The sequence below is a fragment of the Sturnus vulgaris genome, chromosome 2 (assembly GCF_052056855.1).
Source record: "Sturnus vulgaris isolate bStuVul1 chromosome 2, bStuVul1.hap1, whole genome shotgun sequence".
NCBI lineage: Eukaryota > Metazoa > Chordata > Aves > Passeriformes > Sturnidae > Sturnus > Sturnus vulgaris.
Genome location: NC_142244.1, coordinates 643,091 through 878,354, shown reverse-complemented (window position 1 = coordinate 878,354; position 235,264 = coordinate 643,091). Strand labels below are relative to the sequence as shown.

The 235,264-nt window shown below is 39.8% G+C and overlaps 10 protein-coding genes and 2 long non-coding RNA genes across 31 annotated transcripts; 5 read left to right on the top strand and 7 right to left on the bottom strand.

Annotated features, from left to right (window-relative positions):
- Nucleotides 1-11,137: 11,137 nt before the first annotated feature.
- On the bottom strand, nucleotides 11,138-32,429 carry NXPE3 (neurexophilin and PC-esterase domain family member 3). 3 transcript variants are annotated; one of them, XM_014885731.2, is made up of 6 exons: nucleotides 32,338-32,429; nucleotides 28,978-29,190; nucleotides 21,171-21,931; nucleotides 19,469-19,542; nucleotides 16,241-16,447; nucleotides 11,138-15,348 (listed from the first exon to the last, which is right to left on the bottom strand). In XM_014885731.2, the coding sequence occupies exons 2-6, from the start codon at nucleotides 29,068-29,070 to the stop codon at nucleotides 14,798-14,800; spliced, it is 1,686 nt and encodes a 561-aa protein (XP_014741217.1). In that variant the 5' UTR covers nucleotides 29,071-29,190; nucleotides 32,338-32,429; the 3' UTR covers nucleotides 11,138-14,797. The 3 variants fall into 3 exon arrangements, with proteins under 3 accessions (XP_014741217.1, XP_088012496.1, XP_014741218.1); XM_088156370.1 differs by lacking the exon at nucleotides 32,338-32,429 and adding an exon at nucleotides 31,182-32,029; XM_014885732.2 differs by lacking the exon at nucleotides 32,338-32,429 and adding an exon at nucleotides 31,759-32,029.
- A 4,387-nt stretch (nucleotides 32,430-36,816) lies between these two features.
- Nucleotides 36,817-54,140, bottom strand: CEP97 (centrosomal protein 97). Its single transcript, XM_014885684.2, has 11 exons — nucleotides 54,032-54,140; nucleotides 51,722-51,864; nucleotides 50,621-50,779; nucleotides 50,122-50,223; nucleotides 49,542-49,655; nucleotides 48,489-48,655; nucleotides 47,154-47,318; nucleotides 45,279-45,409; nucleotides 44,004-44,775; nucleotides 42,915-42,990; nucleotides 36,817-42,175 (listed from the first exon to the last, which is right to left on the bottom strand). Exons 1-11 carry the CDS (start codon nucleotides 54,081-54,083, stop codon nucleotides 41,462-41,464), a joined length of 2,595 nt encoding a protein of 864 aa, XP_014741170.1. The 5' UTR covers nucleotides 54,084-54,140; the 3' UTR covers nucleotides 36,817-41,461.
- Nucleotides 54,141-54,286: 146 nt separating this feature from the next.
- Nucleotides 54,287-58,157, top strand: RPL24 (ribosomal protein L24). The gene is made up of 6 exons (XM_014885744.2): nucleotides 54,287-54,434; nucleotides 54,550-54,625; nucleotides 55,691-55,801; nucleotides 56,926-57,062; nucleotides 57,421-57,484; nucleotides 58,022-58,157. The coding sequence occupies exons 1-6, from the start codon at nucleotides 54,430-54,432 to the stop codon at nucleotides 58,100-58,102; spliced, it is 474 nt and encodes a 157-aa protein (XP_014741230.1). The 5' UTR covers nucleotides 54,287-54,429; the 3' UTR covers nucleotides 58,103-58,157.
- Nucleotides 58,158-59,654: 1,497 nt separating this feature from the next.
- On the bottom strand, nucleotides 59,655-60,850 carry LOC148224592 (uncharacterized). Its single transcript, XR_015799418.1, has 2 exons — nucleotides 60,715-60,850; nucleotides 59,655-60,270 (listed from the first exon to the last, which is right to left on the bottom strand). It is a non-coding gene; the product is annotated as an uncharacterized LOC148224592 (long non-coding RNA).
- ZBTB11 (zinc finger and BTB domain containing 11) lies at nucleotides 60,795-80,305 on the top strand. The gene is made up of 11 exons (XM_014885738.2): nucleotides 60,795-61,253; nucleotides 64,136-64,371; nucleotides 65,010-65,241; nucleotides 66,360-67,162; nucleotides 69,759-69,938; nucleotides 70,437-70,673; nucleotides 71,064-71,208; nucleotides 72,285-72,402; nucleotides 74,969-75,127; nucleotides 75,612-75,787; nucleotides 77,089-80,305. Exons 1-11 carry the CDS (start codon nucleotides 60,944-60,946, stop codon nucleotides 77,613-77,615), a joined length of 3,123 nt encoding a protein of 1,040 aa, XP_014741224.1. The 5' UTR covers nucleotides 60,795-60,943; the 3' UTR covers nucleotides 77,616-80,305.
- Nucleotides 72,944-74,969, bottom strand: LOC148224591 (uncharacterized). The gene is made up of 2 exons (XR_015799419.1): nucleotides 74,670-74,969; nucleotides 72,944-74,412 (listed from the first exon to the last, which is right to left on the bottom strand). It is a non-coding gene; the product is annotated as an uncharacterized LOC148224591 (long non-coding RNA).
- A 4,046-nt stretch (nucleotides 80,306-84,351) lies between the features above and the next one.
- On the bottom strand, nucleotides 84,352-93,491 carry PCNP (PEST proteolytic signal containing nuclear protein). Its single transcript, XM_014885739.2, has 5 exons — nucleotides 93,361-93,491; nucleotides 89,739-89,959; nucleotides 87,710-87,784; nucleotides 87,155-87,210; nucleotides 84,352-86,300 (listed from the first exon to the last, which is right to left on the bottom strand). Exons 1-5 carry the CDS (start codon nucleotides 93,413-93,415, stop codon nucleotides 86,171-86,173), a joined length of 537 nt encoding a protein of 178 aa, XP_014741225.1. The 5' UTR covers nucleotides 93,416-93,491; the 3' UTR covers nucleotides 84,352-86,170.
- Nucleotides 93,492-95,031: 1,540 nt separating this feature from the next.
- TRMT10C (tRNA methyltransferase 10C, mitochondrial RNase P subunit) lies at nucleotides 95,032-98,926 on the bottom strand. 4 transcript variants are annotated; one of them, XM_088156292.1, is made up of 3 exons: nucleotides 98,828-98,926; nucleotides 97,081-97,218; nucleotides 95,032-96,887 (listed from the first exon to the last, which is right to left on the bottom strand). In XM_088156292.1, the coding sequence occupies exon 3, from the start codon at nucleotides 96,855-96,857 to the stop codon at nucleotides 95,604-95,606; it is 1,254 nt and encodes a 417-aa protein (XP_088012418.1). In that variant the 5' UTR covers nucleotides 96,858-96,887; nucleotides 97,081-97,218; nucleotides 98,828-98,926; the 3' UTR covers nucleotides 95,032-95,603. The 4 variants fall into 4 exon arrangements, with proteins under 4 accessions (XP_088012418.1, XP_088012409.1, XP_088012422.1 ...); XM_088156283.1 differs by having other exon boundaries at nucleotides 98,711-98,838; XM_088156296.1 differs by lacking the exon at nucleotides 98,828-98,926 and adding an exon at nucleotides 97,959-98,798.
- On the top strand, nucleotides 98,847-101,775 carry TXNL4B (thioredoxin like 4B). Its single transcript, XM_088156314.1, has 4 exons — nucleotides 98,847-99,024; nucleotides 99,310-99,475; nucleotides 99,823-99,974; nucleotides 100,418-101,775. The coding sequence occupies exons 2-4, from the start codon at nucleotides 99,344-99,346 to the stop codon at nucleotides 100,581-100,583; spliced, it is 450 nt and encodes a 149-aa protein (XP_088012440.1). The 5' UTR covers nucleotides 98,847-99,024; nucleotides 99,310-99,343; the 3' UTR covers nucleotides 100,584-101,775.
- Nucleotides 101,776-102,475: 700 nt separating this feature from the next.
- On the bottom strand, nucleotides 102,476-107,027 carry LOC106858843 (putative protein ARB2BP). The gene is made up of 2 exons (XM_014885726.2): nucleotides 106,360-107,027; nucleotides 102,476-103,781 (listed from the first exon to the last, which is right to left on the bottom strand). The coding sequence occupies exons 1-2, from the start codon at nucleotides 106,390-106,392 to the stop codon at nucleotides 102,726-102,728; spliced, it is 1,089 nt and encodes a 362-aa protein (XP_014741212.1). The 5' UTR covers nucleotides 106,393-107,027; the 3' UTR covers nucleotides 102,476-102,725.
- A 73-nt stretch (nucleotides 107,028-107,100) lies between these two features.
- On the top strand, nucleotides 107,101-149,341 carry SENP7 (SUMO specific peptidase 7). 15 transcript variants are annotated; one of them, XM_088156216.1, is made up of 24 exons: nucleotides 107,101-107,152; nucleotides 108,511-108,557; nucleotides 111,931-112,038; nucleotides 114,241-114,335; nucleotides 120,479-120,676; nucleotides 122,240-122,437; nucleotides 125,769-125,884; nucleotides 126,635-126,804; nucleotides 127,753-128,104; nucleotides 128,643-128,800; nucleotides 129,790-129,936; nucleotides 131,357-131,390; nucleotides 132,192-132,359; nucleotides 134,629-134,891; nucleotides 135,915-136,048; nucleotides 136,753-136,869; nucleotides 138,315-138,434; nucleotides 140,957-141,049; nucleotides 141,853-142,025; nucleotides 142,468-142,520; nucleotides 142,848-142,885; nucleotides 143,113-143,181; nucleotides 144,869-145,019; nucleotides 147,183-149,341. In XM_088156216.1, exons 2-24 carry the CDS (start codon nucleotides 108,522-108,524, stop codon nucleotides 147,318-147,320), a joined length of 3,129 nt encoding a protein of 1,042 aa, XP_088012342.1. In that variant the 5' UTR covers nucleotides 107,101-107,152; nucleotides 108,511-108,521; the 3' UTR covers nucleotides 147,321-149,341. The 15 variants fall into 15 exon arrangements, with proteins under 15 accessions (XP_088012342.1, XP_088012351.1, XP_088012375.1 ...); XM_088156219.1 differs by lacking the exon at nucleotides 107,101-107,152 and adding an exon at nucleotides 107,159-107,408 and having other exon boundaries at nucleotides 127,753-128,074; XM_088156209.1 differs by lacking the exon at nucleotides 107,101-107,152 and adding an exon at nucleotides 107,159-107,408.
- A 4,275-nt stretch (nucleotides 149,342-153,616) lies between these two features.
- On the top strand, nucleotides 153,617-206,193 carry IMPG2 (interphotoreceptor matrix proteoglycan 2). Its single transcript, XM_088160669.1, has 20 exons — nucleotides 153,617-153,647; nucleotides 154,993-155,253; nucleotides 165,674-165,840; nucleotides 174,087-174,118; nucleotides 174,217-174,240; nucleotides 182,699-182,745; nucleotides 183,193-183,284; nucleotides 186,268-186,429; nucleotides 188,899-188,957; nucleotides 190,187-190,204; nucleotides 192,196-192,440; nucleotides 193,074-193,156; nucleotides 196,527-196,839; nucleotides 197,305-198,950; nucleotides 199,844-200,063; nucleotides 201,237-201,447; nucleotides 203,582-203,770; nucleotides 203,958-204,156; nucleotides 205,074-205,153; nucleotides 206,043-206,193. Exons 1-20 carry the CDS (start codon nucleotides 153,617-153,619, stop codon nucleotides 206,053-206,055), a joined length of 4,092 nt encoding a protein of 1,363 aa, XP_088016795.1. The 3' UTR covers nucleotides 206,056-206,193.
- Nucleotides 206,194-235,264: the final 29,071 nt, after the last annotated feature.

Genomic DNA, 235,264 nt, shown 5'->3' with positions numbered 1-235,264 from the left:
ACCCATGAGCTACTTCAATGGGATCCAGAAAAATATGCAATTAAGAACAAACCCAAAATCCAGTTGTCTTGAAGCTTGTGCTTGCTGGGTGAGGGTCTTATTACAGAAGGCAAAGAGGTTGAACACCAACGCCTTTAGACTTTTACCACCAGCTAAACATCTAGGCTAATCAAGGTGATGTGTATCCCCTTTGCTATCCTAATCAGAACGAGCACAGAGAAAAGATGCAGTGTGCCTGCACTGCTTGGTCCCTGGGGCATATACTGAGGTGAATGCTACAGGGAATGTAAGCTTTAAATAAATAAATGAATGAATAAAGCAAGCCCAGTAAGTGCAGCTTTGTCTTCCCTGTAGAGCAGCACGTAGTCCCTCTGCCTGGCACACTGTATAACCTCCTTCTGTGAGTGAGGAACATGCCAGATCTCAGAGCAGCCCATGTTTCAGCAGGTATGGGAGCAGAATAAATCTCTCCCCTCAGTCCATCTCCTAAACAGCAGCACGGAATAAGGAACAGCCTCTAAGTGAAGCGTCAGAGTACAAACTACTAGTAACAAGAATTTGATTTTGCAACATGTTTCTGGAGCAGCATGACCTTTGTGGTATTTCTTAAACTGGACATAAAAACAGTAGCTGACAATCCAGTTGCTTAATGCAAGTGAATGTTTTCTGTGTTGATGTCAGAAGTGCCTTATTCTCCACTGGGTGTAATTGAGGCTCCTGCTGCAGACTGCAAACACCTCTGCACCCCAGCAGAGTTTCCAGCAGCACACACCTCCCAAACCATGCAGCACAACACTCGGTTTGCTTCTAGACTGGCATTGAGAAAAACAGAGCTAAAATCTTAGGAACTATTCCACTCCTAGAGAGCATTCAAGGTCTGTACCTGCGTTTGCTTTAACGGTTCTGGAGAGCCCTTGTCAGCAGGTAGGAAGTGGTCCATGACACAGTTTTACTCTAAAAGCTGGTACAGAGGAGTTAGTGTTTCTTCCCTCTTTGCTATACTTGTAATGCTACATTTTTCCTAGACTTTGGTCTCCAAGACTGACGTTCTGGGATTAACCTGAACATCAAAAGGGGAAATGCATAATTCTTAATATTAAAGAAAAGCTTAGACTTTTTATTTAACATATTTCTTTTGGGCCTTACTCCTTTGATCCAGATAATACTCTCAGTTCTACTATTTTTTTTTCTCTAAAGCTGTCTGATATTTAAAAAAAAAAAAAGAAAAAGTAAATTTTTTTAAAAGTGGGTTGCTCCTAAGTAGATCCTTAACACTGTATACAAAACAGCTGAAATCAGTACAGAAAAGAAGAAACCCTAAACCCAGCAAGTGTTGCAAAGCTGGCTGAGTGAATCTCAGTTCTGTGGAAGCAAACAGCTTCCTTGTATATATACCTTGTATTCGGGGACATTCCTCCCAACATACTCACTATCCTGGTTAGTCACGTTTTCTCAGCAGCTTAGCTATCTCATTAGACCATTAGTGCCTCGCAGGAGGAAGACACAGCTCAGAAATACACACAGCACTGATGTCACAGCGTGTTTCCCCGTAGCAAAGGGCAACGTCACATGTCGCCTGTAAAGGATACTGTGTGTGCACAGATGAGGTAGAGAGTGTACACTCTTGCTTGAAATACATGGCTTGTTTTGGTGTTCCAGTTTAGAAAGGGAGTTGGAACAGTTTCTCAGTGCTGTTAGGGACACTCAGTGTAGGTTTGGAGGGGTCAGCATCAGTTTTCCTCATTACTCATGCTGAAGGCATTTTACCTCCAAATCCACATGATCAACTTCGGCCAAAACCTGACATTCCTAGCTCACGATAATTTCATGTTCTGCTGTCAGATGCAGGAGTAATTGTTGCAAGCAGGTAGAGAGTTAGGCTCTCTGTTAAACAAAACCATTTTCTAACAGGGACTGCAGAACTGTCCTGATGCACATTGCTACTCAACACTTCAGTACAGGAATGGGAGGAAAAACTCTCAAAGTGAGATTTGAACCTAGAAAAACACGATTTTTTTGAACTGCTCTCTACCCAGACATTTTGCATTCCTAGACTCAGTTTGTGTGTAGTAGCAGGTAACCCATCTAAAATTAAGGTTGCCATACATCCAGGCTTCTCAAACATGCATTTTTCCATTCAAAAACATTGTCTAGGCAGATTTTGAAAATCTATGCTCTTCTTGGACATGGCAAAGCAGTCACATCTACCAGACAGCAGGTCTAACAGCTGACCAGTCCAGAAACCCCAGGCACAGTGTCAGCCACCTGTGCAGCACTTGCATGGCAAGATCAACACCTGCAGGAAGCTTCAGCACTGATTTGCACAATCCTACACATCCTGTGTGCATACCATCAGGTCAAGGGTGCAGATCAATGAGAAGGAAAGTCCAGGCAGAAGCAAGATAACCAGTAAAAAGCACTTGTAGCATGTTGACACTGTAGAGATCATTGAAGGGAATGCCCTCATGTAATGTCTTGAGCTTATTTCACTGTGTTTTCCAGCTGCTAGAATTTAAATGCCTTCAGTTCAGATATCCATTCACAAGAGAAATCTCAGCTTTCAAAACACATGCCATCTGACCATTGGGAAAGTCCTGAAACTCAGCTACAGAGCTGTCCTCCATTAGTCAAACAAAAACTCAATAAACAGAAAATTTTCTCATTTAAAAAAGCACCTAAATCAAGGCAGACAAAATTTTATTATGGTAGGGAAAATGTTAGGTTGCTTCCAAACAGTGGTACAAAAATTTTCCTGGTGCTTAGGATGAACTGCCTCTACTAGGGCAAGTTTTATCTTCAGTTAAATGTGTGCTGGAACAGCTGGGACAATACCTCTCCACCTATGGGTCAGAATTTGCTGTCACACGTCTCAAGAACAGATGTCCTATGTCTGCATAAAAGAAATAAATATCCCAGAAAGCATCCAAATACTCTGTTCTTTCTATAGACTTAACAGCCACCTGCTACAGGTTTAGAAAGAAATCCATGACAGGAATGACAACCTCACAGTAATATGTAAATCATGCACAAGTTAGCATAAAACATCAAGAAAGCTGGAAATAAACTCTTTGATTTGGTGGGGCACTGTGCAGAGCTCTGTTCCCAGGCATTGGCTCCCTCCTCCAGTTCCCAGCTGGGAAAAGATACCTTCCAAAGCCAGACACATCCTGTCTGACAGGACGCTGCTCTCCAAGAAGCCAGCCCATGGATGTTCAAGTTTCCTTTTAATTTCCTGCCAATTTCTTAAGAAGAAAGCAAAAGTAAAGGCAGCTCTTGTTTCTACCTTGCACGTTTTGTCTCAGGAGTTTGTGACTGGGAACACAAAGTCACACAGGGGTTTCTTAGCAGCGTTTTTTAGCAGCACCACCAGGACTGAGTTTTGCTGCTCTCAAAAGTCCAGGCAAGAAGCAAAGCCCGGTCAGACCACCGGGGCTGCAGCTGGAGCAAAGCCAAAGTAAGGGATGGGATTGTTCCTGCCACCCCGCTGCTCCGAGAAGCCCAGACACGGGAAACTCCCCAGTGCCCAGGACTGCTGCTGCAGACCTGTTTCCAGCAACTGATGACGATAAAGATGATGATGATGATGATGATATCCCAACCACGACCTCCAGAGTGGCAGGCTGCAAGGCTGCCCCAAGCACCCCAGGGCTTGGCTGGTGCTTGGTCCCCCCATGACAGAGGGCATTTCCTCTTTACACACACCCTACTCCTACCCACTGCTACCAAATGCAACAGGAAATGTGGTGTGCTGAAAAGAAAGTAAATAGGAGTCTAACGAGAAAAAAAAAAATCACTTGCTGGAATGTGATCGCCAAGCTGATACTGGAGTTCTGTTTGAAGCAGAAATATGGCCTTCTTTTCAATGCCCTAGGTGGAATTTTGTCCCTGACCACTGGTCATCCAGTCTGGCAGAGGGAGAGCCCAGGCTGAAATCACCTGGCTTCCATCTGAAGTGTGTGCGAGCTACCCAGCCCCAGTCACACACACGTCTCCAATGTCATCACGGCACACACATGTCCCCAGACATCTGGGGCCTGAAAATCAGATCACATTTTATCCTTTTCCAGGCTCTTCGTGCTGAGCTGCCCTCCCTGCCTGCCAGAGACAGGCATGGTTAATGAACAGAGGTACTGCAGCTCCTGTGGTAAGCCAGGGAAACCCTCGCCAGGCAATGAAAAGAAGTTTATGGTTTGGTTTAATAAAGCCCTTAGCATAACAAAATTTCAAGTGAATTTTAAACTCATTAAACTTACTTCTTTTCATTCCCACAGACCTTTTTTTTTCTGAATTACAAGAAAGTAGGCGTGGATCCCTATTTTTATATGCTTCCCTGTGTTGTCTCATATTGCACCATGACAGTTTACTCCTGCCCTGTTGAAGATGGCAAGCTCATATGCTGATGGTGCTCTGCTATTCCAAAATTACTGATGAGCTGCCAGGAAAGAACTGTAATCAAGATTATACAAAACATCTTTTTTCACTAACAATGCTTCTTCCATTCAGTACTCTCAAAGCTTAGCTTTCTATCCGTCCATCCATCCATCCATCCACCCATCCTCTGGAAAGCTATTATATCCTCCCCTAAAAATGCAGATTTTTTCAGAGAGAGTCACCCAGAACAGCTAAGCTATTTAGGAGTATTTTGCCACCAGATTTACTGAGGGTTTTCAAAACTCCCACCATTCTTTGTGGTTTTGCTCTTGGCTGTTACCCATTACCTTCCCAAAAGCCAACCATTCTTCCATACTCAATCCCAAAACACACAGAGATAATTATAGCAGAAGCCACTTGGGAGGCTACTATAAATAAAACAACCTTATGAGAAGTCAATATTGTTTCAAGCAATTATGTTTTTTAAGCAATAAATCAAATAAAATTATACTAGCATACCTTCATGTTGGAGGAGTGAAGTTAGAAATAGTTCTATGGAAAACAAGCCAGTTCTTTGCACTCGATTGGCAACTGATCATTTCTTATGGCCATGCCTGTATGAATGACTGAGAAGTTCCTCTGAGGTTTAAAGGTGTGAAACAGAGAAGCAGTGGTAAGGAAATTTTTCTTGCCCTCCCTCACAAAAGTCCTGCTTACTTTGGCTTTCTGTTCACAGAAAAAAAAAAAAACAAAAAAAAAAACCTGAAACCCTAAACAACACCCCACAAGTTTCTTTCAGCTCCTGACTGAGTACCCACAGGGCACCTTTACTGCAGTGGCTCACACACCACTTATCTTTTGTCTCTGGTTAAGAGGAAGGGAACGGGGACAATGTGACATGTGAGAGGAAGCAGGGTGGAGGAGGACAGTGGTGTGAGCATGGCTCCCTGGACTTTTTCTTCACAGTGGAATTTCCCAGGTGGGGTAAGCCCTGGCTGAGGACATTCCCCTGTCAAAGAGGCTATCAGGAAATCCCAGACTGGCGTAATACTGCCAAAAAGGGGTCTAGAAAACACTGATATGAGATAAAAATAATGAAAGAGTGTGTGCAACAATGGGGTGAAGAAAAACCTGTAGGTACAGTGGGATTTCCTTCCTGCCAGGGTCAGGTTCTCCTTGCCCACCTCCTGCCTGCCGTGCTGGCTATATGGCCACAGGCATTAAACTGCATCTCAGTATCCCTTTTTTGTCTTGGCACTACTTGGCACACTGGGTAAACTGGACAAGCAGGTGCCTCCATAGCATTCACATGGGAAGAGAGAGTGTCCCACAGGAAAAAAAGTAGCTGCAGCCTTTGGGAGGTGGTGCAGGACAAACACCTTGGCAACTGTCTGGCTTTCAGCAGGACTTTGCCCTCAGAAAGGTTGGAATGAGTTTCATAGGGTGTTAATGTGAAAGTTCCATACAGCCAAGAGCCTGGTTAAAATGGGGAGTATGTGTAAAAAAACAAATAAATAAAAAGGAAAAAAGTAGTCCCATTTGTCATAGATGTATCAGGTGTGAAATAGTCACCTGCTTCAGTAGATAAAAATAACCTTCAGTATAAAAAAAATGTCCTGGATTTTCCTAAAATGTGAGTAGATCCATCTGAATCATAATCCCTTATCTTTTCTTCTCCTTTCAGAAGTGGCATGGGCCAGGATTTACCATGCATATTAAACATGGTGAGCAAGGACAGGACACCCAAATCTTTTCCAAGCAAACATCCCTCACTTTCAGTGCCTTGTGTTGCCCCTTCCCAAATGCAGCTTCCTAATACAATTTCCAGCAACTGGCATCAACAAGGCAAAAGCACTGGACCACTGCTCCCCCTGCCCATTGTGACCCCAGTGCCTCCTGCACTGGAACATAGATATTAAAAACAAACAGAACATCCTCAGACTTTATCCCCACCCTTGCCCTGCCCCAGCAAGCTGCAGGAGGGAGGTAGGAGAGAACCTCTCCATCCCAAAGGTGATAAATTCAAAACCTTCCCCCTACAGGCAGGAAATGCTGCGTGGGCTCCATCTTCCTGTTCGCAGATACATTATATCACTGGCACATGTTCAAGTGATAATCTTGATGGGCTCGATACTTCTCTTTGAAATCAGGATGGTTTGTTCCAGCTGGGGCTGGTATTTGTTTGCTCACTGAAGGCCCGTGGTGCCCTCAGTCTTGTCTAACAGGTGGCAGGGCGGTGCCTCATCCAGACCCTTGCCCTGCCCTCTCCTGCAGCAGCTGTGAAGCAAAAGTTGCTGCCTTTGGGGACCTGAGGGTCTTCTGAGTGCCTTCACAAGGTATCAAGATCACAGATGACCCAACACCACAGGCGGCAGGAGCAGCACCTGGAGCACCACTGAGCTCATCCTTTCTGCCAGGTGCCTTTGGAGTTAGGGCAGCTCAGATGCTTTGACTCCAAAAATCACAGGGGAGATTTGTTATCAGCTGAATATGTGATGAAGGTCAGCCCCCTCCTGGGCACCACTCACCTGCTGCAAAGAAAAGGAAAATCCAAGTCTGACAAGAAAAAAAAGATAGGTAGAGTAAAAATGCCATGGCAGCATGAAAAAAAAAATGAAGGGCAGCATGAAAAGTCACGACTCCAGCCAGAAATGAAAAAATCTACTTGTAACAATGTTTGTTGCACACAAGAACAGGGGCAACAGGACATCAGTAAGAAATGTGTTAACATAGGAAACCTACATTTCAACCAGCAGATATGAAACTTCTGGGATTGGAAGATACACACATGTTGAACACATTTTACAACAATGTAAAGTAATAATAATATCCGCTTGTTACTGGAGCACCTGATTTTTTTTGTTGGATTCTTAAGGCGGGACATTTTTTTCAGTAAAGTAACTTTCTTTTTCTAATTTTACTTATCAAAGCAAGGGTAAAAAGCAAGGCACAGCAAAAGTAAATAATAACAATAATACTAATACACAGGGAAAAAATACAAATGTGGAGCAGAAAGATATGAAACCATTAGAAGGAAGAAACAGCTAGAGACAGAAATAGCTGCCTTGCCAAGGGCAAGTGACAATTCCCTGAGAGAAGCTGACTCAGAAGAGAGGGCAGGCAGGACTGGAAAGCATGACTCACCCAGCTCAGGGAAAACCAAAGGGTAGGAAGGAGTGGAAAGAGCTGACTGCAGGATGGCAAGAGGGGAAAACCCCTGTAATTTGTCACGGTTCTTTCACTGCAGGTCCTTGTGCCATGCCTCTCACCTACTGCTCTCCCACGGGCATGTTCCACCTGGAAGCTCTTTTGTGAGATCCTTCAGAGTGAGCAGCCATACCACAGCAGAGGAATAGTCTTTGTCATATAAATACTCCTGGTCATTGCAAAATATTCTTTTAAATCTCAGCCTGCAGCAGAGATTTAGAGGGAAAAGGAACAGCCCTGTACCAAACTGTACCAAAAAACAACAGGTGCCTTCAGAGGGCCTAAGCACAAGGGCAAAGGGTGAAAAGCACTTGTCCATTTTGAGAATTGACCAGGGAAGGAGAGCATAAAAATTGGAGGAGACAAAATGTTTAATGGATGGCTGACCCCCAGAAAACACTTGACAGCATGTCTTGCTCTCAGGTCACGGACACTGCTTAATTTTCTGTAGCAGAAAGAACTAATTTGAGATGTACCATTTTATCCTGGAAAAGTTTACTCCTCTCGATCCTTTTGTGACTTAGGGGGAAAAAATCAGATTTAAAAGAATATTTTGGGGGGAAAAAATAATCCTCTGAAGCATAGTCTTGAATCTAAGAGTTATCAAATCTATGTCATCAACTGATTTCACTCTCAAATAAACTTCAAGTCAAAGAGCCTCAGTGGTATTTGTGACATTTGTTTTCAAAACACACACTATGCAGGATTTAGAAAACAAACCACCACCAAGACAAATATGTTGTGGCTTACGTTTTTCATTTGAGAGTCATCCCACACTCTTTTTCAGTGCCTCAAAGCCCTCTTCTGGCCACACTCATTAAGGGATTATTCTATTAAGCCCACGCCAGCTGACAGAGTTGGGATGTGGGGGAGGGCACGTTGCACTTTCACTTAGTTTTACTGACGTGCTCACTCTGCATCTGGGGCTCACAGAAAGTAACTCATACACTCAGTTCTGTAGAATTCCTCCACAAAATTCCTCTTTCCCCTTCCAAGCAGAGAAGCTCCTGTACAATTCACCATGACAGACTCACAGTACAGACCAGCTTGCATCACCCCGGAAGTCTACTGAATCTACCTACACGAGGCTAGTAACATCAACAGTGAAGGAGGACACAGTAATTGGGACAGGATTTTAGAATCACTGCCCAGATACAAGCTAGGTTCCCTTACATGAGAGTTCAGATCTGGGTGACAAGCACTGTGGTAAATTAAAAATTCAGGAAGACTCAAAGATCCAGATTCAGGGACATAAAACATTTCCCTGTGTGGACACACACATTTAGAGAGCTAGGGAATTACAGCTTGGAAATCCTTTTCAGGCCTGGATTTCTCCTGACTCTCAGGTCCATTCCCAGGCTGACAAGCTGACTACAGCTTCAGTTAGGGAGGAAGTCTCCCAGGGTGATAATATGATGAAAAACAGAGTGGAATTCATAATAAAGATTAATACCTGGTGTCTTTCCTGTGGGATACATCCTGAGGTACTGTCCCAAGGATGTTTCTCCCAATTGTCCAATGAACTACTCTCCTGTCCTAGCTGCACGTAACACACTTTAAATACAGGTTGTCCGTACAATAAAGTTGGCCTTTTTTCCCCAAAAGAGGTCCGTGTGTGTTGCTGTCCTTTCTCTCTCTTTGCAGCGCAGTAACCACATCGCTGATTTCAAATACATTGATCTTGGCACCATAAATTGGACAGCTAATGTTAGAAGTTACCTTATACACTGCTAACTGGGGATGCAGGGCTAAACCATGGGATGAACACAAGGAGCTCCATTCCAACCAGATCGAACACCACGTTGTTTTGGCTTTTTGCCAGCTCTGGTGAGCCTTCTGTCCTTGTGTCTGATGGATGAGGCTCAGGCCCCTGCCCTGCCAAGCAACCTATACCATCTCAGGAAAGTTACATGCCTTCTCTGAGTCACCACAGCCTCTGAGGAACACTTGGCACATGATGAAAACCTGCCCGTGCACTCCTCCTCATCTTGATTACAAATGGTTTGGGTTTCTTTTAAGAAGTTCCCCAACTATGATATGTCACACCTACAGTCATGTGAGAACACAATACACATGGCTTCAAACCAACTGTAAGCAAAGTTTGGAACTGTACCTAACAGGATTGCTGTGTCATTGCTGTCAGGAGGGTGTAGAGGAAGAGGTGGGTGAGCAGCCTGGGTGGAAGGAACTGTTCCTTTTTTAAAACATTTGGAGCAATACATCTATGTGCATTCAGTGTGCTGTCTCAGAGAAGTGAGTCCATCCCACACAATTGGTACTGCCTTTGGAAATCTCCATATGACCAAATCCCCAACCTTCTTCCTCTCTGTGGTGTGACAGAGCAAGACCTTTGCATGTTGCTTTTCCTTAACTGCATCCTACTATTTTGCTTCCCCTCTCTCTCATACTCCCCATTCTCACTTCCCCTCTGAGGAGGTCTGGGGCTTGACCTAACACCACACTGAAAAGCAGCTCATACTTTGCAGCCTCTCACCCATTTTTGGCTGAGTGAAGGCTGATTTGGCCTGGACATGATGGCAGCAAGCTTCAATACAGTTTCCAGAGCCAAGTGCTGGGAAGAAGCAGCTTTGCCTTTACCCTGTTCCCTCGGGGCCATTGGGACTGGTGAGAGCAGGCTGGGCCATGGCTCCAGCTCTGTGCTCAGGAGGAATGTGTGAGTAGCACCCAGATCACACCCCTAGCCCTTGCCCCTACCCTGCCCCCTTCAGCAGTCATCACGGAATGAGAGGGGAACAGAAAAAAGGAACAAATACTTGGCAATACTGCAACAGCACTCTCTCCTAGCTGGCAGGACTTTGTCATTCAGGGGTTTTTAGCCTGGTCAAACGGGCTATTTTTGGCTATATACATCAGGAATCGGCACAAAGGACATTGCACCCTGCTTACTACTTCCCCAGCTGTGAGCCCTGGCTGCAAGCTAACTCCAAGGCAAGCCAGTGCACATCCCCCAAATCCTCCACCCTTAGGTCATCCCAGAGACTCCCCAGTCTGTACCAGGCAGCCACTCCCTCCCCCTCCCCTTGGGCTCACGGAGCAGTGGTCACACAGCCCGCCAGCCCTTGAGCACTCTGACTCACAGGACATATCTCCTCAATTTTTCTCCCATTATTTAAGTATAAACTGTTCATAAGATAGAGAAGCAATGACCATGTTGAATCTACTCTTCACCCTTTTTTTAAACAAAATTGTTTAAGGATTTCCTGTGGGTCAGACGGGCTGCAAAAGCCCTCAAAGAAGGAAGCCTAGATTATGTACAAGCTTTTATTATGTGTCTGGCCTGATACACCAACAGACGGAAACATCAGTGTGCTTCAGTGCTAGCTCTCATGTCAGGCACAGATCACCTCGCTCCAAATACAAATCACCTAAAAAAAAAAAATCACTTAGAATGAATTTAATCTATAAACCATAGCATGAAAGTCCTACCCAACACACAGCACGAAATATAATACATAGAGCTAAGGGGACTACTATGCACCTATAAAAATATAAAGGACCTGGGGTTACAGCAAACAAGATAAACTGAGACTAAATCAGATTAAACGGTTCAAATAAACTTGCCCTCTTTATTAGGAATTTTTCATTCTCTGACCTTTGAGGCTATTTAAATCGTTTTTCTGATCACATCAGGAAATAAGACAGTAGAGCCTTCTACACATTGTAAGCATTACAATAACATACATATATTAGAAAAAAACAACTTATTTGAAAACAAGTTCTTCACTGCTCCCAAGAGAAAGAGCCTTCCAAACAGTCTAAATAAATATGAAATTATCTAGACTTAAGAAGCACTTCATAAATGAAAAAACACATTTGTGACTGAAGTTTTTTGCTGTTACTTAAACTGTCATGAATGGAAGAATGTTTTAACCCACACTTCTGCAATAAAACCAAAGCAAAACCCCAGCACCCTCCACCCCTCTAGAAGGCAACATCAAACCTTCGTTTTTGTCATGCACACATGAAATTGCCACCTGTAGTACATAAAAAGTTGTACAGACACTTGTGGTAAGCAAAGTTTCTGTTTTTAATTGCTTACCTCTAACAAGTAAAACAATGAAAAATTGTGATTTAAATCTCATGAAGCAGTGCTGCATTGCAGATGAAATTAGAAGCAAATGAAAATCTGAAAAAAGGGACACTTTTACTTTTTATCGTCCCTTCTTATCAACAATTCAACTAATATTTTTACTAAATTTCTAGAAGGAAGAAATCAGCCTAAGAAGATATACATGATAAACAATACTCTCAAAATATTACAGTGCAACATTAATATATATAAAATGGAGTTTACTTATTTTATAAATAAATTACTCTGAAATCTTCTAGTAAACACAATAAAAGTAGTTTCTTTCACTGAAATTTGAGGGACCCGGACTTTGAATAAAGAAATTTTAAAAGAAAAAATATCTTTTGAAAGATTAATAATCAAAATGATCAGTACAAGAATGAAAATATCAAAAATAATACAATTTCTTCCTTTCAAAGGAAGAAAATGGAAAGAAAAGGAACACAGGGCTTTGAACAAACCTTGTGAATTAATTTTTTATGTGCCGAAGAAGATACTTAGCAGATGCTGAGAAATTCCTTTCCAGTCCTGCTTCACATTAAGTAACTTCAAAAATAACCAACATCTTAACCTAAGTCCCTATTAAAATACATTTAGAAGTTTAAAGAAACTTGCTTTATTGCTTCTGTGTTTGCATATCCCGTACATACACAACTGGTGTGATGGTAATAATATGAGAATAGAAATGAAAAAACATTCATAGATCACCTGAATGACATCTAAAAGCACAGTGCCCCAACCATGGGTAAATCCTCAGTTTCTTCATTTCTCTTCCCTATTTCAGAGCCTAAAGACAAAGTCTGGAAATAAAATCTCATTCTAAATCAACTGGCAGTTTCCCTGAAGTCCATTACCAATAAGTTAGTTCATCTGTTATTAAAAAATCAATCTAATTAATCTAAAGGATAAGGTTACACCAGAAGGCAATTAGACACCTTTGCTAATAGCAGTCCTATTCTCTCTCCCTGAACTGTCAAAGCATTCAAAAGAATATTTTCTTCTCTCTCTGTGCTTGGTAGCTTACAGTGATATAAAGCAGCTGTTGAGGAGCAGTAGCAAGCACTACAACACCCAGAGAAGACACATACAGCCACAACATTTTCACACACAATATGGCTTTATGAGTTAAACCTAATGGTCAGTCCACAAATTAAACAGTTTCCTTCAAAGTAAGTCTGAAGTCCTATTCCCATGAGCATTATTAGTATAGAGTTGTTATTCAAGATGAAAGTCTTTACATATTTTAAAAATCACATTTGGAAAAGATGAAAGCTCATTTTGCACTGTGGTTGTTTATTTTCCCAGACCTGAATTGGTGTGGCCTCTTTTTAGCAGAGGAGAAATTGCCATTACCATACTAAAGCAAGAAATAGTTACCCAATGCTAATATAAGAGCAGATGCTGTGTGAGGCAGTTGTCACTAGGAACCAGCAAATTGGACCTTCTTAATTGCTGATTTGAAAAGCTAAGAATAGGTGCTATTTCAGTGTACACAATTCCTCCAGACATGTTTAAACCTTTTTAAACTGTAAAGTTTATAGATGGATAGTACTGATGCCTTTTACATGCTAAAATAATTTATATTTGTTTTTAAATCACTTCTCAGTTGCCCTTTATAATGAACACAATAATTGGCTCTCTTAGGGCTCTGGCAATAAGAGCACAAATTTCCTTAGGAGAGCAGCAAACCTAACAAAGGGTAAAACTTTTCTAACAAAGACATTTCGACTATTTCACTCTGCAACCTGCCAATTTGTCTTATTAATCTTCTCAGTTTGCTCACAAAGATTCAACTTGGTTTTGATACAAGCTAGTGAAGACTGGCTCTGGCCTGAGGGGGACCAAAAATAAGAGAGCATGGAACACTTCTGTTTAATTTGAGAATTGCGTTTAATAAAAATTGTTTTCAAAGTGCTTCTAGTTAAAACTGCAGACAGGTTCAATCAAATAAGCAGCAGTAATGCCAGGCCAGGAGGCTGGAGAGCCACCAGCTGTCAGCCCAGCAAACCTGGGTCTGTGCCAAGCAGATATACGAAGGCAGCCCTGGGCATGCTTGGCTTTTGGGTGCAGGGAGTTCCACCTTTTATACTGGCAGCAGTGAGGCTCATGAAGAAATGACAGAACTGCCAGGCCCTGAAGAGGAGTCATTGCATGGCCTTGAGCACCACTGCCAAAGCACACCAGGGGCCCTAGGGTCACTTGGCCTCCCTGTCCAGACACGGAGTATGAAGGACACGGCAGAGCCACTGAACGGAACAGCTGGAGCTCGCAGGGAATGGAAACACTTTCACTGGCAAATGAAACACTTTCACTGGCAAATGCTTTAAGCTTCAAGTAGGTGAGCCTGCAACTTGAACTTGCAGGAACTGCCTGAGTGTTTTCACTGAGGTCACAAAACACACATATCCTCACCACCGATAAATCAAGAAATAGACAGTGTATCAAAGTTCAAAAGAAATTCAGTAGGACAGGAAACCAAACTAAAATACTGGCTATTTGTACTATTTAGCAGCCATCTGTAAACAACAAAGATGCCTAACTAGTGTACTCGATTGAACGTCAGCAAATTCTTCATGACTTAATTCTACAGATATTGTGATTGTGCTTCCTTATTGGTGACTTTGGTACACTCCCTTCATGTTTCTAATTAGGACTTTGAAACAAGAACAGACACTGTACTTCTCTGGCACACAACTGGAGGAGACATCCCTTAACCTCTGGAATGCTGAAAGACCATTCCCAAAATCCTTCCCAGGTTTCACACACTGTTCTGAGCAACAGGACCCTGGCAACAGAATCAGGATTAAATTAGGCATACAGTGCAGACAACTAGTAAAGCTAATAACCCAAATAATTTCTTGTTGAATCCTGCCAATTTAAGGTGCTCTCTAATAATCTCAGGTATGAATGAGAAGCTTGAAGGAATCAATCTTCCAGGAAGATATGGCCTGAGGAGTCAACTCCACTTCACCATCCCTCACAGCTACCCAGAGTTAAGGTCACCCTACTTATCCTGCATGCAAGTACAGTACCCAGAGTTCCTCCATATCATCCAGCCTCATTCCACAGCTCAAAAGAGCAACTGTACTTCGGCTATAGCAAAAGACAACATAGGGATACCCATTTGTGCTAAGTTTGCAGAGGGCACACATACGATAAAAATGCATCTATTTGATTCTTAACAATTATTTCATTAGGGTGAAGGTTATGTGGCAAGTAATGAGCCACAGACATCTCCCAAGCATCCACAAAGTGCACAGCAATTCCTGAGAACATTTTCCTCATGACAGAATCAAGCTGAAAGGAATACCAGTCACTGTTGAAGAGGCTCACTTCTGGCCCAAGCTCCTGAACATTGGCGGTTCTGATGACAATCACAGTCTTGGGGCTGCGGTCCAGCAGCTGAACAATGGCTCTGCGGATGTTCCTGAGCCGCCGGATGTACACTTCCACGGGGAAGGTGCTGAAGTGGGACCATATGGTTATTGCTACGACAGTGTTCCTGCCGCCCACGATGCTGTTGAGCTCGTTGGCGATGTAGCGCAGCTCGCTGCTGAACACCGTGGAGAAGCGGATGGGTGGCCCGTGGCAGCGGAACTTCAGCAGGATGTTGTGCTTCAGGTCCACAGACATGAAAGGGCCCACGTTCTTAGGGCTCCCCAGGTTAAATTCCACTAGATCTGAAAGCCCAGGAGCAAGTGTTAGTGAAACACGGCACAAGAGCTTCAAACTGTCAACAAGGTGCTTGGACCACAGGGCAGAGCAGGAGTAGATAAGCAAATCTGAACATATTTCAGAGAACTCTAAAAGTAAACAGAAGATGAGCAGCATTTTTCAAAGTGGCGTTTATGGGTGTTGAAATCTGCAGGACAGCACATTTGGATTTCATAAGGCTGTCAATGCATTTTCCAAGTTTTCTGAACTATTTCCTTCTCTCTTGTAAAAAGACTAATTTTCCAAATAGTCATTGTTACTCTCTGAATCCAGGGTTCACAAGAACCCTTCTAGCAATTTTAGGACTCCATTAAATTTAAAGACTACTTCAAATTGTAGGAATTAAGGCAGCTCAAAGAGTGTATTCCAACACAATTGGAGTGCTTCAGGGGAAAGGGATGAAGGAGGCAGGAATATTAAATTGTCTACTGAAATTCTTCTATTTAAGTAACTCGAATAAGGAAAAGGGCCCCAAAATCTATAAACAGCAATGGAGGCAGTTTGCTACTTCATTCCAAAATCTCTTCTGTGACTGGGGTGCTGCAAGGCCTTAGGGAGGCAACCCAAGTGACTTCCTGCCACGCCTCCCGGGGCAGCCACCTTAACTCACAACCACAGCAGTCCTGTTACAAGGACAACTTTGCAGATACCTGGTGGCCCCATTTACAAGACTTACTTACATGTTTGCAGTGTCTGTTCTGTCAGCCTGACTGCCTGCCAGGGCTTCTGATGAGGTTTTGTCTTTCCTCTTCCTTTGTTTTGTCACTGACACTCAGTAAAACCAGCTCTGTGTCTGAGATGTGAAAAACAAGGCTTTGTAAAGGTCCTTAAGGACAAAGCTAAACAACAAAGAATTACCTGGAACAAATGCTGTCAAATATTCAAACCACTGCCGTATTGTAGAGTCTCCAAACAAGTGGATTACTTTTCCTTGTAAGCACTCAGTTATATCATCTGATTTGCTAAAATTATGGATCCAATGTGTTCTGGACCTCCACTGGTCTTCATAATAATAACCAGAAGGGGAAACTGTGGGATCTTCAGCTCTGTCCATACTGCTTGATTCTGGAAAAGAAGAATCCTTTGTAATTAACATGCAACCAAAGCAGCCGCCATAAGCTTCATGGACTTCAGTGACTGCTGACAAGAGCCGGGAGGCCGATTATAGTTTAACTTGGTTTAAACTAAACGGTATCTCTGCGGCTAATGTAAAAACCTATCTGACACCTTTCTCCCTGCGCTGGGAGTGCTCAGCGATGGGTGTTTGCCGGGCAGAGAGGAGCGGAGGCAGGGACACCAGCGGAGCATCTGTCCCATCGCTCCCGGCGCGCTCCCGCCGTGCCGCGGCGCACTGCTGCCCTCCAGCGGCCGGCCTGCGCACGGCAGCGCCGCTCGCGGGGACAACGACCCCGCGGGGACAGCGCCCGGAGAAACGTACCAAAAACCCAAAACGGACCCACTAAAACCCCCAAACAGATCAAAAGTACCCCCAGAAAACTACTGCTATGGAATAACACATACACCGGCACTCTAGAAGAGTAAAGTCTGAGCCATAAGGCCTCCAAATCCAGAAAATGCCAGAATTAAACCTATGACCAAAAATGTTGTATGTGCCGTTTGAATACGATAATCACAAGAGTCTCTAATTCTATGGATTTCGTACTTTCTCTCTGTTATCTATACCCCTCCCCATTTGCTGCCTGGGACAGGCAGCCCCCTGAGGAGCAACTACACACCAGGGAAGCTCTGTTCCATAGGAGCCCTTTTTAACTTGCAGAAGTTGAGCAATACCTTGCAAGAAAAAGCATCGGGATTACAGGAGATTACAGGAAGAGAAGCTGCAATGTCATGGCATTATATCAACCAAATATTGCCATATTTCTCTTAGTAACCAGGGTGATTTTGGTACATCAAAGTTCCATGAGATCGTTTCAGGTTTCTTATTTTCCATTTGCATATTCAAATACCTCAGCTGAACAAGCAAGGAGATCTTCCCTGGCACAAACACCAGCTACATGGACCAGACACTTTCAGCTGTTTAAACATTTCTACTCACCTTGGTGTGGAGACTGCTAAGAACAGTCCATGCCCTGTCATGACTTACAGCTGTTTGATCAAGCACACCTTGCCATGGCCAAAATCATGCCAGGGACTGTTTGAATTATGTAAAAGTACAAGCACTGGAATTCCAGGGCCTAAAAGCATCCTCTGGTAGATGCTTCATTATAATACAGATAGAGCCAACCATAAGCATCTTTCCTAATAAGCATTTTTAATTGCTTATTCTATTCAATATCCTCTGCATGTTGTATTAGTAAATGTTAACCTTAGAAGTTAGAGGATGTAAACCTCCTTAGACCTCACAGGGACACTGTAAAAAGCAAATTATAATTACATTTGTACAACACAAATAATATAATCACAATTACCACAGAACAAAGCCATCAGAAAATTCTATCTCTGGATGATTCTTTAAATCTGACAGCAGGAACAAAGAAGAAAAAGAAAACCCCAGATAATAATGTGGACCCATCTGATATTCATAAACAGGAGAAAAGAAAAAAAAAGCCTTCACATGGTCATGCAGTTAAAGTCTAATTCATAATGTGAATTCACAACTTGAGTTTGTTTGATTCTAAGTTTTGATACAAAAGCAATACAATTTTTTACATTTTAGATGGATTCTTATATATATGTAACAGTGGTACTAGAACAACTTTTTGGTGCCTCACAGTAGATCAGTATTTCAGGTCTGTGTATAGTATCATACCAGTTTTGGCCCAGTATTCAGAATTGGCCCTTACTTTGAGATTTTATAAAAGAGAATAAAAACTCCAATCTGAGGTTAAAAACCAAGGATAGAAATAAAAACTTGTATTTCAGAAAAAAAAAAGGTTTTAAAAGTTGATTTACATATACCACCACAGAGAAAAACATGTACAAAAAGAACAGCAGAAGAGTGAGTTTGTGTGTACCATCAGTCCTAACAAATCCATACATTCATGAGCATTATACCAATGAGTTCAGTTTCATTAATTCAGAGACTGCTGTACTTTGAATGAATTTCCCTGAGGAAATACTCTACTCCTATCAACCCTTTTTAACCCAGCATTAATCCTCAGGACATTGTAAGCAGGCTTTGATCATTCATAGCTCCTGGAAGAAGAGTGACAATTAAATTTTGAATTTGCAGCAATTTCTGTCGGGAAATATATACAAGATAAACAAAGCAACAAAACCACACCAGGTAAAGGATCTGGACAAAGAAAAGAGATGGAGGGTAAAATGCTGCAAGCCTAGTAGCAGAACTCTATTTTTTTAGTGAACAGCAAAACTAAAAGCAAGAAATACTTTGTCTTCTGTTCAGACTTTATTGCTCACATCAGTAACTCTACACTTTAAAAGTCTCCTAAAACCTTATGAAAACAAATAAGGAAAGTTCTCATTTAAGAAATAATTCTCTGTGTATCACATTTTGTGCAGACTTTTTAGAAGCATAAAAAGCTTACATTTGGATATGAATGAGATAAAACCTCTGAGTTTATTTTAATATAGATTGTCTTTGTTCTGTTCTTAGAAAGGGCACAGAACAATTATGTTCTGGTCCAGAACAGTAGGTTCTGACATCCTGTAGTAACACAAATTATGGCAATATTTGAATGCAAGTTATCAAAATGTTAGACAACATTCTTAACAAAGAAAGTAATTAAGAAACACCACACAACTAATCTAACGTTTTCATTAGATTGAGAGTTTGGCAAGCAGTTACTCTAAGACATTTTACAGTGTAAGTAAATGCTAGGGGAAATAAAAGACATTTTTGGCAAGAGAACAAACTTCGCTCTTCTTTTGATTTCTTTTTTTGCTAAAAATCCCGTTTATGTATGCAATTTTATAAAACATTTTTCATTATTCCTGAACTTGTATCACAGTTAACACCCAAAAGCCTTCATAGTCTCAACAGAGATCTGATACTGATTTTTATGCCATGCTATAAAAATAAACGAATTATTATTTGATGCCTGTTGTTCTTTTAAGAAATTTAACTATGAATTACAAACAAGGATCTTATACAGTTCACTTTACCTGTAAATGCCTTGGGCTTTACAATGACTGAATCTGGTCCACTGGAGAGTATTGGCCTCTTGATATTCACGTCACTTGAACAAAAAATGAAAACAGCAATATTTGTAAAAGTTACTGTGAAAGTTGAAGGCAATATTAATCTCTTTTTTTTCTTAATTACACTTAAAATAAACACACAGTACCATGAATTTTTACTCTAAGTTTACCCTACTTCCTATAGCTGAATTCGTTCCACATTTACTTTGAGACCACCATCACTATTCTGAATCTAAATTCAAAATTTCATGGCACTGACAAATCTTGTGCATACTTGTACCGACACAAATCTCTGTAAAGCAATCAAGCTGTCAGAGGTCTGCAGGAAGCTTTTGGGGATTTGCCCCAAAGATGTTCCCAGCTTGGAGAACATGTGAGGACAAACTACTGCAAGGGTACAGGGCTGCAGCAGCAGCTCCCAACTGATTAATACTAAGGTCTTGTTCTGTCTTTTGCTACTGTTTTGAAGAGAATCATTGTTTATTTTTTTTTCTCCATTTAAGAAATAAATTATTTGGAATTTCTATAATCCAGTTTGGTCAAGGATCTTCAAGCATCTTCAAGCTGAATGAAACAAACAAACAATCAAAACAAAACCAAGAAAAGCACCTTTCCCATTCCCATATGGAAACATCACCAATAAATATAAGCCATATTTTACAGGTGGACTGGCGGAGACACACAAAGTCAAAAGACCCATATACAAACTTGATATGGAAGAGCGAAGAAAAAATTCCACTCATGCTTACTTGTTATTTCTGGTCTTGGTCATGAACATGCACACAAACTTTCCTAAATTAGAGTATTTGGAGCTGCTACTCTAAAATCTTTCCCAATTTAGGCCTCAAGTGTCAAAGTGCCAAAATACTTTCCTACAGTATCTTTGCTGGAGAGCAAGGCAGTAGCCTACAACTCTGACACTACACAAGAACTAACTTTATCTAAATTCAGCTGTGTAATTTAATACAGAAGCAGTTTTGTCACACGTACCCAGGTACTAAAAGATGGTTTGGGTTTTTTTTTTAATGCTGAATGTACAAATAAAATATGACTGTGAAACTAATTTAGTTTGACACTTGAAATAACATGCACAGATAATTTCCACTTGCATTGGTATTGCTCAGCAATTTGTTCTACCAGGTGTTTTCTTAATGAAAACTGTTTCTAAGATTTGAAAGTCATATTGAGCAACAAGGAACACATTTAAGATAATTTTTGATTAGGACAATAACAATTGGTAATTTCTGTAAAAATAAGCCTAAAACCCTCACCCTTTTTAGGTAGTTTAGATTTGGCCAAAAATACTTCTCAAAGCATTGCTATTGGTATTGCAAATATAGGTATGGAAAGAGAAAATAAGGAAACAGTCCCTCAAACCACTGCCAGATTTAGACAGGATACTCTTGTGAAATTCAGTAGGGTTTAACTCAAAGCACAGAAAGAGAACTACATGCTGAGTTTCTTTAAGATTGCTGTCTAAGATTCTTGCACAGCTGAATGGAGGGGAACAGACTATTCAACAACTAACACCAAACACCTGGTCCTGCAGATACACTCCTCCTCTAAGGTAAGGTGTCATATTTAAGCAATAGGCTAAAGTTTGTATACAAAAAAGCCCAAACAAAACAACTTGACTGAATATATATAAATTCAACAACATACAAACCTTTGGAAAAAGAGGCTTTCCTCCTGTGTCAGAAGACCCTTCAGATATCCACCTTTAGCATGGCTGATTCGGCTGGCACAGGACAGTTTTCGAGGCTTGTAACAGAACCATGGCTCACCCGTGTAGAGATCTGTGAAGTTACAGACTGGGATACCTCCAGGCAAGCAAACGTTGCACTCTGTAGTTTCTGAATACCTCCCAGACTTGAATGAGCTTTTGAAATAAACTCTGTCCGGCCTTTCCTCTCGTAAACGCCGGAGGACTTGGATTGCTTCACTGGGATGGACAAGGGACACAGAGACTTTGACCTCTCCTGGCCAAAGCAAGGTAAAGAAGACTTTGTAAAGGCCATTGTGGCAATCTACAATCCTTCCTGCTGCTCCAGCTTTTAGCCCAGGAGAGTGAATTCGTGCCTGTAAATAGTCTCCACCATACTGCTTGGGTTTTCCTTGGAAATCCTTCATACGAACGAGTACCTCCAACTGATCACCCACCTTGAAGAACCTGCTGGGTTTCACAATCAAAAAGTCACTGTGTGTGGGATCAGTGCTTTGTGCAAAGGCGATTTTGCCATCAGGGGGCTTTGGCCACTGTATTGCAGCAAGCAACGATTCCTGCTCCACTTGCTCCCTTTTGGACAAGATCTGCTGCGCGTACCCACAGTAAGGCTTCCTGGTAGTTTTGGTTGTCTGTGACAGAAAATGCTGGACATTGTTTTCTGTTATCCAATTCGATCCTGAAACTGTGTCATCATCCAGGTTCTGGGGAGAAAAAGATTACCTGAAGCTGTGCTATGAAATGAAACACTGAATAACGGATTTGGTCAGCTTTCTGAAGCTGACCAAATGAAGCAACTTCACTAGAAGACCCAAATCTATTCAATTGATAATGGGGTTTCTAAGGAAACAGGTGGGCAACCTGTGGTTACCCTGCTTTGGCAAACAAGCATTTCAAGAGATCACATCCAATGTATGTCAGTGCTTCAGCTACCAGTACACTCTCTAAATATCATCAGTGTGGAAAAAAATGGCTAAAAGCTGGATGATTAAGTTATAACTGATGTTTTCTTTTCTTCAGCAGCAACATTTTAGTCTTGGAGCAGCACGAGGTCTAATAGCTGTCCCTTGTAATGCAAGGAAATAGGGTTTCTTTGAGATGTTATACTGCAGGTTAAGCTGATGCACCCCCTGCACATGCCTTCCAGAGAAGTCTGCTGCATGTAGCAGCTGCAGTCATTTATCTGGTCACAGTCACATCACTTCTTGGCTAATTATCTGAAATGCATGTTTCCCTGTAATGCGCACACTGAAAGAAATAAAGGAACAAAAGCCCAGATCCTTCCGGGACAATGAATTTATGAGCCAGTTGACAAGCAGAATAGTACAGGACAAGCTAGGGCTAAACAGACAAAAATCCTGCTTGTTTATTTATAAGATTTTAGAATCTATATACAGCTGCTTCTAGCACCAAATGAAACAGCAAGTGAAGCATCCCCTAATCCACACAAGAGTTTAAAAACTAAAATAGTTAAATACAAAACTAGACTAAGAGAACTTAGTCTAGTTGAAAAACTTGAAAAAACTCTATTTTGTGCAAAAATATTAGTGTCCAAAACTGTATTTTCATGCAAATGACTGCAAATACCATATTCTTTATGACATCACATAATTTTGCAGGTTTGCATTAGGAAAAATTTTAAAATAGCACAGTCTAAGACTCCAGAGGTACCCATGAGACTTCTAATCAGCAAATCAAAAAATACCCTTCAACTACACACAAAATCAGCAGTTAATGAGTAATTAATTACCAGGTGTGTATATAGTAGCACTTACCCATAATTCTATTTCATAAAGAAGGAAAATAGTTTGTCAAGCAAAGATTAAAATTATGCAGTGTACCACTCACATAGCACCAGATGATATGCTAGTTTAGATTTGAAACATTGCTAAAAAATTCAAACTACATTATTTGAAATCTTTAAAACTATCATCATACTTACCAATACGTCAGTATTTCCCATTTACCTCCTCCATAACTAATTGCTCAGTCGTGTACTAAAAGTCCCAGCACTCATATTAAACCCTTATTCATTGTTATAGATCTTTCTTAGGCCATGGAAATAGCAGTGTCTTAAAATCATTTGAACCACACTGAGATTCAACATACTTTTTCAGAAGCAAGGTAAACCTAACAAGCAATAGAAACACCTAGGCTTTGGTTTTGATCAGCTTTAGTGTCAGAGGATGAGCACATGAGGATGTAGTGTGGATACACAAAATCTTTTTTGTTAGATATGCAAGTTAACTATGAAACCTGAAACTGTAAGTTGCTACACAGTAGCTCTAAAACATAAATTGACACACACCCATCTATACACCAGATGTTAACATCACAATAGAAGCTTTTGCTTCTGTTTCATATTCCCACCCAGGATTTAATAATTTTTCCCTGAAGGCCATCTGAGATAATTCATAATCATGTTTGTTTTCTATCACAGCAAGCCAAGCTGCAGATGTATGCTGCACATTACTTTTATTAGTCCAGTAAATTTCAGCCAAAGCTGAGAGTAAATCTCAGGCACAGTTCTACTTTAAATCTTGCCTACATGCATTCTTGAATTAAGCCAAGTTTCTATTTTTGGATACCTTCACAACTTCTTTCCTTGCTTGCTCATGCATAAATATATATATATAAAACACAGAAAACACTGCATGGAAATACTTCTAAAAGTTAGGTATATATTTTGATGCATCCAATAAGCCAGTAACAATGTCTCGGCAAAAATATTTACAAGTTTTCCTAAAGAGGGGTGAAAAGGGAGAGTATGTGTGTACAATTAATTGTTGTTTTCAGTGTAAGTTCCCAGGAGAAAGTTTCTAGTTTTCAGTTGGTTCTGCAACGGTTGGTACTTTGGGTTAGGAGACATGGGAAAAACAAATCCTTTCAAATTAAGAAGAGATGATTGTCTAAGACAGCTTGAAAACTGACCTATCCCCATTTTTAATCTTCTATAAATTTCCTCAGCGTTTTTAACCCAGTCTTTCTGTCAAAGATGCAGAAGATGCCATTTCTGGCCTAGTTAGGCTTTCTGAAGTCTTTCAAGGGACATACCTATTTCTTTCAGTGGGAAAGGGTGCAGAGAACACCAAGCCAATAAACTCATTCAGAAAACAGAACATGGTTTGATGTCTCCAAATTAGTCCACCTACACATATTTTTAGCAGAGCATAAGGCCAAAGCTCTTCACTTGTATGCAGCTGAGAACAAGCACAAACACTGTCACTTCAACATCTCCAGGTCATGTCCCACTAAGCAGAATAAATCATAGCACAAATATTTCCTCAGTCTATCTTCAAAGGGCCTGAGGGGGAAGCTCCATGAAGGTAAAAGCAGAGGTCCTTCAACATCCTGAAGGATGATTCTTTCTCCAGCATCACTGTTCATCTTTACAGCCCTCTTTCAAGCCCAACCAGGACCATGTACGGTTGCAGAATTATAAGCTTATATCTGAAAATAACCTATACCATATATTCTATTCACGGGAGAAAATATTGCAGAGATTCTCTTTGCCAGTAAAGGCTCAAAAAGCTTCAGAGTCAATTAATACACCAAAGATCCTTGACTGGAATAGAAAAGCTTTCCAAACCATCTTCCTTTCTTAAGTGTTTCCCAGGCTCAGCTCCAAACAAGTACTTAAGTTCTCTTGCCCCTACGGATAGACAAGACCTGCCCTGAGGTAAAAAATTAGCTTAGTTTGTCCCCACTCCATTTCCTACTCCCTCTTGGTATTTCCAAATCTCTCTGGCTCCTTTATGTTGTCATACCAAGGCTGTGCAGAACTGAGGGCTTTCTACTGCAGTAAGTAGTCAAAAATAAATAAAATTCCTTTATGAAAAGCAGATAAAGAGGATTTCTCAAGTGTGCTCTTCCTTTATGACACACAGATTCTTTTAGTGCTCATTACAGGCTCCATGTTGGATAACACCTGCTTTGGTTATTTCCATGTATACTCCATTCAAGGTGTCATGGATTTTAAGTGCAATTCCCAAGGGACTTTGTTTGTTTGTTGGGTTTGAGGGTTTTTTGTTTGTGTGGGAGGAGTTTTCTTGCTTTGTTGGGCTTTTTTCTATCATTATTTTTTTTTATTTACTGCATTTTGAAGCTAAGCAGAACTCAAATGTGACCACAAAGTAATTTAATGGCTATTTGCCAAATTACAGAGGCAGGACAGAAGAGACTGCATGTCAGTTAAGCACAAATAAATCCACTAGCAGTTCCTGCATTAGAGATGTCATAAAAAATAAAAAAAAGAAGATGTATTTTTATGAGAACTAATGGAAGTTTCAGTTCATCTCCTCAGCTTTTGACATTCTCACAGCCAACTAAGCAAAAATTAGATCCAACATACAGATTAACCCAGGCAATAATGCTCTCATATTCTAGAAGGGTCATAGAGTACTTGGGAAGATTTGCAATGAACACCTGTCCTCAGTTAAATACCTCAATGTAGGTGGCTGATGAAAACATTGAGTATTTCCATTGCTGCTGGAAAGGGGGAACTCCATCTCAAAGCCCAGTATCTTCCAGCAGCTGTTAACTCCTGCCTTGGCCTGATACATCGTGAACAGCTGCTGCAAACCTGCAGAAGTCACTGTCACTAGAGTAGGAAACAATACAGGAGGTTCTCAGGCACAGTGAGGAAATGAAAGATCCAGGAGACAACACCTGAATCTGAACAAATACCAATTCTTGAAAGGTCAGTCATCTTATTTTCAGTAATTTTACACTTCAGGTACTTTGTTGTCTATGACAGATATAAAATCATTTCTCTATCTTTACCATCTCACAGCACTGAGTGGCTGCTAAACAACTCTAAGTGTCAAAGCCAATCCTCAAAAGCCATCACCTGACAGTCAAATGTTCCAGAAATAATTAAAATAAGATAAAGTTATCTTTTGTAGGCACCTGCAATTTAGCAGCAAGAATTTAAAACTTCATTACGCCGTTCTTTTGTTCAGTTTCAGCTGTCTGATTTCATATGCTGTCCTGGCAAGAAACTTCCTTTCTACCCATAGACGCTTTCTTCTAATTGCTTTCAAATAAAATAGTGCTCACAACCAATGCCCAAGTGGTTCTGTCACTCTAAAGGCCACTTGTACATATACACAAACCCTCCTGCATCCTGAAAGCATGATATTTGGGCAACTTCCTGATACTTCACAAAAAATTACTGTACATTTTTTCTGTCGGGCTATATTCACAGAAAAAAATTATAATAAAAAACCCCACATTTTTTTCTGGTGCTATATGATCAATTATGGGACATCAAGGGAACAGTTATTCAATACTGAAAAGCAAAGTAAATAATAAGCTGGCTACCAAACGTTTTGTGGACAGCTTGGTTGGTTGGTTTTTTGGGTTTTTTTAAACACTAGATAAGGAAAGTAAATTTCTGACATGGATATGACTACTGGGAGGGTGTCATTAGTAATTTAGGAAAATAAGAGGAAATATTCCAACATGAAAAATTATAATATCCTAAAGCAAAAATGAAGAGAGACAGCTGACAATTGCCTTAGATCTTGAGCTTTAGCCAGCTAGGTTGGATGATTTGGGGATGAGAAGTATGTCTGATGCACTTACAAACACATTCTCAACAGTAACCAACAATAAGCTCTCCTTCCAGAGTCTGAACAGATTTGGTTACAGATATTCTGTGAAAGCTTTATAAGATTTTTTTCTGGCTTTGATCTCTGACTGAAAAGAATCAGCATAAATGCCTATATTAGACTGCCTGGAAAACTGAGCCAAGACAAAAATACAGGAGCAGGTCCATTCAGAAAAATCATGACAACAGAAGGGATTAGAGTTGCATGTTACTATGTAAAAATTTACCAGCAAAACAGCACTTAACTGAATTTAGAATAGCAGATATGTAAAGGGCAACAATACCACAAGGACGCTGATCATGGACAGTGGCAAGAAAACGCACAGAGTGAACACCCAACCTGCATTTTCCATTTCACTCTCAAAATACTGCCAGAGCCCTTTTCTCTAAGAAATGGAATTTTAAAATAGAAAGAAAACAGTTTAAGATTCTAAGTATCAACACTTCTCAGGCAATACCCTAGGTCAAAACCCAAAACAAAATAAAACCACAGAAAGAGAAAACAAAAGCTGCCTCCTGTGAACAAAATAGATCATACTAACTTGAACCAAAGGTCCATCAAACACAATATTTTGATTGCCAATAGTTTCTAACAGCAAGTATGTGGAAAACAGACCAAACGTGTTGTGCTATTTTCTCCTGTAGATTTAATACACTTTCTAGCTCTTTTAGAGCTAGATTTAGATTTCTTAAACACTAAGGTAAACATCTTCAAGATCTAGTATCCCCTAATGGATTTTTCTTCTGTGCATTCATCCAGATTTTTTTAATATATGCATTTAGTAACTACAAAGACTTACTGCAAGGGCTTCTGCAGCTTTGCTACAATCCATAAAAAAATATCCCTGCTTCCTTTAAAATTAGCATCTGCAGTTTTTATTTAATGTGTCCACTACTACTGGAATATGTAATTAATGCTCATTCTTCATTTATTGATCCTGAGTCTCCTGTGATTTAAGTCTTCTCAAACATCTTCACTACCCTTATGTGATCTTCTGATTCAATTGTATTTTGTGCGAGGTGAGGTGGTTTTACAGCCCCTCTTTTGGATCACTTCATTTGGGCATCCCTAGCCAGGAGGAAGGAAGGTTCTGCAAGCAGCATATACACAACTTAAAAGCATAAAGCAATTACCGACTGGCTGACATGCACAAAGGACAGCTATAATTTAACAAGGTGTTAGGCTAAGCACTACGATGCTCATGCACCAAATGCAGCACTGGAAGGCCTGGCCAGGCAGGCAGCCAGTGGGCAGGATCAGCCTCCAGGGCTCCCTCAGACAGATCCTCATCTACCTTGACTTCAATCTGGGGCTGCTGACTAAGCAGTTTGAAAGTACCTCTGCACTGAAGTGATAAACAAAATTAAGAAATATGCAAGAACAGACACAGTAGAGGGAAAAAGGGAAAGGCAAATAAAAATTGCATCAGTACAGGCCGGAGATGAACAAGCTAGTAACTGCTCTGCAGAAAAAGACCTAGAGATTCCAAAAGACAGCAAACTCACCATGTGTCAGCAGCACAGCATTATGGCAAGGAATTAACATGATCCTAACCATTTGATTGAGCAAAGTTATAGTTGTCCTCAACTTGACCATGGTGAAGTCATACCTAGAACGCTGTGTCTGGTTTTTGTGTCTGGCCCATGCCAGAGTAAAGCTGGCAAGACCAGCTAAAAACCCCTGAGACGAATAGGGAACTGGAATGACAGCAAGGGAACCAAAGCATCTTTTTTTAAATGTGGAGAAGACCAGAAGAGGATTTAATGGCAGTCTTTCACTACCTATCAGGGAGTCACAGAGGAACTGGAGTTAAAGTACACTCTAACAGGAAAAGAGGCAACTTCCTGTTGCACATATGGCAAACATTCTTCCCGCTAAGAAGGATGCAGCACTGCAACAGCCTAGGTAGGTTGTGAAATATGAGTGTCCTTGAATAGTATAAAAAGTCAAAATATCCTGTTGCAATCCAAGCTAATTCTGATGCCAGCCTTTTGAGGAGGGTGTTGGATTAAATACCTCCAGACATGCCTTCAACTCTCAATTTTCTGAGATTCCAATATATAGCTAAATGCTGTCAGTCAGACAATTCTAACCTTACTTGCTCAAGCCATCTTGGAGAAGAAACAGGCTCCACTTACCTCTAATTGAAAAAAATTATGGACCAGCACCACAACAGCCAGCACTGCCATAAGCAGGCAGAAGAGCTGCAGCCTGAATGAGTCACGCCACATGGTCCATTCGTGTCTCCCCCTCCCATGTTAGACACTGCCATGACTTCCATTCACCACAAACAGGAACATCATTTAGTCTCAGCAGAGCACGAGAGGTTTCAGTTGACTTCCACTTCATTCCTGCAAAGGCATTTACAAGAACTGTATTAAGTCCCAAAAAGTTACTAGAAGTAAAGTCAAGTTTTACACTGAAAGCTTACAAATGGTGGGGCAATAACTAGTACAACAGAACAGTCAACACAGATTCTTTTTTGTGGAACTAATCTGAACACGTTATCTATCATGCTACAAAATCCTCTTGCATGTGCCAAAGCAAACCCTTATCATAAAGATGGTCTCACTTGTGGTTGATACAAAAAAAACCCAAAAAACAAAACAAAAAACAAACAAACAAAAAACCCCCAAAAAAACAACAACAACAAAAAAAAAACCCACCAAAAAACCCAAAACAAAACAAAACAAAACAAAAAAAAAAGGCAAAAGAAGAGTGCAAGATTTCATTCTGGCAATCAAAAAGACCAAAAAAACCATCACTCTATTTATCTGTTAGGCCACACCACCACCATGAAGATATTATGAAACCAAAACAGAAATTTGTGGGTTTAGACATTTCTCATTTACCTATTTACACATTCCAATAAGTTGTTATTAAACACTGATATCTGAAACAAAATTGTATAAGCAAGGTAAAACTTCATCTGGTTTTCTGCTTGAGAAGAGGGGAAAACTAAATCAACTGTAGCATTAAAGAGGACATACCTAAGAGATTTGAAAGCACTAAAATTTAACTTTGTGCATCACCAATAACATTACATCTTCCCTGTTTTGCTTTTTTATCATTCCTTTTATCTCAGGTACTCATATACAGCTCTAAAAATAAAAAATTAACGTCTGTGAAGAATACAATGTGTTGGGGTTCGGTGTTTCTGGTTCTTTAAATCTAATAGTAGTAGTCTTTCATGAACTTTAACTTTCATATAATGTTCCTTTAAGATTGCTTGATGGCTGATCTGCTACCAAATAACAGATTTAACAGCCACTGATAAAGTTCTCAATGCTTGCTCAGAGTGACTCCTAAACGTTCCTTTCTTTCTGAGAAGGACAATTTTGATGCAGTCTTTTTGCAAGAGCTCTTGCAGAAGCTCTAAACTTGGAAACAGAAAACAGATGGCAAGGAGAGACAGTCAAAAGACACCAATCTCTCCAAAACAAATATTCTCAAAGCAGTGTTACTCATACAACCATGCACCAAGTGCAACAACATAGTCAAATGATTATATAAACTCTGTATAACTTTCTATAAATAGCATAACTGAGAATTTATACAATTAAGATAATATAAAAACACAGCACCTATAGTTTTAAGACTATATGTAAAATGCTGTGTAAATTTATATAAAACATAATGGTACATTAAATATCAAAATTAAAAGGTTATTTATCAAATGAACACAGGCAAGAAAATAATGAAACACATTACTGATATAACCAGGACAGCCTCAAAATACACCACACATCAAATTGCTGTACAAGGATTATAGGGATTATAACTTCAAATGCTTTGCTGAGAATTACAGAGATTGTATTTCTGACCAATGAACTAGCATTGAAAGAGCAAGACAACCATTAAAGTATCAAAATGCCACAAAAATGTAGCTTTGTTGGAACAGTTCTGCACTAATATGAAATTTGCATAAAACAGGAAGTTGGGTCGTAAATTGAAAATAAATATACCTCAGTTCAAGAAAATGCTAATTTAAGGACATATATGCCCAACTGAGGAAGAAAAACAAACACATTAGACAAAACCAGAATTTTCAATTCTATTGCTGAGATTTCTTTCCACAGCACTGGAAAGCACGACACTGAAAATTAATAGAATGTAATTTCAGCTGCCTAAAAAGACCACAAACGCTGTTCCATGTATTTTTATTCAGAATTTTCTGTATTTTGTAGATGTCACATGCCCTAAAACCTTTAAATGAACATGTTTAGAGCTTTCTTTAAGCTGAAGGCTTATTATTGAGACAGTTTCGTCACAACTGATGAATAGTTGATTCCATTCATTTTTTTATAAGCCTGTAAGTACACCAAAAAGCCTTAGGCCTTACCCTGCTCCTGAAATGTTCTCTGAAGCCCTCCACACAAAAGGACAGGTAATCTTGGAAACAATACATTTAAAAAAATATATAGAAACACACACAAGTATTTTTTAATAAAATTCATACGTTGGTGGTTTACTTACAGTAAATAAAATGGCAGTTACAACTTTTTACCTGTAAAACCACTTTAGCGTCTACAATGACCCAAGGATTTTGTTGAAGTATTTTATTCTTTTAAACTTCAATGCTGTGCCTTTGAATTTTCTGCTATTTATTGCTTTATTATTCTGCTATTGTATCACTTCTCTCACCTTTGTTTCATGTTACCACATACTCTATTTTACCCAATGTTAAAAACCGATTTAATGACATTTTTATGAACATCTCATTAAATTATGTCTCATGCTCCATTACAGGATTTTTGCTTTGGGTTTTTTCACAAGTTGTCAATTACTGTCAGCTCTCAATCCCCACAGTTCTCTAACCCAGCAGCGCTACAAAAGCAGGTATGAGTGCAGCCTCTCCAAATTCTGTTACGCAAATCGCAAAGGCACAGAGGAGCCGCTACCTCTGGCGATGCACAAACCGTGTCACTGGGGCACAGAGGCTCGAGGCTTGATGTTCTCGTGGCTGCCAGCACGGAAAATCAGATTTGCTGCTGTTTTTCGCAGATTCTCGAGGCTGGCAGCCCTCCAGTCCGCTGACATCCCGGGGGCAGCGCCACAGCCCCCGAGGCGCTCCCCACCGGGGATCATGGCACCGGACACGCACCACGAGCGGGGTCAGCCAGCAGGAAGCATTGCTGCCGGCGATGCGAAAAGCACTGCTCCGTTTTATTGCTTCAAAGGTACTTATTAGGGTGCCGTGGGGTGGGCATCCCTGGGGAGCGGCACAAGGCAGCCCCAGGACCGGCAGGAAGCACCTTCAGCCGCCGCCCCGCTGAACCCCGAACGGCGCGGGCAGCGCGGCCCTGCGGGCGGGCGGACCCGGCCGCGGAGACGGGGGATCCGAGCAGGGCACCCGCCCACCCCGGGACCCCGCACCCGCCTCCCACCCCGGGCCTCCTGCAGCGGCCCCGGTCCCACCGCCGCCCCGCCAGGCTTTCCCCCCCGCTCCCAAGAGAAGCCGCGCAGGCCGCACCGCCCTCACGCCCTCGCCCCCTCACCGCAGCCCCCGGCGCTCCCCCGAGCTAGGAGGCGGCCTCGCCCCCGGCCCGGAGGCGCTGGCTGTAAATGCGCGGCTCCCGCCGCCCCTCCCTCCTGCCCGCCCGCCACAGAGCGGCGGCCGCCGCGCCTCCTCCCGCCCCGCCCCTATTACTGCTCTGCCGCAGCCTCTGTGCCGAGAAGGGGCAGCGGAAAGGAAAACAGACACAAAACCCAACCAAAATAACACCGTCCCTGTAATTTTTGAGCCACCGCAGGCGAAGCCTAAAAAAGCAGGATGTGGGGAGGGTGGCGCGGAGCCGGGCAGTATGGCCCGGGTAGCATCACCACGGTCCCCAGCCGCAGACAAGAGAAGGCTCTGACGCGAACTATCGAAGCTCAAACGCTGCCGAGCCTGAAAGCGAAGGGAGCAGCAGAGAAGGCGTCTTGGACAGAGAGAAGGTTGTGAAAGGAGAGTCTAGCCCCAGAGCAGCTGCTGGGGGCTGAGCGGGGCATACAGGCACGGCCTAGCACAGCAGAACTAGGCAAGCGCAGCTGCATTAAAGGCAGGACTTCAAGATGCCTGATGAGGACATGCACAGTCAGTGTTGAGCTTTGTACCCTGCACCAGAGCCCGGCGGCACTTTCAACCTGCAGGACATCTGCAGTTAGTTTTGTAAACACTTGTGAACACTGCCTAAGTTTGGGAATACCAAAACACTCATCTGCCAGCAGTTGCTTGGCCACATTGCCCTTCTCTCCCTTATCTGCAAAGAATAATCAATAAAACACAGTATATTTGTTAAGATATATGGGACTACTGAACCCATTCTTGCTTATAGGCAAGTGTTGAGGAATGTTTTGGTTTGCTCCCTGAGGCAAACTAAAGCAGATTCTGTGCTGAAGTATGGTGAGATTTAACAAACAATGTATTGGACAGTCTGTCAAGAGCACAACCTTCACTGTTCCCTTTCTATAGGCACCTTTGATCTGTCTTATTTTGCTACATTACCCTTGTGTACTTCTCCAATCTTTTTTCCCCTTCCACAGTCATCTGGGTCTTGTCATTCTGCAGTCCTTAGAACAGCAAGTTTCACTGTTATCTTGCACACAAGTTCTGCATGTCCTCTGGTTTCAGGCATAGCAACAATTAAAGTCTATTCAACCGTTGGAAAAAGTCTTTTGTTGACCTGGTGCTATCCAGATGGTTTTCGCATCATCCAATGCTTGTAAAGAAATAACTCTTTTGCTAGAGGAATCCTCTTGCAGCTTCCTCAAGCCGTTTGTCCTGGGGTACAATGCAAAAATGTGTATTCTATCACCATCTGTTAAAATGTGGGAGGGGTGGTGATCCTTATCTCTGTGGGAGATATCCTCTGCTGATGTGCCATCTGATAAGATGGGGGGATGATCATCGTTATCTATTCACAACCCATCCCTCCTCCAGAAGATATATTCTGTTAATGGGCCATTAAGTCCTATTGTGTGACTGATAAGATTACATCACCCCATTGGGAGATGCCCCAGCCAGGGGCAGGAGCCAAGCCTTTCCTACCTAGATAAAAAAACTGGGGTTTGGGACCCGAGGGCAGACCTTTCTACTGGATCCCAGAGGAAAGTCGGACCTTTTTTCCACATCATTGCTGGATCTTCGGAGGAAAACTGCACCTTCTACAGGAGCACTGCTTCAACTGAACCACATCTGTCATCCAGGAGGACTGCAGCCACCATTTATACGGACTGCTACCAACACCCTGACTGACAGGGTGTCAGGTTGTATTTCTGACTGTGTTGGTGGTTGTTTCTTTTATATTATTGCATGTATTTTATTTTTTTCTCTTTTCTCCTATTAAATTGTATTACTGACTTGGAGTCTCGCACTGGTTTTACTTTCAAACCAACACACCGTTTTCCACAAGGTTGCAGAGAAGCTTTCCTATAGGCACCATCAGCCTTTCCATGAACCTGCCTCAAGCTGCATTCCCACTTCACGGACAGGCAGGAAGGAACACAGATTTCCAGTTCTTCCAGGTGGCTCTGCTCCCATTTGGTACCAAGCAAAACTCCTCCTGGTCTCCCTTTCTATTTCTCCACCAGACAATGGACATGGCCACAGCCATCTCAGCCATAGGCTGCCCAGAGTAGATCCCACCAGTTTAACACTGACACAGCTACACCAAATGAAGGAAAGCATCAGGCAGCTAGGAATATGAGAAAGCAGGTGAGAGAAAGGTAGCTTACCTGTCCTACTAGTAAAATAACACCTAGTTCATGTGCTTAAAAATTTCAGTATTTGTGAATAAAGCCGAAGAATCAGAGGCCAACAGGAAAGCAAATCTGCTGTAAAACTACTGAGCTTGGGAATGAGCAAGCTGCAACAAGGAGAGGACAAGTGCATGAACTCTATCCTGGAGAGCTCAACAGTACAAGACAGTTGGAGAGCCAGTCTTGAAAACATAGGCTCCAATACCACATGGATTTGCCCTAAGCTTCAGGTTGAAGGGGCTGTAGGAACTACTGATGGAAAGAAGTGAATTCTGACTGTAGAGTTTCTCAGTGTCTCCTGTTTCTCCCCAGGTCCCACAGACTCTAAGACATAAGCAGTAATAGCCTGCTCAGCACACCTTCCACGCACTTCCCACACCAGAAAACATGCTGCAAATGCTCAAGGGACTGGATAACTTCAGCTGCTGTAACAATGGATAGAAAGAGATTTCCCAAAGGCTGCTGCTTGAATGCAGTTCAGCACAATACTAAGCAAACCACACTGATTGCTAGACTGTTGCTCCTCAAAGTGGTACATTGTCTGAGAATTGTTTAGGCTTTTTTAATAGTTTAGTGCTTTCAGTCCAACATGTGAACACTTTAAACACAATGTGCCAGATTTTACATTTTACAGAGCATTCTTTATGATCATGGGCTTCTCAATTTTCACAGTTTAAAGCATCTTAGAAGTCAGAGGCTGCGACTTGTTTGATTTGGGCATCCTGCGCACAATTTTCTGATATTCTTTTCCTTGGTGAATATCATCCTGCACATATCAAAGTGCAGCTATACTGGTTTTGGATGGAATAGAGGTAATTTTCTTCACAGTAGCTATGATAGGTCTGTGTTTGATTTGTGCTGGAAACAGTGTGATAACATAGGGCTGGTTTAGCTACTGCTGAGCAGTGCTTACAGAGCCAAGGGCTTTCCTGCCTCTCACACCACCCCACAAACAAGTGGGCTGGGGTGCACAATAAGTCCTAGCATAGGTAAGGATTTCAGCCCATAAAATTACAACTATTTCCATTTGAACAAAATGGGCCCATCCACTAGCTAGCTCTTTATTTTCCAAATCTAGCCAAAGACTTTAATGTCTGATCTTATTACAAATATGAATAAAAGCCAGAGATAAAAGGGACCTTCAGCCTGAGTTCCTCAAGTGCTATGGTTACTATCCCTAAAAAATACAGCATTTAAACTTAATAGTACAGCTTTAAGGTCTTTACTCTAAAAGAAAGACTGCTCTTCTCTTTTCAGATCTGAAGTGGAGTTACTTTAGCTATACCTATTTTTGACTTTTAAATAGAGTCCTAGAATGAGGTGGAAGGGAGCATAAAGATCATCCAGTTCCAACTCCCTTGCCACAGGCTGGGGCATTCCTGCCCATGACAGGAAACCAGAACAGATTGCTCAATGCCCCATCCAACCTGGCCTTGAACACTCCAGGGATCGGGTATCCAGTTCTCTGGGCAACCTATTCCAGTGACTCATCACCCTCACAGTAAGTATCTTCACAGAAGAACAAGAAGAGTCCCACTTTAAAAAGTATTTTCTTTGATGTAATGAAGTAGAAACACATGGTAAAGAGTTTAAAATGTCCACTAACCTCCATGTGTTACAAGTTGAGTGAAAACAAAGTTAGCTTAGTTTCAGTTTTGTTATTGTTGCTTTTTTTTTTTTTTTTTTAACTTTTCAGAGAACTGTGTTGCAGTAAAAAATTACTTTGGTGTATGCCTGAACTCAACTGTTTCTTCTTGTCAAAGTCTGACAGATATATAATTAGCCTTCATTTGTTTGAGAACAAAGAGCAGGTATCTGACCAAATGAAGAGAGGCAACACCAGACATTGCAATTGTGTTTCTGTTGATAAGCCTTAGGTCTTAATTCTCTCTCTAGAGAACTCTGTACAGAATACTGCCACATCTTTTAATTTAAATACAGCAGGTAATTAAGAACAGGAAAGAAGGCCAGCAATAGAAACAAAGGACTGCAAATCACGAAGACCAATTTCAGAGTCATTGGCAAACTCATTTCATGTGCCCTACCTACTACACTCTTACTGTCCTAGGCACTGGAACAGTGGCCATCAGATGTCTCAGCTGTACCAAGTAAAGAATGCCAATGCTTACCTTGTCATCACTTGCTCTCTATTCCTGACCTTCCCATGTCCAGAAGAGCCCTCCAATTCTAAGATTATGACTATAGCCATAAGAGTCAATATAAGATACACCTTAAAATTTTCAATAAATGTACAAATCATTTATTTAAAATTCAAAACTCAGAGATACAAACAAAATACTTAGGAAACAGTAAATCCAAAATGTAAACAGTTATAGAAAATATATGAACTGTACCAATTTAACCACCCATCATTCCTCACAGAAAACAGCAAGAAATAGAAAGACAAATCCATACTCAATTGGTTTTTTCTCAAATTCTTGTTTAGAGGTAGAATACTCCTGTGAAAGTCTCAAAACTTTAATTCAGTAGAATTATGCTACAAATGAATTTGGCCCATACTTATAAACGTAATGAAGCCAGAAAAAAAGATTCTTACTGAGAACTCTTGCATAATAAATTTGGCACGCCACTTTCCAAGAGATAAAGCACCTTTCCTGATAAATACTGGTTTAGGTTTTTGCAAGAAAGGGATCCTGTGCTTTTTCCATTACTGACAAAGAAAACATTTAAAAATAGACAGAGTTCCAACTTTTTGGTAGGCATATAGAAAGCAAGTGTTTCTCAGTAACTAGAAAGCCAATCTGGGGGGGAAAAAATGCAACTATTAAAAGAAGATATTTAAAAGACTATGAATACTTGATGCATACTTATTTGGGTGGCACAGTCCTCAAGGGGGAAAGTTAATACAACAGGAGACGAAAAAAAATACTTTCTCACTAGCAGAGGAACTGACCGGTTTTTACATTTCCTTGTCATTCAGTCAGTCTCCCCTAACTGCTGCAATTCTATCCTCTCAGGAAAAAGTGTATCTATGTGAGACACACTAGAACATCAAGTGCAGTAAAAATTACACAGGTAATCTCAAAGGAACATATATTCCATTTTTGTTCATGAGATAACCTGCTACAAGTAGAAACAAAAATTGGAATTCTTCAGACAATATCTACAAATTCATAAAAAACCAGGAACAGTTTGCAAGCTCAAATACAAACATTATTCAGAAAAAACCCAACTTTTTATATAGAGACTGGCTGCTAAGTGCATTATTTAAACTGCTGCATGCAAATAGCAGAACCTATGTTTGTTTAGAAAACTTAACTATCAACAGCTGTTAGGCTTCTGCAATTCAGTTTAGCAAGGACTTTGCTGAAGGACATTTGTGGTTTAGAAGCAGCAAAGTAAAATCTGCAGTCTTAATGCCTTCTTGCTTTATGGCATATAGAACCACTTGTCCCAGCCTTCAGAAAGAGAGACAAAAGAGTCATTTCTGCCACAGACTAGCTGAAAATAGACTTTGATGTGCCAGCTATCTCATTTGGGGAAAAACTACTTGTGTGGTGCAGTTTAAATAGTCTGAGCTATATTTATCTGATTTTTCTGAAGCAAATTAAAGAAGCATTTGAACTGTATTCACGGCAGAGCTGGCAACATTATCTGGCAAATAACCAAGCTCTCTCCCACTAACATTGGACGATCAGACCAGGACAAAACACATGAGACAAGCTCTTCTTCTACACAGTACATTCTTCTGCTGAACATGAAGCCTTGCAAAAGGAAAGAATACAATATTAACATAGGAAAGTTTCAGATATATTTTAGGCCTTCCAATTCCTTTATGAAATTTCCATCACTTCCAAAGGAAAATTGTGCATTCCTATCCAGTTTAAAGAATATTACATACCTAGATTAAGGAAACTTATTTAAACAGAGATGAGTAAATGCAAAGCCATATATTAAACTATGATACTTCCACATCATGATTCTTTGAGAGCTCAAAACAGGGCTGAAAGAAGACAATTTTATGTATACATCCAGTTTTATACCTTATTTTTCCACTGTATCCCTCATTATGTCTTTCTCTGTATCTATTTTAATGGTCAGAATGAAAATATTTTCTGTATATACAAACTAATTACATTTAACCCTGTAAAAACTAATCCAAACCTTCACCATTATTTGATTTCTCTATATTTAGGCAACTGATCTTTTACACATGCAAGATACTTTTCAGAATATTAGAAAAAACTTTCTAGTATTCACTATTTCCCAAAAAAAGTAAGATAAAGCTGAGAATTTGTTGGTACATGCTTCACTGTACCAGCATGAAACCATATTTGGATATACAGGTTACACATTAATAAGGACAACAGCTGACCTTGGCATTAGTTAAAGCAAGTTGCCTTCTCTTGATACTTGCAAGTCCTAATAACAAAGGAAATGTCAAGAAACATCTAGGGCTTCCATGAAACATTTACTTGCACCAAATTTTTCCCCTCTGACAACTCCAAAATTAAAGTTGTTTCACCTCTAGGGTGACACTCCAAAACAGCAGAATACATATGCTCCCTCAGCATCTCCAGTAAGTGAAACACTGTTATCCAGGCAGTGGTCTAGCTTGACCCAGGTCTTGCAATAAAGCACTCTGCCATGAAAGAGAATGTACTGTATTACACCTGACCACTGCCTCCAGAGTGCAAGATCCAAAACTGTTTCAAAGACTGAAATAATTCCTCTCTCAATATCCAAATAAAGTGTCTTTGAAGTTTAGAGGTTTTTATATAACATACTGTCATTCAAAGAACAAAGTCTTATGAACTGCAGACCCAAGCATGGCAGATTTAAAGCCAAGGTCAGCACCTCCAGTGGACAAAGGTATGATTTGGTGGACTACACATTGCTTTGCCCAGTTAATCAGATGTTGTAATACATTATGCAGCTGTACCATTTTCAATACCCAAGCACAACTGTGCTCTAAGATCTAACTATGAATATAGTCATGCTACAAATGTGCTGTGACTACATTCAGTTAGGAAGACAGCACATTAAGAACCTACCACCTAAGCTATTCTGGGTTTTCTTTAATGCCCCCATATATGCAAGGCACAGTCAAAGGAGAGCCTGACTGCACGGACAGCTCTTTGGAGAAGTTGTCATCCTAGAATTTTTTTGGGGTGAGAGAAAAAGATATGATGGCTACTCTATACACAGAGGCGAGCTTTATTTTTCCAAGGTGAACTTCACCACTGGGAACATGGCTGGTACAAGTCCAATACACCATTTATATTCTAAATAAAGGATATTTTGAGGCCTGAAAACTGGTCTCATACCAAACTCCCAAGTAGTGGTAAGTTTCAGCTTAGAACCTAAAGCAGACATGCAACCAAAGCTTTCACAAAAACCAAATTATTTTACATGGTAACATGGCCATAAGAGTCATTTTAAAAGAGTGCTAGCTGGTTTTAGTGACACCATAGCACCAGAAGATAACCTGTGGATCCAGAGAATTACAATAAGCATGTGTCTTTATAACCGAGAAGAAAATATTAGCAAACTACTGCAGCAGTGGCCTTCTAGTACACAATGCAGCATCAGCAAATTCAACTGACCCCTGTAAATCACAATATCAACTTTTATTTCACTAGTGTCCATCACAAATCACATGGCAAAACAGATTTCCCTTGCGACTGTTGAAGTATACCAAGATACCTGATCATTTTCCATTAAAACACCCAATATAGCAATGGCTAGGTAAGATAGAAACTCTGCTGCTTTCTCAGTGTTTAAGTGGAAAGCACAGCCTAGGTATCTCAGCATATTTGCTAACAGGGAAGAAATACAACTTTTTATCCACATCTAATTAAAATGTCAAATACTGGACATCTAGGCGAAAAAAAGCAACCAAAAAACCCAACAGAAACATCAGGAAATAGTTTTAAGTCATGGCATTTGCTTTTAGTATTTATACCTGTAGATAGAAGTAGCTGAGATCCAAACTCACTAATTTCTTGAAAGCCATGGAAATCCAAATCCCACAACGACATTAGCATCCTTGTGGAACAAAACATATGCCACTAGGTCTGCTGCTGTAACCCAGCAGGGCAGTCTTGGAAATGATGTTCCCAAATCACACACCCTTCTGAAATTCTTATTTAGTCCAGGCTGCTCCTAGTTCTATTTTGAGTCTTACCTGAGAAGGCAGGGAAATTCAACCCCAGGGCAAACAATGGTCAAGGCCTGTTTGTTTGAAGCTCCCTGAGGTGTCTCTCCTGTAAGTCCTTGTTCCAGTGTGTATGTAAATGATCTAATTCCTCAACAACAGCTTCAAGTTATTTACAAAAAAGTCACTGACTTGGACACTGGTTTTCTGGAATGCATCTTTGATACACTGACCAAGTTACTCTTGTTAAAGTCAAAAGAAGTCTGAAAAACAACTTTTCATTTTTCTCAGTAGGATGTATCCTGCCTATGACAGGATATACTGCCTGTATTGACTCCATTTCTTCCTGTATTGTTTGCTTCTCTTTGCAAAATAAGAACTCAATCTTTCTTTGCAGGAAAAAAAACCTCAAACAAATACTTACTAACACATTCACCAAAGTTAATTTACATCAAACATTACCACCACAACCATCCACCTCCCCCAATCTTCATAAGTAATTTAATGGAGGCCAGTTATTAGAATACCAGTTTTATGTTTGAAAATAAAGTGCATAATGATTGCCACTGAGAACTTTGCTGATTTCAGGTTAGCATAGTTAGCGTCAATCCTCAGCAACATCAATAAAATAGTAATTACAACAAAAATTCATAACATGAGTCAAAATCTGAAACAGCACACATAAAAAAGAAAAGTTTTGTATAAACAGGAAAAAGAAAGAGAAAGTGAAATGGAATTCCTAGTCCTTTGTGGAAATGATCCTATTATACAGCTATCCCAACATGCAGCATCTGAAACGAAGAATCACGGTCTGTTTGCTTCCCTTCCACTATTTCTGAATTCAGTTTGTAGCTTTCTGGTGGTGTCTGACAGATTTCACCTCGGACAACGGAAGATGTATCTTGAGGGAGCTCTACAGAGACAGTGTCAGAGAAAGAATTTTGGCTTTCTGCAGACACAGCAATTTGTAGACAGCTGCCCTCCATTTCCTCATTGCAATCTGTGTCTTCATCAGCCTCTTCCAGCTGCTGAACAGATTTTAAATACTGTTGTATCAGTCCATTGTCCTGCTCATTACTAGAATTCTCTTTACTTTGCCCACACTCCCCAGGGCCATCCTCTACATCGGAAGAACATGCTAAAACACAATTGTCACATTGTTTGATGGTTTCCATTGAAAGGGAGCTCTCAGTTCCTTCTGCTAAGCTCTTTTCAGAGCTACACAGGTCACTGGCATGAGTTTGATCAGCTGCAGAAGAATGAAAGCCAGAATCTGGGAACTGCAACAGAGACTTTTCCTGAAGATCATCCTCACCGGCTGGAACTAACAAAGCAGAACTAAACGCTGGTGGGGTTTCTTGCTCCGCTGTGGATGACTGAATAGTTGGTTTGGATGAGCATGAAGTACTGGCTGAAGGGATCCCAGTACCACCTAAATTCTGCATCACTGAAAGTTGCCATTGTTGAAGGGATTTAACCTGTAAAGTATAGAGAAAAAATCATTATGAAATGCAGCTAAATGAATTTTGATGCCTAGAGCGTTTCTTGCATTCAGCAACCAAGCTCTAGTATAAAATCCAAGACTAAGTGATAAACAAAAGTTTTCCTGTATCTTTAGGGAAATTTTGTTCTTCTCACTGTGAAATCATGGCTTTTAAACCTACATGCCAAACACTGACAGAGCACACAAGCTCTCAATTCAAGTACCTGAAGAAAAATAAAACCAGAAAGAATTTACCTGTTTTTAAGAAGACAGCCTTATGTTTGGAAGAAATAATACACTTTATTAAAAGGTGTATTAATAACTTTCTTGCCTCAAAAACGAATTGCTCACAAGCAATACAGCTTGACATCATCTCATTTGCCATGGGCATTTATCAGTCACATCATTCTTCACAGTTCTGCTTACGTTTATTTAGCTTTTTCTTGCATTTTATCTTCCTTCTCACACCAGGCCACAATTTAGTCTTTAGTAATAAAACCAGCATTCTTGCACTAATGTTCTGAAGGTTATTTTCCTGCACAATATCAGTATAGCAGACAACACAACAATAAAATTCTATTAAACCACTCAAACCATCATTGGAAAAACTGAACCTTATTGACTGTCTCTTCAGGATCTACAGTAAGATATAATGTAAATTCATATATAAGATTCAAATTTGAATTGCAAATTCATATTTAAAGCAGAAAAACAAGAGGACTAAAATTACTTACCTGGTTCCAAAGAAATTTGACAGCTTCTTCCTGTACAAGCCTCTGCATTTTATCTTCCTCTCTTTCTTTTCTTAGTCTGCAGGAACACACAACCAAAATTTATGCAGCTTAAATAAGCAACGTTTGGGTAACAAGAGCAACAAGAATACATAAGAATGCCTACTTCTATAACAGCACTTTTGAAAGACCCAGAGTCTAACATTAAGAAATTACTGCAGTCTGGCTTGCCATAAATACCCAGCTGCTGACTTCAAGTTTCTTTTTCAGTTACATTTAAATTCTTCTTCCTTTTACTGCAGCATTTATTGGCTTGGCAATAATGTGTCTTTTTGTAAACAGAACCTGAACTCTTTATTTTTTCCTGCACAACTATCACCTCCCCCACACCAAATAGTATTTCTTCATTTCAAATTATGCTGTCCCCACTGAGACATGGATGGAGCACGATATGTAAGCATTGGGAGTTTCTAGAGGTTCACTGAGCACTCAACTTGATTCTCAGAACTTTTATCACCTGTGATAGTGAAGAAAAAGAACCTGTAAAACTGTCAGGTCCAGGCTGATACAGAAAGATATTAAGTAAATCCAAAATTTTTGTCTTACAAATTGAGCAACTTTGACCATGATCTTCTCCAAACATGGATTCACAGGATCAAAAATTAAAACAGAACCAAACACAGAGTCACATTTTAAAATTGTATCATACAGGGTAGAAGAATCTCCTTTTCACCAGCAACAGAAGAATGACTCTCAATATGGACACGATTTCTAGATTCTGTAATTGTGAGGAGACAAGTAAAAAAAATCCTACTCAGAAATTTCTATTTTGAAATATGCAAGTCCTGCTAACAGAAGAATAGAAAAATGTGTTCTAACCCAATCCACTTACAGAAGGCACTTTGAGAGTATGAATAGCTGTGTGTAAAACTGTGCTTGCCTTATAGGAAGTGATCCTGTAATGTAATCAGCTTTATGTTTCTGATGCTAGGTTCTACTGTGAGTAGTTATACCAAGGCCCATCTATATCTCTTCTGAAATGATGGTTATATTCATACAGACTTGAAAATACACAGCATGACCCCAACTTACTTTTCTACTTCAGCTGTTAAGTAAATGATGTGCTCCTGCATTCTGTTTAGTCGAATTTCATTCCGCACTTCCTTGGCTTGAGGATGGTGGTTCCTTGTGTAAAATCCTCTCCAGGAAGCTTGAAGCTTGGTAGCTGCTTCAGTCATCCTTTGCAGTTCAGCTGCACCTTGATCAGATGGTGCTGCCTCTTGCACAGCCAGTGAACCGGACCTTTCTTCTGTCATCTGGTCAGGACAAAGAGATTTCATTCCTGATTCAGAACATAACGAGGTGCTGGGATGACTGTGCGAAACTTGGCCTTCAGAGGCCCCTAAAGAGCTGCCAGTCTTTGCAGCCAGGCCAGCTATTACTGGATCAGAAGCGGGCACCTGCAGGACCTCCTTGATATTCTCTCGTGTTTCCACACTTCCTGCTGCTCTATTAGGGTGTTCTCCTGTAACAGACAAAGCTTCTTGCTTGTTAGTTGTTACCCTACTATTAACATCTCTCACACGTTCAATCACTGTATTCTTATCATTTTCTAGGCCCAAACTGATTCCATGTAGCTTCAGGTCTGAAGCAGGAGACACTGGAGACAATCTTGAAGCAACTGGCATGAAAGTAGACTCTGAGGATAAAAGGCTGCTGTTTAGTTTGTCTTCATCTGTCTGTACATCTTCAAGGTGTAGCTCCTTGGTAAAGCTTCGTTCATGAAGAAAAGTGCTCTTTACTGCATAGGAACGATCATTGTTTGCACTTGGTCCAACCCAAGAATTCCTCTGGATGACAGGTTCTAGATAGGCAAAAAGCCACATTATAGTGTTAGAGTATTTCAATAATAGTAATAGTTTGTTTAATTCATGGGGATTCCCAATTTGGTTTTGGCAGTTAGCACCTGGGTGGGTAAGATGATCTAATGTGTTAGTAATGATGATCATTATTTCAGTATATTTCCACATATATTACCACATAACATCCAAACTTGGCAAATACTGGGTACAGGAAATTGCAACAACTGCACTTCCTTGGAGAATAAACTTGTATAAAATTGAAAAGTCAAAGTAGTAACTCTTTAGTTTGTTGGATTGGGTTTTTCACCTAACCTGTCTGCTAGCATTTCAAGACACAAATAAGCATGGACTGGATTTTTTTTAAAAACAAAATATAACTTCAGTTGAAAAAATCAAAGATCAATAAAACAATAACAGAGCCTTGTTCTGAAATTTCTTCCACAACGTTACCTATGTTCAAAAGAAAAATACTAGATTAGATCACAGTTGTAGATAACCTACTTACCCTTTTCAAGAGCTATCTGTGATGGCTGGGCCAGGCCACTGTGCTCATGAGCAACTGGCACTGTTTTGCTGGGAGCAGATGTAGGCAGTTCCTCATTTTGGTTTTCATGCATCAACTGCCTCTGGTGGAGCCTAAGCACAGAGTGCCAACAAGAGATTTTATGTTTCTTTTAACCTTTTTGTACAGAAAACATCTAAAAGAAACTATGAACTATTTCAAACAAAACAAGTGATCAAAACATTCTAAACAAGAGGCTAGCTATGCAGACTCCTATATGCACAAGACACTAACAGGACTACTCACAAAGCAGGGGATTGCAGTCTTTTCCTGCTCCCCTTCCTCCTGCCCCTCTTTCTTCATTACTTGTAATGAGAAAGAAAAAAAGAGAAAAAGCCCAATATGCAATTCTGACTATAGACTGAAAACCATGAGGTATTTCTGCACACAAAGAAGCCATGCAGATATTTTCAGTGTCTAATGTGGAATACATTATGTGTGTAGGTACGGAGGGGTTTGAGGAATGGTGGGGAGTATCTTTTACATTTCAAAGTGAGTGAATCAAGGAATAGGTCCTCCTTTCACTAACAGCCCTAATTCCTAGCACAAATCAACAAATATTGGCACAAAAAAAAAATCCATTATAAACTCAGAGAACACAGGTTGTTTCAGCCTAGCTAAATTAGAAACTCAGGAGGCAGAGGACAAAGTCCAACTGTCATATAAATCATATATGTATGTATATATCATATATAAGTACATATCATATATGCATATATACAGGCGAGGATCCGGGGAGATTGCTTTTTCTACTACGATTTTTTTTGCTTGGTTGTTGAGGTTTTTTTTTACTTTTGAAAGAGTTCTATTTAGCAGAACATCTTCCTGCATTTTCCCCAGAAACATGCAAATGCCAGAGCACTTAGCTAGAGATTCCAAAGTCAAGATGCCTTGACAGCAACTTCTCCTCAGAAACAGCTACAACATTTCTATAATTTCCTCCTGGAGACTAATCTACACTTGCAAAATGGGCAGTAACTCCTTCCACATACTCCCAAGTTTACAGTCCTTTTGATGAGAAACCTTTCTGCTAACCACAACACTTTTGTTGCTCAACCTTTTAACAACACTATGCCACTTAGGTAGCCTGCTCTTGGGAGCTGAATTTTCTGTTCTTTCTGCAAGAAAAAGTTTGTCACTAGGTCGTGGGGAATAGAACAACCTGTATCGCTTTGTTTTCTGGCTTCTAACCAGAATTAATTCACCTTTACATGGACGAAAAATGCACCATGATAACTCTACTCATCTATTTGCACAGACCTTAGCAAAACAGCTACTGCTGGCCAGCAGGCTAGAACCAGCAGGCTCTCCAACGGCCTCTGCTGACAGATCTCAGATACTGGGAACAGTATCCCTCATAGGACAACGTTAACTTTAAAACCAAGAAAGAACATTCTAGCAATAAAAAAGTGGCTAATACACCAGTGTACCACAATAGTCCTTATTTGAAATTAGATCAAAAGCTAAGCTCCTTTTAGAAGTTATCATTTTTTTTTGTGTGGCAAAAAAAAATCCCAGTACATAGCTTATTTTAATTACAGTTCTAACACAAATTACCTTCAGTGTCCTATAAAGCACAGACTGAAAAATATAAAGAATTTTCCACAAGATGGCCCAGAAAGCAGGAAAACACTCCTGCTGCTGCTGTATTGCATCTCATTCTCATCTAGGACACATCCTGTAGTTCCATGACACTTCAGATCTCCAGCCCTCACTGTCATTTTGAAATACTTAAAATGAAGTCTTATGACATCTAACACATCAGCTATATAATTATGTTCTCAATTACACTATCTAGGAAAGAAACTAAGTTCTCACCTTTGCTTACTCAGTATTTTTTCCAGTTTGGCATCCTCTTCAGTCTGGAGTCCACAAGCAGATACGAGAGGACAAACAGTAGCCAAGTACTGAACTAGCTGAACATGCTGCCCAGGTCGATAGGACCTTCCTTTACCTTGACTGTAGAGCCATTCTGCTTTCAAACTGTTAAGAAGGAGGAAAATGGTTTAATAAATGCCACCTTTAATAAATGGCATAGCAACAGTAACTCTGTTTTCACTACTGTTCTTCTAGTGGGTACGCAAGACCTAATCTACAAATCTAAGTAAAACTTGGAACATGTGCAATGCCCAGGGGAACTGGCAATGTCATTACCAGAACAATGAATAATGTATTCATTCACTTAAGCATCGAAGAAACAATTAAACAAACAAAAAAAACCCACAAAACCACACTTGTCCAAAACTGTGCAGTCTCTGCTTTGTGTGTAGTCTTTAAGCACTGAAAACACACTTGTCTCAATGAACTTATCAGCAAAGCTTTCACACAAACACAGAAGTTCACAAAAACATGCAAAACAGACAGAGCAAATATTGCTAAAAAGTATTCACCAAGTCTGTTTTTCAAATTAATTTCTGCCTGAGAATATTTAATATAATACATCCATATGTAATAATACAGTTAATACAAAATATCCCATTAATCATTAAAAAAAGTCTAGAATTCTAAGAGGCAACTTTCCTGAAAAGTTATAGCATGTTATGGTGAAACAGAAATAGAATTTGTTTACCTTTGACTAAAAAAGGAGCAGCTTTTTATTTTAGTAACAGGGGAAAAAGGACATTAATGCCCTAGAATATGTTAATGTCCTGCTTATACTGGATAATACTTGTGCTTGGACTGTTTTGATGTCAAGAACTTTGTCATGCAGATATCATAGTGATATAATGAGCACAGTGATACAGTAACAAGTGATTTGAGCAAAATAATATTTAACTATTTGATAACAAAAAAAAGCCAAATCTAGAAATGCACATGCAAACATGCTCTTTATATAAGGACACATTTGAGCTTCCCCCAAGACAAGAGCTTTAACTCCTGCTGATTGTCACATTCTGCAAAGTCAAAGAGGCTGTAAAGAAAAAGTACCAGACCACTGATGAATTGCTAACACAGTTTTGCTTTGTAGAAGTGCTTCTGTAATTTGAGCAACAAAACAAAAGCTTAACTTCATACTTCTATCTAACGAAACTAAATAATAATTCCAGTGTAACAGATGAAAAATTTAGCTAAAGGAATTTTAGCTTAACCAAAAATTTAAGAATTTAAGCTTAGCCATGTAATAATTTTAGAGATTTAATACTATTATCTCACCTTTCCTTCTGAGAAATCATATATCCATCAAGAACTTTGAGGTTCAGACACCAGCTGACAATATAAGGTCTGTAGTCAACGCCAGGGACAGAAGGTGTGGCCATCACACAAGGATTGTTCATAATTGACAGCTGTTCCAACTGGTGAAAAGGGGCCAGGAAATAAACCTCGAGAAAACAAGATATATTTGTTAATTTAGCAAAACATTCCACATTTCTTCTAGCTACAGCTGGGCAGCTCATGCCAAACAACAGAATGACAAATAAAAATCACATTCAATTTTTGAACAAGGAGGACTACAAAGGATCTTCTATCAACTAGTGCCATTTCCCATCAATTCTTCTGTAAGTGCAATTAGTCCTTGGAAAATATTACCTTCTCTTAAAATTTGGGAATGGGGCTTTATGTATAGAAAGGTGTAGTACTTCTATGATTCCTGTTTACTACAACAGTTGTTGCAGTTTGAAAACAAACAAAGGAAAAGAAAAAAAAAGGCAAGTCAAAAAGCTGGAGAAACCCTGTCCCGTTTTGAAGAGAAATTATTACCTAAAAATTTTTCTTCTGACATGAAATCCCAACCAAGAGTTTTGGCTGCTACTTATAACAAGCCAAACAAACAAAATTTAAAAAGACAAAAGTCACAGGCAGATTATTTCTCCTACACAGTGTTTGAAAAGTAGGTCAGTGGCAACAAGTGCAATTCAAACCTCTGTTCTAATCACAGCAGCTGCAGAACCTCTCTGCAGCAGTTAATCAGCTCAGGTTTCAACTTTCAGACAACCACAAAAGGTTAGGCCTAAAAGTAACATCCTTTAATAATATAAAAATCTAACAGAAAAAAAGCCGATTTCTTTCCAGACTAAATTTTAAAAGATATCACCTAGCTTGTGCAGCTAATGCAAACATGATTATTACATATAAACAATTAAACTACTAAAAGTTGAGTTATTTCAAAGAAGAAAGCCTATTTTCAGTTACAACCTCAAAAAAAATTGTTCAACTTCCTTCTTTCAGTCTACCTGAAGACAAGGTGATCTGTCTTCTATATCTTACCTCATTTAAGTCTCTGATTTCATTTTCTGCCAAAGACAAAACATTCAAACTCTGAGGTAGGCAAACAGGGGCAGTGCGAAGTGAAGTTATAATATTTCCATGTAGCAACAGAGTCTATAAAATAAAAATACAGTGATGAAATAAATGTTTGATCAAAACCCACAGATTTCTTTTTCAGGCATCACCTGAGAAAAATGCATGCAAAAAAACTATAAGTAAGGCTTTCTGGTCACAGCTATCAAAAAATGCATTTGGAAACATTTTTCTCTACAGTCTGCATGCTGGAAGAGTTAACAGCATGTTTTGTTCTGATTCGTGATAGGAGATAATAGAACAAAGAGCTATGAAGAAGATATCATCATCATATCTTTAGCAAAATCATTAGAGTGGCTATGGAAAAATCACTGCCTTGACTCCTGCAACTTGAAAACAAGGAAGAGAATATTTACATGCTTCCTTCTAGAAATTACGGTTAATGAATTAAAATGCTTTAAGAGCTAGTGTTCTAAAGACAGCAATTTTCAAAACAAATTTCTTTGTGTATATAATGCAATAAAAACAGAGATAGAATAACATCTACCTTCAGTGAGGTAAGCTTGGAGAGATCGCCTAATTGAGCTATGTTATTGTCTGACAGATCAAGATGCTGAAGAGACAGACAGGAATTGATTTGTTCAATGACCTACAAAAATAAAGAAATCAGTTACTCACATTAACTCTCTTTTAGCTACTAAATAAAACCAGATATCAATAACCATAGATATTTTGACAGATTAAAAAAAAAAACACTAAGTGACACAAAATAAAATTAATGTTTAATAAAGTTGTATTTTAAAGATAATACTTATTTTTCCTATTTTGGAGACTACTTCCTTGATTTCATTTCATTTTGATATCAAATCTTTTATTTTTCCCCAGACAACTCTACTACAAAAGCTGCCCTCTTCTATTTCACAAGCCAGTAGACGTAAAACATGAACATTGTTGCTCCAATTAAAACATATTCAGATTTCTTTGCAGCATTTTCCAAATTTCTATAACACAAGATTCTGGTAAATGCAACAGACTAAATACTTTACCTTAAGGTTATTTCCTGCCAAATTCAGCCATTCCAGGTGCACCAAATCCTTCAGCCCCTCCACGTATCCAATACTATTATGAGGCAAGTTGAGCACTCGGAGCTTGGTCAGTTTTGCTACACCCATCATTCGCACCAAACGGTTGTTGGCTACAGAGAGCTGCAGACAGACACACGAAAGCAACAATTACAACTATGCATACAGAATAAGATTTTCCTTCTATTAGTTAAAAATTTACTCCAACAGATACTTGTTCAATCTATGTATTTCATTTTCAAGTAAACAACACAGATAAAAAAAACTACAAGAGCCAGGAAATAAATGACTGATCAAAGAACATCAGTCCTCCCATCTCACTCCACAAACTTAAGAGGAAATTCTCCTAGCAGCAGCCAAACAAAGGAAAAAGAATGAGGAATTGTGTCATATGAAAATAAAGTTTAAATATCAGAATTGCCAATTCATTGTGCAAATTTTTGCCCCATTCCTAGTTTAAAATTGCACTTGCTGTCAATATGGCAGACAAAATATATTTCACACAATTCTCAAACAGATCCTGTGTTAACAGGACTGTAAACCAAAAACTTTTCAAAAGGTAAATCCTGACTAGACATATGCTTCAGTTACATGATCACCAAGCTGGCAATGGGGTGAAGGTTTGTTGTAGCAACAAACCCCACCTCTGCCAACTCAACGTAGCTTGTCTGTAGAAGTTATCAGGCAGCTTCTAGTCTATCCAGAACAACTTTCAGTGATAATACAAAGTTATTTTTAAGGTTACAAAGCTCATGTACTCAAAAGCTAAGAAGTACCAAAATTTGAGTTATCAGTGACTTTTCCAAATGTTCTTATGTCTCTCCCCATTAGGATTTATTTAGCTCATTTTTAGCTACTCAGGTAATTCACAAAACAGCCTCCTCCACTATCAGCTGCAGACCTCCACTGAAAACAAAGCTTTCTACTTTAGTCAGCCATCATTTATCTTCCTGTGAAGACAGTAACTACGAGCTTACTTCAATTACTTAGTACGGCCTGAAGGCAGAAGGTGCTAACATCATAGCACTATTATTTGATAACAATTTCAAATCAAGTAACACTGACCTGCATCAGATTCCTGCATTTCTCCAAGTGTTCCAATTTAATTAACTGATTTTTGTCCAGAATCAGAGTCTGGGTATCAGAATCACAGGGCAAGGCTGGACCCAGTTTTTGCAATCCTTGACTGGAACAGTTGACTACAACACCTGAGAATAAAAAGGAGAAAAAACAACAAAAAGAAAAGCACCACGAAGTTTATATACGAGAACATGTACTGGAAAAGCAATGCAAGATAAAAATATATTTTTTTAATAGATGCAGATAATTTGGAAAAATGGATTAACTTTGTTTTCCATGTAAAACTAAAGCAAATGACTTCAGCTCTAACACTTTAAGAGCAACTGATCCAGTTACTGAAAGATACACATACCAGACACTGTCTCAATTAAGAACTCTGGCAGGATTCTGGGAAAGTCACAACATATCCTTTGAAGTGAGATGCAGAAGAATTCTGGTAGCTAAATTTAAGAGTGTGATCCTCAAAACCCTAAATTTCAAAAGAACTTAAACTTTAAAATTATTCAGAGAATTTAAGTTTTGAGCAGCTTGACAACTATGTGTAAGCATTCTATCTAAACTAAGAAGCCATTCATGCAGCCATACCACAGTACTGGGGGCACTGCGAGGAAGAAACTCTATATGGGCTAGAATACTATCTACTTAATGCAACACGCAATTCAAATGTTCCATGCAGAAAGGTTTACTACATAACATTAAATGGCAAACATTTGCCATCCACAAGGAGCCTGGATCACTGGGTATCCAAAGTGACGCCTGATAATCACAATAATTTTCATACATTAAGCTTCTGCTGTGTATTTGATGTACAAACATCATGGCAGAGCTTCTTGTTCTCTTAATATCTGTTCAATAAACAATGCTTCCTTTTTCAGCAACATATCCCAGTGTTCTCACCCTAATATGCTGCACATATTAATATTACAGTTTACAGGTTTTTAGGATTTAGCTATGCTATGGATGGAGACAAATATTTTTTTTGTGTACTGTTTTGTCAGCTAGAGAACATGCATTTCTAAAAAAGATGTCTGATGATATTTATTATATTTCCATTGTTTTTTTCAAATCCACAGTTGCCCCAAGAGCTTTGGAGAACAGCAAGGCAGAGCCAGCAACCATCACAATCCCATCTTTGCACATTCAGGGAGAAAGTATTACTTGTTTCTCCCTTAAGTAGTCACTTCTACAACCACTTGGTCATTTCAATTGAACAGAGAAACTTTGCATCTGCTCATTCATCGAAGGGCTTGTTACAAAAATTCACAACTGGCCCCTCCATCCTAGGAGAGATGCAAGGACCCACAGTACTGAATTGCAAGAGTAATCCTTTTATTCACGCACATGAGGTGTCCCATTCAAACTGGGGCAGTCGGAATGTGACTTTACACATGGTTCTCATAGATTTCCAGCATTCAAGCATAACGTGATCCAATTGCTACTTAATACACACAACCATTTGCAAAGAACCTGCATTTCTACAGCGACATCATCCACCTGCTTCTCTATTGAACTAGACATCCCTGCAGTCAGACTTGCTATAATCACTTCTCCATGATGTTAGACAAAGGAAGGTTTTAACAGAGGTGTTAAACGAGTTAGGGTGCTGGCATTATCTCCCATGTCTGGGGGTATCCTTTAAGAGCACCTTCAAAATTCAGAGAAGCATAGGGCCCTCTTTCAATGTCGTCTGTCCTTCTCCTCGCAACAAGCTTTGGTTTGCTTGTTTAAGCATAGCAGTTGAATATATTGCATTAGTTATATATACACATATAACTCTATGAAATTAATACGATTCAATTCTGTAAAGATTCATTGATATAATACCTGGGAGACGAGATTTTCCTAATAGGGTTTTAGGACTCAGGAAAACATTTCAGAATTGCTTATTTGTCGTTTGGCAGGAAGCAAGGAACTACGGCGCTGTCGCCTCTCCCCTATGGAAAACGGGCCCTATATCGTTAAAATACAGGCCCGAAAAGGTTCTATAGGGCTGTGGGATCCTGCAGCACGATGGACAGCCGCTCCGTCCTGCCCCGAGCCAGAGGCGCTCCTCAGGGCGGGAAGCGGTGCCCGCGCCGCCCCCCTCGCCCCGAGCTGCCCCGGCCTCTTCCAGCCCCCGCGGAGCCCTCAGGGGCCGGCTGAGAGAGGGAGAACGGAGCGGCCGAGCCGGCCCCTCACCCCGGGAGGAGGGAGTGCCTCCGCAGGGCCGAGCCCCCCGCGCCCCTCCGAGCACCACAGCGCCTTTCGGGACACGCAGCCCCCAACATCACGGCACCTGCCCAGGGCTGCCCTTACCCGCTCCGGCCGCCTCATCCCCCGCCCTGGCCGCAGCGCCGGCTGCCGCCATGCCCCGTGCTTGACAACACCGCCAGGCAACCAAACGCCAGGCGCCGCTGGGCCGGGCCGGGCCGCTCCGCCACGGAAGCGCCGCACCCTTTATGCTGGGTAGAGCGGCAGGTCCCGCGCCCGGGGCTGCGCCGGGGTAGCCTAGGCGGGTGAGCGCTCCGCGAAGACCCCGCTGCGCGGCCGGGGCGGGGCGGGGCGGGGCGGGGCGGTGCTGGCCGGCCCGGCCCGGCCCGGTCCGGCCCTGCCCTTCCCTTCCCGCTCCGCTCCCGTCGGGCCCCGCGCGCCGCTCCCGACACCGCCTCCAGGCTTTCTCTCTGTCTCTCCGGCCCCTCGCAGCCGCCGCCATCATGAAGTGAGCGCTCCATCCGCCGCTATCCGGGGCCATCCGCCGCGGGGAAGCCGCCGCGGGGCCCCGGCCGCCTCTCCCGGCCACCCGCGCCCTCCCCTAATTCTTCTCTCCCGCGCAGGGTCGAGCTGTGCAGCTTCAGCGGGTACAAGATCTACCCGGGCCATGGCCGCCGCTACGCCCGCACTGACGGGAAGGTGAGGCTGGGGCGAGCCCCGCGGGCGGCGGCGGGGACGGGCGGGAGCGGGCCCTGCGGACGGGAGGGCCCGGTGCCCGGGAGAGCGGCCGGGGGGGGCGGGGGCGGGGACCGGAGGCCGCGCGTTTGGAGTTGTCCGGAGACGTGTGGCGTCTCCCCTAGTCGCTCATACTGAGCCGTATGAGAACAGCATCGGTGTGCCGGTCCCTTGCTGTAGCTTGGGGTTGGGTTTTAGAATGCAGTTTCCAAAGGGAGTCTTACAGCAGCGGATGTAAAGTACCAAAGTTGTGTAGAAAATACTGCTTAGACGTCCTGCATCAAATGCTAAGATCGCTGGAGCCAACAGCTGGTCTTCCAAATTAATTGAGTAGAAATGTTTAGGGTAAAATAGGGTGGAGAGCCATTTCAAGCTGTCATGTCATATGCAGACAGGATTGTCCCTGCCTGCGAAAGGAGGGCTTTTGATTATCCCAGTACAGTCATCTTTCTCTACAGAATTCCCTGCAAAGTGACCAGAAGATAGACCGGTTGAATCCTTGTGAGCCCTCCTGGGAATTAGGCTGTACTTTAAATGGAATTATATAACTAGTAACAAACCAACTTGCACATTCTGCCTGTTGTTTTAGACAAACAGGTTAGCGTCACTAGGCAAGAAGGAATCAGGTGGAGCATTGCGTTCCTTCGGCCAAGTTTTGAGTCAGTCCTACATACAGGAAGTACATTGTTGCTTGAGGACAGACACTTGGAAAGTATGATGCTGGACACTGCTATTCATGCTGTGCCTGAAATACACAGCAGCACTGGATGCAAGTGGTAATTTGACCTTTTTTCAGAAAAATGAAGGTGTTTCAGAATGCCTTGTAAGACATCAGTTTGACCACTGCAAGAAAATGCAAAACTTTAGATTTCTTGAATTATCTTCTAGAATTTTTAATAGTCAGAGCTGTGTTTGAGAACCCCAAAAGCATCGATGTTGAAAAACACGTGACTCAAAGAATACTTTATGCAAACTGTGATAATGTCTTTCATGGAAACAAAGCTAACACAAAACATTTTGCCTTCCCAGGTTTTTCAGTTCTTGAATGCAAAATGTGAGTCTGCATTCCTTTCCAAGAGAAACCCTCGTCAGATCAACTGGACTGTTCTGTACAGGCGTAAGCACAAGAAGGGACAGTCAGTAAGTACATACCAGCTAATGGCACTGTAAGTTGGTGACCAAGAGATGTGGTCACTGGTCTGTTAAAGGTCACTTACGTGTGCCAGTGTTCAGCAGAAGCATGACCCAAGTCACCAGGATGAAGACTGGTTAATATGGTGAAAATGTGAGTGCAGTTACATGAGTTTATACACCACTTCAACAAAAGCATTGTATTGTAGCACTTCTTTGAGGGACCACTCAGAGCCACAGTATGTTCAGTAGATCTTAATAACTGTAGGAATGGCATATGTTTTTATAAGTTAGTTTTAGGGAAGGTGGATAATGCTATTTATTATGCAAACCTCCTAAAAGTTTGGTTTTGTAAACTTCCTGAATGGTGATAGGAGAGGGAGCTGATTTTGGGGTTGGAGGGGCAGGGATGATACTCCTGATATACTCTCCTTAAAAACTTTGGTCTGTAGCTTAGCACAAGGTCTTTTCTTATATAGTTGTCATTACATGAAAAGAATAAATCATGAAGGCATGTAGCATGAGGCATGCTACAGTGCTCTTGTTTAAACTTGCACAGCAGAGGAGCTTGGAGAAAGGCTTACAACAGTGACATCACTGACAATAAGTCAGTGTTCTTGCCAGTTTGGTTGAAGAACGAAAGTTGATGCATGATGATTTACACTGCTGCCCAGCACCTGATCCACTTGAATAAGTGTGGAGTGTCTTCCTTTCAGAAGACACCATAGAAGGTTTATCCTTCCCCCCCTTTTTTGTTCTGGGTGTTACAGAGGGCTGAACTTCTGACATTCTTTCAAAGTAATTTTTTTCATACTTTGCTGTAGAAACGTAGAAGATACAGGGGCTAACGTGTGTCTCCAACACTGATAGCTGGACAGCTGGGGAGCTAACTAAGGATTGTTGGTAATAACATGCAATGAAAAGTGCAGGATGTGGCTGGAGAAGGGGCCATATGGAGGTAGGGAAGCACTTCTCTGTACCCAATAGGATTCTCTAAAGTGAGGAGTAAAATTCTACTTCAGTATACAGTTTTAAAGAGCTTCAGTTTGAGTAGCAGCTTGTTTCCGTAATTGTCTTTAGCCATGTATTTAATGTCTTGTGATGCTAATTGTGTTCATCTCCTGCCCTCTTAGGAAGAGGTCCAAAAGAAGCGCACACGCCGTGCTGTGAAGTTTCAGAGAGCTATCACTGGTGCCTCTCTTGCTGAGATCATGGCAAAGCGAAACCAGAAGCCCGAAGTACGAAAGGCGCAGAGGGAACAAGCTATTAGGTGAGAAATCAGATCCGTGGAGCTTTCAAAGTTACAGTACTTTTCATACAAAAGCTTAAACTCTAGGTGAGCTCTGTGTTTTATGAAATTTTGGTGGGTTTTTTTGTTTGCTTTTAGTCGTATATGTGTATGTAATACTTGAGTAATGTTGGCAAGAGTAACAGCAGAGAAGGGTTTCTCCTTGCCTTTTGCCTTTGTACTTTGGTCTCTGTAGAAATCCCCCCCAAGGGATAATGAATATAGAGGAGAAATCTGCAGTAACACATTCCATTCCTGATCTTGGGAAGATTTCACAGTGCTGAAACAAGGAAACAGTGAATAGCAGACATGGATAACTTCTATTTCTTTGAATTAATAGGGCTGCAAAGGAAGCCAAGAAGGCTAAGCAGGCAACCAAGAAAACAGCTGTTTCTGCTGCAAAGGTGAGAAGCAGTAGGCAAATAGAAATTATAAAACTGAATACACCATGTTGTAACACGACACACAATGGACTGCTGTGGCAATTAATTGGAAATTCATTTCTGTTTTGAGGAAGCATTTTCATAACTTCTTCATGTGAAGGCTCCTTGACTGGACTTTTGTATTGAAGTTAAGCGTACCCAAACAGCTGCACAGAATGAATCTTTTTTACAGACTAAGTAAATATTACAGTAAAACAATTCTTTGACCTAATATCAGAGATCATTAATAGATAAAAACTTGTCTGAATGTGACATCTTCATTATCTAGGAACTTGGTAACAGTGTATTGATTAATGCTACCGCATGTTTCATTATCATTTATGAAATAATACCGTGTGTTGGCTTAGTGTTATGTGTGTAAACATCTGTTAACATTATCTCAATATTACAGATTGCAATTCTAGTCTGATCTTATTTCTGTCAAGAGTATATAAAGGGACATCTTAGGACTGCAGATCTGTAGTTTCTTTTTGCTCATACTTCATTATTTCTTTACAGGCCCCTACTAAGGCAGCACCTAAGCAGAAGATTGTGAAACCTGTCAAGGTTTCTGCTCCCCGTGTTGGTGGAAAGCGCTAACTTGCCAAACTGTTGGTCTGAATAAACAGCTGAATAAACATCTGATGGAAATCCATTACTTGTGCCATGGTCTGCTTGGCTGTGTGAGATAGACTGAAGAGAATGAATCTGTGAAATAACCGTGTCTGGGTTTTGCAGACTGAAAAGCATCTTCCTGCCATAAAACACTTTGTTTCTTAAGACAGCCTGCTCTATTAGTACACATCTCCCCAGTCTTCACTGAGTGGCTCAGATAGCAGGGTAGATAGAGCTGGTGTTTGAGAAGTGTTCTTGCCTGCAGGACAGAACAGCACCTAAGTTTATTCTGCATCTATGACAAATGACATTAAAAAGGGTTTCTAAGCTCAGAGATGCAAGTTAAAACGGGGAAGCAATGCCATCTGCAAATCATTTGCAAAACTCCTGTGTTGTGAAATGCATTTAGCAAGATACAGAGAATCAAATAAGAAAAAGGTTAAAAAAGGGAATGAATGGATGGTTTCACAGACTGCATGGCTCCTACACAAAGATTCAGATGCAACTTCTGAGTCAGGACGTTACAAAATGATGAATTGATGGAAGCTACTGTCAGGAAAAGGAAGCCTGTGAAGATTGAATGGGTTTCAAATGCTGCTGATGTTACACAGTTAAAGCTCATTTAGGGTCGTCTTTAACTTGCTGAATGCATACAGAGGTTGGTTCCCATAGTAATTTTCCACCCTCCCATTGCTTAGAGGAATTGGAATTCCTGTGTGCCTAAGTAGCTGCACTGTGCAGACAGCATGCCCAAACTTTGCCAGTTTTTGCTGGACAGCAATAGCCTTGGCAAAACAATGTCTTGATTTACTAGAACCAAAACAGAAACCAAACCTTCACTGTCTTCTGGATCAGTTACTTTTCTGTTGATACTTTGAGGGCTTGGTTTGTTAGAATAGCTAAGAAGAAGCTGCGTTTCAACTTCCGCAGTCCTGAGCTTCAAAAACAATGGCTGTAATGGGTGCTGTGGGTTATGGGCTATACTTATACCTTGTTTGGGTTTTAGTAGAATAGACATGGGTCTGGATGAAGGCTACAACTCATTTAAAAAAGGTCTAGCTTGATGATTAATGGAATTTGTACCATGATCTTTGAAACAATTTGCTTTTTGCTATCAAAAAACCCCAGCGCTACTCATGTTCAGCATGAAATTGAAGGCTTTTAAACTGGTTATGCATTTGAAAGTGAAGGAGCAAGAAAGGGGAGAGAGGAAGAAAAATTGGCTGTAGTTAGCAGGGAAAAGAATCTTTAATAATTTAAAACTGAAGGCTGAAAACACCTGAAAATTACCCCTGCTAGTGGCAATTGTAAAAATCGCATCAGTGACTTGTACAAGGCACCTGGTACCCCAAATGCGTCCTTGTAAAAAGTTTTCAGCTAAGCTGAAAATCAAGATGAGCTTCTACCATCTGCCTGAAATACCATTAATGATCTACATAGAAACTTATTGGTAGATATGACTAATTAATAATGCTTTCGGGTTTGCAGGCTTTGGCTGCCTGGTGTCACTGCAGTGGTGCACAGAAATGCTTCACGATTATTCTTCCATGATGTTTATTCCCGAGTTCTGACTGATGTGGTAAGAAGTAAAGAATAACAGCCCATCAGGCGACTCTTCTCACAAGCTAGGCATCGAGTGAGGCAGGATGTTCAGAGCAGGACTTTACCCTGGTGTAACAGCACGTTATTCAACTCAAACATAGATGTAATAGAATGAATTCGCATGGAAATTAATGTAATCCCTTGTGTTGACCTAATGCAATGTAATCCATCCTCTATCAAGTATTTGTCAGGAAAAAAAATGAGTAGCTAAGTTTGTCACAGACCCATAAAATAATTTGGGTTAAAAAGGACCTCCACTCCACTCCTTGTTCAAAGCGTCTGTTTAGATGACATTGCTTAGTATCCACCTGAGTCTTGAACGCAACTCCAAGGATAGAGATTCCACAACCTTCTACGGCGACCTGTTCCAGTATTCGACCACTGCCATTGTTAAAACAACGCGGGAAACTAAATACAGAACCCTTTTTCTATATAAATAGCGCCTTCGTCCGGTCTCGCTGGGTCGGGTCGGTATCTCTGTGTTTGGGAATCACTGTACTCCAGGTGCGCTTTCCTTGGGCGCCACAGCCCGCGGCGCGCGTCTCTGTTACCTGTGTAAAAACCAGCGCAGAGCTCGGACAAGTAAAACGGGCAGTTGACATCTAAGGGTTTTTCTTTCTCGCCTCTTACAAATAAAACAGCGCGCACTGAAGGCCCCGAGGCATGGCTGCGGCGCCGCCCCGCCCGCGCTGGTGCTGCTCCTCGTCGGCACGAATTACCCGGCTGCTCTGCTCGCCGCTTTTGCCCCCAAGGCAGTTCTAGAGCAGAACCCGCTCGTTTCGGAGTCGGGGCTGCACAGGGATTCCCTCTGAAGCCCCCCCAGACCCGTCTCCACGACTGCGTCCCCGCAGCACGCTTTGCCTGGCTCCAACATGGCGGCCCTAACCTTGTGCCCGGGCTCTCCTCTGCCCGGTTCCAAGATGGCGGACCCGCGCCCCGAGCGTTCCCCCGCGCCCCCGCCCTTTCCCGGCCCCTCCTGCGCGCGCGCAGATTACCTCACTTCCCCTTGTGCAGCAGCCATTTTGTCTTTCCGCCGCCGCCGCTGCCCGAGCTTCTTCCTCCCTCCTGCCGCCGCGGGCCGCGACACTCCAGTTCCCCCCCGGGTGCGGCTCCCGCCGGGCCGGGGCCGATCCCGACCCCTCCTTCCTTTATCCCGGGAGGTTCCTCCGCAGCCCCGGCGCGGCTCTGAGGGCGCGGGGGTGGCTCCCGTGCCCCTGCCGCGCGATGTCCAGCGAGGAGAGCTACCTGGCCATCCTGCGGTACCTGACGAACGAGCGGGAGCCGTACGCGCCGGGCACGGAGGGCAACGCCAAGCGGAAGATCCGCAAGGCCGCCGCCTGCTACGTGGTACGCGGCGGCACCCTGTACTACCAGCGGCGGCAGCGCGACCAGCAGCGTTTCGCCGAGCTGGAGGTGGTGCTGCAGGCCGAGCGCCGCGCCCGCCTCATCCGCGCCGCGCACCTGGCGCCCGACGGCGCGCACCGCACCCGGCTGCAGACCTGGCAGGGGCTCTCGCAGAAGTACTGGTGGAGAGGTGAGCGCCGCGGGCGGGGGCCGCAGCTGGGACACGGAACCGCGCGTGGAAGGGTCATCCCAGTAAAGAACCGTCCAGACGGTTCTTTACTATCTCCACTGATGGAGACGCCACAGCCTCTCGGGGCAGCCTGTGCCAGTGCGCAGTCACCTTTACAATTTTTCCTCATGTTCACGTGGAACTTCCCAGGCATCACTTTTTGCTTGTTGCCTCTTGCTTACCACCACCGGAGCCGTGCTCCATGCTCCTGACACCCTCTGTTTAGATATTCATACACATTAATGCGGTCCCCTCTCAGTCGTTTCGTCTCGAGGCTGACCGGGCCCAGTTCCCTCAGCCTTTCGTTGTAAAAGAGATGATTTAGTCCCTTAATGATCTTTGCTGCCCTCCGCTGTACCTGCTCCAGCAGTTACGTGTCTCCCTTGTACTGAAAGGATCTCCGCGTGCATTCCCTGCGGGACCAGGAGCGGACTGGACTGTCACTTGCTGAGTGACCAGTGCCTTTAAACGCCACCTTGAAGTACGTGGTCTGTGGTTAGGGGCATTGTGTCACACCCCGAGAGGCACGGCTCACTCTGCACCGTACATCTTGGTCAGCAAATTGTCCAGGGCTTCTTACCTGGTGGTGGTACCTTGAATATATGGAAACACAGAGTACAGCTGTCCCCTCCTGTTCTTGCACATTGCCCGCGTAAGACAGCGACATCTCAACTGTGCTCTTGGGATAGGATGATAATCCATTCCACGTGGCCCGGGTTAGCTTTGGATCCCATTCATGCGTGTGATGGTGTTTATGTTAAAGTCCTACAGCTGCCAGTGGTGGCTGGCAGTCCTGGCACTCATATTTCGCTCTTTCTTGCAATGAGAAGCTGAAAAGACCAGACTAATTCTCAGCTGGGTCCTCAGTGATATCACAGCTGTTACAAATGGTGGTGCCTGAACAGCAATAATTCCCAATTGGGACTTTATTTTGGCCGACTTGATATCTTGTTCTCTTTGGATTTGGTGTTCTACTTTTAGCCCTAGGTATCCATTAAACAAATAGCCTGCTTTTCACTTGCCATGGGCCCAGTGTGTGTCTATATTGCTTCTTTTGTTCTGCTTTCTTCATCCATCAGCAAGTCTGTAATTTCAGCTTTAGTTTTCCCTATTTTCAGTTGGAGGGATTTTGCTCTAGCTGCAGCTGATCCCTCCAGTCCAGATCTCATTGGCTTGAAGATCTTTTAATGTGAAAAAGGATTTGGCATCTCAAGACTGATATAGCAATTTTGGATAGGGGTTTCCTTGCCTTTATCTTTATTCTCATTGTCTGCCCAGCATTGTACTGCTCTGGCATTTGCTCTCATCCTGTGCTGGAAACTTCTTCCATGGGCCTCGGTGTAGCTCTTCATCAGGAGAGGGCATTCTGTGTTCTTTTGATCTTATTGGTCACCTTTATTAGCACACCCTATATCCTCTTACTTCTCTTGCACTGAGAATACTAAAATTCATTCCATGCTTTCAGTTCAAGTATTATGTTTCTTACATGTGTCTCCCTTAAAACAGTTTTTTCCCTGCCATTACAGTACTCTTTGGCTGCTAGTGGACAGCAGCTTTGGCCCAGCTGTCATCCTGACATGGACATGGACATCAGCCTGTTCTGTAACTGCAAGGCAGTGGGCTGGAGAATGGCCCAGGGACCAGGAAGGGTGTTAGAGATGTGATTTACAGGCTAGAAACCTCCTGTCTGATTTCAGATGAAATCAAGGAGATGTACAAATGTTGAAATGGGCATGAATGTCTTAGGTTGCCTTAAGTCTCTGTTTTCTTGATTCTTACAGAGAGATCTATGTAATGATAGTGCAAGTCATGCTCTGAGGAGATGTGAGCCAGCAAGTTTAAGTCTGTCAGCAAAGCTTTTGAGCTGTGCTGGATTTTGAACCATAGAGGCCCAGCTGCTATATATGCTTTTCTATTATCCTAGTGAAGAAAACTAATTTGGATTGAAAGGCATGCATGGAAAATGCCTTGGTATCTAGAAGAGGACCCTGGGCTTAGGACCTGTTGGGTATCTGAAATTATTTACAGAATTGCAGAACGTGCTGAGTTGGAAGGGACCCACAAGGATTGTTGAATACAGCTCCTGGCCCTGCACAGGACCGTCCCCAAAAGTCACAAGAGTCATCCCTGAGAGCATTGTCCAAACACTTCTTGAACTCTGTCATGCTTGGTGCTGTGATGGCTTCCCCAACTTCTGGGGGAAGAACCTTTTCCTGATATCCAGCATTAACCTCCACTGACACAAATTCAGGCTATTTCCTTGGGTCCTGTCATTTATATTTGATGCCACTGGTTAACGTCCTGGTGGGAAATTGGTTTATTCAAATTCCAAAATCATAAGCTAATTATTTCAATCAATAATACATATCAGTGTCATTGTGTATAGCACAGTTGATCCCAATTTTGCAAAAGCTCTTAGGTGTGTCTTCCAATTCTTGTCCTATTCAGGAGGAACAAGCCATTTGTGTGGGCTGAATGCAGGATTACGTTACATCCATCATTACCCTGAGGTTATGAGACTAAATGTCTAAATACCATTATTTTTTTGTAGCCTTAATAATCTTTCTAGGAAGGTTTGCTTGATGTAGAAACGTTCTAACTGTTCTATCTCAAATTAGCAGTAGTGACAAAATATCATGCAATGGTGTGAGACAATCAGAATTGGTAATAATGCATCAGAGAGGGAGAGTATAGGTGACTGACTTTCTTTTTCTTGGTTAGTATGTAATATTTTTGATTACTAATTATCAATTTTTTGCTAATCACCTACATACTTAGTTATTTGTTTAAAGTAAATTGAATTAAGATTATAAGTGTAATCAAGCTCCATTAATTTTTCTTAGGTATTCTTAAGCAGGTTAAAGATTACATTAAAGAATGCAGCAAGTGCCAGGAAAAGCTAGATCGCTCTAGATCTCTCTCAGATCCTTCTGAAATGCTGGAGGAGCTGGGACTTGATGCAAAATCTCATGAAGACAGTAATGAAACAGATGATGAATTGAGTAACACAGCATCAATCCCAGCTGCATCCCCAAAGCCTGTGAAGAAAAAGCCAATAGCAAAGCATGAGCTTGTGTTTGTAAGTACCACTGTTTACATCTGAATGGATTTGCCTTTTCTGTTACTGCTTTTTTGGTCATGTACTTCTTTTCCATTGTTGTGATAATCTTGTAACAATAAGACTATAAATTTTGCCAAATATGTTGAATATGTAGAAATGGGATACTGATATTTTTGTCATGAAATTAATTATAAGACATCATTGCTCGGAAATAAAATCACCCTATATAGTATGCATACAGAATCTTAAGATAAAGTTAATGGCAAAATTGCCAGTAGTAAAACATCACATACAAGATTCTTATGGACCCTTTTCCTTAATAAACGATGCTATACTGATACATAAAATTCTTGTTCCTAACTGCAGGCTCACGTGCACATAAAGGTATTTGAATTTAGAAACTTTTTCAGATTGTAGCATAGAAAAATACAGTCAAAGAGATGTTTGAATGTGTCTTCCCATTTTTCCAGTCTGTTTTGTTTGTGTATGGAGGGAGGGTGAAACTTAAAGAAAGAAAACAATAGTAAAATTAACTATATTCTACAGGCTTGAATTGATTGTATGGTTGTAGGAAATAATCCTTTTCTGTGTTTGTGTGAATGCTTAAAAAGGCACAATCTAAATGTAATGAAGTTCTCAAATGTTGTTTATGACAGGTTGACAGTAAGGGCCTTGTGAAGCAGTCATCTTCCAAACATTGTCTATCAGTCTTAAACCAACTGAATCAGCAGAGGCTTTCCAATCAGTTCTGTGATGTGACTTTGCTGATTGAAGGAGAGGAGTACAAAGCTCACAAATCTGTCTTGGCAGCCAACAGCGAGTACTTCCGAGAGCTCTTCATTGAAAAGGGAGCTGTCACTAGTCATGAAGCTGTAGTGGATCTGTCAGGTGAATTGCTGTGGGTTTCAAAGCTAGAAATCATAATATCCTAAGTAAGGTGTACAGTATTTAATTCAGTCTTTTTTGAGTGTTGAAGACAGCTAAATTTTTATCTTGCTTTTTTCTCTTTTAATCTAAAAGTATTTTGTGTGCATCATAATGCAAAAGTGATCACTCTGATTTTGCCTAATCTGATTTTCCATGGACTGTGGTATTTAATCTTAAAATTTCTGAGAAGCTTTTAATGGATTTTTACCTTGCCTAGGTGTGTTTCCACCTTGTATTAGTCACAAACTTTAAAAAGGGAACAAAATCAAATGCTTGAATACATCAAGTGGGGATGTTGACAAGCTGCTTGGAGAGTTGTTCAGCTTAACAAATGCTAAATTCCTTCTTATTTCTGTAAAGCAGAATTATACGTGCCTACTTATTTCTCAGACTTGGTACATGAAAGACAGGAGACAATCCTAAAGTAAATGTTCTAAAAATAGCTTTGTAGTGATGAAGAATAGTGTACAGAACATATGCCTTCTGCATTGCTTTCTCATTTATTAACTGTCTGTCACTTCATGAATAATAGGCATGCATGAACAAATAGGATGGTCTGGAACACTCCTCACAGTAAATATTTATTATTTATGCAACTGTGGAAAATTATACCAAATTCTTATATTTAAGCATTTCTGCCTATATATCCATATTTTAATTGTTATCAATAGCTACTTTTTTATTTTTCTACCACATCACTTGTTACTTAAGACCTGAGTACTTTCTGAATGTAGCAGATCCAGAAGGGCTCAAATAATCTGCTCCAAAAGTACTGTGGCTCTCCCAGCATCTTGAAATGTTCCTCAAAGAATTTTTTTGTGCAACTACCTAAATTCTACTTAGTTATTGGAAAAGTTACCTGATCTTACCCACACACAGAAACTACATGAGGAGGAAGCTGTAGTGTAAATGATGATTGAGTCCCAGTGGTAGGGTTGTTATTTCCGAGTGTGTTTTGCCCCAAGTTTCAGACTTAACTGTATCTGTATACAACTGAACTGTTGTATTCATCATGGGATATTTTGGTGTAATTTCAGGTCATCATTATTTGCTCTAATATCTTGTTTTACTCCTGGTAGGTTTCTGCAAGTCCAGTTTCCTGCCTTTATTGGAATTTGCTTATACTTCAGAATTAACATTTGACTTCTGTAGTATGGCAGAAGTGGCCATGCTCGCCCGGCATCTCTTCATGTCAGAGGTCCTTGAAATCTGTGAGAATGTGCACAAACAGATGGAAGAGAAACAAATTACAGTGTACCAGAAGGGAGATATTCAAACAGTAGAGTCAACACAAAATCTAGCAGAGCAGGCTGAAGTGGAGATGCAGGCCATGGATGGTATTGAGCAACCTAAACTCACAGCCAGTGAAGTGCCAGTAGTTGTGAATGGAGCTCCTTCCTCTTCTGGGACAGAGGAGGCAGCAGCACCTCAGCCTGACCTCCTGCAGCCAGAGCCTCTGGAGGCCACTGCGGGTGGTCCTTCCAAGCCTGTGGAACAGTGTGAAACAACTGAAAACTACATCAAGATCCAGCTGGTGGAGAGCATTTCAAACAGCCTCTACAACAGACTCAGCGCTGAGCCACTGGCTGTGGAAGCCATGGACACACAGAGTCAAAGGGAAACTGAGACAGTTCAAAATCAAAGTGATAAAGCACACGTGGACTCTGCTTCTGAAGACTTCTCAGAGTCACTCAAGCAAAAAAGTAATGAGCAGAGCAGCTCGAATTCCCAGTTGGAAAGTCTCAGTTCCAGCCAGGACGACACTTACAAAAGCAAGCTCCGCCAGCGTTCAGTCAGTGAGGGGGGATACATCAGGCTGCATAAAGGAATTGAAAAAAACCTGCAGAATAGAAAGAAAAATCCTAAATCTGCAGTGCAGCAGGTATTCTGTCTGTCATTAAGCCTGTAGTTACCAGAGTAATTTCTAAGCTGTGACAGTTGTGCAAAGAAAATTCCTAAAGCATTGACTTGGCATGAGTATTCCTTCCATATTGAAGGTCCTTAGAATGCTCAGTGGCCACAGTCTAGGTTGAGTATCTTCTCACAGCTTCCTATGGTTGGACAGAAGTTGTATCATCTCCCCAAAATTCTTAATGATATGTGAATTTAGTTCTGAGCTCACTCATGTCATGTGTATGCCAGTCTTAGATACATACATTTATCTATTAGAGAAGTGAGATCCTGCTTGACAACAGCATTGGGAATGAAAAGTTTTACATCCCACGTAGATCTTAAGATCTGTAGTCATGAGTCACAATAATGTCTTCCTGCTACCTTCTGATTGGGGTCAGTTAAGAGAAGGGTTCAAATAGCACTGGTATTAAAAACTCTAGCACCTGAACATACTGAATATTTAGTAATTGAATTAGTTCCAGTTATAATTTCTTTATTTTATGAAAGTCGTATTACTCTTTCTCCTTTGAGAGCCTTTCTTCTTTCAGCGCCTATGGATAGTTGACAGTCATCTCACTGGGCATTCATGCATTTAGCTTGTGACAGAGTGCACTTCACTGCATGTTGCCAGTCTTCTGAAGAACTGTTAATTTCCAGAGGAGTCCTGAGAGTTTTGCGTACTAGAGCCACCAGTCCCACACAGGGGACAGTAATTAATCATTGCAACACCCTGGTTGATAGAAAGTATAGCATTAGTGTCTTTTTACAGATGGACAGCTTAAAGCCCAAATGCTAAAACTAGCACAATCAAAATACTTGAGCAACCAATTTATGCTGGTTGGAGAGCGCCAAAGTTTTGTTCTGTTTTGGGAAGGGGAATGTTTACTTTTGGGAATAGTTCCTGTTAATATATTTTGCAGTTTTTAAATCTAGCTCCTAGGTGAAGTGCACAGACCTATGGAGAAAAAGAAGCTGATTTAGATGATTGCTCAGGATTGGACTCGGGAATAAGTTTCTGCTTTCCAACTTGTTTTGTGTCACAGCTATGTTGAGACGGACAGGGCCGGTATCACTACCAGCCCTTTATTCACAAAATCGACATGCATTCTTTTACAGACCTTTCTCTCCTGCAACTCTGACTCCTTCTTTCATAGACCTCTCTCATGTAACTCTGATTCCTTCTCTTATTGGCAGCTTCACACAGTACTGATTCCTTATCTGACTCCTTTCATTCTGCCTGACTGGCTAACTCCAAGCTGTCCCTTTCCCAGTCACCTAACCCTGACTGTCCCTCACACAACATCTTCTCACCGTATCTGTCCCTTACATGAGCACGTCCCTTACCACCTCACAGCACAGCCAGCAGACTCCCAGCCTCATACTCCAACTCAAACTGCAAGAGCCTGTAATAGTGGCCAGCTAACCTACTCCTTTATATCCCCCAGACTGATTGGCCAGACACAGATATTTCCACTCTTTGTAATTAGTACAGCTGCAAGATATTGGTAAAGATTCCCTCCTGCATTATCCTTTTAGCCTAGCTCTGCACAGTTTTGTAGCTTTTGATGTTTTATCTTGTGCATCTCTCAACTTCCTCTATGGCATGGGACATCATATAAGCTTTGGGAAGGATATACTCTCCTGAGTTCCCAGTTTTGATGCTGGGACAATAAAAGGAAAGAGATTGCAGGGAAAATGCTGCTGACTTAAATTACAGTGCTTGCACCGGGCATGAAGATACTGGGCATGAGGTGACCTTTCTAGGAATTATTTTTCTCGTTCTTACTAATTATGTATTGATCAAAATTATTTTTGTGGCTTCACAGTTTAGCCAAGTTTGCACAAGTTTTCAGAGCAACAGGAAAATTTAAAAAAAATACATCAAAAAGTTTTCTCTGTGTCAAGTTTCAGTTTGGTTTTCAGAGGCATGGAAGGGCTGGCATGTTTTCAAAAACTGCTTGATACCTCACTTGTTGGGAGAACAGGAAGAAGAAATGGGGATGCTTGTACTTCCTTCCCTTGCCTTATTCTCAGGAACCCAAAGGGGGCACATCTGATAGAGAACATTTCAACCTGACCACTTAGAATTTGGCTTCTAAAGAATTTGACAGCAAGTTTCTACAAAGGAATATGAGATTGTCAGCTCCAGGTAGCACTGTCAATACTACCTAATAAAAACCTGCTAGTGTCTTATTCCTAGATTAAAAATCTCTAGGAAAGCTGGAATGCTCTCAACTTGATTGAAATCCTGACTGGCAGTACTCTGTGGTTCTTTTGTAGCTATCCTGTAGCTGTCACTTAGGCAGTTACTCAGGGCTGAAGAATTCATTGTCCCTGAACTTGTGAGTCACTGTGTGACCATCATCATAAGTTCATGGTTTTAAAAAAGCATGTTTTTTCACTCACTGTGAGACCTGTATTTTGTATTGAACTGAAACAAGATAACTTTTGACCAACTAGGTCAGTTGAGCAAATTAAGAGTTACTGCAGTAACATAGAACATCAGCTTTTAATACAAACTTTCAGACAAGGTATGAAGAGCCGTGCAGTAAAACTCATTCAAAGGTTCTGTTTTTCCAACCTAGGTTGCCATGAAGCTGGTTCAAAGAGGGAAAAAAATGAAACAGCCCAAAAGAGAGACCACAGAAAATAAACAAGTGGAAGCTCAGCACAAATGCACTGACTGTGGAATGGTGTTCCAGCGGCGCTATGCACTTATAATGCACACACTAAAACATGAAAGATCTAAAGAATATAAATGCCCAGTAAGTTGAGGGGTTGGGTTTTCTTTTCTGTGTAAACTTTCCTCCTTATGAAAATTAATTCAGTAATTATATTAGTAATTATTTTTTTGCTGTCTTTTTTGGTTCATGTATTTATTTTCTTTATGGATTTCAGAGTTGGATACAGCTTTGATCTGGCTGGGGTGAGGTAGAATGGAGTGCAGCCACTTGGCCTGATAGCAGTGTGTCACCTGCTGCTCAAGATAGTGTTAGTATGGGATTTACTTTTAATCCTACCAGTAAATTTGTGTTTAGTCTGGACTGGAAGTTAGTCTCACTGGGAAGCAGTCAGTGGCTGTGCCAGTAGCCATAAAATAAAAATTTACAACTGTTCATTAACCTCAGACGAAGTGGCTGTTGGATTATAGATTTAACTCATATTACTGTACTTAAAACATTTGATTACTTCTGGGTTTGTTTTTTATTTTAATAATTCTGAGTGTTACATGCAAAGTAAAGTTGTAATATTTTGTATCCCAGTTGTGTAAGAAAGAATTCCAATACGGTGCCTCCCTGCGGGCCCATCTGGTGCGGCACACGCGGAAGACGGAAGCCATGGCTGCAGCTCCAGGTGCCGAGGGAACAGGCGCATCCTCGGTGAAAGGGAGAACCAAACGGGAATTCGTGTGTGATATATGTGGGAGAACTCTGCCCAAGCTCTACTCTCTCAGAATACACATGCTTAAACATACAGGTGTCAAACCCCATGCATGCAAGGTAAAGTCCTTTTGCTCTCTGATTGCATTAGTCATGTTTTCTATTGCCAATATTTTGGTATTGATACTCTGCCATAAAATTTATGTTAATCTCGGTCACTTCACAGTAGGGAAGACCAGTGTAACATTCCTGATGGAATTGCTTGCAGTCCAAGAGTGAGAAAAATAGAATGAGTTTGAGTTGAGCAAGTTCATATTCTTGTGGCTAGAAGAATGTCTTCCTTCTATTATTCCTTTTTTCTAACAGACCAGTTCTGTCACTGGTGCAAAATCACAGGCTTGACCATCCTAGTTTCCAGGAAATGCAAGAGATTTTGTTATGTTGGAATTCAAACACCTATTACATAATTAGTTTTATTTATCCTGTTCCACCATATATGGATTTTTTTAGGTTTGTGGAAAGACCTTTACATATAAGCATGGATTAAAAATGCACTTAGCTCTCCATGAAGTACAGAAACAGTTCAAGTGTGACTTGTGTGAAAAGTCTTTCGTCACAAAAAGAAGTCTTCAGGAACACATGAGCATTCATACAGGTAAGTGATGAGAAAGGGAATACTTTTCCTTTTGCTTGGCTATTGTATGCTGCTGAACTTTAATGTTGCTCTTCAGTGTCAAAGGAACTATTTAAAAAAATAAATGGTAGTTTGTTCTTTTTCTTCTGGTCAGGCAGCAGAGACAGAGGTAAATAGTCATTTTCTGGGGCTGTTTTACCATAGTTAATGTGTTATTATGCAAATGTTCTATACAAGAACGGGGAATTGTGGTTGGTCTGTTCCTGTGGTTTTATGTACGTATTTAATGCCTGTGTCATGTCAAATCAACAAGAAATAGGCAACAGGCTGGAATGTTCTAGTGCACTTAATCTTCCAGCCTCTCCTTCTAGAGGAAAACATGCTAAGTTAAATCTCTCAGAATCTCCATATATGTTTTATAAGATTTTTTGTACTAATACTGACATTTTATAAAGCCTAGTGTCTTGAAAGATCCTAGCATGTGAAAGATGACAATATAGTAATTTAATACAAGCAGAGTGTTAAAATTGTAATTGGTAAAGATTATCCATGTTTCTGCTTTTCTGTGCTGGGCAGAATCAAGAGATACTCAGGATAATTTGTTTCTGAAATTAAGGAATTTATATTAGTAGTCATCACTCCTATGTTGATGAAATGGAGCAGAAACTTTTATTTTAAGGTGTTTTTCCACAAATCAAGATATAAGCAATAATGAGCAATGCTGTGTTTCTGAAGAAGTTGCATAATACATTAACACAGTTAGTTGTGGGGTTTTTTTCACCCAGGAGGGCAGTTTTTCAGGCTGCTCACTTTTCCTCACTAAGTCATAGTTGCAGTGATGTACCTATGTTTAAAAACATGAAATAAAGTAATTTAGAGTTGCTACTCTCCCCCCTTGTGTATTATTACACTGGCACATACAAAATACACTTAAAAATTCCATCAGTGTATAATTAAACAAACTTCTCTTTGTAGTACTGCTCTGATTACTTAAGATAAGTTATATATTAATTAAAAACCTGTCTCACAAAGCACTCCCTCCAGAAAAATGGAGGCCTGACTTGGTAACATGTTTTGTTTTGCTTTGGTTTTGCTAGGAGAATCCAAATATCTTTGCTCCATCTGTGGAAAATCTTTCCACAGGGCATCAGGACTCAGTAAACACATAAAGAAACATCAGCCAAAGCCTGAAGTTCGTGGATATCAGTGTACTCAGTAAGTCACACGATAGGTGCTTTTGGTGAACTTATTTTCTTAGCATTAATGATCCTAGTAATTCTCAAGCTTAAAAGCGGCTCTGTGCCACTGGCCTGGGATAAGACTTCTAAAGTGTGAGAATAAAAAAATGCATTTTTGTAAATACATGTGCTGGAGAGCAGAGGTTTGGTTTTAAGCTGTTACCTCGCTCTAGTTTCATGCATCTGTTCTCTAATGACTTTGCACTCTAATTGGTGCTGTAATCAATAGCTATGTGGGTATACAGCTCTTCTGTAGGACACGTAAAAGATGTAAGGTTGTAAGAGGCCAAGGGCCTTCAGCCTAGTTTTGCCCTCTTGTAGTGTGGTAGTGGATTTCAGTCTGATTTGCAGCTGTCCTATAGAGTCTGCAATGTCCTGCACTTGTGTGCAGTGTTTGCTAAAACATGCTCTGTGTAGGAGACAGCTGTGCAGGAGCATTGCAAACTGAGACTCACTGACTGTTGCAGTTCTCTTGATTATAAACATATATGACCACTTAAATATTGCAATAAATGGCATTTATTTTTATTACTAATGGCATTTATTAGTATTGAAATGACAGCATTGTGAACTGTAGCAAAGCAGAAACTGTAACTGGAAAGCATGTTCTTAGTGCATTAGCAAAACATACATGGATACTTTTTCCATGACCAAGCAGACTATAGGGAACTTTTCAAGTGCCCTGCGGAAGAGCACTTGTTTCTAATCTTTAATTTTGGAACTCACAATGAGGTCCCTGGGAAGCTCTGTCAGATATTAAGAGGAGTGGTACAATATTGCCTGTAGCAACTCAAGGTTTTAAAGAAACAATAATCTAAAGAATTCCTTAAAATATCTCAGTGTTGCTGCATGCTAGCAAAAATATTTTCTAAATTATGAAAACTTCAGTTCTGTCAGCAATGTTTTTATTTAATGTTTTTTAATGCTAGAAGTATTCTAAAAATACAAAGAACAGAGCTAATAGGGTGCACAGACACTGTTTCATGAAACATAGTATGGAAAGCAATTTTAGTTTTGATGGTGAAATATATTTATAAAACAAAATTTTTTTACTCAAGGGAGTAGGGCTATGGATGCAAGAGATCACCTTGACAGAGAAGAAATTTTTATTCCCCAGCTTTTTCAAAACAGACACAGTCCTTGCTGCTTCTACAGCAAAGGTCTCTACTGAGGATTTAATTCATGTTGTCACCAGTGGTTTAGAGAGCTTCACTAAGCAATGACCAGACTTCAGTTTTTTTAGTTTGGTGGCTTGGAATGGAAACCTCCCTGTCAGGCTTCAGTCTGAACTTCTGGCCCAGTTGAGCAAAGCTGACCATGAGTTATTTTCCTAAAATTTTCCTGGAAGTTTTGCAGTGAAGTATGTGCTTGATTAAATTGCAGTAATGCATGACAGTGTTAAAGTGTGGTGGTTACGTGAGTTTTTTATTTCTCTAATGGCTTTTCCAAATAACGCAATCCTTGAAGAGAGAGAGCACCAAGTGCCCACTCTCTTCAAGCCCCTGAAGGTCCTTCTGGTATTTTTTACGTGGATGTGCAAACTGAAGATCCCTGATCGCTCCATTTGAACTGGAGCAGTCGGATTTTCCAGCCGAGGAGGAGGAGGTTGTTTGAGTGGCTCAAGGACTGTTACTGGCTTTTTTTTTTCCCCTCTCAAAGGCAAACAAGACTTTTTTTCTCTCCAGAATGCCCAATATTCAGGCAATGCAATACCAAATGTTTTGTTCCTGTATAGAAGCTTTTCTCATTTTGAGATTCCACTGTATACTGTGACTTCTGAGATTCCGTCATTACAGTGTTGATACTAGAGAAGTTGAATCATCCACCTTTGCTTGCTGGCATTGCTCTGCCTCTGTCCTTTCTTGAAGTCATGCAGCTGTATGTTGTTACATGAGGAAGAGCGAGAGCTCAGCAGCAGAGTTTCCTTCAAAGGGAGAAACCGTGTTTTTGATTAGACCAAACTCTGTAGTCTTCATACCAAGAGGAGCTGTATAGTCATAATATGGCAAAGTATAAGTGAAGGAAAACCATAAGTTAGCCTGGGTTAAGCAGCAAGCTAAAGGAGTATTGACACTTTCAGATAGTTTCTTGCAGGATTATGAATTTCAGTTTATAATTTCTAAAAAAAAACCCCTTACATTTGAGCATTAAAAACAACAAATTCCAGTTATCTTTGTGTCAGTCCTCTTTGGTTAAGGGAAGAAACAGCTGTTACGGTCCTCATACGTTCATATGTTAGGATACAAATTTCTGATCTCTCGCAGTTGGTTTGCCTTTGATTATTCTCTGTAAAAACTGCAGAAAGAATATAGTTACTCATTAACAGACAAAAGGGTGTCAGAGGTCCTCAAGTTTTATTCCAGGCTTTCAAATAAGCTGCTGGTTTTAATTTTTCCTAGTTTAGAATGGGACTGTGCTTTAAATAAGTACTGATAATGCAGTAGGTGTTCCAAGTCTTCAGCAGCCATTAAAGAAGAGAGTCGCAGTGCTGTTGAAATGAGTGCTTTTCTTGTATGGAATGCTAAAACATTTGCTGTTAACAGGTGTGACAAGAGTTTCTATGAAGCTCGGGATCTTCGGCAGCATATGAATAAACATTTGGGTGTGAAGCCATTTCAGTGTCAGTTCTGTGGAAAATGTTACAGCTGGAAGAAAGACTGGTATTCTCATGTGAAGTCTCATTCTGTCACAGACCCTTATAGGTAAGAGGAAATTAATTTAACAACTGAAATGTACTAATCAAAGTGACGTTATAGAGACCCACAGCCTGCCAACAAGGCACTGTCTAGTTCTCTTTTAAAGTACCAATGGATTGATGGTGTCTGGAGTCTTGAGTACTTGAGGGTGGATGGTGATTTTAAATAGCATAGGTTACCTGCTAACCTGGGACACAGTGCTGGAACCAAGATGTGAAGTCATAAGAGGATAAATACAATCAGTGAAGTTAGAAACTTATCTGATCTCACTTCTCTAGAAGGATAAGTGGAAGTTTTGTGGCTGTGGATAAGAGGAAATGTAGTTCAGTCCAACAGTATTACTTCTAATTATGGAACTATAGTACTTATATTACCATGTAAGACAGTATTGTCATTAAACTTTGCCTACCGTAAATCAAGTGCATTTTGGCTTAAAAGACATACGTGTACAATAATAGTTTTAATAGATTTCTCACTTAACACATTTTAGGTGTAATGTATGTGGAAAAGAATTTTATGAGAAAGCATTGTACCGAAGACATGTAAAGAAAGCCACACATGGTAAAAAAGGAAGAGCAAAACAAAATCTGGAACGAGTCTGTGAGCACTGTGGAAGAAAATTCACACAACTCCGGGAATATAGGAGACACATGAACAATCATGAAGGTATGTAGAACACAAATAGTCATTACATCCCTCAACCCCTAAAAACACAGTGTGCAAGAGGATAATTGATTCTTTGAGTCTGTGTGTGTGTCTGGCAAGACATGGGGGGGTAGGGTTTTGACAGATTCTCCAGTTCTGTACAAGTCCTGGTTTGGTAAATTCCTAGCAATGATTCCCAGAAGTTGCCGTTGGGGTCTTTCTAAAACTCCAGTCACACACACGCACTGTGCCAATTTGGCCTCAGAACCTAAATAGAAGAGGAACATTTTTACAAGTGATTAAGAGGGGCAAATCTGGCAAAGAATTGGATGCACTAAAACATTCTCCATTTTCAAAGGTGCACACAGTTAACAAAGTTCTCTTCAGATAGGAGAATGATTGGCCTAAGCTAAAAAAAAAAAAGGATCAATGTTGGAAATCGTTCAACTTCTTAGTTTATGACAAGTGATGGACTCTATGATGTTTGGGGAAAATATGAAAACTTTTTCTATTTTTGTTAAAGAATTATGTGCAATTTTATGTTAGATGTAAAGTATGAAACTGATTTTTGAGTATTTGGTTCTTTCGGCTATTTTGGGAGTCTGTGTATTCTCCTGTCCTGGGGCAAAACTCACTTTGTTTTTTGAAGCATGTTTCCTTTTAAAGAGCTCTTAAGAGTAAATCTGACAGCTGTCTAAATATTGAAATAGAGATTTTGTGTTTGTTTCTAAACAGAGAAAGTGTCCTGTAGTAGGTACTTAGCCTAAATCTACAGTAACTGTCACAGAGGAAAAGCCAGTAGTGAGATGGTGTTTGTCACCATCCACATGCCCTGTTAGATATTACAGACCACAGAACTCATATGTTATGAGAGAAAATAAGATTATATGAACATCAGGTTCCGTATTTGAATATATGCAGTGTGGAAGAGGAAGGGTAAAGCTATAGGTGTACAGGAGGATTTACAGAAGCAAAGGGTGACTAGAAATGTAAGTGACAAACTGTGAAGTAAAATATGGCTTCAGAAAGGCATCAAAATGATCAGAATTCCATTAAGCAGTGTGCACTTAACATAAGGAAGAAGCTGCATTAAAAGGGATCTTGAGAAGTTTTTAAAAGTGAAATGTTGGATTGGGCTGGGCACTTGAGGAAAATCTCCCCACTGAATGCATTATGCTTGCATTATATCATTAGACAGAAACAATGGCAAACAGGATCTCTTTCTTACATGGCAAATAGCACAGCATTGCTGTGTTCCTGCCCACTGCTGCTCGTGGCTCTGTGCGAGCTCTGGGTCAGCTTTGCTCGCTTTCCCCACGCAGGTGTGAAGCCCTTTGAGTGCCTGACGTGCGGCGTTGCCTGGGCGGACGCGCGCTCCCTGAAGCGTCACGTGCGGACGCACACGGGGGAGCGGCCCTACGTGTGCCCCGTCTGCAACGAGGCCTACATCGACGCACGGACCCTGCGCAAGCACATGACCAAGTTCCACAGGGACTACATCCCCTGCAAAATCATGCTGGAAAAGGATACTCTTCAGTTCCACAACCAGGGGACGCAGGTGGAGCATGCCATCAGCATCTTAGCATCAGACGTGCAGGAGCAAGAAACCGAGATCAGCTTTGGTGCTGGTGAGGGTGAGACTGTGGTAGTGACAGGAGAGACGCTCGAAGCCATCGAAGCAGTTGCAGCTACTGAGGAATGCACGTCAGTCTCTACCCTTTCTGACCAAAGCATCATGCAGGTAGTAAATTATGTGCTGGCACAACAGCAAGGACAGAAAATGGCTGAAGTGACCCAGGCCATTGAAACTGTAGAAGTGGCCCACGCAACGAAGACAGAGCCAATTTAGTATATGAGAGAGCAAGGAGACTAAGGTTCTGTGTCTGTGAGAGCAAAGTATTTAATGGGTTATCTCAGGCTTTCAATGATGCCTGTTTTCAAATGGTTAATCCTCACTACTGAAAGTTGTGATGACAGAATACTGCACCACACATGAGAGGGAAAAAGTACCAATACTCCAGCAGGTCAAGGCTTTGAAAGCTAAGATTTCTATACTGGCTATAACATAAAAAAAAAAAAAAAGGTTAAAATAATGTTTTTGTGTCATGCAGTATCATACTGTAACTTGGAAAAGTAAAAAGAAAAAACATATAAAAAGGCTGCACTAAAAAGTAGAAATGCACAGCTATTGGTAGCTTTTTTGTTTGTTTTGATGTTCATTTCATCAAGTTTGTGAACAAATTACCTGTTATTGGATTCTGTCTCCCGAGACAAGGGAGGTGGTAGAATGCTTTGCATAGGCTTGTGCTTCATGTGGCATACAGAAAAAATGAAGCTTTTTTCTCTGGGTAAATGCACCATTGGTAGTTAGTGAATCCCAGTTCTGAAGAACTTACTTAAATTCCAGGCATGTGGGTGGCTTGTCCAAAATTCAGCAAAATGCTGTAAAATATTTTATAGATAATGGGCAGGGATCTGCTGAGTCTGATTCAAGGTTCTACAAGGTGGTTGTGAATTTAAGTTGACCAGAGGACAGCCCACCACAGGGAGACTACTTAGAGAAGTAAACTCATTTCCTTTTGTAAGGGAGGAGTTTACACCACAGCCTCTGTGCACAGCCACGTTTAGCTTCGTGATTCTTTGGAAGCTATTGCCAGCAGTGATGTATGAACCCAAAGCAGGCCAGATGGTGGATGCTTCTAATTTTGCTTTACATTTGATGTGTAAACTGTCAAAGGAGAAAGGTCTAATGGCACACTTCTTTGGGAACTGAGGAAGTCCAGCTAGTTACAGACTGATCTTGTCTTGTATTGAAAGGAGAAGCCCTGCTAATTCCCAAGTATGACATATGACAGTATCAAGGTAGAGAAATAAGAAAATCTTAGGATGGGGTAAAAATTAAATTTATCTCGAAATTACCAGAATCTCTAAAAGACTTTATTACTGCTGCTTTAAGAAGAATATTTCTAGGGCCGGTTGATACCTGATGTTACACCACATAGTTGGAAAAATCCTTACTGGCTGTTCCTGCAAGTAAGTGTGAATGACAGCTGTGCTTGGCCCAGGTTTCCATGTCCCTGGTTTAATACCACAAATAGGGCACACCTTAATCTGTACGAGGTGTGGGTTCCTTTGTTGCTGCATAGTTCTTTAAAGCAAGCACCATGTCTATCAAGGAAACTGAAAGTGCTTTGCATGTGAACAATCAGAGCTGTAGTCTTTAAATTCTTCTCAGTCTATAAGGGTTATCACGTGTTTCCTAACCTGGACAGCAGCAAGATACCCGGGCAGCCAGAAACTTGTAATATTGCAGGGTAAACTTAATAAATACAGTGTCATGCATATAACTCTGATACCTATAAAACAGATCCACTGAACAAAATTTCACCAAACCCTGTGGCAAAGTAACCACCTCATTTGAATTAGTGATAATTTCTACGTTTCATCTTATTTAATTACGTGAATATCTATCTACTAAGCTACAGAGTGGACTATCTTTTTTTTATACTTTGCAGTTCTGTAGATAAGCAGTTGTTGAAAATTTTTAATCTTTGAGTTCCTGTCTTAGATCCAGATAAATTTGTAGATGCCTATTTCAAAAGTCAGGGTCTTATTTCAGAGAAATAATGTAGTTATTTATATATCCTGTACCCCTTTACAATTGTATTCTAATTACCAAATGGAGTAAAACTAAAATGAATATTAAAAAAAAATACTACTAGCTGTAAATTGAGTTTTTGTATGGTAAAGAAAAAGAATCTGGAGATAGCCATCCTGCTTAAAATTAAAATACTGGCATTATGATGGAAAAAGATTAAAAAGAGCACTAGGTAAACTTGAAAACTTACTTCAATGTTTTTATCCTAAAAATAATTATGTATTACTAAAGTGAAGAAGTGTTCAAGGAAAAATAGCTGTAAATAGTGCTAGAACATTTGTATATTTAGTGTGTTACCTTAAAAAAAAGAGTATTACCAGCACCTTAGTTTAATCTTTGGTGCATTTATTTGCCCAACCTATAGAAGAAGCAAAAGTGAATCTGAATTTCAGAGCCGTCTTATCCACTGTCAAAATGCTTTTACTGACTCAATGATCTGCTGTTTAAAAACAACCACCAACCAAACTAATCACAAAAGGTTGTTTTCTAAACAAGATTCAGCCAGGAATGTCAAAGCTGAATGTTGTGGTACCCCTTTCCTAACATGCTGTGCCTTACCTTTTCAGAACGGCCTGAAGTAAGTAGGGAGTGTCACTCTTGGCTTTGCTATTCCCATCTGTGTGGAGTTGCCTTATGTTTTCCTGTGGACTTCAGCACTTAAGACATTCACTACTCTTCTGCAAAAGTCAGACTGCAAATATGCAGTTGATACTGGGTTTTTTAAAAAATAAAGTTAATGAGAAGTGTCCATTCATTAAGTATTCCTAGTGATTTCCTGTACATAATGAATCAGATTTGTACATTCTGCTGTTTTTATTTAGTGTTAGATGTATAAAGTTCTGGTTATTTCTGTCATCAAATAAACTGAGCTCTGCCATCAACTGCTCTTTAAAGAAACTTTCTTTTTCTCCAGGGAAAGAAGGTGTTGCAGATTCCTCTTCAGTATTTCGCTTTCCATATACAGACAGATTCTGGCCTGGATAGTTCTAGTAACACCTAGTTACTAGAATCTAGTATCACCTAGTTTTTTAATTTTTGCTTAAGGCTCAAAGAATTATGTTGTGTGAGGAAAAGAAACACACTGTCCTCCTGAATTGTGTCAGAACATGGCTCTACAAGAACACAGTGCTAATGAAACAGTGTGTATATTGATACAGAAATTGCTTGGGCTGCAAATGCTCAGGACAGGTGAGGCATCTGCTCGGCTGCCTAGTACCCAGCTGTAATCATTTGGGTTTGTTTCTGATCTTATTTCTCTTGACTTGGGTGTCCACAACACTGTAGCCTAAAGCAGCAGCAACCAGCACTTCCATCTTGGTCTCTGCCCTGGGATGGGTATTTGAGCAGGGGTTGTGGTGTGGAAGTTGTCCTCCAGTGTCAGTCTCCTGGTTGAAGGATGAGCTGTACAGCTGCCTCCAGGTCTGGGAACAGTGTCCCATGCCTTTCCCTTTGCTGTTACAGGAACTTCAAGGCAGCCCCGATGTTGCAGAAAGCCTGATTTTCTTCTGTGGTTCATCCTAAGGGAATGCTAGAAGCTTTTTAACTCCTCTATGAGCCCCTGTAAGTAAACAAGCAACAAGCTAAGTCTGTAATTAAAGAAAATAAAGTGGTGTTTTCAAAAGGCTGATTGCTGAAGGAGTAAGGTAGGCTTCTGTTGAACAACTACTGCTCCACAGGGATGCAACTACAAATGCACAACAGGCAAGTGATGTGTGAATAGTTTTTGCCCCACTTTGTTTCTACTGGAGTTACAACCACATCATTCCTCGCTTTTAAAAGAAGCACCATGAATTTCTACAGCACAGTGTATAATGATAGCATTCAGGAGCCAGTCGTGCAGCTATGGCCAACAACGTGATGGAACCTCCCAGCATTTCTGGAGCAGCTCTTAACCAAGGCCTGTTCTCCCACAGCTGCTGCAGGCAAGAGGCCCTTGTCACTCTTTTGTCACCCTCACATGCAGGGCTGTTGGGAAGCATCCTTAAAAGTCTCCTGTGACTTTAAAGGACTTAGCAAAAAGGAAGTTTTTCTTGTTTCCCTAGGAAAAGTTTTGTGCTGCAGGCTTTGTCTCTCAGGAGTCAAGTGCCCTGCCTTCCCGCTGAGTTAAGTGGTGCTTTCAGATGTGGAGTAGTGCAAGCTCTTCTTGTCGCGGCTTTAAATTTTATCTGTGAACAGGATTGTCATATGAGCACCTGAGTAACAGAACCCCTTTAGGCCCTTGCTTTAGTTACCTTTTGAGTGCCTGCAGCTGCAGAGATGGCACTGCTGTGAGTGGGGAAGGCTCCCACAGCCACACTTCTGTCACCCAAGGCACTGCTGTGATTCTGTAATGAGCTACTGAGCATCAGCCAACACCTTACATGCAACTACCATGTTTACAAATTAGGGGAAGGCTGGGGAGAGAGAAAAGGAGAGAGAATACATTTTTATTAAAACTTGCATCAACTTTAGATTAATAACTTGTACTGCCAGGAAAATATCAATACGGGCTCATGACTTCAAGTTTCAGTGGAGCTCTTGGTACAGAACTACAGACACTTTCTATGTATCCATCTCAACAGTAAATCCAATCCCAAGAAACAAATTCAGGAACTGAGCCACAGGCCGAGCAGAGGTTTCCAGAGTTCATTCCATGCTACTGCATCAGGAAGTCCATGTTCCGATTACTAGCCACTCCTGCATCCTCCTTACCCAGCCTGAGGGGCAGCTGGCATTGGAGTGTCCAGACCTCAAAAAGCTGCAGAGGTTTGGGCAATAAATCTTGGGCTCCCACCACTGCAGACTGCTAAATGCAAGTTTGCAAATACAAACTAGGCATGCTATGTCCAGAGTTAAAGTGTAACAGTGGATGTTCTGTGCTTTTAATTCCATGGATAACTACAGAGCTACCCCCAGGCAATGGCTCCACATTATTAGACATGAGCAGCTTTCCTAAATAAGCACTATATAAGATGCCAACAGACAACAGTAGATCTTTTTGTTAATGAAACCAGAAGAAATAAGGGATGTGTTAATAGGATAAAGTAAAAAAGCAGGCTGTTAATTATCCAATATTCATGGTGTTCTAGTGAGTCATGCCAGAAACACTGGACAACAAATTCTGGTCAGTTTAGAACATAACCTTTCCTTTTGTAGCTTAAAGGCAGAACTACTCAGCATTCCTCAACTTGTAGTTATATAAGGAATTTTTAAAAAGCAAACTTCTTTGCAGAACACCCTTTAGGGCTACCAAATACACAGACAAAAGCCTTCTTGAAACCCTGTGGCTTCTCCAAACTGATTCATCTTATCTTACAGCAGCCTATAAAGAGTTCTAGTGACACCAGTGAATTCCAATAGTTTAAAACCCATTTGCCTTTTCAGAAACAGAAGTTGCCATTTTCTCGAAAGCTGACTTTTCCTCCCAAGTCTCTTAGGAAAGCCAACTTTAGTAAAGCCACTGCCAACACAGGGAACTCAGTGGAGTCCTGTGAGTTCTGACAAAGGGGTGCTCTATAAACCTGGTAGCCATGGAGATGAAGCTCACCAGGCCTGATGGCAGCTGTGGCTGCTGCCATGGTGCTCCCAAGAGGACTATAGTTGGTTTTGCCACAGTTCAAAGAATACTGGGAACTGGGTCATCTCCGATATGGCACAAGCTGTGAACTGGCACATCTTCCTGCTGATAAAATATTTATTCTGAGAACCTGGACAATGCACCTCCCACTCTTTAAAGGAATAAAATTGGTAAGGGGGTTACACCCAGTACTGCCTGAAACACAGCCAGCAGCAGTTCACCACACTGTTTGGTGGGGCTGTTTTGTTTTGGATTTTTGGGCAGGGACTCTTCTTGCCCTTTGTTCTTTGTTTGGTTTTAGGTTTTTTTGTTTTAATTTTTTTCGGGGGGGCTGTTGGGCCTTTTTATTATTTTAATATAGTTAGATGAGTTTGGACCATTTACAGGTCAGCAGGCTCAGAACAGACGAGCTGCAGGGTAGCACAGAGAAGGTTATTGGGTAACTACTCACATCTTCACCTTATGTCATCAATGTTCTGCAGGCTGCTCAGGTGTCAATTCCTGCTAAGCAAGCATGAGCCCCATGGGATAAAACCACACAAGCTGGCATTTCAACCGCTGACAGGCGCACACTGTGTGCTGTACTAAGCAGTTCAAGGTCTCAGCACATCTCCTGGAAGCACTTCAACATAGCTAAATCACATCGTTTATCATGAGTTTCAGGATTCTTGAACATCCTTAGAAAAAAAAGTGAAACCAACTAACCAAAAATAAATTATACCAAGAACAAAAAAAAAAAAAAAAATAAGGCTCTCTGCATGTAAAAAAGCATGACTACTCTAACAAGAGCCTACAGCTTCAAGTTAATCCCAGCTGACGTTTGCCTTGATGATATTGTTCATATCAGTCAGTTTGTTCTCGCAAGTGTCAGACGTTAAACACCAGTAGACATCTGGGAGTGACAAAATCCAGCCTGTTTGGCACCCAGTCCTGAGGAGACTGATGCCATCCTGATGGATTTCCTCCCATGATGCACAGAGAAGGAACGCTTGCATTGGGTGAGGCAGGATCACTGCTCACCTTCAGCTGAGATTTACAAGTTCCTGCAGTCTCTCACAAGGTCTAGGATTATTTATTGACCATGGAAGTAAGAAGATAAATACAACTTTTCTCTCGCAGTTGCACGGAAGGTATTTCATAGCGTGCATAGCAATTTCCCAAATGACTTTGAAGTACAAGGCAATTCTGGGTATGAACATCTACTTGAGACAAAGATGTGGAAGAAAGTGGAGGTAGGTTAACTAAATCAAGGAATAGATCTCCAAGTCATTCTCTTATTTCAAGTTCTGTTTTGCTTTGTTCCTATACAAGTGATTGATATAGTATGAACCAGCTACTGAGGAGCATGAGAAAACAGCTCGTCACTATGGATTACCACTATCTTAAAAGGATTTATTTAGACAAACATAACTACATGTGATGAAAATAAGTGAGAAGTTTGTCTTGCCTAGTTCAAGTAATGCCCAAATTGGTTTTGAGGTCCTGAAATTCAGTTTTGAAAGTGTGTTTTTTCTTAAATAAACCAAATATTTCCGCTATGGAAGAAAAATAATGTATACATTTTTATGTTAAGTTTATAACAAGGCTTTTAAAAGAAAACAGTTACAGGTATTCAACTGCATCAGACTTCAAAAGAAAAAAGATTACACATACAATACAAAAATACAAAAAAATATTTTTAGAACTTACAAACTCAAAAGTCTAAGTGGTCAGAGCTTTCCTAAAATAATAATAAAAAAATACATTTCAAGATGCACTTTCCTTTCTGCACTTGCAAGTTCAACTTTAGCAAGAAGACAGTTTGAGAGGCAGGATGAAAGCAATTAATGTTATGAATGCTAAAACCATTTTCCAGCTGAAATTAATTTAGTGGCTGACACTACCAGGTATTTGAGTTTAAAAAGAATCTTGTTTGTTTAGGGTAGGGGAGGTGGTGGTGTTGCTGTTGATAATGTTCTGTGTAACCATTTCTGTAAGTGAAATGATTTACAAATACACAATCTAAATTAGACTTAAATTTAGACAGTTATTACTAGTACTGAAATCCTTCAGCACTCTCCGGCATTATGGAAGCTAAGAAATAAACTGACCAGATTCATGTCACTGCTGAAAATCACTGCAAAAGGAAGACAGGCAGAAAAAGGTCAAGTTTTATTTCTGAAGTCAACACTTGTTAGAAACATTAGGACTGCAGATATAGCATCTTTTGACCTGATACTGTCCACTGAGGTCATAGGCATCAAGGCATTTTGTCTTAAATGGCAAGACAGGGAAAGTGCATCTTAGATTTTTCATACTTAAGCAGTGAGTTACCGATTTTTGGTGTGGCTTTTATTCCTTCTAGGCATAGTAAAGAAAAAATATTTCAACCAAAGGTGAAGCTTAAAGTACATTAGCTTGTATTTTTGGTGGTGGCTTTTGTGTACCACTAGGAAATGCTAACAAGCACTACTTAAGGCTAATGATTTAAAAGGAGCACACTGAAAATACTGATTTACCTTTGTAGTGAATATTCTTTACAGACTGTGTCTAATATACAGACAAGGCCCATTTCCTTAGGACAGAACAGGCCACTGAAGGTTACACATCCTACATGAAGTTTTAAACAAAATCAGCTAAGTTACCAGAGCCACTCAGAGCAACGTAATTCCTAGTTTGCAGAGACTTAACAGAAGGCGACTGCAGGGAGAAAAAGAAATCCAGGTTCTTATTATTTCCTGTGTAAGATTATATTCAAATTAATAGTCCAGTAACACTTCTAGCACAAGACAATGCTCACTCTCTTTAGCAGAATTCCTAGGAGTCAACTGCTTCTCCTGTTATGAAGAGGGAGCCAGAAATGAGAATGCAAGAGCATTCAATTTTAAACTGATTAAAGAGACAGTAACCTTTTTCATCCACCTTATTTAATCACTGACAAAAAAAAATTATCTTAAAAAGGTACCACTCCAATTTCTTTATTATCTGTAACCTTTTGAAACTAATCACATGAACTACAAAATTAGCAAATACCTTGAAATCTGTATACAAAACATAAATTACCTCTAATTTCAAACTCATTTATTAGTGTACCACTCAAAGTCTTAAAAAAGTGGCTCCAAAGATAGTCTCATACCATTCTTAAAAAAGGAAACTGTTCCTTTAATGTTACACCCTCCCCCCAAAACACCCAACTTGTAATCCACATCATTTAGTTATTTTCTTGGTCATGGACATTTCCAAGATGAGATTTTATATTTCGTTCCCATAGCTTCTGGTTGTCAGAAAATCCATGCTTTCCTTTATTGAACGAATTTGGTCCTGCTGAGGTTGGTGTATCCCTGTGAAAAGTAAAACAAGAGCAGTTGAGCAAGCCAGCTGTCCACCCCAGAAACTACCACACATTTCCTTCTGTTACATCAGGAGCCCTCACTATTAGCAACTGTAAGTTGGCCACAGAACTGGTCTGTACACAGTATGTCAAAACAGAGTGATGAGATGGGGCAGGAGAGGAGGTGGCAGTGGAATTAACTGCTGCCAGCTATGCAGATTAAGAAATTGAGGATCCAAATTTGCTACTGGAGAAAGAAGAAAAACCACCAAACTAGAGAACTTCCAGAGTGACTGACTTTCAAAGCAGTCTATCATGGTAACCACCTCTGAAATACAGATTTTTAAAATTCATCCCTCCTCTGAAAAGGTCCCTACTTATTTTAGGACTGCTCCCCTACCGTCTCAAATCTGCAGCAAGCAGAAGAATTACATGATTTATTGCAAAGTAAACAAGCAATTATTTGTCTTTCTGAGAGATGATTCTTATCTTTTTCTTGCACATGAGTTTAAAAACGTGATCAGACTACCTACTTCAAGGCAAGTTATAAAAAAGAGAACCAGAAAAATATAAAGTAGAGACAAGCAGGAATTCTTACTTATTACATTTACAAGAAAAAAAAAGAGCTTCTATTTAACCAAGGCTCAATTTCTTCATCAAAAAAGGTAAATAAGATTCAAAGTTCAAATACAAATGTACTACTTTTAACCTGATGACACATTTGAAAATCTTGTTTCTGGAGAAATGCTTCTTTAACCTATTCTACCTCCTTGTATCCTCAAACCATCCTCAAGATGTGCCCAGAGCTGGCGAGGTATTTGGCACACACACCCTTCTCCAAAGCACAGCTCAAAGCTGCCCTACCTTCCGATGTTCTTCATGCGCATCTTGGCTTCAGGGGGCATTTCCTCTGGTTCACTCTGCAGGGACAAAGGAGGTCAGAGCTTGCCTTTGAACACTTCACATGCTTGACAAGGTAAAGGCTGGGCTACAAAGTCCTTCAAAGGCTGGACTACAGCCCTACAGGACAGCAAAGTGACTTTGGACACAGTGGAGGTCCTACATGGTTACAGAACAAAATACAAATTCCTTTGTTCAAATCTATGAAAGAAGGAGCAATCACATGACAACAAAATATTCAGCAAACCAGAAGCACAACTTTCCTTTGCCTCTAATAGAGCCTAGAGAAAGCAAGCATTAATTCAAATGATGTTGTGCATCTTAATTTCAGGGAGAAGTTATCAACATTTTAATGACTTCTTGAACCAATACAGAGCTATTGTTTACTCTTAATCAGAGTCTAAAGAGATGCTTCTGTGTTGAAAATTCCTGATATTTACGTTAAGAACCATAAATAACCCACTCTCTCTGCCTATCACAGCAATGGTATTTTGTGTTGATCACTGGCTTATTACTCACATCTTCATCTTCGTTGAAAGCTGCGGCTACAGAAAGGGTTTTTGGAGCCAGGGTTGGAACAGGCTCTTTAGGCTTCTGGAAAAGACAAAATGCACAAGTAACATAAGCTTACTAACTCAAAAAAGCTACCCTTGACTTTTAAAGTATTTTGGTAAAATTAAGTTAAACATCTTCACTGAAATGGGCAACTGGGGGAAAATTTCTTGGCTGAAACAAGCACATAAAGGATTCTCTAATGATAAAGGAAAATGACTGCTCATTTTTGTGTGATCACTCTGAGAAGCAAGCTGAGCCCTCTCATATTACAACTCCCCATATGCAGGTCTTAACTTTCTAGCACACTGCAGGGGTACTCAGCCATTGGTGAACTACATGAACAATTAAAACAGAACCCGAATAACTTGTGTTATTCAAAATTTTACTGTGTCACTATTTCCATTATTCTTCTGGGATATTCTTATCCATCAATGTCAGAAAAAAAATGAATATGTTTATTTTCTTCTACTTTAACAACATGACAGCTTTCTTGCTTAAAACAATTCAATGCTTTTAAATGACTATCAGTATCTATCACACAGTCCAATGAACATAAAGCTCCTTTAAAGAGTATTTATTATATTTACAACTTGTTTTTCCTCTATTTAAAGTTTAGGAAGCTGTCAAACTCACAACTGTTACATGTAATACAATACTGGTACCAAAAGCTACTTCAACACCACTAAGGAAAAACCAAGTTACTAGTAACAGATTGCTACTATACTACTAAATCAATCCTCTACAGTGCTTTCTCCATTTTGCCTTTACTGGCAATTCTTTAATACACACTCCTAGAAGTTGGTACTGCAGCAGAACCCTTACGCAACTGCCTACAGCTGTTCTTTACTGATACTGCAAAACATATAAATACCACACCATTTTTAAAGCATCTATGCCCAAGGAACGGGGAATGTACTAGGGGAGTAAACATGACTGAAAAGAAACAGGGTAAATTCAGCACTGTTCCATCTGGTGCACTGTCAGTCACCCACTAAATTCAGTGAACCAGAAATCCTGAGCCAAATTTATTTCCACTTTGGACATGAGAAACTGAAGCATGCTAGAAGCTCAGAGAAGGAAGCCTTGCCTATTTTTCCGAAGCCTGAGCTGACCTGACTACATTTATACCCTAGAATGCTGCCAGCACACATTTCCCATCTCAAAATAAGAGCACACCCATTCAATCCTTTGCAGGTCTGTAAAATGCTGGCACTGTGAGTGCAAGGCTTTCACAATTAGAGTTTGAATTTGGTGCAGACAACTACTCACAATGTATCTACCACAGTGATAGGTGGGAAATGTAAATGAACTGTATTAAACAGACAGGCAAGCCCCTGGCTTGTCCTTGCCCTAGCCAGAGGAGGACTACTCTGGAAGTACAGAGAGTCATCAGATTCCCATCTGAACAAGCACAAGGATACCTTGTGCTGGACAATCAAGGGGATCAGAATTCTTCAAAACCTACGTAACACAGCCTCATCTCTTGCATTTAACACAAATAAATCATACTGACCTTGCAAAGAACAGGCAAAGTCATGGAAATACGCTACGATTCCCCATGCTAAAATAAGAACTTTGGAGTGGATGACAACCTATTAACCCACCTAGATGCTTCCTTACAGCTTTAAGCAATCTATGCAATGAAGCTCCCAGCACTCATTTCAAAGTAGCCTGAACAGCTTAACAAGTCTGCTCATTTCCCTCAGGAAATTATTGCAGACTTATAAAATCTCATTACAAGATTATTCTGTATGTTCAAAGATCTACAGTTCATTTCAATCAAGTCTTATGATTCCTGAGACTACTGACCTGCTGTTATTAATCACCTTGAAGTACTTACACATGCACGACTAGCTGGCCCTGCAATGCCTGTTAAAACTTTATCCAAGTTACCCTCATGGGAATTCAAGGTTTCCTTCTGCAAGGAAGCCTCCACAAAGTACTTCCCTTTTCCCTCAGTTTCCATAAAATTAAAAGCCCTCAGTAAACTTACATTTGCTCCCAGTTTGATGGATATTGCAGATGCCTTCTTTGTAGTCTGACTGCCTATGGAAAATCCAAACTTGGACATTTTGGCAGGAGCAGGCTTTGTGGTGAAGTCTTCAGCTTCTTCATTAGCTGCCCGTTTCTCTGCGCTGCGACTCGAACTTTCTCCTCCATTACTGGAAGAAACAGTCTTAGTTTTCACAGGTTTTTCTGCCTCTTCTTCAGGTCCTGGTGAAGTCGAAACAACTTACCAAGATGAGCTACTTTTACTGAGCAGATTGAAGGGAGCAGCAACCTCAAAAAGCATTATACTTTGGGTGCAATAGGTAAGATGTTTTTAGTGACAGCAGTTTCCACCAATGTATATTTAGTGGATAGCAAAACACAAAGAGGAGAAGAAACTGCAAGCACTCCACTACTTGTAAAGAACTTCTTGTATGAGCCAGGAAAACAATCTTGAAGCACCATCTCTTTATTTAGTATGGAAGTCAAAGTTCATGTAGTAAATTAAATGTAGATGACTAAATCTCTTAAAGTTTTTAAGTTGCCACAGATAAGCTTTCACAATTGGAATCCCAATTCCAAATCTAGAGTAGATAATCTAAGTTAAAATTAATTCTACTAAATTTCTACAAAACCATGTCCATGGCAGTCTCTAGGCTTGTCTGGCACACCTCTAAAATCATGGGAGTGACTACAGTGAGGCCGGCTGTCTCAATCATGTTTCAAGTCACTGCTTGTCCGCATCTCATCTGTAATAAATCTGCCAAGCTCTGCTTGAGGAAGGAATCAGCACTAAAAAACATATATATAGATTTCATCTTTTCTGGTTTTGTATAGTCATGGAAAACATAGCAGCTGAACAGTGATCCACAGCGAAAAAACATTCAAGTAACACTTCCATTCCTATAAAATCAGCTTCTTCAGCTACACCAAGAGACAAAGGCGTCCTTGGAAAACTCATACTGAACAGAGTAAATGCTTCAGCACAAAGACACTTCCCTGCTGCTGCAATAAGCAAACCACTGCAGTAGCAGAAGGGGGGAAAGACCAACACACATTAAGGAATGGACAGGGAAGTGCTCACAGTAGCAGTTTAAAACAACTGGAGCTAGCACAAGTTCCTCATCACACCAAATGGAGAACAGCACCTTCCATGCACAGCAAATTCCAACCATCAGGGCATAAAGCTCTTTGTACTGCTAATGCCAAAAGCTACTACGTAAGGTGAAGCAATGGGAGAGAAGAAAGTCTGAACTGGGGGTCAACAAGATTGCAGCTCTGAGAAAGGAAAAAAAAAAAAAAGCAAACAACATCAGGAGAGAGAAAAACTAGGGACTCAATCTATATATATATTTCTCTGCTATTTCCCAAATCATAAATAGCAGAATATACCACTTCTACCCAGCCTTCCAGGTATCAAGATAAAAAGTGATTGAAACCAGAACAGATTTATCATTCACCTTCAGAAATATGGCAGATCACAAAAGAAATTGTAGCTTTAGTCAGTTTCACTGTTTTTTAAAATTTTTAAACTAGAAATTTGATCCAGAAAATATAGATATAAAAATGAAAAACAAAGGAGGAAAGAGAAACAAACAAAATTTAAACAAGTGACCTTGGGTGCTGGAAGCTGTCTTAGCACAATTTACCACACAGCAGTCTGCAGAGACTATGATAGCATCCACAGCTAGTCAATGAAATCAAATTAAACATAATGTTCCAAGTCCAGCCTCAGTACACTAGAGACTGTGATTCAAGGGTAAGTAGAAGATTCACTAGCCTTAAAAATGCTGGAAGCATAGGGCTAAGTCTTCTTTTTCGTCACATAACAAAATCCATAGCAGCCCAAAATTCAGGGCACAGGGAACCAATCCAGGTTCCTAGACTAGTGCTAGCTTGAAGGTTATTATACTACTTCTTACAGCTTACTTATTTTTAAGTGCAAATTCTCAAATACTGCTAAGCACAAGGTGAAGCCTAATACAATCTACCCACATCTGCTTTCTTCTCACCAAATCCTAAAGAGCATCTTTCTCAGAATTAGTTCCTATCACCAGTGCATTCTGAGCATTATTTCTACAGGGCTGGGCAAAGGATGAACTCCAGACTGCTGAAAGAAACGCTTGATAAGAGAGTTGTAAGGGGTACAGGACAATTGGGGAAGGTGGGGAGAGAGTCCTCGTGCTGCTTGATTTCTGCAGGAAACAGAAATGCAGATATATTAACCATTAAACAGGTCTCTACTATCTCCCATGCCAGTCCATATATATATATATTCCAAGATATCAAGGCTGCTTTATTATTTCCTTCACCTACAGAAAGCACCAGTACTATTTCCAATCTACATTGGCTAATGCCCTTTCCATGGATTGCAGACATAAAAAGTTGTCCTACTTCACAGCTAAGTTTTACTCCTATGTATCAACAAACCACAGCAGTGGACAACTTCCACTGTCCAGGTGGCTGAAGTGACAAGAGTGACAGTGCCAGCTGCACAGCATTTCAGGATCTCTTGTCCCTGGGAGTGCGACCACTGGGGCACGTGGCAAAAAAACCAGTCACAATTAAGTTAACTTTAATATAAGCCCCACTATCTTGGCAAAAGCTAAAGACTTGAAATTGCTTTCAAAAATCCTTAGGGACCAATTATTCTTCCTTAGGGCAAAGGTATTCATTCAGATCATGTTTCAGCACACAGAACAGTACCCAAGACAGTATGAATTACTGATGTACTGATGCTGTCCAGTTACTTTATTACTAATGCAAAGAACCATCCAATACCACCACCAAAAAGCCACCAAAGCCCAACAGAGAACCAAGAGTCAAGGAACTACCTGAAATCAACACTGTTCAAATGTCAGCGATTATGAGAAATGCCATTCACTGTTGGAGGCTATCCTGATCGGTTTACAAGGCTGACTTAATTTTTCAACAGATCTTAAAAATGCCCTCTGCCTACAGATATACTGAAACAAAAAAAAAAATCTCACCAAAACCCAACAAAAACAAAAAAAGAAACACATCAAGAAAGAAAAGCTTTATCGTTGCAAAATCACTGTCCTCTCAACTTTAAGAGACGAAAGAAGAAAAAAACCATACAATTAAAATTTTCGAACCAAATAGTGCAGAAGTGACAGGAATGTCCAGTCAAAATACAAATACTATATGACAAACAGCAAACTGATTGTTTCCAAGCAAAAAGAAAAACCAAATGCTTAAAACAGCAATTAAAGAATATTCACTGCACCCATTTATAAAAAAGGTACCATAACTGCTGAAAGTTAATTTTAAGGCTCTGTCTCCATCCTTGCAGACAGCAACAGTCGCATTTCTCTCAGAACACGGCGTAAGCACTCCGTGTATTTTTACGAGAGAGGAATAGCGCATTTGCATGGACAAGGAGAAGCTGGTGTATTTCACAAAAACGCCTGTAAAGCTGAGCGCAGCAGGTCCGACTCGGCCTCTCCTCCAGCGCAGCCCCCTCAGGCCCAGGCCACCCACTCTCCCCGCAGGGCCGGGCACCGCACGGCCGGGTGAGGCATACTTGCACCCCCCCACTCCCGCTGGACCAGCCCGCACCCCGTTCCCACCCCACAGCTCCGCGGCGAGAGGCGCTACATGTTCACCTCCTGCGGGCTGCGGCCGCTTCGCCTTCTCCCCCTCAGCTCTGCCGTCCGCCATTTTCCCCCGCCTCCTCCACCGCCTCACGCGCTGCGCACGCGCGCCGCTCGGGCCCGCCCCGCCAGGCCCCGCTCGCGGCCAGGCCGGCCCCGCCCCTGCGGCGCGCGGGGATGGCGCGGCGAGAGCGGCGCGGCGCGAGCAGCGGGGACAACGGGAGCGCGCTCGGAGCACCGGGAGCGCGCCGGGGAGAGCGGGAGCGCGCCGAGCGGCGCCATTCTGACGCTCGTCCGGAGCCGCTGCACACGTGGGAATGGCTTCCATCCCCTCCCCTGGGGAAAGCAGGGGGGATCAGAGTCACCCTCCGGCGCTCCCGGCATTGCACCCTGACATTCTGCGTCACGGAGGTGCGAAGGAACCACGTCCGCTGCTGCGCCTTCCTCAGTGCGCATGGCTTAACGATTACCTTCCATGATTCACAGATATGATTGCTCCATTGCCTCCTCGGTATGTGTAAATATCTAAAGTGTGTGGAGGTGGTGCGTCAAGAAGGATCCAGGCTCTTCTCGGTGGTGCCAAGCAATGGGACAAGAGGCAATGGGCAGAAACTGATGCACAGAAGTTCCACCTGAACATGAGGAAGAAGTTCTTTACTGTACAAATCACCAAGCACTGAACAGGTTGTCCAGAGAAGTTGTGATGTCTCCCTCACTGGAGGTACTCAAGAACAATCCAGACGCAACCCTGTGCCATGTGCTCGGCGATGACCCTGCTTGATTTGGGAGGTTGGATCAGATGGTCCATTGTGGCCCTTTCTAACCTACCCAGCCTGTGATTCCGTAAGACGAGTTCAAGTGAGCAGTGACACCACCTTCCCCCACCCCAGTGTGCAAGCCAGCTTGCAGATCAGAAGAGGCTGTTTGTTTGGAGGATGAGCAAATGACAGAAGGGACATGGTACCCAGCCCATAGCAGGGGATTGGAACTAGATGAGGTCCCTTCCAGCCCAAACCATTTCACAGCTCTATGACACTCAGCAGCATGTAGCTCCATTGTTGTCTCTTCCTCTTTTGAGGAAACAGAGTCTGCCTGAGTGAGGCACACACACTCACACAGCCAGTCCTTGCACTACAGGGCTTCCCAGGAAGCTGAAGGCAGCTCTCAAGCATCACCTGGACCACCCTAGGGTGAAGCTCTGTGTACTTCCCAACCACACACAGTTGAAAGGAACCAGGTCTTTCCCTGCACCAGAGGTGATCCATGCCTGGAGGCCCCTGCACCTCACAACAGGCAATGAAGGGCAGTATTGGGGTAGGGAATCTTCTGCCTTCCAACCTCCACCTTGCAACAGCATGTAGGAAGAGGTCAGCAGGGATTGAGCCACCACCAACTCATCATCTGCCATCACTGACTTTAAGCATCACCCACGAAGAAAGCCCTCCTTGTCCTACAGACAGCAGACCTGTATTTAGCTGTCCACGGCAGCTCTGCAGCCTGAACACAGACTTCCAGAGAGACACCAATATATTTTGAGCAGTGAGAAATATTAAAAGGTTCTCTGCTCCTCTAAGTATTTACTAATAGGACTGTTTACTATCTCAGAAGTTCCAGCACTTTGGGAAATCTACATTACATGGCCTGAAAACACAGGCACTATGGGATAAAAGTCTTACACTAAAGTAGGCAAGATTTTTTTTTTTTAATGCAGTCAAGAAATTTGCCTTCTTCCTTTCAAACAGGGACTTGATTTGTGCCAGATAGAACATCCAGAAATAAACTGTGCAGTTCCCCAAACTCATGCAAAGTTTTAACCATTTTAGTTCAGCTATCAAAGGTAAATTCATCTGCACACAAGAGGATTCAGGAAGTAATGGGAGAGGTCTCTTTTACTTCATCCTAGTGATCTTTTGGAATGAAACTGTAGATAGCCTCCAAAGCAGTGAGCTCTGAAGACCTTTGCATTCAGTAACGATCACCCTTGGCCAAGCACAGTTCAACTGAACAGACTGATAGTCTTCGTGTAGAGTTATTTTTTTTACAATAGATTATCTCATTTCTCTTACATAATTTCGATAATGTGTGAATAAATTTAAACAGCTGGACTACTAAATTTAAAAACCCCAAATCTTAATGATGGTCATCTCAAACGTAAGCAACAAAACATGTTCCAAGACTAAGAGCTGAACAGAGCTCAGCCGGAGCATTAAAGGACAAAGTTTGCATGTAAAACATTAATTCTCCTCCCCATCACTCTACTTTTGCTTTAGTCTATACTTCTTGGGGTAGTTTTTGGCAAATTTCTTTTCTACTTCTTCCCGTGCCTTTCCAAGTTTAAGTGTGTTGATCAGGTCTAACGTTTTTTTCAGATCCTTTACAGGTTTGTTTACAAAGCCACAGTATTTCCTTTTCGGAACAAATTCCAGAGCCTTCTTCCAGTCAGCAGTATCTTTCAAGGTTAATAAAATATGCATCATTTGATCCAGTGTGAGATTTTTGGCACCAGTACTCCAAAGCAAATACTTCTCCAGTGGAAGGGCTGCAGTCTCCAGTCCTAAGCGCTTTGCCCGTGCTAAAGAGACTCCTGTTTTTATGCTCTTGTCAACCATTGACCCAACAATATAGATCTTATCGTGATCAAATGTTTTCATTACTTTGGGAGAATCAGCTGTCAGATAGATGAGCTTATCCTTTGGGAAGATTTCTGTGTAGCACTGGTCTGTCACTGTGATAAGCAGTTTGTCCCACGCCTCTCTATAATGCTTGATAAATTCCCTTTGATAGAGGCTGTCATCTTTGAAGTTACAGAAGTGGATGTGGAATGGATCCACAGATCTCCGATTGCAGCTTTCACTCAGTACTAGCTGTCTCACTGTATTTGTGACTTCTCGGACAGACATTTCTTTTTCATAAGACATGTCAAACACTAGAGGCTGGCCAAAGATCATGGACTGAGCAGCCCTCCAATTGTATGCTTTATCCATAGTGCTGGTCCACAAACATACAAATGAACTCTTTTTGGTCTCATCTGTTTTTGAAGCTCCATCTTGTGCTTCTAGCCTCCTTTCTCTTTTCTCATCCATCTTTCTTTTGTCATTTTTCTTGTAAAGTTCTTTGATATGCAAATATTTTAAATACTTCTTTTTGGCTGACTTAGAAGGACACTCCATAAAAGTTTTTAGCTGGTCTTCACTAATTTTTTCTGGAACTGCTCTGCCAGCTAGCCTCCACATCTCCAAAGTCTCACGTGCAGCAGCCAAACTGGAAAGCTCCTTAGGCTCTGAAACCGTCTCACTGACCTCTTCTTGCAACCCTGATTTCATTACCTTCTTCCACTCATCTAAATCTAGTTTTTCTGAGGGTTCACATGACTTCTCCTGCTTCAGACAAAGTGATAAACTCAGAGTTCTGCTAAGCGGAAACAAATCCTTTTTCATCCCATGTTGGGCAGCAAATGGAAGGACAAAACTTCCTACAATTTTTCTCAGAAGCATATTAGCAGACTGCATACTTAAGACGTACTGTGTTCCAAAACTTAGCTGCAAAACATCAATAAGAGGTGAAAAAAACTTGTCAGAAATCACAAAGAAAATACATGCAGATTTTTATTCTTAGTGACACTGAGAGACAACAGGTTACTTCTTGGAGGATGCTAGAAATTCCTCCCTCTGTGAATTCTATGAATTTTCTACTGCTTCCTAAATTGAAGCTGCTTAAACCAGCTGTACTTACTGCAATTCAAAATGTAGTTGAACAACCTTCAAGAACTGTCCAAGATCTCTTTAAGTTATCTGTTTCATATGATGAGCCTTCACAACCAAAGTCAGTGAAATGCTGCATGGAAACCCGAAGTTTTTTTGTATAAGTTGTCTATCTTGTGAAAACAGAAAGAAGAGATGGAAGAATAACAATTAGTACAGGAAAAGATCATACTTTTGCTAAATTGTCTGTGAAGTTGGCAAGGGCACATAAAACTCAGGATGTAAACCTCCCCCCGCCCAGTCCCATTAATTTTATCCACATTTGTATTTAAGTATAAAAGGTCTGCAGAAAGAAAAACACCAAGAATATTTAATAATTTCCTTGGTCTGTGCACACTACTGAACTAAGCATCAGTGAAGTTTCAGTGCTTGAAGAAACATGATTTGGACAAAACTAGAATTAATTCCTAACTTTTAAATCAAAATTCATAATCTTCCTAATAAACTGAAAATAATGTGATATACAGAACAAGAAGTTTAATCTAATATCTTGTTTGTAAATATGTACCTGCTCAGATAGACACAGAAGGAACACTATTTTTCAGAAAAGTTATATAACCTGGCATGTGTTTGACTATACAGTAATTTGTCAAATTGGTTGCTGACCTCTCATGTTCTACTATTATTAAGATAAAAGAAACAAGAACAACCCAGCAACCTAACAATGTGAAAATCTGTAAGTATTACAATAGAAGTATCCCTAATTTTACATTAAAGCATTAAACCTACTGGCAAAAGTAATAATCAAAGAAGCATAGATAAATCAAGGGATCAGTTCCTCAATTAACTTATAGTACTGGAGCTCCAATTAAGTCAATACTGAACACCAGATTTACACCATTAGCGTACCTGATGACAGCTTCTGATAAAGCCAAGTTGCTTTCCAGTGTGCCATTCACGCTAACATCATTACTGCAAGAATTAATCTAAGGCTTTTTGAAGAACCTAGATTTGTGGTGCTGAAAGTATTTTTCTTTTTTAGCATGACTTCACTGCAACTCATCTCTATAACAGAAAGGATCTTCACTGATATTTCAGAGACTGAACAACTTGCCTTACTTCTCCAGCACAGCTGCTCACTTAGAACCACAGACTGAGTAAAATTAGAAGGGGCCACAATGGATCATCTGGTCCAACCTCCTTGCTCAAGCAGGGTCATCCCAGAGCACATGGCACAGGGCTGTGTCTAGACAGGTCTGGAATATCTCCACTAAGGGAGATTCCACAACCTCTCTCGGCAACCTGTTCAGTGCACGGCCAGCTGCAGAGTAAGGAATTTCTTCCTCACGTTCAGGTGGAACTTCCGTGCATCAGTTTCTGCCCCTTGCCTCTTGTCCCAAGGCTTGGCACACGGGGCAGAGCCTGGATCCACACTCCCTCTGGACACTCACTCATGAGGCCGGCTGCAAGGGAGCAGCACTGCACGTGCACGCAGCCTAACAACTTTTAAAGCAACCCAAGTTTACCCGCACCGCGGAGCGCCAGCTCACACCCCACAGCCCCGCGCCGTGCCCCCCATCCCTCCCGGGGACACCGGCGCGCCCGCTTCTCCCGCTGCAGCGGGGGCTCCGGGGCACCGCGCCGCGGGCGGAGAGCAGCACCTGCCCGATCTCCGGCTGCGCTGCCGCCCGCCAGGGCTCGGGCGAGGCAGAGCCTGGCGGACCCCGAGCCGCCCCGCGATCACCGCCTGCCGCGACCGCGCCTCCACCGCCGCTCACCTCGCGGAGCCGCTGCGCATGCGTGGGGCGGGCCTGCGCGCCCGCCGTGCGTCCCTCGGGTGTCCCCGGCGCTCCGCGGCTGCACCGCCAGCGTTCCGGGCTGTCTGCGCCCCCACGGCGGGAGCTGCGGCGGGCGGTGATCCGAACTCTTCCGTATTCCATTCCCGGCGAGCCCCGGGGCACTGAGCGGGCTGCCGGTGGGTGCTGCCGCCGTCCCTGCTGCGGAGCAGCGTCTGGCCCCGCCGCCGTGCTGGGCTGGGGCGTGAGGCAATGGGCTGGGGCTGAGGGGTTTGTCAGCCCGGCCTGCTGATCTGTGATGGCTCTGTCTTCCTCTCCACTTCCCTCTCTCGCTCTCTTCTCTCCCCTCCCCCTCCTTTGTTTCCTTTTAAAAAATTTGATAGCACAGAGAAGTTTCGCTTCTTTTTGGCCTGCAAGTTGCTGTTGTTTTATGGTGCGTTGTTTTGTTGTTTTTTCCCTGTCAGGTAAGGATTTTAGTGGAGCCCGTGTTCTGTCGCGATGAGTTTTCTGCTGCCCAAACTGACCTGTAAGAGAGAAGTGGATCAGGCAATAAAAAGTGTCGCTGAGAAGGTCTTGGTTCTCCGTTTTGGAAGAGATAATGATGCTGTTTGTCTGCAACTCGATGATATTGTAAGACCAATTTTTTCTTCTTTTTAATTTTTTCCTTTTTTTTTTTTTAACGGACCATACAAGTATAGTTGGTGCTCAGAAGGGAATGTTGCTTTTGCTAAGATGCTCATTAAAAGTTTCGTGACAAATACAGAATGAAATTGTATTATATATATAAAAAGGTTTAAAAAGTAAGCATCTGTGTTACTATCGTAGTGGCTGAACAAAGTGCTTGAGGTTGACAAGATATGGTATTCTATACCTGCTTAAGCTGGTAACAGATAAGAGAAACAGGCTTTATAAAGCTTGCCATTCTCTTTTCCTCATGTCTCAGTCTAATTTCCACCTGCCTTTCTCACTCTTTCCAGCTTGCAAAAACAGCTCATGACTTAAGTAAAATGGCAGTCATTTATCTGGTGGATGTGAACAACGTCCCAGTGTACACCCAGTATTTTGACATCAGTTATATTCCATCTACTGTGTTTTTCTTCAACGGGCAACATATGAAGGTTGATTATGGGTAAGTCATCCTACCATTGTCTATTATGTCTGTAAGAATTATCAGTCTTTTCCTATGTTACCATATCTGGGGAAGGTAACATTTGAAAACTATAATGTTGTTACCTACATCTGCATTGAGAATTCTGTGGGAAGCCAGAAGGATGTAAAATAGGTAAGTAATTTGAAATATGCTCTGATGTAATAAGTAGGTGAAATACGTTTGACTCTGCAAAAAATAGTAAGAAATGGTTAAAATCTTAGACATGACGCTACATCTGTTTGACCTTTGGAGGTCACAGCATATTTCTGACTTGGTTACATTATTACAAAGTTAGTTAATTCTTTTAGAATGACCAGATCAGAACTCCTTATCTCATTTGGGCATCTTTTCACATTTTTAGGTAGTTTTTCTCTGAATATTTTAACATTAAAATTCTACCTTTGTGTTTTGCTTATATTTAGGTCTCCAGATCACACTAAATTTGTAGGAAGTTTCAAAACAAAGCAAGACTTTATAGATCTGATTGAAGTGATCTACCGAGGAGCAATGCGGGGAAAGCTCATTGTGAGAAGTCCAATTGATCCCAACAACATTCCTAAATACGACCTTCTCTACCAAGGAATTTAATGGGTTGACCTAAGATAAGAATTACACAAATGGATGATGTTGTAGATCCCTTTTTCCTTTGAGCACTTTTCGCCTCCTCTGGCATTGTGGACAGTTTGAGCATTTATCTTGAAGGATCATATTGGTCTCCTTCTGAAGACAGATACTCTGTCACCTCATGCTTCTGTTGTAAATAAAGCTGCATGTTCATGCACAGACTTCACACAAGTGACTGTTCTTTGTGTGCTGACTAGCCCTTACAAAACAGGCAGGCTGTGTGCATCCTCAGCTATGGCATCTCCAGTGCAACTTTCTTCAGGGAACTGAGGCACTCTGTTGTCTGTTTAATACCATTTTCATTCAGATGTAATAACAGTAAACCTGACATTAATAAAAAAAGCTGTGCTTGCTCTCAAGAGCATTCAACTGAATGGACCTTTCCAATAGAATTTTACTTTTTATCCATTGCTGCGTAACAGGACAGAAGTTTCTTCTGTGAGAGGTGATGACTGAAATCTAAAATGGATATAAACACAAAGCCAAGTTGATGGTCTTTTCTCTCTGATACCCATTCTTACTGTTCAACAGCTTTTTTAACAGAGATTGGAATGTTCTACACTTATAGGAGAAAGTTTTGTCATCCTTCAGAGGATCCTTTTTCGTGGCCATTGAACACTTTTGATTCCCTGTCTTGGGCTGCAATGCAGGATGTAACCAGAAGTATGTATTCTATCACCATCTGTTAAAACCAGGTGTAGCAGTGTTCTTTATCTTTTCCACAACCCATCCTCCCTCCAGGGAGGTATCTTCTGTTAATGGGGCATTGAGTCCCATGACTGATAAAATTACATCATCCCATTGTGAGATGCCCCACCCAAGGGGAGGAGCCAAGCATTTCCTACCTATATAAAATCTGAGATTTGGAACATCAGAGCAGCCTTTTTCCACTGGATTCCAGAGGAAAACCAGGCCCTTCTACATCATCACTGGACCTTTGGAGGAAAACGACACCCTTCTACAGGACCACTGCTTCAACAGAACCACATCTGTCATTCCAGGAGGACTGCAGTCACCATTTAATGGGACTGCTACCAACACCCTGACTGATGGGGTGTCAGGTTGTATTCTGACTCTGTCAGCATTTTGCTTTTTTTGTATTACTGTATTTTTATTTTAATTTTCCTAGTAAAGAACTGTTATTCCTATTCCCATATCTTTGCCTGAGAGCTCCTTAATTTCAAAATTATAATAATTTGAAGGGAGGAGATTTACATTTTGAGGGAGGCTCCTGCCTTCCTTAGCAGACACCTCTTTCAAACCAAGACATTCTCATGGGCTTGAACTGGAAATTAAGAATAACTCTTTTGCTTACATTCACTTTAAAGATTATTTTGAGGTTCTGCTTGTACACATTGTAAGCCTTGAGTATGTAAATTTAAAAACTGTGTTTCCCACCTCTGTCTGAAGTTAAACAGCTGAGAGGAAACAGCAATGTCAGTCCTTTTGCATCAGTTTGGTAACTGCAGGTTGCTAGACTATTGTCTCTACAGCAGCTCATGTCCAGTATTCTCACTGGCTTAGTTGGCTTTAAATTGGAAATTATTTTATCTCTGTGTGTCATATTTGGGGCACACCAACTCTGACTGGAGGGGAGGTAGCAATATGTACTTCCCTGAAGTATTGTTCAGCTTAACAGTAAATGTTTCAAGGAGGAAGGTGGATTTTCCAGCTCTTGAAAGATTTTAAACAATACATGGTACATAGAAAGGGGAAAACAGATTGTTTACATACCTTTGCTATTCCAGATTTGGTCTTTTAATGAAGCTAGGCACTAAAAAAAAAAATTTCCTGATAGTCTGATTATAAAGCCATAATTATAGAATGTTTATTACAGAAAACAATAGATAAGTTACTATATCTTAACACCTTTAATTCAACTTTAAATTTCACAGCTAGCCAAAAGGTTGTGGCTTAAGGCTTTCACCAACACATTTCTTTCCTAATAGTTAACTTCTGTGTTTTTCTTCTCAAAACCAAACAAACTAGTTTCAAACTTAGAACTGTGAATTTCTCCACAGTGAGATGAAGGTGCTTAGGTGACGGAAAGGTGCAGAGGCAGTTACAAAAGGAAGAGACCACTATCAAGAACAAACCAGTGTAGCTTTATTTATTGCCTCTCTTCTTACTTGTGCTGCTTCTGGTTGCAACAGGTGAATTCCTTGAGGCTGTTGTGATCTTGACTTTCAGCTTGCTCTTCAGGTACTTAAATATGGGTTGTAAGCAGCAAGAGGGTGCTAAACCATACTTTTCTGTTCCAGCAGAGAAAGTAGGACAACTTACTCTCATGAGAAAGCCCACAGTTTTATTTAGGGGTTTACTGTTTGACACCCATTCCCGGCAGTTTTTGTGTATCCATTCCTGTATTTCTGGATCATGTCTGCTCTGGTGCTGCATGTTGTGTGTGGAGTCGATGAATGCCACAGAGTACACTTTATTCATCACCTCACATTTCCTCTGCACCAGCAGATCAACAAATACCAACCCACCATAGCCATGGGCAATGAAGGCCACGTTCCTGGCTGCACTCTTTGCAATGAAATGATCCCATACATACACAGTATGCTCCTCAGGGCTGCTGCTGCCCCTCTTGGGGAACCCCCAGACAGACTGTGTAAAAGTAGATGCTTCTTCCCTGGCAGAAAATCTCTCCTTTTCAGAGTTCAGATCAGTGAAGTTGTCATTGGGGTTCAGTACAATCACTTCCCAGTGGCTTTGCAGGGCCATTTTGATGAATGGTATTTGTGTTCCATGTCTCAGGCCCTCACCAACAATTGCTCTTCGCCCCCACTGTCCAGCACAAAAAACTCCACGGTCTTGAAGAAGGATAATAAGGCTAGAGGAACTTGTTAGTGCATTCTTACTCATGAAAAAGAAACTTCTTGGTTCATCCTCTGTAGCATCAGTAGGAATATAAACCTTCTGCAGCATGCAGACTCTTTCCAGGAGCTCATAAACATACTGGGTAATAAAATGTCCCAGAACTTTGTAGCGTTTATGATTCTGCTCATGTCCATTCTTGCAGTAATTGAAAACAAAGGACTCATCTGTATCCAGGTGCCTCAGTTCCCCTTTTATATTGAAGTCATATTTTAGTTCCTCTTGATACTCTGAACCCTCTGTTAGTTTCCTCAAACTGAGTTCTTGCTGTATTCGTAACCACTACAAATTAAGAAGACTATTATGTCAAAGTAGTGATAGATCTCCACACAACACTTGTCTACCCATCCCCTCCACTGCACTAGAATTCAGATTTAAAAGCTGTTACAAATAATATACTTGTTGATCCAGAGTATTTCATGGTGATCTAGCTGCTTCTAAAGTCTCTTAGAGATGTCAGTTACGAAGTTCAAACAGCAGTAACTCCTCTGCCTTTATTATTTCAGTTTGGTAGTTAAACATTTTTAAGCTAGCATGTTTACTTAGAGATCTGTTTAAGGTAGTTTGAATTAAAGGCTTTAAGAAGGAGGCACATGTACATGGTTCATTGTTCACTTGAACAATTTTTATTGTGCTGTCTCCTAGCCATGATCTTGGAACTCCACTGAGTTTCAAGGCTGCCATTAAAATACAGGCCTTGGCAGCTGGAAATAATCCAAGTGTTGTACTGGTTCCGAAGTTTTTAAAGAAAATAAGGCACTTACTACCGACTTCAACCTTCCCATTGTTTGTGTACCAGCATACTCTCCAACTGCACTAGAACAGATTATATATGTATACATTTGCTTTCTGTTAATCACTCTAGTTTGTCATTCATCCTTGCAAGCACGTGCCACATAGAAATACAGGAATAGATGACAGAATAAACTAGCCACTGTGATCCAGGAGCAGGAGAAAAAAAAAGTCCAAGCAACAAACTATCATGCGGTTGGACTGAGGTCTCCAATTTCAGATTATCTCTAATGACTTGATATGAATTATACCAAGAAGTGATTTTGGTGCAGCTGAAAAATTAATCTTAGCAGAACCTTCTATTTTCCTAGTAACTCTTCAGTCTACTATTGACTGTCACTGGCTGTAGAATAGCAAACAGGGTGTAACATTTGGTATGGTCAGAAACCTATTTTTACAGGAGTTTAGTACTAATATAGTATTTTTTTTTTCTGTAAATGGTCTGAATCAAGTAATATTTGGCAAGTTAGACTATATATCTTTAGTTTTTTCTTACCGAACTAAAATAAGTTTTATAGAACACAGTAAATTACATTCTATGTTAAAAAATCGCTATATCATCTGATGAAGCCAATTACTAGGACAAAAAGTGATGACTATTTTCATGCGACTTGAGCTGGAACCCAACTCTTTCAAGGAATGCAAGTTTCCTTGAGGTAAGGTGCTTAGCAGATTTAAAATTATTTCTTACACTCCCAAATTTAAAAAAAACCAAACAAAACAAGAACTAAACAAACACATTTTTGCTTTTCAACATAGCAACACCATATGTAGTTTCCTTTTAAGTAATCTTCTACTGGGCTAGTGTTACTAAGTCCTCTCTTCAAGGTCATTCCCATCTTCTAAGTAATAGGGAGCAGGCTAGAAAGTGATACTTTCTCCTTTTTTATCTCATATAATCAGTACATGTAGAAAAAGTACACATATATATCATATGCTATGATATATAAGTCATTTATTACTGTCTTGCCTGTCTCTTGAAATGGAAACAGCACAAAGAAAATGCAAGGGGACCCCTTCATCTATGATTTTTTCATTCTGCAGGAAGGCACGAAAGACAAAAAGAAGATAGGAAAACAGTCTGTTTGCTATACTACTGAAATATGGGCAATTAATGCAAAAGAGACAATACTTAATAGGAAAGAAGCTACCCACATTCCAGTTGTTGTTCCCATAAGCCGAAGTGGGAGAAAAATGGACATATTTTAAGGAAAGATGTGTATGAAGAAAGGCACAGCTTTCTGTAAGGATTAGGAAGAGGTAGATGCAGTTTCCTCAGAGTGATATGCTGGGGAGCATCTCTCGGTCCCTTTCTCCCCTCACCTCTAAAAGATTGGAGAGACTAATTTCCCAGCATACTCTTACTTCAGCTACTAACAAGCACCATTGCCTTTTCAGTTCCAAACCAAGGATATGTGATTTCAAATTAAACCCTGAACATCGGCTTTGCAAAGCATTGTGAAGGGTTGCTGAAGATTTCAGGAGGCAGAAACAAGCACAGTTTTACACAAGGTGCACATATAACTTTCCTTCAAGAAAAATTGCCTTCAAAATGCAAAATGAAAACTTTTGAGGCAATTAATAATATCACTTATGAGTTTACTTAAATAGCACCTTAGAATTACATACTTACGAGAGGACTGATTTTATTGTAGCAATACAATTAATTATAGAATTAAAAAGTAGCAATTACAGATTGTTCTAGATACAACTGCATAATGCATGTACTTCTTTGTTATAATTCTGCATTCTAAATCAGCATTGATAGCTGTTTATACTTCATTGTCTATATATAAATGCAATATTCAAGGTTGCATATACTAGCAGCCTTTTATAATTGCTACCTTAATTTTAAAAATTTGCTTTTAGGGGAAAAATAATCCCCCTTCCCTTTCCTCCCACTTTTCTATTCAGATTCTAACATGCTTCAGATGTAAATTCAGCTAGTGCTTGTTGCAGCATTTGGCATATTCTAAACACTACTGTAGTATAAGTACTATATAAAATCCCTAAAAGTTACTTTGTTTTCCATTTAAAACCACCTTATTCTAGTAAAGCCCAATATTACCGTATGCTCTCCTGTAAAATCTGTCATCATCATAGATGGAAATCTTTTTCACTCTGGGAGTGTAGACAAGTCCTCTGCATGAAAAAAATAAACCCAACCATGGTTTCAGTTTTCATTACTTTACGTACGGGGGCGTGTATCGAAAAAACCTATCAGCAGCTGGTAGTTTGTGGCCATCTAAAGCACTCCAGGCATTTCGAAGTTACAAACGATCCGTTCGTGTGTAATTCACACCTGACAGTAAGTTCAAGCTAAACTTCGAGTATGAAACTAAACGTTTGTCCACACCCATTTTAATTCCCACTACCAAGAACAAAACAGAAAGTTCCACACAAAACTTACAATTCTGAAGCTGCCCTAAAAAAAACACAAAGCAAAAAAAGCCCCAGCCGACAAATCTTTGTGTCTCCTTGGATGCAGGAGGACTTCAGCTGCAAACCGCTGCTAGCCGGGGTTATGAGGCTGTGCATCCCCCCCCGTTACGGGAATTAACCTAGCGGGGTCTGGCTGCCAGCTGAGGGAAACGCCATTAGCAATGTACTACTTAAACCTGGGTCGGCTTCGCTATTTCTTCTTTAAAATTAACGCGGGTTTCTCGGTTCTTTACTGGCTTTTAGCGGGTCAGCCTCGAGCCCATCCCGAGCGAGCTGCAGCTCGGAACGCCTGAGGCGCGGCGCCCGGGACGCGGGCGGGCGGTGACTCCGGCACGGCGGGCGGGGCGGTGCCCGGCCCGGAAGTACGCGGGGAAGCTGCCCAGGCGGGGCCGGCCCGGTAAACAGCTCCGGCGGTGGCGGTGAGTGCTGTGTGCTGTTGCCGGGGCTGTTCGCTCCCACCCGGCTGCAGCCCGGCCTTTCTTCTTCTGCCCCGTCGGAGGGCCGGCAGCGTCTCGGGGGGAGCCGTGTGGCCGCTGTCCCGTGGGGCGGCCGCGGTGTCTGCCGCGAACGAGCGGAGCCGGCAGGGTGGTTGAACAGGAGCGCTGAGGGACGGAGTGAGGACTGGTGACGGCGTTACGCGTCTCTGGGAGAAGGCTGAGGAGAGAGTGTGGAAAGGTGGAATTGCTGTCTCAGGCCCTCGGGATTCGCGGGTTTGTCAGAGGGAAACTGTTCCCCTCCTAGCGGGAGGAGCCGGGGCCGCGGAGCCGGGGGCTCTGCGGCGGGCAGCGCTGTGCCAGGGCCGGGCTGTGCGGTGACAGCCCGGGCGCTGCCGCTCCTGGGTGGTGGTTGCTCCCCCGAGCTGTCAGGCGGGCCCCCTTTGTCGGCTCTTCCTCGTCGGAACAGGCAATACTTTGGCTGCTCTTTATCGGTCTATTCCCCGCCCCGGGGGACTGTGGCTCTAAGTTAAAAAAACCCCACTGAGATAAGTAAAAGTCCCCAAACTTGGCTTCTTGAGAGACTCCAAACCAGCTGTAATCTCTGAAGGTCTTATGCCAGAGTCATATAGAATATGTATAAATGCTGGAAGCTCTGAGGCTGTGTTCTTCCGATGATGGAGTTTATAGATTTAATAGGAGTCTATGGGTGTTAGTTATTCTTGGAGCCCTTGCAGTGGTACAGATGTCCTCTTTACTCCTTTTCACTCTATAGTCCAAGTGTAAATTGCTTATTAGTTGTGTGCTTGCAGCAAGGAGTTAATCAGTAAATGCCTTAGCTAAGCATAAATTCTAGGACAATTTCATTAACGATTCTGTCTATGCTGACAATCCAGAGCCCTGCCCAGGTCTGTCTTGTATTACTTTTTGCCAAGACCTGCAGTGACAGGATAAGAGGGGATGGTCATAAATTGAAAGAGTGTAGGTGTAGATTGAACATGAGGAAGAAATATTTCTTACTATGAAGATGGTGAGACTGGAACCGGTTGCCCAGAGAAGTTGTAGATGCCCCATCCCTGGGAGTGTTTGAGGTCAAGTTGAATAGGCTTTGAATAACCTTATCAGTTGAAAGATGTCCCTGCCCCTGACAGGAGGGCTGGACTATAAAATCCTTTAAATCCCCATCCAACCCAAGCCATCTTACAAATGTGTTTTCCTTGTTCTAGTTTGCTAAAAAAATATTTTCTTGTCCGTTTGTTCTTTCTTAATGTCTGCTACTGTGGTTCTATTTCCCTCTTAATCAGTTAACCAGAAATTGTTAAATTATTATTTTTTCTTTCCAGTAGAGAAAACCATGTCAGGAAGAACCTCATCTTCAAGTCACGTCAGTGTAAGTGTTCCTGAAATTTTCAGCATTTTACTTAGAGCCTATGGGTATCCTAGAGTGTTCTGATGTGTTTGCTTGACAAAATTCGTTCTTCACTCATCTGACTCTTGCTTTGTTGCAACATGCTTTCTTGGGAAACTGTTCATCATGGTAGCAGTCAATACTCATGTCTATTGTTGTACATCTATTAATACGTTATAGGCTTAGCATTTTACACGTAAACAGGGTGTTTTCCAAGTTATTTTAAGACCTAGGCTAACACCTAAAATTTTTGAGTAATTTGAAGTAAGTAGAACAACTGCAAAATTGTGTAAAAGTTATCTGCAGAGATGAACTGAGAGGCTTATGCTGGTGTATATTTTTTCCTAAAGTATCATTATTAGAAGTAGTTTCTAGCAGTGGGAGTACTGCTGAGAACAAATGGTAGAGATAGGAACTGGTGTGATTGGGTAAGGTCTGGGTGATCTAGTGGTTTAGAAATAAGCTGTTTGCAGCTGTTGCACCTTCTCTGGCCCTTGCTTCTACAGGTGGGAACCTTCATGAAAGCATTGCTGATTTAGATGAGTCTGCCAAGTGCGTATGCACATATATGTGTAGAGCTAGTCACTTTTTATTTGGGAAAAGCTGAGGCAACTGCATACCTTGTCTTTAGCATAGATTCAGACCTCTCTCCCTGTTGACTTTGTGCTTGTTCTGTAAGTTACTTGTGGACACTGTAAACCAACATCTTCTTAATGAACGCAAGCATTGGGAAGATGCTGTGTGGTGAGCTGGAAATGTTGCTGATTAATGTATCTTGTGCTTTTTATCCCTTTCTGTCAGTGGTCTCTTCTTTATACTGAGTCTGACTTTATCTGTACTTAATGTTGTCTGTTATGTCATTACAGAGGTTATCAGGACCTCTTTAATTTTAAATGTAAAAATTCTAGATAACTATGTGTTCTTTGGAATTTCATAACAGAAGCTGCTAGTCAGGCAGCAGGTGGAGGTCTGAAGTATGAAATCTGTTCCCAGCCATTACAGTGCAGATCAGAAACATGCATTCTGACTGATAAATGTGCTTATAGGCCGCTTCTAAAATAAAACCAACTAAACAAATTTGAAACAATCTACTTGTAGAAGTTCCTGAATAAGAAAATGTCTTGTTTCAATCCTTCCATGTTGATTGAAAAGGAAAGGAAGTGTCCTGGTTTAGGACAAATTTGGGAGGAAACCTCTGAATAAGGTCCCTCTGGGAAAAAAAAAGAGCAAAATTGGAGAGAAGTGGAAAAAAAAAAACAAACCAAAACTGTTTATTCAACAGGCAACACACCTCCCAGCACAACAATGAACAATATCAAACAGCAAAACCTCTCGCTGTTCCGAAGAGATGGCAGATTTAGAAGAGTTCTCTCCGTGACTGCCTGGCTCACTCAGTCTGTTCTCAGTCCCTCCTGTGCTGGGGAATGCCCAGGCCCAGGCCAGGCCCGGTGGGCCACAGGTGTGAGCTCCCGGTGCTCTTCTGGGTTTTCAGTCCAGAGCAGGTTCAAACAGTTCCAGGAAAACAGAAAAAGGAAAAAAAACGATCCAGGGGTCTTCTCTGCCTCAGCTAGCCAAAAAACTAACCAAGAGCAAAGGAGAGCTGTCACTGTCCACTGCAGACAACACAGTCCGAGTGCAGGAATGTGGGGGAGCCAGTGCAGTCTCTGACAACAAACTCTGCACTTCTTCTTCCCCCCCCCGCCCTTTCACTCCTGGAACCAGTCTTAAAGTTGCAGAATTTAATATTCAACACCAACAGAACAGACTATTTGGGGATATAGGCATCACACAGTCACCCCAAGACATTCCACCCCTTATCCCCATATCGTCAGCTTACTACCATATCTGATACACATTCTAATTCTATAAACACATACATCATACACATATATATACAAGATACAGCTATAGACAGACAATGACAGTGATATTCAATAGTAATATTTACAAATGGTTCTCACCCAACAGTTAGATCTCCCTGAGGTGCACATCGTGTTGTCCCATCCTCCTGCAGGAAGATACTTGTATGAGAAGTTGTTGCCTGTGTGTGACATTTGTATCCTTTAGAGTTTGAGCAATATGTTATTAAAAGAGTATTTGTCACAGTCTTTGACCAGCAAAGGCAGCCTGAGATACTGTATAGAAACTTGGGTCTAATTACAAAAAACTTTAATCTTTCATTTCAAAGAAGTGTAGAGAAGGAGTAAAAGCACTCATGATTCAGACTCAAGGACTGAAGTATTATATCATTATGGTGCAGCATGTTTCATTATGGTCTGTCTGAAGGACTAGCTGCTGAGCTAATGAATGCAGTTAAGGTGCTAATAATTAAGTTGTTAGTGTCACTGTTCTGGAATCCTTGCTTGTAACTTCATGTTACAATGCAAGGCATCTAGTGGCTTGCAAGTCAAGTTCATATGATGCTTTACAGTGTCCATCTTATGGAGTAGCTTCAGTTTTTTCCTGCCTAAGCTAGACTCAGTTGTCTGAGAGGTGTAAATGTTGCATTCCTCTCTGATTCTCATCTGCATTGCAATGTCAGAGTTTGCTTCTCAAAATGCCTGGAGCAATGCTTGCACTTTTATTCTTTCAGTTGATATTATTTTAACTGGTTTATCTAACTGATAGGAAATATCGTCCCATTTCCTTGTCTTGATGAGCTAGTACAAATTTAGCTTGATTGGTTTTGGTTTGGTTTTCAATGAACATACCTTCTTTACTACATATCTTTTTCTCTGAACTGGTGAATTCCTGTGGATTACTGACTGCTTTCTCTTTCAATAATTACTTTCAAAATGCTGGCTCCATTTCTGTGGGAGTTGGCAATGACAATAGCTGATACCATTTTGAGTACATTAAATTCTGTTTGATGCTGAAGTCTGTTTGCTGTATTTTGACACCAAAATACATGTACTATTATAAGATGTAATTGTTCTTCATCCTGATTTTTTTCTGTTGAGAAAGCAAACCTGGTCATGACATTCAGCTGTTTCATTTTCTCTTTATCATTCTCTCAGCTGAGACAGTTAAACTAGAATGTAGACAAATCAGAATGAAGTAAGAAAATGGTGCTGGTGGATTAGTTGTCACCTTTTTGTCATGTTTGAAGATGTAAATTTAATTAAATAGAGCTTTTTCAGATGGTTCATGTGTTAAACCTAGCTCATCATGTGGTATGACACATGATTTGGGATCAAGCATTAATGAGGAATGCATTTCAAGTAAAGTCACAAGTCAGGGCTTCCCTTACAACTTTATTTTGCCCAGTTAAGACAACCCTGTACATGGCTGTATGTCAGCTCGTGGAACCAGTGGATAATTTAGTTTTACCATGTGTAACATCATCTATTTTCAGTTTCGTATACCAAAGAAGAAAACAAACACCAAGTCAGAGGATGTTCAAGTTCAGTCCCCTTTGGCAAGGCTCCCAGGCTCCCACCATTGTGACTACCCTTTAAAAGAGGTAAAGAGAAGTTCTTCAGAGTGTAAAGTGTGTAGGAGAGTGTTACATGAGGTTTTTAGTTTGGTTTTGGAGGCTGGATTTTTCAACACCAAGTGCTGCCTTGTGACCAATAACTAATCCAGATTGTCTGGAGAGAGACAAGTGTGTAAGTCTGAAATCTGTTTGCAAGCATACATTTACAGGTATGGGAGTCTTAGTGCCATGTTTCCAGCCTAAATCATTGAAAAGCAGTTTCTCTTCAGGTGTAGTTTGAAACTATCTTGAAAATCATTAACTTAAAGGTAAATATGATATTTAATTTTTTTTTAGTTGATTGTCTTCTACTAAAAGTCCTGCTGAACTTCTAGTTTATATTAAGATCACTTACCAAACTTTGTTATATGGAAATACACTTCACATTGAGTTTTTGGTTATCCAAGAGCTTAAGCTTTTAAGAGAATATATGAAGTACTGTATGACTCTTTACAAAATTTTAGGTGCTAATACAGAAATAACTGTATTAAGACCAAAAGACTGTAAGAGTCTTATGGCATTTATCATAACTGAGTGTCTGGATCATCTCAGTCACATAGAGAAACAATATTAGCCTCCATAAAATCTGTTACAAATTTAGTAAGCATTTCAAATGTCAAGTGTTGGAAACATATTTTGCTACTCTTGCTTCCTTCAGCTTAGCATCCAGAGTTTGTTGCAGTGCTTTCAGAATCATGGGCCTGGACAAACAGACCTTCTACCTCTCAGAGGAGGTTGAAAGGTTTAGTGAGGGAAGGTAGGAATTTTTTTGGACTTGGAGTAGCAGTGGTAATGTGACCCAGGTCTCTTGGTAGGCCAAGTCATTTGAGAATGCTACAATAGAGACTCACTGTGGGGTTATGTTCTATACTGGTAATGCTTTCAGTGAGCAGAGCATCCAGTTGCAGTCAGGTTTTGAAATAGGAGGTGATGTCTCTTGTGGGTACAAGCAGTACCTCTTGGGCAGATTCAGACAGCACTTGCATGGAGTTCTTGTATTTCTGTCTGCCTCTATAAAAATAATGGTTTGAATGGGTGAGTTGAAAATTAGTTTATTTCCTTGTTACTTCCTGGATGTTGTCTAATTTTCCATTTCTTATTTTTCCTACCTATGTCTATATATTTCAAACTTTTCCATGTATTGAGGGATTTAAAATGCTTTAAACACTGACTGGTTTTTATGTTCTACTTAAAAAAAAGTTGATTTTGAGTTGTCAGAGTTTGCACCATGTTGTTTGTGAAACTTTGCGCAGTTTTCAGTCACTTGGACGTGTAGATCACTCCAGTGGTATGAGGTGAACTGGATGACGTTTGAAGGTAGGAAGAGGGAAGAGTCCCGTCCAGTCAACTTCTTGCTGCCAGCTTTAATAATGGGCTTATTTTGCATTAGAGTTAGTCCCTATGGTAGCAAAAAGTTTGATTTGGGATATGCCTTTCAGACTTCACTAAAGTTTGTAGAATATGCATGGACATGAACTTTCCAGATGCCCTTTCAAAACACACCTAGTCAAAAATGAAGATAAGTTTGCTTTAAGCCCGAGTGGCATAATTTTCAAGCATCGCTTGGGTTTATCATATTTTGAATTTTAAGAAATGAGGAAGATTAGGAGAAGGATTGGAGGGCTGGAGGTTTCTGGAATTGCAGCAAGAACTGTTGTGATGGGGCTTCATCTATTTAATTTGAAAATATAAGTGCTTTCTGGTAAGGTAAGAGAATTTGGAAAAAATGAAGTCTTGCTGTTCTGGGGTTTGCCACCTAAGTACCAAACCTTCAAATTGTTTTTCCTTCTCAGAATTTTATATCCTTTCTATCTATATTGTAACCTGTAAAATTTGCAAAAATACACAAGAGTTAGCTTCTACTTTCTGCATCTTTTGTATATGTGATTATGTGGAACAGGCCTAATATTTAACATTGCATGTTTGGTATAGTCCCCCTTGAAACTGGGAAACAATTGAATTGCCCTGAATATTTCTTTAGAAGAAAAAAGTTCTATTCAAGATCAGGTGATATGTGGATTCTTTAAATCAAGAAAATAAATTTTTTTGCAAAATTGCTGTATATGCTCTTCATAACTTTGATATACTTGGTCAGCTGCATTGTTTCAGTGTCCCATTTTTCCAGTGCATTATCCATTATGACATATTCGGGTTTGTTGAAATCTGCCAATTTTATTTGTTTTGTTTCAGTGGAGATTAAGTGCCAACAACAGAAAGCGTTCTACAAAAGGAAAAAGGCAGAAGGATTGCAACAGACACAGCTCTAATGATGAAGAATCAATTGGGTAAGAAGTCTTCTCAAGATCAGTTTATCTCTGTTTGCATATTCAGAGTTTGACAGTCTTTCTTGAAGATGACTTTTTCTGTCCCTAGCTAATTATTTGTGTTATACTGAAGTGATTTTCAAGCTATTGGGTGGCTCACCTTAAGAGAGTCATGCTACAGTGGTCTAATGGCAACTGCAACCTTTCCCGTGTGTAATAGAGTGCTTACTAGAGGAATTACTGCTTGTTAACCTGTTTGAAAGGTATTCATTACTAAGTGTAAATTGTCATTCTAGTCCTAGATATCTTTAAATATGTAAGAAGCTTCCCAGAACTCTTTTTCTCATCCATTTTTGTTCTGTAGTCCACACTCGTTAGCCCAAGCTTTATCAACTCTTTAAAACAGTTTAAAAAATCCCTTAAACGATATGGTGATTAGTAGTGGAAGTAAAAAATGAGAGCTTTTTCACCTCTGTGTTACTGTCAAGGCACTTAGGTAATTAAGACTGCTGATGTGCCACTTCTTTATTCTCTGTTACCAAGAGCAAATATCTTGGTTTCTTTGAGATTATGGCAAATTATTGATATGCTATTATAACATAAAACCATCATCTGCAGAGTTGTCAGCTAGGTAATTGTTCTATCCAAGAAAATGTTGAAGCTGTAATTTAGTCCCAAATGAGCCTGTAGTCTCCTTGTCTCATTTTGATCACTTTCTAATACAAATTTGAATGAATTTGAGACAGCAGTTCCAGCACTGGTGTGTGTACACACACAATATGATCGTTGGGTAAGGAACCAGATCAAGCAGCTGTGATTATTGTATGAAAATAAAGTTAAACATTTTCCTCAAAGAGGTACAAACAATTAATAGCTTTTGATCCTGTGGTTTATAAGTAGGATAATTCTTTTCTTGCCTGTGAAAAGCAATATGAGACTTGTCAGGAGCAGCTAACAGCATTTTTCATAGGATATTTTTCATAGTATATTTTTCGTTTATTCCATCATTACATGCATAAGTATGTTTTCATTATCTTTGCTTTTGTATTTTTTTCAGTTTTGGGGAGGTATAGACTATGGTAGGTACTCGTTTTAGAAACAGAAATAATTGTCTTTGGTTTTCCTTCACCAAGATGCCTCCATGTTACTGTTAAGCAAATTACTTGCTGGGTCTGCTGGTGTGACTTGCTTTTAATGTATACTTTGCTTTTTTCTGTTTGGCAATTACTTTAATACTTTGAAATGTCTTTTGCTTGAGTTGCTCACTTTATTCTGTGGACAATTTAACAGATAATTTATGGATCTGTGTCCCAGCCATTGTTTACAGATGTACAGGCTAGCTTAAGTTTAGATGTTCTCCTGACTCTATTATACTACGAGTCTTAATGACATGATTTTCAAGAAACACTGCCAAAGGCCATTCCCCTTTTAGAAAGGGAAGCCATTTAAAGCTCTTATGCTCCTCTTCTGCTCTGAAGGTTACGTCATAGCTGGTTCAAAAACTTCAGTCAAAACCTGGTGCCAGATAAGAAGTGATGCCTTGGCCTGGCACTGACAAGTGTATATCATTGACTTCTTTATTTGTTGAAGGTTCCTCTTCTTTGGATAGATTTCCAGTGCAAAACTTGCTTCATGGTATGTGTGTGTGCTTGAAATTATAAGATCATTTTTGCTAAAGTACTTGCCTAAAATCTATAAACCCCATTTAAATCAAAGGAATGGGGAGCATCACAAGTTCTGTTTCAAGTAACAATCACTAAACCAAATTATAGAGGAGCCTGGAGCCTGTTAAGGTCTAGCTTGATGTGAGTGTGAGCAAAGGATGTCTGACTTGAATTTTCAGGGTGGCCAACAAACTATAGGTAATGAAATTGTGCTTCTGACTCCTTTACCTCCTGCTGTGGACTTTTTCTGTCATTATGCTGTTTAAGCACTCAACATTGGAATATTTTCTGTTATCTTTACAACTCTTGATCATACATGGTCACAGAGTCTTTATTTTATTTGTGTGTTCCTACTGGACTAATTACCTCGCTGTTTGAGCTGAACCTAAATTTAGTAAAATTTCATTGTGATATCATGTGTTAGAGAAATAAAAAGTCATTTCTGTGAGGTGGAACAATGAAAACTGAAAGAATTGAGATCTGGGAAATTGATAGCCTTGGTTTGTTTTTAGTCAGGAGAGCTCAAGTGCTCCATAGAGAATAGCACATTTATATTGTCTCAGGATCCCCTGCAATAATGATTTTAAGACATATTTTTTTAAAAGCAGCAATTTTTTGGTTCACATCTGTATATTGCTAGGACTTACTTCTATAACTATTCTCTATTAGGAGGAAAAAACACCATTTAGTTACTTTAAGGTTTGATTTTCAATTTTGAGTCCTGTTGTAGAAGGGGAGAATAGCTGTCTTAGTCTTTCATTGCATCATCTCTTCTGGCATCCCAAGAACTGAAGTGACTTCAGTTCCTTATTCTACAGCAGCTGGCCCTCTAAAGTAGTTTGGGTGTTTCTTGTCTTTAGGGAGGAATTTTAAAGCACAAGAGTGAATGTCTAGTTTCAAAAGATAACTTGTGCAAATTTTCTTCCTGACTTCTACCTTGAAATTTTCCTTAACTGCTTCAGTGGCTGTAAATTTTCTTAACAGCCTAATAAGTTCTTGTGTAGGTGAATTTTTAATTGATCACATTTCTTAAATATATATATTCTCTATTTCCTTAGCTACTGCTTATTTATTTGTTATTTCTAATATATGTTACAGTGGACAAACAACAAATGATGTAGAAGTCTGGTTGCTATAAACTCTTCTGAGGTATTAAACTGTGGTTCATGTGTGAGCTCAATGTTTGAGAAGTCCATAAGAAAGCCAAAACTTCTAATTTAGTGGGGATTTCTATAGAAAAAGAAGTCTCTTTCTTCCTGTGCTGAATCAAGAACACTTGCCAGATTTGGGATGTGCTCACTAAGCTGCTACAGTTGAGCTCTGCCATTTAAGACATTAATGTTACTAAGCTGACCCTCTGTGTTCACTTTCTAAGCGTTTCAGTAATTAAAGCACATCCTGAAATGAAACTCCAATCTCTGGACCCTCAGTGTTGAACAAGCCTCTGTGACATCTACAGTATTTGAGGCACATTCTCAGAACACTTTTTTGCATTAGCGTTCCTAGACTGTACACAGAACTGGGTGCAAGAAATGAAAGGTGAAAGCCTTTTCCAGACAGCATAAAACATTCTGGAGCACTACTGTGCTTTAGGTTGGTATTCAAATGAGACTGTCTTTGCACATGTGACTTTCTACTGCTGTCACAGGTCCAATGTCTCACTTGATAAATCCTGGATTGCTTTTCCAACAGCTAGTTAGGACCAATCTGTTACATAACACTTTGTCCTGTGTCCATCTCATTGGCATCAGAGAGCCTTAAGTGGGTTTGGGGTTCTTTTTTGTTGGTGCTTTTTTTTTGTTTTTTTTTTGTTTTTTTTTTTTTTTTTGTCCTTTGAGGTAAAGCCTTACCTCTTTTTCACCATTTTTCTTTGGGAAACTTCTAATAGAGGTTCAGAGAGTGAAGGAAATTGCCTTCTCTTGAGCTTAAGTTACTTATGTTTGAAAAGGAGCCATTTAGATTTATTGTGTGTTGTCTAGATTGTGGTCTCCAAAGTGTGGAGTATATAAGACAATTCACTGGGGTACAGGAAAGAAATCTTTTTGTAGAATTAATAAATGTTTATATCATCTTTATGGTGTTCCTTTTAAAACTTCTATTTCCGTGCTTTATAATCATAAAACTGTGGTTGGAAAAAACCTTTAAGATCAACCTGTCACTAGTACCTCTCTGTAGATTTCAATTAAATAAACTTTGTAGAAGCCACATGCTCAAAATACTTACTGCTAGTAGGGATGTGTGATTAAAACATTTTGGAGATGGCTGGTCTGGGAAGGGCATAGCAGAGCTTAAGGAGAAAGCAGCTCATGGCATATATGTTGTGGCATTCAGGGGTGCAGAGATCTCATCAGGTTCACAGCCAACCACAGCTCCTGGGCAGGTTGTCGAAACTGTGGGTAGGAGCATTTGTCTTTTCAGGGGCAGTGAGGGGTTATGTGTTTTGTGAATATGGTAAATAACTATTGTGAGGAAATCTCAATGTCAAGTTTGAAAGAGCAAAATAAAAGGATTACGTGAACATCTGCCCCGAGTTTGTTGTGTTTCACTAGCATGGCAGTTCCAGATCCTCTTTTAGGTTCAAGAGTGTCTGTCCTTCAGCAACAAAAGTTTCCATGCCATACCTGTATCTGCTACTAGGTACTGTGTAACCAGGCTGCTGAGCTTTGTGCAGCATTGTCGGTGGGACAATTACAGCTGCTTGCAGAGTTGTAAACCCACTGAGGAATAGCAGCCCTTTGCTTAAGATATGTTACTGTAGCATGCGTGTAACAGCTATGTGAGTGGTAAGGTTTTCTCCTAGCTATTAAAAAGAGACTTGCTCTACAGTGAGAACAATTGTGGGGGATTTTTTGTTACGCAAGACATGCAGTAGGAAAAAACCCAATTCTTGCTGCAGTAATCTTTAAAACCCAACAAATTAGCCTGAACTTCAGTGTCTTCATAGGACCAGCTCTTGGAAAACAAATTCAGTTTTCAGAGGATTCAAAATAAAGTAAATCCTGACAAATCTATGATCTATAATGCTTTTCAGCTTATAAATTCCATAAGCTGAAGTCCTGCCATTAGGTCACAACCACCTTATGCAGCACTACAGGCTGGGGAAAGAGGGGCTGGAAAGATGCCTGGTGGAAAAGGCCTTAGTGGTGCTGGTCAACAGCCAGTGAATGTGAGCCAGAGTGTGCCAAGGTGGCCAAGAAGGCCAGTGACACCTGGACTATGTCAGCAATAATGTGGCCAGCAGGACCAGGGCAATAATTGTCCCCCTGTACTTGGCACTGGTGAGGCCACACCTGGAGTGCTGTGTCCAGTTCTGGGCCTCTCCTTAGAAGATGGACATTGAGGTGTTGGAGTGAGTCCAGAGAAGTGCAGTGGAGCTGGTGAAGGATCTGGAAGATAATTCCTATGAGGAGCATAGGAACTGGGAACATGAGGGAACTGGGCCTGTTCTGTCTGGAGAAAAGAAGGCTGAAGGAAAACCTTAATGCTGTCTAGAACTACGTGAAAAGAGGTTGTGGCAAGGTAGGTGTTGGTCTCTTCTCTGAGACAGCCAGTGAGAGGACAAAGGGACGTGTACTCCAGTTGTGCTGGGGAGGTTCAGGTTGGATATCAGGAAAAAATTATTCACTGAAAGAGTGGTTAAGCACTGGAATAGCCTGCCCAGGGAGGTATAGTCACCATCCCTGAGTGTTCAAAAGCAAGTTGATATGGCACTTTGCAGTATGGTTTAGTAGGCATGGTGGTATTCAGCTGAAGACTTGTTGATCTTGGAGATCTTTTTCAACCCTTATGATTCTGTAAGAAAACTGTCCGAATTACTGGCCATAATGCAGAATTAATTCTTTGTATGAAGACTTCAGTACCAATCTAGCAGAACTACCAAAGTATAGATACTTCTTTAAAGAACTTCAGTGGGGCATTTTACTGATTTTGTAATTCATAATTCTAAGTAATTTCTTTAGTGAAATTAATTAGAAATAGTTGGAGCTGCAGAACTGGGAGATTTGTAATAACTTCTTTTTTCCCCAGCTAGATCATAATTAATCTGCTATATGGGAACAAATAATAATCGTGATTTTAAAATAAGAGGACACAAAATAAGTGCCTATTTTCATATCCTGCAAATGGTCCTGCAAAGTGTACACTTTCAGAACAGCTTATAAGGCCATAGAAACACCACTTCCAACATTTTGTGATAACAAAATGTGCCAAAATTTCCACTTCAGTGTTTCTGCATTGAAAGTTTACCTCTTCAAAATGGCATACGGTTATGTTAGTCATTCATGCCAGAAGAAGAAACCTTGAAAGGCTATCCTGATCAAAAGATGAGTTTCTGATTGCTCTTCTCCAAAGAGAACTGCTTTGTAAATTGCTAGGGCAGTGACCTTAATTCTATATGGTATGATGCAGAGACAGCAAAGTCATGGAATATCTTTGTTGAATTCATGTGACTTAAAAAGTTCTCAGCACCCTATTATTAATGTATTGTTATATGTATGGCAGGCAACCCAAAGTTATCTTGACGAATGTCTTGAGGACGAAAATAGGAAGAAAATACATGCAGGCGCAACATAAAACTGATGTTAATTTTTCTGATGCTGGCAAGCTGCTGTCAGATCAAGCACCCTCATCATCTGCTGCCAGTATAAAGATATGGCAAATTTTAAACCCTACTCTCCAAAGTCTTTTCCTGTATAAAAGGTATGTTGTCTTTGCCTCATGTCACTAAACAAAATAATTTTCTTTGCAGTTATTTCTTCATGAGAAAATGTTCTTTATTGTACTGCAGCTTCCTTGTTCATGAACTGTATTTTATCTCACTTCACTGAATTCACTTGTATCTGGTTCCTTTTGATAATCATTGAGAGAGATGGTGTCAGGCATGCTGTAGTGTTTTTTCTGATCAAATGGCCTCTAGATAGTCCTGTACTGTCAAGACCAATTAATTATAATTTAGCCACTGGATTCTCAAAATGTTCGGCTTTTTTATTATTATGAAAAGAATACACTTGAATTTAACTGCAGCCCTTTTCTCAGAGAAGATATCAGGGTGTATTTGCACTGTTACTGCTTTAGACTACTCATGAAAATAGGAAAACTGGCATAAATTATCAGAAGAAAAGCATATCAAGTCCAGTATCTTCTTTGCACCCTTGCAAGCAGTGGTCAACTGTAGATATTCAGGAAGAAGTATGGCTAGCGTGAATGCTTTGTTTTCTGTCTGAGATTCTGATGACAGATAGTTTAGGGGCTTCCTTTATTGGAGGTTACATCCAGTATACATGTTTTTCAGTATTAAAATTTTCCTCTTTAAATTGTATCTCTTAATTGTTTATCCCATGGGTCTCTGCAATTGTGTCTGGAAGGTAGTCTCCTATGAAAAGCAAATTTACATCTTGGAGCAAGAGGAGATCTGAGTGTCTCCAGACAGCTGGAGTGTGTTCTATGGATGAACACAGACAACAGGAGAATTTTGTAATCAATACTCAAAAGGCAGTGTTGCTCAAAACACATTCAAAAAGGCCATAGCCTTAAAACCTAATCCAAAACAAATTGCAATGGAAGTGGTAGAATTTAAATCCCAGTCTGAGAAAGGAAGTGGATATGGGCTGTACAGCAAGCTGGCTGCTGTGACATTGTATGAAGTAAGCTAAGTTGCTCTTACACATCATGTGTGTGTTCAAGTGGGAGTTGCATCTTTATATTTCTGCTTGGCTTATTTTTGATGACTGTCTGTTTTAACACCTGGGATATTTTTCTGGGTCTTGCTATAATGTAGCCACTTCATAGTTGAAGAGTGGAATAAAATCTAATGCTGCTTTTTGTGTACCTGCTACTTTTCTGCCTGTTCATTAAGTGCTTCAGAAAATTTGCTCTGTTTTACTGGAGGCTTCTTGTTCATAGGAAAATCAAGATTGTTCCAGAGTTCTGAGAAATGTGTACAGATACTGCATGAAAGCTGTTTAGAGAGAAATATTTACCAGTTTTTAAACAATACTGTACGATATGTTAGAGGCAATGCAGTGTGCGTAGTATCTGGCCAAGGTAAAATTACATGGCTAGTTTTTCTTACCTTGGTCTTACTTTCTGTTTATCTGCTCTCCTTGTTTTTGAAGTTTCTTAATGAGATTTTTTTTTTGCCTCTAAGGGACTAAAAATATTGATGTTTAATTATCAAGACTCTAGGATACATGATTTTAACAAGAAGTTTGTTTCTCTAGATTTCAGTGCAGTACTTATGATTTGCTGTTATATGTATGGCAGGCAACCCAAAGTTGTCTTGACGAACATCCTGAGTACGAAAATTGGAAGAAAGTACATAGACAGCCATGTAATAACTGATGCAAATTTACCTGCTGCTGACAAATTGCAATCGGGCCAACTACCCTCATCAGCTGTTGCCAGCCTACAGACATGTCAAATATTAAGTTCTCCTCATGAAAATTCTTTTCTTTCTGAAAGGTATGTTACTCACTGCTGATTTTGCCAGTCTTCCTGAAATGACTCAACTTCACAATGGAAAAGGATTTCCCTGAAACAGCTTTTGTTCTACTCTTTTCTTGAATCAGGAGATCAGTTTCCTGAGTGCAAATTAACATGCTTCTCCACTGAGCCATTTTAACATTACATTTGTTTAGGGTTGCTGGACCTGGTGTTAAAAGGCTGCTTTTCTTTCTTAGGAGGAGTTCCTGTTTACAGTGCATCACTGTTTTGATTTGGGAAGAAACACAAGTAATTCAAACTCATCTAAGTTGGTTTTGTGTCCAGAACCAGAGTCTTGCTTTCCTGATGGTGTTAAAGTGTTCTAGCATGATTTAAAAGAACTTCTTTTGCAAAATATCTCCAAATTCCTCTCTGTGATAATTAATTTCTTTTCACATTAACCCACTGGGGGTCTCAGTATTCCTAACAGGGTGGCTTTGGTTAAGGGTTGTGTGTCCTCTTACCACTTAACCTCTACTTTTCATCTTTTCTTCCTATATTTAGGTTGACTGAGCATCACAGTAATGTTTGACATATAAAACTAGCAGAAATCAGATATTAGAATTAAATAATATCTGTTTTGGTCTAAGGTGGCAGTTGCATTCAAAGTAAGCTGTCTCCTTTTGTCTGTTATGTCTAAATCTTTGCTCAACAGCAAATTTTCCACAGGAAAAAATAGCAGGAAATTCTGAGGAAGAGAGTAGAAAGATGAAGAAGAGAAGAATGATGTGGGGGATTTTTTTGAAGGCAGGAGTAAATAACAGTTCCCAGGTTACAACTGAGAAAAGTCAGTCATTCCTCATTCTGATACATCAGCATCTTAGAGAACTGAAATTAATAGCAATTATTTTTTTTTCCTATTGGGTCACCCATTGCTGCTTAAATTAACCTGAAAAAGCTTCAATTTAAATGAGATTTCGAGAGAACAGTTTATTAGGCTGTCTCATTTCAAAGTATCATACTTGCTGCTAATAATTTTCTGTAACTTAAGGCTGGCTGAAGTGTGGGGTATTTGGATTGGTATGAGTTTAGGTTTTTGGGGGCTTTTTGGTTTTGTTTTATTGCAAAATAAGACTAATTTTTTAGTGTCTGATTTTTTTCACTTTGTAAAGTTTTGGATGATGGGAAGTAGTGGATATATAGACAGGAAAACATGAACTCTTGTATTTAATGCTTTAAATCTGGGTATACATCTTGTGTATTTTTTCTGGCTCATATCTGGAGCACAATATTACAGATTAAGCATAATAATGGTTTGAGCTAGTAATTTTTTTGTAGTTGTGAACTCAATTTGCTTTATATTTGGAGTGGCTCATTGTTTGAATGATAAATATTCTGTACCTGTTGCATGGTTTTCTAACTTCTAGTGTAAAAGGCTTGTTTCTCAGGAACCAACATTAGGATGATTTTTCACCCTTCCCCAGTGATTAGCACTTTACTGCAATTTGTAATAGATACCAGATTGGAAATGGAGAATTTAGGAGTTATTTCAACAAAGTCATGGCTTGATCCTGGTCACGTGTCTGTAAGTAAAGTCAGTGCATTATATACACTTGGCACTGATTCTTCTGGGGTCTCTTCTTTGGAGGAGAATAATAAAAGCTCCCTCTTTGTAAGTGTTATGCATATATATGCACAGGATCATACAGAGTCTTTTGTACCGTCAGAGTAGCTAGAACGTGTGCTTTATATTGCTGAAAATTGTGCTAGTCTTGTACTATGGAAATTTCATGTCAAGTCAAAGAATTACATGTTATCAGAACTGAGTGGTAATAAATTAACTTATCTCTACCAGCTAGAACTTAGTGCCAGCTCTCTCTTTCCATTCTTGCTCTTTGTATTACAGATTTGGTGGATTTTTGTTGCTTTACTGCAACCCAATGTGAAATTCATTTATTTAAGTGAGCACTGACCTGTCAGTGTAACTAATGAATTTGAGGTAGGTTTTAAGTGTAAAGAAACTTTGTTTACAGTATTTGTTTCTCATGGTTGTTAAGAACACTTTACAGTATCTATTGCCATAACTTCATAGGCGATACATATATCTATTATAGGGTGCATTTTAAACCGAATTATCAGCTAAGCTGGAATTGAAAATAAAATGTGCAGAATTTATATATGAAGCAAATATATTTAGGAAAATCTATTAGCTGAAACAGCCCTATTCAGGTGATTTGTGCTGTTAAATATCCTGAATTGTGATGTTGGTGTAAAGCAAATGCTGAAAAACACTTGGTGGTTTTGTATGGTCCCTTAAGACGGTCAAATCTATACAGCTGCTAGGCATACAAATATTTTAGTTGAGAGAGAAGTGTGCATTTCAAAATTTAAGTTTTCTGTAGTGACCTGCCTAGTCTATGGAAGATTGTCTTGTTCTATATACAGAAGGAACAATAGCACTTACTGGAAACTGCTTCTAGATGTGTTCTAATTCATGATTCTTTGTGAATGGAAAGATAATCAATAATTTTTTCACAGTGTTCATCACTGTAGTGTTGGAGCACTCCAGAAATCTTTGTCTGTACTGAATTCCCAAAGAGCACTGATACTCCAGTTTACAGGCAGGTCACTAAAGAGTAGTCATCTGTTCCAAAAGTGTTCAACAGTTTTGGTGTCTATTTAGAGATGTCAAGAAATTTTTTTGCCATGGTGGGTGTGGATTTTTAGGAGTTGAAGCTTGGCTGTTAGTGATATCAGGCATTGTGATAATCACTTAGCTCTTCAAAAATTTGAGACCACAACATTCTGAGTAGAGCACATTATGAAATGATGAGCACAAAATCCATTTGGATTAAGTATTGTAATCCTTTTCTTTTTGTTTTTCTATGTCACATCCCTCTCCACCACCTTTAAAGTCACTGTTTCAGGCCCTTTTGAGCAGGAATTTCTAGTTCAAATAATTTCACATTTCGGGGTCTTACTCAAAGCATTCTATCAGCAGTTCTGAATCAAAGTTAAAAATATATTACATTTCCACCATATTCATTACAAACGCAAGGATAGTCAACTGACTGTTCTCTTTTTTCCTTATGTTTTCTTGTTTCAGTCATTCCTTACAGCCAAATAATGTCTTAGTGTTTGATCTCAAGCATGCCATATGTCTCATACTGTGATTTTTAGAAGCATCTGTTTCATTAATAATGTTGGAGTATCTGTGTATTTCCACGACTGAACTGAATTAATTTGGCGAGGCCCACATGTTTATGGGAGAGGCAGAAGTTTGAAGTCTGGCCAGCTCTTATTTCTGTTGGGATTTTTATTCAGTATTATTTCAAAATTAAAGATAAGTCATAAGTAATATTATTTACAGGTCTGAACATTGCCTGAGAAAGACAGATGATAAACTGTGTAAATTGACCAAGGCTTCTAAGGAACTAGAAAAAACTAATGCTGTCACTTTTAGAAGACGAGAGCTGCAGAAGAAAGGTTTGTAGTGAGCAGTCATCTGGCAGTGAAGTATGAACTTTGGAGAGTATTGAAATATTTTCCTTTTTTCCTCTAGTGTTGTGAGGAGAGCACAGAAATAAATTGAGATGTTGCACACAGTGCATGTGTTTCCTCAGAATGCAATTTATTTTTTACTGATACAGTAAAAATATATCAAATGCCTAGTTTTAAATAGGAATAAAACTAAGGCTGAATCAAATCTGTGGAAGAAAAATGAGACTGAGTGCAGCCTCACTGCACTGTTATAATCTTGATTTTCTAAAAATTCTTACAATAAAAAGTGTAAACCATTAAGAAAGCAGGGTTCACAAATCATTTGAGCAAAAATATTCATGCTAGACAATTTTTGCTTTCACTGCTGAAGAATAATTACCTCTGTGCACACTTTCCAGGGATAATGTGCCTGGAGAGTGTATGCTGGTTACTAATATTTGCAGATTACAACAGGAAATTGAGACTATTGTATTTGGCAGAAGATAAAGAGACTGTGGAGTATAAAGTGCTAATTCTCGTTTGGAAAAGAGCTATGAATTTGGTTATACCCTTGACTAATTTTGCGGAAAAAATAATAATTTTAGGGACTATGTTTTGGCAGCCACAAACAATTAAAAAATAACTTATTGTGGAGGATACTTGCTTCCATGCATTTTTATATAAGACAAACAATATGAAGAAATATAAAGGTTTTTAAGGGTAATATGTTAAATTACTTTTTTTTTCATGACACAGAAAACAAGCACTGTGGTGAACTGGAGAAGAGGAGCAGACACATGAACAGCACTACTCTTAGTCAGAAGAAATCAGGCTCTTTTGATTCCGAGAAAAGGAAAAGAAGATATAGTGGCCATATTTCTGATGATTGTAATGCACACATTCCACAAAAGTTACTTGCATTCTCTGTAAGTTGCACTTAATTTTAGCACACATTCACACACACTTCATTAGCAGCAGTAGCAACATCCCAAATGAAAGGATTATGCTAATACATAGGATTTATTATACTATGTATTACCAAGTATTACCTATTGAGGGGAAGTAGTTTAGTGTTGCATCACAAGGAGTGAACAAACGTTTTTCTGTCCATATATCACAATGTGCTTATTGTAGCAGAAAGGTTATGAAAGATCAATGACTTTTTCCTTCAGACAGGAGCATAGATTCAAACAGGTTTGAAAATAAGGCATCTAGCTACTTAAGTGGAACTTCTTTCACAGATGATCTAGAATTAGGGACTAATTAGGGGCTTTAGCAGCAAAACTGCAAAGTATACTTGAGGTTATTTAAATCTTGCGGATATCATCTTTTTGCTTCCCTCTTAGTCTATTGTACTTTTCCCTGAAGCTTTCTTCTTACCCATCATCAGGATTTGGAAAAAACCCAACAAATAAGACTGAAGGAATCAGTCAAGTACCAAGTGTGATTTATATTTAAGCATTTGAATATAAACAATAAAGGAATCTCTGTAGACTTCTGATTTAAATCCTACAGAGACAGGCAGTTACCAAACCTGTTAAACCCAGTTGACTAAGCCATACTTTTGAAAAGTAAAGAACAGCACTGATTATTATGTCTGACACTGACAGAACTGCTAAAAATCAGAAATGGTTCCTTGTTAATTTTCAATAGGGGTCATTGTAGCCTTTTAAAAGTTGTTCCTCATGCTTTATGTAATCATAGTCTTTGGAATATGAAGAGGGAGAAATTATCCTGAATTGAGCATTAAATGTCACTGTACTAAGCTATAGATATTTTTTCTAGCACACAGGTAATACCAGTGATTGCTGATCTGAACAGTCGAGAAATGTCAAGTAATAAACTTACATCCTGTCTCTGATTCCTATTTCTAGGAAAAGCAAAGTTTGAGTTCAACTCAGTCTTCTAGCTGCAGAATATGTTGTGAGGATGGACAGGATCACAGATCTAATCCTATTCTGGTGCCAGACTCGCCAGCAGAGAGAGACTTTGAAAACACTTCCACCCACAACCACTTAAGCCCTGCTCAAAGCCACACAGAGGATTCCGCCTCAGAGTCTCCTTCCAGAAATTTGTCAAAGAAACAGCTTTCTGCTGCCAGTGAAGATGTGATTTCACCACAAGTTAGTATGATCAGGAAATTAAAGATGGACAAATCAGAGTACCTGAGCAATCTGCGGAACAGAATCTGCAGGGGTAATCAGCAACTTGTTTCCATTGACCCAAGTATGTACTGTGTCTGTGCTGATGCAATTACTGGTGCTACACTTAGGTACTAGGAGAACTCGAACATACCTGGCTAGTTGAGACATAGGGAACAAAAGATTGAAGACAGCCATCCTGTTGTTTGTAATGCATTTTGCACGTTAGAGAATAGTGCCTAGTGTCAGGATGTACCTGAGAAATAGGTTAGACAGCAAGATTCTCAAATTCCAATCCTTTTTTTCAGCTGATTTTGTGGCTGTAGAAAAACTGAGCTTTTACTTTTTAATGATGCTAAAACTGACAAAAAATTCTTTGAAGCAGCTGTGCTGTGTCCTGTTTCATTTAATAGCCAAATAATTGTGAGGATCTGGTATAAAAGGTGTTCGTACAGATGCAGAGCAGCGTTTGTTGCATTAAATTGCACACACGCAGATCTTGACTGGTCTGAGCAGTGTACCTTGATATCATATACCAGAAGACAGAGTTCTTGTCTGAAACCCACAAGGAATGAAATATTCTCAGGTCTGTAATTTGTAGTGTATGTGTACTTCTTTTTTAGTTATCCTTTCCAGTGATGATGAAGATGGACCTTCTGAACTAGAATGCACAGAGCTGATGCACGATAATATCACTGAAAATAAAGAAACACACCCGCAGTCTGACTTCTGTTTCTCAGCCAAGCAATTAGAAGACAAAATGAAAAGTCACACAGAACAGGTAGTCCAGTTTTTGGCCTATGTATTGTTATGCCAAGTCTTTAATTTATTTCTGTAATGCTTGTTATAGAAAATGATAGTTTATTATGGTCCCAGCCACAAGCAGAAACTGCAGTAATTTATTACTAGAATACTAATAATTAGTATTACTAGAATTCTAGTATTACTAGAATTACAAATAATTTATTATTAGAATACTGGATAGTTTTCAGAGAGTATCTCTGGTTCTGAAGCTTGGGTGTTCTTGCTACAATGTATTTCCTATTTTGACAATATACATTTGGAAATACTTAATATCAGAAAGTAGAAAGATCAAATAGTAACCTGAGTTAGAAACAGACATGATGGAGATACATTTCTGGAAAAATTTGTTTCCACGTGCTGTTTTTTGTTGATCATAGTTGCTTTTTATCATCCAATCTTCTGTTGCAATTCAGTGGTTTCAGTTCAAGGATCTTCGTTGACAGCAGACAGAGCTAAGGTGAAGTTCCCTTTCCTGTCGGGCTAGCTGTAGAACTTGAATCTAAAAGTAGCCATAAAGATGTTTGCCCCGTTTTGGACTTGATTAACCTTTGGGTGCTTGCTTTGACCTGGATGTGGGTTATCTCTGTAATCCTGAAACAAATCAGAAGAGTCATTGCTGCCTCTTCTCACAGGTGAATCAATTCAATCATAAGCATTGATTTAGATCCTGAAGCTTTGCTATGAAAAGAAGGGTATTATTTTGTTGCTCTGTTGTTTGAGTTTTTACTAATTTAGAACCAAGTCAAGAGCATAGATTGTGTCTTGGTAATGGAAGTGTAGCAAGGTACTCTTACACCCTTAAGGACATTGTCAGTAATGGATGTAACTCAGAAGTTTTGAATATGAATTTTCTGTGTGGAAGCTGGCTTTGGGAGTCATTTCTTACAAATGTGAAGAAAAAAGTATTCCTCAGGTTACAGGAGGGGTGTATATAATAAGTCCTGTAGTAAATACACTTTTTTCCAGTTTTTAACAGAGTCAGTTGAAGATAAATGTCCTCTCAGCTTACCTTCTGGAAGCACACCTAGAAAGCAGGCAAACCTAGCATTGGATGTTGAATTTGATAGGCTACACATTGGGAAATTTAAGTGTTTATCAACAGGTCCTGCTAGGGTAAGTTGTTCTTTTATGCTATTTCGTGAATATTTTAAAATTAAAATTCTGATTAAGGGAAGTCAGTGATACTTAGTGCAGAAGCACAGAGTTCTTATTATTGTTGTGTTAAATTCCTCTGGCTAAACAATGGAGTGTATGGTCCATTGCCTTGTGCATTTGGATTGCTGTGAGTAGAAAAGCTGTGATTTTCTGTGGCCATTGTTTTCATGTATAAAGGTTCTGTATAAATGCTGTACTGGAACACAAGTCATACTGAGGAAGTTTGAAGGAATTGCAACAGAAAACAACGGCCATATTAATGGTCAGTTAGTGTCACTTAAAATAAAGACCAATTACTTCTCTCAGAAATACTAATTGTGTTCTGATAAAGTAGTTCATAATGCTCAGAGTTCAGATATATACTATGCTCTTGCCTTTTAAACAGAAAATTGCTTGCTTTGTGGCTTCAGAGAGCATAAAAACAATACTAAAAGCTTTAGTGTGTAGACAGTGTGCTACTCACAGGGTATAGAAACATAAGTGAAGATGTTTTTTAAATGGAGCACCAGCTCCAGGAGTTTCAACAGGTCTTTGACCAGGTTAATTCTGTATATTGCAGCTGTAAAGGAGATGTTGGAACCTTTATATCTTCTTCTACCTTCAGTAAGACATTTTGAAATCTTGGATTGTAATAATAATTTCAGTTTTCATAAAATAGCAGTCAAAAAAGCATTTCATGGAAATTTCCTAAATTAGTAGGCAAAAATAATTTGAAGGATGACTTGAAATAGTTTTAGAATCAATGCTGTTAGATGTAAAGTAGGAGTTTCCTTGGCAAACACAACTTTGTGCCTACTGTGGTGCCACAGGGGAAACCTTTGTTAATATATGAACCTTTTGTCAAAGTGACAATAAAGCATTTTTTGTTTAGCAAAATCTCTTTAACATAACAGCAGTGCAAGTGGAATCTTTAAAGGCCTTTAATTCAAAGATTAATGTAAAGTGATACCAGTATAAAGTTGAACTTATTTCTATCATGTCCTTACTTCAAGCAGTGCATCTGACAGCTTCTCACGGGTTGCTTTAACTCCTTCTGTCCCAAGTGTTCATCTTTGCCCTTCTTTTTAAGGAGCCTACAGGCAATTTTGTAATTTTGTGATTATTTCTCAGTGCTTTGCATCTCTGAAAGTTACTTGCTGTTGTTTAGGTTCTGCAGTGACTTTAGGAATGTTTTTAGGTGTTATAAGCAATATAAATTCTCAAACTAAGTGTATTTGACTTGAGCTTAATAGTGTTTTAGAAACTGAATGATTCTATTATATTATTTTCAGTTTATTTCACTATAAGGAAAAATGTGCAGATTTTTAGAAATCCATATAGTGTTTTAATCAATTTGTAAAATGCGAACTAATTTATATTTTTGAAAATCTTTTTTCAGTTCACAAAGAAAAATATTGTGATCCCACTTCAGGGTAAGATAATTTTCTTTTCTTTAGCCTTTTCTTAATTGTATCTTTAAAGTTTTGCATTAAAACACCAAGTATGTATTTCTGTTACGAATAATTTATTATCTTTCACAAAGATATTACATAGTTTTTAATTCTTTGTTTTTCAGTAAGTAAGTGTTGGGGTCTATAGTGTAAACATTAACAACTTAGCATCATCTTGTACTTCTAAGGTGAATTTGTAGTTTTGATGGCTTGCTTCCCATATTCCTGCATATTTTAGGTGTTGAACTATTGTAGATAATACTATGCATGTTTTTGAGGTGAAACATTGGACTTTTCAAATCAGCATTTTAGATTCTTCGGTTTACAAAAATGTATGCATAGACTAAAGCTAAGAGGAATATAACTGTAGATTTCCATTCAGCTGATTTTCCAAGATGATGTGTGGTAGGAAAAGGTTTATGAGCAGTTCTAAGTTGAGTTGACTGAAAGCAAATAGGAGTTAATGATTTGCAGTATTCTTTTTTCCATATTTTTAGCATATTTACTGTGGTTATTTTGAGGAAAAAACTACTTTTTCAGGGAGAATTCTGCAATCAGGTGTTTAGATTTTTGTGTTACAATTTAGCAACTTTGTTTTATGCAGTTTCATATAACTGACTTAAATATTGAATTCTCAGTATTTTTTGCAATGCAAGGAATAGAGTCTGGAAGTATTGTGTTAATACACTCTGGTCATACTTCTCAGCATGTAATTACTGTAACATGTATGACTATCTGTGGCTGTTAAGAGCATGGGTTTTTTTTGAATTCTGTTTTCTACAGTGTCTCTTAAGAACATTCAGCTGACAGTGGATACACTGGATCTGAGAAGATTTGGCTGGTGGAAAAGTGATGGTGGCTGTTCTTCAACAATTATTTTTCTTTGGTTTTCTGTGGATTATGTAGAAAAGATTGAAACCCAGATGGGAAAGTTAGTTACCAGCAAGCCATGTGAGTCATTGTTTCCCTTAAGTGCAGTGAAGTGGTCGTGTCAGTAAAGTGCTTGTTTTACAGCTGTGTTTTTTGAATGCAGCAGAAAGCCTATAGCATTTTAAAGATCACAGAATCAGAAAATATGCTGAGTTGGAAGAATCATCAAGTCCAACTCCTGGCCCTGCACACCACCATCCCCAAGAATCATACCATATACCTGACAGCATTGTCTAAATGCTCCTTGAACTTTTTCAGGCTGGTGCTGTGACCACTTCCCAGGGAAGCCTGTTCCAGTGCCCGCCACCTTCTGAGTGAAGAACATTTTCCTAATATCCAAATAACCCTCCCCTGACTCAGCTTCAGGCCATTCCCTCGGGTCCTGTCACTGGTAACCACAGAGAAGAGATCAGTGCCTGCTCCTCCTCTTCCTCTCATGAGGAAGTTGTAACTGCAATGAAGTCTCCCCTCAGTCTCTTCTCTAGACTGAACAAGCCAAGTGATCTCAGCAGCTTCTTGTATGACTTACCCTTAAGGCCTGTCACCATCTTTGTGGCTCTGCTCTGCATGCTCTCTAATAGCTTAATGTCACTTTTATATTGTGGTGCCCAAAATTGCACACATGTACTCAAGGTGAGGCTGTATCAGTTGATAAGTTGATTAATTCTGCATTTCTAGGATGCTTCACTGTACTTTTATTTGAAAGAAAAAATGCTGATATAATGTGATTCAAAAGTACTCCATATTTAATAAAAATACTTAAAACAATTTAATTGTAGTCTCTGTCAGAAGGCCTTCTGAAACTAGACTTGTGTACAAAGCATCTCTCCATTTAAAATATGTGGATGTTTTAAATACTCTCATCTCTTGAGTATTGTATATGCTAAACAAAAGGCTGGGCAAGTAAATATTGAGTTTTTTGGCAAGACTGCAGTGAGCCATTGCGTTATTATTGAAGAATATTTCCACTAAAAGCCAAATGGGCTGTTTAGTCTTAGGGTATTTTGGACTCATTGTATTTGGTTTTTTAGCATGAAGCCCTGTAAAAAAAGGTATAACTTTGGCTCACATATTCAGAGTGGCACAATCATACAAGGTTTTTACGTAAGTAAAATCATTGCAAATAGCATCTATGAAAAAGATGGCAGCATTGTCTGTGTGGCGTTTAATGGTATGTATTCCCTAGACAGTCACCACTGGTATGAAGAAAAATTATAAGTAATGGCAGCTTTATGTAAGGAGTACAAGTAGTTTGAAGCAAAATACTGAATGAAGTTTTAGCAGAGAGCTACCTTGAGTTCATGCAAGTTTATTGAAATTACTGGTACCTTCTGTACACAGTTCCTAGTGAAACGAGTGGAATGTGAGTACGAAGATGCAAGGCATCTTTTAGTATTAGGTTTATTTGCATATGTTACATTGTTATTGGAGAAATAATCAGGAGTTTGTATTAAATTTCTATGTTGGACTGTTTAAGCCCTTTAATTTTACACAGTAATGTGAATGTTGTGACATGTTTTTAGAGACTTGTTGAAATAATCAGTGGAGGTTTTATGGATTGTGAAAATTATTATTAGGATTCTGCTCTGCTGCCTCAGTGTGTTAATATTAGAGGAAAATATATTGTGGTGGATCTGACAGCCTGAGAGGGTTCAGAGGAGTTTCTCAGCCAGGAGAATTAGAAAGAGCTTTAAGAACAAGACAAGGATATGCTGTGCTGGTCCATGCTCATGGCATGGCCAGACAAGTGCACTGACCAGCAAAGTATTTAAATGTGACTGGTCCTTCTTATGCCCTTTACCCTCTCTTTGCCCATACTTCTTCTTACCTGAATGTCTGTCTTTGCTGCCTTTAGGTCTTTCCTTAAACAACCTATATTAAGTCCTGTGCAATCCCAAAATACTCTTTCCCTGCATCTCGTCATGTGTGCTGTACACCTCAGCAGCAACCCCCTTTCAGTCCAAAAAGTGCTCTGGCATTGACTTAGCTTGATGGGTTTTGGGTCTGGACCTTTGGGTTGAGACTCTCCTAGGACAGCCCTGGGAAGGGCCCTGATTGTGTCTGTTCCTCAGTCCGTAATTTGGGTTCCTACCTGCCATTTTTATGTGCTCCTCTGGGCCTGTGAAAGTGTGACTTCTGTGGGCTGGTGGCCCATGTGATGAACCTGGCAGGGTACTGTTTGGGCTTCTCCTCCTGCCATTGTCTCCCTAAGTTCCTTTTGTGGGTGTTTAGACAAGTTTCTGTCACATAATCTAATAGTTAATATTATCCATTCTCTCTTTTTTTTCAGCCAAATCCAATGAATTTGTATTTTTTGAACTGTCTCAACCACTCACAGAATGGGAAGAAGACAGACTGACTGAACTGATTACCGGTGTCAGCAAGAGGAACAGAGCACCAGATCTTGCTGAGTTTTTGTCTTTGAAACAAGCATTACCTTTGTTTAAGGATCTTTCTCCTGAAGAAAGCTCTTTCATGAGTTGTAACAAGCATCTACTAAAGCAATACATGCCAAGAGACAATACCTCAGATGCTCATGAGCCTTTAATTCAGGTTAGTGGATAGCTGTTGCTTCATTGTCACCACTGGTTGGCATTCACACATTTGAGTACGTTTTAGGTCAGCCTTCTTTCTTCATGACTGGCTTTTTTTGAGCAATGAATTATTATTCCAAAATTTGCAGTCAGGTAGATTGTGCCCACAGAGGGATAGCCTCTAGACCTTATCAGTAAGTGACAAGTACCAATGCTTTAGATGAATTCATAGTTGTGTAAATTTAGAAACACAGGGGTGTTCTGCCCTGGTGGTATCTCTAGGCCTGCAAGCAGGTAGTTCATCAAGCAGTGAGTAATAGAACCATTTTTTTAGTTGAGCTGGAAATGCAGCAGAGGAGGAGCTGTGTAGATGGCCCTCCAGACACCTTTAGATGTACTTGTGGGGTTGCCACAGCTTGAAAATGCTGAATTATTCCTCAGACTGCTGAGGAGATGAGTCTGTGCAAGTTAATGTGTTGTCTTGGCTTAATCTCCTGAGTAAATGTTTAAACACAACCCCACATCACTGTCACACAGAAATTACATATCTTTGTCCCCACCAGTAAAAAGCCAAGAGACGGCAGATCAATCTGGTCCATCAAATTGGGGAAGGAAAACTTTGAAAGGAAGCCAGGCAGCTCAAATATGTATTGTTTTTAGGCAAATTGTTCAAGGACTAGATTTCCAAACCTTCCAAGAATATACAGCTCCTGGTAAGACAGTCTGATACTGAAGAGTCTCCACTCTTTCATGTTTCTTCTCCAAAATAATTTCTGGTTCGCTTGGCTGAATAATGCTTGAATAGTTCAAGAGAGATTATGAACTAAGATCTGTAATTTAAAAAAAAATATTCATAACTTTTTACTTGTCTAAGCAATGTCACATTTGCCCAAATACCTAAGTTTATACTTTGGATCTCCAGCAAGAACCCTCTTCAGTGGTGCTGGGTACTCCTGTGGATTTTAGACTTGGCTTTTGTGTGTTGTGTTTTATGTATCAAGCTGTATAAAGCTTTTTACAATTGTTTGTGTTTTTCCGGTAGGAATCAAAGCTAAAGGTGATCAGGCCCAGTTATGCCCTTGCAAATAAGCAGAATAGTGGCTGCTATTCTATCTATTTGTCCTCTGCACTGAATAAAGAATGGAAAGAAGTAAGAGAAATGGGAGCAGTTACAAAGTAAGTGTATTTCATAAAAATGAGAAAAGGAAAATATAAGGAATTGAATAAACTAATTACTGGAATAAAAGCCCTCACCTGCCATTTTCTCATTGATTTGAAAGTGTTGTATGAAAGTCACTCTTCAAATCTAAAATATCAGCAAATATCAGTGTAATTACCTGTTAAAAGAAAATACGGATGTGTTATAGGATGACAGTCTCAGAAATTAGAGCAAATCTGGTCTATGATGACTAGGTCATATCATGAGTGCATCAGTAGGGAGCGTGGGGATCTCATGGGTTCTGTCAGTATCCATTTAAGGCTATCTTAGCAAAACTTACTAACTTAAGCTAACTTTTTATAAAATCTGAACAATGTTATCTTTTACTGTTCTGTCACGTTCAATCTTATTATAACCATTTGTCCTCTGGTATTTCTTCACATTTTCTATAGTAATTTTTCAAATACTTTGATCAAAAATAGAAACACAGTATGAAGGCAAAAATTAGTCTGCTTTTCAAAAGTTTTTATTAAAGATTCAAGGTGCATTGGGGTGCTATTTCTTTTGTAACACCTAAATGTTGGAGGAGGGAATGGTAAAGCTTTGAGAACTACTGTTTTTCACAGGTTTTCTAGAAAATCTTCTACATATAAGACAACCATACTCAGAGCATTGCTGCGTAAAACAGTTTGTCACTGCTATGACATGGTTTGTTTTCTAGTTTAATTGTTTATCCACCCCCACCTGCAAAAGGAGGACTGGGAGTCACAAGAGAAGACCTAGAGTGCTTAGAATATGGAGAGTTTCTCAATGATGTCATCATTGATTTCTATCTTAAGTAAGTAATTTCAGCCCTTCTTGTACTCTTCTCACTCTCTAGGGCATGACTTGAATGTTACTACAAGTGTTGGTTGCTAAATACAATAATTTCAGAAGTAACAATGTGATGGATTGGATGTTGACTTTTTAAAAAGCTTTTTTGTGTTCTTAGCAGTTTTATTTGTTTTATTTTCATTGGTTTTGTCTCTCTGAAGGGCTGTGATAAAATCCAGACAGAATAACTGGAGGAAAAATACTTATTGCTGACCTTACAGAACAGAAAGTGTTAAGTAGGCAGTTAAAAAAAGTGCAAGTTCTGCAGTAGTATTTTATTTACTAAGTTTGCACGAAGTGGAGCATCCTCTGCTATTCTGTGCAATTTCAGGTATTCTGATGCAGATCAGCAGAAAGGAACACAGCTGATACATCTTGAGGAAGTTGTGCTTGGCTTAGCTACTCCAAGCCATTGTGCTGAAGTTGTTTGTGAAAGCAATTTTTCAAGAGCTGGCCTTGTGGCCACCAGTCCCTGAAGCTGTGGTTTATTTTCACTCTGACTTAGACCTAAGAAGAGTTAGAAGCTTGTCAGCAGGAATTGCATTTTATTTGGCGTCCAGATGGGCGCAAGAACTGTGAGCAATAGGAAGACTTGTCTAGAGGATAAGGAGTATGTAATAGTGTTTCAAATGGGTTTTACAGCAAAGCCCCTTGTATTTTCTCTAAACTAGAACTAAATAATGCATCATGGTCCTCTGTATAGCTGTAGCTTCTCAATAGAAAATGAAGATTTAAATAAAAGAACTTAATGCAATTGTTGTAGGAATTCCTCTGCTTTTAAAATTTGTTAAGACTTCCCACATTCTCAGTTTTCATTTTGTTCCAAGCAATGTCATATGACTCTGTTGCCCAATTCATTAGGTGAAGCTGGAGGCACATCGTGTAGGATAACAGCAATTATGAGAGCTTTGGCCTTCTAGAGTGACAAAATAAACACTGAAACTGATGTTCATAATAAAATTATCAGCAGTAATAAAAGGTACTTAGCTTTCACATGCATAACCTGCAAAGTGAAATGGACAATTTAACTGACCTGTTCCATGATTTTTGATTATGTACAAGTATAGCATTCCATAGGTTTATACTTCGTCAGGTTTTCAAGTCTCTCTTAATTGTGAAGGCTAGGTACCTAACTTTCAAAATAAAATCAGAAGCTTGAATACTGGAGAAAAAATCAGGGACAAAAAATAACTTCATTCTTAGTAGGTATTTGGCTGTTACATAGTCTGATGGTGTGCACCCATGTGAATAGTTAAAATAGAAAAGTTTGGTGTGATTAGTGGCTGTGAAGGCAACTGATACTAAGCATAATCTGAGTATGATAAGTCATTAGAATAACTGCCCTTTTTTTAAACAGTGACAGTACTTTCTAGAAAAAGAATATAATAACTTTGTTTTTTTCTTTGATAGATATCTGTTCTTGGAGAAGGCACCAAAGCATGTTGCTGACCGTACCCACATTTTCAGCAGTTTCTTCTACAAGTGCCTGACCAGGACAGAAAAAAACTCTGAGGGGGATGTCAAAGTTTCGTAAGTTCATTTTAGATGCCATTATGACCAGAAACAATCTATCTGCTGGTGCCACTTGGAAGTTCTGGACATCATCTACTAACCAGCACATAAAATAGTTTTTGGTATTTTCCACAGGATTAATGATTAAATACTGTAACTCACTATTTAAGCATACTGGTGTTTTTCCTTAAAGTCAATGTGATTCATGCTGAATATGAATGAAAATGTTGTCACCTTTCTCCAACTTTAGCTGAATATTTACTTCAGACAATTATTTATTTGAAATTTTTAGCATAAATGCACAGTTTTGCAAGACATGCATCATTTTAAGAAATTATGCTACTAATAGTATTTTTATATTGACTGCGTATTTCATTTTACATATTGGTAAAAAATTATTGACCAAAGTTTCAGTAAGAAAATTTTATTGTACACCAAGCTTACACATTTGTTTTTTAACACATGAGCTCACTGAACTGGAGAGTTTCCCAAAAAGATGTCATTAGCAGCCCAGGAACCCTGTATCACATTGTGTTTCCTGCTAACTGTCTAAAGGGTAGAAGCATTCTTAACTCACTTTCAGTTTCTTCTGGACACTGATATTTGAGAGCAAGGCCACCAGCATTCATTCTGTTTTCACAGAGTCACAGAATCTATTAGGTTGGAAAAGACCTCTAAGATCATCGAGTCCAGCAATTATTACCCAGCACTACCAAGTCCTCCACTAAACCATGACCCCAAATGCCACATCTACATGTCTTTTGAATACCCCCAGGCCTGGTGACTTGGCCAATTCCATGGGCAGCCTGTCCCAGTCCTTAGAAAACTTCTTGGTGAAGAAATTTTCTTAATAGCCAATCTAAACCTTCCCTGGCACAACTTGAGCCCATTGACTCTTGTCCTGTTGTTTGTTACCTGGGAGAAAGAATGATACCCACCTCACTAAAACCATCCAGCTTGTTACAAAGATCAGTAAGCATCATCATTCAGCTTATTGAAGGCTTTTTTGTTTCTCTCTGAAGTGAGTTTTTTTTCTTTTGTTATCCATGAAGTCCCCAGATTTTTCATTCTACTGGCAAACAAGGCCATCTGAGGTGTGTATACCATTTTGTTTAGGTGACAGTCACTGTGGGACTGTGTTGAAGGGAAGAAAAGTGACACTTCTGTAATAGTCTCAAAGATGTCTTGAAAATTCGTGTAACTGTGTTTGAAAGAACATCTTCTATGATTTTACTGTCTTCTGACTTTGAATGTTCTGAGGTGAAGACAAAATTATCCCTGATAAGAATGCTGTTGTGCCTGGATCAGATTCCTTTTTCAAGGCTGGGCTGTCCATAATCTAGAGGAATAGGAATGGCACTCTTAATTTACCATATTTCAAGGACTGTGGGTTTTCTGGATTAGGAGATAGCTTTGGAGGTTCTGGTTTTGTGTTTGGGCCTAGATACTCACCTGGTGACTGCAGATGGCTTGGGTTGTTAGTTTGTTTCAGTGGGGTGGTTTTTTTGGGTAAATGGGTAGTGAAAATCCTGGCTCTGTACTGTTGTAAATGAAATGAATCTCAACAGATGTAGCTACTTAAAGACACTTTTCTTCATTTTGCTCACACATCTTTCAGGCACTGGATTGAGAAAGTTGCTTTTATGGGTATTTTCCCAGGTTATAAACAAGCCTTCTCCTTTGAAGTTCTCAATGCTTCTACAGTCATGTAGCAGAGGAAGTTTGCAGCAAGTCTTCACTTCTGTTCCATGCAGAGTCTTATACCAGCCTGGTTTTCCACTCCTTACTCATTTTCTCCAGTTCCTGCTACTCTGAACTTGTGCTTCTTAATCAAAGATGAGGATGGAATCACAATGATAATAAGGATGTCCACTGAATAGAGTGAATTTTGCTTTCATATTGGAGCAAAGTTCTGTGAAATGTTGGTTTCTATTTCAGCTTATGCAAACTAGGCTGAAAATCTAAACTTAAATACCTTCTCAGTTTTCTCTTGTTCTCCTGGTATTGTCCTCATGCTTTATCTATAGAGCTGGAAATGAAATTTGGTTCAGCATTTAAATCTCAGGATGGCATGCCCTCTTGGAGGGCATGTGTTTCCCCTCTGTGTTTGCTATAGGTGTGCTACATGACCCTGTGCAAAGCATTTAGCTTTTTTCTTTTCGAAAGATACGGTTGTTTTAAAGTGGTATTGTGAAGCTTAATTCATGGATGTTTTAAATTATTATAGATCTGTATTTACACTGACTGGTGTTTAGATGATGTTTTTGCATTTAGTGCAGTAAATAATAATTGCAAGAAATCCATTCAAATCTATGGATGATTGTGGGATTTTTTTCAAGATGAGCTTAAAATGGTTCAGAAATGGCTCGTTAGTGACGAGGGCTCAATGGTGTGCTGATTTATTTTTAATCTGTCTAGGAAATTTCTAGAGTAAATTAAAAACCCAGAGGGACTGGGGAGATGTGGGAGTACTAATCCCTATGCCTTACTCTAACTAAAAGGAGTAAAACTAAACAACAATTGTCGTTATTTTTTTTCAGAGCAGCACAGAGAAGACACAGAAGAGTAAGAACATGGACTCGCCATATAAATATCTTCAATAAAGATTATATCTTTGTGCCTGTGAATGAGGAGTAAGTCCATGTTTTCAACACTTTCTGATATTTTAAGATTTCAGTGCATGTTGTGGTAAAAACTTACGGAAAGTTTAAAAAAAGTTAAAGTTGGATCATTGCCTGTGATAGATTTTGAACAAGTAACACATGTGGAATGAGTAATTTTTGAAAACTGTTCAAAAGATAAAATGTTTATTCAGCTGTCAACGTTGTACCTTTGGTTTTTATTTTGCTGAAAATTACCGTTAGGTATTTTTCAGAATGATTTGTGTGTCATTATGATGACTCCTGTGTACTTCAGTAATATTTCTGTAAAGAAATCACAGCAACTCATAATGTCAATAGATAAAAGTAGAATTTTTATAATATGTGCCTTGGCCTGGCTAAATAATTGACCTGTATATGGAAACTCCTGTAAAACGGAATAGTCATTGAAAGGTACATAATGTAAAACAGCTGTGGAAAGATGTCAGCTATATTCAAAACTGGGATCATCATCACTGATTATTAGTATTTTTTTATTTTGGAATTTAGTTGAAGTGTGGAATGGGTATTCAAACACCGATAAATTGCTGTGGTGGGCTTTTTGGGGTTTTTAAAGGAATTGATACTTACTTTTGCTGTTATGCCACAATGCAAAGTAAAAAGTGAAGGAGAGGATTAGTATGAGATGCTATGAAGAGAGCATGGCAACAATGGTTGTGTGTCACAGAACACTTGTCCATTAGTTCTAAATATTATAAAAGTTTCTCATAGCCTTTTCAGAACCAAATGTTACAGAGTTTTGATATTTTTTCCTCCCTCTCCTCACTGCTGGGCAGGTCTCATTGGTACATTGCAGTTATCTGTTTTCCTTGGTTAGAAGAAGCTGTGTATGAGGAGTGTCCCTGTCAGAATTCATTATCTCACCGGCCTCAGCAGTCTTCACTTGAGCCAGAGAGTGACAAAACTAGAGCTGGTTCAGTGCTATTCAAGGATGAAGAAGAGATGGATGGTAACAGAAGTTTATTCTCTAAAGGAATGTAATCTAGGAGAAAGTTATGTCAAGCCATAAACAGTTCTAAGTGTCTTAATCATTGAAGCAAGGACATTATGGGAAAGATAATTTCTAAAACTTCCAGACTGATATAGGATGTTTTTGTATACCCATGCATAGTTAGGACTGCAAGTTCTCTGCAACTCTGGAAAACACTAGAAGAGACATGGAAAAATCAGGGATGATTGGAAAATTGTTTGGTTTCAGTAAGAATTTTATCAGGAGGGAAGACCTTTGGTAACTCTGCTATTTCAGGATTCAGAAGGGAATGTTAAAAATTGGTTTATAAATTAGTTCCTTACTTTCATATTTTGAATAATAATCATGAACATGAAAATAAAAATACTTTTCTTAGGTATTATTTTCTTAACTGTTTTTTTCATTTGTCCTTTTGTGCTAGGTGACAATGAAATAGCTGCTTCTGCTTCAGTTCTGCATTCAGCTATTTCTAAAGTAAGTGCCTTTTTGTATTGACAGAGAAAACAAATTATTGAATTTCTGAAGACTGTGAGATTTGACCAAGGGATTTTGCATCATCTTTTTTGCGGTAGTTATTGATGTTTGCATGGCTTGCAGCATGTGCAAGGCTTTTTGAATTAGCACTGTCCTCCTTTGCTTACCTATAGGCTCTGCTATGATTTCACCTGTAATTAAAATTGATTTGTTTCTACCTTTCTGAAATGAGAGCTTCTCTAACTACTTTTAAGTTTATGAAGATCTTGGAGTTTATAATTGATATTAGTTCTTAAAGATTTATTTTTATCTTTTCTTTTGTCTCAGATCTCCCTAAGTAATTCCAAAAAGCAGATTTGTAAAAGGTATGTTTCTGTTTTCTCTCTAATATTGTGTCATTAAATTATGAAATTCTGTAGTAATTTGAGTATTGTCATAAAACCACAACTGTAAGTACTTGTCCATTTTTGCCACATTGGTAAAAATATTCAATTACTGATACTCTTGGGTAGGTTTTATGCAAACAAAATACTTCATTCAGTATTGGTGATGGAAGACTGCAGTGACTTGTTTCTGTTTTTGTTGTGTACAGGCCTTGTATACTCATCTTAGATTCCTTGAAAGCATGTTCTGTGCAGAAAACAGTTCAGGTTTTGAGAGAGTAAGTAACTACAATTTCTATCTTTTAGCAATAGACGCTGCTGGTCATATTTCTGTATACAAAATGCTTTTGTGTAGAGAGGTGTATATTTCTAATGCTAAAGGAAAATCCATGAGGAGTCATGACTAAGGAAATTGTAATTATAATACAGAGGCCTCCATGAAAAATCTGTCTATGTTCTGCAAGCCACATATTATGTAAAAACTGTAAAGCAGACTGTAAAGTGGAGAAAAAAGAAAAAATAGAGTTTTTTGCTGGTGTTGTTTTGGGGGATGTGGGTAGGATTTATCCCATCTAGTGTAGTAACTAAAGATATTAGTGTTAAATCCACTCCTATATGCAAAAATGCAGAAAGTAGACTGAAGCTGTCTAAAAGCTTGATATGTCAGTAGAGTTATAGTGGAATGCTATTTGTTTTGAAAAGTGTAAAAATATATTCAATTTTGTATAAGTATATAAGTATTGGAAGAATGTAATAAAAGCTTTCAGTACTTTTATGCATTCCTAAAACTTTAATGTCTATCAACAACTTTCTAAAAAATTGTTAAATATCTGAAGCTAAATGCAATTGTTCTTTCTGTTCTCTTTGCTATTCCATTCACTGAAAGGTACAAAAATTGGTAAAGTACCTTCTTGTAAAAGTATATTCTTCAAAATGCTATGTAAAGTTTAGATGAGATTTAGAAATGTTTGTGAAACCATCTTTTCCCTAAATAGAGAGGCCTCCCTGCCATGTGTCTTGGAATGAAGAATGAAATAGCAATTTCTATTTATTTATTTATTTATTGATAAAAACTCTGTGGGATGTATTATTTTAGTGTGCTATTCTTGGAGCTACTCCTGGGGTTGAAATTCCAGAGTGTGGCTTCTTGGAGTCAGAAAACAAGTGGAGACCTATGGAGTTGTGAGATAAAGGAAGCTTGGGAAGCAGACTTCTTATTCCTTCAGTTTCCAGTCTACACCCTGGAAGCAGAAGTTTAAGGAAACTGATGAAGGGATTCTATGACACCTTCTTTTCCCTGAGTTGATTTTTGTTGTGTTTTGGGCAGTGGTCAGGCTCAAACAAATGAATTAGAAAGTCTACAGTCATAGGTTCTTGCAGTGCCTTAGGAGTGTGCTTCACTGAAATATCTTCATCTTTGAATTGTTTCATATTTCGTGGCTTTTCACAGTTGCCATTTTGCCCAAAAGCTATTTTAAGTGTTCTGTATGTATTTTTATTCTCATGACTGCAAGGACTTGGGGCTTTTAGAAATCAAATACAAGGTCTGACTTAATGCATATCTTTATTATCTTAATTCAGATTTTAAACAGCACTGTTGGCCTCTTAGAATTAACCCAGGAAAAATGTGTGATAGGCAATAAAATTATTCCTTTAGTTAAGGTGTAGAAATATCCTGGTATCCTAAAAGTTTGTAGAAACTTTCCACGAGTAGCTGATTTTAAATGACATCATGCATATTTGTTTTGCATATCGCCTGTTATGTGGTAGAAATGCCTCTGAGTGCAATAGAATATTGGGTAGTGGAATAGTAAATTAATTTCTTTGGTAAATTCTGTGAAATAATTTGTCTAGAGCAATTTTAGCTTTTTGGCCAGCTTTGGAACAATGTTGAGTAGTGTACCAAAAGGCATTGAGCTTGAGAGTTATTTCTCAGTTATGTCAACTGTTGACTTTCTTTTGTAGGTACCTTGAAGTGGAATGGGAAGCTAAACGAAAAACACATCGGGAATTCAGTAAATCAACAATGATTGACCTATGTCCCAGAGTGCCTAAACAAGATAACAGCAGTGATTGTGGGGTCTATTTGCTGCAGTATGTGGAAAGCTTCTTCCAGGTACAAATGCAAACTTACCTTCCCCTTTCCCCAAAATTATCTTAAACCACAAAAACCCATTTTCTGAGCAAAATAGCCACAAGAAAGCTGTTGAAAGTGTCAAAGTCATTTGAGAAAGAGGAGAAGAAACCCTTTCTTAAGTAATGGCAGGGGCCTTTCCATCTGGTTTGTCATATGTGTCTAGTCTCAAATGTTTGATCTTGTAGTTTATCGTTGCTTTTATATTGACACATGCAGTATCCCTGATTATTTGCGTGTATTTAGAGCCTATTAGTGTAGGCATTCCTGCCTACAGATGTTACAGAAGTTTCTTTGCATCTTTTCTTGCAGTATCTAAAATTTTGTCAGCTTGTGCATTGGTCTTTGAGTGGGTCTGCAGGCAGCAGCTGCTGCAGAAAGAGGGAGAAGGGAAATTGTTAAAAGGGAACGTTTAGAGCTAAGGGAGCCTCTCTTTCTGTTTTACCACATACCTTTAAATATCTGCAAATCCTGGATTTCAGGCACTGTCTGCTAGGGTGTCCTCAAGTCTTCCTCCCCCTGGTCAGCAGCACACTGCCTTTTGCTCTGGACTTTGAATGGCGTTGCTTGTTTGAGGCTTGATGCATGTGGTTTGCATTCTCTGAGGTTCCTGTTCATGAAAAGCCTTGTGTGAGAGCTTGGGCAGTGGACAGGCTTTTCTGCTGCAGGGCAACAGATTGCTATTTCCAAACCACCTGCCCACAGGTACACCCACTGGGGGAGAGTGGGTAGATTGGAGCTCTGTGTGCAGTTGCAGGCTGTGATCTTGTCCAGGTCATGGGAATGTTTTTGGATAAATCGTGTATCCAGCAAGAGTGCTGTGGATGGATACAGGCTGTTTGGAAAGCACAGACACGGGATACAAGGGGGTAGAATTGTCCTTCATGTGAGTCAGCTGGAATGCATCTATGAATCTATGCCTGTGGCTGGGTGAGGAGCCATCTGAGAGGTTCTGGGCAGTGACTAAAGAGCAGTGTACCATGGGTGACATAGCAGTGGGCATCTGCTGTTGGCCACCTGACCAATAAGAACAAGTGCATGAGGTCCCTTTGGTCAGGTAAAAGCAGCCTCACATTCACAGACCCCAGACTCTTTGGGCGACTTTAACCTGACAGCTTCCTGGAGAGTTTCTGGCCTGAGTGACAGGTGACCCAATGAGGAGAGGTGCTCTGCTGGAAGCCAGGAAGGTCTGGTTGGGGATATAAAACTCCAGTGTTTTCAATCCCCAGCCATTCTGTGGTTCTGTAATAGATGGGTTCAGCTCTTGTGTAGGTGGAAAATGAAATTATTTACCAAAGCTTTTGAGCTGCCCATTCTCTAATGGGGGGGACTTGTTCTTCTTGAACAAGCAAGGCTTGGGACAAGGTGGCTGTAACTTGTCCTAAACATGCCAGGACTCATAGACTGCAAATCATGATGTGTTCTTTACTGTTTCAATTTATCATATATTACGTTATTAAACAGAAGGAGAAGGTGAAATGTAAACATGGCAAAAGAGTGAAGAGGGAAAGAAGGAAAAAAAATTGATTTTGGCAAATCAGATGTGGTGTTGTGGTCTTAACTGCCAAATCTGCCAACACCTCTCAGCTATTTCATTTTGCTATCCTCTTTTGTTCCAAATTCTCCCCTTCTCATGTCCTGCTAAAACTGTTACCAGTATTCTTACTTTTTGTTGTCTTGTATCAGAAGACCTGTTCACGATAGAAAAAACACATGCTTGAGACAAAATCTCAGTGTGCTCAACCACTGTACTGATTCTTTGCTATAGTGTGACTGTAATTATGTATTTTGTGACTAAAATGCATCTGTCCCTTGTTAGATATCAGAAGTATGGCTACTTTGTCAAAATGCCTGAGATCTGCCTTTAATATGTGTTAATACTGATGTATCTTTAAGAGAAGTGATGATAACCTGTTTGGTGTTCACCACGAGTACCTTTTGGTAAGGGCACATATAATGTGATTATGATGAAGGAACTGCAACTTGATGATGAAGGAACTGGAAATTTGATTTTGAAGGCTGTCAGTCTTGTATGGAAGCTTGTTTGTGCCTCGTTGATCTCAGCAGCAGTGGAAAGGCTTGAAATTCTTTCTGAAGGTTGTGTTAGGAAATCCATTCCATAAATATCCCTTTCTCTCTTACCAGAATCCCATAGTTAATTTTGAACAACCACTACATCTGGAGAATTGGTTCCCTCGTCAGCTGATCAGAAACAAAAGAGAAGAAATTCGAGACCTCATCTTGCAACTGCACTTCCAACAGCAGAGTGGCAGCAGCAGCTAATAAATCTCGTAAGGCAGTCCTGGCAAAGGACACTGATGTATGAAATAACTGGAACTCTGCTTAGTGGAATTTGGTCTCTCCCTGCCTTGCAAGGAAGGAAAAAGAAAAGGCACAAGAAGAACTTGTTCAGCATTTATTTATTTAAAGACTTTTTTTTTTCACTGGTGTTGTGTGGTCTTATAATGCTGGAAGGGGGAAAGGAGAAGTTTGTAGATAAGAATGTAAATACGTAAGTTAAAGCTAATGCATGTGGATTGCTAGTTGATTCTTGGAATATGAAAGCTGTCTACAGGTATATGCCTCAAGGATGTAAATATATTTGGTCTTTTGGAGCCTGTTCTTTATAATTCTGTATAAACATGGATGATCATATCGAAGTCAGGCCTGAAGACAGGATCTGGATCCTGTATTGTCTCTTGATTTGCAGCTGATACAGATAGAATGAATACTATGTATTGTTTTACTTTCAGGATTTAATATTGACTCTCTTTAGAGATGTATTTTTTGTTTTGTTTCTGATTATATACAGAAGTCATCTGCATGTGTCAGAAAATTCTGCCAAAATTTGAGCCTGGTGAGTTTTGATGATTTTTAAAAATAATTATTTTCCCACTTCCTGCCATTTTCATAAAAGCGTTTCCACAAGTGCAAGACACTTGTTTGAGAGTGACTTTTGAAATACTACAAAGTTGGGAGTGTATTTTCTTTTTTTTCTTACCAGGTTTTAGAAGCAAACTTGCTCTCAAAGTTCATACCAATACAGTATGCGTAGGCAATAGATTTTTAATGCTATTTACCTGATTTTGGGAAATAATTCCTACAAATCTTAAGGCACCACCTGCGTTAGCAAGGCAAGCAGGCTGTGGCTTAACAGCTTCAAAAGTCTGAGGTGTTTTACTGAAAAATAAGATATGTGATTTACATATAAGACAAACAGGACTTGCACCTTGCTTAGGAGAATTGAGCAAAGATGACTGAATATTGAGTGTTTGAATTCAGATTTGATTTGATAAACTGGCACAAGTTCATCATTGTCTTAATTTGTATTTATGCAGCTTTTCCTTGAACAGTGATACATTTTGATGTGTGCACTTTTTTCTGTACTCACTGCATGATAGAAGGTGTTCTGTTCTAAAAAGATGCTTTGTCCTGTTCCCCACTGTAAGTTTACTTGTCATCTCACCCTTCAGAAGGACTCTGTGTCAGATAACCACCAAAACCACCTGTGTCATAAAATAGTCTGCAAAACCAGAGCACTTAAAGCTGGAAGTACAATAGGGAGTTAAAATAAAAATTAAGGGCAACCCAAAGATGTGAGCATTTTTATGTCACTGCAGAATTCTCAGGGCCTCTTCCCTCAAGACGACAACTCTGAAACCTGGCTTTTGGAAAATCCAGTTATTTCAGGTTCTGTACAGTCATCCAATACCCCTCCACCCCTCCCTTATTATTTCTCAAACCAGGAAGCATTCTTTCTGAGGGAGAGAGACAACTTTAAAGCAACAATTTGCTGAGCACAGTTACTTTCTATATAGCTGTGAGCAGCCTTGTGCAATGACTGTATGTTTTTTGCCTTTGCTTCTAGTTTAATTCTGTAGTTTGTCACAACCCCTTCTTCCCCTGCCTTCCACCATCTTTCCCTCTCATCCCAGAGTTGTGTCTCAGCACCTAAATCACAACACCAGCATTACTTAAAAGAAAATCTGTGTATTTATTGTAAAAAAAAAAAATATAAAATGCAGTAATATGTGCCCTTTCTCTACACCTTTCTTAACTGAGTAATATTTTCAGTGTTCCCTTATGAAAAACAGTTTGGGCTTTTTCTTGTGGTAAAGTTAGGTTTTATCACCAAGCAATTGGTTCTTTTTAGATTGACTGGTTTATAGCTGTTTAAAAGCAAAATAAAATAATTATGCAAGTTTCTAAATTGATTTTATAACATGAAAGGATTGCCTTTTTAGATTTCTTACATATGTGCTATGAGAATGCAAATGCATTTGATATTAAAATTATCTCCAGAAGTTGTTGTGGTTGTTACCATTCTTTTCTCAGCTGCTACAAATAACCCACAAGTTCAGTGTAAGATAGGCCATCTGACTGCTTTTAAGTTGTATACACAGTATGCTAATATTAACCCAAATGTCTCACCCAGTGATTAAGGGTCCATCAGCCACAACCCACCCCACTTCCAGCCATTTGCATTTACCAGGTATGTGGTAAATGCTAGGAAGTGTCTGTGGAAGAAGCTACATTTCAGATATCTTCATGCTTCCTTTTTACTTGCTGGAACTCCCCAAAGTTAACTTTTTAACCAGACTGACTCAGGGACCTTTTTGCATATCTCTTGCATTTCCATTTCCTGTTTAACTGAAATAGTGGAGTGACAGGGTTTGCTTTTCAAAGCAAACAAGTCTGTGTAGGACTCTTTACCCTAAGCTGTGCCATTTTTATTTCAAGGCAATCAGTTGTACCTGAATGTACCTGTCAGTTTCTTTAAAAGAAACTGCTGCATTCTGTCTGTGTGGGACTAGAAAATGGCTTCCATGAAGACATCTGAGTCATGGATATCTGTTTAAGGTACTGCACAACAGAAGACGCAAGGTAGAAGTAACTTATAGATCTAAAAATAGACACTTAGTTTTCATTAAGAACTGGAGGAGTGAATCTGCAATTATGATTTTTGGGTTTCATGTTAATTTTTTGAAGTATGAGGGGACTGCTGTGTTTAGCAATGGAATTTTAGGCATAGATTGATTGCAGTTCATCTGGGCTTTTGTGGTACTTGCCTCCTGGAACTTGACCCTGAGATGAGCTTGCAGTGCTCAGGAAATACTACACCTTAGAAAATAATGAAAACTTCAGAGTCACAGTAATAACACTTTTATCTTGGTTAGGACAGATAAGAAGAGAAGCAGAATATTGCTTCTGGCACCCATCCACGCCAGCCGCCAAAAAAAGAAATGCAAACAAAAAGAAGACAACCGTTTTACAGATTAAAAAGCAGGAATTGTAGCATGAGACTTGAAAAGTCTAAAGAATTGAAAATGTGTTGAATAAAACCAAGAGTAACAGTAATAATTCTGCCCAACCAAACTGAAGTTGGAAATTGAAATTCAAAGAGAAGCACAGACACTGGGATCGTCTTTGAATGTTGAACAAGGTAAGAGATTTCTGGTCAGCAGTTCAGAAAAGGAGAAATGCTGGGACTAGGTTTGCATTATATGGACAGCATTGATAAGTGTGAGATTAATTTGATTGACATCACGTCTTAATTTTTCTGCTCAAAATACTTTATAATACTGTATGACGGAAGAGGTGGCAGTACAGCAGGCTATGGTGGGCTGAATTTGGTCAGCTGGAAGTTTAAACAGCCTCAGAACTTATTTATTCTGGGAGGTGTTCACCAGAGAACTCTTCAGGACCACAAGCAAAAAGTGACAGCGGTGAATACTTGGCCACAGAAACTGAATAAGTGAACAGGTTTTGTCTAACCTAATTATCTCTACTAAACTGATTGGAAATTTTCTTGGTGAATCTTGTCAAATGCCATCAAGTCAGCTTCTGTGTCCAGCCAGGGGAGACAATTTAGATTCTGGGTATCTGTCATGATGTGGCTCTTTATTTAGAGGCATTTTCATTAAAGTATTCCTTTATTTGACATTTTTTTAGTTACAGTGCATTCAGCTTTTTTGACAAACTGCATTTGGAAAACAGGGACATTATTTAGAATGGTATGAATGCTGGAGCACTATTTCAGTGAGCGTTGCTCTGTAGAGAATTGTAATTCACATTTACTATATGAAAATACATATTTCTTCATCAGAAACACAAACTGTCAGAAAACTGTCTTTATTTTTGGAGGTACTGGGGTGACCTTGGTGTGTTGTGTCACTAGAATTACATTTCCCTTTTTTTTCCTCATTCAGCAAGAATGCTTTTCATGAATACTTTTGAACAGATACTTGGCTACTGCAAACGAAGAATTACACATTTTCTGATACGAAGTGTTACTGTAAAGGCTTTTGTCAAATCAAGGAAGGAGTTTTCCCCAATTATTTTGGAAATCTATTGCAAGAGTTGTTTTGCTTATTTAAAGAAACTTTAAATGATTATACTTTCAGATATGCCTTTTCCTATTGTAAATGTAGGAGATTTTCAGCTATTGCAAGTGTACATTTCAGTGCTGAAATCACTTGAATATAAAATTGATAGCAAACTAATAATAATTAATAGCAAACGAATATAATTTAAATGGAATTTACATTTTTAAACTGCTTTTTCTCACGCAAGCTGACATAACCATACCAATAGAAAACAAATTTTGACAGAGATGTTTTTTATACTCTGCACATTCTGAGTGCCTTTGAGTACTTTGTTGATAAAAGAAACAAAAATACTGTAAATCTAAAAAACTCTTCAGGAAAACTTTTAACTGGGTTTCATACTTTTACGAAGTATGTATGTTCTGTAAATAGTCTCTAAGGGATTAGTTGTCACTTTTTCTGGAGGTAAGATAGCTTTTGCCTTTATAACCATGTATAGTGTTTCTAACCTTGATCCAATTGCATTTTTGCAGGATAATGCACGCAAAAACATTCATGACATTGAAAGCATGGGTTTCTGCAGAGGATTAAAAAATAAAGCTGGTCTGTGTTGAATCCATGGTCATAGTAAAGATACCCAAGCTAGCCTCAGAAGTTGCTGTCTCTACCCAGACATGCTGAGTAGGACTTAGAAACAGTTTCTGGGCACCAGTGCAGTGTTGTCTCTGTGCTGTTCCATGCAGAGCTCCAGCACAGTGCTGCCAGCATCATGGGCAGCTTGGCAGAGCCAGACGAGGTCTGCAGTGATGGTTTGATAGATCCAAAATGTCCGATTCTAAGGAAACTAGAGGTGTTCAAGCAGCTCAGTGGTTAAGCTTTAAGTGTAATTTAATAATTTTGGGGTGGAGAGGGGAGAACCAAAGAAAATATGTTGCTATTTTGAAAAATATCAGCTAGAGTCTTAGGTGTCAGAAGACAGAGCGTAAAAACAAAGGTCATTTCATTTGATTCCTGTGAGTGTTGTATGTATAATACTGCTGATAATTCCTGATATGTAAATTGCTGGCAGTTCAGTAGAGCAGCTAGAAGAGAGAAGTGAGCACTGCACTGCCTGAGGAGCTCTGTGTAAAAGCTTTGCAGACAGACACCTGAGAATCCAGCTTTGAAATACTTATACAAAACCACTACCAAAAATAGTCACTTCAGCCAAACCAGCAGTTTGTTCCGATTGATCTGAACACAGTAACCAGGAAATCCTGAGTAACACCATGCAGAAGACAGCCCTGAAGGAGATTTCCTAGTGGTCTGAATGCAGTCTGCCATTGCAGGACAGCTTCCATACACGTTTCCACAGGGAGCTGACCGTGGGTGGGAACTGAGAGTGGTGCTGCTTTTCTGTGCTCTGTCCTTTCTGCAGTTTCCTTAGCTCATCATCTCTTCAGCTATCTGTGCTAACTTCTTGCTGCTGCGCATGCCAGGTGATACCTGAACAGAGATGAAAGGATCATGGCTCTATCTTTGGAGGAACCCCTACTTTTGGGGATAGTGATTTGACAGCACAAGACTTTCTCCTTTAGCACAGACTCGACAGTAGCCCTGTAACCAGAAGAAACTGTCCCACAGAGAGATTGCTTCAGAGTTTACATATACAATGGTATTTAAGGGAGTTATACATTTATATATGTGTTTATATTTGTACAAGCAGAAGACAAAACATATGAGACTTTCTACTGCAGGTTCGTGTGCTCCCCCTGATGTCTTGTGGCCAGCAGGATTTTTAAAAAGAGCAGAAATTGAAAGGTCAATGAAAAAGCGTGGTTAATTAAATGTGAAATGTGTTGTCCTTGTTTGGACTGTCTGTTAATGGTATGACAAGCCTTGGTAAAGAGCTTAGCTGGCCAGATTAAAATTAAAAAATTGTGTCAGTCCATCTGCTTGCTCCAAGGAGTCTGCTTCGATCACCTTTTCTTGTTTCTTCGCTAAAGCAGAATACTGTATTTGAAAAGAACAGAGCCAGGATGTAATGGTTGACTTTTTTTACCTAATGCTTTCTCCAAAGATAACAATATGTGACATCAAGACATTTTCAAGAAGTGCAATGCTCCTGGTTGGTTCAAGGCTACAATAAAGACAACAGCTCTTTTGCTAAAAAGAATTGGGATTTTTTTGCTTTTCTCTATATATATTTTTTTTTTAATTAAACGAATAAGTATGTTTGGCTTCATGTGGAAAATCTTTCTTTGCCTTCCGGGAATGATTAACACAGATCTCCAAATAGTTGCAGGTAATGCAGACATCTTTCTTATGTTCTTGTTTACAACTTTAGCTATGGCAGCATATAGAATTAGAATGCCTCTTTAATTTAATTGTAACAAAGGAGGCTAATACAGAGAAATGTTTGGTCAAATCTGTACTGTGATAGTAGTGTAAATATGGAATATTAAACTGATTTCCAGGTGGTATAACTACACATTTGTTTTGAATGTAAAAATAGCTATAGGAGGCAATTTTTTGCAATTTTGAGATGCTAAATACAGGTAATTTTTTCACTTTCCTTTATTAATTTTCTATTAAATATTAAAAAGTAAGGTTCTATCTTCTGCATATGTGCACTGAACATGTGCCAGTTTGGGCAAAGATTGGGAGTTTGCCTTAGTGGCCTTTTTTGATATTCTTTCTGCCTCTGCTATACCATCTGGTGATCTTCTGCAACAGAGCTGATTACTGATATATGATCAAAATAACCATGCCTTTCATCTTTCAGTCATGAAAGTCAAAGGTCTACTGATTATGAAGTTGCAGAATAAACTCACAATCTGTTGGATGACAAATGCCATAGAGTTATTACTATTTTTTCTCTATTAAATGATTGGTTTTGATTGTTTTTCAGGCATGTTTTCCAGGGAAAAAGTGAAAGAAGTTGAATTAAATAATTTCAGAACAGCTGACTTTAAAGGATAGAAAATTAGACTGTTAGACTGAATCTCAATATACATGTTCTTACCTCAGCTGTTTCCTCAAGTTTCTTCTGAAATGATGTGGAACAACTAATTTAAGAGGGAATTTAACTAATTTAAGAGGGAACACCAAAAAAGAAAACCACAACCAACCAAACAAAAGAAGCAACACCAAAAAGACCCCAACATAAAGCTGATGAACCTTTTATTCCTCTTTTTCCTCCCACCCTAATAGAGACCTATCTCAGTGATGGAAGGTTAACTGTTAATTCAAGCAATTTTATTTTTGCAAGGTATACAAATTGTTGTTGTGGAAAGACAGTATGGAGCAGGATTGTTTCTCAATTATTTATTTTACTTCTGAAAACCCCTGAAAGCTTCTAAATACATTTGTTTGTTCACAAATATAGTCCCATTGGCTTAAGCCTAATGGCAGATGGGAAGCTAAACACAAAGTGTTAGAATTCAAAAGGTTAGATCCTTATGCTATGTTACCATTTGATGGGATTTTGTAAAGAGCTTAAGGTTGTTTATAACATCGCAGTCAGAGACAGGTTTTGTGAACAGAAAAAAGCACAGCAATGCCCTTCAGAGACCACAGAAGTAGCATGAAGATACTAATGATTGCATCATTATCTCACCTGAGAAATTTCTATGGTTTTAATTTCACAGCAGAAGCTTATTCAGCTGCAGGAAGAGGACTGGCTAAAGATGTGTCACCAGCCCCTCAGCTCAGTGACTGGCAGTTGGCAAGCACTTCTCTGCTTCCTGGGTTGAAAAAGCCTAATGGCATCATGGATGCTGAGCAGTTCCACAGGCATTTGCAGTTGCGAAGGAAGCGGTCCATTCTGTTTCCCAGTGGAGTTAAGATCTGCCCTGATGAATCTGTTGAGCAGGCTATTGCCAACCATCTGAAGTACTTCAGGCTCAGAGGTAAGTACATCTCATGGAAAACTTATAAAGAACATTCACTTATTAAAAAATTGTTCAAGCTTTGAAACACAATAAATACCAGGCCATAGGAAATACATTATTACTGGTGAAACTTACTTTTCTGTGATAATCTTGCTTATGAGAGCTGTTCTGAGCTAAAACCCCACAACAATCTGTCTACACTCATATATCATAAGATCTCTTGTTCCCTGAAACCACATTGTTTATTAAAATCTTTTCTCAGAACAACCTGAGTGCTAAGAAAAATAGATGCCATGTACAGAGTAGCTAAATAACAGAGTTTGTTTGGTTTATTTAGTGTTCTTAAAGTGCCAGCAGAATTCATTTAGGGGCCAGTCAGGAAAGTTAAGTCTGAGACACTGGCACTTCAGCCATGTGACTTTTGGCTATGACTTGTTGTACAAAGTACACAATCTATGTGTGTTGGGCTGTAATATAATAGACATGGAGCCTTTCTTTTACAATGTGGAAGTTGATGTGGTTGAGCTTTCTCTGAAGAGCTCCAATATTCCCACTAACATCTTCTTTCACTAAATGCAATATTACAGTAGCGTGCTGTATTTCAAACCCTTCTGTCTCACTGCATTGGAATGGATCATCACAGTCATGCAGCACTTTATGCTCTTGGTGTCTTTGTGTTGTAGCATTCAAACAATTTGTAGTTATCTTAACATGTCTGTACAAAAATTGCAAAATGACAGGCCTGCTGTCAGAGGAGAAGCAAGGGTGTTCTGAGACTCGTGTTTGAGATTTGATTGCCTACAGAGAAACTCTCACTGGTTTACTTAGACAAGTGAAAAACAATGACCAAAACCAGGAGTTGCTTAGTGTTTGCATAAAAGTGAACATAAACAATGTATTTGGAGAACACAGTGGAATTATATGGGGTTTTACAACCTCATTCAAGTATTAATTGTGCCCAGCCTGCAAGGGATGTTGACACTGATGATGATGCTGATGGTTTGACAGTCTTTACCCGTTTCTTATTTCCACCCAAGATGACTCAACCCTCCTTGTTCCAAATGAATCCATACACACCATGGGCTTTAACTGAAGATGTCTCTCAGTTATGTGTACTAGGGGTATATTAGGGCAATATCAACTAAGCAAAGGTGGGAATGGTAATAAAGAAGAAAGAAATCTGTAAATTAGGTTGCAAAAGTATATTTAGGTCTTAATAATCCTAGGCTGAACCAAAAATCCACCTAGTCCATCTGTTTCCTTACTGGATTTAATAGCTTTCACAGTCCACAGCTTTTCTTGAGCAGAGAGTCTGTGATTACCATTAGTGCTTTTTAGTGAAAACTTTTGAAAAAGATCTCTGAAAGTAGAAGAGGTGACTTTAATTAGCAGCAAGTCACACAAGGTCTGGTTCAAGCAATTTGCCATCTTCATTCTGTTAGCATCAGCTGCTGCTCCAGGAGTGTTGGGTGGTGTCTAATGATGTCCTGAATAGGCCCCTGAGGTCATGGGAGTTCATGGGCTGTGTATTGGATTTGTGTGGCAAAATTTTTGGAGCAGAGGATACAAGGGTGGCTTATCTGAGAAGCTGCCAGAAGCCTCCCCTATATCAACAGAGCCAAGGACAACTGGCTCTACTGGTCAGGGCCAATCCCATCAGCAACAGTGGTAGCACCTCTGGGGTAACATATTTGAGAAGGAAAAGGTGGCACAGCAGCAACTGTTGTTGAAAGAGAAGAGTGAAAATATAAGAGAGAAACAGCTTTGCAGTCACCAAAGCCAGTGGAGGAAGAGGAGGTGCTGCAGGTGGCAGAGCAGAGATTCCCCTGCAGCCCGAGGTGCAGACCATGGAGCTGCAAAGATGCACCTGCAGCCCGTGCAGGACCCCACGCCAGAGCAGGTGGATGCTCATAGGAGGCTGGAACCCCATGGGAAGCCCACACTGGAGCAGGCTTTTGGCAGGACCTGTGGACCCACGGAGAGAAGAACCTGCACTGGAGCAGGTTTGCCTGCAGGACTTGGGACCCCATGGGAGTTTGTTCCTGAAGGACTTGCGCACCGTGGAAGAAACCCACTCTGGAGCAGCCTGTTAAGAACTGCAGCCCATGGAAAGGACATTGGAGAAGTTAGCAAAGAACTGTTTCCCATGGAAGAGGTCTCCCACTGGAGCAGGGGAAGAGTGTAAGGAGTCCTACCCCAAAGGAGGAAGCAGTGATGTGGTGATGAGCTGACCACAGCCCCACTCTGCCATCACCCTGCACCACTGCAGGTGAGGAGTTAGAGAAAACCAGGAGTGAAGTTAAGCCTGGGAAGAAGGGAAGGGTGAGAGGAAGGTGTTTCATTACTTGTTTCCATTTCTCATTGTCCTGCTCACATTTAATTGGTAATAAATTCAAGGAATATCCCCAAGTTGAGCCTGTCTTGATAGAATCTGGTGGATCATCTCTCACTGTCCTTATCTTAACCCATGAGTCTTTTGTTACATTTTCTCTCCTTTGTCCAGCTGAAGAGTGGAGTGATAGAGCAGGTTTGGTGGGCACCTGGTGTCTGAATTCTGATTATGCTCATTTTTCAATCTCAGTGTGTATTTTTAGGATCTTCTTAAAATTCTGTATATGTTGAAGTAAGATATTACTTCAATATATACTTTCTCTGGAAAGAATGGTTCTAAAATAGTCTATTCTTTCCTTGGTTTTGCTTTACTGCCAGCAATACCACACCACTGCCTTGGAAGGAAAGGTTGATTGCTATTGTGATGTAAGAGCTTGTTAGAAAATAAGAAAAGGTTTGTATGTGCTGATTATCCAGATTGTTTGTTCTATCTGTGTCTACCTTAGAAAGAAACAGGTGGGAATATAATTATCTGTCTGTAGCTCCTATAGCTTTATTTACTTTTGCTAGCTGGCAAAAGCTTCTCTAAGTGTCAGAGACTGACAGATGAGCATCCCTGTCACAGGCTTTAAAGAAGTGCTTCTGTCATATCACTGTAGGCTTAACAGTGTACAGCTTTTTTTTTTTTTCTGACTACACCACCTGGATTTTTTGAGCCTTAAAAAGAGACAAGATAAAGAATATGATAAGTACATAATAAACCATTAAAAAATCAAAGCACAACGAAATACAGGGATCTGGAGAAAAATCAGTTTGTTCTAAAACAGCACTATAACACTTCAATATATGAAAGTCTAATTAATGGTATGATTATTGGTAGTTGTTTTATTATTGTGGTATTCAGAAGCACCAGCCTGGAATGGGGGAGGGTTATACTTGTTTTTCTACACCTGCAGTCTAGAAGACAAATTTCTAAAGTGCTACTTTATTCCTACAATTAATCACATGCAGAACAGTTTTGCAGCAGCAGATGATGCTATTTTCACTCTTTTGAGATGAATCCTGGGCTATGATTGTCTTTGTACTGCCCTGTCTCTATATCTCTTGTAGCTGTGTATGGAGGTTGCTGCTGTTGGCTGACTTTATATTTCATTTTTTTGCAATATGGGGATGGAAATCAGTCATAGATGTTTACTGACTGGGTACTGTAGGCCTATGGGCTGGGTCTTAGAGTGTTCTTAACTGATGTCCTTTTAAATGATGTAATATTATGGTTGCTGCTGGAAGAGTCGTGTAAGTGTAATGGTGGTTCATTGCTAGACTGTTGTGACAAACACAAAGTGTGTCCAGTGGGCAGCTGGAGATTCTACAAAAAAAATGTTGTGGTAATCTAATAGTGGGATTTCAGACAGTGAGTGGGCTGTACATGTTAATGTCTGGTATGATGTTCTTTACTGCTGACAGGGAAATGGTAGCCTGAGCCATAGATAAATACAATTTAGTATGTGAAAAACAGCCATGCCCCCTCAGACCAAATCTCCTGTGACCAGTCACCTTATGTGCACAACTCAGTGAATCTGTCCGTTCTCTGTTGTGTAAATTGTTGGTAGAGGATTGTAGTAGACTTGCAAGTTGGATTAGCATGTAAAACAGAAACAATATAAGGATTACAAGATAGGTAAAGAGTACAAGCCATGCTATCTCATGCCTCTTAATTGGGCTGATGGATTTTGTCACCATGGCTCAGGCTAATATGCTTCTTTTCCATCTCTCACATGTAATTACTCTGGTGGCTACCTTTCCTAGATTCTCTTTACAATTTTTTCCTACTGTGACTCTCTTAAACTATTTAGTGTATGCTTGTATTTTTTCTTTTTGTGGGCACTGATCTTCTTTTCAAATGAGTTGATCAGATAGTCTCTCTGCCAGAACTGTTCTTGTCAGCTAGAGCTTCAGATAAAGCCAAACATCTAAGGATAGCTTTTAAAGATACTCACCAAATAAGGAAATAGATGATATTGCAGTGGGCCATAGCTGATGAGACACATAGATATTTGTGAACTTTGGAAAGAATTCCTCTTTCTTGGGAATTAAATTCTATGCATGAATGTAATCCCTAGATTGGGCATAGCACTATGCCTGCTCATTCCTCCCTTTGTTTGGTCTCTTCAAATCTCTTTACTGAAGTATTAGAAATAATTATGTTCTTTTCTGCACATGAACATAGTTAAGAGTAAAGTTTCAATTTGATACCAAAATCATAATGTTACAAGTTATTCAGATCTTGCTAATAATGCTGAAGCAAAGAGCCAAAAGTCATGAAAAGTACCTGGAAAAATGCATACATTTAATAAAGAATCTGGCTGAGTGAGCCTTTTTTCCCTTATTCCCCTGCATCCCTGGAACATATTACATGCACCTCATACTCAGCAATAAATTTCTGAAGTTTATTTGTAGAAAGTCTGTCTCCTTCTACATTTGAATTTTTACATACCAGCATATGCTTGTAAGAAACTTGACTTTTTTCCATGGACGTTCATTAGTTTTTACTGAAATATTATTGGTGAGAATAATTTATGTGCTAGAGTTTAGTATGCAAGTGTTCAAATCAAAAATCTTTCATGTGAATTAGCTAATTCATATTCGAATCTGTTCTCAATTTAAACCCCTTGTTTGTTTTCTATATTGTTCAAGGGTTGCTGTGTTACAGGCCATACACAACAGCATTCCAGCAATAGATGAGTGCTTTCTCTGCGTGTGTGTATTAATTTGTTTAGCAAATGCTGACAAAGCCTTTGCAGCAATGACCTCTTAGGAGGTGTCTGTCCCTGTGACTGTAGTCTTTATCAAACTCCTCTGCAATTAAGCTGTTCAGTTGTGCAGAAATTGTTAGAGAAGAGGAGGAGTTGGTCTCATGTTGCCTCAAAATAGAATATTCAGCCTGATTCGGTGCTCCTAGCCACCACAGACGATTCAACTCTTAAGAAGCACTAATGAGATTTAATTGGGATTAAACTCCAGCACTGCCCACTTACACAAATGGCCCTACCCCCTACAGGGTGCTCAGTGCTGTCATGTGATGCCCCTTCTCTTAACCTCAGAAATCCCTGCACACAGACTGAGTGTAATAGGCTAATTGTCTCTCGTTTGAGAGATAAATGCATCCCCAGTTGTACAGCTTGAGCCACGAGGGTGCTGTATCCTACCCAGGCACTGGGGAGTAGCCAGACTGGAGAATTTCAGAGCAAGAGAAAAGTCATCTAATCACATCACAGATCTTAGCTGGAGGTTTTGAAAACAGCGATGATGTCTTTAAGAAAGAAAGCTTCGAATAAACATTTTTTTCACTCATTTCTGCAGATTAGTACGACTGACAAGAGCTTGCATCTGCCTATGAGGAATTTTTTGGGTTGAAACACAATTATCTTAAGCTTTTCAGGATATTGGCTATTAGTTTTGAGTACTACTTTAGCACAGACACTGCACTGGAAGTAGATAAGCTTCCAAGGGCTAGAGTTTTCTGCTTTTGAAGCAGATATGCTGATAGACAGTTCCCATTGGAATTGTCTTATGACATGGCTTTCTGAAGCAGCCTTGGAAACCTGATATGGCCTTTAAAGGTTAAGACATTGCTTACTTCAAGTGCCTGTGACACTTGGCTCAATAGAAGTTTGAACGAGGGAATGGACCAAAAGTGCAGAACTTTGAATTTTTTCCTACCTCCTCTTTCATGTTGAAGATGATTATCTCAGTGATGAGTTAAGTGACTTCTAACTTGTGAAGGTTTTTAGGATGCAGTACATGGAAAATGTAGTATATGCATGCAAAATATACCTTTGAGACAAACTGCAGACCTGTGTGATTTGCATTCTTGGTTTGAATTCTGGTTTATTGTGCCAGTCAGTTATATATAGTCAGCTGGACCTGACCACATCTCTTGTAGCAAGTAGCTTCTTTTCTCATAAGCCTTCATTTTTTTTTTTTAATATTTGAATTCTTCAGAGGAAAATTGCAAGGTAGCTGAAAGATCAATTAACTTAAAAATGTTACTTATTTATTACTACAGTCATGGGATGAAAGAAACTATTTTCCAGGGGAGCTTACCTTCCCACTCACGTGTAGCTTCAAGACTCTTAGGTCACTGCCTTAAAAGATTGATCTGGATTTTATGGTGTTATTAATCAGTATTGTTTGCTGGGGATTAGAGGCCTCATCACAAATCCTGTCTCCTCCAGGGCCTTGTGTCACTAATGCTGTCCCCCATATCTGTGCCCCTGTAGGAGTGAAAGTTTGGTGGAAGATCCAGGCGTGAAGAGCAGCTCTTCACACGTGGCCGGAGGGCTGAGCTGCTCTTCAGGTGGCAGTGGCAGTGCTGCTGGGTCTGCTCAGCAGTTCTTCCTCATGCTGGCAGGACTGCCTGCTTTGTTGTTTTTTAAGAATTTTGTAGCTAGTCTTCAAAAACTAAATTCTGAAAAGATCATAACGCAAAACCTGCTCTGCAGCTTCAATCACAACTCTGAATTATTGGGCTCCTGGCCAATTATTATAAGCTCTCATGCAGCATTTTTTTTCCCCATTCTCTAGCTCCTTTAAACGTTTTCCATTCAAAATGCAGAGTTGCATTTCTAGTTGAAAAGCTCGGTGGTCAACTTTCTGGTCCCCCCAACTCTTATTTTGTTTCATTTTCTGTTTAGGTTTAAAGGAGTTGCTATTTTAAATTTTAGTGAAAAGTTGCTTCATTTATTGTCAGCATATCTAGGTAACAATGTATTTGACACAGACACTGGCAAGTTTCTGGAAGGACAGAAAGGAAAGGCAGTGAATTATTTTAAACAGTAAATTATAGTTATTAGCTGAAGCTTCCGGTTAAATGTTGTTTAACTTTGGTGTTGTGCCTCCAACTTTCGTCCACAGTCTCAGAATTCTTAAAATCTGGTTCATGAAAAACATGTTTTTATTTATAGGAGTTCTCAAGAATCTGAGAAACTTTGAAAAACCTCCCTCGCATACAGACAGATGAAAACAGGGTGGACTCCACCTTTAAGTTAAAAGAAGGTCGATCACACTTATTAGGCAACTTGAATGCACTGTGGGGGTGGTGTCTTTTCAGTTCCCTGGGTGGCCATGTCAAGTCAAGACAGGAATTGGCTCCTTTTTTGACATTCCTGAAGGAGAGGTGAAAGATAGAATTCTGCTTGTGTCTTTCTTTACATGTGTGTGATTTGAACCATACTGAATAAATTGTGTTATTCTCTCGCTGTGCTTAAAATGGCAACTCTCTTCTGACTGGAAAACAATTAAAATATTTATGAGAAACAAAGAGAACAATTTTGTTTCAGTCTTTCTTAGCCAGTCCATGCATTTTCTCTTGCGCACCCTATGGGTAAGCACATCTGAGGATGGTTCTTGTGTTGAGCCCTTACAGCCTGGTTTTGTTATCCTGAAAAGCAATGTCCTGCTTTACAAACTGGCCAGTTGGAATAAGACAATGACAATATGGACTGTGTGTCAACTCTGTGCTTGGAGTTTTTAATCCCTCCCTGTGTGTCAGAACTAACACACTCTTGACTGTGTGGAAGGAAGAGAATACAGAAGGAATTTGCATTATGTTGTCCAATTTTATGCTCACCTCAGTGGAAACAGCTCGATAGGAGAGGCTAGAGAGGACAAAATCTGACTCCTTATCCATATCTCATTTCTTCCTTTTGCAGAATACATGGCTGTGTTGACACTTTAGGTCTAATTAATGGGCCTGGAGCCCACAGATGGCAGGCACAAAGCCTTTGGTACTGGAATTCAGTGGGGTGTCTAATTCCAAATGAAAGGACACACAGAAAATCCTTAATCTATTGGAAGCTGATTGGAACAACTGTTTACATGGGAGCAGTTTGTATTCAGACAAGACACTGTCTCATCACATTTATTTTAAACTTGTTTAAGAGCATTAAGGAAAATTACCTTCAATTACTTGCAACTGGAAAGCCAGTCCTTTGCCTGTTGGTATTTGAAAACTCTAGGATTAGACAGTGTTCCTGCAATGTATTTGCAAGCTATTGCTATGGCTTCGTTTGTTACTGAGAGTCTGTTGAGGACTTATCCCAGCCACAGGGAGTAATCTCATTGCAGGATTGTTGCTCCACAGTGTGGCACCTGGAGTGAAAGGTATATGGGACAAGTACCACCAAAAGAAATGTGAGCAAATGATATTCCTTAGTGTAGGCTTCTGCATTTGAAACTAGACTTCAGTTTTTTCCTGGATGCCTTACTCTTACAAATGGGATGGTAGAGAGAGTATTACAGATGTTATTCTACTTCAGGAAGCTTATTAGTACTCCAGCAGGAACCAGAAATCCCAGAGCAGGATTATGGCTTCATTGCCTGAGGTCTGTGCAGAGGTCAGAAGGAAACGTGGTCTCTGCCTCATAGGGTTTGCAAGTATAACTTGAGTTGGGGATATGAGATGGTACGTGGATCTTTGTCCACTTGGCTATTTGTTTCTGATTAATAGAGATACATACACTGACAGGGAACATGGACAATACCTTATCTATAAAACACACTACTTTGGAAAGTTAACTGCCTAGATGCTGGAGGGGTGCTAGAACAGTAATATGCTACTGACAGTTAATAATGTAGAGTTTGGGGACTTTTATTTTCTCTGGTCATGCATACCAGATGAGTTACAATGCTAATCTCCATGTCATAAACCTGGGAGTATAGCATAGAAATGAGAAATATCTTTGTAGAGTTCCACAACAGAGAAATGGTCTCAACTGCTCTAATAAACTAAAATTCAGGGTGAAGAAAATAATGCATGATGCCATCCACTGTGCCAGAGTCAGCTCAGCTCTAAGGGTGGTGCTGCACAGGAAACAATTCCTTAATGTTGTTATTTGTAAAGCCTTTGCATTTAAGAAAAATGTCCTTCTCTCGGTTGAATTAAAATGTTTCCATATGTGATCTATGTGTTAAATTTTACATATGTACATTTAAACAACTTTGGAATTTGGAAAACAAAGCATCAAGAAGAAATAACAGCAAGGTACTGGATCTGGAAGCCCAGAGCTAATTTTAAAGACTGAAGAAAATTACTTTCTGGAGGTAGATTTAGTCTCCTGTAAGGGCTTGCTTGTGATGTCAGGATTTTTCCAGAATGCAACCCATTCCTCTGCTGAGCTCTCTGTCTAAGTAGTGAAATCAGATTAAGGCCAAAAAGCAGATCTGTCTGCTACTTCTCCAGAGTGGCATTTGGTGTGAATGATTTTGAAAGTTTGCCTTTTAATGTTGCTCTTTTCCAGGCACAAGGAAAATCTATAAAACTTTCTCTCTTTGAGTTATTCTGGGTTGCAGAGTTGCTCTTGCTTGAGCATCATGTGACCAACTGCTCTGACTGGCAAAAAGAGCATGTGCAAGGTTGGGAGGTTAATGTAGGCAGCATAGAATATATTATTAAACCTTAATTCTCAGGTTGACTGTTCAGAGCTGTCCAGTTCTTTTTCAGTCAACATGTTCAGTACAGTTAGAGCTTGACTCATTTCATAGCATGTTCTTTTGTCGTCATCCGGCCTTGTTTTTTGAATTATGAATACAGTTGTAATTTCTGAAAAGTGTTTTAAATTCTGTGTGGAGGTGAGTCCAAAGGAATTGTTACTAACTGAGCTTACTAGACTTTGATCAGTGCCACCATCTTTCTTACAACTTAAGCTCCACCTCTACTTCCTATGACGACATTTGCCATAGTATTTTGGTTTTCTAGGTTTTCTAAAAATTCGAGTCATTGATCAAATGGCAATTTCATTCCATGGACATACTGTTGTTCTCGATGATTGTTAAAAGACAAGTGTTTTCTTATGCTCTTCTTTTTCTTGAATTTTTTTTAATTACTTCAGTTTAAAAAGTCAGGGAGAGAGGTAATATGAGTGTGGAAGATCCACCACATCTTCATTTTGGTCGCTTCAATGCTACATTTCCATATAGATGTCAGGTCACTGTGTTCTATGAGTTCATGTGCTGACAAGCTTATAACATTGGGACAGTAACAGCTTGGCCACTTGTGCCACAGAAGCACTCCTGTTGTACTAACACCAGACCTTTCTTGTGCCTTCAGTGTGCCAGGAAACAGTCTGGGAGGTCTTCAAGACATTCTGGGACAGACTGCCGGAGCGTGAAGAGTATAACACCTGGATGAGGCTGTGTGAAGAAGGCATGATGAGTATCTTTGAAATGGGCACCAACTTCAGTCAGTCTGAGGAGCACCGGAGCCTGATTGTGAAGGTGGGTGCAGCAGCTGCTTGGAGTCTTGTCTTGGGCAAGGGCATTGTGTCCCACTGCAATGTGCAACTTTGGCATATTTGCATTTGGCAGTGATGGACAGAGCCCTTACAACAGACAGGCGTGGGCATTCCAGCTCTGGGATCGGTGGTTCTGAGATCAGTTCCAAAACAAAGTTGTAGGTGATCCAATGCAGGGAAAAGCAACAATGATGAAGAAAATGTTGTCTTCAGTAGATGCACTCCTGACAATTAGATGGTGTCTAGACCCACGACATTAGTCAGGCTGTGGTGCATTTTCCCCTGGGGTGTGTAGGAGCCTCCCTGCTCTGAGCTGCACACTGAGGTGCCTTCAGCCCAAATGACACTTGGAAGCAGCAAGTTCCAAGCTGTAGTTCTAGTGCTACTAAGCCCTGTGGCATAATTGCCTGTTTGATGTTCTAAAGGTCTGTGATGTCTGTGCTGCCTGACTGAAATGAGTGTAGTTATAAATGTAAAATTTTGGTGTCCTATGAAGGCAATAAATAACCTTAGGTAATTCACCAGGGAAAGCTGCAGGTTAAAATCAGTGTACAAGTATAAAACAAGTCAACAAAAAATGCTGATTATCTTGGTATATTTTCTGTTGATTCAAGTTTTTTTAGCTTAAAGAAAATAAAAGAAATATTAAGTCAAACTAAAAAAGCCTGACTCAAATGAAATACAAAGATATAATTTCAGGAGTTTGTGAATTTTAACATAAAGTGCTTAACTTTATATTCATCTAAGATACAGTAGATATCTTAATTTCTCTGGATAAAAGGCTTCTTAAAATGTGTGGTGGCTTATGGATCTTCTTTTAAATTACTTTTGCAAGCTAATGGATGAGTAGTTTTATGAAACTTTTAAGTCTTAAGTGTATAACCCCATAGAAACAGTAGTTTTCAGTCAGTGTGGATGTGCTGATTTTTTTCCCCTTCTGCTTTTTTATTGGATTTTTATGCTAGGAATGTGCACTAAGGAATGTGAATATAGAAACTGTTGTGGATAATGGAGAGAAGTTGTTTTGTTTCCTGAGCCTGCATGTTAGTCTTCCCAAGTGATGCTAGCCAAAGTTTGCTTCTGTGAAGTCTGATGATGCCCTTGCCCTTAGAACTCTTTGCAAAAAGATACAGAGAAATAACATGAATGTGATTTTTTTGTTATGCACACAGCACATGTAACTGTTCTGTATTCAATTTTTGCAGTGAGATGATCTATAGTGGGAGTTTATTAAAAGAAATCAAAACTACTCTTGGAAACAGTATGATGCATCTAACTTCCCACTACTGCTCTCCCTTTTTGGGTATGGCTCTGCAGCATTTCAGTGGAGTCAGATAAGGTGCTCTGGGTTTGATCTTTTCAGGAGGTTTATATTTATTTAGGTTTCCTTTCTCCTGTAGATGGATATATTCCCTTCAGAATTGCCATGTTCTGGAAAACAGTCTGTTCATTCTTCTATTTTCTTTCAGCACAGTTGGTAAAAGATGATGGTTCTTGGGCTGATTTGACAAGTCTGTGATAAGAGGGACCAAATACTGTCACCTCTGCACTCTACAAAATGTCACAAATCGGTCAGGTGACTTTTTTGGAATAAACTGAACTCAATTTGATTTTGAAACAAAGACTGAAGGCAAGAGCACCCTATCCCCCATCAGTCACTGTCAAAATTTCCAATGGTGTATTTCTAAATGCATGGGTCAGAGAGTGAATTTAATTGCTAGCTCTAGTACTCACCTTTCTCATATGTGCTTGCACACAAAATTCCTGTCAATTCTTGTCATTCTTCTTTTTAAAACAGCTGTGAAAATGTTAAGTCTAAACAGATGCAGTGGATACCTCTCTGCTTTTAAGAGCATCCTTCTTCCTGCTAGTTGCTTGCCCCAGTGTAATGTGGTGGTAAGAGCTGGGGCTCAGCCTGTGGGACCAAACACACTTTCTAAAGCCCTGCGTCCTACTCTCTTCATTCCACTCTCACCAGCTAAGAAGACCAAGTTGTATGGTCAAGCCTTTCCACTACTAGTGGAAATTAGTTTCCCTCTCATTACAGAATGTTTCTTCATTTGGTCATGATTAGCTGTTGCTATTTTTTTTTCCCATTCCTTAGGTGTGATCTCTAAAGCACAGAATCCTTGTCACCAAAGGGCTGCTGTTGTTTCACTGCATGCACAGGGCTCTGTGGTGGGCAGGTGGGATACATGTGAATGGGCCACACTGCTGCTTTAAAAGGAAGATTTCCTTCTGCCGTGGTTTTATTGTTTGACCATTAGGGTATTTAAAGAGGAGTGTAATCTTCCTCTGCTCTCCAATGTCTGCAAATCATCTGTGGTTAATTTCAAGAGTTTAGTTTAGAGCCTGCAGCTGATAAAAGTAATTCTGCTTTTCTTTTAGTATACATTGGCTGCTACTGTCACAGCACTGCTCTCCTGCCTCTTTTATATGGGCATGTTGGCAGATTCTGACAGTCTTATTTCAAAGTGTCTTTTTGTATTACTTTTTGGTAGATTGCAACATGAAATTTAATTTTTAGAAATGCTGCATGTCCTGAATCTTCCCTCTCTTTCTCAAAAGTTCAGTGTGGGGTTTTCTTTTAATAAGCAACAATTCAGCAAAATTATTGCTTTGATGATGTTTTTGTTGTAGTGTGGAGGGTCTGTTATGAGCAATGTAATTATATGCCATCTTATTAGCCTTCCTCCTTGGTTTTCTTTCTTATAATTTCCTCTAATCCCCAGTAATCACTGTCACACTCCCACAGATGCTGCAATGTCTGCTACATCCTTACTTCATGTTGAGAAAAATTCTCTTTCTCTTAACGTATTTCTTACTGGATATCAGTTGGAACTTAGACCAGCTGGTCTCAGCTTTTATACTTTTTTTTTTGTCTTGGAGATTTGAGGTCTGCCTCTGTGAGTTTCCCTGTAATGCCTGTATATACATGCATGTTCTGTATGCACTAATACAGAATATATATACTAAGTTTTCCTGAGTTTCTTTAAGCAGATCACCTACCAGATTTTCAGAAGGAGCAGGTGGACACATTCATGCCAAGCATAAAAAAATATTTTAAATATATTCCTTTTTTCCCCTTGAATTTTCTTTTTAATTTGTGTGATCATGTTAACTGACAGTATCTTATGTAGAAAGAACATTATCCTAACTAATTTCTTTGAATATTAGGCAGATTTACAAATTGTGAGATTCTTAGCCCATCTTTTTCCAATTCCTGACAGAAACACAAATGGAGAAGGTAATTCCAATCTATAGAGCGAGGGTTTTTGCAGTATAAATCTTCAAGTAAACATTTCTTCCTGTAAATTAACTTGGCTTGTGTTCAAATATTGTGTAGCTATATTTCAGTGGGGAGTAAAACCCTGTTACATAGAATGTAACATTCATCCTCTCTAATATCCTCATTCATCCCATTCTACACTCTGAGAAATGTACGTTTGGAATTCCAGTATTGCCAAACTTGCCTTGGCTCTGCCCTGTGATTGTGGCCATGTTCCCACTTGTGCTAGACAATTTTTGGAAAATCCAAATGAGGAGAAATGCAAGCAAAAGTAAAAACTGGTTTCCCAAGAACCATGGGTGACTTGCTTGGAGATTGAAACACTGCTGCCAAAGCAGCACAACCTGTGCTGCTCATAGGAGAATTTACAGCTGGGATATAGGACTCCTCCCTGAGTCCATAGCAAAAAGCAGCTTAAAGCCTGATACTGCAGGGCTTTCAGTGTAAAGTTTTGTCTGCATCCTGCATATCCAATGTGGGCATGTAATACATATTGTAATTTCAATTTCCCCAAGTTTCAATCAAATTTCAGAAAATAAAGTTATAAGGAGTTCCTTACAGGTCTGATGACAACCTAGAATTACAAGAGACGCTGAGAAAAGCTGTTATGAAAAATGAAGCATTAAAGGAACCCATGCAATCTAATCTGTTGAGCAGATACTAAACCATACCTGCTGAGGCTCCTCTGCAGTCTCATGTCTATAACAAAGTACACCTGACAGTGTTGGGCAGATGGGACAACAGGAACTAGGCTGTGAATCCTTTCTAAAGGAAGCAAGCCTGTGAGATTTTTTTTTTTCGGTTGCTGGCGAGAGAGAAATCTGTGCTCTGCCCACTCTGGTGGGTCTGAGATCCAAGAGTTAAGCTGAGACTTATCGTGGAAAGGAATTTGTGGCAGAGCTTTCTCTGAGAAACAAAAGGCAGCCAATTTCCCCAGGAATCCCCAAAACTGTGGGGGGAGGTGCTAACCTACCGAAAAGCAACTTGAAATGTTCTCAGGAAAAGATACAAACCCATCAATGGCATTGACTCAGCAGTACTTTGGTGCAGTATTGGCTTTCCAGCCCATGAGAAGCTCTGCTTGAGTGTGCTTGCAGCACATACTACTCAGGGACAGATTAGGATAACCTTGCCTGAGGATGCCCGAATGGGTAGCATAACAAAACACCTTCTTAGCATGCTGAAATGGGTACTTAGCAATGTAAAATGAGTGATTTTACCTGAATTCTGAGACCCATGTTTGAAGGTGGGATGTAGCATCCCAGTAATACAAATTATTTGTAAGCACTTACTCCCAGTGCTGCTGTTTGAATACTTCACAGAGGCAGATTATTTTGCTCAGGTTCCTGGGGAAGATCTCTTCTGCTGTCTCTCCTTTCCCTCTGTTCTGTGACCTTCCTTGCTAGCCACTGTCTTTCTCTGTTTAATTAAATGTCCTAACCACTCTTTCCAGTTATTTCACTTTTTTCTTTGCATAGAACACCTCCTTTAGTTTCTTCTAAATATGGAAAAAAGCAGATCATATCTGCTCTTTCACATCCCCCATCCCCTCTTATGTATGCAAAAATTTTTTTGAATTGTCCTTTGAGCCATAATGTCAGATTTCCTTCACTCGTTTTCTTATCCATGCACTTATTGTTCTCCTATTCACTTTCATTCTTTGCATTACAAGTTTTAGCTTCGTCTAGTTTAAAAAGAAAACACCTCTGCCTTTGCCACATATGTGTATATATATATATATATATATAGCCTTTATTTAAAGTTATATCTGAAACAATCTCTGTTCCACCAAGCTGCTCCTGCTATTTCTCTTCTAACTCACTGTGGACAGTATTTTTACCTTCTTGTCAGGCATGTGCCTCAAAGCACTTCTCTCTGTCCTGACCTTTCTCTATAGCTTCAGTTCTGGACATTGTCCTCCATTTCCTTGAATAATCCCCAGCTCTGTGACCTTGCCTTCATGACAGCGTGGCTCTGCCCTGCAGCATGGTGAGGAATCAGGACAGGCAGATAGAGAATCATTTATTGGTATGACTTTTCTGTGGTAAATGAGGTGTATAGGTGGGTTAAATCAAATATGCTTGGTACAGTACTACACAGATGGATTAAACTAATACGGGATTATTTCAGATCTCCTTGACATTTCCTCTGCCTTTTTCTCCTGCCTGGGATTACCCTCAGGATATTTTGTCTTCTGTGCATAACAATAGCCTCTTAGGATCAGGCAAGAATGTCCTATATAATTGCTTTTCTGCAAGATCATGAGTTGACAGAAGCTCATCTGGTTCGTACTGCACGGGATTTGTTGTATTGTTGTAGTTTGTGTTAAATGTATTTGTATTAATTCATGATAAGTATTATGTAAAGGAAATGCATTGGAGCAACAGACACAAAACTCAGCTCCCAGCACTAGGAGAATTGCTATCATAATGTCAGGAAGGTCTTGCTTCAAGAGAACTAATTTTTTACAAAACCAGAGATAGCTTCAGTGAGTAAAAGCTCCCTTTAACTTTGGTGTGGCTGCTGCTGTTATGGAGAACTATGTACAGATGACTTCAAGTATTGAAAGGGTGAGGACATTAAATAATCCTTGCAGTGTGTGTGCAGCAGGTTAATTTCTAACTCCATCTTAATGAAGGAACTGAGTCAGAGAGGTGAGGTGTTTTGGCAAAGCCTATTCTGTCCTAAATGATTAAACAAGCCAGTATTAGAACTCTAGAGCTCTTGGCTTCTAATTAGGAGGAAAAGGTGATGTTTGCGATGGAGTTCAACTATGTCAGCGCTTGCCCCCACCCCAGACTGGAAAGCAAATTAAACATTTGAGAGGGAGGATGACAGTCACACTACAAACTACTGCAGACCATGCTAGTTTAGCAATAGGAGGCGCTAGTTTACTATGAAGTTATATGAGAATGTAGTAATTTGATGCCTTATTAAAAATGGAGGTGTGGAGACTGTGTAGTTTTTCTTATTCTAGACTTTGGCCATTAAAATAATAATTTGACATTTCAGGTTTGGTTCTTATAAGTTCTCCTTATAATTTGTTGAATAGATGATCTGGAAATAACAAGACATATTGGTTGAGTCCAGGGACCCAGACTCAGGGAACTTGGGAGCCACCAGCTCCTCAGGCTGCACTGCAATAGAGTTTTGTCCCAGGCACCCCTCACTATTTCTTTGCTCTAGGAGGTGGTCAGGACTGCACTGAGCTCTGCTCTCAGGGGCCTTTGAGGAGCAGTGAGTAAAGCTGCTGGGTACTGACTAGCACTGGGTATGGAAAGGATGTGTGAGGCCTGTAATAACCAGGGTTGGTTAATGCAAATCATCCTGACTGGTTGAGTGTGGAAGAACATCTCCTTTTCTAATGAACAAACACTTTTAACTGAGCTACTACTTACAGATAACTTCAAAAAATCTTGTAGAGATCTTCCTTGTAGATCCCAGTGCACTAGGGGTGAATACACAGGCACTGTATAGATCAGCAAAATGACCCCTTAAAAAAACTACCCAAAGTCCAACACAGCTCTAGGGGCCTCAGGTTAGAGTTTCCACTGTAGACTACCTGGTTTCTTTGTTAAGAAAACTAAAAAACTAGTCTTAAAAGTAGTCTTGCTGTGTGTTAGTTATCCATAGTAAAGTATCTCCAAATGCTTCATTAAATGGAGTTGTATAATAAATGTTGGTCAAAGAACGTGCTGAAAGGCAAGCTGACTGAAATGATTATTTTGGCAAGCCCTGCTTGGGCTGGTATCCAAGCTATCTGCCATTCTAGCTGTGATCACAATGCCCACATGTCCTAGAAACAAGAGATGGCTACTCACTGGCATGGCTCCGAATCAGTAACAGCTGAATTTCTTCACTCTCTTTTCACAGGAAAGCGCAGATGAAGGGTGTGAGCAGGCTAACCTGCTCAAAAAGTCTTTTTTCACTTTTCAACCCTCCTTCACAAGAAGAACCATCAGGATAGCTTCGAGTGAGAGTCCTTAGGTTACTGAATACATATGGGTGTTTTTCAGAGAAGTTTGCAAAGTGGAAATAGTATGTTTAAAGCTAACTGTAATTTAATTTCCAAGAAGATACTTGAGTTGATTCACTTCCTATTGTTTTTACTGAAAAATATACCTGCATTGATTATACAAAGAAAACTAGCCCAATAAACAGTCCACCAAACAATCCCTTTTTGACCCCCTAAAGCAGAGAAACGGAAATTTTGTGGATGGACAATAATTTTCTGTAAGTATTTAATATTCTCTTTATACTGGTATAGCAGCAGGATACAGCTTTATTTCTCAACAGCTCCTATTATTTCTCAGGACCTCCTTCACTTCTTGTGGTGTTCCTCATAGAAGAATCTCTCTTACTCTCCTCTAGAACTCATGGCACTAATACCATGAGAATTTTGATGAAAGAAATAGGAACTGTGTAGCCCTTCTTAGTCTTTTTACACCAGTACATGAAAAAAACATCATCCCTGCTACTTGTATAGCCATAAACAAAGTCATCATATTAATGCTGCTGTGGTACTTTAAACTGTAGCTTTACTTTCAAAAGATGATTTGAAATCTGTAGACAAGTAGCAGAAGTAATACTGAATTTCTGAAGACTGCTTGCTTAAAAGGTTCTTATTGTTGGCATCCTCTAAAATGGGAGAATGTTGTACCTGCAGAACAGTGCAGGAAAATGCAGAAATGCAGAGCACCTCTGAGAATGCTCCTTACACTGTCTGATGTCGAGTTTCAGTTGTATTTTGGAAATGTCAGACATATTTCCTTTTCAACAGGGACTTTGTTAATAAATTTTGAACTTAACAAATGACAGTACAGAGAATAGAATTATTTCATCATGCAGAAGGAAATAAAGTGGCATAAACTGCATTTCCATTTTTTTCACCTTATGTTATTAAAATATATTTAGGATTTGTTTTTGGTTTTGTTTTCCAGAAACTGGCCTATACAAAGGAAGCAATGGGCAGGTGAGTATATGTGTTCTCCTTGCATTTTATTCTCTCTGGAGATAACAGCAGGGCCGAGCTGTGACATTTTGTAATCTTTTCTCTCTTTTTCTTGTCAGTTCGTGTGCTGATTGGTCATGTGGGTAAGTAATTTTCCCTTTCTCAAGGCTAGTGATAGTTTGTTTCTCTGGCTCTTGCTGCTGCTGGCATTGATTGGTGCACTGAAGATGAACAAAATTCACCTTTGTGCAAAAGGATGTATAGAAAAGTGTGGTGGAGAAATCTGGTGATTCTTGCATGTGAACCTCTGTCCTGGCATGGTTGGCATGCTGAAAATATCTCAGCCAATCTGAGGCTTGTACTTCTGCTTAAGTGTGTCATCACCTTGTTGGTTGTCGAGCTGCCAGGCACAGGCACAGCCTATTTACCTGAGGAGGATGTGTTCATAGTTACTTGTTAGTGCTCTGGTTATCTTGGAAATCTTTCCCAAGGGCTTTCAGGTAATCCTGGTCATCATTACAAAAATAAAAAGAAAATGGAATATTTTAAAATGCTATATTATAAGACTTTCAAGGGATGTGCTCTATAAATAGTTAAAAGGGAATTGTTTGTTTGGGCTCCTCACACTTCTAACAAGGCACTAAAACTGAACACTGGTCTGTGGTATCTTTGTACCAAAGCAAACCTGGACTTGACCTGTTATTTTCATGTCTTTTATTAAACTGAAAGCAAGTTCAAGTTATTATTGCTCCATTACTACTCAGAACTTAATCTAAGCTGTTATTTTTAGGGTAATTCAAACCCAAACAACCTGGTGCTGAACTCCTCTGAAAAACTGGCAGGTTCAATTCTCTGCTTTACAGGCCACATAAAGTTACACTAAATATGAGTAATTAAAATACTGGGAAGAGTAATCATTTAACAGACTTCTTGGAAAAGCCCTCAGCTTCTCAAATTAGATATCCTCAAAGTGATTTCATAACCACAGCATATGTTAAAATTAATAATGTGAGATGATAAGGACAAAAGTGATTCCTAAAAGGTTGGTTTCTCTCTGTTCTGTGGAGCTGAGTGCTCCTTTGACAAGGGCTCTCCCTGAAGTCTCCAGGTCAGCTGGGTAGTGTCCATCTGTTCTGAAGAAGTTTGAGTTTGAAAACCTACTGCATCCTTCTGTGTGGTCATTTGGGAAATCTAGTAAACGTAGAGATACATGAAAGGAATTGGAGTCAATGCATCTAGAGTCTGCAGGTACTGGGCTAAGCAAAGGAACAATGCAAAAAGCCTAACTTTTGATTGAAAGGTGGATCAGAGTGATAAATGTTGTACTTGTCCAAAAGCCATCTTATTGTTTTGTGGCAACATTAGAGGGGTTCCAGTAGACAACTGGCAAACTTTACCAAACTCAGTTCGCTGTGGGGCTGTTCTGCATCTGTCTCAAAAATATTGACACATGCGTCATACATAATCTCAGTATGTATTGCTTCAGATTGTTTATAGTCTTAGGCTGGGATCTTTGTTATTGCCATTAGTTTAAACTTTAGGTTTACTGTACCTTTTGGTCTACAACTTGTTGTTTGTCTTAGTCTTGGAAATTGTAGTGTTTTGTAGCATACAGAGGATGATAGAGGACTGAAACAGTGATGGGAACAGGTAGACTTGCCCTGGGTAATGGAACATCAGGATAAATTAATAGAAATAATTTTTCCATTATGAAATCCAAACTTACTCTAAGACCATTCTGGACATCTTAGAGCATTCATGGTTTAAGATGTGAAGATGGTAAGCCAGAGTCCTATTAAAAACAAAGCTGTGATTTTTCTGCCATGGATAGAAGATGTTTCATCCAAGTCGATGTCTTACCCCAAGAGGAGTAAGTCAACCATCATAATACTGCCAACAGCCAACATTATTCCCTGAAAAAAATAACCAGACCTCCCAGTAAAGATCAAAATAAATGTTCTTCTAAAAATGTGCTGTAAGAAATTAGCATAAGTACTTAACCCCGGACCACCATCAGTCTCTAAGGCACAGGATGGTAAATCCAGTGTCAAGTCTCTCCTCCAAAAAGGAAAAGTGAGTGCAGTTCTACCCTCTCCTGGGCACTGCTGTACTCACCTGCTGACCCACATGTGCAGAGAGAGGCTGGTCCAGTGCAGGGTAATGCTAGGATCTGAACACAGCTGATTTGTCACCCATCTGTGCCACCTGTCTCACAATGCACAACTGTTCTAGTCTTGTCTCGAGAGATGGCAGGACTGTCCTCAATATCTAGATATTCAGAGTATCTAGATGAGATGTTCAGGTGAGATTCCCACATTGCTAGGGAAGGACAGGCTTCTCCAGATGGTGCCTCCAAGTGAGGGTCTAGCTGAAGTTTCTGATTTCTCCTGTGGTGAGATCCAGTGTCTCTAATGACTGTGCAGAAGCAGCCATTTCACTTTGGAGGCCTGGCACTGGGCATATTTCTTTGTATGTTTTCCCACTAATAAGAACAAGAGAAATTTTGCCATAGGTTCTAGAGCATAGCCCCCCCCACAGGAAACTATTCCATAAGCTTTGACCAATCTCTTTCATGTGAAACAATTTTATTTGAAACAATTTCTTAATTTGAGGTTGATCTGTAATGGAAGACAGGCCCTTGATATCTGTTTGTCATTTTAACTATGCTACCTCTCTAAATCAAATCAAAATTGTGCTGAAAGATATGAACAGCTATAGAATTGAAGCTGTGACTTGAGTAGCTTAAAACAACTCATATAATCCTACCCAGATGTCAATATGGTGTCTCTCTCTAGCTGGAAAAATCTGATTTCATCTAGTTAAATGCTGGGATGGTTTTAATGTAGCCTATGGAAAGGTGCCTTGTGCTCTTGTAGTTTAGTTCCTGGAATAACTCCCAGTCTGGCATTACTGATAGTGATGTAACAACAGGATGAAAATTTGTTATTTAGAGCATGCATTCATGTAGGTTAAATGCTCAGCTGCCCTGGCCTTTTCAGGAATGGAGGGATTAAACTAAGTATCACCAAGGAGAAAACCTCAAAAGGAAAAGCAATATAAGGGGAAAAATCCAGATATGTACAGACCAGCGCAGTGGACACTAGAGTTTTTGCCCCAGCTGGAAGTGTCAGAGCACTATATCAGCTAAAGACTTTTATTGATTGCTTTATTCAGTAGGCCACTGGCACTTCACATATAATGAAGTTCTGTCTCTTAACATTGAAGTCTGTCTCTTGACAATAGGACAGTCCTTTTGTCTAATTCCTGGGGGATTAAAAGCCAGACCTTGAGAATCAACTGAAAGCAAAGAAGTAGCACAAAAGTGTTGCAGCAGAAAACAAAAGCTTTTATGTCATAGCCTTGCTGGAGTGCTGTATGCACAACAGCATGCTGAGGAAAAGAGAAAGAGGATAGGACAGTTGAAAAGGAGGAATATAACACACTTCTTTTTCACTTCTTCAGAAGCATTTTTTAATGTAAAATGAAATATGTAGAGGTATGTGTCCTTTCTGATGGTACTAGCTGATTCTAAACTCACTGAAATTAGTTGCAGTAAATCTTGTCCAGACCTCCAGAACATGTTCTGTCCATGTTCTCTGCCTTGAAATACGTTGGCAAATCTAGAATCCATATTTTATCAGTGGTGGTAGCAATGGTTGATGATGTATCAATGTGGCTTTTATACTGTTTATCTAAATGTGCTTCATGAAAGAGTAAGAGTTTTCTGTGCTGGGATCATTTCAGCAGTTCTGCCTGCAACGATATAGAAATGTACCTGAGGTTCTTTACTGTTTGCATGTGGACTTGGCAGTGATATTCCTAATTTCAGAATTTTTTTTTTATCATCTGCACAGCTTTACCACATGTGAAGAGTTCCACACTGCTCCTTTTCAGCTGCACGTTTTCTTTTGTGCTCCCTACTGTCTGGTAGCAAATATGAAAGGTCTGCTCTAATTTAATTAGAACCAAAAGAGATAAAAATTCAGGAACTGCCTAAATGAAAATTAAGATAAATGTATGTAAATATTAAAAGGAAGAGAATCTGAATACAAGGTTTTGTCTTGCAATCTGAAAATGCATGAAGATACTTCTTAAATTGTGTGCTAGTTAGTTCGAGGCTGCATGATTGAAATATTTTAAAATGAGACAATACAAATCTGAAGATTTTATTTTCTTCAACCACAGAGTTGGGTTTGTCTTAAACCTTGAATAGAAATGTAGAGAAAAATCTAAATGATGCCTTTATAGAACTTCATGGACAGCTGTGAAATGGTATCACTGATGGCCCATTTGACAGGTCCAGAGTGTTGTTTCTCCTTAATAACACAGTATGGCTGCACATAAAGAACCAGTTTAGGTCCATGAGTCAGTGGAACTCTGTTTATGCTTTGGTGGACTGGAACTTGTCAAGTCTTCTCCTGACATGACTGATGTCACACAGAAGTATATACCCTGGGCCTTGAAAAAAGGGGAATGTGGGCTGTAGTTGTGAGCTGTGATTGCTGTATTAATATGTGTAGGCTGTCCATAAGCACTCTTTGCTTCAGATCAGCTTCCTAGGCCCTTATGGATCTTGTCTTACACCTGCCTAGATCCTGGTGTCTAACAGAGCTGTGTGATGTGAAACCGCTTGTTTCTGCCATGGAAACACGAGTGCAGTGGTGTTTGTTCTGGTGCTTAGACATCTGCTTGTCTATATTCCTTCCTGCCTCGCCATACATATGTGTATGTTTTTATATTTTACTTACTGCTCAGCCAAGATGGTCCAGGGAATCACTCATGCAGGTAGGACAATGGAAATTCCATTTCATATGTCTGTGTCTCAAATTCACAATAAACTCTTGTTGGAGTACAGTCCCTCTACCTGGAGTGGCTTACTTGTGTAGGTAGAATTAAAAATCAATTGTGGGCCCTGAATTAATCCTGGGGCAAAACCATAAAAAATCCCGTGTATTTTAAGTGGTGCAAGTGAGCGTGAATTTGAGTCTGTATTTACCTTGAAAAGTGATGTGTTCAGACAATTCAGTATATGCATTTCCACGTTCATTTTAAGTGACTGCCTTAGAGGTGCCCAGTACAATTGATGTTTTTTAGGTGATCAATAAAGCAGGCACTTGAAAAATGTTAAGGGGGAATAGAAGGCAAAAAGAAAGCAAACCTCATAGTTTTGGTGAACTAATGAAAAACCAATGTTGTGCATAAAGTGAGCTTGATTACAGCATAGTATCTTTAAAACTATATATTCATCCTCTTGAAAAAAATTGGTAGCTGATCATTTGACCAAATCTTGGTGCTTGACTGGTTTGGTTAGATTTATTAGGGTTTTAGTAGGTGATGTTTAAGTGCTTGGTTTTTAATTTTCAGCTAGCTGTGCACTGGAATTCTGTCACAAAATTTGTTAGCTCCTGAGGGCTTGTGTTTAAAAGCCCCTCAGCATCAATAAGAATATATTACCTGGCCTTGATAAAGGGTGTGGTCTGCTGTTGCTTAAGGACCTGGGTTTGCAGCTTAACTCTCAACTTGACACTGGCCTTACTCTCACCTCACCTCTCAGCACTACCATGGCTGCCCCAAAGCCTGGTTTGGGCTGTGGTTGTCACCATGTGGCTAAACCAGAGCCTAAGGTGACACTTGTGACAGAAGTGTCCTGTTGGAGAGCTGCCATTTGTTGGGGTCAGTGACAGAGAAAGTCCTCTTAGACTTTTGAAACTTGGAGAACTTCACTTTGATGTGTCTATAACCAGAAATCTGATCTAGAAGTAGAACTTGAGGCCTTTCCATTTGTAAACTGCTCCTCTTTTGAAAGTGTGATTTATACCACAGCATTTTGTTTGCTGTTTTTTGTCTGCTTTGAGGATTTTTCCTTTGAAAACTCATTAATTGAGGGGGCTCCCAGTCTGGGGGACTTCCAGGGCTGTCCCAAGGTGGTTCCAGATGGCTCTGATGGGCAGGGTTGAGCCCTACACTCGTGGCAGTGGCAGCTCAGGGAAAGCCTGTGTGAGAAAGGGCAGAAACACGGCACAGGGAGAGGAAGAGGAAACCAAAAGAATGAGAAACAGTGGCATGGGGAATGCCAAGGCCAAAGGCACTCCACCATGGCAAATCATGTATTCCCTGCAGCCGAGGGAGGGCTCAGACTGGAGCAAGCAGAACTTTCCTGAAGGAGCTGCTGCCCCTGCAGAGCGTGCATTGGGTAGAGGAGTCCAGGAACAAGTTCAGCCTGGGAAAGGGTGAAGAAGAAGAAGTAGTGGTGTTTTAATGTTTGTCTGCTTCTCACTACCCAAACGTACTTAAATATGCAATAAATTAGTTTTCCCTAAGCTGTCTGATTTTTCCATGGAGGTCATTGGTGAGTGATCTTCCTGGCTTTATCTCAACCCAGAAGCTTTTCATTGTATTTTCTCCTGTCTTATGGAGATGGAGGGAGTGAGAGAGTGGCTGGGTGGGTTTTTGGCCCTTGGCCAAGGCTAACCCTCCCCAGAACTGGGTGCTCAGTTGGTCAGAGAGTAATTTTGGTCCTTTTGAGATGCCCTGAGTTTGCAGCACGTGTGCAGAAGGCTGGCAGGGACGATCCATGGGTGTCCTGTGCTTTTGGGGCAGTAACTGGAGGTCAGGAATGCCTAGAGGCTCCTCAAAGAATACTGGGCACCAACCTGTGGCTACCTCGATCAATCCCATGAGTCTCAGGTTGGGATCAGGGCTTACCACAGTAAATCATGTTTCTTATGGTCCTCTTCTTTAGCAAAGGTGGTGGATGCAAGACTCAGCTAATGGCTATATATAGGCTTGAACTGACCAGAACATAAAAAATCCTGTAACAGAGTTTCTACTATTTTCTATTATTTCTCCTATTGCTTTTGTTGAGTTTATATTCTGACCCTAGTTACACTGAACAGTTTGAAAGAAATAAAATCCCAGACTGGTTCACCTCTCCTGAGAAGCAGAGTCATTCTTGCTCTGGACATTAAACATTATGTACTAAAATGCTCTGATGCTGTAATGACTCTCTGGTATAGATGTAATATACTTCCTATCGAAACTGGTAAAAGAGGCATCTTGAAGCTAGGTGAACTTGGAAAATGTTTCATCAGACCGATTAATAATTAAGAGATAGTTTTTATTGCAGTTCTAAGGTGGCAAAGAAATTTCCTTTCTAGTAAGAAAACGAAATCCCTCTAAAACATAACCAGCATTCTTAAGAAAATATCCTTAAGAGAGGCTATCTTGTCTAAATTACACTGGTTTTTTTACTGTTTAGTAAAATTTTCCACTCTTGGAAATGATTCAAAGAGTTACTGAGTTTGTCAAAGAATTAGCTAACTCAAAAGTAGTCTTGCAATGTGCTGGCTGAAAACAGGTGCCAGTGTCCATGAGACGTAACCAGACACAACCACATTCCATAGCTTGCTTGGAGCTCATTGATTTTATTTGTACAAGGAAATACATGAAGGTACTGTTTAAACTCTTGAATAAAAGTATTTTCTGATTTGTTCATGTGGAAGTTTTTTTGTTGTTAATATTTTAGAGTTGTTATGGAGATCTCACCCTGTAAGTTTAACATTCCCTGAATGATGTTTTGGTATAGTTAATCATTATGTGGAGGATTAGACTGTGCCTTCTGGGAAAGCATGGATGAAAAGATTATTGGCTTAAATAGAAAGTTCTTCAGGTTTGCCTTCAGGTCTGTTTATTGGCACATAAGTATTACATGTCTGTGAGGGGCAGAGAGAGAAAGTGTTTTAGACATTAACTCAGTGAAACTGTGGTCTCCGATCAAAAGCTGATGCTCTGGTATCTGTAGAATGTAACTGTGGATCAGGTTGTCTAGCTGGTGCTGAGAGCCTTTCTTTGAGTAATACAAAGACTGACTATACAGCCTGAAGGAGGCAAGATATCAAGTTTGAGAGGAGTTTTGATTGAGGGTAGACTACAAGACCAGTTGTAGAGTATGTGAATCATATAAAACAAACTTGGCAAGGCCAGGAACCGTGGTGGACGTTGCATATATTAGAGTGAAGATTTGCTGCAGTTCGTGTTTCATGGCACAAGTATGATCACCAATAAGAAAGGAGATCCTTTAGAAGTGAGAGAAATATCTCAATACAATGAACTTCAGTAATTTTTATGTTCAGTTTCTCTCCAGCACTTAAATTTTGAGTCCTACAGCTTGTGCTGTATATATTAACAATATGACAAACAAAGCGCAGTTATGGTGTTTTAGTACACTGGGGAGTATTTTAGAAACTGAGTGGTTTATAGGGTATTACCAGTTATCTTTGTGGTTTATCTCTTTACTGAACAGCTAGAAGGAAAAGTGTATTTTTGTATGGGACTCCAGGTCATTTGGGATATAAGAGGGTTAGTAACCCAGAGACGCACATGATGTGTTGTATGATGCAAGTGACCCAAAATCTAAGTTGCAAAATATAACTGAAATACTGCAAAGCCTAATTTTTATGAAGTTATGAGCAAAATAGTACCATGAAAAATTTCTTCTGCACATGTGCTCCTTGGTATAGTATCCCAATGACAGATATATCAAAAACTACTGCATTTATCTTACCACATCCCGCTTCAATTTCTGATTTGTTTTTTATCTAGTGGGACTCCTACTCCACCTTTCGATGCTGATGTTACCACACTGAGAGGTCAGTTTTTATCTAACTGCTGTTAAGGCTGATTTTGAATTACCATAAAACTGAGAAATTCATATGTTTGGATTTCAGACAGAGCTCTGAATTTTTCCACCTCTGTAATACCATTTGTAATCTGAAGATCATATTATATACCAACATTTGTTATTTCAAGAATCGTGAAAATCCTACCAAGAAATTAATTCTGTGCCATTTTTACTGCACTTAAGTTCATGTTTCACAATTACATCTGCTTAGACAGAATGTTAGCATCTTATACTGATTGCTGTATTTGATACTTTTCCTCAGACTCTTCATGTGTCTCCTGTGCTGTTGCTGTCACAATGATGAGAATAGGAATCAAATTTGACTATTGGTTTATGCTTGCTGAACTGCTTCTGTGGATATATTAAAAAAAACAACAAACCCAATCAAAATAATTCTGTTCTCTTTCAAACTTAGATGCAGCTGCCAATGTTCCTCCCCCTCATGAGGTCTCCATCGAGAGTCCTGTGGGTGATACTATCCAGGAGCGTGACAATGTAGACACCACTGTGAGTGGTTTTTTTTTCATTTGGTTCAGCATTCTGTTGGCTTCCCTACATGATACTGTTTATGGTCATTTACATTTTAATAGCAATTAAAGGTGTTGCTAATATAGTATGTTAGCACAAACTAGAATCTCATAATGATGCCTTTTTCTTGGTCCTAAAATTAAGAGCCAGATACGGTTAAGGGATAAAGGGTTTTTACCTTGGTATTTAATAAGGATTCTTAGGCTGCAAGAGCTTGCTAAGGTGGAATACACTGAAATGCACACTCATAGTAGATTGCATATATAGATTTAGAGACCTTGCAAATTAGTATATCTAACAAAGATGTTCCAACGAGAGGCTTGAATGAATAGTGTGACATCCTCCTATCCTGAAGTATTCTCCTTTAGATGGGCCTAATCTTAATTTACAGGTTGTGTTCTAGAGGAGGCCTCGATTTCATTTCTCAAGGTAGCATAAGGCTTTCTGGCCTCCAGCTGTGAGGCCTTTAGGGTGTTTGGTCTCCTGGCCTAACAGAATACCAGCACTATGTTAAGATATCAGACTTAAGGAATTATAATTATGCATGCTAAGGGTACTGAGAATACATAAGAGGTATATTTTAAAAAGGACAAAAAATCACGGCATCAATAAAATCAGGGTGTGAATATCTAAATTTTTAAGACATTTCTCTGGGCAGATATTTTTCCATTTGGAGAGGCTTTGAAATGCCTCTTTCCCAGCAGTGGAGATAACAGATCTGTTGAATTATCAGGTGAGGAATTTGCCAGTGCCATAGGACTAGAGTGGGAATGCCTAGTGGCTCTGAAAGCTCCAAGAAGAATGTGGAACACTATTATTCCTATGGAAGCACAATATTCCTTAGGTTGCTGTAGTAGTGTTCCAAGGATCTGTGGGATACAATTGTGTAGGACAGCAGAGAGTTGGCCTGGACAGCCTTGAAGACTCTGATTCTCTGCTCTTTTTCCTCTGTTGATGTAGGAGAACTTTAATCTATCATGTTACAAGTCGCTCTTTCTGTGATATTTAACCAAAGCTCACAATACAGGGAAGTCTAGACCCCATATTTAAAACATCTCTGTAGAAGTGAGCTGACCACTACATAGGTCCCAGAGCAGTATTTGCTTCTAGGAAACAGGTCCTCTGGATTAATTTTAATCCCATACTCTAGAACCCAACTGCAGTATTCATGGGCCAACATGACTGAAGAAAATTTTGCCAGCAAGTGGTATCAATCAGCTGGCTTTTATTTTCTTATATTAATGAAACTCTCAATGGATCACGGAGAAGCTCACAAAGTTTCACATGCTGCATATAAGTAGCTGATTTATTGTACTGGGATTAGCTGGGCCATATTGTTCAATAACCTAGCGTGGCCCTGAAACAAAGCTGAGCCAAATTGTATTTTCTTCTAGAGCTTTCAGTGCTGACTGGAACTCCGATGTCAGAATAAATACAGAATATGAAACAGAGCTTCTGACTCAAGTTCCAGATCCAACCTTATATTATGTACCAAGGACACTTGTGGTTTAGTCCCAAGAACAGCATTATTCTTCTTTTGAAACAGAACTGCCTGGAATATTTCTGCTGGAGCAGAGAATAGGACCACTCAGTAAACTGGAAAGGAGCAAGAACTAGATTGCTGCTGCTACAGTGTTTTCACTCTGTACAGTTACATCCCACTCATTGTTCTTAGAAGCAGCCAAAATGCATGGTTGATTACAAGGCCAAGAGTGAGCAAAGCTCATCTTCTGCACTTTGTATGTTGACTGTTCCAGGTTTTGAGGGGCTGATAAAAGATTTAAACTACACGGTGTTGCAAACATCTGAATGATAGCACTGTATATGTCTGCTCTAACTTTAAGTAATGTACCAGTCCTTATGGTCTTTGGACAGAGTCATTTGGTGAAAAAGTGATGTGAGGGACCAGAAAGAGAATTTAAGTAAAAAATTATAGACGGTTCCTAAACAATGTAGAAGTTGCTCACTGATGGCAGATAAACTTTCTGGAGAAAGTTTTTTCCATTTCCTATATGATGCATAACTTAGGCTGCAGTTTCATTAAAAAGATGTGTTTTGCTGGCTCTCTTTTTTTTCTTTTTAACAGGAAAAAAGTAACGAAACTTCTAGCAAAAGACATTTAACTAAAGTTTACAAGCCAGCCTTCTCTTTCCACCCAGACAAATACTTTTTATTATTTTTTTGTTTTTAATTTAATTTTTCTGATGTCTTTCAGTATACCACAAGGAATAGTATGATGTTTTAAAAATGGTAGGGATGTAAGCAGAAAGCATGCTCAGGCATTCAAATTAGATTAAAACTTGGCACTCACTGCTGCCTGTGGCAAGCACGATAGCTCCATGTATCACTGATGCATTGCACAGCCCTGCTCTGGGGCTTTTTGGGCAGCTGTAGACACAGCAGTTGAAGCCCACTGCTTCAGCTCAGCAGAGCTCCCATTCCCAGTGCCCATTGTATATCTGGGAGGCTCCTTCACCTCCTGAGGCTGAACAATACAGGGTGTTTTTCCAAATGTGGAACTTGGCAAAGGTAGCTTGTCTTCCAGCTGGAACAGTAAGTAGGAGCCTAGTGATAAATGAGTACATTTTGGGTAAATCAGCCTAGGCTGACTGGGCTCAAGTGAGATGTTTGAGTGGCCATAGTTGCACTTAAATTGCTTAGTGAACATCCCACACATCTGTACTTCACTTTGTACCTGAGGTCAACGAGATGGACTTACACTGAAGGTGTCCAAATGAAAAACAGAATTATCTTCAATATGCGAATTCTCAGGAAATGTTCTTGCTTAGCAGACTGCCTCATTAGTTGCTGTCTCTGTCGCTGAGGCTTCATGAGCACTCCATTATAGTGCCAGGCAAACAGGTGTGCTGATGGCTCCTGCAGTGAACACACTGTGCTTTGGACTGCAGCATTCACGTGTCATGAAGTGTCTCTCTTCTCTCCCTTCTTCCTTCCATTCCAGATCAATAATGAGATAAAGAAGCAGGAGGAAAAGCTAGTCAGACCTGTAACTGAGCAGATGATTGAGTTCAACATCTTGATTGTTAGTGAACAGTACAGTGAGGAGCTGAAGGACCCATCTGCTGCTGAGTATCAACTGCTGTCTGAACGATTCATTTCTCAGGTGATTCCCTTCCCTAACTTTCTTTTCACTTTTGCTGGCTCTGCAAAACAATAGCAGCAAAAAGCATCTGTGTCAGGGCTCTTGATTTTTGTCTCCCTATTGTTTCCAATATTTGTTTTTTATTTTGTCTATAATGGAGGTAATTATATTACCATCATATTTTGGGGGCAGGGTGCATCTCCTTCTTTTCTCTTTGCAGAGGCATCTAGGCTGCCATATGATTGCTTACCATGTGGCTTATCTTTTCTCTATCTTTGCCTCCTTCTTAGCCCCATTTAGTTGGGATTAGTTCTCTGAGTCCTTTTTACTGGGGCTAACCCTGTGCCAGATCCTGGGAGAGATGGGAAAGAGATGAACTCTTCAATGCAGACAAAAAAGCATCACCATAATTGTCACAAGTTCCTAGCATAGGCTGGACATCTTAATTTTCTTAGTTGTGAATCCAAATAGCAGTTCCATGGTGTGCTGGTGGAGGGCAGAATCAGAGAAGTTTTTCTCCATAAGAACTTCCTCTCTGCGTTGATGGGACCAGTTGGAGGCTAGTAGAGTTACTAATAGCCTGAGAAAACAATTTTAAAAGTTAGTTCACTCCATGAACACACATTTTGAAAGAAGTGACATGGGAAGAAAAGGTATCTTTTATTTCCAGTGGCTGAGGAGGTGACACTAGCCCGGCCCGAGCTCCGCTCCCATACGGGTGGGGGGGGGCGGGAGCTCGGGAGGCTGCTTGGGCCCCGTTTCCAAACCAGGGGACCCGATGGCCTTGGGGGAGGAAAGGCTCACTGATAAGACCTTAGCCCTGCTTCCTCCCCTACGGGCCCATGGTTCTGGGGGGGCCCGGCTCCTGCTGCTGGCTCAGAGCAGCTTTGGAGGGGCCGAGCCTGCCCAGCCCCGCACGGCCTGGGGGGAGGCAGCCGGGCCTGTCTGGGAGCAGGGGTGGCCATGAGCAGTGAGGGCTGGAGCTGAGCCCCAGAAAGGCTGATGGAGATCTCAGCCATCCCTCACCCAGCACGGCCTGGGCCTGGCCCAGCCTCTGCAACTTCAGTGTGAAACTTTAACTTGACAGACCTCCGACCTTTCTTTGAATAAGAGGGAAAACAAAAAAATACACAGTCAGTAAAGCAAGAGCTAAGCTTTTTAAATAAAAAAAATAAGGAAATGCTGTAAAAATGGCTGAAAATCCTTTTGTAAACTGTAAAGTAGACTATACTGCACCGAATAGTCCTATAAACCATAGAGAAATACATGGCGGGCTTGGAGTGTTCCATTTAATAAACTATTAACCAATAGCACCTGTGTTACAAATCCTTCACCCCAAAGAAAAAAGGGGATCTCTATTTCTAAAAATAAAACATGAAGAAAAAAAAAGAAAAAGAAGAAAATTTTTGTTTGGGAACAGTTCATTCTTAAAAGTAAATACCCCATGAGTTTAACAAGGCTCGTAAGCACAGCTTTGGGGAAGCTGTAAAAATGAGAAGAACTTCACGACTTGCAAGTTTTTTTCCCAGGCGGATGCAAATCGTAAAAGTGAAGCCACAAGAAAACTGGTTTTTTCCATCCTTGTAGAGTAGTCCCTATAGCCTGACAAGAAAAAACTTCTCTCCCCAAAATAAACAGAAAAGGACTATTTAAGTTAAAAACTGACTGAAGTAGTTTTGTTGCTAAAAAAATTAAGAAAGGGAAGGAAGGAGTGGTCTGAAGATCTTATTCTGAATTTGTTGGGGTTTTTTTCTTTCTTTGTGTAGTTAATAAAGCTTTTTATACCCTTTTAAAGTTTTAAGCCTGCCTTGCTTTTGCTCCTAGTTTTGTCTCACAACAAAAATATAAGTATATTTAATTTAGCAAATCAAAACTATGACACATGGTATATATGAGTGTGAAAAATATCAGATGAGACAGAGTCCACCTTGTACATGGATGTTCCACTTCTTTGATCACTTCCCTGTTTTTCTCCGAGCTTGAACAAATAAGCTCTTGGGAAAAAAATATGTCAGCGGCACTGTGATTGTTTAAGTCTCACCTGAGACAGTTTAGAAATAAGGAGATGAGGAAGGGGAACAAGAATTTACAGAGTAAAAAATAATCCTCAACTGGCAAGGATCTTTGTAAGCAAAAAATTTTCTAAGCCAGCATGAACTTTCAGAATTCTCTATCTTGGTTTTGTCTCCTTTAGCACAGTTGATTATCTTGGCAGTCTCTTTCCATTTCTCCACTTGGAATGTTTCAATACAGTTCTTGGGGAACACTGGATGTTGTTCTTCATACTTTTCATTTCTCCTTTGTCTAGTAATGAAACAATGTCACCAAAACTAGTCTTCCATAAAGAAAAGAATATTTAACTGTTTTTCACCTATTAGATATAACAGCTCAGATATTTTTTGGAAAATGCTAGAAACAGTTCCTGAGTTTTCACCACATGAACTGAAGTTAATAGAATCTGTTAATTTTTTTGTTTTTCCATAAAAATAGATTAAAAGAGTATTTGAAGGACTACCTGGATACAAAAACATCCATATCCTGGATTACAGGTAAAAAGATACTGATGCATATATGGTGATTGAACATGATCATGTATGATGATGCAAAATGATGCTTGGCAGGATGTCAGGTGTGTGTGTGGGAACTCCTAGGATGTTTTGAGTGCTCTCATACTTGGTACCTCTACGTATGTAATTGAAATAGACATATAAGACTAATTTTGTTTTTCCTTCCAGCAATCTCAAGAGTATCTCTCATGAAGTGTTTGCTGTCATTTTAAGACAAGGCGTTCTTGTTCAAGATTCTATCCTAAAATTGAAAGATATATTCGTATCTCCTACTTCTAATATGTCCAAATATTAAACAGGGAAGGACACAAATATTTTTTGGAAAAATATGGTGTATTTGAATTTCTTTTCAAATTCTTAATATTAGTTTGGGATGACTCTAAAGGTTAGTGTTCAGGATATGTAAAGATCTCTCAGATTAAAAAAAAGGTAGGGGATAGTTTGATAAATGATATGGAATGTTTTAACTCTCTGTATTCCTATAAATATATTTTTAAAGACCTGATTCCCTCCAATCCATTCTGACTTTTGGAGTACAGGGCTCACAAATTGTGATTTTTCTTGAATGGACTGAAAATAACTTTTAGAATCTAATGAGTGTGTCATGAGTTAATCTAAATTGTGGTTTTTTTGAGACTGTAATCTGTATTTTTTAGAATTTATTGCCTAGGCTCTTTTAACTAGCATATATGTAGGTAACAAAGCAGCTGTAGTGAGGGAGGTCTTGTGTTTGGAGCCCTAGGCTACATTCAGTTTTCAGCCTGGAAGGTAGCAAAACCTTCCATCTTGGTATTTGCAGTCCAATAGGTTTGCAAGCACTTGGTTCGAGAAGATAAATAAAAGGCTGGTATTTCTGGAAAAGTCTGTTCTCTGCTGTGCGTGACAAAAACAAATTGGTTGTAAATTAAACATTTAGATAGGATAAGTGAGCCTTGATCTTTTCGGTACTGACAGCAATTTAACTGCATTATTTACAATAATCTGAGATGGCTCTGCTTTGCTGATTCTTTGGGATCAATAGGAAGTAGTTAAGTAAAAGTAGAACAGTTTGTTATGTAGCTGAATAACTATACAAATTAAAAGGATTTTCCTGTATGCATTTCCAAATGGGTGTGCCCTGTAGAATACCAAAGCATACTTGTTAAAGTTTTAAGACTTAAAGGAACGTTGATTTAACAGGTTTTGCTATTCTGTTTTGTTTTTATAATCAGCCCTTACGAGGAAGACAGGTAATGATGACTTTCTTTATAGATATTGTCCTAATACAAATGGGAAAAACATATTTGACAAAAACATTGTTTTTTGAGATCTGTAGTATTGTTTGTAGATCTGTAGTTTCAGAGCAAGATCGTTATCTAACATAAATATTGCGAGAGGGGGTTCTATCAGAAACTGGAAGTAACTGATCTGTTTTGATTAAGGATAAACCTAATTTTCTTATTTAAGTCCTAATAATAAGAAAAAACCCTGGAAAAATCATCCTAAATACAAGTCAGCTACTAGAGTAACTTGTGTATAAGGGTCTCTTCTGCGAAGAAGACAAAATTCCTTAACAATAACTCAAAGTCTTCATACTTGTGCTCAGAGTCTTGAGTAGATATGGAATTATTATTATTATTATTATTATTGTTGTTGTTGTTGTTATTATTATTATTACTGAAATTGAAGCAGATAAGAAACCCACAGTTCTCCAGCAAAGGCTGTTGGCTTAGTTTCAAGGCCAGAGGTGCTGCAGATCTCAGCAGAACTTTAATAAATGTTCTTTAGCAGAACATGGGATTATCTGGACTTGTTTTTCATCAGACATATGCAAGTTAAGAATCTAGAATTTTCCTTCTTTAGTATGCTAAGAATGTCACAAGACAGAAAAAGAACTCTGCAGCCTTAATTTACTAAATGTATTTATCTATTAATTTGTTCTGTGTGTATATCAGCATAGCCAGTTTCAATGAACAAGTTTAAAGAGAATGAGCATTCTAACTTTTCAAGAAATGTTAGAAACACGAATCTCTTCACAAACTATATGCAAGTGTTCACAAGGGCTATGTTCCAGGCACCAGATATTTAGCCCTTTCCTGAAAGGGGATGGTCTAGTAGTTATTTGTTAAAAATTATGAATCACAGCACAGTTGTTGTATTAAACCTAAATATTGTGTTTGAGGAGGGTATTCTGTTCCATCTTTGCTGTGCCTTTTCACTACTGCTGTCCTTTTAAATTTCTTCTGCTGACAGTCAGTGCCCATGGTGAACCTAAGATGGGCTCATGTCAATGATAGAGCCAGCAGCAAAACCCAGGCTCCTGGGTTTAGTCAGTATGTTTGTGGATTGCCTGTTTCATCTGGCACTGCAGCTTTAAAGACTTCTCTGAACAGAGCCATTGTTTTGGAAATCCAGTCCAGCTCTGTGGAATCAGGAAAACCTGTATTCAGAGCACACTTTTCTAATGCTTCATAGGTCACTTAATTTTCTTGCTGTGTTCTGTCCACAGCCAAAATGTTTTCTATCTTCTAAAGTTCCCTTGTGCTTATGCCCAGTGTATGGTAGATCTGATTGCAGCCTGAGCTGTGTTGTGTGGAAAAGGGCATCCAGATGTATTCAGGAAAAGAAAATTAAGAAAATGGAGGAGAGTTAATATGAAAAAAAAACCCCTAAACTCTACACTGATACAAAACTGAGTTATAGAATCAATGATCAGATGAGTCTAGATAAATTTTCCCAATTATAAGATGAATTAAATAATATTTTATTGCTATTAAAAACATTCATTCAAGCAGATTAGCACTGCACAGTGACAGAGATTAGGGCTCTCACTTGCTACTACAGATTTCTACTACATACAACCTGTTTTCTCTTCCTATTTTCATACCTCAGAGCCGTTCCTATTATTCGCATGACCTTAAAATTACCACTCGCACCACTGCATGCTGGTGGACCCACTAATAATGCTTGCAGAAAGCCAGTGTTTTGGTCTGCTTGTGGTCTATCTGCTATTCACTAGTAGAAATAGAGGACTGGAACCAGACCAGATGTCAGTTGTGGGTAGCATTTCCCTTGAGAACTTCATGAAAAGAATCAATTAGTTTTTATTCATCCTTTAAAGCCATATATTTTTATATCAAAAAGGGTATTGCTGTGGGCTCCTGTGAAAAAATATAATATTTGCTTGCTTAGGAAAACCTGGCATTTCTCATCTGTGTACTTTCTCTTTGTACAACTGAAGTGGGGTGGAAGTTCACTATGCTGTCACATTTGATGGAAAAGCCATCAGCAATGCCACCTGGGACCTGATTAACCTTCATTCAAACAAGGTGGAGGACAACTCCTTCATGGGCATAGAGGATAATCCAACAGTTGTGTACACCATCAGTGATTTCCGAGATTATATTGCTGAGATCCTCCAGAGAAATGCTCTGCTTGAAAATGCTTCCATCTCTTTAGACCCAAACTCTCTTCAGCTTACTAATGGTGGGTATTAATTATGATGCATTGGTGTGCCACACATATGGCAACTTATGAAATAAACCTCAGATGGGTGAATTATTCAGCTGTCCTCTGAAAAATTAAACAGAACAAAATCAACCATGTTATAGCCTGTTTGGCTCAGATCCTAACCAGGCCAAATCATTAGCAGTAGCATCCTATTCTTGATCCATTAGCCTAGCCCCTCATTTAATTTTAATTTTTATTTTGAAAGTGAGGTTTGTGGTGTGCAGTTTCAGTAATACTTTCAAAAATTAATACGAGTAAAAGGGGGGAAACGTGGTTCACATGGGGCACATTGCATCAGGGTGACCTTCAACTTAACAGCTCTGTTGTCCTTAGGCAGCACAAAGGAAATACCCAGATTATTGTTGAATATTGAATGATCCCACTAGAGATGACAAAAGAGTGCTGTCCCCACTTTGTTCTCATCTTTCCCCTCCACTTCCTGTCAGTGATTTGGAGGCATTTCCAGAAACAAAATCACTCTGGCAAACTTTTTGAGAAGATTTTACTTAAAAATCTGAAATCAGAGAGGGTTTTTCAGTCAGTCTTCCAACACAACTTGCTCACAGTGTTACTGCAGCCTTTAGATCCCAAGTATTTCTATTTCCACAGTGAAGGAAATACTGCATCCCACATCGGAAGACCCATCCTGGATTACCGAGCATCCAGTTGTGCTGGAGCACCCGGAATTTGATGTGAGTATGGTTCTGAGCAGTGGCCTTTGGACACCTTTGAACAACTTAGTTCAGCAAGGTACAATTGTAGCCAACACTCAGAGCTTCTCTATCCTGTTGTTCATGCAGAATAAGTACTAATGAAGGTTCACCTTATATTGGAGTAAAAACTGGTGAAATCTGTCATGTGATAATGCTGGTGTCTGCTGCCCAACAGTTTTCTGTGATCATCTTATTTTGATTGCAAATGTCTCTAAAGATGTGATTCTTCCTTTCGTGATACCACCTTTCTTTGGAAAGAAGTGATAGATATAAATCCTAAAGTGGGCCGCTAGAAGAGAGAAAACACGAAGTTTCATAAGGTCCTTTTGTTACTGTATTTCTTTCAAAGAAAGTTCCCAATTTGGTTTTAAAATGATGTCCATCCTCCTAATACCAGCAGAGAAAAATGACTGGCACTGGTTTCTTTTTGTCTCTTGAAATGATAATTCTGACTCTGACTACTTCTGGAATAATCCAAGACATAGAGTTCCATGTTGGACAGAAGACTTGGTATCCCTGACCATGCCTGTACAAAGGGACTTTATGCAAAGATACTGAGTTAGGTGCCAGCAATGCTGAGATCAAGTCAGTCAATTCTGCCAACAGAGAGACCTTCTGAGTGCTGAATCATTGTCTGGGCACTTGGTTTCTGCTCTCCACTCTGTTCTCTAACGCAGATGTGCTTTCAACAAGAAATGAGCTCAGATCATGCCCTAAAATCCAGGTTCATTGCTGAATGGTAGGTTCTCACTCAGTCCATCATGAGATAATGTAATGAACACAGACACATTTAATTTTAGCCAACTTCTGAAATTTTAAAGTAAGCAAAATTTGTTTTCACAGAATGCAAATATTGTTAGAATGGGCATAGGTATAATGTCCCTAATTTCATTACAGTTTTCACTGAGTTTTAAAAACTAATTCTTGATGTCTAAAATACAAATTAATGTGGATTTGCCATAATGGATTCAACATGGTATCGATAAACATGAATTTAAGTTAACTTTGAGAAAAGGGCTTTCTCTTTACCAGAGGCATCTGGCTGGAGTCATCTTATTGGAGACATCTAACTAATCTAAAATATTGTAGATGTTTATTTTAGTAAGACAAGGAATTCTGCCATTCTGTACTCTGACAGATGTGCAGGCAGGAAGGTATTTTAGAGTAGTGGTACTTTGCAACATTAAATTTTAAACCAGGTTTCGGTAATGTTATTATGACAAAAATTGTGGAAGTTATATTTTTCTAATCATGGACTATGAATACAGACTTCAGTCAAAAACTTTGATTATGTAAAAGGTATCAAGTATATCCCCAAACAGCTGTATACAATCTGCAATACATAGGTAATTTGCAAGATAGCTTCAGATAAATATAAAAAATCCTAAATGTGCTTAAATAGTACACAATTGATCAATTATTTCCACGATGTTGAACCTTTATGGTTCAAGTAGGTGCTCTCAAGTAGAACTGTTATCAACGGAAAAGAATTTTGCTATAGTTTTCCCTAGGTGATTTAAGAATAAGCTGGGTTTGGATTAGCATACCAATATTTTGACATAACATGGGACTGTCATGATTTCACCATCCAATTGCTAGTAGATGGTGCAACTAATTCTTCTGAGTTTTGCAGCTCTCTTCAAAAGTAAAGCAAAAATCAGGTCTAGTTTTTGACATGCATGTTTTCTTGTTGTTTATGTTGAGTTGTGACAGGTGGAATGCTCTGACTTGAGGAATACAATGCCTTTCTGGCAGCAGAAATTGAAAAATCAGGGATAGGGGTTCTGTGTTTACAGACATCTATCATATTTGTAAGTCTTTTACATTGGTGAAAACCAGAACTAGCCAATATGATATTAAAGTTGTTAGTATAATATATTGCCATGTAACAAGAATCGTTGAATAATGTTAGTTGCCATGGGAGCATTTATCCACATTCAAATAAATGATGAAGTGCAATCCCTGGCAACTGAATGCTTACATTAAATAAATGTATCGAGGAGCGATTTCTGGTAGTCCTAATTCATTCTTTATGGAATTCATATGTGTAATTTATTTCTAATTTTGTACAGTAACTCTTTTTACAGCTTTATTTATAGTTTAGTCTTGCCAAAAATAAAGTTGCTGGAGCATATGTCTCTATGTTGTATACATACTTTTCAACTGATTGATACAATATAAATTTCAAAATTTGATGAGACTGTGGTGGCATAACAACTGGCATTTTTAAATGTGATCAATATATGCAAACAAAGGAATTTTAGGAAAAAAAACCTCCTTAACTGGCTTATTTCCAAAGCATTCAAATCCAGTCAAGCTTGAATCAAGATGAGAATTTAATTCACCCACATTTCAACTGGGAGTAAAATTTCAAATTGAAAAGTATTTGGATTCTTCCTGTTATTCCTGCTGGTCAAGCAATAGAAATGATTACAGTGGTTTTGAACTGTAATACATATTACAGAAACCTGTGTTCGCTGCACACTTAACTTGTCAGCATTGGCAGTTTGTTAGCCCTTAGTAAATTGCTGCTTCTTGAAATTGCTTGCCAGTTTTTCATACCCTACAGGGTTTTTGGTCTATATCCCACTGCTGCACAGCATTTATATGTGGGCAGGTGTCCATGTAAAGTACTAATTTCTGAGTTTTAGGCTGTCAGCTTGCTTTTGTAGCCTTGACCAAATGACTTAATATCTTTATTGACTTTTTCCAGTATATTTACCTCATAAGACACCATAGTAGGAGATTAATATTCAAAGATGAAATATGCTAACTACTTTAACTGTAAACCAACTGATGATCGGGACCTGGAATAGTAAGTAAACAGTGTGGAAATTGGAGATGTAACAACCAATTATTTTTTAATTCACAAATTTTCTGCATGCACTTTGTTGTTCATCATTCCTGCTAATAGATTTTTTTTTCCTGCACAGGTATCTTGGCTTTGAGACTAAATTATTCCAGGTTCTAAATGCTCTTCATTACATTATGGTCTTTGTTCTCATACCCACAAACTAAAAGATATCAATAAATGATGACTGGGCAAGCATCCATCAAAGTTAATTTTCTACACTGTTTCACATATCTGTATGTAAATGGAATATTAGAATTACTTTATTGGTTGTGTGGCTGAGATGAATAGTAGCTGTTAGCACCTCATTATGCATGTTACACAAGACTAGCAAGAGTCTTTATTTGCCACTTGTCCTGCTGCTGTGCATTGTTCCCTCAGAGGCAGTAGTCTGAGACTTGGCCACTGCCTGCTGTTAACTCCTCCTGTGTGTTCCGTGCAGACAATCAGTGTTTCCCCTGTAATAGTGGAAGTATTAATAGTGGCTTTATGTTCCAGGACAGCACCTTTTTAGCTGAACGTCCTTCTGCAGATGAGTCAACTGTCAGCAATGCCTTGCCCTTTGATTACACCAAACCAGATTCCACCTCAGACAGTGAGCAGCCCATTGACAATGAAATCCAGCCAAGACCAGAGAACATTGACTATGAGGCTGGTTTAGCACCTGAAGCTCCACTTTCCTCAGAGGTTGATGTCACTTCTTTGCCTGATGGGCTGAATTTAGAGACTTCTCATTTAGTCACTGTACCAGTGTTAGAGCATGATTCTGCGGACTCTCTGGAATGGCTTTCAGCTCCCAGTTCTTTAGATGGTAAGTTAATGCCATTGACTGAAGCTTAAATTTGAATACCAGTGTTTCCTCATACTCACCAAATTATAGTTCACCAAAATGAGTTTTCAAAAAGGTCTAAAAATGAAGTATCTTTCTCTGCCAGTTTTTACCTTTTGTGTGCACATGTATCCAAGAACTATATACCAAGGTAAAACCTTCGTAATAGCTAATAAGGCCTGTTTCCCTCTTCCGGAAATGATACCTACATGGCACTTGTTAAATAGCATAGAAGTAATTTTGTATGTCTTGACTTGGCCTGTAGAATATATGAATGGAAAGTGCGAGAGGTTAATGGGGGTCCTAATGGCTTTGGCATACAGAGGCCAGGATATATTATGGAAAATGTGGAACACAGATCTACAGATAATAAAATTAGTGAAATTTGATACTTTTTATCATAAACAACATCTAATTGTCAATTTGTTTTTATTTTTAATTTTGAAGATACTGGACTATCTGAAGAACTTTTGCCTTTAATTCCTCACCTTGTGCCTGAAGAATCTCCATTTACCGATGACTATGGAGTTCCTCTGCTTTCTGCACCAACAGTGGCCTCTTCATCACTCGTAGAGAATGATATCAAAGAGAAGGAAGAAGTAATCCAAGGTAGTCCAGAGGGCAGTGACAGTGCAGACTCTCTGGAAGAAATTCCTTTTCCCCTAGAAGTGCCCCCTATGGAAGATGAAACTGATGCATTTCTTGGAGATAGAGTTATAGATGATGATGAGTCTGGTTCAGCTTTTGATGGTTCAGGAAAAGAAATGGAGTCAAGTATCTGGCCTTGGGAAGAAGCAACCCTGGAACCAGTTTTCTACCCTGGTCCTGATAGCTGGCTTGAAGATGACAATGAGTCTTTGTTAAGCAAAACTGAGGATATTCCTGAAGGCATGATTTTAGACTATATTCTTAACTCTGGGAATAAATTAGATTATGATCTTTCCAAAGATGAGAATGAAGGGAAAGTCAGTATAAAAGATTTCCTTGATGAGTCTGAAATATTTGTCTTTCCAGAGACTACAGCTCCACAAGTACCTCTGTTACAGACAGAAGAACCATCATCTGTGGAACCATCTTCACAGACAGAAACCCTGGGCATGTATGATTCTTTTGTCATGCCAACTGGAGAGGCCCCTGTCTCACCACCATATACAGATCTGTCTGTGGAAGATAGTCTCCATACATCTACAGGGACTGTCAGTATGGAGCAGCTTGAGGAGTCTAGCATAGGCCAGAACATAATCCCTGAAGTAGTTGAATACCAAAGCGAAGACAGGGCAGTGGTAGAAGAACTATTCACTGTGAAGCAGGGAGATGTAATGGAAGCTGCTACAATAGGACACTTGGACGCAATCTCTTTAGAAACTATTCTTACTGCAGGTCCCTCCGTGCTAAAGCCTGATGCTTCCACAGAAGAGCAGCAAGCCCTAGATGCATCACTGGCAGACCAAGACACTCCTGGATCAGCAGTGAAGGAGCCAGCTGATGTTTGGCTGACTGACACGGCACTAGAAACCTCCTTAGGTCAGGCAGTGCAACCAGCAATGCCGGTGGGTACTCAAGGTTCAGCTGCAGTTCCTTCTGCAGATCACACCACCATCCCAGAGGGCTTTGCTGGACAGGATGGTGCAGACCATGGCACACATACTTCCATGAGTTTCAGCACTGTTATGGATCATCAAACAGTGAGTGTAACAACAAGCACCATTGAGCTTCTGTCCCATCTCCCTCCTGTGGGATCCACGCCATCATTGTCTGTGGCTACCTCAACAAAGCTGGGAGATGAAACAACAAGAGTCCTGGATGTTTCAGTAGACCTGGGTCGTGTTAGCACTGTCCACTTTTCTCCTGAGCGAACTGAGGAGGGAAGGAGGATGACTGAAAGCCACATGGAGCTAACAACTCGTGTCCAGTCCACAGAGATGGCCAGTGTGGCTTGGGCCACACATGAAACTCACTATAGCAGTACAGTCCCATCCCGAGCTCTAGTTGTGTTCTTCAGTCTTCGGGTTACCAACATGATGTTTTCAGAGGACCTGTTTAATAAAAACTCCCCTGAATACAAAGCCTTGGAGCAGCGATTCTTGGAACTGGTAAGAGTCACTTCTGTGCTAAATGTCCATTACCAGATAGACAAAGACTGTGGGTAAATTATATTTAGTCATCTCTCTTTCACAGAGAGCAACTCAAAACTGGTGTTTACACATAAGATTTGTGTCCCTCTGTGGGGAAGATTCTGTCTGGAAATGGGTAGTGGGATGCTGTTCATCTTTTAGTCAGATAATAGTCTAAAGGAGAACTACTTAGAACCATGGACCAGCTACTCTACTGATGTCAATAGATATAGCAGTGTCGCTGCAGTTACTACTACACTCCCCCTACTTGCTTCCAGAATGCTCTGTATTTAGTGTAGAGGGAGAAAGATGCAAGAAAACCTGGGGCCGTGAGCAGGTAACTTTTCTGCAACACATTCAACCTGTCCTAAGTAAGAGGTAGCTCAGGGAACTAAGCTGTTCCTAACCTGGCTGATGGCTTGGAAAGCCTTACAGGAGTTACACAGCAATAACTGAAAAATTGACTGGGAAATTCCCCTCTTCTGACTGAAACAAACATTCTGTTGTGAGAGATGAAGGGAGCAAAGCAGAGAGAGGGAAGGGGGACATGCTTGAAGGAAAAACCCTGTGAAATGGCAAGTATTCCAGGTAGTTAGATCAAGGGACAACACAACATGTGTCATGAGAGCTGTGTGTCTTATTGGTAGATTTTTAGAAACTCATTGCAAATTGCTATTCTTTTAAGAACTGCTTGAAGTACTCAGGCTCCTGGCAGGCTACCAGCATAAACCTCAGCTGGGTAAAGGTTAATGCCCTTGAGTAGGATTTGGATAAAATCATTCAGACTCTAATGGTCTGCTGCAGTAACAGTGCAACTGACTGGAGTAGAGAGACTCAAAGATTCAGCTTTTCTGTCATATCCCATGTTGCAGCTGGTGCCCTACCTTCAGTCAAATCTGACAGGATTCCAGAATCTGGAAATCCTAAACTTCAGAAATGGCAGCATTGTGGTGAACAGTCGAATGAAATTTGCCAAACCTGTCCCTCGGAATGTCACCAACGCTGTGTACATGATCCTGGAAGATTTCTGCAACACCGCATATCACACCATGAACCTGGCCATTGATAAATACTCCCTGGATGTGGAATCGGGTAAGGACAGCAGGAAAATGCAGCTTAAAGCAGGGGATCCAGAAAAATTTCTGGTTTAAGTGCTAAGGATCCCAACAGCTCAGAGGCTGCCCACTGGTTTTCACAGGCTGGGCTTTAGAAAGACAGTCTTTCATAGAGTAAAAAAACACAAATGAAAATCTGCTCTGGGACTGAAGAGATGGAAGTCAAAGTGAGATCCAGACAGAGGAAGCTGCATAGGGTCCATATAGATTTATGGAGAAAAATTAACTCACTGAATACTCGGTATAATGCCCCTGAATTTGACCTGAGGAGTAGGGGAGCAGATGGCTCAGGGAAAACAGTGGTGCCCATCTCTCCTGTGCTTACTTTCATGTGTGATTTGAACTTATTCCACATGGTTATTCCCACAGGTGGTAGTCAGTTTACCTGCCAGGTGGGCATCTGCATGGGTAAGAGTTCCTGCCTCATGCTCGGAGTAAGGTCTTGGTTGCACTAAGAAGTGACAGGCCCTCTTGCTTCACTCCTCTGACACAGGGAGAAGGTGGTTTTGTTTTTTTCCCCTATCCAAATTAGCTAGTAAGCTAATCCAGAATTATCTCCTGATTTAAGGTTAGAGAAAAATAAGAGTGCTGTTCTTCCCAGATAGGTCTCTTATATAGATAGTTTAATTAGCATGACAGATATTCTGATAGTGATTGTTTAGCTGTATGCCAGCTTCTTAAGGCAATACAAGTGAGATATCTTGAATGCTTCAAGCTTGTGTTCAAAAAGGCAAATCCCCTCGCAGCAGATGGTGAGTGCCTGACATCCCACTGCCCTTCTCCATATGCTGCCTAGGTTTTCCATAGCAAGAAAAACTGGAGATCACCTGTGGTTTTCTCATTTGTAAATTTGGAGTTCCAGCAGACAGAGAAAATGCAAGGTGCTCTCTGTTCCAGTATGAAAAAGACCACTTCATACTTGCTTTTTTGACTATTTGTTGGGTGGTTTGAGCCATGCCACTGGCATGTGTGGACAGAGGAATATTTGCTAGTGCTTGTTCACCTTAGCAGAACCTTTCGTTACTCAGGAAAGATGCACACTGGATTTTTGTGGATTAACAAGAGAGCATTAGAGAAGACAGCAGCCAGCACCTTGTCCCAGTTAAGGCTCCCCCCTTTCATTATTAGTTTTTGCTCTGTGTATTGCCAGGTGAGCAAGCAGATCCCTGCAAATTCCAGGCCTGCAACGAGTTCTCTGAGTGCTTAGTGAATCGCTGGAGTGGGGAAGCTGAGTGTGTCTGCAATCCTGGCTACCTCAGCATTGATGGGCTGCCATGCAACAGCATCTGTGATCTGCAGCCAAACTTCTGCCTGAACGATGGCAAGTGTGACATAAGCCCAGGGCAAGGGGCCATCTGTAGGTAGGTCACCCTGCTGCTGGAAGTTGTGTTTCCTGGATGAAAACTCCAATCATCTTCTCTGTTGTAGTATTCTATAATATTTATCTAAAATTCTGTACAGTATTCTCTAACAAGTGAGTAGATTGTGATTATCATTCATGTTATGCTGCTCAGTGCAAGTCCCAGTATTAACATTAGTTTTCCTATGTGTATATCATAAATGAGACAGTAACAAATTAATAGAACAAGAATATCAGAAAATAAAACTATCTAAGAATAACAGTTGTAATGGAAGACACTCAGTTGTTCAAATCACTTTTATTGACCTTTGGGGACACAAAAACCTCCAGAGGTTTTCTCAAGTAGCAAAGTGTTTGATAGTGTCATGTCACCTATGAGAGTTAATTCCATAACAGAAATTTATACCTTAACATCACATTGATAGTGCATAAATACATAAAATATAGTGCTTTTGGTCTGGAAAAAAGCATAGAAGTAAATCACTGTGCATTTGGGAAAAATCATGTGGGTTAATAAAAGGATGAAGGAACAGGCTCCAGATATTCGCTTTAAAAAAAAAGATACAGATGCATCTGAACAGGATTGCTGTATTTTGCAGGTAATAAAAAAGATTTTGTGCAAGATACAGACAAATTGGTGATGCCCCTGACATGGCACTGTACTTTTTACTTTTCAAACAATTTAACAGTCTGTTTTTAAAAATAGAATGTACCTATCAATAAAAATTAAGAAAACTACCACAAAGAAGAGTATTGCTACTAGTAGTTATTTACGTTACTTCATGTGATTTTTCTTTTTAAAGTTTACCTAGAACTTCTCTAAAGTCAATTTTAGACTGCTAACAGTTAACACAAGAAAAAAAATACTTTTAAAACTTTAAAACTGGATACTATCAAAGATGAATTATATATTTAAACATTTGTGTGATAGTGTTAATCAGAAGAAGGTAAGTATCTGAAACCAAGCATGTCACAGCCAGTATTTATTAAAAATTTTTTGAAAAAATTGAAGTATTGCTTTACTACTTTCAGAAACTGCTTCAGATCATTATGTGGGAAGAATTAAATTGCTGATGTTTCTTATTAATAGGTTTCATTGCTGTGCATGGTCATAATAGATTACAGTACTTTGAGTTTTTATGAAAAAAAATCCCAAACTCATATAATGCAAATATATTATTTTTACTGATATATTTAAAGTCAATTATAACAACATTATAGTTCCTATGTTCAAAACAACATTAAGGCAGAAATGCTGAATACTGTTTTGGGCAACCATTCTAGAGATACAGTCTTGGACTCAAGTAGTTTATTTTATGTATCTGTCTAGCCATTGTGAAGGTCACAATACTAGGAACATTCTACTCAGCTAACACACCTTCATTAGCATTTGCATTGCAAGGTGATGAGGACAACTGCTTTCTACCTTTGCAGTGTTGATATATCACATGCAAGGCTCAATCAAAGCAGGAGCTTTTCCTCTGTCTAAACACCCTCCAGTTTTAACACCTCACAAGGTACTGTAAATTTCATAAAGCACAGGTATTTTCCACCACAAATGCATTACCCTTTTGCCATTTTACCTACCTTCATTCAATTCCGTAATGGGGGTAGCTCATCCAGGAGAAAAGAAGGTACCTGGGAGACCTTTTTTTGTGGCCTTTTATTTAAAGGGGGCTTATAAGAAAGGTGAGGACAAAATCTTTGGCAAGATCTGTTGTGATAGGACAAGGCATGATGGTTTTAAACTAAAAGAAGGTAGATTCAGACTAGATAGAAGGAAGAAGTTTTTTACTGGTGGTGGTGAAACCCTGGAACTGGTTGTCCAGAGGGATGGTAGATGCCCCACCCCTGGATTGGTTGTGGCTCTGAGCAACCTGATCTAGTTGAAGACGTCTCTGCTCATTGAAGGGGACTAGATGACCTTTAAAGGTTCTCTTTCAACTCAAACTGTTACATGATTATCTACCAAAACTTATATCCATCATAATAACAATAATAAAGAAAATGGGTGATTGAACAATGCAAAGATATTTGTTGCGGTGACTTAACTGAGGGCATATCCTTACAGGAACTTAAAAACATTAACCAGAGCTTTTGCTGCTGTGTAATTTCCCTGTGGTTCTTTGTGGCAGGTGCCGTGTGGGAGAGAACTGGTGGTACAGAGGGGAGCACTGTGAGGAATACGTGTCTGAGCCACTGGTTGTGGGTATTGCAATTGCTTCTGTGGCAGGATTCCTTCTTGTGGCATCTGCTGTCATCTTCTTCTTGGCCAGGACCCTTCGAGACCAGTACACAAAGAGTGATACTGGGGACTCCCAGGGGTAGGTGACACCATCTACTATTTTAAAACACGTCTGCTACAATAAGGATAATTCTGTCATAAGTCTTATGTCACACAGTTTACAAACAACAGGGTGTACAGGCACCTCCAAATGCCAGGCTTCCTTAGTGTATCTGCTGCCCTTCCAGGCTGCAGAGAAGCTCACAGTGTGTTTATTGCTCCCCCAGGCAGGGTGACAGCCTCTCGTCCATTGAGAATGCAGTTAAATACAACCCCATGTATGAAAGTGACACGACTGGCTACAGCCATTATTACCGGAGATACCCGCAGCTCACGTCCTACAGTTCCACCAGTGCAGAGACATCCACAGACTACAGCAGTGAAGAGATCAGGCACATTTATGAAAACAGTGAGCTTACTAAGGAGGTAAATGACCTTGTTTTCACAATGGCATGGGAAAGATCATGGAGACAGTAAGCTTATTCCACACTTCTAACCTCAGAGGTGGGCCCAATCTTTCCCCAGGGTCTATGCTCTAAATAAACAGGTTGCAGCTGCTGCAACTATTTAAAAGAGGACAGAAAAGCTTGCTTTCCCTGCTTCCTTATAGAGAAAGTTATGGTTTTGTTCTGACATGTAATGAATTTCACACAATAAAGGAGCTGACCCCTTAAGTAACTTCATGGGAGTTGGGGAGGTTTGAAGTATTACTTGACACAAATTTACCTTTTAAAGCCAGCTATCTGCTATGTAAGAGCAGTTGCACACTGAAAAATTGGTACATCCAGGCCTTTTCACAGGCTTTTGTTCTGTGTGTTTTCTGATTGTTTTTAAAGTTTTAAAGTCCTTCTTTAACCTGCAAGTTAGATCACATCTTATTTCTTCCTGTACACACAGTATCCAAGGTTTACTCTAGAAGGCTAAAGAGAAGGGATTTACATGCCAGAACTAACCACAGATCCTTAAGCAACTGTGAGAGGTGTGAATCCAGTATGTAGCTGGTAGGCTGACTGGTGGGCGAAGTATCTCTGAGAGACAAATGGTTTGTTAAAGCCTGTTGAAATGCTACACTCTGTCCAAACCCTGGTTTTGATTTAAAAGCAAAGTATTATGGAATTCAAACAAAGTGCTTCACTTTTTTCTTTTTTTTTTTTTTAATTAGAAGAATGATAATAAAATAAATAAAATAAAGAAGAATTTTAACATTGGAGTGCCCAATTTCAAGCTCCACTCTTGGAAATAACAACACACAGGAGCTTTATTATCCAAAACCCAGAAATCAGTTATTTCAGTAGCATTCTGACTTCTATTATGTACTTACAATTCTGTTTATTGTATTCTAGGAAATTCAGGACAGAATTCGAATTATAGAGCTCTACGCTAAAGACCGCCAGTTTGCAGAGTTTGTTAGGCAGCATCAAATGTGAGTGAAATGTCATGTCTGGATAACTAACTCCTTTGATATTTTGTCCTGTGGCCTTTGCTACATTACTGTACTATTTTTTAGGGTTCTAGAAATGCTAGGAAACTAGAGACTAAGATTTCAACATTATTTTTGAAGGGGTTCAACCCTTTTACAGTATTTAATAATCCCAGGAGTCTCAGGAAACAAAAAAAAAAAAAAAAAAAAAGCCCGTGAAGAGGAATCCCAGAGTTAATGGGTGTCAGAACTCTGACATCAATTTAGGTCCTTGAAAACACAGATAGAATCTTATTAATTCTTCTGATATAATTCCCATTGCCCAGTGCTTTGTTTAAAAGCAGAAATTTTAAAAACCCAAAGCAAAACTGCTAGTTTATCTTGAGTTCTCAAGATTTGGCAACTGACCAACACTGGACGTATCACTGGTACAGTCCTGTCTGGTATGGTGGGCACTAACTGTAACAGAAACTTCACAATTCCAAACAATTAATCAATCTGAGCTGTGTTCTTTGATGAAAGCTAAGCACAAAGAAAGTCCTCAAGGACTGAATTGTTAGCATATACACTCGCATGAACTATATTTCTGCTGTAGGAAGCAGCAAACCACAACTTGCTGGGTTACTTTGAAAGACACTGTGGTACAGTTCCTTGGCATCCTATTAAAAACATATACAGTAGCAAAAAACTTGTGTTCCCAGATCCTCAGCAATATTTTTTTTTAATTGAAAGGAACAGCAGTTCCCATTTTTCCATGTCAGTTGTTCAATTTTTCATCTTGAAAAGGATCAGTGTCTAGATTTTTCCACAGCTGGAAAGTAGTAAGGGCTGCCTTGAATCCAATGTTTGAAAGACATGAACTTAATCACTGCTTTTCTCTTTTTCATTTCAGGAAGCTGCTTTGAGAAAAAAAGAAATTGATAGAATACACGTGGGAGATAAACACTACCTTGCTGCCCCAGCAATGGGCTCGGATGTAACTGCAAAGTTACTTATAGTCTTAACATTGCATGGATGGATACAGATGTCTTCTAAATGCATGGCTAAAATGTCCAGATGTCTGTTTATTTCAATTTCTCCTGGCTTTTCCGTGTAAAGTGACACTTTTAAGAGGTGATCAAAAGTGGCAGAGGTTACGAAAGTTCATTTTTCTTTAATTTCAAAATGGACATTGAAAGATTTTGTATACAGAGGCAAAAAAATCTCCTCAGATAAGACAAGATACGTGCACAACCAAAATAAAATGAACAATGAAAATCCCTGCCTGGCATTTTATCCCCACTGGAGGTTTCAGTGGCATTTTTATGGGTATGAAACACTAGCAGAAGGAAGTATTTGATTTGCAAAGGAATGAGTTGTAGGGGAGAACTATTGTGCTAGATTTATGTTAGCATTATTTTAAAGCATTCACAAAATTTTAAAGCAGATGGAAACAAAACCTCACTGGAAAAGCTTTTCTTGTGTACAGATGCCTGATGTACATTTTGCCACCTGACATTAGCAAAGCAGAGAATAGCACCAAGCCTACAGCCCCTTGAGGGCTCTCCCTGGAATTCAGCATCACCACTGCCTGTCAGTGACCCCACAGGGGTCAGGCAGGACAGTGCTGCTGCAGCACACTACAGTGTCTTTAAAGCCAGGATGGTTGATTCTTTAGCTCATTCTGGCAGACACTCAAGCTTGGGCACAGAAGGGCTTCTATCATACAAATGTTCTGTGAAGCTTAAGTGAATAACATTAATTTTTACCTTCTTTTTTTGTATGTAGACATTCTGTTTCATATTTTGTAAGTTAACTGCATTATTTATTTGTTGTGTGTTTCCTTCCCAGCTTGTTTTCATAATGGATATAGTTGTTGAAATAGAAAGGTGACTAGTTTTAATGATGAAATACTACACTGGCATTTGTGCCCATTCTTTTATATCTTTATTATATTTAGTGTTTACTCAGTGTTGAATTCAGCCAACTAATATTTGAAATTACTGAACTGGGCAATAGCCTACCATGAGCTCCCTTTCAAAATCATGTACTTAAATCCATGCACATTTGGTAGATGTCAGCACTTTCCTGAGGGGAAGGGAAAAGCTGAAATTATTCTTAGTTTATTGGAAATCAACATAGAATTTCTTGAACAGAAGAAGTCAGCCTAAAGCATTTTGAAATTGCTGAATTGAGATGGGGACTTCCAAGTAAAGAAATGGAATTTTATCATCAAATTATGAAGAGAGTTCTGACTATATGTTAAGCTGTGTTGGGGGTCTGTTCAGTCACCCAAGGTCTCTTGTTTAAGTCATTAACACAGCTGTCAGGGTTAGGCCACCAGTTGCAATCACATTAGATTGTGCTAGCAGAAAAGGCCAAGTGATTTATTTCTACAACATCTGTAGTTCTCGGCCCACATGTGCCAACAGCCACCTGATACTTTCTAGAGTTAAGTGATAGTGAGAATTATTTGACTGTCTTTAGGCAGCTTAGCTAAACAACAGAATATTTCAATGCAATTTTTCTACGTGTCCTGGAGAACCTCACTGGATCACCTGTGTAGAACCTTCTTGCCTTGAGTGGCAGGGGATGGATATCAGAGCCACACATCTGTCAAATAAATGCTTATATAAACCACTGAAAGAAATAATGCCAGACAGCAGGAAATAATATGGTGCTGCTGAACGTTGTGACCAGATGTTATGAGACAGTGGCCCCATTCTACCGGCTGGCCCATGGGCTGTCAGAGCATCTGGTCCAGAGCTTCTGAGGCACAGCCCACTCCTGGTGGCCCTGCAGCAGCACAGCTGAGCTATCCCACAACACCATAATCACTGCCTGTGATCAGAGCAGAGAATTGCTGGGCTCAGGGTGGGCAGCAGCTTGGGACTTGTTTCTGTGCAGCTCAGCTGCCAGCCCTGGGAGATTTAGTGCTGCTCCTGCTGGGTGCAGCAGTGGATGGCAGCTGGGATCACAGAGGTTTTCAAGGTATTCTGTTGTGCACAAACTGAGATGGGGCTTGGTTACACTGAGTATGAGGTGTTTCAGTGAATATACAGTGATACTTTCTTTGTGTGTGTGTATGCATATGAATATGATGGTATCTTTTCACTACAATAAAAAATTATTTCCAAGATATTTTTTCTATAACATTCATGTAGAGACTATGAGTTTGACATAGAGAAGGCATCTTAGCCATGAGCATTTGTGTGTGTAGGATCAAAAAGTTGTTTTGTTTTAACAGAGTTAGCTAAGATGTTAAACTCTTTTGCTAACAAAAGTGCCAAATATAGTTCATTAACACTTGCAATGTTATAGGCTGAAAATTCATGCTGGAAAGCACATACCTGAGTGCTTTGCTTTCAGTTAAACTCTTTTGAAGATGTTTCATTCCTAATCAAAAAGTCAGGAACTTAATGAATGATTGACTTTCTTTGATACTTTCCCAATCCAAGGCAAAGATAAAGAACTCTAAATGGTGTGACAAAACAAAAAAAAAACCCAAGCCCCCCAAAACAACAAAAAAGCCAACCACCACGCAACCAGCTCTGTGTACAAATAAATCAGTCTGTTATCAGTTAGCATGTGCTTTTTTACTTGATAAAAGTAAAAAGTACAAGTTTGAATGACTTGGCTTAATTTAAGAACATGGAAAAAAATCAGGTATTGTTAACTAAATGGTGACAGGTCTATCAGTGTCTGTGGCTCCCTCAAGGTTGGAAACACAGAAGAAAACGAGGTCGTCCAGGATGCTACCAGCACCCCTTTAACAGAGGATCTCAAACACACAGCTGCCCAGGTTGGATCTCTCAAGGCCTCACTTGTAAACCTCAAGGCACCAATCTACAGAGGTAGAATTCTACCAGGGCTGGAAATTCTAATAGAAAAGAAGTGTTCAGAGCTACAAGACTATCAGCCTTTCAGGAGTTGTGAGCTTGTCTTGTATTTCCTTTTTTGCAAAGCACAGAGCCTTGCCCAGTAGAAAGCTAAAAGAGATCAAGTAACTGAATCTCTCTTCCATGAAACCCTAGACTGTGAGCTTCATGTGCTGCTGGATAACAGTTTAGTTCCAGAAAAAAGGCTTTTTCAGGTTCTCAGAGACAGCTGAAACTAAAATTTCTCCTATCTCTTCCAAACCAAGGAAGTGCATGAATCAACTCTTTAGGTTTTAAGAACTTACAGCTTAAACGTTAGATTGAAAAAAGCCTTTAATAATCAAGAGTTTAATTAACATTTCTCATCAGGCCTGCTGGAATTGGTACTTATTCTGAAGGGCTGCAGGAGTATGAGAGGACTTTGAGCCCTCTGCCATGTGGATTCTGTGAAGAGAGGCACATGAAGGTGCTAGAGCTCCAGCATAGGGACAGTCATCTCATCCTATAAAACACAAAGCAAAAATATTCACCAATACCAATTTATCTGTCTGTAAGCATCGTAGGAGAGACACAGACTGACTCTATACAGCCTAGAAAATGGGTCAGGACATTGTTACTGTTTTAAATATTAGTAGAAAACTCACAGGGCTTTTGTGGTGCTTGGTTTATTTGAAGAGTACAACAATACCAGCAGCATTTCTGTCTTATCCTTCCACTGCTTTATCCAGCTTGGGATCTTCTACATAACATTGCTCCATTTGCTTTGGTTTTGCAACTGGAAAAAAACTCCAAAGCTATTCCTGGACCAGGACTTTTTTCATTTGTCAGATCAAGTGGGAAAGTTTTGGTTTTGCCATATTTACCACTAATTTGCTCTCCTATTCCAGATTATTAATAAACTCCAGGAATTTTCATTGAGTTTCCATCTTCTTGGACTCTTGTTTGTGCTGCTACTCACCCTCATTGCTGGGTCCCCCACCACACTGAGCAGTGTTGGCAGCTCTGCTTGGGGGAATGGCAGCAAGTTGCAGGACTAAAATGTCATCTTGTCTAACCTTCTACAGCTGTTCTGAGCCCATGCTTTTAGTTTTCCTGTGTTTCCAGTTAAAGACAAAAGTAGATTTCAACTCTTAGTTGTTTCAGGATGAGAAATACCCTCAATACTAGAATTTTGTGATACAGATGCCAATTTATATTTTTTAAAAGTCAATTCTACTATCAGCATATCTAAGGACTTTGTTTCTGTACCAAATATATAAGTTGGAGTAAAACTACACTTAAAGCTTGACCTTTTAGATCTTTTAAAAGGGGACACTGCCCCAGATCTCACTTATAAAACTAAACTGAAAAAAGATCTGTCTTGAGTCATTGGAGGTTTAAATGTTCAAAAATATATTGAGCACAAATTAGGGTTGGTGTTAATTAGGCTTGCAGTTGCAGCTCCACAACAGATGGGGAAACCATGCTTGTCTGGAAAGGCTGACATAGCTTGAACAGAAATGAAAATGGGAACAATAAAGGATATGGCTATACATCAAAACTTTAAGCAGTAACACGGGCGTGTGGCTGGATAAAAGAGTGCAAGTGAAGAGGTAGATTTTCAGAGGTGAGCTTACAAGCAATCCAAAGTGTGAAAGATTTCCATCTACTCATGGGAGACAGCTACAGGGAGAAAATTCACTCAGCCCCAACTAAAGAGGATTACACAGTGGTTATACAGGTCTCTTGTCTCAGAAAGGGAGGTGGATGCAAAACACTTCCAGCAGCAGCACAGGACTTGTCTCCTACCATGACCTGCAGGTAACTGACTGCAGTTAACTCTTTGTAGATCCCATCATCTGCTCAGTAAGGCAGTGGCTTTTCTTCCTACCCCTAGATTGGAAAGATCAGAACGTTTTGATCCAAAAAAATGCTTTATACAGTCCTCCAGTAAAACAGAGACTGCTGCACAGCTTTTTTTTTTCCTTTCTTACTATTTATGATTTAAAGTTTTGATTAAAAAATTAAATCAAAACAACCAGAAACAACAACAATGACAACAAAAATTTAAAAAATCTTCCCACACCTTATTTGTAGTGTTTGCTTTTTATGTACCCCCCCTTAGGCATGGATGCAAACCCACAACCATGGTGGGAAGGCAGTGTGTTCTACAGAGCTCTTCCATATGGAGTTCTCACTTTGTTCTTCTTCCCACCACAGCAACATTTATAAAGTCAGCACATGACTATCTGTTTAGAAAACCCATCAAGTTTCAAAAAAGATCCCACACTGAAATGTCCTCCCAAGACTGGCAGGTAACGTGAATGGGAGCCCCATAAACACAGAGATTGACCTTTCAAGAGACTTAAACCTTTAGCATTATGCAGATAGCTCCTGATGGGACATGCCTAATGCAACACTGACTACAGCAAGCTAACAAAAGCAGAAGCAGTGGGTATGTGACTTGAGAGTAAGGTAATGAGACTTGAGAGATGGTAAATGCTTTGGGGTTATCTCTAAGAACATCGATGACAACACAGACATTTTTCAAAGAGCAAAGCATGTGAGTGCTTTTCACTTATCTGCCAAGAAAAGAAGGGAAACAGAAGCTGCTGGTAAGGTGTTCAAAGCAGAGAAACTGTCCACAGTTTGCAGGCAGACCAAACCATTCTTTAAAAAGGGATCGTTTAGCCTGGAAAGATGGAATAAAGTAATGTCAGGAAAAACAACGTGAACAAAGAGGTTATATTTTAAAGGTTTTTTTCCTATATAAGGAAGAGGAGAAACACCCCATAACCATTATGATTTGATAACCTTCAACTCAATAAGCTGCTTTTATGTAATTATCCTTAATATTGCTTTGCAAAGGGGAGGGCAGAACTCTGAGCATTTTACCCAGTCAGGCCCTCTGCAGCCAGCTGCTGCCACACCCATAGATAAGGAAGGAGGAAGGATTGGGTATGCTGTGTGCATCTCTCCTTGGAGGTTACATGGAAAATTTTATTTCTGAAATATTAGTGAGAGATGTACACGACCCAGTAGAGTAGAGGTTCTGCAGCTTCACTGCTCAGCACCTATTCAAGAACTTGTATCAAGTCTTGTATTGAGTACTCTCAGCTCCCTGTGAACAGACTTGTAAACTATGCACTCTTCCTCTGCAGATGGAGCACTGCAGCACCCCTTGTCATGATATAAAAATCTGATTAGCTGTGATGACCAGTATGTTTCATAAGCACTTAACAAAACTTCCCACTCTTCAATTATTTGTGTGCAAAAAGCAAGTAATTTTATAACATGAGAAACTTGGTCATGGGGGAAAAAACCCACTACAACCCAACAAAATATAGGAGAGCTGTTCAGCCCTGTAATATAGAAAACCAAAGATGAGAATTCTCCAACACTTGTGTGAAACCCTCATGAACATTTCTTAAACCAGCCCTAGCTAACTAAGCCTCCTGACATACAATGGTTGTGCCCTGTCCCCATTCTGCTCTGGGAAATGGGAAATCTCACATTTAGCAAAGATCAGTCATCAAACAGAGGATGCATTCAGGGACCAAATTTGAAAATCAGAAGTACTTATCCAGCTTAAAATGAGAGATCATGCAAATTCCCACATAAAATTAATGCTGAAAACCAAAACTGGTACAGCAAAATGCCGTTACTGACTCTGTCTTTGGCTGTATTTTCTAAGACCATCAGCTGTCTCACACATCCAGGATTATTTGATCATTTCAGGACATCTGCTGATCTCCAGTGTGCTTGCCTCAAAACCCTGCCAATCTGAGCTTTCTTCCCTCTAGTTAGTATCAAAGAGCTTCTGCTTGGAAAGGCTTAATCAAAACTTGTTTCAAATTAAAGAAGCAGACCAGCTTCTTTAACTAGCAACACTAGCAACAGCAATACTAACTGCTGTACATCCATATCAATTGGATGCCACTTTGGAGTGCTTTTAAGGCTGCTTTTAAGGGAGGGAGGAGCAAAAGTTGGGGAGAAAGACAAAAGACAAATCTTGGCTACAGTCTGAGAAAGCAACAACAGCTCAGATACAAGTCTATGTGAAACTGTAGAAAGGGAAAGAAGTCTCATCCACGTGCATTCATAGGGTCTTTCCAAGGGCAGGACAATGAACTGGTATCAACCTACTATAGTTAAAAGGTTTTTGGTTGATTCGAACTGATTAAATCTCATTTGCAGCTGCCTTCAAAATAACATATGGACAAACAGGGTTCTCCTGAGCATCAGCAAGAAAGACCAAAGCAACCACAGCCTACCAAGCAAGTGTCAGCTCAGTAAAGTTGCCATAAAATATGCAGACCATGAACAGCTGATATCATGCTAAGAGGGAAGAGCATCAGCTTAGCTTGCTTTCAGGGCAATGATCAAGAGATAGATTCCATGCAGGGTAGCACAGACTGAAGTTCAGTGAAGGCTAACTTGCCCCTGGGTAAGCTATTCTACATGGACTAAAAGGTTGCTCAGGTTGCTGCCACATTAGGGGACCTCACAGAACACACAAGTGATGGTTTGATCAGTGCTGATCTGCTGCCTTGATCAGCAGCTGAGCTCTGGAAAAGCAGGTTGGCTACAGCTGGCAATTGCTGGCCTGGAAAGGCTCATCCCCTGGGGCAGCTCACATCACCCTGGTCCTTTCACCTGCGCTGGCAGCAGGTGTCCTCTCAGCAGGAGCCCTATCCACACCTTCCCGTGGGGAGGGAGGCCAAGCTCACTCCCCAATGATGGCAGGGCAGTTCAGTTTGGCCAGGAAGGGGTGCCCTGGCTTTGGTGGGTGCTCACTTCTGGCACACACAGCGCTGTACTGATTCTCCAAAGGGCACAGGCTGGAAGGGTGCTGGGCACTGCTCAATGCCAAGGGTGGCAATGCTGAAACACTGCAGCTGCCAGTGTCTCCTGAGCAGACAGAACCACAAAGACAAAAGTGTTCTCTGGTTTCTGGATCTGACAGTTCATCTCACAGCTTATGGAAAGTAGTTTCATGACTGACTCCTCTGCGGAAGACCTCAGTTACTGGTACAGTCTTTGCTTCTTAAAGGAAGACTGAAAAAATGCAGTCCCATTCCAACTGTCAGCATATGGTTTGACATTTTACTTGCTTTTAAATTATGTCTTTAAATCATGCGGGAAATCTTATGCCTATCAGTTTTAAAAAAGCAACCTCTTTAACTCAGATATCGCCACATTACTGAGAAATCTGCCACGAGGTGTTTCTAGAGGCAGTGTGTTGTAGCCAAGGTGCTTTCTGCAGAAAGCTGACTGAACATCACCCTGGACACTTATTAGGCTGAGGAACATCCAGCCATTGAACAAACCACTAAGTGTGTCCCAGAACTGATCACACCCAGTCTTGAAAAATTGTGATCTAGGTAAACTCCTTCAACACTAATCCTTTCCTTCACACTTCCCTCCAAAACTGCCCCCTACCCATGTAGTCACCAAGGTCCAATCTTTAACTGTACCTTCAATAAGCTCTGCTCTCAGAATCTCAAGACAGTCTCATCCGAGTCTAATAGATTCTTGCCAGCAGTGACAGTAAGCACCACTACTCACAGTAAAACTTTTTTTGTAGTAATAATTAGCTATAATCCACCAGAACATGTATCACTTCCCAAGTTATCAAACTTATCTGCAGTTTGCCTCTCTGCTGAGGCTGGTGGTGACCATCCATATCCACTGGAGACTGCAATGATATGACTCATTTCACATAAGCCACCAATTCACTATCAGAGGCCAGTTGATTTTCCAGTCAGCACTGAATCTCAGGAACACTCACATAAAACCCTCTATACTCTAAGTTACATTTATTGTGAACATTGCCCACATAAATAAGCATGGACGTTAATGAAAGGGAGATGTCAACACTAAAAGGTGTTGAAAATTATTTTAGGAATAATGAATGCCTCAGGGATTAACAGTAGCATACGGTACCTTTCACCTCCAATTTACTGGTACAAATCCAGATAGAGCAGCATGGATAAAAACCTTTACCATCTGGTGACTTATTACTTTATGGAAAATAAACAAGTGTTTACATCTGACACACATAAAATCCACCACCATAACTGGAAGTCTTGTTGGTTTTCTCAGTAGACAGATCAAAGAGGGGTAGAATACTTTTCTCTCTCCCCCCCCCCAGAATAACCAGTCTATTTACCTCACAAGTGAGGACAGCTGAATGCCAAATACTACCACCCAGTACCAGAAATTGGTACCATGCTTCCAGTCTTTCTTAGGCAACACGATGATTTATGGCTTTCAACCCAAAATCTCATCTACGCCTTTCTTCCACCACAATCCCCCGAAGTAGTAGGTGTAACAATATTTTCCTTTTAGAAAAGCTTTATCTAGCTTCTTAAATCATTGGTGCTATAAGAGTGCTACTTAACAATAATTCACATTTAGCAGCTCTCATATCACCCATAACAAGAAAGCCTGAAGTAATCAGCTTCCACCCCTCACTGAGTTCTTTTGAAAATTATGCTTTTTTTGTTCAAGAGTACCATCCAAATTTGAGTTACCCGAGTTACCTGGTTTGTTTATAAATTTGCTCTCCCATGTTCCAGTTTTTCCCTATGAGTTAGAAAGACTATTTTCTAAAAAAATTATTATCATTATTATTGTAGGAAACATTCAAGCAGATACTGTCAGTTTTAAAATTAATAGCAACAGGTACATAAATGTCCTCTGAGTTTCCTCTTAATTTATCACTTGGAAATGTAGAAATCACTTTATATATAGAAGAAGCTCTTTAATATATCTAATCTTTCTTAGTGGCATATGGGAGCTTCTCTGAATAACTTGGAATTGAGGTAGTCAGAAGATAATTTGCTTGCCTTCTTTAAAGATATATTTTTATCTCAGAGCACGTAGTGTGTTTTTGGGTAGGATTGAATGCAGCTACTTTCAAATCATGTAAGGGCCAGAACCACAAATCGTATCAGAGAAATCTCTTAAGTTTCCTTGGCAAATCTGCACCTGTTGTTTTTTAGCCTCTTAATTAAAAAAGAAAAAAAAAGTGTTCTTATTTCATTAACCCATGTACACTTTAAACACTACTCATCAAAGGCATGACAATGCAAACTAGACACTTTCTGTTCTTTCTCCTTTGGCCTGTTTTATCAGGATGATTAACACACAGCAAGTAAGACAAAGCTAGAAATAACTAAAAGGGAATGAGATTTGCCAGAAACACCATCTTACAAATCATATTATGTTTTTTCATACTCCAGTCATACCAGCTCCCTGGTCTGACCACCCATGTCTGGATACACTGTCTGGCAGGGCTCCCCAGGAGCATTCCCATGCATCTGCTAAACTTTTCCAGGTATCTTTGGGCTTTTATTCTTACTATGACAAATATACACATATTAAAATAAAGCATCAGTGACTACTAAGTCACCAAATATTTGGAGTCAAAAATAGCCCTGTGGACCTAACGAGTTTCCTGTCTCTCATCAAAACCAATGGCTTCTTCTGTCTGTCAGCTGGTGCACTGCTCTTGCATGTTTTCCAGGAGAAAAACAACAACAACATAAATACAAAACCAGAACTGAAAAGCAACCATTTGACTCATGTTTAAATACAATTACAAGTTGGTTGAAACTAGATACAGCCCTAGAAAAGCGATAAAGGGACAAAGTTTTCTTTGACCACAAAACATCAGCATACGCTTGTGCTGTTCTAAACAAAACATAAACCAGGAGAGGAGCATAGGATAACAGAGACTCGCTGTCCTCCCCACAAGACCAGCTCAGACCAGAGTGCAGTGGCATTTGCAAGGCACCAGTGTCTTATTGGATGCTGTGTAGAACCAGGGCAAAGATCCCAAGAGGTTTGGTAAGGTGTCCAGTTCACAAACAGAGTCTAAGCTACCAGTGGCCTCCCACAATTTGCAGCTCCTCTGGGACCATGCTTTCCAAAAGCCAGAGAAATGCTCTGAAAATCCACCAAGAATTCATGATTACTGCATCTGCACATTGCAAAGACCCCTGCAAGTAAACTCAGAAGCCTTGTGGTCCATGTTGGAGAATACATTGTCATAACCATGGATGCAGTAACATTCTTCTGGGCGAGCTGAAACCCAGAGTTCAGACTTGGTGCCGATCACTGGATTTACATTTGTAGTAATATACAAGGAAAACTGCCACTAACTTTGTAATCAGCAAACTTCCGCCCTATCAGAGCAAGAATCAGCCTGTGGAACAATCCTGCTATATCTTGTTAACTCTTTTAGCTCAGTCTCCAAGTGGGGATGGGGAATAAATAAATAAGTAAAAGAAAATATAAAATGCTAATAAAAAAAAAAATTGCACACAACTACTGCAGCAGACTTCAATGCTATTAGATGTACCCGAAAATACTCAGAGAAAAAATGGTGCGTGCTAAGACTATATTCTGTATTTCTTACCATTTTCCCCACTTCAGTTTATCTTTTAGTTTCTGGTTTTCACTGCTTTAATTTTCTCAACTTCTCCCACCTCTTAGATGCATTTCTTACAGTATGAGTATAATCTAGTATAATATTTCATTTTCTCCTGTCATACAGTAGGACTTGAAGGAGTGTTGCACACTGAATGGCAGCTGATTTTCTCATGTGCTATCTCAGGTGCCTCAACTTTAAACAATATTTTGTTGTCCCCTTATACCCAGTTGCCTTTCCTTGATCAGATTGTTATGCCCCAAATTCAACATCATGAGCTAATAATTGAAAATAAGGAATAAAAGGTGTCCGTTTTGTTATTCATCTGTAATAAGAGAAGCTGTCTGAAACCGGAGTCATCTTCATCTTACATACAAAGAAATTTAACAAGATCCTGTGACCCGACAATGAGCTTAAAACAAATGAGAAATACTCAGATCTTTAAGTGCATAGTGGTTCTGAAGGGGTTTCTCAGATTCTGGACTCACTTTCACTTAGAGTCCTCAAACCTAAATACTCTTCCCCTCAGCTTTCTAAAAGGGGACACCTTAGCTTCACTTCCAAGAGAGAAATATGATGGCCACCCTTGAAGGTATCTGGCAGCAATACCTTTTAGCATGAGCACGTATGTGAACTTCATCCTTCATCTACTCCCCTGATTGAGCAGACCACACAAAACTGATGCACTGCTTCAGCCATCACCATCTGTCTCATCTGCTTTTGGCAATGCTGCTTTACATTCTGTACGTGACTACCGTGATATAGATGAGTCTCAGGGTACAGAAACACTTAAATGAGACTGGGTTTACTTAAAAAGAAAAATCATAAAAATCAGAATTTCTGTGTAATACACATAAAAAACCCATAATTTTGTACACATACAAAGCAAGAAAGTTTGCACTGTCCTGTTCTCTGAAATAAAGATGGAAACCAGCACCAAAGGGACCAAAGCTCTTGAAAGTTAATGCATGCATGTTCAGCTAGAAGTTTTCTCAGTGACTCACATTCTTAACTCTGTTAGATCCTAAGGGGGCTTCTTCCCTCAAAAATTGTACCTCCTTACACGACTCAAATGTGAATTTCACAAACTGTTCACAAAGGAAATACGTTTTGATTCATCTTTTATTGGCTCCTGGATTCTGACCTGAGTTTCACTTTTTTTTTTTCCCAGACATTCTTTAATGGTTTAAAATAAAACGTGGTCAAAAATAATATTGGATTCTTCTTCTGTAAAGATAGAACACTTTGACACTGACCACAGCATTTTTTGTGTGTGTCTCATGTCCAGCCTGTGCCTGCTATTTCTTTCTTTGTAAATACCTATAGAATCTGATCTCTCTCATCAGCTTGATATTTTTTCTTTCAGTCCCATCACCACTGGCCTTTCCATACTCATGACATTTCCTCAGAGCTATTCAGTGTGGCACTATTTAGACAGTTACCCTAAGCAGTAGCTTCAATTTCAATACACTTCCTTCACTTATCAGTCATTCTCATAATCCTGGGAGCTCTACCAGGACTCATCCTCTGCCTCCAGGAATAGAATTACCTCTTCTTCCACTGTACTGCTTCACTGCACTGCCATCCCATCCCATTTAGTGCCACTACCGTTTGCTGTCCCACTCTCTGTACTACTTCCAAGAGAAAATTCTTGTCTACAACTGTCTGTGGAGATTTCCTTGTCTTCCTTTTTGAAACACTTTCAATGATTGGGGTGACTGGGGTGATTTCCCACCCCAACCCCACACAAATGCTTCCCTAGTAGGAAATCTACCCAACAGATGTATCCAGTGAGTGCTGCTTAAAAAATCCCACCAATCCAAAATTACAAAACTAAGAAAAGGAAATGTAAGTTCCTTTTAATAACACAGAGAAGAGTATCCCATTTCCACTTTTTAAATATAGCTATAAACACACCATTCTCATATTCTGCAATTACATCTGGCCTTGTACATTTAGTTTACAGAATCATGTCCAATTTCCTCTGCTCTGGGCCACATTCCTAGCCGTCACAGGGTTTCTATGCTATTCTGGGCAAGCTGCTAAGTTATTAAATATCTGGGAGTTTGGAGCACCTACTTCTTCTTCAGTAGAACCAAGAGAAGCATTCAGCTTTCTCAGATTAATGGTAGGCCAAACGACACTGATCTGTATGCCTTTTCCTCAATCTATTAATTGTTCTCCTCCAATAATTAGACAAGGATAATGTTAGTGCCTCATTTGGGTGCTAAATAGGTCAATTAAACACTTGAGGAAGGTTCACACATAAGCTGTACAAATGATTCATAGTAAAAGAGCAAAACTAAAACCCAACAAAAGCCATTAAATCTGGCCAACAACAAATAGAAAACTAAAGCAGAGAAGGAACTCAAATCTTAATTGTGCAGGATAAAAGAAAGATTAATGAAAAATTGTATAATTTGTTAAACATATATTACCTCTCCTCCAAATTTTATGTAGAAAATTTTCTGCATTTACATGGCTGACCTTGTGTCTCACTAACCACAATGTCAGTGTTTCACAAGTTGTCAAGTGGCATAAGGAGTAACAGTTGTCTTAAATTAAAATTGCACCATGAACCAAGAGCACAAGGGCTCATTAGAAAGAATGAAGGAGAAAACCTGGCCAAACTTCTCTTCAATTTTCATTTATCCTTTAAGGACAATCAGGAAAGCAGATGGTCTATCATTCTTGCACAGCTTCTGAGTAAAGAAAGCTGATCCATTTATTTAATAGTCTTACCTCCTGTCAGTCCTGTCTTTGGCAAATGGCATATTGCAAGCTTTCCCCTTACTACAAGACTTCTTTCCTGTCAGGCTTGGAAAAATTTAAGCTTTACTGTCAGTCAGATGAGTCCCTTTATCCCATTTGGCAACAAACCAGCAAGTCTGTAAAAATAGACTGCCATCTGACTAAGCAACTGAGAGACTGTAGGACATGCTGGAATGCAACCAACCTGAATGCTAGTTTATCAGCTGATGCCTTTCCAGCAACACCTTCTGGCTGCTCATAAAGCATAGGAGACTTCTTTCCATAGTGAACTTAAAATAACATATTTAAAGTGGGCATTTGCTTTGTTTTCTTTGGTCTGAGGATGTGTTTGTCTTGTTTGTATTGTGGCTATATTACAGCTTCCTGATTTTAAAGCTTTGTTAAGTGCAGCCTTTCTCACGAAATCTATCTAGAAAGTCTCATGCTATTTTCTTTTCACCTTTTGTGCTTTGGGACAAAAGGGAAAGATAAGAGATTAAAAATCAAACATAGCTCAGAAGACCTTAATTAGAAGACTTCTGCATAAAGGCTGTTTGATGTAGTGCATACCAGTTTGTCATACAGGAATGACCATTGTTGGCTATTAGGAAGGCAGTAGAAAAACATGGATCAATCTTTGTAAAGGTGAGGAATTTCATGGTACTTTGACAGCATCAAGGGTATTTTGGTATTATTGACAGAATTTTTTTCCATCTAAAATAAAAAAGTCTCTCCATTCAGATCAATCACTAAAACAAGCTGGAAAGAGTCAATAAAGTAACTGAAGTGAAAGAGACTCCTCCTTCCTCTCAATATTTACCTCACCAGTTTTGTCTCCTGAACAGAGTAAACTTGAATTAAGAAGTTAAGTGGAAATGACTTGCTGACATCAGTCTATTCTATTATTTCAGGCCGAATAATAAAATGTGACGGCTTTGAGTCAAAATATGATTCTAAAGGTACCAAATTTAACAATTAATAATAATAATAATAACTGAGACATCTTTGAGGTGTGTATACAGGCTCTGCCTCACTATCTGAACTTCACAGGGATTTTGGATCACAGGGAAACACTTGACGGAAGGAAGAAAGTTCTTAAATTTTACTGTTGCTCACCCCATTATTTATTATTATTATTATAAGTTAGGATAGGAAAATTTGCCACTTTATTCCAAACTCCACAACAGAAAAATTCTGACTGGAAATTGTGCATCACTGACTAGTCCTGTGAATATTGTTACAAGGCAGAGAAAGCTGCTCACCATTTTGCAACTGGGCACAGCACATTCGCCACCATGCTGGCATTTTGTTTGCTTGGTTTCTTTTTAGAAACTAAAAATAACATCCTTTTGCAAACAAATGGTAGCAACTGGTTTGAGACAAACATTAAATGCAAAGTCTCCCTGTTTTGCCTACTGCCCCATGTAATTTAACTGGATGGCAAATGTTTCGTATCTTGCAGAGGATATGTTCTTAGATTCCAGAGCAGACAGACGAAGTTCATACTAACTTCCTTTTAAACATGGTGATTAGTTCTTGGTCTCCACTTTTTTTAATTGGGATATCAAAAAATGAGTCCTCCAAAAATCAAATTTTGCTACCTAGAAATGGAAAGCCTGTAAAGAGCAAATATATATACACTAAAAAAGAAGAGATGCCTAAATCACAGTGAGAACATGAGCTCCTCGTTTCTCCAAATTATACTCTAATCTGTTAGAAGGAAGGTCAGTTTAGGATTATTGTAGTATATACTTTCCATTAGCTGGGGGCCTCCTGCTTCCCCATATGCTGTTTTTCCTTATAAGTGCAGGAAGGACTATCCATTCCAGTTGTGGAGCTGCAAGCAGTCAGTCTAATGTATTGCATTTGTACTGATAAGGATCAAATGAACATTTAGGGCCAAAACACCTGTAGCTGCTGAGCTAATAGCAGGGGGAGAGTGTGTGTGGAAGAGAGCTAGCATGCTGGACTTGAACAGGAGATGTGAGCAGACCTGCACAAGTGTAAATGACAAGGGTTTACTGAAATGCAAATGCTGGCAACTTGAGTTGTACCTGTCTCCTAGACCAAAAAGATAGGAAATGTGAGCTGCTGGAACGTGGGTAACATCTTCCCAGCTTCCAGCAGCATGAGCAAAAGGAGCACATCTTACTGCAAATTTTTCTCCCTTTTCCTTTGAGCACCTGGTTTTGGGACATGTGTTTTCCAGTACCTATTTTTTTAGGGTGTGTGGTTTCCATCAGCTATGAAAGCATTTATCAGTGTGCTTTGAGAGGCAGCTGAAAGCACAAACGAAAGGGTGTCACACAAGTAATAACCATTCAGAGAGTTTTATTCTATTTAAGCAAAGCTGAGCTTCTAGGCCTGACTGACCCCCAACATTTTTCCTCTCTGGTTAGAGTGACCAGCAATGGCTGGACAAAAAGCTGCATTGCAAGGAATTCTTCCTGCAGTCAGCCTGGGTCATTCTGTGAAGTGCTACAGATTTTCATGCAAGAAACTGAAATTCAGTAACCATGTTCAGTATGGCAATCAGTATAAACCCCCGATTAAATAACATACAGTTTAAAAAGTATGTCCACTGCTAAACTTGCCATTATTTCAAAAGGATGTGTTCAAAGCAAGCAGTACTTGAGCTAAGACCCTGCTGCCCCATGATCTGTTTCCCATGATAACTGGAAGGTTTACTTTACTTCCCAAGAAGTTCTACATGACCATTGGCCATGCTGGGCCAATATGATGATGAAAGAAGCTTTTAGTTCCTACACCATTACATAGCAGTGTAGTCACTGCTCCACATCCTCCTGGTAACAGTTAGGATGTTTTCCTTGAAGATTCTGGAAGAAAAATTTTTCATGTAACTGGCACACACACCAACATAATAATAATAATGACAACAACAATAATAAAATAAAAACAGCAACAACTTAAACAACCAAAAACTCACAATAAAACACACAAAAACCACCCCCAACATAAAAACCCAAGCAACCAAGAAATCTTGCTGTCACAATCAACTTAATTATCTGTTGTATCCACAGCTAAAAGTCTGTGGAAAAAAAAAGCACTGGAAAGAACAGAAGCCTCACATTTCAGGTCTAAATCTAATCCCAGAATTAGGGATTAAAACACAGACTTCCAGAGCAAATGCAAAAATCTGTTTTGGTGAGTTAGAACCTTATGTGAAGACGGTGGAGTACTGGGAAATGTCTTCAGACAGTTCCACATAGGGCCCAAGACTTTAGAAACACATTCTCACAGCACACATAAGAAAGAGATGAAGTGCCACTAGTGCTGTCTCTCAAAGACTCATCTCTTTTTGCTCCCTCCTCATCTCCTTTTGCTCCTTTCCATCCTGCAGCTATCTCCCCTCTCTTCTGTGCAAGGATGTTGTTGTAAATCTCAAAAGTGCTAACTGCTCTTACTGCCTCTCTTTCCAGGACTGCTAAGTAGTTTAAAAGTAGAAGTAGTTGCTTCAAATTTTTTTCCAGGTTTTTACTGATCCAGCTTCTGTCTTCTGCAGGCTCTTACGATAAATGAAGAACATTTCTTTCATTCTCTCTGATCTAAATTTTGGAACAGTAGTCAAAAATAATAACAATAAAAAATGTTCAACCATAATTCAGCAAGCATTCTCTTTTCTTCCTACAGCTTCTTGAAGTGTACTAAGCCCAAGAGATTCGCATTTTAGACAGTCTATAAAACATGTTACCAAAACCTAAAACTTCCCATTAAACAAAGTGTGCCTTTGCCATCTCCTGTTTTGTATCCCTTAAAATCAGCTGTCTGATCTAACATTCTCCCATTTTGTCTGCATTCAAGTTAAAATTCTTTGTGTTGAGACATACACTGCATGTATCAACCTTCTTTTCTTCTATCAAAAAAAATAAAATAAACAAACAAAAAACCTCAAACCAGAAAAAAACCCCCCCATCAAAAGAAACCCTACACCAAACAGCCCCCAACAAATCTAAATCCAACAAATGGACTTTCAGGGAATCCCTGCTTTAATTTCTGTGAAGATTCTCAGCGAGTAAGACTCATCTGTAAGCTACTTAAGTGTGTTTGACAACTTTCAAGCACAGAACCAAGAAACATTTGATATATTGCTTTATGAATGCCAGCTGTGCATCCTCTGTATTTCAAAAGCGAGATTCAGGCAGCACAGGAGCTCAAACCACTCACGTTCACGTAAGTCAAAGGATGGACAGTGGTGCTTTACCACAGTCTCATCAGACAGATGTAGTGCTGGTGCTGAGCAGTTTTGACCTACTAAAGTCCTAAATGAACATTGACTACTCAGTCCCACACCCAGCCGTGACATTTCTGTGAGCTGCATCACTAGAAAATCTTGAGCAGGAAACCCCCGCATAACTCTTTCTAGCCTGACAACTTAAGACAAGGTCTTCTAAACATGGACTTTCTCTCCTAATTGAAGATTAAAACAAGAAAGCCTGGAGTGACCAGCAGCTGGGGATTTTGATATTACTATATGTATATATTGTTGCCCAGCTATTGTATCAATGCCCAGGTTTGCTTCTTTCACAATTTCTGTAATTGTTACACCTTCCCATCATGTTCTCCATGAAGCAGCAGCACAAAGGCTATCAGGTAAAAACTTGTTTGCTAGATCAAATGTATACCTGGCAGCCATGCAAAAAAACATTTACCTTCTAGTTTATCTCTTCCTCTCTATTAATATATGGTGACATAAGTCCCATCCGGCACTGGAACTCGGACAGCTATTATTGTGGGGTTTTTTTAATGCTGCTGTAAGAGAAGAGCAACACCTTTGATTTGAACTACCAATAGAATCGTGGAATATCTTCAGTTGGAAGGAACGCATTAGGATCCAGTACAACTCTCTCCTCCTCACAGAACAACCTAAAAATAAACCATATGACTAAGAGTGTTGGCTAGACACTGGTTGAATTCTGACAGGCGTGGTGCTGTGACCACTTCCCTGGGTAGCCCATTCCAGTGACCCCCCTCTCTGTGAGGGGGCAGTTTCCCTCCCCCCCTCCCTGTGAGGAATCTTTTCCTCATATCCAATCCGGACTGTGCACTGGAGATGTTGAAGCCCGTACCCATTCCTGCTGGTTCAATGATTTTTCAAACAGAATCATTACCCACACAAAGCCTGGGCATCAGCTTTTTTTTTTCCCACTCCTCTCCGAGGAAATAGTTCCCCGAACCAGCTGGGGGAGGCACTGCTTGAATCTGTTTCCTAGAGGGACCCCATTCAGAGGTTTTCTCCCAAATTTTCCCTAAACCAGGACACGCCTAAGAAGTGGAGACCTGCACACAAGTGTGCCTGGACGTGCTGGGTCAGGGACAGTCCCTGTCGAGGGTTGGCAGTGGGAGCCAGGCAGCCTTGACATCCCTGATCCAAGCACATTCCACAGGTTCCTGCTGCTGCTTCCCTGCAGCAGGGAGGGCTGGGCACCAAGGAAAGCACGGCAGTTACAGCATTATATTTATGTGCTAACATATATAGGTAACACTGGCAATAATTGCACACTGTCTGCATACTAAAATACCTTTTAACAATACCTTTTGCACATAATTATGAAATAATAATTATCATAATATACTCATATTATTATTAAATGGTATTACACATCATTTCCTGAGATGAAACTGTGGTGTGGAAAATCATGCTATGAAAAGCCATTGTTCATGAAAGAGATACCACCAGAGTCCTGCACCTTTGTTCAAATAAAGAGAGAGAGTCCACTGGGGCATAACCCCGTGGGGTTCCTCTCTCAAGGTTTCAGCCTCCTTTTCCCTACAGTCCCAGCCACATATTGCCCCATTGGAGGCAACTAGGACAGTACAGCCTTCCCAAATGGCCTAGCACATATTCCCCCATAGAACCCATAATTTTCCTCCAAAGTTTAAAAGTTCAGGCTATCTGGGTTATGCAATAGACTTTGTGGGGACACATTTGTCCTATTATCCTAAAGTTGAGGAATGCAAACACAGCTTCCCTTGCCCCAGGTGGCAGCACCCAGGCAGCAGCGCTGTCCCACTACAGCCCATAGGCAGCCACGGGGTCCATGTCTGAGGTGATTGCTGTGTTCTCCTCCTAATGGTTGCTTCTATTCCATGGTTTGTGGTGGAGTTTGCTCAGATGCTCTGAGGCCTTTTTGGGCTCCGGGAGTGTGTGTGGGAGCGAGTTGTGTGTTGATTTGGGTTTGCTGGTGCATAGGACGGACACTGGGATGCCCGGCATGTAAGGCTCATTTGCTCGTTCATTGATGTGTGGCTGAGCTCTTTTGGGGTTTTGTAGCAACTGGGGTTGTGCTGTCGACTGTGCTTTGATTTCTGTGTGCGTGGCTAAAATTGCATCTGTGGGTGTGAAGTGCCCTCTTTTTTCAGTCTTAGTGATTGCAAGATTTGGTATGGGTTTAGAATTTTCATCGCAGGCTCCAGACGGAGGAATCCCAAGAAGTTCACCTCTAGATTGTATTTCACAAGGATGGAAGAGGTTTGAAGGTGGGCATTTAAGAACTGATGTTATCTCATGCTAGACTTGTGTACATTGTGTGTGCTCTCTGTGCACTCTGTGTGTGCTGTATGTCTGAGTGGAAAAGAAAAAGGAGAAGGAGGAAAACGAACAGAAACAGAAAATTGGACACCGGGGCTACTTATTCGGTATTAAATACCAACCGGGGAGAATTAAGCCATGAAATTGTAAATGTTATTGGTGCAACTGGGAAAATGGAAAAACTAATTATTCTATAACCCCATTAACTTTAAATTTGGCAAGCAGTGGATAACACTCCAGTTTTTATGTATGCCTGAGTGTCTGATTCTTCTTTTAGAAGAACTTTACAGAAGAACTGTATATTGGAGGCTCAGATTATATTTAAAGATGGAAAAATACAATTATTGGTACCCAAGACTAAAGCCATCAAGGCAAGGAATTTTATGTTGCAGGGAACACTGGAACCAGACAATTATGGAGGAATACCAGAAGCCATAGAGAATGCAGTAACATCCTTGGTTTGGGCTGGCAGAGCTCCAGGCTGTTCTGACAAGCTCAGCCTGTAAGCACTACCCTAAAGCCTGGATCAAAACAAAGGCAAAAACAATGTCTTTTAAAATTAGAAAGGGAATCAAGAGTCTAATAGAAAATTTCAGGTAATTTGGATTATTGACAGAATTTGAATTAGAACATAACACTCTTATTTTGCCAGTTAAAAACGGGATGGACAAGTACAGGTTAGTACAAGACCTATGAGATATCAGTCAAATAGTCCAGGACATTCACCCTATTGAAGCCAATTCTTATACTCTGTTAACAGCCCTTACAGAATAACAGTGGTTTCCAGTGCTATTTTTGAAGGCTGCCTTCTTTTTCATACCTCTTGACAAAGTAAGAGTATTTTTGCCTTTGAGTGGCCGGAAGATTCAGCTTACCTGGACTGTGTTCTGTGTTACCACAAGGACTTAAAAACAGTCCAGTGATTTTTGAGAACCAAATGACAAAGGAATTAGAGACCTGTGAATAGGAGAATCCTGAAGGGTTGGTCCTGCAATATATTGATGACATGTTACTAGCAACTGAAACTAATGAAAAGTGCCTGGAATTGACTATCAGAGCTCATAATGCTACAAAGAGCCTTGAAATGGCAGAGCAGGAAAAATGGAAGAGCAGGAAAAAAAGTAAACATGTAGATCAACTTGGAATACGCTTCTAGCATTGTTCATGCCCATGGGCTGTATGAAAGGAAAGAGGTCTATTAACAGCACAGAGGTCTCTGAGTAGATATAAACAAGAAATATTGTCCCTTCTTGATGCTTTCCAACTACCCAAAGAAGTGGCCATACTGCACTGCAAGGCACACCAGTGTGAGGATTCCCAAATTCCTCTAGGAAGTAGACCTGCAGAGAAAGCTGCATGAGAGGTTGTGCAACAAGGCATCTTAGCACTGATACATAAGAAAGTTATCTCACTTCCAGAAGTTAACCCTGGATAGAGTAAAGCTGTTTCAAAATTAACTACTTAGCTCAAAGCCCAAAGAATAAAGAGGGTGGGTGGTTGGTGACTCCCACCACAACTGATGTTGCAAATTGTGAAGGAGAAACATCAGCAAACCCACTGGGGAATTATGTCATGGTGATTGGCCTATGAGCTCATATACTCAGTGTCTGCATGACAAAAATTGTCAGGTCTGTTACAGAAAAATGCTTGATTTGTCTTAAAAATAATACTTTGGATTCAAAAAGACTGCCTCCAGGAATTACTAAGAGAGAAAACACTCCTGGGGACTGTTAACCTGGCAAGTCAATTTTTCTGAGCTACCACACTAAGAAAGATATAGGTATTCCCTGGTATTGGTAGATACCTTTTCCAGGTAGGCAGAAGCTTTCCCCTGATGCACCAACACAAGGTTACAGAAGTCACCAAGGTACTCCTCAAAGAGATCATACCCAGCTTTGGATGTCATCTGATAGGGGACCCCATTTTATATCTGAAGTGTTACAGCAACTTGGTAAGCAGTTGGATATTAGCTGGGATTTACAAAGTCCATGGTGACTGCAATCTAATGGAAGGGTTGGAGGATGAATCAGAACTTAATAGGACACATTAACAAAATGTGTCAGGAAACTTTCTTGAAATGGCCACAGGTTTTACCACTAGCCTTGTTATGAAATACAGTTTCGAGTACTGGCCCAAACTAACCTGAAGGTGAACCCGTATGAGTTTATGTTTGGGAGACCGTTGCAACCTTCCCTGGGTCCAAGGAACAAATTGGGAATCAAGAATTTCATTAGGGAAATCCTTGAATGAACTTAGAAGATTTACCATTCTCTCAGAACCTCTTAGCCTACACACTTCATTCATTTCAGCCAGGGATCACATATACATCAAGACCTGGAAATCTGAGCCACTTCAGGAGCACTGGGAAGGACCTTATCTGGTTCTGTTGACTACAAGAATGGTTGTGAAAGTAAAAGGAATTAACTCCCGGATACATTGCACCCAAATTGAGAGGACTCTCTACCCAGAGTGGACAGTGAAAGACACTAGACCCTGCAGCCAAAAATTTCAAAGACAATTGTAAATGAGCAGCAAAATGTCTTGACTAATGTTTATGGGAATCATTTTATCTTTAGGTGGAGGTGTTGAAGAAAATTTAATATTGACTTTAATCAGAGGGTTTGGTAAAATGTGTGATCTGTCCAGCATTACATCCTACCTCCCTGATTCAGAAGAACACATTCCTTGGGGAATTATCCTCATAAATCTGTCAATGGTGATTCAATATGATAATCTGACTAACATAATGGCAAAGAAACTTGGTAAGTAAAGAAACTATCCAAAGCCACAGAAAGGGGATTCCAGATTTTAACTTGATACTAAAATGATATTACAAAACAGAATGGCCTTGGATTTATTACTGGCCAAAGAACAGGGGGTTTGTGAATATTAAACATTGGAGAGAGAACATTGTTTGGTACACATCCCAAATGTAACAGGAGATCTCCAAAGACTACAAAATAGAGCAAGTTGCTGACAGTGATGCTGTCTGGACAGCCTCTGAAACTAATTGGCTCAATAGAAGTCTTCAAGAAATAGGAAAATAATCCTTGAAAGGATGGCTGACTGAGATACAGGAAACCATTATAATTGTGATTATAGTTGTAATAATTGTCAGCATTGTTATTGGTCGTGTTCATAAAATGATTGACCTTAATCTTGCAGGAATATATGTACTGTAGATAAAACCTGAGTTCAGATTTATCAAATGGCCTTAAGGAATTTGAGAAGTTTCAAAGGGGGGGAATTGATGCCAAAGGGTTAATCTCAGAACAAGGAGTTCTGCCGCACCTGTGTGCTCGTAACAAAGAAAGAGGGTGCACATGATCTGCTGATTAAGCAAGGACAGAAGGGAGATAAAGGAACCTTGGAAGGGAGTGGATCTGGCTTAGGAATGCAGCCACAGCCAAAACAAGACCATGAACCAGGGGCTGAACCAGGGGAGGGTTTCACGGTAATGAGCAATTATAATGTCTGTGAATTTCTGGGAATTGTGATGCGGGTGCCTGTGGTGAATGTGTGCAAGCAAGGCGCTTGCAGGAAATGGGAATGCACACTGGATGGAGCTGTGCCCCATAGTTAATAATGCCTGTTCTTGATGCTGCACTGCTCTTAAGGAGTTCTGTTGACCTCACTTTCGGTCATTTTCAGTGACAACAGAACTGCCAGAATACCGTCTTTAAATAATACTTCTGACAGCACTATAATGCATTCATTTAAAGAGCAGAATGTGGTTTGTAATCGATTTAAAATCGCTCTAAAACTGAAGAATTGATCCAGCATAGCTTGCAGGGAGGTTCTGTAGCAGCAGCATTACAATGTTTTCAGTGCTGTCTAGGACACTTCCCACATGCGGCTCTCTGCTGGGAGTCAGAGCCAACATTGCAGTGATGATGAGTCGTAATTCAACAAATGGAAATCTTTGAAAAGATGATCATGATTCTACTTCTGTCATCTTGCTTTATTAACAAGAAGTAACGCAGAAATAATTGTGCAAATGCAGCTGTTGCTAAAATTAGGATGATGTAGCATATTTTCTTCAAGAGTATGGTACAGTGATGGAGCACAGCAAGGGTTCTCTGAGTATCTTGAGTACATTTTCTATGTTTGCAGCATGTTTCCAGAATTGTTAAATGATAACTAGTGCCTGCAAGAGTCACTTCAACAGAAATCCAACATAGTGACATACCTGTGACATGATCAGTTTTTTATATGGGTATGTGCGTGATGACGGGAGGATCAGATTCTGTTGCTCAAGTAATTGAGAGTTGAGATTAATATTTTATTTTGTAATGTCTCTCAAAATGGTAGAACTATCTTTGTGAGTTGCTGAGATAACAAATATCTTGCCCAGTTAACTTGTTGGCTGGGGTTTTATTATTGTTTTTTAAATAGCTGTGGGGGTTAACAGCAGGAAAGATTAGGAACACCTAAGGGCCCTGCTTGCTTCTATGCTGTTCTAAAACACCTTCAACTTATCTGTTGACAAATAATGTAACATTAATTAATATCATGTTTTTGGCATGTTCCAGTTGTCGATAGGGAAGATAGTAAAAGAGCCAAGTCATCTTAAGATCCTTCTTAATGCTTATGCTCATCTTTTTGTTGCTTCTGAAAATAATCTGGATCCTCATGCATTGGCATCCTCATGTTTTTAATACACACGAGCTGAGCCAGCTGCTATCTTCTGTAAAAAGATTTGAACATCAAAAACTTAAAAGCATTGTTAAAATGCATTTGAAAGCATCCATTAAAAGCATTATGAAACTCTCACCTAAAAATAGCGCATGATGTTTGTTACAATCTATAATCTGGTGAGAAAGGACTTTAATGTTCGCCATTTTTTCCTTATTTAATCATCTTTTGTTAAATTTACTCCAAATGTAAGCAATACCTACATTTGGATTCCCCTTTAACAAAACAAAAAAGGCTCAAAAGCAGTATATTGCTGTCACCTGAGTAAGATGCTGACAAAGCTGCAAGCAAATAAAGCTCATTTTTAAATTACTTCTGTCCTCTCCAGGGTTTAGAAATACAAAAGGAATGAAGGGGGTAAAGTGGCATGAGCAGAAATAGCTTTTGCTCTTTCTGTTAAGAATTGGTGCCTTTTGCTGGATTAAGGTGGTAAAGCTGAATTAATAGAAAGGCTGTTCTTTAAGAGTCTGCATGTTATTTTAGCCTGTTCTTTTGAGGGTGAATTTTGGAATGCTTTACTTCACCTCAGGAAGCCCTTAACATTGAACCATGTCTGTCCTTTAATATTTTTGGCTGTAATATATGAATAATAGAATTGGGATTGTATTATGGCAAAGAAAATTATGGGGGTTGATACTAAGAAAAAAACCCACATGAGAATGATAACATTTTTCATGCTTTGTAGATTGCAGTTTTTAATGTGCTGCTCCAAAAGGAGTATGAGGTGACATATTTTTCTATTTCCCAACTTGCTTTCAATTAATTTGAAAACCTGTATGTTTTAGGTAATAGTTCTGTTTTCAGGGAAATTATGGTGTGATGATGTACAGTGACTTGGAAATAATGTGATAGGATAAAGAATTGGTGACAGAGGGATTTATGCACAAAGATTAAATTTTTCTATTTTTGTTACCATAGTGACTTCCTTTGAGAACTGATTGAACTAATGAAGATGTTATTCTTTCTATGTTTTTTCTCTTAAATTTTAAGGTATGCTCTTTGAGCTTTGTTTTAAAGTTGCAAAATCATTTGTTTTTAAAAGCAGTCCTAAAATAACACAGAGGTCTTGTTTCTTTTGGGAAGGGCTCAAGGTTTGAAGGCATGATGGCTGGTTCTTACTGCTCTAAGTTTTGTTCTCTTGACATGCTGGACTGATAGAAAAAAGTCCCTAAGGAATAAGCCCTACAAGAAAGATGAGAGATCAGCCCAAAGTGGAATGTCTGAGCACTGACTCGCTGGCTAACCATTTAATGGCAAACTTTTCCTCTGCTGCTCTCATGTGTTGTTCCTTTCTAAGCTGTCTGTATAATACTGGTTTACTTCCCAGATAGCACTGTCCTGGTTAATTCCTCTGACACGGTCTAATATGGTGCCAGTCATGGTCAAAACTTCTTGAATCTTTAAGACTTTTAACCTTTGAGAGTTAACCTTCGCAGTTTTCTACAGGCTAAGCTATGCAGTATTTCTTTTTCCCCTTTGGCACATGGAAGTTGGATTGCGTATTGTGTTTGTGTGGACTGTGTTTTGAGACAATGTTCAAAAAACTTAATCAACAGCTAGTTCCTACATTGCTAACTACATCTATTTTAATGGGAGAAAATGAGATGTTATGAATAGATATGGAGAATTAATTGGAGAATATGGAGGTATATGCATCGAATTAACATCTGTAAATTAAAGAATGGACTACTTCAATGTCCTCAATTTCTGAAGTATATCTGTTGAACTTTCATAATTTATTAACAATTGCTTTATGGCAGCTTGGAGTGTTGAAATCTCATTCAGCCTCCTAATAGCACTAACATCCATGAAACCCCATGCAAATACAAATTTATGTCTAAAATTGCCTTCCAGTGCTTGTTTCATAGTCTGTGTTGTGTCTTGTTTGCATCAGTTCCACTCCCAGTGGGCAGCTCTCCAAACTGCAGAAGCAACTACTGCTTATGGTGCTGATATCTTTGTTGGCAGCTTGTGCTAACTAAGCAGCTGAATTGGTTGGGCATTAAACCTGGCATTAAACAGGTCACCTGACATTCTGGAAAAGTTCTTACTAAGCACTGAATGTGCTCTTTCTGTATCAGCTTCTCTGCTGTAACTTCTCACATGTCATGTGCAGCTTCATACACATGTATCTTCTTGCAAATGTCATATTCAGCAAAACATATTAACGGAAAAAGACACTAATCCATGCACTCTGACAGATTCCACCTGGGAGTCCTGCATCATGAAAATTCAACAGACCTTTTAAACTTAACATGTGGCCAAGCACTGAAACATGGCTGTGCTCGATCTAGCTATTTATCTAATATTTATCTAATAGTTTAGCTATTTAAGTGTATTGTATATTGTTTTATATCTGCCACCAAGTGGATCAAAGGCCACATTTTTTTTGTATTATGAGAATTATTTTAATCTTAACTTGGGAAAATTGTAGAAATTTTGATTCCTCTTGTGGGACATTGTGGGAAAAAAAAAATCCTTTGAAAGGTCTCTGGTTTGGCACAGTGATTTGGTTTTGGTTTGTTGTGTTTTTCTGGGGTTATAAGGGTTTTTTTGGTTTTGTTTGGTTTGGTTAATTAAGTCTGGACTGCTGACCAAAAATCTAATGTTTAAATGCTTTAGTTCTGCCTATTTTCCTTCAGGGTACTATGAGTCAAGCGAGGTATTTGACCTTTCTCACTCTATGATAAGTTAAATCTTTAATATGAAACTATCAAGTATATTGACTTTTACTACAGACTTTGTTGATTACGTGTAGTAAAAAATGTAGCTAGCATTTGTAAGTTCCTCTATAGGAAGTAAAATCATCAGTTTGTGTAATAAATAAGTCAACATTTAGAAGTGAACTGAATTATTAGCATTGAGAGATTGTAATGACAGGTGCCACAAACTTTTTTTTCTCCTCTTTTTCTGATTATTTTGTTTATTTTTGTACTGACTAGGATGGCTTATGTAGTCACAGTGCTGCTGAACAAATGAACCTCAGTCACGAGTTGAGTAGACTGTGTATTGTTTTCCCCTTGCACCACCCCAGATTTTGAGGAGGGTGCCAGCAAGCTGTTACAGATGTTGATATGTAGAGCAATTGTTTTTAGTACTTAGACCAGAACAGAGAGTCATTTCTGTACACACTTATAATGTCAATTGATAACAATGGCCTATAAAGACAAAAGTTTTGTAAAATATTATCTGAAATAATGTAATTAGGTTGCTTTCTTAGTTTTACTCTTTCTTACAGATCATGCCATTCAAAACCCACATAAGTATGAGAACAATTGTACGTTTGTAATTCCAAACTAGGTTAAGCTGATTGTTGTTTGTGTCTAGTTTTACCAGTCATTTTATTGATGCACAACAGACACCAACGCAAAATAAAAGTCTAATTAAATTTTTCCTAGGGAATTCTGCTGAGGTGGTTTGCTGTCTTACTAGGTAAAGTTCTTATCTTAATTCCTAAAAGAGAGGTGGATGTATATGATCTCTTTAATTGGATCAAAAACAGATGATAATTATGTTGATATTATGTTGAGTTTGACATTTGCATTGCTTATCAGTCTGAAACTTCTGTGATTTTCATTTTTATCAGTATCAGTTTTTGCTGAGATTAATCTATTTTTTCTTTAACCTTTTTTCTTTGGGGTGAGGCTGTTTCTTTGTTTCGTTTTGCTATTATTTCATGTGTCAGTTTTAACTTTTGATTTTTTTTGGACAGTGCTATCCACTGTAGTAAGGCCACGTGTTATAACTATAAACATTATTTGTTAATGACAGACCTATGTTTTGTATTAAGCTTAAATGTTCTGAAATGAAACCTGGAATTGATTTGTCTGCTGGGATTGATTTTA

Coding starts and splice junctions, on each gene's coding strand:
- TRMT10C (XM_088156292.1), bottom strand. CDS start 96,857: ATGCAGTCTGCTAATATGCTTCTGAGAAAAATTGTAGGAAGTTTTGTC.
- IMPG2 (XM_088160669.1), top strand. CDS start 153,617: ATGATTAACACAGATCTCCAAATAGTTGCAG. Junction 165,841..174,086: donor ACCGGAGCCTGATTGTGAAG/GTGGGTGCAGCA, acceptor TTTGTTTTCCAG/AAACTGGCCTATACAAAGGA. Junction 201,448..203,581: donor GGGCAAGGGGCCATCTGTAG/GTAGGTCACCCT, acceptor TCTTTGTGGCAG/GTGCCGTGTGGGAGAGAACT.
- NXPE3 (XM_014885731.2), bottom strand. CDS start 29,070: ATGTGGCGTGACTCATTCAGGCTGCAGCTCTTCTGCCTGCTTATGGCA. Junction 19,543..21,170: donor GAAAGCCTCTTTTTCCAAAG/GTTTGTATGTTG, acceptor TTTTTGTTCAAG/TGACGTGAATATCAAGAGGC. Junction 15,349..16,240: donor TTTGACAGCATTTGTTCCAG/GTAATTCTTTGT, acceptor CTGGGCTTTCAG/ATCTAGTGGAATTTAACCTG.
- CEP97 (XM_014885684.2), bottom strand. CDS start 54,083: ATGGCGGCAGCCGGCGCTGCGGCCAGGGCGGGGGATGAGGCGGCCGGA. Junction 47,319..48,488: donor ATGATTTCTCAGAAGGAAAG/GTGAGATAATAG, acceptor CCTTCTTAACAG/TTTGAAAGCAGAATGGCTCT. Junction 42,991..44,003: donor TTAACAGCTGAAGTAGAAAA/GTAAGTTGGGGT, acceptor GTGTTCCTGCAG/ACTAAGAAAAGAAAGAGAGG.
- LOC106858843 (XM_014885726.2), bottom strand. CDS start 106,392: ATGATGATGACAGATTTTACAGGAGAGCATACG. Junction 103,782..106,359: donor ATTTTACAGGAGAGCATACG/GTAATATTGGGC, acceptor CTTAATTTGTAG/TGGTTACGAATACAGCAAGA.
- RPL24 (XM_014885744.2), top strand. Junction 55,802..56,925: donor AGCACAAGAAGGGACAGTCA/GTAAGTACATAC, acceptor CTGCCCTCTTAG/GAAGAGGTCCAAAAGAAGCG. Junction 57,063..57,420: donor CAGAGGGAACAAGCTATTAG/GTGAGAAATCAG, acceptor TTGAATTAATAG/GGCTGCAAAGGAAGCCAAGA.
- TXNL4B (XM_088156314.1), top strand. CDS start 99,344: ATGAGTTTTCTGCTGCCCAAACTGACCTGTAAGAGAGAAGTGGATCAG. Junction 99,476..99,822: donor GTCTGCAACTCGATGATATT/GTAAGACCAATT, acceptor CACTCTTTCCAG/CTTGCAAAAACAGCTCATGA. Junction 99,975..100,417: donor CATATGAAGGTTGATTATGG/GTAAGTCATCCT, acceptor GCTTATATTTAG/GTCTCCAGATCACACTAAAT.
- ZBTB11 (XM_014885738.2), top strand. CDS start 60,944: ATGTCCAGCGAGGAGAGCTACCTGGCCATCCTGCGGTACCTGACGAAC. Junction 65,242..66,359: donor AGCTGTAGTGGATCTGTCAG/GTGAATTGCTGT, acceptor TACTCCTGGTAG/GTTTCTGCAAGTCCAGTTTC. Junction 75,128..75,611: donor TCTGTCACAGACCCTTATAG/GTAAGAGGAAAT, acceptor AACACATTTTAG/GTGTAATGTATGTGGAAAAG.
- PCNP (XM_014885739.2), bottom strand. CDS start 93,415: ATGGCGGACGGCAGAGCTGAGGGGGAGAAGGCGAAGCGGCCGCAGCCC. Junction 87,785..89,738: donor CCATCAAACTGGGAGCAAAT/GTAAGTTTACTG, acceptor TGTCTTTTCCAG/AAGCCTAAAGAGCCTGTTCC. Junction 87,211..87,709: donor CTTTCAACGAAGATGAAGAT/GTGAGTAATAAG, acceptor TTGTCCCTGCAG/AGTGAACCAGAGGAAATGCC.
- SENP7 (XM_088156216.1), top strand. CDS start 108,522: ATGTCAGGAAGAACCTCATCTTCAAGTCACGTCAGT. Junction 136,049..136,752: donor GAAATGGGAGCAGTTACAAA/GTAAGTGTATTT, acceptor TTTGTTTTCTAG/TTTAATTGTTTATCCACCCC. Junction 138,435..140,956: donor GAGGGGGATGTCAAAGTTTC/GTAAGTTCATTT, acceptor ATTTTTTTTCAG/AGCAGCACAGAGAAGACACA.